General features: G+C 45.0%; 10 protein-coding genes and 2 long non-coding RNA genes across 30 annotated transcripts; 6 read left to right on the top strand and 6 right to left on the bottom strand.

The window, feature by feature from the left end:
- Positions 1-8,206: 8,206 nt before the first annotated feature.
- RHOF (ras homolog family member F, filopodia associated) lies at positions 8,207-17,880 on the top strand. The gene is made up of 5 exons (XM_033075874.1): positions 8,207-8,368; positions 8,508-8,595; positions 14,624-14,733; positions 15,408-15,542; positions 17,633-17,880. Exons 1-5 carry the CDS (start codon positions 8,207-8,209, stop codon positions 17,795-17,797), a joined length of 660 nt encoding a protein of 219 aa, XP_032931765.1. The 3' UTR covers positions 17,798-17,880.
- A 1,772-nt stretch (positions 17,881-19,652) lies between these two features.
- Positions 19,653-28,878, bottom strand: TMEM120B (transmembrane protein 120B). Of its 2 annotated transcripts, none has more exons than XM_033076177.1 (12): positions 28,778-28,878; positions 26,459-26,577; positions 25,462-25,578; positions 24,656-24,715; positions 24,005-24,100; positions 22,909-22,998; positions 22,548-22,613; positions 21,583-21,644; positions 21,259-21,351; positions 20,842-20,906; positions 20,627-20,695; positions 19,653-20,449 (listed from the first exon to the last, which is right to left on the bottom strand). In XM_033076177.1, exons 1-12 carry the CDS (start codon positions 28,844-28,846, stop codon positions 20,336-20,338), a joined length of 1,020 nt encoding a protein of 339 aa, XP_032932068.1. In that variant the 5' UTR covers positions 28,847-28,878; the 3' UTR covers positions 19,653-20,335. The 2 variants fall into 2 exon arrangements, with proteins under 2 accessions (XP_032932068.1, XP_042635782.1); XM_042779848.1 differs by having other exon boundaries at positions 20,373-20,449; positions 20,623-20,695; positions 28,778-28,876.
- A 1,820-nt stretch (positions 28,879-30,698) lies between these two features.
- On the top strand, positions 30,699-46,084 carry MORN3 (MORN repeat containing 3). Of its 5 annotated transcripts, XM_033076014.1 has the most exons (7): positions 35,574-35,720; positions 37,187-37,362; positions 38,144-38,299; positions 39,041-39,198; positions 40,532-40,691; positions 43,301-43,485; positions 45,065-46,084. In XM_033076014.1, exons 3-7 carry the CDS (start codon positions 38,155-38,157, stop codon positions 45,131-45,133), a joined length of 717 nt encoding a protein of 238 aa, XP_032931905.1. In that variant the 5' UTR covers positions 35,574-35,720; positions 37,187-37,362; positions 38,144-38,154; the 3' UTR covers positions 45,134-46,084. The 5 variants fall into 5 exon arrangements, with proteins under 5 accessions (XP_032931903.1, XP_032931904.1, XP_032931905.1 ...); XM_033076012.1 differs by lacking the exons at positions 35,574-35,720; positions 37,187-37,362 and adding an exon at positions 30,699-30,792; XM_033076013.1 differs by lacking the exons at positions 35,574-35,720; positions 37,187-37,362 and adding an exon at positions 35,405-35,485.
- A 2,225-nt stretch (positions 46,085-48,309) lies between these two features.
- ORAI1 (ORAI calcium release-activated calcium modulator 1) lies at positions 48,310-56,554 on the bottom strand. The gene is made up of 2 exons (XM_033076015.2): positions 56,287-56,554; positions 48,310-48,917 (listed from the first exon to the last, which is right to left on the bottom strand). Exons 1-2 carry the CDS (start codon positions 56,398-56,400, stop codon positions 48,351-48,353), a joined length of 681 nt encoding a protein of 226 aa, XP_032931906.1. The 5' UTR covers positions 56,401-56,554; the 3' UTR covers positions 48,310-48,350.
- A 644-nt stretch (positions 56,555-57,198) lies between these two features.
- LOC117004882 lies at positions 57,199-63,838 on the bottom strand. The gene is made up of 2 exons (XR_004419698.2): positions 63,481-63,838; positions 57,199-58,931 (listed from the first exon to the last, which is right to left on the bottom strand). It is a non-coding gene; the product is annotated as an uncharacterized LOC117004882 (long non-coding RNA).
- On the top strand, positions 62,976-168,686 carry KDM2B (lysine demethylase 2B). Of its 7 annotated transcripts, none has more exons than XM_033076000.2 (21): positions 62,976-63,137; positions 64,259-64,403; positions 67,521-67,599; positions 71,693-71,739; positions 87,268-87,446; positions 89,215-89,321; positions 97,915-98,008; positions 98,882-99,035; positions 109,113-109,228; positions 115,484-115,610; positions 123,051-123,505; positions 130,271-130,357; positions 152,153-152,377; positions 155,556-155,699; positions 160,240-160,326; positions 160,965-161,225; positions 163,456-164,132; positions 165,459-165,622; positions 166,091-166,252; positions 166,902-167,120; positions 167,428-168,686. In XM_033076000.2, exons 1-21 carry the CDS (start codon positions 63,087-63,089, stop codon positions 167,607-167,609), a joined length of 3,762 nt encoding a protein of 1,253 aa, XP_032931891.1. In that variant the 5' UTR covers positions 62,976-63,086; the 3' UTR covers positions 167,610-168,686. The 7 variants fall into 7 exon arrangements, with proteins under 7 accessions (XP_032931891.1, XP_032931890.1, XP_032931892.1 ...); XM_033075999.2 differs by having other exon boundaries at positions 160,956-161,225; XM_033076001.2 differs by lacking the exon at positions 62,976-63,137 and adding an exon at positions 63,993-64,093 and having other exon boundaries at positions 160,956-161,225.
- A 225-nt stretch (positions 168,687-168,911) lies between these two features.
- On the bottom strand, positions 168,912-182,078 carry RNF34 (ring finger protein 34). 3 transcript variants are annotated; one of them, XM_033076006.2, is made up of 7 exons: positions 181,870-182,078; positions 181,082-181,158; positions 174,287-174,505; positions 172,622-173,008; positions 172,246-172,299; positions 171,776-171,977; positions 168,912-170,691 (listed from the first exon to the last, which is right to left on the bottom strand). In XM_033076006.2, exons 2-7 carry the CDS (start codon positions 181,091-181,093, stop codon positions 170,504-170,506), a joined length of 1,062 nt encoding a protein of 353 aa, XP_032931897.1. In that variant the 5' UTR covers positions 181,094-181,158; positions 181,870-182,078; the 3' UTR covers positions 168,912-170,503. The 3 variants fall into 3 exon arrangements, with proteins under 3 accessions (XP_032931897.1, XP_032931898.1, XP_032931899.1); XM_033076007.2 differs by lacking the exons at positions 181,082-181,158; positions 181,870-182,078 and adding an exon at positions 177,378-177,412; XM_033076008.2 differs by lacking the exons at positions 181,082-181,158; positions 181,870-182,078 and adding an exon at positions 176,822-177,016.
- A 122-nt stretch (positions 182,079-182,200) lies between these two features.
- ANAPC5 (anaphase promoting complex subunit 5) lies at positions 182,201-194,929 on the top strand. Its single transcript, XM_033075945.1, has 17 exons — positions 182,201-182,449; positions 182,530-182,609; positions 183,237-183,346; positions 183,742-183,937; positions 184,901-184,967; positions 185,723-185,824; positions 186,878-187,068; positions 187,891-187,972; positions 188,615-188,704; positions 189,590-189,771; positions 190,260-190,395; positions 190,586-190,660; positions 191,463-191,584; positions 192,711-192,818; positions 193,337-193,484; positions 194,055-194,217; positions 194,569-194,929. The coding sequence occupies exons 1-17, from the start codon at positions 182,246-182,248 to the stop codon at positions 194,781-194,783; spliced, it is 2,271 nt and encodes a 756-aa protein (XP_032931836.1). The 5' UTR covers positions 182,201-182,245; the 3' UTR covers positions 194,784-194,929.
- Positions 193,476-221,695, bottom strand: P2RX4 (purinergic receptor P2X 4). Of its 5 annotated transcripts, XM_033075949.1 has the most exons (12): positions 221,545-221,695; positions 220,869-221,016; positions 219,387-219,458; positions 219,222-219,294; positions 218,657-218,753; positions 218,429-218,509; positions 218,201-218,342; positions 217,740-217,876; positions 216,336-216,429; positions 216,186-216,251; positions 216,004-216,099; positions 214,718-215,306 (listed from the first exon to the last, which is right to left on the bottom strand). In XM_033075949.1, exons 1-12 carry the CDS (start codon positions 221,673-221,675, stop codon positions 215,289-215,291), a joined length of 1,155 nt encoding a protein of 384 aa, XP_032931840.1. In that variant the 5' UTR covers positions 221,676-221,695; the 3' UTR covers positions 214,718-215,288. The 5 variants fall into 5 exon arrangements, 4 of the variants coding, with proteins under 4 accessions (XP_032931841.1, XP_032931842.1, XP_032931840.1 ...); XR_004419692.1 differs by lacking the exons at positions 214,718-215,306; positions 216,004-216,099; positions 216,186-216,251; positions 216,336-216,429 and adding exons at positions 193,476-193,557; positions 198,205-201,190; positions 202,577-202,664; XM_033075948.2 differs by lacking the exon at positions 214,718-215,306 and having other exon boundaries at positions 215,319-216,099.
- CAMKK2 (calcium/calmodulin dependent protein kinase kinase 2) lies at positions 197,181-213,808 on the top strand. Its single transcript, XM_033075947.2, has 18 exons — positions 197,181-197,301; positions 201,389-201,493; positions 201,853-202,321; positions 203,050-203,097; positions 203,500-203,553; positions 203,686-203,737; positions 203,828-203,961; positions 204,509-204,545; positions 205,314-205,335; positions 205,630-205,718; positions 205,856-206,055; positions 206,135-206,188; positions 206,645-206,718; positions 207,085-207,172; positions 207,419-207,514; positions 208,071-208,199; positions 210,061-210,161; positions 210,522-213,808. The coding sequence occupies exons 3-18, from the start codon at positions 202,025-202,027 to the stop codon at positions 210,592-210,594; spliced, it is 1,548 nt and encodes a 515-aa protein (XP_032931838.1). The 5' UTR covers positions 197,181-197,301; positions 201,389-201,493; positions 201,853-202,024; the 3' UTR covers positions 210,595-213,808.
- A 7,107-nt stretch (positions 221,696-228,802) lies between the features above and the next one.
- On the bottom strand, positions 228,803-235,013 carry LOC117004830. Of its 2 annotated transcripts, none has more exons than XR_004419694.1 (3): positions 234,830-235,013; positions 230,507-230,682; positions 228,803-228,936 (listed from the first exon to the last, which is right to left on the bottom strand). It is a non-coding gene; the product is annotated as an uncharacterized LOC117004830 (long non-coding RNA). The 2 variants fall into 2 exon arrangements; XR_004419693.1 differs by lacking the exon at positions 234,830-235,013 and adding an exon at positions 233,091-233,176.
- Positions 233,537-270,676, top strand: IFT81 (intraflagellar transport 81). Its single transcript, XM_033075946.2, has 18 exons — positions 233,537-233,784; positions 234,664-234,767; positions 236,157-236,337; positions 239,201-239,290; positions 240,338-240,403; positions 240,722-240,832; positions 242,022-242,106; positions 248,163-248,326; positions 250,528-250,623; positions 252,363-252,509; positions 259,918-260,067; positions 260,974-261,102; positions 262,202-262,291; positions 263,220-263,306; positions 264,632-264,703; positions 264,793-264,878; positions 268,321-268,366; positions 269,288-270,676. The coding sequence occupies exons 1-18, from the start codon at positions 233,641-233,643 to the stop codon at positions 269,468-269,470; spliced, it is 2,031 nt and encodes a 676-aa protein (XP_032931837.1). The 5' UTR covers positions 233,537-233,640; the 3' UTR covers positions 269,471-270,676.
- The last annotated feature ends 11,163 nt before the right edge of the window (positions 270,677-281,839 follow it).

Raw genomic sequence — 281,839 nt, 5'->3', positions numbered from 1 at the left:
TCATAAATCACATGCCCCTCATATAATAAGTGAAATAATTAACATCATTAAAAGAATCTAAAGTACTAGAAAATAAAAAAACACTACCACGGAAAAAAAAAACAAGACCAAAAAACAAACCAAAACCCTACTTTAAAAATCCACCCTATAAGTATCCATGTTCCCTAAAATAAAACTAATAAAAGACACCAAAACAGCCAATCAATCAATCAAACTACAAAAATAAAAATAGCACAAATAAACCTAACTTAACAACACAAAACTAAAATTACTCCTAACTCAATGAACTCGTTATGCCTCAAACCATCAAAACAAAAACGCCACTGATAAATAAACACAAAATCAAAAGATAAATTTAACCAATTTAAACATAAAGAGTATCTCCCAAATTATCCATAACTATAAAACATGTATTAGAATTAAACAAACCAAATAAATAAAACCCCTATGATATAATAATAACCAACATAAACATACAATAACACCCCATATATAATGTTCCAATTATAATTTTTACAAGCCTAATAAATTAGCTATGACATGACCTCAAACCCACCAAAACAACCGCTACATACTCACAATAATAAAAGCTGTCACAAAATAATTAAAAACCCATCCTCCGCCTTATGCTACAGCCCATAACACCATGGTAAACCTTAGAAACATATCCTTTAAAAACAACACCCCACCAAAAAAAACCCAACAGTAAAACACAATTCAAAGAAAACCTTATCAAATACCAAAACTAAGACCTTATCATACACAAGCATAAACAAAGCAAAACTATACATTATATTATGGAAAACCATCTTAAAAGCACTACATTAAAAAAAAACCTTTCAAATATTAAAAACTGCATCTAACAAAAGCCGTCTAATAAATTCACAGCCAAAACTCCACCAGCAGAGCCGGTCCTACCCAAAATCCCCATCACACATATCAAAAGTCTATTTTAAAAACCTACTTCAATTCATCCTACCTCAAATACAAAGCCATCCATAAATTGACCTTCATTCAAACCCAAAATTGCACACAGCCAATAACACCAAAAAATAAAACACCACACTATATACCACCAAAAAATAAAACACTGAATTAAAACCAAATATAAATACCACTATTTATTAAAGAGCACGGTCACCATCTATACTTCACTGGAACTAAAACTAAATGTATATATACAATTAAAATGCGTTACTCTCAGCATATACCTGATTATATAAAGTAATAAAGTGTACTAGAAGGATATTATAATATCCTCTAGTACCCTCCAATAAACTCTCTCTCAACTATATAGGCTAACACACACACACACAAAAAACATTAAAAAAAAAAAATCTAGTTGTTGCTTCTCATTAATTAGCTGTTATAGATAATAACCAAATGAAGCCGAATTAAATAAATTGCCTTTACTGCCCGCCCCTCCCGCTCTGGAAGTGGAGGACACAGGGGACCCGCAGCTGTCCCCCCGTCTTCTCCAAATCTCTATGCAATAATGGATTAATTTTTCTTTACTTATTTCTCTTATCGGGACTCCCCTCCACGTGTTCTATCATTTAACCCAGCGGGCTGTCCCGTGTTACTTCGGGCAACTTACCTTGTTTTAAAATCTTTTTTCGGTTTCTCCGGAGTTTTCCTGGGGTTTGTTCTTTTTCTGTCTTATTTCTTAAAAAAAAAAAAATCCCAAGCTACTGTTATAGATAATAACCTAATCAAGGCGAATTAAATAGTAAAACAGCAACCAAAAATACGGTCTTGGGAAGCCACAAACAGGACAGCACCGAGCGCGGAATCGGTGCCGGCACGCTGTGTTCACTCTGCCCTCCCGGGAAACCCATTTTTATACAGATTTTCCTGGCCTGAGGCGAGAATTCCCTTTGTTTCTGCTGAGGATTGTCATATTCAAATTAAACCTTTTCTTGGTGCTGCTCGTCGATGAGGGCTGCGTGTGCTCCCTGTTGATGTGTAATTCCTTGGGATTGCTGTTTTCTCACCTATGGGGACCGGTGATGGGCTCTGATATCGGTACTTGACAGCTCTTTATCGATGATCTTCCCCGTCTGGTTGTTCCAGGATCGTTGAGCCAGGTTTGTTGAGATGCTAATTAAGGCCTTTGTCCATGGCTTCGGGGTGGGTGGCAGTGGCTGAGAAGTTCTCTTACTTTATTTATTTTATACGACTTTCTTATATATTAACTATTACAATCCCTCCCCTTCTATATAACCAAATTAATTTGTATTCCCTTTTTAGTTTTCTTCAGATTTATCACTGCTATTCCATCCCTTCATTGGGATGGAACAAGTGGGGTTGTATTTGTCCATCTTCTATTTTTGGATGTCCCACTGGCATCCCATGGTCATAAGGCATCTCATATAACATTTCAAAAGGAGATAACCCTGTCTCAGAGTGAGGCATCGTCCTAATATTTGGTAATGCTAAGGGGAGGTATTTTGGCCAGGACATTTTTGTTTATATCATTAATTTTGATAGTTGAGCTTTTAAGGTCTGGTTCATTTTCTCAACTTGTCCAGAACTCTGGGGATGATTTCCTCCAGAAGGAATTTAGATACTGTCTGGGCTGTAGCCCTCGAGCTTGGCTAAGCTCCTACCCAATAAATTAGTTTGTCTACCAGTACCAGCAAGAATTTATACCTCCCAACCTTGGGTAATTCAGTGAAATCCACTTGGATTCTTTCAAATAGACGATAGGCTATAGGGCGACTACCCCAAATTACCTGTCGTGTCCTGGCTTTGTGAACCTTTTAGCATATCAGGCTCCCCTGCACTTCCTGTTTAGCTAATTCATAAATCCCCTTACACCCGAAGAATCTCAGAAATTGTTCTGCCAGAGCCTGTGATCCCCAATGTGTTTGCAAATGTAGTCTCTAGAATTTTTCTGGTATAATCCTTAGATATTAATTCCCTCTCATCTGGTAATTTCTACTTATCTTCTTCTAATATACCTCCTATCTTTTTTTTTTTTTTTTTCCCCTTCGATCTCTTTTTGGGAGAGACAAGGGGAATATCCCTGAGTCTCACCTTCTCCGAGTTCTGGGGTACTTACCGTTAGTAGTGCTGCATTTTTTGTTTCTTTATCTGCTAAATTGTTTCTTCTAATCCGAAATTGTATTCCTGTTTGATGTCTCTTCACATGCACGACCGAGATTGCTAAAGGTTCTGGGGGTCCTGAGGGGGTTCAGGGGGGGTCTGGGGGGTCCTGAGGGGGTTTCAGGGGGGCCCTGAGAGGGTCCTGGGGGGACTCTGACGGGGTTCAGGGGAGCTCTGGGGGGCTCCTGAGGGGGTTCAGAAGGATTTTGGGGGCCCTGAGGGGTCCTGAGGAGGTTCAGAGGGGTCTGGGTGGGGCCTCTCCTCATTTACACAAGTGAGGGTTTCTCTCTGGCTGAGCTCAATTTTGGCTCCAAGCATGGCATTTACACTGCTGGGAATAATATCCAAGAAGTCACAACTGACAGGGAACTTCTAATTGACTGTGATGTGATTCATTGGGAGGCTCACACTCTCCGAGTTAAAACAGCATTTAGTCAAAATGCTGCAGCTTATAATAGTGAAATTACTCTTCCTGATGGGATGTGTTCTCTGCTGCAGATCTGGATGCAAAGAGCATCTGATGGTGACTAATTTCATGCAGATCTGTAGCAGAGCCCTGATCTCTGTCAGCCACAAGAAAGGCTGTGCCTCACTCCTGAACCTGCTGCTTCTGCCTGTTCCCAGCTCCCAGGGCAAACACAACTGCAGATCTCACCTGAAACCAGCAGTTCTGAATGCCCCTCTCTCTGTGAAACCTCCAGATTGCCTTCCCAGCACAGGCAGGGGATGTGATCCAGCATTGCTGTGATAGCTCTGCCAGCCCGTGCTGACAAATTCCTGCCCATGGTTTGGGGAAACCATGCCAGCACATCTGGGAGACACATCTCCTGATCCATGGGGGCAGAGCTGTGGAGGTGTTGGCAGACACTCCCCTGTTCATTTCATGCTTTTCAGAGATCACTCATTGTGTTTGATGTTCCAGAAAGGCATAGGATGATCCTCTCCTTGTGTTACCCATTTTTCACAACAGAATTTGGCTTGAGAATTCATACTTTAGTGGTCAGCAGAAACTTGAAACTGCCTCTAAGCACCTACTGTGTCAGGATGAGATGTTAGCACATTGATTTACTTCAGGTTTGTAAAATGGAGTGGTTTTCCCCCATAACTGCAAAGCCAAGAATTCAGTTTCTAATGAAAGGTGAAATACAAAACACAGCATGTTGGCCATGTGTGCATCAGGTAGGCCATGCTGTGGCACCCCTGATTTAAAGAATATCAGAGAAAATAACCAAGAAACAGTTTGTGTTTCCTATAAATAGCTGCTCACCAGGTAGTCGTGAGTGTGTGGTTTATAAATAAAATTCATCCAAGCTACATCAGAGTGCCTGAATATTCTCTGCCTGATTTTGCTGAGTTGTGTGTCTTAATTTGTCTCACACCTCCCCTTGCAGACCCTTGTCCTGTTTTCTTTCCCAAGCCTCTGAACTCCCTGGTAGCATTTGAACAGATTTTACATAGAGTTTATCCAAAGATTTCTGCACTGATTTAGTGCAGGGCTGCTTGAGCCAAGTGAAACAGGAACTATTTCTAAGGCATGAAAAGGCAGAAAGGAAATTTTCTTATTGAAATATAATTTTTCCATATTACTTAATAGTCTAGAAAGTTAATGCCTTTCTGGCAGCACTTCCCACTGGGAAAAAATATGGCTCCTGCTCAGCCAAACAACAATGTAATAATGTTTTAGGTTGGGTTAAACGTCTCAGAGACTGGCAGGTGTCGCAGCCACCTTGCCTTCAGTGAAAAAGGCAATTGAGAGCCCTTATGGAACAAGGGATTTACATCAGTAGGAGCTGCTACACAAAAAAACAGGCACATGGCAAGGTTTGAATAGATGGTGAATCATGTGGCCCAAGGGATTTTTCAGGGTGGGGGCATGTGTGTAAAATATCAGGCCATGAGGACCAGATGGTTGAGCTCTGCATGTGTGAGAGGAGCAGCGAGAAACGCTGCAGAAATGGAGGCTGAGAAGCAGCTGAAAGTCAAGGACACTGGGGAGCTCTGATTTTGGATATTGTGTGGAGGGTTTAGTGAGGGTCAGAGCAGTGCTGGCACTGTGAGCAAAAGCACAAGTGAAAAACAATTTTGTTCATTTGTTCTGTAAACAGGAGGAATCACCTTGAGCAGTATGCACTTGCTTTGTCACAGGCTTCTCCTCTCACACTGATTCTGTCTCCAGAATTTCGTGCTGTGTGCAGGGACAGTTCAGCTCTCCCACATCATAATTCCCCCTTCCTCCTGTGCCCTGTCCATATTAAATTCTGTGGGGCAGAGACTCTCCCTCACTAAGAGTCTCATGAGAAGCAATTTTGTCCTTGTGCAACATCTGAAATTTATCAGAGATTCACTTGGCTTACTTGGTAAATCCCATTCCTTAGGGTCTGTCTTTCTTATCGTGAATTTTTCAAGGCATTGCTCTTGCTCAGTACATGCTGCAGTGAGAATTCATAGCTGAAAACACAAATAATTAATGCCACTGGTAATGTTGAAAAAAATAAATATTTAAGGCTCTTTCTTGTTATGCACTTTCTTAACTAAGTTTATTAATATTTCCTTGGACATAATGTTGAAGTCTTTGTAGACTGGGGTCTGTGTTATGAAGAAAAAAAATAAATGCATTTCAAAAATATAGTTCTGAAGACAACAAGGAAGAACAGGTCCTCATTCTTGTCCAGCCTGTGTTACCAAATAAACAATATGAGCATGCAGCAGATGGTGTGTGCAAACAATATTGAACCTAATCTGTGAATCTCTTTTTGGGTGTTTTCATAACTAATCTGAATTACCCATCAATACCATCCAGAGTGTTAAAGCACCTTTTAAAAGATCACAAACTCCCAGCAGTTTTCCTAAGCTGTGTGCTGTCTTTTCATTCCTTCCTAACTTTTTCCTTGGCGATCATGAAGCAACAAATTGGCACCAAGATTGGAGCACAGATATTTTCCATACCCCACCGAGGCCCTGGTTTTGTTGTGCTCACTGAGAATCTCCACACACACACTGACCCCTGAGCTGCAGATGTGCAAGCTTTAGATGAAAGAACTTGTGCCAAAATCAATACACAGGCCAAAACTGAACGAGAGAAGGACACTTGCAATTAGTAATGATTAGATTTGAATTTCACTAATAGAGGGTTGAATCTTCTTCCATTTAAATCAGTGGCACAATTCCATTTTAGATTTTGGTTTTTTTTTTTTGGAGTCAGCAAAATAAGCTCAGCTTTTCCCCAAACTCAAGTGATATGCCTGAATCACTGCATAGCTGTTAATTAAAATTAAGTACCTGAGACACTGAAATGTTGTATTTCATCCATACTAAGTTGACTCATTATAACATCCATCACTTAAAAACAGTCTTTGGAGTGTTTACAGCTATATTTGTAATCTGCTCATTTTATGTTGTTTCATCTCAAATCTAGAAGAGTACAAATCTAAAAGTTTCCTTAAGTATAAAATGTACAAGGAGATAAAGCTGTGGGAAATGTAAAGATTGTTTTGCAAGACTTGGAAAAAAAAACCCAGACAAAAAGAAAAAGCAAAACCCCACAAATTAATAATGAACCACAAAATACTTTTATCCCCCCCAAAAAAATCCCCTTTATGGCAATAATTGACTTGAAAAAACCCCAGAATTTTTTAGTGACAGGAAGGCTGTTAACTCTTCCTGTACCATACATAGTGTGATACTGGGTTTGAGCCAGGTCCAAATAAATCATTTCAGGATAAAACAAATTCTTTCCTGGCCCATCCATTCCTGTGCCATTGGAATGCTCTCAGCCTTTACAGTGGACAGGAGCTGATGTCTTTTCCTGTGTTCCAGATAAGATTTACATGACTGTGCCTCATAAAGCATTTTTTGGACAATTTCTACGTGCTTGCATCAACTTTTTCCTCAGTAAAATGGTGAATTTTAAATAGGCGTGAATTTGACCCCTTTTTTATTATTATAATTTGAGTTATATGACACTTTGTTCGGTATTAAAGGTCCTTCTTCTTATCTATTGCAGAAATACCCTTTTCTGGCTTTTTGTTTGCCCTGTGCACAAAGCAGGATCCTCCTTGCCCGAGTGCAGTGGTGTTTGCACTGGGTCTGGAAGGCCATCTAGTGACACAACTGCGCAGGGGAAAATGAAAAGCCCTACTGGAATAGTGGTTTGGGTTTTCTTCCTTAGATGAATTAAACAGCCTTGCTACACCGGAGTATGTCCTTAAGGGTTGTTGCTATTTCCACAAGTGGCATTAAAAAAAAAAAAAAAAAAAATTAAAGGAATTTTTTTTCTTAAAAACAAATGTACTTAAGATAGAGCACGCTGCTAATGCCTGCCATGAAAGAAATGTGCTTTTTTTGTGCTGAATGGTGGCAGATTTGCACATGAGCAGCTCTGTCCAAAACTCAGTGTCACTCCCCTGACCTGTGCACTGGAGCCAAAGTTAATCCAGCAGTTGTGATCCCTTCCAGAGCCAAACACATCCAGCTGTTGTGATCCCCTGCTTTCCACGGTACCAAAAAACTCCACGTGGAAACCTGAGGCCACCACATCTCTGCAATTAAAATGAGAAATTCCAGCTCTTTTCTTTGCAGCTCACTTTGGCTGGTGAGCAGATGACGAGCAGAGCTGTCGGATTTTACCCAAGCAATAAATCAGTGGGAAAGGAGCAGAGGGTCACTGCCAGTGCCGCCTTTCCGGGGGTGCCTTCGGGACTGCACACACGAAGGCGTTAAACGGGAGCGGTCCCTGAGGGAATAAACGGAACGGGAATAAATAAATAAACGGGCATGGGGTGTGCGGGTGGAAGGGCAAAGGGACGGGGCCCGGAGGATGGAGGCTCGAGGGCGGCCCGGCGGGACGGGCACGGAGCAGCGCGGGGGGCTCTGAGGGGACGCGGCCCTGAGGGGCCTTTCCCGCCGTGAGGCCCGGAGAGGCTCCCGCGGTGTCCCGGGGGGCCCGGGCGGGGCCCTGCGGCACCTGAGGCGGCGGAGGGCGCGGCTCGGCCAATCCCCGGCGGGGCGCGGGCGGCTCTGCCCGCCCCGGGCGCTGAGGGGAGCGGAGCCGCGTCCGGGCCGCGCTGCGCCCTCAGCGGGCCCGCTCCGCTCCCGCTCCATGGCAGCGGCCAACGGGGCCGTGCCCGAGGGCGCGGAGCAGCCCCGCGGCCCCGCGGCCGCCCCGTCGGGCAGGAAGGAGGTGAAGGTGGTGATCGTGGGCGATGGAGGCTGCGGGAAGACGTCGCTGCTGATGGTGTACGCCAAGGGCTCCTTCCCCGAGGTGAGGGGCTGCCACCCCGGGTGGGGGCCGCAGTCGGGCCCGGCCCCAGCGCTTGGGCCCCGCCGGCGCCGCTTCTCACAATCACAGAGCCCATTAAGGTTGGAAAAGGATCACGGAGATCGTTCTCCTCCCTTTGCAGCAATACGCGCCCTCTGTTTTTGAGAAGTACACGACGAGCGTGGCGGTGGGAAAGAAGGAGGTGACCCTGAACCTGTACGACACCGCAGGTAAGGGGTAAAGGCTGTGCTCTGCCAGTCCAGCCGGGCTGGCAGGGGCAGATCCCCTGCGGCCACGGCACCACCAGGGACACTGACCTGGGACCGAGCCCAAACCCGGCCCAGCCTTTCGTAACTGCGGGCAAATAAGCAGAAACTGTATGAAGGTAAAATGTTGCTCTGGTACAGACCCCATTTTTGTTCCAGCAGATTTTTCAGTGTCAGCTTAAACCAGACCAGTATCTGAAGGCTATAAAGGTGGTCAGATTTTCAAATTGCTTCTCTATCAGCATAGTTTAACCATAGCATTGCAGGTAGGACTGCTAAAATACAAACAAACCAACCACCATTACCTGTCGCATATCAATGTGCTTTCCAGAAAAAAAAGGATCAATTGTCTAATGACAGTTCTGGTCATCGACTCATTCATTATCTTAACAACCCAATTAATTCAGAAACATCAAATAGCAAACATATCTGGAAGTATTAAAACCCAATTCCCAGATGCAAAGCATAATACAATCAACCAGGAAAGCATTTTAATCTGCTACCATGTGTGATTGAATAAGGAAGGAGAAAAAAGCTGGTTTGTGCTCAAAACCAAAAGGCCGTGGCAGTAAAAGTTATTTGAAAATGCTGATAGTTGTTCAGGTTCATTTGAGGAACTTGTGAAATGGTTTGTGTGCAACTCCACTCAAAGTTCCCAGGCTCTGTTATCCAGCTGCATTCCTAAATGAACCCTAAAATTGACACGTGCTTGGTTTCAGCTCAGTGTAAATCATCTGTTTCAGTTCAAGCCTGTGGAGTTGTTCCAAATTTGCACCAAGACAAATAAGAACTGAATGCAGTCCAGTCATTTTTAACAGTAATAAAACACACTTACCTTCTTGTATACGGCACGTGATAGCTGAAAACATGATTTAAAAGGCTTTTCATCTAAAAGTGCATTTTGCTGCTAATTTTTACTACAGTGTAATAAGATCCTGAGCACCCAATTTGCAAATGTGCCTTCTTGTGTCAGTGTCACTGTTCTAAGTCCATTCAGTTGGGATAACATACCTTCTACTGAATGGCAAAGGGTTTGGGTGTAAGTCTTAGAGGAAAAGAGAAGGACTGGATCTGGTGTGAGCAACCAAAGGGGGATTTCCTTAATACAGGGTGTTGGCACCAGGAACCTGCCTCTGCACTCGTCATTTTTATGTTTGTTTGCTGTCAGTGTGGATTTTCTGCTGTCACATGGTTCTAGCTCTCATTTAAAATCCTGTGCCACACATTCCAGCATTTGCCTTTGGAGTCTCTTGCAGGCTGCAAGGAGCAGGGGCTGGATCTGGATGTGGCAGCAGGCTGGGCAGGTCCAGCATTGCAGCACTGAGCTCTCCCAGCCTGGCAGGGGTGCACAGCTCCTTGTGTCTCAGAGTTCAGCTCTGCACAAGACCTGCAGCCACCAGCAGCCCACGGACCTAGACTGAGCCTGGTGCTGGTGGCTTATCACAGAATCAGGACGGTTTGGGTGGGAAGGGAGCTTTAAAGGTCATCTAGTCCAGCCCCTGTGCAGTGAACAAGGACATCTTTAACTAGATCAGGTTGCTCAGGGCCCTGTCCAAGCTGACCTTGAATGTTTTCATGGATAGAGCAGCCACAGCTTCTCTGGGCAGCCTGTGCCTCATTGTGAAAAATTTCTCCTTTTTATCTGTTGCAAATCTGCCCTCTGATAGTTTAAAACCATTATCCCACGTCCTGGGATTTCCCTGTTCATGTATGTAACTAGCAGGCAGTTGTACCTTCCACACTGAGTTCACAGGTGTCAAAACTGATTTGGACTAAAGCAGTGCTCCACTGAAGAACAGGGGGTGCATTTTGTGTTTTGTGAGACCCTTTGGGAAGTGGAGCTGCCATTACTGCTGTGAAAGAGCAATTACTTTCCATCTCTCATTTGGAAACCTTGAAACCTGACATTTTTCACCTCCCAAAACAGCATCATGGCCGCAAGGCTGCAAGTTTCTTGAGGCTGTTGACACTTGTCTCCTCCCTTCCTGTTGAATTTCTTACACTTTCCGTAAGACACAGCAAGAAAGAAAGGGAGATTGTCACTTAGGTTAAAACATTTGATTGGGAGGGGGAAAAAACCTGAATTTTGGTTCTGTTTGAAAGCTGCTTACATAGTTTTATGTTGTATATCTATAAACTCTATCAAACTCTAATTCCAGCAGCTTTTCAGCCTCTTTCTGTAACTCTTTCTGAAGTTTTGCTAGAGGAAGGACTCACTTGAGCAGACATTTTAATCTCATCCTGTTTTTAATGGTACAAAACTGATGTTGAGTTCCTGAAGGGTTAGACTAGGACCAAGAGTTGTGTATTTTTAGGATCTTGCTTGGAGCAACACTAAATAGAGCTGGGTGTACTTCAGCATCATGGAAGGATGAAGAACAGGTTCAGCTCCAGGAGCTGGTTAAAGTTGGAAGGATTCTTTGTATTTTTGTATTGTCAAGCCCTGTGCAGCTCAAACCTTTGAGCTTGTCCTACTTACTGAGGAAGGAGGACACAAACAAAAAAACTTGAGAAACAAACGTTTCAAGATACAAAATGTATTCTTTTCTTGACAAGAATTTTGGTAACAAATTAATTTAATGGATTAGGCTAAAATGTATCAGAAGAAGAATTTTTGGTGAGAGTTTTGTACTATGCTACTGTGTCTTCCTCATCAAACTCTTCTTGCTGTTGCAGGAAGTTGGTGGTACACCTATGCAATGTGTAAAGGCTTTGTAATGTCACTTTTCTGGGCTGCAAACCTTTGCAGCTGCTTTTTCTATCAAAAGTTTCCATTTCCAGCTGTGCTTGACAGAGGCAAAGGCACTGAGAGGTAAATGAGCTCTGTAGTTTTCCCGTGCAAAGGGAGCAGTGTTGATGCTGTAGGTGCAGTTCAGACACAGGGCTCAATTCCTGGTGCAGGAGCTCCCCAGAGCAGAGAGCAGAGCCCTGTGGGCTGGGGAGGAAGTCCTGCCTCATCATTGTGGGCTCTTGCTCTGCCTGGCAGGAAGCACAGGCAAGGCCTCCAGTGAGGTTTTTCAGCTCTCTGATGACAGAAGCACAAGGTCTTCAGAGAAATTTTAAAAGCCAGTGAATGCAAGAATAATTTCTCATAACTCTGAGAGGGAAGTCATGCCTGGGTAAGAAAAAAACTCCAATTTTTAAATTGACATGTGCCCCTCCTACCCCAAGTGTCCTTTTCTTCCAGTTTTCTTCCTGCCAAGAATGTCTGTTTCCCAATTTGTTTTAAACTGAACAGGCAGGCAGCTCACAGGATGGCACTTTGGTGTTGAGTGGGCAAAAAGGTGAGGAAGAACAGAGGTGAACATGTCCATGAGACTGAGACCTGTGGTTTCACTTCTGTTCACCCTCAGGCATCACCAGAGCTCCCTCCCCACCACAGGGCCTGACTGCAGAGATGTGGTTACACAGCATCTCCCAGAGGCACACAGGACTGGGAGCTTGGCAGAGAATTAGCAAATTTTAGGTGAATTCTGTTGGGTGGAGTTTTTTCTTTAGAAAAACCCAAAATCTCTGATGGTACAATGAGTCAAGGAAGACAGAGGAGTGAGATCTGCTCACACGTGGGCAGATACTTAACCAAGTCCTCCACAGCATTTTTGTGTTAGCTGGGGATAGAAAACAGCTACCTGTGCTTGAGGAAGCACACCCAGGGCTTTGCACAGACATTCAGTCACTGCTGAGGTTCACCCCTGTTCCTCCTTTTAAAACTTTTAAAGTAAAAAGACCTAAATCTGTACCAAGTTAGGTCTGACCACAGACTAAGCAGCTTTACAGAGAAAAAAGAGTTTCCTAGGCTCTTTCTTGCATTTCAGCAGCAGCACTTCAGGACAGGGGGTGAAAGGGATTGTTTTCAGACAGGGGGGTGTCTATGTTTAGACACAGCTTGATCTGGGTCCCGTTACATCCTCAGCAGCTGAGAAGCTGCAGCTGAGCTCCTGAAGAGCAGCTTCCTTCCCACTCCCTGTGAGTGCTGCAACCACCAGACTGTAACACAGCTTAGGCAATGCCACCTCACCTTCCCCCTCTGCTGTCTGCACCCCACCCTGCTCTGCACTCTGTATCCAACACTCCAAATGCACATGGAATCATGTTTTATTTTCTCATGGATTTATTGTTTGCTCAAAAACCCATAACTGCAAAGCTGGATTTGAAGATGAAGGAGAGGTATATCTATAGGTTTTTACTTGCAGTAGAAGATATTGTGTCACATAATTAAAGACACTTTTTCTGTTATCTCATCCAGAAGAGTGTGAATTTAGAGGTTTGTTCTGATTCCAAGCAAACAAAATGTTTCTCCCAACAGGACAGCCCTGTCTGCCTCACAAATTACCAACAACAACTTGGAGAATCTTTTAATTTTACAAATTATGTTGTTAGAAACTCAGAGCCCTGAACTTCAACAAGGAGAACTTTACACAGCACTAAAGGAAGTTAGGAGGGGAAAAAAAAGTTTGGCACCTGATGTGTTTAATGCATTTAAGGGATTATCTCAACAACAAAATGGCAAATGGGTTGCAAACAAGTAGATGGATTGGGAGAATAAGAAGGGATAAGCAGTACAGTCTTTGCTCTGAATGTTTACACAACATGCATAATTTTGTCAATTGTGCATTATTTCTGGATTAAACCCTGAGAGATCAATCCCTCTTTGTTCTGCACCTCCCCACAGAGCACACACCTCTCGTGGAAGCTCAAATACGAAGTGGTCCAAATCCAAAATTCCCATTGTACAGACATCTCAGGCAAACTGAGTAATGGCTTATCCAGCAGGGATTGCCTTGGAATAAACTGTATCTCAACCAATCATTTAAATTAAGGAAGGGAGAAAAGTATTGTAGAACTACTGGCCTTCTGGTATCTGCAGTTCTTCAGATTGGAGACAAAAATGCCAAGTGATGAGTACGTGACTTTGTTCTGAGACAGGTGCCAGAGCAGGAATCATTGCTGTAAAGTTAGGGCACACTGAAATTTTCTGCATTCCTTCATTTGAAACATCAACACAAAGATTTGAGATGTGGAACTCTCCTGTAGGGCAGTTTCTGGGCTGTGTGTGGATAGTGGGAAAAACCAGCATTCCCAGTTCTCCTGTGGAAATTCAGGACGTCACAGACACATACCTGATTCCAGCATTCAGATGATAATACACCTTTACAGACTGCTTGAATCATGCTTTTTTCCTTATTAAATGAAAAAGATTGGGTTTTTTTCCCTGAGCTTCCAGCTGTATCTGGGAATTACTGCTGTCTTGAACTTAATCTCTCAGAGCAAGACACCTTCAGACCCTGGCACGGTGATTACTGGAAGGGGAAGAGCACAGGTCTGAGGCAAATCAGCTTCCTCTTGTCACATCACATGCTGGAATATCCCTAATCAGTAGTATGACAAATCCCCTGCTTTGCCAGAATTCAGCAGAATCCCCTCAGATCTGCTGGGGAGTCCTGCTTCAAAGGCCAGTTAAGCCTGGCTCATGCTGCAGCATGGCTTGTACAATCCTGTGTCTAATCACTGCTTCCTCTCAGCTCACCAGGCTGGGAAAAGCAAGTTTGCCACTAAGGTTTCTACATTTCTGTTTAGCAAATACAAATACAGTGTTTCTTCTCCTCACAGCATCACATGTGCAAATGATTTAGGGTAATGCAAACTGAAAATTATTAATAATAGTTGTCAGATTTCTCTTGATGACTTTATTTTTGAGCAGCAACTTGGCAGTCAGTGTTTAGAGCTGTTTTTCAGTTCTCAGCAAGTGAACAAAGCAGGCTTCTTATTAAAACCTGCCAAGGATGTGTTCTGTATTCTAAACCATCAGTTTTGTCAGTGAGGGGGAATCTCCTGTACTCAAGGGAAGGAATTTTACAAGTATGAAAAACTGGCAGTCTGTGCAATTACTGTACCATTGTTCTTGATCTCAAATATGTGTCTGTACATATCCCCATTGTTCTGCCTGCTCAGGACAGAGATTTCTTCATCCAAACCATCCTGTGTGTTTCAGGGCAGGAGGACTACGACAGGCTGCGGCCGCTTTCCTACCAGAACACCAACGTTGTGTTAATTTGTTACGATGTCATGAACCCCACTAGCTATGATAACGTGGCAGCCAAGGTAAGAGGCTTCTAAATGAATTACACATGCCTGATATATTACAAGATGTCAGGTAATAAATGCTGGTGCTTTTAGTGTGTGGATGCCCAGATCACTCATCATGTGTTGAGCTGCAGGTCCCAGACCTTAGACCTGAGGCTCACCTCTCTGTGGTTCCTAAGTGCTCAGAGCTGGGCTTGACTCTCACTAAAAAGATCAAATCCCAGCAATGAAGTCACTGTTTTATCTGCAGCAGTGTCGCACGACCAGCATTGTACATCTTAGAGTCAAGACTACTTCCATCATGTGTATTTAATTTCAGGGAAGAGGTGAGAGCAGCTACTTCTCCATGCTGGGGTTTCTGTAACACTCCAAAGCATTCTTGGACAAAGCACCAGGAAAACAAAGCAAGACTTAGTCCAAATTCTGTTTTTAAATGTGACTTTAGAGGAACTCCTCAGAATTTAAACAGATGGTAAATAAACATTTTGTCATAGAGACAGATACCACTGTGTTTTTATAAAGCAGCTGACTTTGGGTGGGACTTCTAAACATTTCTGGGATGTAAATAGTGTGTGTTGGACACCCCCAAATTGCAGCTTACATTAAATGCTACTTGCCTATACTGTTTTGATTTTAGGAAACAAACAATAAAATAAAAGCCAGATGTAAAAGTTTGGTTTTTCTGCCCCCAGTGGTATCCTGAAGTGAATCACTTCTGCCGGGGTGTGCCGCTGGTGCTGATCGGCTGCAAGACGGACCTGCGCAAGGACAAGGAGCAGCTGCGCAAGCTCAGGGCGGCCAGGCAGGAGCCCATCACCTACAGCCAGGTACACCCAGAGCTTCTGAAGTGCTGGCCTCTTGGCAGGACATAAAGCACATGATGGCATTGCTCCTCACAGGTGTGATCACAGACACTGCACAATGAGGTGATCCAGGTAAAGAGATGATTGACAGCACCAACAGAGGTTTCTGTAAGCTCCTTTTGGTTGTGGTCAAATCACCACCCAGTTTAGTGCCAAAGAGAAATGTGAGCAGTTTTAAAGGACACAACTATCTGCATTCTATGTTCATGAAATCTCATTCTTCTTTCACAGCTAGGTTATTACTGTTACAAGTTTGTGAGCCTTAACAAGTTTGCTGGACTTCCTTCATAATTGTTATTAGCCTACATTGCAGCCATCGTTGGTGCTTTGATCAATACTGTGATAAAGACTGAAGATGTTAGGAAACACATTCCAGTGTTAAATACACTGACCATTCTGAAATTAATGTGTTTTGCAAATCCTACTTAAAAATAAATCCTTTCAAGGCCAATAGCAAGAACATCTGCAAGGTTTCTCTGACATGAGGGACTGTTCTTTGAAGTCTGTAAAATAATCTTAAGAAAACTACATATTATCAGTATCTGTAAGTATGGTGAAACAGTGAGATTTATGAGTAGTGTTATGTCACTGGCATAGCTGTCCCAGGTACAGGAGAAACACTGATGGAACAGCTTGTTCCATGTCACACAAGAGCTTTCTGCTTGGTCCTCCAATTTTTCTTTTTCTTTTTTTCTAAACTACAAAGCTATCCTTCTCCTCTCACCTCAGAGCAAGAACAGCAGCTTTCAAGCTGAGACACACGTCCAGGGAACAGGGTCAAGTGCACTAAGACCTTGAGTGAATCACCACTTCTTCTAAACAGCAGGAAAATAAACTGCAACTGCATCACCACAAAACCATGCTGGGCCTTTTAGTTTGTCTCCCTTGCACACAAGATGAGGTCCCAGCCTGTCACTGTGAACAGTTGCAGATTGTCCCTTGTTTGCAAGAATAAATCCCTTTATTATCCTCACATGAGGGAAGTTCCAGGCAAGCAACAGAAACTTCTGGCCATCTGCTGAGGATTCATGCAGTTAAACTCAAGGAGCCACTTTACACAAACTTTGTCTCCTATGTGAGCCCTCCCATTTGGTTTTTGCTCCCTGAAATATGCTCTACCTCAGTTTTTTACAACTGATGGCATCTTGAGCCACATGACGTGATGCTTCCCATGCCAGGCACAGAGGCTCTGAACAGGATCTGCCACCACTGCAGCTTGCAAACTACTGGAAGGAGACAAACTGCTTACATAAGAAGAAACACCCCCTTCCCCCTAAAAAGCGACCCCACTCCCAGAGAATATAATGAATAAATGCAGAGTCTGTGAGCCATGGGTTGCAGATCTGGAATTCACAGTAAAAGGCTCACAAGCATTCAAAGATGGGGGCTGGCTCTGCAGGGACAATAAAAAAATCACAAGTAAGAAATCACTGTGCTTTGTCTGTAGTGACTTCACACAAGCAACATTGCATGGAAATGTTTCAGATTCAAGCCTGTTCCCATTGCATGGCTGAAAAATGCAGGCACTTGCTTGTTTTTATGAGGATTTTGGCTGAGCCCTTGTGATGCTTCAAAGCAGAAGTCAAGGTTCCTGCATGTGCACCAGCAGAACAAGGCAAGGCATCAATGCAGATTCTGTTCTTGCATGTGACATTCATTACTGAAGGTGACAGCACAGAATAGTTAAGGTCAGGCTTGAAAAACATACCACCATGTAGACATCTTATCCTCACTTAAGTACCTACCTCAGCATTCAGTTTAAAGAAATTCAATACTGAGAATATTTTTGTGCTATCAGGACTCTGCATCTCAAGAGTCTCTAATGCTCTCAACTCTTAGGCCAGGCTTTGGTTCAGCATAGTGGAAAAAACCCAAGTTTATTTACAGTGCTTCAGTTTATTACCAATGCCACTCACACTCTAGCACTGCACTCAGAAGCAGCTTCTTCCTTCATGATTGCAAAGATGCACAAATTAATTCCCTTTCTTCCCAAGTCACCTTCCTTCTCTCATCCACTGAACTCACATCTTTTCTTACCTTTTTATTCTTTCCAGGGTGAGGCAGCTTGCAAGGAGATTAATGCAGAAATTTACCTGGAATGCTCAGCAAAATGTCGTGAGAACATAGAAAATGTTTTTAAAGAAGCCACAACCATTGCACTGAGTGCCATGAAGAAAGCCAAGCGCCACAGGAAACGGAAAGTGTGCTCAGTGTTATGATCTGGACTGCACAAGAACCGAGTGATTCAGATTTTATAAACAGTTTAACTTTAAAAACCTTCTTTTTTTAAACATGTTTGTATTCCTAGGATAATTTTTATTTTTAAAATTTTAATTATTTTTAGTATTTTTGCACTTTTGTTACATTGTTCTCACAGAATTTTCAGAGCTGTTTATCACAGTTAACTCATGCTGGGTGCCCTCACCCATCTGGCTTTTTCTTCTAAGTGTGAACAACTCACTATTTAAACTGTAATGAACAACTGCTACTATCTAACTCAGTGCTGGAGTTTTTCTTCCTCTGCAAAATAATTGTGGCACATTAGAGTTCCAATTTACTGCCTTTTTCCAGTAGAAGACTCACACCTTGCAGAAGCAATGTTAAAGCAGTTCATCAGGCACCTTTGAAGAGATGAGAAGTTTGGTCTTAACATTTTCAAGTTAATTAACTTGGTGGCAATGGCATGAGTTGGCCTCAAGCTGCCTCCTGAGTGCAGATGGAACATCCACCACCCCCTGGACCAGCTCTGCAGATTTGAACCTCACAGTTCTCCAAGGCCTGCTGATGGAATGGAAAGTGGCATTTATCAATGGAAATACATCAGTTGCTCCAATTAAGTAGTGGAGTATCATGGGAAATAGTTAATTTACAGCACTCAGATTTAGAGTGCTCCAAGCAGCTACTACATGTAATGTTAAGTCAGTCTTATGATAAACATTTACAGCTTATTTAATACAAGACAGATGCAAATCATGGTGCACACTGGAGGAAAAATTCATTCTCTCGTGAAATCATCTCTACTGGTATAAATTAAAAGTGCAAAACTGTTCTGGAGCAAGCCATCATTATTGTTTTACATGCAGAGTTAACACATCTTGACCCTTGAAAAAGCTTTTTATTTTTCTTTTAGATTTTCCCCTAATTTGTTTTGATTTAATTAAGGTTTGTGAATACCTATAAGCCTAAAAGGGGAAATTAAATTAATTGGAAGTTTGTGCACATCCTTGACTATAGAAAAACCTTGAAGAATTGTGCAGCCTTTTCTCCACTTGTCAGTAAAGGAACCACTCCTCACCTCACCCAGTTCTGAAACACCAATGTTCAGACAGTGACATTCTCCACAGTGGAAATGGCTCTGGTTTTTTTAATCTGAATTTCTGAGAATCTCAGTTCGCAGAATTCACATTACTCACCCCTGCAGAACCAGGTTTTAGCATTGCTCCCAACAGAAAACAATTTACATCTCAAAAACTGAGAGTTTAAAAAAAAGGAGTAAAAAAAAACCTCACAGGATGTGCAAAAGAAAGCAAAATAGAGCCCAGCTGGTGTGAAAAGTGTTGGAAATATGCAAATTGCAGTTTATTGTTCATGCCCACAGGACAGCAACGTGGCAAAGGTAATTTTGCTAATTTGCAGCATCAGAACTGATGAATCCATCTCAAGGCTGTGGTGCATTATGTGTCCCTTGTGAGCACACTCTGGGGAGGAGGGCACTCTTCCACTCACACTGCAGAGGATGTGCCCACTTTGGGCTTTGTGCTGGCTCAAAGGGAAAAGACAGCCCAAGGCAGCTCATTGCTGCAGCTGCCTGAGGAGGTGCAGAAGTTACAGCATCCAAAAAGGGTGTTCCAATGAGTGGGTGTGAATTCAAGCAGCACAAGGACTTTAGCAGGGCAGCATTCAGTGTTTGTCCCCTTGACCCAGCCTTTCCATTCTCTTCACTATAGGTACAAGTGCAGCACCTGAACAAAGTATTTAATATTTAAGCTGAGCCTGTCCTCCCCTTTCCAGAGCCACATCTCAAAAACCATCCCAAGGGCCATGTGTTTGTTACTAAGAAGAGGCAGAGGCAGCTGCATATTGAATAGTTTATTTTAGGTCCTTTCAGGCCTGGACAAATGACCTGGTCTCCCTGGAAAAGGGCTAGCAGACTTCCCTGCCATTTAAAAACTGCTTTTGCTTGCATGATTTTGTTTTCAGAGGAGGATTTTCTCTTCTTTAAATAGCTTTTTAGGGGTGTATATAGCAGCAGTATGGTACAAAGATGAGCATTTTCTTTTCACAGTACACACAGGTTAGTATTGCCACTGAGAATATGCCTTAAACAAATGCCTTGAAAAACAGCATTCGAGTTACTGATCCACTCAGAGTGTTCATAAACCTCAATAAATGCAATACCCAGAATTAAAATAATAAAACTGGAAAGTGTCAGGTATCATTCCAGAATTGGAATTACAGTAGATCTCACATTTTCCCCAGTGCTGGCACTTGGCCAGGCAGGTGCATGCTGCTCTATATACAGAACAAAAATCCCAGAAGCAAACATGTTTTATATTAAATAGACATAAATAGCAGGAGTGTGACTGGAGAGCCATGCTTGCATTAATACTGAGTCTGTGCTGGCAGAGTCCTTCACCAAACACGGGGACAGGAGAGTCCTGAGCCCATCCATCACCCAGCTGGGGCTGAGCAGGATCTGTTCCAAACCCAGCCCTGCTGGGGGCAGAGGGATGGATACACACTGGGAACAGGGGGAGTCACAGCTTCTTCACCTTGTCTTTGTTCTTCTGCAGTTTAGTGTGCACCACTTTGAGAGTAGTGAGGAAGTTCCCGAGGAAGAGCAGCAGGAATGTGAAAGCCAACACAAAAACCTGAAAGAGAGGAAGTAGCACTTATCAGCTTGTAATATTACAGCATGGATTATATTCAGCTCTGTGCTGCATTATCCTGAGATATTTAAATGGAGTCAGATGCCCAAATATCTTTCAGGATGTGGTCAAGCACCCCCCCTGCCCTGCTCTGTGCTTTTGAGCAGAGCCAGCACACACCTGCCATTCTTTGCATTCCTTGTGCCTTGACAATCTGAAAAGCGTGATTGCATTGTATAGCTGCCAGAACTGTAAAGGGGAAAAGAAAAAGGCAATTTAATTACAAGCAAAAAGAATTAAACCTTGGAGTCATTTGTCATGGCTTCTTGTGATCCAAGGCACCTCTGTGTGGTGCAGCAGCAGACACTGAGCCAGAGGAGGGGACCCCAACTTACATGCCCGAAGAACAAGAAGGGAAGGAGAAACGTCAGCCCCCGCCACATCCAGGACTGAAATCCTTCTGGAAAAGGTGGGCAGAAGAGGCAGAGCATGAGCACAGAAGAGGGAGGACTGAGTGCAACTCCTCCCCACACAGACCACCCCATAAAGGCTATTCTTGTCAAGTAAAATGTTTTATTGAAATTGCTGTAGTTAGGGATGACCAAAACCTCCACCTGACAAAGATCAGATTCCTCTGCTCCTGACCCAGGACTCAAGGAGGAGGATAAAAGTCTCTCTGCCCTTCCTGCCTTGGGACACAGGCAGCCAGGCAGGGGGCAGATCTGCAATGGGGGGCACACAGCCCTCTCCCTCTCTATCACTGCACCCAAAACCTGTGCAAAAGTGCAAAGGAAGAGAGCAGGAAACCTCACCTACTGTAAGGTCCAAGTGGTTTCTCTCCCCCAAAGCCCGGAGCCTGTAGAGGCAGCCCCTTTGGTAATAATACTGTAAGAACTGAACACAGCCTGGAGGAGAGAGAAAACATCATTACATTGCTTATATAATGAAGTATGGTAAGTATCAAACTACTTTGATAATGTTAAATCCAAGAGCATTTAATTATGGTTTATATTACATATTTGTAGACTATCTTTATATTCCTACAGTTTAATAATCCAGTATCTAGCAAACTAAAGTGTTTTCTTCTAACACAAAATGACTTTATCCCCTGAATTAGCAAGGTAAGATATACTCACTCTGAAATATTGAAAATGCTAAAAATTGACTGCGAAACATCTGATACATGAGTCCATCCGGCCTGGAAGCAGAACACAGGGGAGGTCCATTAGTTTGCTAAAAGCATCCAATGCATCCAACCCTTCCCCTTCACCACCAGGCCTGATCCCATTAGCAAATGAACCAGCAGCTGGTGCCCAGCCCATTCCACCCACTGGGAGCCCAGAGAGGTGCTACAGCCACACAGGAAGTGCTCTCATTGATTAGGTTTCCCCTCTCTAACAAGGATAAATGCTGTCCCCTCTTATCCATGATGAGTTTTCTCCAGGCAGCAAAGCCATTCAGCATCATCTGCACGGAGAATCCGAGCCCTGGAACAGGGGGTGGTTGTGCAGTTTATCCCAAGGGCAGGTCAGGATAGATGGAGGCCAAGGGACCTTCTGCCCCAGCCACTGTCAGCCCCTTAGAGATTCAGGAGCTTCTGATGCTTTAAAACAATTTTTAATAATTAACTCCTCAGTTCATGCCCAAGATGAGACAGGTTGTATGTGGGGTGCACTGTGAGTTGTCTGACCACCACCACCCACTGCAAGGGGGTAACTGGCATTTTTGGCTTTAAACTCTGTAATCAAGGCTCAGTAAAGGCACCAAACATTCATTTTGTGGTGCCCTTCCTCTATTGCAAAGTGCTGCTTGTTTCTTTAATTACAGAGACAGAAACTTGCAGAAATTTTGCTATCACCAGCCCAACTACAGCCACAGGGTTTGCATTTCCTTTTTTTTTTTAACCAGCAACGTAAATACAAACTTGCAGTGCTCTATTTATCATTGAAAACATCTGTAACATCAAACAAATATTAAGGCTGACACTCTGCCATGTGTCCTGTGGCCACAGCTTCATGGTCACACTGGATTTAAATTCTCAGATGATATAAACACCATGAAACAGGCTTGAAGCACCTCGAGCAGGCAAGAGCAGACTCACCACGTTAACATCACTCCAGACAGGAACGTGGAAACGTAGTGATGAGACACCCACCAGCCTTTGATCCTGAGCAGAAAAACACAGGGCAGTTAGACAAGAAATATGGATTTCAGCATTGAAGTCCAGCCTTACAGGCAAAAAATGATCCAAAGAATGAGAACAAAGCAGATGTCCCAACTCAAGCACAGGGGATGCTGTGGCATTTCCAACCAAAGATGTGTGACCTCTAACACAAGGCAGCAGAGGCCAGCAGCATCTTGGATTTGCTGGGCTTTGGTTCCAAGCTCGATCCCTTTTTGTTGCCTGGTTTTCTTTTAAGGACATTTCATGCTTCCCATGGTTTTTGCAGGTGGCAGTGTACCTTGAGCCGTTGCTGATGAGAATGCTTTCCCGTATCGTCAGCGTGCAGTAATACCACACTAACAGAAAATTAAACACTTCATCTGTCACCCTGTTAAACAGAAAAAACACAGAGTAAAAAAAACCTGGTTAATTATAAAGACACATTTTTTAAATCCCTGTTTTTTCTTTCTCCCTCTGGGTAGACAAAAACCTGCCCAAGTGAGGCTATGGACACAAAGTCCCATCCTGAACATCTCTAACCCACACGTAGCACTGCAGGCTCCCTTTTCCCCCATGATCCAACACTGCAGATCCTGATCTGATAAGCAGGTATGCAGGGATGACATTAAGTGCTGCTCAAGGAGAGAAAGCACCACAGAAGCAGCAGATGATCCAATTTAGAGAGGCCTTTCCAGGCTAATTCAATGAGGAGATTCCATAAGATCTATATAAATCCAATCAACTAAAAGAATGGAAGAGCATTATGCTCTGGGGCAAAAAAACCCAAAACATCAAAATTTTACTTTGTCATTTGCAAACTCCTGAAGCCAAGGGGACTTGGGGCAGCCTCTGTACAGGGCAACATCATTCTTGGGATGATCCTGCACTCATCCAGACACAGAGTGGAAGTGTGTGGTTCCAACACCTCCCTGATTTTTAAGCAAAACTCAATAGTGAGAGCTTGCTGCTGCTCAGACACTTTATCACAATCTAATGTTTCAGGTCTGATTATTTCACACAAATTCTCTTTTGTTGTTTTTGCTACCCCAGAGCTGCAGCACAGTGTTGGTCCCTGCCTGGGACAACCCACAAGCACAACCAGCTGCTCATTCCCAAGGACAGCAAGATGCCAGAATAACAACATCAATTTTTAGCATCATCAGGAAACATGATGTTGGACTTTCTCAGTTAAAAAAGCTCTTTTAAAAAGGAAAAACAATTAGCTAAAATACAGCTCCTCACAGAGTTAAAGAAGTGCAGATGTCCTGCTGCCCAACTGCTCAAAGCCTGAACACCACTTAAGTTGTCTCACTGTCCTTAGCAGTACATAAGACAATTCAAACCCAGCACAATTTTATGCAAAATACTTGATAAGAAATAAAAATGCAGCTTACCTGTAGTGGAGAAAAAACCTGCAGGCAACAGCCCCAAGTAACAAGATTATTGTCAGATAAAGTTTGAACTTCTCATACTCATCCTTGTAGGCAAACCTGGAAGGAAATAGGTGCTGTTTATGGACACAAACAGATGGAATTCAGCTGGAATGTGGCTTCACCTTTTCCAAACCACACACAAAGCCAAATGCCAAGCCCAGAGACAGAGGTTTTGCTGAAACACTCAGAAAAGCAGCAGACAGTGGTGAAAGGCAGCGTTCTGCCTGCAGGGAGGGTCTGTCTCAGCTGCAACACAATGCCTTAAGTCCATCAGAGCTGATTTCTGGGTTGGCACAATAAGATTTAAAAAATACATCTCCACTTTCTGGAGCATTGTATGCCTAGAAGTCACAGCACCATTTTTCAGCACAAAAAAACTCCACTTTTACAATTAAAGCCACAGGCTGAGCTGAGCTTAAAAGCAAGTGGTGGATGGAATCAATTTGAGCTACATAAGATGTCAGCTTATCCCCATGTCATAGTCCAACCACCCACCCTCAACATTTCCCTTAGCAGGTCTAAGAGAAATGCATTCCCCTCTCTGGGCTTCAGTCCACACCCACAGCTGGCCCAGAGAAACCCAAATTCACACATGTGGGGAGGCTCACTCACTTGGCTTGGTTGCTCAGGAGAGTGACATTCACGTTTCCCAGCACCAGATTTAAGTACAAGCTGGAAGACAAAAGCAAAGAGCAGATCCAAGTAAGTTGTTTTATTTTAACACTACAGAACAATCTAGATTGAGGTGATAAGACTGACTCTGCCAAAGCCAGGTTTACTGGGGGTTTTTAATTAAGACAAACTGGATGGAAAGACCACAGAAGAGGCTTTACACGTGGAAATGTTGGTCAGCATTTCCAGGAAGTTACTTGAGAAGGTTTATTTTTATAGTCCCTTTTTTGCACTGCAGTCTAAGGGCAATAAATGTAGTATGCACTGTCCAAACCCAAACACAGGGAGGATTTGGAAGAAAAATTTCTGATAGAAACTTCTGAGGGGATGCAGCATGACACAGCCCTTGACAACTGACACAACTCTGTCCTAGCAACCCCACTTGAAGAAAGCGTTAAAAGTTGGTTAAAAATATTATTAAAAAAAAAAAAAGAGAAAAGTCTTGTGCTGATTCAGCCCTCAAAAAAATCAGCCCAGGAAAAATCAGTGTGGGACAGTGAACTGCAGAATCCCTTGCCAGTGCAGGTTATTGTAATTTTAACAGAAAACCAGCACTGCCCACACACATTTACATCCACTCACAGCTAATGAATTCTGTGTACAACTGACACAGCAGCTCAGCAAGAGATTTATGACTAATCCAATTTTACATGTCTTTTTTCAACCTTTTCCTTCAGGAACAAAGCACTGTGAACATTTGAAAATCCAAAATTCCTGGAGCGCGCAATCCCTGGCGGAGCACGCACCCGTTCCTCTTGGGTAGGTAGGCTTCCATGTCAAAGAAGGCATTCTGCCTCTCCTTGATCTGGCTGCTGATCTCCTGAATAAGAGCAAACTCCTCAGGACTTGCTCTGGGCTTGCACCTGCAAGAACACAGAAACAAGATATTCCTGTTCGTGTTTTCACCTCCTTTTTATTAGGACAATAATGTCATAAAATCCAGGCTGTTAACGAGCTGGCTCTGTGAGGTGATGCGCTTCGCTCCTGCATTTCTGCAGCACCATTTGTCTCATCATGACTTTATCTCACTGCCAGGTTTGTACTGCTGTAGGTTACTTCAACCAGTTGGTTTATAAATCTGCTTCTCTTGTCATCAGCTCAGTGACAGGATGGCGTGGGAATATTGTGCTCTTCTGAAGGAGCTCCCTCCACCCTGGGAACTTTGTGCGTGGTTTCAGGCACTGCCCTTGCAGAGGCTGCAGCTCTTCAGGTATGAAGTATTTCAGGATGTAACAGGACACAGAGCTGATGATTTACTGACAAATAGTTTTAGTAATTAATGTTAACCCGAGAGAAGTGAGCAGCACAGCCAGCAGCCTGTGGTGTCAGAGGTGCTGCACATAAGGAATTCAGCCCATGGCTCCTGGGATCAGCCAAGCAGCCAGAGACAGTTCCCTCCTGTAAATCCACCCAGGAGCAAGTTACACCTTCAGTGTTGTTGTTCTTCCAGTGCAGTTTAAAGAGCAAAGCATTGCTCACCTGGCACAGCCAAAAGCTGCACAGCCCTACAATGTACAGCATGCACTGCAAGGAAAACACCCACACCAGCACCCTTAAACTTCTTTATTTACAGAACTCCCTCTCTCATGCTGTAATCAACATTCTACTTGGCTGTAATATGGAACAACTTTAGCACTGCAACATAGATTGTCCACTAAAAGTACTAAAAAATCCAAGCATTCAGCCTTTGGGAAGGAGAACTATCCCATCCCTGCCTCCTCCACCCTCCAGGTCTCCAGTTACCGTTGCAGGCTGTGCTTCAGATCCCTCAGTGTCTTCTTCTGCCGGTGTATGGAGCTGCTGCAGGCTGTCTGCAAGCTGGTGACTTCTTCCAGTTTCTGCCTGTAAACTTTGTGTGTTTCCTGCAGGAAAAGAGATGGTTGGTAGGAAGAGCCCTTCTAGGTTATTCATGGCATTTGGTCCTCATCTCTAAGGGAAACAAGGAAAATCCTGGTTTTATGGAATACAACAGGCACCCCTTTAACAAGCAAGGAGGGGGAGATGCCAAACCAGTACAGCTACAAAAGGTCTTAACTGGACACTGATGAAATTCCTGCAAGAGGAAAAGCATCCTCTACACTCCTCTCATTTCCTCTTTAAAAAGCTTTCCTGCTCAGGAGCTCCTCACTCGCATCCCACCCTGCAATGAAGCCCCTAATCCTTGAATCCCCTAATCCTCCATTTGATCCTGATCCATTCCCATCAAATAGTGGCTAAATCAAAGGGCACTCCAATTTCACAGCCAGATTAAATCTTGGAGGAAAAAAATGAGGACTTAACAGAGTGGGAGGGGAGGAGGAGAAAGACACAACACCAGGCACAAATCCATGGCTGGGGATTTAGGCACCACCTGGCCACCACTGCCATCCCAACCCCATGGATATTCAAGCAACCTACTGCCCCATATTCTGGGTAAAGAGCTGAACTGATGTCCCTGCCTGTGGCCTCAGATGCTCCCTGGGAGGAACTGCTTTATCACAGCTCATTGGTCCCCTGAAGCCCCCAATTAGTGCTCAGCCATAACGAGGACACACTCACCAACCGCAAATTCATCCCATAAAGGGCGCCCCAAGCACCAAACAATGACCTCTGAGCCAATTTTAAGACTTACACTAAGTTGGAAAACAGATTTTGCAGGGATAGTGCCAAGAGAGATTGTGGGTTCCATGGCTGTTTCACCAACCAGAACACCAACGACCACAGGAAATTCCCACCGCTCTTCCCAGAGCATAAACATGGTGGTGAAACCACACAAACCAAATCCTTGCTCTCTTCCTTGCCAGGACCCACCTGGTAGCTGTTCTTTATTTTCAAGAACAATGTAAAACAAGCTCCAGTGTCTGATTTAAAGACCTTAATAACCAAACTAACCCCGTACAGGCACCGCAGCTCTCACCGTTCCAGGCTCACTTTGGTTTTGCTGAGCACACCTCGACAATGACACCTCGACCACCAGCAGCTGCCACCTCACTGAAAGTGTTTCTGCTTTCCTTTTACAGGTGGGGAAACTGAGGCAGGGACAAATCGCTGACATTTGCTGTGGTTTAGGTCAAACTCAGGCAGGGAACTTGGTTGAGAAGATGAACGCAGCAAACAAGTGACCAACAAACCCATCCCAGCTGGTCTCCCCAGCACCCAGCCCGTGTTTCTGCTAACAGGAATACAACCTGAACTGAGTTTTAATTAAGAAACAAACTAAATCTGGAAATCACACTTTATTTTTTTGCATGCACATTCTGTGGAACAGTCTAAAAGAGGCTGAAACAGTCTCTAGACTGAGAACAGTCGGCTGTACTTTAAAACTGGCTTTAAGGTTTAAAGCACGTGTACAGGTGCAGCACTGGTGACAAGCAGGGAAGGAAGGGAACGCTTCTGGAGATAAAAGCATCTCGTAGAACAGCTCTTGGCCCCCACTCCGAAACCTTTCTGTCCCTCAATGTACTTTTGCAAGACGGAAAATCAGCACTTGGACCCGTCGTATCCCACCACGGGAACTCAAACTCCGCCAGGAGATGCTGGCGGGACGGGCGCTGCCCGCATCGCTCTTTGCACCGCGCCGCGGGTGCACAAACACACCGCGCCCCCTTCTCTATCCTTGCTCCAGCTGCGGGAACCGCGGCACATCTCGGGATCTGAGGATCTCGGGATGCTCGGATGGACCCGGGGCACGGCCACGGCTCGGTCTGGGCTGTCCCAGGCGCTCGCAGCCCGGGCAGCGGGGCTCGGGCTGTTGGTGGGTGCGGTGCAGGGATGCTCATCCTCGCCCCGCTGCGCTCCGTGCGGGCATCCCGCGGCCGCAGCCAAGGCACCGAGCACGCCTGGCCGACCCGGGCGGGGCTGGGGGGAGCCCGCCCGCACCTCTGCTCCCGCCGAGCCGGCCCAGGGATGCGGCCGGCGATGGGGACCCCCGGTCCCGCTCCTGCCGGGGGTGGCGAGCCGGAGTCGGACCCGCATCACCATGAGAAGCGGAGCCGGCAAGGGCAGCGCGGGGCAGTGCGGGGGAAGCTGCATCCGCGCAGGAGGGGGAGGCACCGCGATGCCCCGCAGGGCCCCGCCGCTCACCTGGAGCTGCCGGAACTCCTCCTCCAGCTCCCGCCACTCGCCGAGGCACCGCTCCAGCTGGTCCCGCATGGCGCGGGGCCGCGCCAGCTCCGCGGGCCGCCCGCGCGCGCCCGCCGCCCGCACCCCCCGGGCCCGCGCGCCGCGTGCGCCGCTGACGTCATCGCGCGCGGTCATGGGCGCGGCCCCGCGGCGGCACGCGCCACCCGCAGCCCCGCCCCCCCCGCTCCCCCCCAACACCGCCCGCCTCAGGGGAGGGACCCGGCAGGTGAGGAGGTGAGGGAACGCTGCTGTCTGCGCTCCCCTTGGGCCGGAGATCCCCTCAGGTGCGGGGTCCCCTCAGGTGTGAGCTCCCCTGAGGCCCGGGATCCCCTCAGATGTGGGATCTCCTCAGGTGTGAGCTCCCCTGAGGCCCGAGATCCCCTCAGACCCGGGATCCCCACAGGCCTGTACTCTCCTCAGGCCAGTGCCCCTCAGTTGGGGGGTTCCCCTCAGGCCCGGGATCCCCTCAGGCGTGTGCTCTCCTCAGGCCAGTACCCCTCAGTTGGGGGGTTCCCCTCAGGTATGGGATCCCCTCAGGCCCGGGCTCCCCTCCCGTGTTGATCCCCCTCAGGCGCAGCCCCTGTCAGGCCTGTGCTCTCCTCAGGCCGGTGCCCCTCAGTTGGGGGGTTCCCCTCAGGTGTGGGATCCCCTCAGGTGTGGGCTCCCCTCATGTATGGGATCCCCTCAGGCCCGGGATCCCCTCAGATGTGAGCTCCCCTCAAGTGTGGGATCCCCTCATGTATGGGATCCCCTCAGGCCCGGGATCCCCTCAGGCCCGGCCTCCCCTCTGTGATGATCCCCCTCAGGCGCAGCCCCCGTCAGGCCCGTGCTCTCCTCAGGCCACTGCCCCTCAGATGGGGTTGTCCCCTCAGCTGCTGTCACTCGCCCTGCCCTGCTCACCTCCTGCAGGCCCTGCAGCCTCTCCTGAGCCCCCTGTGTTAAGGCAGTACCTGAAGTGCTCCGTGGTGTGACATGGAAGCATCTTCTGCCCTTCATCACACGAGGGGCTGAGAGTGGAGATCAAACCCTCCACTGCACAGGGCCAGCCCCCTCAGAGAAACCTGGTGGCTGAATCTGAGGGAGCTCAGCCCTGCAGCTGCCTGGACCTTGGCCACAGCTCCTTGATATCAGAGAAGATGACAAGAGATTTCCTGATGTCTTTACAATAGTTACCCCCTCAGCAGCTGGACTGGCCAGTTTTGAGCAGGGTCTGATGTTCTGGGGCAGGGTATGAGGAGCTGTAAATGTTGGCACCACATCCTGTGGTTTTCTTGTGAAAGGGAAGAAATGGGCAAAGAAGAAGAAAAAGGAAAGGGGAAGGAAGCAATTTTTAAAAAAAGGGATGAGGGTGAGGGGAGAAGTGAAGCCAAAGTAAAAACACAAATGCAATGCTGTTTTTTCATGGGAAGTGTATGTAGGATCCCTTTTCTCTGAATTTGACGCAAACAACCAAACACGTTGGGTGTAGCAACGCTCCTCAGTGTCCTTGTTGCCCCTGGTCCTTCTCTAGGTATATATTCACACTGTTTGCCTTTTTGCATGGTTTTTTCATACATTTGTGGGTGGACCCTTGAAATGCCGTTGATGACCTTCTGCATTCAGTTTCCAGAGAAACCCACTCAGAACTTGTGGTGTTTGGGATTTCTGGTTTAAGAACCACCAACCCCAGGGATGTTGCATTGTCCCTGCTGCTTCTCCAGTGAGGCCATGACTGTCCAGAGATCAAACACATGTGTTGTACCAGGTCTTGGTAATCCTGAAGTAGAGTAATATACAAATCAACGTAATAGAAATGTCACGGGATTTAGTTACATCTGTATTTAATTTTTCCTGGATTCTAGCTTTTGCCCACAATCCTATGTAACAGGACTTTGTGTTACAGGAGGCCTGGATTTTGGATTACAGACTTTGGAAGAGAAAGGATCAGAGTTAGTTCTGCGCTGGATACGTGCTGACATTTTCCAGTTTGCCAAAAGGTTGGAATACTGCCTGGCAGCAAAGTTATTTTTCCTTCCCACATGAAAACATTCCCTCCACCTTTGGAGTTCTCTGTCAGCTCAGTTTATCACAGAGACTCCCCTAAGATGTGGCTGCATCTTACCCCTTGCTGTTGAGGTTGGGGTGCTGACACCTCCTGCAGATCTGGGGGAATCCAGAAAGTAAAAACACTTCAACATTTGTAGGAGTGCTTGTGCCAGTCCTAACATTCAGGAAAAGGTGCTTCTAGAAGACATCATAAATTGTCAATAGCCCTTAAAAGTATTCCTTTCACTGCTGATCTATAAGCCTCAAAAGAGCAGAAGGAAACTCTGATTTATCAGACACAAACATTTGTCCTGAGCTGTGATTCTGCAGGCTGATGACATTTAGTTAGGGCTGTGGTTGGTGTTTCACACACAAAGGCAGGAAATGTTGTGCATTTCCCACTCAGAGCCGGCTGTGCCGGCCCCAGAGCTCTCCCAGAACACCAAGGGATCACCAGACATTTATCCCAAACTTTCCTGCCTCCCCCTACATCTCTTGACAAGGAACATTTCTTACACATGTTGTGGCTGTGCATAATGATTATCTCAAAACATTTCTTTCAACTTTTAAACTAAGTCGTGCTAATTAATATTCATTCAAGAGATCTGCATTTTCTTTCAAACATTTAGTTAAGCACAATGTGAGTGTAGCAGGCTGGCCTTACAGATGGTTCTGCATTATTTAACCTTGCACCTTTACAAAACACCTCAGAATTACCTGTAAGCTCTCTCCACCTCCTGGGAGGCTCTAGCTGTTTGTATAATCTCATTATTTCAATCACATCTTTGTGAATAAAACCAAAGCAAGCTGAGATAACAGTGATCCACTCAGCCCTGGATGGGGAGCAGGGCTCTGTCTTTCCCTTGTGACAACACTTGAGGAATGATGATTTTCCTCTGAATTTCAATATTTTATGATCATTTTCCAAGGTATCTTGCAAGTTTTAATGGCTGTTTTCTGCTGCCAGAGATCACCTAAGGCCATTGCGCAGCAAATCTGCAAATGTGAAATCTCTGGTTTGCCTTTACCTTAATTAATCCCCAACTCACCAACCTTTCACTGCCAGAAAACATATCTAAGAAATTGAGTTAATAAATCAAGTTAGGGATCACAGCAAAATCGTGACTGTTCTCTGGGTGTTAGATTTTGTTTGAGTACACACAGTTATATATATGTACAGTCACATGTGAGCTCCTTTCCTTCACCCTCCAGACTATTCCTGAATGCAAATTCCATTCATTCTTTCCTCTTAAGATAATTGAGGCTGTTTCCTTTGATGCTTTTCCCCTGTCCTAGAAATACAGATTCTTTCCAGCACAGCAAAATGAAAGGACAAAATATAAATGTAGATGAGTCCCTGTTCTAACATCAGGCGACAATAAGCCGTGATAAATAAAATACTTGGCACATTTTTCAGCAGGAGATTGATACTGCTGATTCATCTTGTACTCATCTGGATTTATCCCTCAATTAAGGAATAAATTAAGGACTTGAAGTGAAGCATTATCTCAAGTGTGGCCAAATTTATCTGCCTCCAATGATATTAAGAGTCTTGCAAAGCACTCCATGGTCAGGAAATAATTCTCAGCTTTGGGTGGCTTCGGGAATTAACATCGTAACTTTGCCTTTAAACCTCTACCTTGTTGCAGATAGTTAAGCAGAGACCATGAGCTGTAAATCTGCAGGAACTCATGGGGAGAGGGTATCTGGTGTCAGCTTCCAGGATTTAAACCTTTCAGTTTGCATGATTATCTAAGTGCCTGAACATTCCAGATAACCCAGGGGTTTAACTTTAGGCTGTTTTGATGTAAAACCAACATGGTTTTTATCTTGAGAGAACTGCTCCCAGCAAAAAGGGGGGAAGAATTTTAAGTGCTTTCCCACAAGGCTGCTTCTTAAGCCAGAGGCAACCAGGTGAAGTTTACACCTCAAAGCTTTCACTTCAATCCCTCCTAAATCCTGCTAATGACAATTCTTCAGAGCAGAGTGGTGGGGATGCTCCTTCAGCTCACCAACACAGCTTGGTCGGAGTCCAAGACCCTCCCACCTCTTCCCTGGCTTTTCTTTTGAGTATAGCACCAATAAAACACACATCTGAGCATCCCACTTCAACAGTATGTTGTTGTCACACTCTTCACCTTTAAAGAATTCCAACATATGTTTCCCTAAATGCTTTTTCTCTATTTATTCTACGAAGTTCCCAGAATAAATTTAATTTATTGGTTCTGACACTTTTCAGTTGGTTTGGACATCTCACTTGGGTGATTCCCCAAGCTTAGTGAAAGCAAGCTCAGCTTGAAGCAGCTGTCTCCTTTCAGTGCAAAAATGATTGGTTTCAGATGTAGAATACTGAGAGTCTTGGTCTATATTTAATTTTAAAAAACCCCAAAAAGCCTAAAAATTTTTAAAATCCTGCACTTAAAAGTGAAAAAATTGAAAGTGCATCATGTGTCACAGGACCTTGCTGCAGAAAGATGTTTCTGGGAGTGTTTCCTTGCACAAACTCCCAGTGCTTGGTTTGTCTTCAGTGTCCAGCCTGGAACTGGAGTTCATTGCAATGACCTCTGTTGGCAGAATAATGGGCTGAATTACAGCATAATTTACATGGACAATTTAAAAGCTTCCTTTCAGTCTTAATAAATGTAAAGTTTAATCAAGTGCCAGAAAACAAAACAGCAACAGCAGAAACAGTGGCAGAGCTGAAGCCCTGGCAGTGCCTGGTGAAGGTTTTGCTCTTGTTCCTTGGTGTCAGTGGGCAATGCCCGTCAGAGTGAAACAAGAACAAGAAACAAAACAGCCAGGAAGGGTATTTGGGGCCGAATTTTGGCTGGCAAGGGTTCAACAAGGGGAACTGTATCAAGGAAAACCCAAATTCTCCTCCTAGCACATTGAAACTTGAGGTTTTGACCCTGCTTTCCATATGTTCAGTGTTTTGCCTGGAAACAACTGCCCTTGGGAGAGGAAGAGTCTGATTAGGACATTCCTGGGTCAGTTTGAGTTTATATCTCACTTTTTGGCTGAGTTATATATGACACCCTTTAAAAAAATTATCCCTACTTCCTACTTACTATTGGAGTTCCTTCTCTCAAAATGGAATGACATTTCCTAAGTCAAATTTCATTTGAGTGAGTCAAAAGAAACTTTCTGATGAAACTTCAAATATCACCACCTTCTCCTCAAGCTGGTCTAATTTTGTCTTTTTTTGTAAGGAGAATGTGCTTACATTTTCCCACTCTGTAAGTTTTTATTGTTTTCAAATGTATATTAATGTTCAAATATGTAACTTCTGGTTAGCAGAAGCTGTGGTTAGGTGTGACATAGTTTGGACCTGCAGTTCAAAAACCTCATACAGCCCATACCCTTTAAAAATAAACAAGTAAAATGATCTGAATTAGCAAATTATTTTAATTGCCAGTCTCTCAGTTAAGTGCAGTGCAATATAGGGGCTGAAATAATAAAAATAGTTAATATTTTTCCAGAGAGGGCTATTTCTGGCTGTAATTTCAGGCTGCAGATTTTTGGGCTGCAATAAGCAATTTTTCTCCTCCCTCGTGGTTTTCTTTATTTCCTTCCCAAACCTCTGTCCTCACTCCAGCCCTTCAGCTGGCCATGGTGAAACACAGGAACGATTGTCTTCAGTAATTCTTAGGCTCTGCTCCAAGCCAGAACACATTAACATGAGTGACTGGGAATAAATTCTTACTGAATATCTTCATCTCATTTTTAATATCAGGAGACATTTTCTCAAGTATAAGTATTTCCTAACTTGGTGAGCTTCCATGGTTTTCTCTGATTTTTTTCCTGCTTTAAAGAAGTTTTTAAGTTCTGCATCTCCTGCATCCTTGGAAATGCTTGCTAGCAGCTGCATTCCCAGTTCATCTGATCTAACACAAGAAATTTCGTGTGTGTATTTTCCCTTGGTACAGATGCCCCTCTGTCATTTCCACACCAGCTCATGTCTGTGCAGCACCTCTTCCTTCCCTCCACTTCATTTTCCTGCACCTGATTTCCCAGGCAGTGGCATTGTCTCCCATGCCATGGGAAATGGAATATTTGCCTTTAGTCACACTGACACTTGGAATGAATCCATTCTCTGTCCTATCCGAGCATGGACACAACATTTAATCCTCGTTCAATGCCACAGATATTGAAGATGGCAAAGGACACCCACAGGGAAGGCTGAGCTGTATCTCACCTTCACAGAGGCAGCTGCTTTGTTTCATCACAAGATTTCCCACCTGCCTCAACATTTTTACCATACAGCCTGCAGAGCTGTGCACAAAAAAATGTGGTAAAAGGATGAGAATCAAATGCATTTGGCTCATGGGAGCCATACGAGAGCTTTGGTGTGATACCAGAAATGTACTCAGTCAATTACCCATTAGGGAAGATGATTACAGACACCCACAAGGCCAGAGTGGCAATCCCTGCTCACCATGGCTGTGGGAGAAATGTAATGGATGAGGGAATTAGTGTCAGGTTTATTCAGATTTCTCCTTTAAGACCGCTGATGTGCATTTTCAGGGGCTCTCTCATATTTCTCCTGACATTTGCAAGGCTGATTTATTTGTTACTCATCGGTGCTGTAATCAGTGCTTTCATTTCCAGCCTTCTGCTGCCGGGCGTATGAAAAACCAGCCAGAGGTGAAACACTCGTTGCTTTATTGCTTTATTAGCACTTTATATTCTGAACACCCCGAGCTCAGGGCACGCAGCTGCACAGCGCTGTGAGTCCGGGTGGCTCCGGCTGCATCCCCCGTGCTCGGGAGGGGAGCAGCGTGTGAAGCCCCATCCCTGCACATCCCTGCCCGCCCGGGGCGCTGCTTTCAGCGCTGAGTTTGGAAGTTGCTATGGCAGCACCCGGCCGCCACCAGCACAGGTCGGTGTGCGCGGTTCGGCCCTCGGCCTCGGGGGCGGCGGGAGAGCGGAGGGGAGAGCGGCGGCCACGCTCGGGGCTTTCCCGGCCAGCTCGCAGCGCTGCCCTCCCGCCCGGCTCCGCTGGGGAGGAGCAGCGACAGGCAGCGCTCTGGGGGCGGCAGGAGAGGGGGTGACTCCGCTCCGCCGGTGGGTGCTGGCAAAGGGACCCCGCTGCAGGGCAGTGCCGCGGTGCTGGCTCACGGCAAGGGCTGAGCTCAGCCGGGGCATCCTCGGGATCGGGGGAGAATCAGGCAGGGTGCGCGGTGCCAGGCAGGGTTCTGCCAAGGACAGTCAGCAGCCGCTTCTCTGCTGCTCTTCCCTCCTTGTTCTTCATTAAGTTAGGATGTGAGACGGGGAAAAGTAGCTACACCGCATTGCTCTGAAGTTCCGCAAAGAGCCAGGGGCAAAAAAAAAATGGGCTTCCTCTAGGGCCGTGGAGACTAAAGCTGCATTTTACCAGAGACCCGACAAAAGTCGCGGGGGTCTGTGCGAGCCTCATCCCCAGGCACCTCGGCAGAGCACGGCAGCAGCAGCGTCTCGCCCTGCACCCCGAGAGCTGCAGGCAGCACGGCTCCGCACCGCCTGCCGCTCGCTGCCAGCCTCCCGCGCCCTGCTAGTGGGCGGCTGAAACACATCCAGGGAGCCGAGTACCGGCTGCGTTATCACTTACGCAAACCTGGCATCGCTGACGTAAATTTCGAAGGGGATTCAGCAAATAAAGGCGGCTCCCGGCAGCCCGCATTACCTCGAGTACTCTGCGCGGGCTGTGCCTCGCAGGACAGGGCGAGCAGATGGGGCTGCCCCCGCAGCTGGGAATCCTCCCTGGGGTTTGGAAATCCTCAACTTTGAGCTAAAGAAGTGGTGGGATGTGGTGGTGAAAGCGATGCTCCCATCTGGCAGGGGTAGTGGAGAGACGTGTCACAGGCATGAGCTGCTCAGAGGTCATGGCCAGTGTCACAGCGGGTACAGGTTGCTGTAGCTCGGCTCTTCTGCTTCCCCAGCAAGGGCAGGACAGGCTCAAGCCAACAAAGTGTGGACAGTGTCCTGAAAAAACCCAGCCTTTGGCAAATATTGGCAAGATCCCCTTCTCCAGGAGCTGCAGCACCCAAAAGTGAGGGAGGAGCTCAGCAGTTGGAGTGTATCCTGTGCTTGCATTGCTGGGAAAACCTCCTCTGTGGATTGGGTGTGCTGTGACTCCATCAGGGACAGAGCCTGTCCTCCGTGTCCTCTAACCAAGACTCATTCTGGACACAGAAGTATTTTATTTAGCAATGCTGTCCTTCCAAAGAGCTGTTGAATAACCATTTCCCACAGCTGGAAAATGCAAAACCGGTGTTGAACTCCAACAGTATTTTCTTAGTTAGAATTTCTAGCTTTTATTTCCTAGCAAGGACCTAAAGCACTTTTCTTTTCCCCTCTCCTCCCAAGGTCCAGGTTTTCTCCCCTGCCGGGCTCTCCGGCATCCTGTCGAGAAGGGAAAGATGCAGCAAAATCATTCGAAATGGCTCAGTTCAGCTGATCAGGACAGAAGGGGGAGCCCAGGAGACAAAATCGGAGAGCATCCCACCCCGCCGGGCTCCAGCCGAGCTCTGGATGTTAACGTTGTTTGTAGAAACTTGCTTTTGTTTCTACAGCCACCTTTTGGCTTTTGTTTGTGCTTTATAGGAGACCACTCTCACCTCCGAGTCTGTGCCGAATTCCCACTGTGCTCAGCAGCAGTTCCATTGGCAGTGCTCAGAAATCACCACTGTGCTGCACTCCACCATTGTCCTCTGTATTTATAAGGCAAAACATCTTTTCCCTCCTCTTCCCCCACACTGACCCTCCAGGTCTCCAATGCCCACTGTTGTTCCTGCTTTAAACCCATGTCACCTGTGAAGTCACCTCAGGAATCACCTCCTCGGCAGCTTGGTGGGCTGCAAGCACTTGGCCTGCCCTGGGCAAGTCCACAGTTGTGTTTTTTTCCTTCTAACAAGGCAGCTGATATTTTTAGCAGCAAAGAGGCCTGAGCTGCATTACTGCTGGGGTGTGAAGTGTCCCAGCTCCAGGTGGGCCTCAGGGACACTGGACTGTCATAATGGGTCACAACTCCCTGACCCATTCCATCAGCTGTGTGGAGGAGATGCCTTTCCCTGCACTCCCCAAGATGTCTGGCAGTGCAGAGATCAATGCCCACCACAAACCCTGCTGAGATTTATTTAACATTTCCTAACAGGCTGGGCTCTGCTGTGAGCCCATTTTCACATAGTGCTGGTTTGTACTTCAGTCTCTTTAGTTGCCTCCCTTTTGTTGCATCTCTGTGCATGGCTCACAAATACTGTTCTGCCTGTACCTGCCTTAGTAATTTCTAATGTAGTGCTGATAATAATTTGTTTTATTCTCCAGATACCAACAATATGCCTGTTATAAAGTACCCCAGGATCAGAGACCCTCTCTTTTATGAATGGGACAGGAAAGCCCAGAAATGTGGATTAAGACACACAGTTTATGCTGTAAATGGGGATCAGTATACTGGAGAATGGCTGAACAACTTGAAACATGGTAAGATAGATAATTTTGAGAAAAAATAGCAACTTAGATGTCCTTACAAAGGTTCTTAGGGGCAGGAAGGGTCAATGGTTCCATGTGCTCTATATGCTCCTGTAAGAGCATTCATTCTTGTATGACTATATGTACACACACACATATATTTGATACATGTATTTGACACATATATTTGATTACACATATTTGATACATGTAATGCAAAAATGCAGAAACATTTCTAATAAGCAGCTTGAAGAGCTTTTGCATGCACTCAGGGGCAACTACCCAAAATATCTCTATTACAGATGTTTAAAAATCCTTTCCAAATACAGCAAACTGAAGTCAGCTCCAGGCACTGGGATGTGCCCTGGCTGCACAGTCCCCAGAGCTCTCTCAGCTCCTGACTTGGCTCCAGGAATCTTAATTTGTTCCCCAGATGTGGCAGGGGCTGCAGGGGACAGAGCAGGAGAAGGAGACCCTGTCCAAGCCAGGAGCAGCCAGAGCAGGACAGACTTGTTTACAAGCAGTAAACTGAGGTTTGGAAAGATTTCAGTGCATTCAGCACAGGCCACACAGGAAGCCCCTGATCAAGATTAACAAGGGTTCCAACTTGGGAAGCTAAACTGAATCCCAGACCTAAGGCTGACTTTGTGCAGGGAGTGCTGCCCTGCCTGGGATGGAGCAGGAAGGGCAGCACTGTGCACCCTTCTCCTAACCATGATGGTCTCCCTGTCATTCCTCTTGTTTGTTGGACAGGTAAAGGCACCCAGATTTGGAAAAGCACTGGAGCTATTTACAGTGGTGACTGGAAGTTTGGGAAGAGGGATGGTTATGGCTCATACAGCATCCTTGACCCAGTGACCAAGGAGTACAAGAAGGTGTACACAGGCTGGTGGGAGAACGACCGAAGAGGTGTAAGTGAGATTTTCTGCCAAAAACACGGGCAAGAGATGGGTGCATATGTGCAAAAAGATTGCCTAAAATACTAACTTTTGCAATACTGAGGCTGAATTGAGTGGTCAAGACTAAAAATCCAAGATTTTTGTGGGAGTGCCATCTCCTTCCCGGAGAGGGAATCATCCCTACGCATCTGCTGGTTACGAGGCTACAGAGCAGTGGTTACTGCTCAGACTCACCTGCAGCTCGGCCAAGCACAATGGGAAGTTTCACATCCTGTCTCTTAATCCTCCCCACCCATCCCTTTCATTCCTCTTGTCCTTGAACAAGTCAGAGGAACCTTTATTATAAGCACTGCTAGAAAATGCACCTTCTCCTAGGAGTTGTACAGCATAACAGGCAAATAACTTGAGTTGTTTTGGAAATTAAGCCTGTCACATAAATCACTGTTTTTCCTAAAAGGAACATAATGAGAAAGTCATCTGGTAGAAGTGACTGCAATGTAATGTGCAAAATCCTTGTAGGAACGTTTTTGGATCTGCCAATGGAAACCTTGTGTTTGTGTCTGCTCTTAAATTAAACTCATCTCCACCAATGCTTTTAATGGGTGTGTGGTTCCAGGGCTCCTGTGGGGAGCTTTCCTTCCTGTTCTTTAAGGTTAGATTTTCCAGAATTGAGCTTTGGTGAAAGATTTATAATGACATCCAAATATCACAGTTTTCTTCTAAAAAAGTTTCTTTCTTACATCCATACAGTTTAATAAAATTAATACTCAGAAAAATCAGTTGTTTCCAGAACTGGTTTTATTATTTGTTCAGAGAAAAAAAAGAACACTTTATTCCTATGGGAAAATGTGTTAGTGATATGGAAATATTTCTTATTGGTATCACTACCTGGCTTAGAGGGTACCTCTGGATTCTCTTAATGGCAAACATACATGTAGAACAAACAAGTGGAACTGCCCAGCCTGGGACACACTGAGCTGGAAATGTCTAGAGGGTTGAAAGACATGAAATCCCCATGTTGAGAGACACATCCTTTAATGCTGCCTATCCCCAGGCAGGTTTATGTACTTGTAAAACCTGCTTTTAGCTAAATATTAGCAGCAATCATGCCAATAATAACACATTGAGATATAAACCCAAGGTTTTGTCAGAGGAATAAAACTGTTTGTCAAAAAGAAAATCCCCTACTACCACTTCTCATTTCCTTCAGCATGAGAACAGCCACGGAGCTGGGCTGCCAGCAGCCACGTGTAAGAGTAATAAACTCAAAGTGATGTCCCAAAATGGAACACTGTCCCCTTTCAACAGAGCACTGCTAACCAGCCGTCTCTGTGCTGCTGTCCAGGGCCGGGGGCAGTTCTTTTACCCCAACGGGGAGCACTACGATGGCGAGTGGAGCAATGGTGTGCGGAGCGGCTGGGGAAAGATGCACTACAGGGACGGCTCCACCTACGAGGGACAGTGGCTCTCGGATCAGCCCAACGGGATGGGCGTGCTGCGGCTCCGTAAGTGCTGCCCACCCTCAGCCTGTCCCCTCCGAGCTGTTCGGTACTGCCCTCCAGCTGTCTCCGCCATCCCCATTTGAGGGTGCCACCCTGCAGCCTTGCAGCAGGACTGCCGCCTGTCCTCCTCCTCTCCTGGGCTGGAGAGGGAGGTGCACAGGCTGAGCAAGGGCCGGCCCTGCACAGCTCAAGCCCGTAAGGCCACACGCATGAAAGCTTACTTTTGCTGTGATTTACATTTAAATGACTGGGATGGTTCGGGTTAGAGATAATATACTGTTGGGTCAGAGAAGAGCAAATCTCTCTTTTCAAGCCAGGCACTTTGCCAGACAGGCTTTCTAGCTCTGCATACCAAAGAAGAGTTCAGTTTCCAGCACAGGAAAAAAAACCACAACAAGATAGTTTTCTTTTTGAGTTCACTCCATCCCCTCTGTCTACTTCCGACAGTGGCTCGTGTTGAGTGAACACAGAGGTTTCATTAGTACACAATCCCTTTCCATAAATAACACCAAGCACATCATGGATTGAGAATGTTAGGGCCAATCTCAGCATAAATACAGAAATTAAATTTTTTCCCCCTTATTTTCTTTGGAGTCTAACACATTTTCCCCCAAAGCCAAGAAATCCCAAGAATCTGCAATACCAGGCATGGCATTCCAAGAACATCTGAAAGAAATATTATCTCCATATTATTATTCATCTATTCTATCTTTTTTTCTTTCTGCTTGAAAGTGATCTCAAGGCTAATAATTAGCTAAGCAAAGCAGCTGGGAGGAATGAACATGACCTTTTCTGCACAGCACATGCATGACTGTGCTCTCTCTGCAGACTGTAAAGTCGCTTTGCACCGATGGCTCATCTGGATGAAATCAGCACCTCCTTCCAGGGGGAATCCTGCACTGATCTGCTGTGCTGCTGTCAAAGGCCCTGTTAGTTATAAACTAACAGCCCCTGCAGGCTGAGCCATGGCTGATGCACCATTTCAGAGCCCAGTTGCCTCCAGCCTAGCCTGCAACTGATTGTTAGCTGGATTCCTTTTGGTTAAAATTAGCCGGAGCAATTATTTCATACCCACAAGCTTAATGCATTCAGCTCAGCTGCTGGAAGTGCGCCCACGTGCCGGCAGCTTTGCCATGTGAAAGAAAAGGAGTTCTTCAGTGGAGGTCACGATGAGCTGCAGCTCAAGATTAAATTGCTTGTAGTGGCAGCGTGCCCGGTGAGGGTGAGCTTGGCTGAGAGCACCGCGCTGATCTGCCGCCTCTGCTACATCCACTCCCCAACAGCTTTGTACCAGAGCACTTCACATCCACGGGGATCGTGGCTGTGAGCAACACAGCCTCAGGTGCCCTGGGGGGAGAGCAGATGGGAGCAGCCAGGCACCACAGAGCAGTCAGGGTGTTCACTGCCCCCTCCTTGCAGCCAGGACTGTGATTTTGGTGGTTTCTCATTTGTTGGTGGCTGGAGTGTAGAAGCCAAGCTGCTCCTGTGGGCAGAACAGCTTGGTGTTTCAGATAAGCACAAAACCAGATCAAAGTTGCAGATAACCACCACCACGGCTCCAGCCTGTAAACCAGACCCTTCCTGAGCAGCCCAGCAGTCACATTCTCCAGAAGCATTTTTGGTTTTCCCCTCTCCCCTTACAGTATCCTGGCTGGCCCCAGCTATCTCTGCAGCACCGTGTGGGATGCCCTGGTATTTTAGTCACTTCTTGTGATGCACAATGGCAGAGTTCAGCTGAGACTCAAAGGAATTTCCACTAACATGGTCAGAAATCCCCACGAGTCTGGGCTTAGAGACACTGTGTATGGGGAAAAGGGTGAGCAGAGGACACTCCTAGTGACAGCAGGGTGGTCTGGATCTACCCCAGCCCCAGCATCACCATGGGTATCATGTCCTTTCTCAACCAGCATCCATGAATGAGGCTGTTCTCTTCCCCTTGCAGCTCTGCTTTCCCTGTTAGTGATGGATGGGTGGATTCCTGGAGAGCAGCAGAGAGCCCAAAAAAAGCCTCTCAACTTGCAGAAAAATGCCAAGAGAAGCAGTACAGCTGGAAAAACAGCCTGTAACTGACTGCCTGAACCCTTCAGACTCTTGCAGCAATTCTCACCCTGTAATTCATTGAGGAAAAACTTAACTAAAAGTATTCTTTGCAATCAAGATTATTTTGACTGGACAGCAATCAGTGCTCTGTTCCTTGCCCAGATAAGCAAACCTCTTTAAGCCAGAGATCCTCGTGATTTGTTGCAGTGACAAATCTGAAAGTTGTGTCTTGTAATTTTTCATGTTGTGAAGAGTGACCCAGGGACCAGTCCCTTACCCTGAGCACACTGGCTCCTTGTGTCAGCAAAAAATGAGTATCACTGTGAGAACAAAGCAGGTGAGCACAGTGAGCAGGTTCCAAGTGAGCAAGCGTGGGCTCCTTCTGCAGCATTTTCTCCCTCTGTGCTACAGCAAATGGAGCACTGCAAAATCAAAATGACACACAGTGCCACAGCCACCTTGAAATTACTAAGAGGAGACAAACACATAATTTGCTCTATTGACTGATTTCATTTGTAACCCCTTAACAAAATGGTGCAAATTTCAAGGTCTGTTCATGTATTTAATTGCAGCAAATGGAAATCGGTACGAAGGAGCTTGGAAAGATGGCAAGAAGCACGGCCCAGGGAAATACTTCTACCCAGGCAAGGGCCAGATGTTAGAAGGCATCTGGGTAGCAGATATAGCAAAGTGTGGAGTTCTGGTTGACTTTGGCAGAGACAACGCTCCAGCCTCTACTAAGTCTCCACTCCCAGAGGTAATTGCTTGGAAATTTTGGTGTTTGCATTCATCAGTGCTTGGGTCAGCTCTCCAGGTAGCATTTCACTCCTCAGGAGATTTCCCCCATGGGGTGTGTGCTCAGCCTTTTGGCCAGCAGCATCCTAAATGGCTCCATAGGGACTAACAGCTCATGCAGCCTCTGCTGGAGCCTCCCAATTGCCTACATCTGAAAAAATGCAGTTCTCATGCACCAGAACTGCTCAGAGACCTGATGCAGCACAAAGGAAATGGGGACAATAGAGGCAGAGACAATAGTGGGATTTGCGTCAAGACCAAATGATTTCACCAAGCCCAACTGCTGAGGCTGAGCAGATCCCTTTACACACACTGCAGAGGAAGAGCCAGGCTCTATCCCAATCCCAAAGATTTTGTGAGACACAAAGACACACTGGGCCACCACCCTGGCAGCCACTGGCTCCTTGCACATCACTTTGGTGCAGGACCTGGAGGACAGGAGAGCCTGTCCCCAGCTCCATGCCCTTGGAGGAAGAGGAAATGGGAATCAGCAGTGAACAGATGTGACTCCAAGTGGGAGCTGGCCCTAAGAGTCTCAGCTTGAATGCTCATGGTCTGCAAACCACAGATGTGAAACAAAAGGGTCAGTGCAGGATGGGCTGGGGAAGCTCCCCCTCGCTTAGAGCCAAGCAGAACCAGCCTGGATAACCACAGCTCACCACTCTGCTCCAGTCACACAGGGAATAGCACAGCCCCATGGCAGTAAAGCCACACCTTCCTCTGGCCCAGGGACAGGCCTGTTCAAAGTGACACCAGGCACATGCAGCCTTGCAAAGCTCACAGCTTTTACATCTTCACTGCCCCTGAATTTTCAAATCTGGTTTCTATAGCCAAAGGCCCTTTGAGCACAGTTGTGACCAGACAGTTAATCCTGTAAGTACCAGGCACACCCACAGCAGTGCAGAATAATAAACCCCAAATACCCACCAGAGAAAAACAATCTATTTTGCAAAAAGAGTGAAAAGAGCAGCACTTCTGTAGCTAAAAATATTTACTGTATGTGGTTTGTCAAAGGTCACTGAGAAGAGCCTCTACAATCCAACAGCCTGGGATGAACTGCTGGTACACTAAGGCAGGATGTGCAAGTCTGGCTGTTTATTTAACTCCCTGAAGACCAAGTGATGATCCAAATCACTTCTGCTCTATAAGCAAAAACAAAGCATCAGCTTTCACTGCTGTTATTGTGCTTTTAGTGGGTAGAGATCTGTTGATCTCAGAGTATGAATAGATAAAAGGAGAAAAATTGAACTCAGGTTTTCATAAACTTCTGTCACTACCACCCCTTTATTAAACTATAGGTGAGGCCCACCAGATTACAAATCAAAGCCACTGTTGCCCAAGAGTGTGTTTTGTTAAAGTCACTCACACTAATAAAATTAGGGGAGTGTAGTTGTTTCTAAAACAATAATTGAAAGGCTGCAATATGAGCTGAAGTCCTGATATGTGGGAGCCTCTCCAATAATGCTCAAGTAATCAAGATCTATAAAACCTTAAGCTTCTTCAATTACACTGCATAACTGATTTGTATTCTTTTTATTCAGATTGGACTTCATGACCCAGCTGGTGTTTTAGCAGAGGCCCAGGCAAGGTTTGATGACAGCCAGAATTAATAACCAGATGTTGAAGGGGAAAAAAAAAGTTTTAAGAACATGATCCTGGGTTATTTATTCCTTCGAGTCTCAAACCTACAGCATGGTTATCGTGTCGTGGTCTGCCTCACCCTTCCCTCAAGGCTGTTCAGGTAAAGTTCCTTCTGCAGGTAGCTTTGTTCAGTAGCCTCCCATTATTTTGGAAAAGAAAGGAAAAAAAATGATGGGAAAAAACCCAAAAGACAAACACCAAAACACTCAAAGACAAGCAGAGTGACTCTTTGCTCAGCTCCTCTTATTCCTCCTGCTAAGAAATCACACTCCTATTGGTTCAAAGCCTCCTTTAGAGAAGGAGGGTTTCTAGTATGTGTTTTAAAAGCATATAGAACAATACAATCAAGAAATTGTGTCCCCTACTCCCCCCAACATAACCCAATACATACCTGTGACCCAAAATGGCTTTTGAAGTTACAACAGAACATGCTTCAATTAAAGTATACTAAAGTATACTTTAGGCCTCTAGATAACAAATAATCCACAACAATTGAGTATATTTTATTTCATGAAAGTATTTTATACCCAAATAAGTGATACACAATAACCAATGTTTAAAATGATTGAGGTAAATGCCTAACACCGTTAGTATAAATAAGGGATAAAAAAATTTAAGTGCACTCAATGCTTAGATCCACGTGTTTGTGTCTGGTTACTGCCTGGGTACACAGTGACAAAGGTACCCAAGGTGTAACTTTCATTTCCATTTCCACAGGTGGAAAATGACAAAAACTTACTTGCTATCATGGCTTAAAGTGCAGAAAATAGTCAGAAAATTAGCTGTAATAACAGCGCCATTAGCTCAGAGCCTAAACTTGAGAAAACTAAAAATAACCATGTCCCACTAGCTTCTAATTCTGTGTCTTAAACAACAAGAAAACCCCACACTTCTCAGTCACTTTGTAAAAGATCCACAAATCAAAGAGAAATTCAGCTACTTATCCAGAACAGCAAGGAATTTTACAAAATAAACTTGGAAAACTGATTTTCTGGACTTCCATTCAGAACCATGAAATTTCTAAGTACAAAATTTACAGACAGTAAATTTTATAGACAGTAAATTTTTTACACCTGGCCACACCTTTCCAATCAGTTGCTCTAGTGTGAATACCATGTCAGGTTTTCTTCCTTTGGTGGGGGATTTTAGGGGCCTGTTTTCCTAAGACAGAAGTGGTAAAGTTTAGAGAAGAATAGGAAAATACATTTTGTGCTGACTACCAAGATTTTGTGATTTGGAATGCTGCTTCCTTATTGCCTTCACTAAAGCAATGTTTCCATGAACAAACACCTGTGAGTCTGTAGTTACAATCCTCACCCTCAGATTTACATCAGGAATAGAATATATTTGAATGTAATGGCAGAGCTGAGAAAATCCAGCTTGCCCTCTATGCCAGGACTTGTGAAAACACCAAGTGGAAAGCTGCTTGCTGCTTGTGAACCATGACTGCTGCTGAAAAAAACACACAGCCCAGCAGTTTGTTTTTTTATCTAGTTATGTTTTCAGAATACAAAGGCACCATGGGTGACCTTGTCAACACTCTGCACTGTGGTGCTGCTGACAGGAGAGATCAGTCCCCATCTGCTTCAGCAGCAACCACACTCTGCACCTGAACTCCACAGGCACTTGGTACAGGTTGTGAGGACATTGGGATAACCTGAGATGCAGGTGGGTGTGACAGAGCACGTTCAGCCCAGGCTGTCAGGCACAGCTCCACTGGACTGTCATGGTCCCTCCTGTCTCATGGCAGAATCCCAGGTTTCTATTCCACAGTGACAGCTAGGTTTTGTTCTTTGTTTCCCTTTGGCTTGAAACTTGTCTCAGTTTGTGTTTAAAAAACAGCTTTTACCCACTAAAGCCCAAACCACTCTATAGAAGAATTGTGTTCCAAAAAATTCAACTCCTGGACATAGCCAGAATTACTGAAGCAGCCCAAGACAACTTCTAGAATCTTTCTTGGGCAAACCTCTTATCTAGGAGACCAAATGGAAGTTTTTGCTTAGAGGAAATGAACAACACAGTAGCCTTCATGTCACAGAGGTGTCTGAAAGAAAGCAGCAATACTAATTACAAATAATGCACTTTCATAAATAAATACACATCAACAAAAGTTGTCTTCCAGATCCTTTGAAAGCAAAAAATGTATAATGAGTTATTAAATACAACACTTCAGCAAAGAGAACACTTTTCTAAACAAGGAAGACAAAGGCATAGCTAATTACTTGGGAATCCAACACAGAGAAAGCACCTTTTGCTGCTTGTTTCTGAGGATTTATTAAAAATATATTTTCAATATAAAAGTATAAAATAATTACTACTTTGGCTTGGAAAAAAAACAGCAGTGGTTCTGATTTTCAAGCAAAAAAGAATTATCCAGTGATAATTTCCATCTAGTTCCTTCTTTTTAAAAAAAGATTCTTAAATGAGAAACAGGCAAATCTATCTCTCCAGATAATATGTGCCAGCTCATGAGAACTTTAAAACAGTTATTGCTTTTATTTTCTTCCATGGAAGAGAAGAGTTGAGTCTCATTCCTACTCCTGTGGCCACACCACATCGCAGTAAGTCTAGTCCTGGGTGTTTAGCAAGTTACAAAATGTGTAAGTGCCACGGGAAAAAGGCACTGGAGAAATCAGCAAAGTAATAATTACTTGGCAGCAAAACATACTGGGGAAAGTGCTGGGAAAGCTTTCACTCCTACCATCTGTCAGGCTTTCCAGGGAGAGCAGCGCTAGCACCGAAACCGAGTGCTAATTGCTGCATGTCCCAAGTAATTTGTATCATGCCATGCAATATGGATAGGACAAGCAGTATCTTCTAGTAAATGCCAACATCAGATAAACAGAGAAAAAAAAAAAATCCACAACTTCTCTATCCATTCCTAACAAATACCCAAATGTACAATGTTATTTTCCATGTATTTATACAACCACCATTCAGCATTAACGAGAAAGATGCGAGACAGTGTTCACAGGAGGAGGGCTGCTCACACAGTGCAATCACACCCCACCATCCATTCCTTCAGACAGCAAAACTTGTATGAAAGGAACATTTTGTCCCCTCTCTAAAGGGTTAGAATATTTATAATTATTCTTTAAATGGTAATCAGCAGTTCGACCAGTTCATCCACAGGGAGTCACCGTAAGGCAGAAGCAGAACAGTGGGTTTGTTTTCTTAAGCACAGGTTTAAGCAAAATTGGTGACAGCTGAAGTGACAGCATCACCTCTGTGATCCAGCTGGTCCTGGAGCCGTGCAAATTCAGCAAGTTCATTGAGTTCCTGGAATTGCCTGTCTGTTTTGTGGCTCACCAGTGACCGGTAGAAGTGGACAGCAAACACAATGAAAATCAATCCAAAGGGCACCATAATGGACGTGGATGCAATGGCTGCTGCCTGTCCTGATGTGATGCTAGAACTGTTGCTCTGTGGGGTGTTGTCAGTTTGCTTCTTTAGAGGAAGGAACTTCACCCAGCACAGTAACACCACTTCTGCAAGAAAGAGCAAAGTCCCAATGACAGTGGAGAATGCCCAGGCGAGCTCAATGTGCCGGTGCATGCGCTCGTGAGGAGATTCCTTGACAGAGTTGAGGTTATGCACATTGCTAACAGCCTCTATGTTTGGAAGAATGCAGGTACTTATCATGAGTGCAAAAAGGTGAACTGCAACAAGCACAGTAGTGCAGGCACTGAAGGCTATCAAGAGCCCCTGAGGATAGTCGTGGTCTGCGTCAAGCTGAACTTCCACCATAGCCACCTGCAAAAGAAGGGGGAGAGAGATGCAGTTACCTACATCTTATATTGACTATAGGTTATTCAAAGTTTACACTGTTTCTAGATTATCTGATCCAAACAAAGTCAGTGTATTTACATTTCTCTTCATGTCAATCTGCACCCTCTTCATTTGGTCCAAATTTAGGTCTGAGCTATCAAGCAAAGGCCACTGTTTTCACATTTACTGTTCTGTTGTAGAGCAAACCCACAACCACCTTGCCACCTGCAGCTCATGCCAGCAAAACAGCTGACCCTTATGAACAGCATATTTGGACTCCTTAAGTGAAATACTTCTCCTTTTGTGTTACATTGAAGACACAGCTTTTGATCTTTCACTTATGAAGTCTTTTGAAGTATCTGTGAAAGGCTGTGAAGGCAGGGGACTGCCTGAAACAACCTCGGTGGTCCTTCCTCCTTGGATATTTGGGTTTAAGTTCTAAAGTACAGAAACCTTTTATAAGCAAGATCACCTTTCCATGGGGCTCTCAGCTATATTCCTCCACTCAAGTATTTAAGCATACTCTGGAACACAGATTCAAAATGTGAGTCTCTACATTGTCCATGGCAGCCAAACAAGCCTGTTAGAGGCTGAGAAAAGACAATGTCTCCAGAAAAGATAAGACAGTGCTCCCAGGCATCACTGCTTCCCCAAAAATGGGCTACTCATGAAGATGTTCCAGCTCTCCACTACCATATGCAGCCATGCCCTTCTGGTAACCTTAGATCTCCAAGCATGCCTGTGCCTAAGGAGTAAAAAATCAGCATTAAATAACAGCACTAGGAAACTCATAAAACCAGCTGGGATATTTCTGACAAATAAAATGAACTGGAATGCCTTTTAACTGGCCTTAAAACTGCCAGGTGGTTTTGTGCATATGTGCAATTGATGAGTGACATTAATCCCAACAGCTCTTCTGGAATGATCTTTGCTGATAAATTTGCCTTTCAGACAAAGCACAGTTCCAAAGAGGGAATAATGCACCAAGCTCTCTACGTTCAGTGCTCTTTCTCCAAGAAACTCATTAAGAGGAACTCAGACAAAATACAGGTAAAATGCAGAGGAAAAAAACTGACAGCAATCTGAAATGTAAGCACATCAAGCTGATAGGGAGAAAGATTCATGGGTAACATGGATGCAGGGAGGCATGGAAACCAGGGCTCAAGGACAGCTGCAAAAGCAGCAGGAACATTCAAACCTCACTGTTTTGCAAGAGCTGAGCCAAGCTAACCTAGTCTGGATCCATCTTACTCATGTTCCAGGACACCAGAACTCTTAATCACTAATGCACCCAACATATTAAGGCAACCCAGGGTTTTGCTCAGACATGTTTCAACAGGCATTCAAGGCCATTTGCCAATTTTTAAATTCCTTTATTGAAGGCTTTTATTGTTATAAGCCTAACCACCCAGCCAACTAGCAAGCAGTTTCCAAGTGTACAAGAAACTCAACAAGAAATTATATTAATGCATATACAGTCCTTGCTCGAGGATTTAAAAATACCATTTTTCAGCTGTGGGAAACTTCATGTTTGAAAGGATAAACATTTGCTTGTCAGGTCTCTCTTCTGCAGAATTGCTTGTTAAGTCATAATGTACTTGTGGGATGTTGGGCTTCCTGTTTTACACAGAACAATTGCAATCCTTCACCACTGAGGATTCATTTTCAGACTTGATTTTTCTTGTAAGTCTTCTGCTGTGCCTAGACTCAAAGCTATCCAGCATGGCAAGACACTTTAATCTTTTATCCTAGCTCTTAGTATGATAACAAACATGACACTAAAGAGCTTCATGAGATGAAGACTTTATTTTCTTTTAAGAACTGATGGTATTTAGCTTGCCAAACACTGAAGACATTTTATATTTCCATTTATCAATGCCTCCATACCAATGATATCAAGCATCTGATTTTGAATTCCTTGTGCTTATGTCTGGCAGAGTAACCCCAGTGTGACCCACAAGTGAAAACAGCTCATGTTTTCTGTCTCCTCACACTCTCAGCAAAGCTAATTTGGGAACTCTTTCAGTGTAAACTAGCAGAAAAACTGCCAACTCTTTTCAACTCAGAGTTTACTTCCTGGGCCAAGCTTGAGCCAGGCACCTAAACCAAAAAGCTTCATTTTTCACCATGAGGGCCTGTGCCTGTTTTCTAACAGCAATGAAAAGTGTCAGAAGTTCTTCTCTCCTTTGCTCATGCTGCAATTTCAAAAGAAACAGATCACAACTGCTCTTGTAAAGTAATACCTGCAAGAACAGGGCCCTGATGAGGTCATCTGACACGATCCAAATTCATATAAAGCCTGAACTCACAGGTTCATACATTCTAGGCAGGATATATTCCTGCTCTGCTTGTTCAGAAGAGCTGCTCAGGGCAGGAACTGTTGTCAATGGTTGCACACTTTCCTATACAACACTTTTACACCTTATCCTCCTGCACTTTGAAAGCTTCTCTGAACACTTGCTGTGTGATTTGACTGTGCAGCTGCCCTGCTGCAAGTGCCCTGCCTTGCTGGGTAATCACAGTGTAACATGGGCTGCAAGACACCTCAAGAGGTCATCTGGGCTAATCCCTGGTTCAAAGAAGAGCTAACTTTAACTTCAGATCATCCTACAGATATGACTGACAGATTTACTACGGCTCTTGACAAAGCTGTGCATCTGAAGTACAGCTTCTTGACAAAACTAAAGGACTCATGACATTAGGACACAAGACTGAAGTTCTCATAAGCCTAAAAATGGTGGCATTCAGATGTTTTTAGAAGATAACTGAATTCTGGCACATAACTGAGTTAGGCCTTCCTCAGTCCTGGATTTCAGACTCACAGCAGCCTGATTACTGTCATATTGCAGGAAATTTAACAACTTCCCCCTAGAAAAATCTGCACTTCAACTTCTTTTTGAGTTCAGTATACTGACCAAATTCATTTAATTTACTTGTTCATAAGGCTCCCATGTCTTATTAGACCTGAAGGACTTAAACAAAGCCCTGCTTTTAAATTAAATTCACAGGCTTACATCTTTTGCAGAATCAGTAAATAGCTGTATAGAAAAGGACATAAAATGCCTTATCTCAAGTAAATCTGTATTATCTATGAGCTTCTTATTATTTACTTCCTCTCTTCCCTTCCCCACAAAGATGCCTCTGAGCTCAGGTTGGTGGGACTATAACCCTGTACTGGGACTGCATTTTTACACAGTCTAGCACGTCAGGAATGGCTTAAAAGAAAGCTGTGTTGATCAAACACCACAACTGCATTTTTTAGGGCCCATCCATCATTGCTTGTCTACGGGTAGGACCACAGAGGAAACTCAATAATGAGCTGAGTGTCAGAGCATCACTGGGATTCAGCTTCTCTGGCTGGCTCCCTGCTTTCCTGACAGTACAATTCACTCCAGAGACAGAGGCACAGAGCCAGGCTCTCACAGACTGTCTGCACCATTCATAAAGAGTTATAAACAACTCATACAGAGGCTCTGTATGAGCCAGAATAACTCACCGGAAATTAAAAACAGATAAGTCAAAATAATGATCTTATTTACTGGTTTCATACAGAAGGGAAACTAAGCATCATTCATCCAGTAGTCCAGGATCTTGACTCTGCAGATTATTGTATGCTGCAGAATGACAAAACACATTAATATCTGCTGATGCTGACACTGGAGTACAATACAGGATCTCATTTTATTTTGCTAGCAAACATGAAAAGGCAATACCTGTGTGATTGGAGCAAATGCATCTTGAGGAGCTAATACCCCTCTACACAGTGTAACATACAGCAAATCTATTCAGTCAGTGCAAATTGAGATTATCCATAGGCTCCTTTACATCCTCCAAAGTACAGCAGCCACTCACAGCTGCTGTGACAGAACAGCAGGAGCCCCAAACACTCCACACTGCTCATCTGTCATGCTCATCTATAACCTCAAGACAGGGACGTTCAAAGGAGGCACAAAACTTTCCTTTTGTGACTGGAAAAGCAGAAACCTTTTGCACAGCTCTAACCTGTAAGTGCAGCAGTATTACAGAAGGCTAAGTGGAAGTAGAAGCCACAAAACTGGGCCTGTAACTCTTTCCTGCAGGTTACAAAGTGCCACTGTTTCATGCTATTCTACCAGCAACCCAGGTAAATACCACTTAAAAACTTCTAGAGACTGTTCTAGTATTTAGTCTAGTGACCTTTACTAGACAAGGACAATGCTGTCTTGAGCACCTGTACAGCTCTGACACCAGAAGCCCCAGGTCCTACTGAACCTTACCTCAGCACCAACTGCTATTACAGAAATCAGTTTAATAAATATTCATCACTGCAGTCAGGCTTGGGCAGAACATGACTGAAGCTGTCTTCAGGAGACCATACTGGCCATACTTCAAAGGCAAGAGTTGAGTTTTTTGATGATATTCAATATTTGAAACATATCTATCCCATCTACCATAGTGTATAATTCAGACTTGTAGTTCTGACTCAGTTATTTTAACAAAACTGTTAATTGGTGGCAGAAGATGTTGAGTCTTCTGGTTTTATGATTAGTGGCATTTAACAACTTCTGACTCCCATATTGTAACACTGTCATGCTACTGTGTTATGCATCCCTGGTGACAAAATGATGCCAACAAATCAGAATGATTGTTTAAATAAAAATAACCTGTCAGCAGCCTATTCACTGTGAAAAATAAAAACAGACAAAGCCAAGCATGAGAGGGAAGATCATGCAACAATATCTGGGCTATAACACAGAAGTGAGAAATACCTGATTGCCCCCACCAGTGTATGGAATGAATCCTCCATTCTTTAATGCACTACATATCCCCTCCAATCTACAATTTATTTATCTACCTCTAACAATTTGGGAAATTGATACTACTAGCTGGCTCAATAAATTGGAAAAGTGTACTAAATGAGGTTATAAAATTCACAGATTTTCCCTTAGACATATGGCACTGGATGATAGCATCCATGGAAACCTGAGTGAAGGAAATGTTCAGTTTTACTGGGGCAAGCTCAGCTCCACATCAGTGGCCACCACCAGCCCCTGCAACTGTTTCTCAAGTTCACACACAGTGGCAAATCCTGATGTGGAGCTCTAAAACAAAACTAACTGTAGAACAGGTTTTTAATCTTCTCTGAGGAAACACAACACTTCAGGCTTCGAATCCTGGCCGAGCGTTTCATTCTCTACCTCACTGCCCTGAGCAATGCCTTGCCTTTGGCGTGCCTCATTCCACCAGGGTATAATCACCAACCCTGAGGGAAAAAAACTCTGCAAAATGGCTGCAGTTAGACACAAAAATAGTCCAGAAAAATTGAACACTTCAACGGGGATAAACTTCGCTTCTCCTAGAGGACACTGCTCTTTATCAAAGAGCAAGGATCAATGGGGCTGGCATGGAAACCAGCAGCTCCACTCCTGACACTTCCCATCAATTCATTGGGTGGTCCTGGATGTGTCACTTAAGCTCTTTCTTCCTTGCCTGATAAGGAAAAGAGAGGAACAATGACCCTTCATTGCTGCTGGCAGCTTTGATCCAAGACTAGAATGTACTTTAGCAGCATTTTGTTCAAGTATCAGGTGCCAAAGAACTGCAGTCAGTAAACAACGCACAAGCAGAACAGCCCAGCTTTTTTCAAGGCAGAGGCACAACTCTAAAAGCTTTTAAAAGAAATCGAAAAATACTCGAAAGTTACCTCAGCTCTTCTGAAACAACATTAGGAAGTCTTAGTTAAAAGATTAGGACCAGTTCTGTCAGTGCACTTTGGAAAAACTGAAATATGAATGCTCACAAATAACATTCCTGGCAATTAGAGATTTTGTTAATTGGAACGAAGTGGCTTTTTCCTGAAATAACCTAAGCAACAAATTGAAAAGCAATAGTTTTCAACAGCAGGAAACTGAACCCCTAAAATTATAGAGAATTATGAAATAAGCACAAGCTTCACCTTCTGGAAGGTGGATTTTGAGAGCCAACACACCATATCTTTAGAGAAAAACCAAAGAATTCAAGACCTTAAGTATGACCTTAAAACAACAGCGTTTACATTGAGATGTAAACCTCAGAAAGAAAATTTATAAACACCAACAAACTCCATTTCTCCCCACGTTTCTCTCAAGTAAAAGACCCGACTCCAGCAGCCACACACCGCTGTGGGACGGCAGAAGGGGTGTCCAGCAAGGAGAACTCGAGCAGAAGCGGCGTGCAGCTCCCAGCCGGATGCGTTACCCAAGGAGAAGCGACTCAAACGAAGCACACAGCCCCTGTCACTCAAACGAGCAGCGCTCCACCACCTCCCAAGAGCTGTGCTCTGTTTTTAGCCATTGAAGGAGGACAGTGACATTTATTTGACCGTCAGGAGGCTGCTGTGTTTTCCAACAGCATCATTGGAACAATAGCTCTGGAAAGGAGCGCATTCAACGGGTGGAAATACTCAGTTTGTTAAAAGCAGGGGGAAAAAAATCAAAATAAAGGAAGTCAGAGGAGTGAAATTACGAATTTATAAACCGTGAAGCGTTTTTAACAGCTGCGTAAAGGGGCTCAGCTTTGCATGTCAGATGTCTGGGCAGATGAGGAACTCTGTGAGTTACTGTATTTCAAATTATATGGAACTTCCATACGAGATAATTCGGGCTACTAGACTGCGCTTCACATCAAACCCGAAAGAAAATACACACGAACAAAAAAACGTTTCTAAACCACGCACGGAACTCCAAACCAAGTAACATTCAAGTTTTCCTTAAACAAAACCAAGAAACTTCGCAATTGCAAAGGATTGATGATGGGTGAGACTGAGCTGCACAACCAACTTTAACCAGTTGTATTTCTTGGTTTATTTAAAAGCAGCTTCAGCGCAGCAGCTGCCCCTGCCCTCGCTGTGCAAAGCGTGCGGTGTGAGAGGAGCGGGATGAACCCGAACCCGGACCCGGGCAGCGCTGCGGGCTCCGTGCGCGGCCCCTCCGCTCCCGGAGCGCCCCACGGGGACCCCGCAGCCGCGGTTCTGCGCTCCCGAGCATCTTCCGCGGGGGAAACACGGAACGATCCAACAACTCTTGCATTATTTGGCGGAGACAGAAGTCGAGAGACAGCTCTGAACTCGTGCCACGAAGAGCTCCAAAACAAACGAGCTACCTAAGCGAGCTGCCGGGAGCGCTGTCCCCGCTGCCCGGGGCGGGCCGGGCGCTCCGCGGCGGCGGCAGCAGCGCCCGCTCGCTCCCCGCCGCCCCCGGTGCCGCACGCCGCGCCGGGAGCAGGGCCCGGCCCCCCCGTCCTGACCGCAGCGAGCTCCGGCGGGAGAAGCAGAAGCGGCGGCAGCGCTCCCGGCCCCGCGCCACCCCCCGCCCGCCGGGCCAGGCCGGGCGCTCACCATGGCGAAGCCGGAGAGCAGCGCGGAGGTGCGGCTGGAGGCTTTCAGCTTGGCTCGGCTCAGGTAGAGCTTCCGCCAGGACAGCGCCTGCATCGAGTGCTCGTTCAGGCTCATGGGCTCGGGGCGGAGGAGCGGAGCGGAGCGAGGCGGAGCGGGGCCGGCGGGCGGCGGCGGCTCTTTCCGGCACAGCGGGCCCGGCCGCGCTAACACCCCATGGCGGCAGCGCGGCTCTGCCGGCCCCGGGCCGCGCCCGCCGCGCGCCCCGCGAGCCTGCGCGCCCCGCCCCGGGCCCGCCCCGCCGCGCCCCATTGGCCCGCGCCGCCAGGCCCCGCCCCGCTCCCGGCCCCGCCCCGCCCCGCCCCGCGCGCCGCCGCTTCCCGGCAGCCTCGAGCCTCCCCGGGGGCACCGCCCGCCGCCAGGGGGCGCTGCGCCGGGAGAGCCGCGAGCCCTGAGGGCGCCCCGAGCGCTGAGCCCCGAGCCCCGAGCCCTGAGCCCCCGCCGCCTTCCCCCGGTGAGCAGCTCAGCTGGAGTGCAGCTGACGGGAATCGGTACTTTCCGGTGGGTTTATGCCCCTCAGCCCAAAACAGGAGCCCATGCGATCCCCAGGGCGCGCAGGATGCGGCATCCCCCTGCAACATCTCCCTCAGAACAAAACACAAAGCCGTGCTTCAACATCTTCCTTCTGTAGCCACCCGTTCTAAAATACTTAAATGTTTAACTTACACCTGTCCACGGGTCCAGACCGGCCAGAGCATCCACCCTCACTTCCAGTTAAAACTGCCCCACCTAACCCTTTGTCACGTAGTTCATGGTTTTCACAACATTTCGTAGGCCCGGAGCTCTTGATAAACCCGCCTTTATCAGCAAGCACTTGATAAGGTTGATTAAGCAGAACATTTCAACATCTACACATGCCAGTGTTGAAAGACTTTTTATTGCCAGGTTCACATAAACCCTTTAAACCATAACTCATTTTTTACTGTGTTTTACAGAGGGAAAAGTGAGGCGTAGAGCAGAACTCCCTAGTGATACTTGGAACAGCTGTGAAGGTGATTTCTGAAAAGGTGAGGCAATACACTGCTTGTGCCACATCAAATTTGTGCATCTGGAGACTTAAGGGATGTGTAAGAAACAAACCTGTTGCTATCAATTTGTAGTTAAGAAAAATAGGATTTTAACAACACAAATAATACTCCATAAGGATACTTTTACTATTAACAGGCACATGGATGGTCACCTAGGAGATGAATCCGTGCTAGTTCCATTAGCAATAAAAAGCATCTTAGTTTGTGTTGTTTTGACATTTTCCACTGTATTTACAAGTAGGAAAATCACAGCAGATTGTCTTTAACATTTTTGCTTTGTTCTTCACACCTTTCTGATTTGCAAGGTCCTTCACTTCCTTAAGCACAACAAAGGGAATGGCAATTGATACCAACAAAGTCATTTGATGCTTTTCATGTACAAGGCATTCTTTTAAAAAAGATGTAGTGAAAACATCCAAGAAAAGTAATCTTAAGGATTTGAAGTCTTCAGAGGCATTCCCTGTGCTATAGAGATCTGATCTCATTCCCTTCATGGGAAATAAACACAGTCCTCTAGTTATAAACAGCTTTGGGTGAGATTTTTATCTACAGGGGCATTAAAACACCTCAGTAGAAGAATGAGTTTGACTTAGCCTTTCCATAAAAGCCTTTGCTGTTCTATCACTGACTCCATGGAATTTTGGCCACCTTCCTTCTCTTTTTTGGGTGACAGTACTGCTGTGTAGGATCCATTTGAGTGGAAGTCCAGCATAAGTTAAAATTTAGAGGTGGATTTGGCACTGTTAGGTTTGTGGTTAGACTTGATGATTCTAAAGGTTTTTCACAACTTAAGTGAGTCTGTGATTATAAAACACCGTCCCTTTCTCTGGTGTGCTTTAATTATTAACCCCTGCCCCCCCAAAATACAGATCAGAAGACCACCCTAAAAATGAACATTCTCTGTCTCCCACTGCTGCCTGAGGCTAAGAATAAACCAATTGTGATTTATCACTTTTTCTTGGGAGATACAATAGCCATCAAAAACCAGTGTAACTAGAACTTCTGCATCTCAGACAAACATTTAAGTCTCTGTTCTGTGGAATTACATACTTAAAAATATTTTACAACATTGCTCATAAGCTATGACAAATGTTTATGTACATGTACATAACCAACGTGGATTGTTCATGATTTCTTCTTGTTCATGTGCAAAATTATGGTTGAACTGCAACATCATGAGGGAGTGCTACTGCACTAGGTCTTGACCTGTTCCCTAAAATCAGATTTCTCAAAAAAAACCCAATAGAAAACACTTACAAGAAACTTACATCTGACAAGGACTTCAAGTGTCTTTCTAATTAATTGTATTAAAATAGGCTCTTTGAACTCACTGTTCCTCTCTTCTCCTGTCCATCACTCTTACTCCTGTTTATTGGAAAGGGCTTTGAATTAAACACTGATGTACTGCTGAGTTTGTATTTCATTCAGAGAAACAATATGAAAAAGGAGCTGCAGAATCAGTAAAGGCATTTCATCTCATGTCCTTTTCCAAACCAGGCCCATATGTCATTTTGAAATTCCAAGCCCCAGTGTTGTAGCTTTGATATAAACATTCCTTTCCTGTAAGAAAGAAAAGAAAAATCGGTTTGTTAAACAGAAAAATGTACATTAAGGATCGACATGAGGAGCACAGCAGTGCCCCCTTTTCCCTTTCTATCCCATTTTACAGCTCTGAGGTACAAACTAAACAGGATAAATTATTTCCAACTCTATTACTCATTATGACACACCTCTACACTGCCACTCTGGAGTGAGCTGAAACTAAGAGAGTCAGCCATGCTTAATTAACTCTTAGAAATGCTTCAGGGAGTTCTTCTGAAGTCACGCTGGGGCTCAGAGCCCGGGTTTGCTGTCACCTGTGACCCGTGCAATTGCGGAAGGCCACCAAAAGGGTGTATCCTGCCCTCTGCCTTCATCTCAGCCCTCTCCAGCCTGTGCATCACACCGATCAAATGGCCACAGAGCTTCAGTGGATTGACCTCATGAAATAAATAGATTTTTTTTTCCTTAATGGCTGAGTTTTCTGCCGGATCAGGTCACTGAACTGACTGGCCCCGTGGCTGCACCCACACCAGACCTAATGCAGGAAAAGTGAGGGATGTACGTGCAAGAGAAGGGAACGGGCCCTTTCAGCAGCAGGCTGTTATTACCCCTAATTAGAGGTAATGTCAACCCGTTCTCTGGATCATTTATGCATGAACACAATCAGAGCAGGTGGCAGAAGTCCAAGTTTCTTTCCAGAAAGCCCCGAGAAATCTGTACACTGTCACAAGGATACTCACAGTTCTTTTTTTCTGCTAAAAATGTACTTCTGTATTTTCTGTAGGAGGCTGAATAGGTTCTCTGAGTACCCTGTGATTAATGTGATCCGGTGCTGAGCACACCGAGGTGCTGCCCTCGGCAGAGCAGCTTTGCTAAAACGGATCTCCAGCCTCACATGCAAATCAGCACTTCTATTTGTTCCTGTTACTGCACCCAACCCCAACCAAGCCACCACAAAGTGGAAGTCACGGGAGATCTGCGTTAAAAACAACACATCTGAACTTGCAAAAGGCAAACACAGGTTTGCCAGCAGTCCCAGGGAGGTTAAGGGAAACACCTTTGCAAATCTCATCTGAAGTAGAGCTTGACATTTAGTTGATGGAGTTTCTGCAGATGAAAGATTTTTGTCTGCCATGTCTAGAAAAATTGTATTACAGCTTCCTTCATGAAACAGTGAAATACTTAAATATCTCATCTTCCATCTTGACCCAAGAATTGTAGATCTTACAGGATAAACAATATTTTCAAAAATGTTTTAAGATTAGTCCAGTCCATTCTGTGCAATGGGAAGTAACTGTTTTAAAAGCTCAGTGGGGTGAAATGATCCCATGTCTTCACAGAGCCTTCCCCAGCAGAGCACTTCAGCTCTGGTTTCAGCATGAGCCCTGCAGTACAACATTAATTAAATGACAGCTCCCAGTTCCAAGCTAACGAGGTCAGGATCCAGCGCCTTGGCATGATTAGATCTTCAATAATTTAAGCTGCTTTAACATCTAGCCAAAAAAAAAAAGTTTTAGTGTTTTTTTTTCAAGGAGTTCAGCCCAGTCCCTTTCCCAATAACCACCACTCCCTTTCCACAGTCGGCACTGTGGTTTTAACACTGTATCACAGTGTCGATGTGTTTTTCCCATGTTTTTGAAGTGAGGAAGGCCAGCCTTGTGTCAGCCCTGGGCTGTCCCATCCAAGCCCTGCCTGATGGGGCTCAGCTCTGGGCACTGCTGGAAAACTCTGCCATGATCTGCTGAGAGGGGAAACCAGACCCAACCCTCATCAGCCAGCACTAAGTGTGGAATTTAATATTGCTTCTAAATGTTTTTATCCTGTCTAAAGCAGCTGTGGATATGGATATTCTCATCATCCACAACCTACATATTCCCCCTCCTCTTTTTTTCCCCCAGTTCTTTTAAGTTCAGGATAGGTTTTGTGTTATTGACACACAGATTATTTCCATGGTCTAATGAACTGTAGTTGAATAGGTATCATGTCTTAAAACAAGATCTAAAAAGTGTTTCCTATTTTTGGAGATCTATAGATAGAAACTGTGTTGTTTCTGAAACATTTACTTCCACACTTCCATAATGTGCTCTGGTGTTTCCAGGTGTATGTGATGGATGCAGTCCTTGGTGGGTTTGCTTGATACACCAAGACTCTCAGATTGTCCATGTCCAAAAAAAATATTTAGAAAAATGAGTTGATTTTCTTTTATGTCTCTGTTCTGTCTCTTTTGGTAGACTTTTGCAGCATGGATGGATGATGTGTTTTTTGTCTGATGATTCTCTAGTAACATCCATTTATCTTGTATTCTGACCTCAATCCTACAGATGTACACATGTATTTAATTTTAAAATTGAGTAATCTTGGCTGAAAGGTCGAGATATGTATATATCTCCTCAGGATTATAGATTAATAATGCACTTGCTCCAACAGACATCTGGAATCCACACTTCAATATATAGCCTATAAAACACTTCCATACCATAATAAAGTTCAATCATCTGCAAGTAGGGAGATGTTAGAGAAAGATTACATGATTTTTCAAGATTCTGCAAACAGTTCTTGGCAGAATCAGAAGGAGAAGCTCGCTGCCTTAAATCCTGTTAGAACTCTGTCCTTTCCTGCCTTTACCCACGTCATGGATCATTAAAACAGGGATCGTTCCAAAGGGATCAGCGGCAAGGCCTGCAGAGTTGAATTTGAATGTGTTTTACATTTTGCATTAACACTTAATATATTTCCTTTAATACCTAGGATGCTTAACTGATTGCAAAAAGCAAACCAGAGGAGCACTGCCAAAGCCATCAGCTCCGACCCTGGGTTTGGGTATCCTTTGATGTTCCCTTTCTTGGGGGTGTGTGGGGGAAGGAAAGGATGTCACTTCAGAGAGGAGCCACGCTGTGGAACCTGGGGGCTGTTCAAAACCTGCACTCTGACCCTGCTATTGCTATCAGATGGTCCCAGTACTTGCTCAGCATCAATTTAGAGTAGATGTTAGTGGGTGTTGTAGAAATGAGACCCGCCGATAGTTTTAGGAACTGCACGATCTCCATCCTGCAGATTTTTTGTATCAGCAGCTACTTTATAGCGTTTTAACCTACTTTTTCATGCAATTTCTAACTACCTGTTGTACATGCACATTGCGAACGCAGTTCTGGTTTATTTAACACCTGTTTAACACCATTTACAATACATTCTAGATTTTATGACCGGTTCTCACAAGACACGTGGGTGCAGTGCCGGGAGCGGTGCCGGCACCAGCCGGGGTGCGCGTTCCGCGCCGAGCTGCACCGCACGTGTGGCAGAGGCACGGAGCGAAGCCACCACCACAATTAACCCCAAGTCCGTATACTATAACATTATTTTCAAGTGTTTGCTACAATAATTCGCCGCACTCTACCCCGTCTTTACGCCGTTGGGGTCGGGCACACTCGCGGAGCTCAAATTCCCCCCGGTTAAGCAGAACGGCTCAACTCTTCGGGCACATCCCGGGGGCTGCGGTACCAACCCAGGGACCGTCCGCGCCTTTGTGGGGCCCCGTCCCCGTCCCCCCGCTGCCGCTCAGCGCCTGCGTGCCGCGCACTCGTGACCGAACACCGCACGGCGGGGCCGGCGGCCAGCACAGCGCCGGTACCGCCCCGGTACCCCGGCCAGCAGAGCGCCGGTACCGCTCCGGTATCCCACCCAGCCCCCCATCCCGGCCAGCCCTGCGCCGGTACCGCCCCGGTACCCCGGCGAACCCCCCCATCCCGACCAGCACAGCGCCGGTACCGCCCCGGTATCTCACCCAGCCCCCCATCCCGGCCAGCCCAGCGCCGGTCCTGTGCCGTACCACCGGACATCAACCCCGCCCGCCCCGGCCAGCCCAGCGCCGGTACCGCGCAGTGTCCCCGGTCCGCCCCCCCGCCACCCCCCCGGCCCCGCCGCTGTTTACGTTCCGGGCACTGCGACGCCTGCGCCCCGCTCCGCACGCAGCGCCTGAACATGGTTCCTTAGGACTTTGCAAAAGGCATCGCCGCCGCCCCCCTCCCCTTCCCTCCCCCTTTCTCCCCCCCCCCCCAAAAAAAAAAAAGTCCTGGTGCAAAATTGCAAAACTTTAGCGAGCCCTGGATGGCTTTTGTTTTGCCTCCTCCCCATTTGGGCCAAATATGCAGGACAAGAACTGTTGACAAATAAGTGATGAAACTCTCCAAAAAAATGGAGGCAAAGAAAGACTCTGGAAGAAGATTGGTGTGTAGCTGGCTTCGGTCTCTTTCCTATTCGTGCCTTTTAATTGATTTTGCTTAATTGTTTGCAAAGGGAGAAATGCATGTGGGACGTAGGCAGCCGAGCGACTTAGTTTGCAAGAGCGCGGCTGAGGCAGCGGGGAAGGGGCGGAATGGAGCGGAGGGACGGGCAGGGTGGGACGATCATGGATCATTATTTTTTCCGGTGCGTGCGGGATTGCGCTGATCCACCGCGCGTGTCCGCGGGGCTGCGGGGCGGGTTCGCAGGGCGAGAGCTGCCGGGAGAGGGGCAGAGCCGCCGGCGGCAACCGGTGCACCGGGCTCCCCCCGCTCCTCCGGGGACCTACCTTGTGCGCGGCCGGTCCCCGCCGCCTCCAGCCCCGTCTCTCCGCGCCCGCCGCAGCTTCCCCGGGGCAGCGGCACCGGCCTCCGCCGGGCCTACCCCACATCCCCCGGCATTGAACTCGTTGCTGCCCCTCGGCCGCGGACCCCCGCGCTTTCGGCGCTGTCGAGCGTGCGGGGCGGCGGGGGGAGCGCGCGGGGGCTGCGCATCCATCGCGGCGTTACATAAAGCGATCTGGTTTTTAAATCGCCGCTTCCGGTGTGACTATGGAAACACTCGGATTATGTAAATACCGAAACCTGGATGCTGGGCATCAGATGCGAAGATTCGCCCCCCTTCCCTTCCCCGGGGAATTAGCTCGTGTTCACGTACAAAAATAATAATAATTATAAGAATAATAATTTAAAAAATGATCCGGTCGTTAACGAGCGTTGACCGCTCACGGGTTTTTACGGGATTGCAAAACGCATCGGTGCTGTAGCTTGTGAATTGTCGGCGAGTTACGTGTCCCCCGCTCGCCTTCCAGCGCCAGCCCCTGCTCAGCAGCCCAAGTTTGAGTTTTCCTGAAGCCAAGCACCTGTTATTCCTGCCGAGTTCCGTGTCACGGGATGGAAAAGGTGCATGCAGCGGGGTTGGAGCTTGTTTGGGTTCAGGTTTTGTTCAGTTTGTGCCTTGCCATCTTAATTATTTCCCCCAGAATGTGTTTATCAAACCGTTGTGCTTTCCTCGATTTTTTCTTTTCCGGACAATGTGTTTTATTTTGGTTTTTGTGTCTTTTCTAGCGCTGCATCGGCCGAAGACGGTACGATGAGAACGAGGACCTCTCAGACGTGGAGGAAATTGTCAGCATCAGGAGTTTCAATTTGGAAGAGAAATTAAAGAGTAAAATGTACCACGGGGATTTCGTGCATGCCATGGACGGCAAAGGTAACCCTGCCGGCCCGGGGCTGTCCGGCCGCGCTCGCCGCCGCCTCCACGTGCGGCTCCGCTCCGGCTTCGGATTTCGCGCCCGCGCCCCTGCCCGGGATCCGGTGACGCCGCCGGCCCAGGGGAGCCGGGGGGCGGCTGCTGCTGGGGCCCTGCAGCCCGTCCCGCCCCGGGGGGTGCCCCTGCCCGTCCCCCCGCTCCCGGAGGGCGGCTTTTGCCCCGGCGCGGTGCTGGGATGAGCGCGGTGATCCATGGCAGCGCCCAGCGCTCCCCCCGCCGTGCCCCGCCACCGTGACCCCAGCGCAGCACCGGGCTGCTCAGGAATTAGGTCCTGGCACGGGAGAGGCCGAAACCCCAGCCCCCACTTAGCCAGAGGTGATTCCTGCTCCCCCTCCGCCCCCTCTTGAATCCAGGACCCCTTTTGCGAAAGGATGCGATTGATGAGCCAGGCTCGGAGACTTTAAAGTCAATAACTTCTTTGTGTGTCTATCATATATTAAATTACAGCGCTCCCCTCCGCAAAGCTACTTGCTTTGCTTAGGTGAATTCCGGAGCGGTAAGCAGAGCCAGACAGCCCAACTCTGCCGCACGCTGCTGGCAGGAAGGGAGATGGGAGAGGTTTGCCCGGAATGAAACGGGCCGGGGGGTTTGCAGGTCACCTTTATTTCCCGCTGTGCTGTTGACACGGATCCCTAATCCCAGATGGCTATCACCAAAACTCGGCCTCACTGGGGATGCCTGTTTAGGATGGCTTTCTCAAGAAAGAGAAGTTTTGGCTGTAATCCTCCTGAGATTGCTCTAACTGTGTGGAGCCACTAATCGAGTTTAGAAAATTTCCTTTTCTCCCCTAGGCTTAGTTTTGCATGAGCATTTTAAGATCCTTTAGAAAAGTTGATGTGTGGTGGAGAAATCAAATACCTATCTTGCTTAGGAAGGTGTTTGTTTAGGAGATAAGCTCAACCCTGACCCCTCTTCCTCCAAACAAAACACAAGCAACTATTTTTTAGCTGGAAAATGTTAATTAATTTTCCAGAAAAAGATTGCATTCTACCCTCAGCTTTCAAACACTCCAGTGGCTGCCACTGCTCCATGCTAAGGATAGTACAATCCACATCTTCCCTGGCTTGGCAGCTCCAAAATCTTTGGGCAGCTCCCTCCTTTCTAGGGAACTTGAAAATAAATGAGTGTCTTTTGTTATTTTGTTGTGGTCTGTGTGGGCTTTGTTCAACCCCACAAGGGATTTAAATGCTTTGTTGGGGCATTAGGAAGAAAGGATCTGCCTTGCTATTTGCTCTGGTTTTATTTTTACTATTGGTTTACTTTTTTTCTCTAAACCTAAGAGTTGAATTGAATCTGGGCAAAACAATGACAGTAGTGTAAGAATAAAATAATTTCTATGAACACATGGAATTAGTTGAGCAATATATTTTTTTTCTTTCCCATGTCCTTATTTTTATTTTTAATGATAACTCATCTTGCATTGGTGTGATTTTTGGTTTGAATGCAGTTTGTCATAGCTATTTGTTCTCTAGTTTGCAAGGCTCTGCTTCTTCCACCAGTATTATTCCTGATGTTTGTTGACTTTCTGGCTTGGATCAGTGTCTGTAAAAGTCTCTGTGGTTTATTTATTTGCTTACCAAAAGGCAATAGCTTTAATGGGGATGCCTATGGGGAAGGATGCCTTCTTTAGCACAGAAATATTTACTTGGTAACCTTAGTTAAGCGAAGTGTTCATTACACTTACTCTGAGACTAGTGGCAATAAAGTTTCTGTAGTTTTCCTGTCTCTGTAAATGGATAATTACAGCGCTCTGATTTGGTAACTCTTAAGTAGAAACATTATATCCCTACTTGTCATAATTACTAACTGAATGCAGCAAAGGAAAAGTTGTAAAAATAGAGGGCAGTACATGTGCAGGCATGAGATCTTGGCCTCTGGGTCCCCTCTTACTTCCAGTGTGGGTTTCAGAGCAGAGAAACATCAGGAGCAGAAGCCCAGGCTGAGGTGCTGTGCTGGCCTAGGCAGTGTGGAGAGCTGGATGAAGGCTGGAGTTAAACTGCTGCTGTGTACCTGAATAAACTGCGGGGAGTGAGCCCTGGGCTTGCCACTGCAGGGCATTCTGTAGTGCTGAACAGTCGAGCAATGCTTTCCATTTCAAGGCACTGTATGGACGCTTTATAAAAGTCATTTTTTCCTGAAAAAAGGGGGAATAGCAGAGCCATAGAAACAGTCCATGGCAGCTGCAGGAATTCCTCTGCTCTCTGTGGCAGAAGGCTCCAAACTGAGCCTGGGGTTTTGTAGCCATGGCTCACCCAAATTGCTGCCTTGTAACTTCCTCTCTAATCCCCAAATCACTGCTATTGTGTCAGACCTTGCATAGAGAGATCCCCAGGAAAGGCCAGTCCTGTGTAATCCTCAGAGAGGGGCAGCAAGGTAATGCTGGCCAGTGTTAACATAACAAATTTCTGTTTAATTTTCACTTTGATTGAGTATTATACTGTGACTCCTCACAATTCATTTTTCACAGCCAGATTTTCACTGTATAAAATCTATCAGCTCCTGGAGTTACATTGCTGATTAATTAAAAGAAAAGTTGCTGTGTTGAAACCAACGGTAACCCCCACATAAAAAGAATTATGTGTTCATAGAATCAGGGCTCTCTGCTAGAACCACAAAATACTCACAAGAAAGCATCTATTCATCTAAATAGAAAAGTGTAACTTAGGATATCTAAACTTACACATACATTTTAAACTACACATTTGCCCCAAAAATACCAGACTGATTTGCAGTATTTGGTCAGGATTATCTTTCAACTGTTAATTTAGTATTTCATTACAGCCTGGGTGTTTCAACACAGACCTTAATTGACAAACTGACTGGCTTCTATTTTATGTGCATCAGTGAACAGGAAAAATAGGGAGCAGCTGGGAGAGCATTGTCTGTCATTGGGTTTCCGGTTTGGATCTAAAATATGCATTCTCTTTCTACTTCTCTTTAGGTGATAGGGAGTTCTTTGGTGAGAAAAGGGAAATGGGGAGAGTCTGAGAAAATGTAACATGAGGTGCCAACACCATTGTAATTGCTTTTGGATGTTGTTCTTATTCATTTTCACAGATTTTACTTTTGAGTATGTGCAAAGAGAAGCTCTCAGAGTTCCCCTCATCTTCAGAAATAAGGATGGACTGGGAATTAAGTAAGTTACAACCAAATTTTGGTGATTAATAAATGCTTTTATAAAATAACCATTATGCTTTCTACTTGTATCTGATATTTCTTTTGATGATCTCAAAATGGATTGCAATTAGTAAGACTGTCAGCACCCTTGAGAGGAGGAATGATTATTTTCCGCTTATAAACAAGGAGATAATGAAGTCTATAAAAGTTAAGTGCATACAGCATGGTACTACACATTCAAAAATAAGTCAGCAGTGAAACTTAGGAATGAAATCCAAAGGTTTCTGCACCCAATCCACACTGTAATGATTGAACAAACTCTCTTCAATTTTTGCCTTCTCAATTCTTTCCTTCATTGCAGGTGGAATCCTAATGATGCCTGTCATTTTCCATTATAATTATGTCTCTTCAGAATGTTACAGCTTTGTAAATATTTAATAATGTCTAGTTAAATACGGGATTAGTGGAGCCTTTTTGAGGTTGCATTTTGTTAATATCCAGTATCAAGGAGTTGGTATTTTAATAAGAGAATCTTGTAACTTTGTGAAAGTGACATTGTCTAAAAGAGAAGTATTAAAAGCATTAACTTTGTCAGTATTTAATCCATAGTTTAGATGAATGTTCCTTGCCACTTTTGGAAATTAGAATAATGTAACTGACTATTGCTGAAAGAAAGAAAAATAATTTTTTGAAAGCATCATTACTTTGCTCAGCTTCGCCTCAGTTTCCAGCTGTGGAACACCTCCCAGTTTAGGGGACCAAGGAGTCCCAATTATTAATTAAAAGGAATCAAACCACTCCAGTGGCTTGTAATTTAAAGAGAGAAAGAGACAAAGCAGAGTTTGGGGTATTTGACAACCATGTGTCCTTTTACTATAGGAGCAAACAGGAGCTGCTGTGATGTTGTACAATAGTTTTACATGTTGAGCTCTGAACAAAAAGTGCTCAGCAGGCTCTCTCTGTACACGTTGGTTTTAAACTTCTGCTCCTAAGGGGCAAGTGGTAAAAACTTCAGGATTTCTTGCTGAAGAAGCCATGAGCTGTTCAGTGAGGCTGGGGAGTGTTTAAGAGACAGAGATACTGCAGCACCTTCCCAGCAGCCAGTTCCTCCTTCTGTGTTTGAGGAAATTCTCACAAAATTCCCCTCAGTTGAAGAAGAAAACTGGGAAGATGTTTCAGCTCCCACTGTCCCAATAGTACCATTTCAGCTCAGAGTGAAGAAGTGTGGAACTGAGAGCTCATCCTGCAGACACAAACATTCCTAGGCCTCAGATCTCAGGAGTCTGTGAACATCATCATGTGGTGGATTGGGTGATCCAGATATATGTAGGGTGACTTCTGAGATACAATGGTCTACAAAATACATGATATAAGATGGTTTTTCCACTTCTGATGTTTTGAGTATCTGCTGATATAAGCTTCCACTTCTGCTTGTGCTGAGCAGTCAGCCTGCATCTCTGTGCCTGGCAGATGTACAGAGCTGAACAGTTTGGTTACTGTGCTTGGAAGTACTCTGAAATGGCAAGGAATGAGAGGAATGATGAAAAATCCTTACAATGAAACTCTGAAAATTGCTTTCCTCTCTACTTCTGACCATCACGAGCTGCTACTTGTATGTCTGAAAGCTGCAAAGCTCTCCTGTGATCTCTTAACAGAGGAGAAGCTGTTTTTCTTGGAGGACTGTTTCCAGGATTGTAACTCAGGGAGAGAATGCTCTTTGGAGAGGTGTTATCTCTTATCTGAGCAGCAGTCATCTTGCATTGTTTCCTGGTAAATCACATACCTGTGCTGGCCAGAGCTCATCCTCATTAGGATTTGAATAGGTTCTCTAGCAAATCTTTAAACATTTGCTAAAACGCACACAGGGCAGGCTGAGGTGTTTGCATTTCTCTTCTGGCTGAGGAAACTAGCAACACAATTTGTTTATTACAGGCTGCTGGACATCTGAATGTAGTCAGTCACATTTTGGAATTAAGTCACCCTGCTGTACTATTCTTATATGATATTTGGAGCCTTCAGAAGCATTCTTGGTGGTTTTACACAAGACACATTTGTCTGAAAATTGCACAACATCAAGAGAAAAACATTTCTGTGCAGTTCTCACATTGCTGCTATTCTGGATTTATAAACAGAAAACTGAATAACTGGTGACATTCAAGAAAACAGTTGCTTTTGGGTTTTTTGCTATCATACTTTTGTAGCAAACCAGACTTAATTGTGTAAGAGGGAATGTGGCAGCAATGCTGGTGAGGCTGGAGCTGAAGAAGTACGGTCACCTGTGGCAGCAGAAAGGGTTGGAATCAAACCTGGACTTCCCAATACTACCCAACTACAAAATCAGTTCTTGAAACCTGCTGTTTTCAGGCCTGGTTTTTTTTTTCACTTAGTGTTCTCCTTTTTTTAAAATGTATCACACACACGTCCTTAGACTGCAGAGAAAAAAAAATCAAGAATCTGCCAGGTGTACTCTCCAAAGAGCTAAACATATTTACTTGTTTGAAAGGATTGCATTCTTCAAGTATCAGTAATGTTTATTTTTCACTGCTGCTGAAGCTCTCAGAAAGAATGGAATTGCTCAAATCCATCTGGGCTAAGGTTGTTCTTCATCTTTGTGCCTGATTTCTATTTTGATTTATATAAATATGGAAAAAGATTGCCTATCTAATTGTTGGACTTTTCTGACACCAAAGGCAAGCAAGCTGTGTCATTTGCAGACAAGCCTGGCATGTTCTTGTTGCCCACAAATGGTTCCTTTTTCCTCTACTTCTGACTTTCTAGTGCTTGGAAAGAAAAGATGAGCTCTGAATGAACCCTGAAGGTCAGTAGATTCAGGCTGTTTCATTCCGGAGAGGGAGTGAATTCCAAAGCTGTGAGGCCCTCACACCAAATGCAAAGATGTGAGAGTTGGCAGAGAACTAATAAAAGATACTGTCCAGCCTCTGCATCCCACCAGAGGAAGGTGATAAGGGTAAAAGAAAGTGGACAAGGAGAATTTGGCAAATAGTTCTCAAGATATGTGTATGCCAGTAAATGCAGTTTTTAACTTTACCTTTCAATGTTTTCCTAACAGTAAAAATTGTTGTTCTGTATGTTTGCCCATGGGCTGGACTGTTCTAATTTTCAACTAAATAATGTCGAAAGTCCAGAAGAAAATTGTTTGTCTTCAGTCTGGGGCAGTATAAGGGGGGCAGAGCACTGAGCTGGCAGGTCCCACTGGGCTGTTTTTCATTACAATTCCTTAGTCAGCTTTTGTGCAATGTGAAGTGTGAAATATTGTCAGTAAAATGAAATCAATCACCCTTAAAACCTCACTACTGTTTTTGTTTTCTTTTTCCATGCAGTTTCTGTGCTGCAGAGTTTTACTCTCTCCCTGACATGTAGAACTCACTTGCTGGACCAGGCTACTCTCTAATAATATTATGCCCTAAAACATTGCCTGTGTTAGAAGTGATCCTGTAAATGCAACAACATCCCTGAACCAATTATGCTACCATTTAATTTGTCTCTGAATTAGCCCAAATTGAATTGAACAATTTCCCAACCTACCAAATACAGCCAGGATGTCTTCTGCCAGATGAGAAGGTTTGGAACAGTCATTAAAGCAGAGGAGTTTTAATTATTATTATTATTATTTAATATATATTTTATTTCCAAGCCATGATTCCAGCCTGTTTTGCTGTTGTTTCACTGCTCTGTGCCTCAGTTTGGCTGAGTGATGAGTGATAATGCTCACCTTGGGGAACAGGCATGAGGCACCACGAGTTTCAAACCACCACCAGTTGCTTAACAGGCTATAAAGATTTAGGATTATATTGAAATTACTCCCAGCTCCTTCCCTTCTCTCCCACTCTGGTGCTGATAAAAAGTGCTCTAACAGACAACTCTTCTTTTTCCTTGTGAGCAGAGAAGCTGTTGTACACTTACCAATGCAGAGATGTCGTGTGTGTCATTAAAACTTGCACTGTCCACACTTCAGAGAGGCCTTGCTTGATTCCACCTCCTGCACTAGGGACAAAGAGCACTATACATTTATTTCTCCTTTATTATGGTAACAAGAGTGTACCCATACTTATCTTGACAGTATTTAACATTGCTTTCTTTGCTAATTACAGAATGCCTGACCCGGATTTCACCGTCAGAGATGTGAAGCTATTAGTGGGTGAGTTATTTTGAATGCACTGGATTAACTCTATACAGAACAGAATTGCTTTTAAATACTTGTCCAGTTGTGTTTGTAGACATTTGTGATAACTCTCAGAATCTGGGAGAAGGCATGGAGAAGCAATTTGTAAATTAAAAAGGCTGGGAGAACCCTAATTAGTAGTTGTGCTGACCAGACTCGGATCTCATGCTGGATAATTGGCATTTGGAGGGGAGGGAATGCTTTTGCTCTTAACAGGTGTCCTACAAACACTTTTGTGATCCTGGAAAGCAGCAGCTCTATTGATCGAGTTCCTATTTTTCTTATTTTTTTTAAATCTGTTGTAGAGCATCTATTTGTAAAAGGTGTGACTGGAGCTGTATCACCTTTTGCCTGTGCTCTCCCCCCAGTATTTATCAGTGTCAGGCCAGGTCGGTGCTTTGAGGGAAGGTTGTGAAAAGAGGCTGAGCACAAAGCCTTGCAAACTGCCTGGCTTTTGATGAGACACAAACCAGAGAAGTGGTGACTGTCATCAAATGTTTCCTAGCAATCTTTGCAAAATAAATGTGTTTTTTTAATTCTAAGAAAAGCTACATTTTGAGTAGGAGATGATACTGTGTGTTTCTTTGAAATCTGTTGTTACTTCAGATAGGTGTGTTACTTCTTGTTATCTGAAATTGTTACTCAGTAGTGATCCTGCACTCCATGAAGTCGTCGCTGTGGAGCAAGCTGGAGGTTGGATGTGTTGGCTGCAGTCCTTCCTGGAGATTTTTAACTGCATTCCTGCTAGTTACAATCTACTGGGTTTATTTACCTGTCTTGTGGCAGCAGTTAATCTTTAAAATTAGCTCAAATGCTGCATTCTGAAAGACCAGTTTTTTAAAAAATTACTCTTTAAGTTTTATAGTCAATAGGAATATCAAGTCTGGAAAAGATGTAACTAAGAAAAACAAAGGAGAGGAACTTGTGCCTCATTTCTGCTCACTTGGGGTTATCAGTGAGAGAGGGGTTATCTCTGATAACCTTTCTTCACAAACAACTCAGCAATGTTGCTTAATTTATGACCATTTATAAGCTCAGGAAAAAAAACCCAAATATCTGCAGAAAATGTTTGGGAAGTAGTGTGGGAAGTGCTATTCGGTGGTCAATCTGCATTAAATTAGAAAATGAACTCCTAAAATTTATGGATTTCCTAAATACCTGCATGCGCACATTTGCAGGTACAGAAAAAAACCCTTTTTGCTCTGGAGGAGCTTTGTGCATAAACCCTGTAATTTTCTGGACCCTGGTGCAGGTTTCTGTGAACTTGTTCCATGGCTGAGAAACTGCCATTTCTGCCTCTGAGGCTGCTGGAGCTGAGGGTCTGACGTTGAGATGTTTTGGAACAGTGTAGTGTTGCATAACAACAGTGCTTTTCCTGTATAACAGTCAAAGTGTGGGAGTTGCATTTCCTCAAGATTGATGTCCTTTGAAGTAGTAGGGGGTGGAGATTCCTGTGCACATGGGGGAGGATATTTATAAATAAAATTGCATTTATGAAACAATGGAGCAGAAATAACATTTGTAATTAACTTTGACATTAAGTTTAATGTAAGAGCCTGCCTGCTCACAGCTGGATCAGCCATCCCTGTACCTGCTCTTGGCCAGATACCACATCATGCATCCTTTTGTATCATGTTTGAGCAAACTCCCTTTAGAGTCATTGTTTGAGCCCAAAATGTGGTCCAGAGCATTGTCACCTGCCCTGTTTATAATACAGTTGATGACTTTTGGCATCACAGGTGGAAACTTTGATTCAAAAGAGCTAAAATATTTGGGAAAGGGACTGTAAGCTGCATCTGAAAAATCACAGTTCTTGTGGCAAATTGTTTTTCTTGCTGTGGTATTTGTGCTGGGTGGAACAGCCACATTGACCCTGAGAGCACATGGGGGAATTCCTGTCTCCATGCCAGATTTTAAAATTATCTACTCATTATTTCTGGCAAGCATCTTCCTATAGCATGTCATTGCTGATATTTTTTTCTAGTTGTAGGTTACATGTGCTACACTCACTATCTGATGTTCAAATAAAGGACATAAAAGTCTTGTTTTATTAACATCTCCTTTCACTGGAGGATAAAAACAAAAAAATCTGCATTTTTTAGCAGATCCCTCAGATCTTCCTGAACCTCCAGATTTGCATTTCCAACACGTGGTGTTTTCAAAACTTATTCAATCCCTTGCTGAACCTGGGGAGGGAAGGATGTTTGGTGAATGTGAAATGGAATGATCATAACTCTCTGCATCTGATTGTGTGTGGGAGTCAGCAGAGAGAGAACACAGTCTGAAAAATGTCGTGTTCTGTGTAAACTTGTTGGCTTTTTAAGTGTTCATCATCACAGTTTGCTGGTGCTTTTTAAACTTCTCATTTCTTTTCTTTTCTCCTTTAAATCAGGGGAAGCACATTTGTTACAGAACCCTTTAAGGACACAGTGCTGCCTTTTTCCAAAGCACATCAATTCCATGGGAACTTAATGAGCCTTTGGTCCCAAACTCTCTCTCTAAGAAATCTTACTTACTATTTCTAATGTGGCTCTTGTACCATCTTCACAGAGGAGAACCTAAAAGTTACAGGGAAATAACAACAAGCTTTTAAATCTCCCCTTGAAAACTCTGCTCTGTGGCAATAATAAGGAGAATAAAAAGAGGATGGGTTTTTTGATTGTTTTTGTTTACTTGAGCTTGGATATGTCTATTTTTCAGTCTTCTGTCAAACCTCCAAAGAAACATTGCCATTTCTTGATGCATTTTTCTGATTTCCTGGCTTAAAAAATGCAGCAACCAGCTGTAATTTAATTTGGTGATGTTCATGACCCCCTGTTTCTGACATGAGTGCCTGATTGTGCACCCTGTGTGCCTGAAACTCTCTGCCCTACAGCAGCTTTACCATCCCATGGCTACAACCAGACTCCCACCTCCATATGAACCATATCCTGGATGCTCTGTAAAACCTGAGCTGATGGATTAATTTCAGTAGCTGGAAATGTCTCATCTCTGAAATGGCTGTGAGCCAAGAATACAAATGAAGAAGTAGAAAGGAATTCCTGGCCTGCTCAGGAACTTGAGACAACTCTTGAAAGATGTAAAGCTCTGTGGTAATTTAATAACTCTTAAGCTTTGTAATTTCATTGCATAAGGTAGATTTGATTCTAATTCTGAAGGGCATAATGTCACTGTCATCTCTTCATAAGCTGATTTAAAATTTGATTGAGGGTCATTGACCCTCTTAGAGTGCTCTTAAACATCTGCACAAAAACTTTGGTGTTATTTCTGCAGGGGTGCCTGTCATAGATGGGCAGAAAAGCAAAAGTGTGTTTTCCCAGATTGTCAGCTCCACTCTGTGCACATAAGTACCTGTGAGAGTTTTATGCCAAATGCTCTGCAAAACAAGGGGAATCCCTTGCCTGGGCTGAGCAAGGAGGAATGTGACTGTGTTGCTCAGCAAGCTGCTGAAAGCCAGGGATTCCCTGGTTGCTGTGGACCCTCTCCAGCCACTCCTGGATTCAAGAACTGAATGCAGTAATTTGTTTTAGTCTTTGATGTCAGGAAACCAAAGCATTCCATTTTGTCATTTGTTTGAATTTTGTCTTTATATTGTCCTTCATGGACATCACACAGTCTGAAGCTGGCAGCCCTGAATACTTTTGGAGGCTGTGAACCATGGAAGGGGGAGAGAAAGAGGAAGTGCTCATGGATGTGTGCCTCAGACTCTGAGCTCCTTGCTCTTTCTCTGATTACTTCTTTTTATTGGGTTTTTTTAAGAGGTTTTCTTGGGTCACCACTGGTTGAATTTAGAGGAGTATCTGCTTTTCTGTGACTCTGCACTGCCTTTGTCTCCCTGGGTAGGTGTGCAGGCCCTGCACGAGCACAGTGTTTCTCTCTGAACAGTAGAGGCCAGTCTGGATGTATTTGCTTTTATTTCTAATTTTTAGCTGACCTATTTTCAGTTTGCTTGCCACAGGCCCACAACCTAAGACTATTGAATCTCAGCTTTTACACTTGCACCTAAATAAAGTAAATAAAAACCTAAATGAATGAAGGTGGTGCTGGGTCTGTGATGTGCATCAGCTCCTCCCTCTCTGGGCTGCTGCAGCTTTGTGTGCCAGGGTAGGTATTTGTTGTGCACCCCCAAAGCAGAGCTTGCAATCCCAGCAAGTGGCAAAAGGGGACATTTCAAACATGCTGAGGATTGTAGGAAAGAAAAGAGACTTTGGGTTATTGTGATCTCTGGGCTGAAGAGGTTAAAGTTGTGACCACAGCGGTCACTTCTGTAGGATCAGCAGCATTGTCCTGTGGAATTCACCGTGCCCAGCCAGGCATTGTATCAGTGGGAACAGTGCACGTACAGGACTTAGACTATTCATGGGGTGGTCTAACAACTGACATCAACTCACTGATTGATTTTATTTAACTAACTCACTATGGGTTTATTTATAGAATTTAAAGGAAAAAAAAGTGTAGGAGCAGCAGAGGATGTGTCATCAGTCATGCAATTTGCTGTTAAAATCTGATGCTGTAGACTGGGCCCTGATGCTCACAAGCATAGGAAATGTTTGGTTGCTGTGTTCACAAACTGCATTGAAAGGCTTTGGTGTTTTCATCTTGTATAAAGAATCCAAGAAAAGTTGAAAGCAGCAAAGCTTTTAATTGTGATACAATTTGTGCATTGAGGTATGGCAGTAAAGAGCAAATGTAAGCAAGCTCCAGTAACTGCTGTAAAGACCAATCTTCATCTGCCCACGGAGATGATGCACAAGATGGGACCTAATAGATCATTTCAATACTTGATTCCTGTGATTCTGTCAAATCCCCAAAGATCTGGCAGCAGGCTTTGATCTCAAGACAAAGGGTGAAAGGAAAACCAAGGCTCTACATATCCTGTTGCTTTCTTTGGTGGGAGTAGCTGAAGAAATACTTGATTATTGCTGGGATTTGCCTTCTCATTAGAAACACCAAAAGAATAGGAGCAGAGCCAAAAATTTCAGTTGCAAATTGACTGTTTAAAGAAATATGTGTGAAGGTCTGTGCCTCAACTATGAGTTTATAATCATGGTGTCAGTGGAGCAAGATAATAGAATAAATTACATCATTATATCCCTGATGTTTTCAAGGGAAAGTCCTATAAGTAGGGGGGGTTTGGCACTGCAAGTGCAGGTCAGCCTCCCCTCGTGCTGCTGACAAGTTCTGGAGGAGATGCTGTGTGCTGTTACACATCTGCTCATGCTTTATTCACTAAGTGCATCATAGTGCACTGAAGTGAGGATCTGAGCTTTCATTAACATCACTGGATGAAATCAGACCTGCCAAGGAGTATTTCCCTGGCTGTTTAATTTAATTTTTTTTTTCCCACAGGGGAAAGCCCTTAGCAAGGTTTGTGAAGTTTGGTGTTGCAGCATTTAGCTCATTCTAGGAGGAGCTACAATTCTGCAGCACAGTAGTACACAGTAAAACATGTGGCCTTGTTTTCCCAGGTGGGAACCAGGCTGATTTTAGCTGGAATGATCTGCTAAAGTCAGAATTTGGGGAGTCTCAGTTTCTAGTTTTCCTGTAAACTGTAAATGATGTAGTGAATGTAGCAAGACATGACCTCTTTGTGCAGGGACTGTGGTGGGGAGGAACAAATTCCCTGACTAGTTAATGTCAGCAGACTGATGTAAATAATTTAAATTCAGCTGGGACAGAAAGGATTACTGCCCATCAAATGTAGCTAACAGCCATAAGTTATGTGAGGCTCTGCATCTTTCATCCAGCCATTTTTGTTCTCTTAAATACACACACTGCTGTAGTCCCCAGGAATTCCAGCTAAAATGAGAATATACATGCCAGGAATTTCACAAAGAGACAAGAACCCCCTAATCCATGCTTCTGGAAGCAGGTGATACTGGAAAAGGAATAGAAAAAGATATAAACATTGTATATAATAATTATTCTGGCTTTATAAAATGTTTTATATATCTATTAAAAACTGTACACACGTTTATAGATGTCTATTATAGACATACATAAATATAAATTTCATTCAGTACTGAATCAAGAATCATAAGCTGTGTTTCCATGGAAGAGAAAATTGTGGTGCTGGTGGTGACTGCAGGTCAGGTGGGTAAAGGCAGGAGGGAGGGCAGGGACTGTGTAAAACTCCTTTTACATTAGCACACATTTCTTGTGGTGTCACAGCACAATGGTCCCCGAGCTGGCTGTGCAAATGTTCAACTTTTTGTTAGCAGCTACTCAAAAAAGCTGCAAGCAAATCAGAGAAGTGTCCCTGAGTAGCTGCTTCCTAGTGATTTTTTGGTTCATTCCTCCAGCGTGTTTGCTGCTCCTCTCAAATTGATCTGTTCTGAAAATTGTATCATGGTTGAATTCACATCCAACTACAAAGCAAGTCGAGAGGCTCGTAGTGTGGTCTGCAGGCAAGTAGGGGAAATTTTGTCTTAATCAATGTACAGTTCTCCATCCTGTGAAAGAAAATTAGCTGTGTAGATACAAAAGAAGGACAAAGCAGCCACACACTGCAGCTCAGAAAACTTTCCATCATTTCTGCTGAATAGGGACCCAGTGTTGCTTTTTCTATAGAGCAATGCTCCATTTGTTTCAAGGAAGTTGTGAAATTGGAGACTGAGAGGAGTTAGGAGGGAGGCTCATTAGAGAGGCTCTGTTGTAAGGAGCACTTCCCAAAATTAAACTGGCTGCTCAAAGGAAGTGCAAAAGTCTGCCCCCAGACTTGCATCTAAGTCTTGATTAAGATGTATGGTTCTCCCCTGGTGTGGGGATTTGTCCTGTGAATGAGAATGCCACTTTGGGAAGAGCAGAAGAGCTGAGTCAGGAGTCATTAACTGCTGTGCCTCCAGGAGTCTTGTGTGGAGGGACAAGGAGGAAGCAGTGAGGTCTGTGCTCTGCTCCTGGGACCCAAATAATGCATTTTTCAAAACACACTGGACCTGGCTCTTCTGGGGAGAGGAGTCATCACTGATCTCATGGGAGGGGAGGTACTTGGATGAAATATTTCCATCCATTGTAAGATTTCTCCTCATTTCTCACAGGGTTTTTGTGCCTCACTGTGTGATCTGTGCCCTGCTCTCTGGGTTCTGCTTTTTTTCTTTTCATCTAAGTGGGACTGTTGGGATATTAAGAAAACTGAGTTAATGAAACATCCATAGTTTGGAAGGCTAATGTCTGTGTAGTTTTATACCAACTTGTGAACGTGTTCCTCGGGCTGTAAGAATTCTGACTGAGGATACCTCAGCCTCTGGAGCCTGCAGGTCACACCCTGACTTCATCAAGGGACTCAGACCCACAGGAGCCCTGGAGCAGGGGATCCAAGAGCACCTTGAGGCAGGAGATAAGGATGGCTCCCTGCAGGAGGAGGCTGCACTTGGATGTTCCTCACAAGTGACTGTAAAATAATTACATGTCACTGCTATTCCCATTGATCTGAGGCTCCAAACCCCAAACCTGTGTTTTCAGGGAGCTGGGTTATGTACCTGCCTGCAAACTTTCCAAGGGAAAAATGGAGAATCAGAAAGCAGCTTTCATCAGGGCCCCACTGATTTGTCTCAGATGTTATTCACAAACATGTGTTTGAGATCCAGTCCATAAAAATAAATTGTTTCCTCTGTCATGTTGTTTTGTGACCAAAGCTTGTTTTAAAAAGGTGAAGTATTTAAAAAATGCTTTGTTTTTAAAGTCAAGTCCCAGATTGCTCATGGCCATGCTATTGGGCCTGTCAACATGTTTCATACTCTAAACTGGGAAATGTGCTAAGGCAGGCTTAAAATCAGCAAATAAATATTGCCAGTGAAAATGATAATTTCTCAGTGCCTGTAAGCTCAGATGGAGTCAAACCAATGGTCTGTCAACAAAGGGGTTTATAAGTAGTGTTGGTATGAGCTGGACAGAATCCTAGCTGCTGCATTTATTTTTAAATTTGAGTACTGCAAAGAGGAAACATCTGGCCAATAAAAGTAAAATAAAATAGAATATAATGTGCTATTTCATTGAAATGATTGATTCCAAGTCTGTTTAGCAGGTTTCTCTTTCCAAAGTACAGCACTGGAGGTTTACTGGCTCATCCTTTTGTCTTTATAATTTTTTCTTTCTTTTCCCTTGAGCGACCTCTCCTGTTTTCTCTGTATCCCTCTTTCCTTGGGGATGCTGCTGTACTGTACAGAACTTGTTTTACTCCCTAATTCCATAGAAGTTTGTGAGGAAGTACAGATAAATCCTTCCAGATAAAGCCTCAAGGAAGTGCTCTTAGGATACTGCTGCCAACCATGGACCTTTAGTGAGAGATCAACACACTTTGCTGTGAACTGGACCAGTAGGACTGGACAGGTGGGGTTTTTTATTTTCTATGGAATCTATCCCTTTTTTGTGGGACACCAGCAGTCCCATATGTCAATCAGACAGCCTAATGTGGTTTTTGACCTCCTCCATGTTAGCTCAGGGCTAGGAAGAATGACAAAATTGTGGAGCTGCACTGTGTTTTCTCCTGGGCAGAATTAAAATTAGTAACTAGACAGTGAAGTTTCTGAATGGATTTTTTTCAAGTGAAGGTTCCATTAGTGATTTTCCTGCAGTCTGAGGGCTCTAATTTGTTGAAAATTGAAGTGGTTTGTAGCAGCTCTGAAGGAACCCTTTGGGACTTAGGCATCCACCAGTGTTAAGGTGGAGAAGTGCATGAATAAAGTGGAAATCTCTGTCTATTAAAGTGTTGTATTGCAGACTTTCAGAGCATTTTTGCTTCATTTAACACTTACTGGTTTTGTGCCTCTTAACCAGTTTATTGTTTAAGAAGAAAAGCTGCAGTGTGTAATAGCAGGAGGGAGCTGGGGCTGTGGCTGGTGTCACTGTGGGATTTCCCACAGTGCCAGTGCTGCCTGCACATCCTGCCCTGATGTTTGTGGAACTGTGCTGGGAAGCAGGCAGGGAGCTGACCCCATTTAAAAAAAAATTATTTAAGCCTCATCAGTTCCTTGAGTATTGGTGAACAGTTTGTATCATGAAACCAGGACCTGGGGCAGATAGAGGTTAAAACTTCCCCAGTGTTCCTGATAGACTGGAAATAGAAACATCTCCTCTAGTACCAGCACCAGGCTCTGGTGCCAGACCATCCCTTTGTCACCTAAACTAGCCCCTGGTTTTGCTGCTGCTGCCTGTTATGGGGAAGTGTCTCTGTTCCTTGTGCTCCCTATTGCATCCAACAATTTGGTTTTTTTGCCATACCAATTAAGCAACTCTAAATTGGCATCCTGCTCATTCTCTTCCTTCTCTCCTCACTTCTGGCACTGCTCTCTCCTCCCCTCCTGTGTGCTGGCACAGGCTTTCCTCTTTCTTCTAGTGGGGTGCCTCAGGAAGTTGAACCAGCAAAAAACTCACACTGTCTTTCACCCTCACAGAAAGGTGGAGGAATATATATACATTTATTGTTTTTATCATTTTTGAGGCTTCTTTTGCTCTCAGCACTAACCAGTGCTGGGCTAAGCTGTGATGGATTTACCCTTCCACCTCTGACATAACTTTCCACTGGGACTCTGTGCATCAGAAGTGCCTGGTGAGTGAGCTTTGAGCCATGATTAGGGTTTCTGTGTAATAAAAGAAATAAAAAGAAGGCCTTTGATGCTCTCTCATTATGCCTTTTGTTTTTGTTTTTTTTCTCCTAGAAGTTAAAATGAAATATTATAACACTGACTTGCCTATGTTTAGCACGTCCGCTGACTTGCCATTTTGGAAGTAGAACCAGTTCTATTTTTAGAGCTGAACTTCCTGTTTGAGCTGTCTTTAAGTTTGTCCTTTGCCTAACACAGGCAAACTCTTAAAAAAAGATCCTAGTTAAACTGGGACAATTTTGCTTAAAACAGTCATGTTCATGTCCAGATATAAACAGCAATAAATCTGCTTTGGATGAACATTACAACAAAAATACAAGCTCTCAAGAGAATGTAGTTCCATGACATCAGGACATGGAAGTGAGATTGAAGTGATGTGTTGTTGTGGTCACAGGCATCTCAAAGCCTCTGTCTACAGGTGGATTTAAAGATGAATTGTCCATGTGGGAAAAGCAAGCAGAACAGCTGTTTTAGAAAAACTCCCCAGAGTCACACTGCAATAAGCATCCTCTGCTTTATCTCATCCAGACTAGAAATGAGCTGTTTATTTTGGAGTGACCCCACTCAAAATCCTAAATATTAAATGGTAGTTGTGGTGCTTTAGTGTCACAATATACCTTAGTTCAAAATACCTTCAAGTGTAGTGCCTTTACCTAAAAAAAATATATATTAATACCAGCGTGTTTTGTAGGTTTGATGTAATTATGTATTTCTTCAGATGTTCTCATAAGTGTGGGTACAAGATGTGTGGGGGTGTTGAACCCTTTGACACCTTCAAATACCCTTCCAGATAAAGGGGAGCTGCAGGATTGCTGGCATAGTGCACATGTTGATTGGTAATGTGAGTGCAGTTGAACATCTCCCATTTCCTAATTGCAAAGTATGAGGGAAATCAAGTTTTCCTCGTTATGGGTTGATGATGAGGTTTCAGAGGTGTTAGAAAGGTTATAATTTTTACAACATTTTTCTATGTTGTTACTGTTAGATATATTTTATGTTGAGACATTTTAGGAAATTATTAATGGTCTTAAAAATTTTTGATAGATAAATAAACCATAAGATTTTCCCCAAAGTTATATCCCATCACACTTTTCCTGGACCTTGTATTATTTTTTTTATGCAATTGTTATTTGTGGTTTTCAGCCACCTAGAGTATGCTTATGCTACAGGTTAATGCGTTGGGATGCTGTACAAAAATTAGACGTAAAATGCTTCTTTGTATAAGGAATTTTTTCTATGTGCTTTTCACTGACTGAAGCTTCTAAGAATCACTAGAAACCATGTTTTGGGTGGGTGTAAGGATACTGATTAATTCCATATAATGCCACTAAAACATGATTTGCCTGAGCCCTTTCCCCAGCCCGCTCCTGTGGCTGCAGAGGGTTCCTGTGGCTGCAGAGGGTTCCTGTGGCCGCAGAGGGTTCCTGTGGCCGTGCTCTGCACACCTTTTGCTGGGTGCAAACAGCTCCTCCCGCTGCTGATCGCACCTGGGCACTTTGATATCAAATGATAAAGCTGCAGAGGGGCCCAGGCTCGTGTCAGGCACAGTTCCACAGGGATGCTGTGACCCCGCTGGAGGGCTCGGCTGGCGCTGGGGACACGGAGCTGGCCGGGAGAGGAGGGACAGCAGCCCTGCCCAGGGGATGCCTTTGGGGTTCCGGGGCCCTGCGGGGCTGGGAGAGGAGGTGTCGCGGAGAGCTCCGTGCGAGGTCCCCGCTCCTTTCCCTTTGTTCTTCTGTGCCCTCTGGTGGCACCGGGAGCGATGGGATCCGGACGCGTCTCTTAATTTGTTCGTACCCTCGCTCTGAGATGCAGGGGATGTCGGGAACAGCTCCACTTGAGCAAGGACTTTCTGCTCGGATTCACATCCCTCCCAGTTAGCAGGGGATATCATAATAGTCTCCCGTGGGCATCAGAAGAATACGTGCTTCCAGCTCCGGGAGCTCCGGGGGGATTAACTGGGATGCAAGTCAAAGCCTCAGTCTTTAGGTACAATTAACCCGCTAGCGAGGCTGGCAGATTTCCTGAGGCTCTGCCAAAAATCCTGCTTTACAAACCGAGGATTTTTTTCCTCATAAGAAGCATAAAGATTAGGCGGGGGCAGTGGGCCGGTCCCTCGGCATTGGAGGTTGGTTTCTGGTTGTCAACACTATATTGTACCTTCAGCACAGATCTCAATTCAGCCACAGAGGGTTAAAATAATTCCCCAAGGTAGCTTTATCCTCTTAATGGACAGGCTTGATAATCATTCTTACAGAAAGGACATTTCCTCTTTCCTCTGCTGTGGGGGAGTTGCACCTTTTCCTGCTGGTGCTGTGCTGGAGAAGAGACCACAGCCTAGAAAACTCTGGTGTCATTTGCAGCTCTGATTCACACCTCCTGTGCATTTCTCATACTCTGCTGTGTGGTTTATGTTTGCCTTGCTTGCACTGCTCCAAATATCCATGCTAAATCCATGTCATGCAAAAGGATGGGCCATGCTGAAGGCTGGAGTCTGGCAGCTTGGATAACCTGAAGCTCAGGGCAGGGGAAGGCAGAGCTTCATTTGTTAGAAATAAAAAATGACAGCTGTTGGACAACAGAGGAGATGACCATAGTTTCAGCATTTTCCATTCTCTGTTCCCTCTCTGGAAAATTCTTACAATATTCTATACCTGGAGGGAAGTGTGGGTGCAAACTCTGCAGGGGAGATCAACAAGAGCGTTGCTGAATTACTCTGGGGCTGGAGCCCATCATTCCCAAAGGATCTGGGGTGGGCTTGGTGATTTGGGAAACCATTTGCTGGTGCAGGGAGGGTGCCTGTGTAGCCTGCATTCCTGAAGGGCAGTTCTCTCTCTGACAAGGGGACAAGGTTTGTTTCCCTGTTGCTCTTGTTTTACCAAGAAGCCCAGAACAGAAAGGACCAAGTCTGTACCAAGCCAACTTGTCCAGGGACCCCATACAAAGTAGTTTTTCCTCCAGATGTTCACTTCTATGTGGAAAAAAAAAATAAAAATTACATCTTATAGAAATGTTGTACAATTCAATCTATTAGACTCTCTACAGTGTCTTGGTCATTAGGCCTCTAAATAAAGGGAACTGATATTATATATGCTACTGTCCCCTTAATTTTAATGGAGATTTTACTAATACATGGGCTGGAGTAACTTTAAACATTTTTAAGGTTTTAAGTAAGGCATAGTTCTTCTGTAGCTCATCCTGATGGATTTTTTTTCCAACTTACATCCCTGCAATTGATTCTTCTGTCTCTTTCTTGCTGTTGTCTGTTCCCCTTGTCAGAGATGGCACTAGCTTGTTTCTTAGTTACTGTCTTTGTGATCCTTTGGGGATTCACCTGTGCTCCATGAGCAGGCAGCAGGAGAGGAAGATGTTTCTTTAGGCTGTAAAATCCCCCAGCACCAGCACTCCACCTCTGAGTCACATCTGCTGCCAGAGATGAAGCAGTGCCTCTTAATCCCACACTGCCCAGTGCAGAGCTCTGTTGGAAAAACACCCAGGGGAGTCAAAGGTGAAGTGGGGCACAGTGCACTGCAGCTTCCCCTGCAGTAAGAGACTTTGCCAGGGCTCCAGGTGTCTGTTCATCCATGTCCAGTGGGTGAAGAGCTGAAGTGAGGGACTGGTGGGAACGAGAGTGAGAGGCTGCCAGGATCACTGGGATCCTGCTGGGCTGCCCTAGGCTTGGTTGAGTGGGCTCCATTCTTTGAGAACATGGTAAGAGTGTGGTTAGGGGATGTCCAGGAATTGGTTAACAGAAATGGATCATGGTAAAATGTGTGTGGAGCTGCTCAGAAATCCAGCCTGACCTGAGATCTCACAGCCTGCCATCACTTTTGGAGCCTCTGTGTGCTTCTTTCCCTTGTTCTTTACTCTCCTAGATGATATTTTTTCACCTTGTACTAGGAACAGAAGATAGAAAAAAGAGCTGAATCTTTTCAGAACAGAAGAGATAAAGCTGGCAGTGAGCCAGAGCCACTGTGCAGTGGGCAGTGAACACCAGGATGTGAACCTGTAATTATACATCTCAGATTCTGTGAGCAGTACTCCAAGGATCATTATGTATGGGCTTGTTTGACAGTAGTGTGGCTTAAGAGAAAAACATCCCCTCAAATTACTCTTTAATTTGGAAGTCAAGAGATTATCAATTCAAATCTTAAGCTCTTCTGCCTGTAATTGATAATCGTGTTAATTTAACAAACCTGCTATTGAACTGCTCCTCATACTCTTAATTCATCAGGTAACTACTGAATTTTCTTTTGGAAAGGATAATTGAGAGGCTCTACAAGGTTGCTTCCAGCAAAGCTGAGATCAAATCTAGACTAAAATATGGCAGATCCCAGGTTCAGCCACACAGCCCTTCAAATACAATTTTGCAGTATCTGTTTCCTTAACCCTTCTGGGCTGTAGCCACTGCTTTGATCCAGGTTCTGGAAGCAGAGATCAGGATGGATTTCATTAGGGGCCTGTTTAACAGCACTCCACCCCAAGCTGCTAACCTGCGGAATTGAAAAAAGACCATTCACCCAGATAGTAAATCTTACAGTTAAAAAACCACAACAAAACCTCCAATCCATAACTAGGTTTTATGTATGTTGTTTCAAACATGCAGACACCAAATTCAAGGACTCTTGTGTTTTTCACACATAACTAAACTTTCCCCATCCTGCCTCAAGGTGGCAACACTCCAGACAGTCCCAAGCCCAGCCCAAGGATGGACTCCTGTTCCCTGGCCTTGGAATGAGGAGTTTGACTGACAGGCTGGTGGGACTATTCCAGAATTACACTATATAAATTTTTCTTTTTGATTTCAAGGCTTTATGGTCTTGAGTTCCTTTGCAGAATCATTATCACATCTGTCACTGTCATTGCTATCAGGGGCTAAGGATGTTGTAATGGAGAGCAGCAATCCAAGCTATCACTCTTGCTGAAATACTGCTCCCAAGCACATGATAGGCCAGGTGCTGTAATTATTAATAATTCCCTCTGATGGTGCATATCAGCCCAACATTTTGTATTAATGCAATTTATTTTGAGTTATTTCTTCATTGGTGAAAATTGTTTTGGAGAGATTTTCTGGAAGCGTTGGGAGTTTGTTTGCTGGAATCCTCTCCTGGAAATGAGGCATGTCTCTCATGGGCTCCTGTTCACTCACACACAAATGAACTGCTAATTAGGATGATGAAATTGCTGGGAGAGGTGAAACCTTCCAGTTGGCCGAAGAGAAGATTGTGGATTAATCTGTGTAAAGCTAAAGGCTCGACTAAAACTGCTGCTCAACATTCTGGTGCTAATGAGACTTGTATGTCTGCCACTGAGGAGCTGAAAGTATGGCCTGTAGTTTTTGTGGAGAGATCCAAAGTGGGAGCTCACTCCTCTATGGCATTTAGTGCTTTCATCCCCACTGCTGCTGGCTGGAATTGGGAATGTTCAGCAGTTTACAGTACCCAGTGATGCAAGGCAGTTTTTGCTCTTCGTGGATAGTTTTTGTACATGAGTAAAAGCATCTTGAGAGACATATGGATGTTTAGAAAATTGCAGTATGATTTGGAGAGCAATTTGTCTTGCCTGCCCCCTGCTACCATATTGTATCACTTCTTCATAGTTTTTAATGTACTCCTGCTCACATCAATTCACATAAAGGAGGAAACTGCTCTCTCCATCTCTGTGAAGCACCAGGTGACCTGTTCAGCAGCATATTGGGCAAAAAGCCCAGTTCCAAGTTAGTTCCTTACTCACTGTTTGAGTTTCTTAGGAGCCATGGAAGGCTGGTACTGCTCTCATCCTCTTTTCCTGCCGTTTCCCTGCAGTCACTGAGAACTGATATATGTATAAAATAACATACATATGTGTATATATACATAAATGAAGGCAAGGCAGATGTTTTGAGCTGCTGCTGTGTTTGCAGGAAGCCGCCGGATCGTGGATGTGATGGATGTGAACACCCAGAGAGGAGTTGAGATGAGCATGTCTCAGTTTGTCAGGTACTACGAGACCCCCGAGGCGCAGCGGGAGAAGCTCTACAACGTCATCAGCCTGGAGTTCAGTCACACCAAACTGGAGAACATTGTCAAGCGTCCCAACGTGGTAAGGGAGCCCGTGGGGATGGGCTTTGTTTCAGCTTCTTCCCAGAAATAAATCAGCGAGTTTCAACAAGGTAATGGGGAGTGCCCGGAACTCCTGCTCGTTTAGTGTCAGGATCTCATTTCCAGCCAAGTAGAAAGCTGGTCTCCTTGACAGTGGAACTTAATTTACAGGAATTAGGTACCTGATGAGCTGTTAATCATGCAATTTGCACTGATACACAGTTCCTCTCAAGGTATTTAGGGGAAACTTCATCCAAAATTAAATATCTATCTAGTATTTTTCCTCCTCTAAGGAACTTAAACAACCAGGATGCTTGGATCCATTATATATGAACACTCCTTTTACCTGAAAAAACCCAGGGGGCTCCAAAGCAAAAAAGTTGGAAACACAATTGTTAAATGTAGAAATATTTACATAATTAAATCAGCATAATCGCTGCTCTATCAGAATTGGCAGTGGTGGAAGGGGGTAGATTTGTACATACATTTTAAAGTTAGAAGGCTTTTGTGATTTTATTTCTGCTGGAGTCACTGGCATGAAACTGTGACCTTATTAGTAAAGATGATTTCATTTATCTCTGAAATGTAGCCATGTGTGCTGTGCTAGCATGTAGCTGGGTGTAAAACTACAGCTCTATGATGTTTTGTTTTCAGACACTTTTCACCTGACTTCTAAGTCGTTTCCTAGTTGCAGCAGCAGTTTTTTCTGCTGGGGACATCTCTTACCCAAGAAGACAATACAAACACCACACCCCTGCCTGAACAGGTCACAAATAGATGGCAGTTCTAATTGCTGATTTGTTGAAGGAATTCTTAACTAGACTCCTTTGTTCTTTTACACACAAATCGCAAATTGAATACTAAACACATATTTAGAAGTTCATTCAGATTTTTGCTGTCATTCAGACACTTAGCGGGCAATTTGAAGGTGCTCTGGGGAGTTTCTTGTGTTCAATTGATCCCGGTTTTTCCCAAACACATTGTGTTCAGCGAGCTTTTAAAACATCTGTGCAAATTTCCTGGGTGCTTAGAAATGAAACAGGCAGTTAGGTACCTGTTATCACGTGTAAATGGTTATTTCATAGCTGTTTAAAATGGCCTGAGTGCACAGTTGTTTGTAAAACCAGGAATATTCAGATCGCACTGAGAGATTTGCATTCCCTTGGGAGTAGAAGAGAGGGTGTTGTGCAAGTCCAGTAAAGTCAGCTCCCATATATTTGTGTAAGATGTTGCCTTGAATCCTGCAGAGTTTTGAGCCCGTGTGAGGCAGAAATCCCTGATTTAGGTTCCCTGCTGTGCAAACTCTGGGTTGCAACACCAGAATGTGGGAATTATTTCAGATCAGGGCAGTAAGCAAGTTTTGTTTTCACATACAGCTGTGATGTCGATGGAATCAGTCCTATTTCCTCCTTGAAATGGAAGATATTAGCATCGTATAATCCCTTTTATGTTTGCATTTTAATCTTCATAAATGCAATATCTGGGCTGTTGGCTACAAAAATGTCACAGACAGTACAAGAGAAGGTGGTCAAGGTGCAGAATTTGCACCCAGGTAAATTGAGTGTAAAACTCTCCTTCCCCTGTGTTTTAAGGGGCTGAGTTGTGGTGATGAAATGCTGCACCTTAACAAGTTGGGTGCACTGGACTTTTGCTGAACAGCGAGGTTCTCTCTGTGAGCATCTGCTGCTGTCACTGGAGGAGTTTTAGCCAACAAGAATATGTCCTACCATGTGTTCAGGAGCTAACAGTTCATTCTGGTGGCGTTTCAGGTGGACTTGGTCGACTGGGTGGATAATATGTGGCCACAGCACTTGAAGGAGAGACAGACGGATGCTACCAATGCTATTTCAGAGATGAAATACCCCAAAGTGAAAAAGTAAGTCTTTAAAAAGCTCTGCTCTTGATTGCCTTCAATAATTTTAACTTTGTTTGAATACAGTCTTTAATCAAGTCTTTTTGGAAAGTGCATTTTTATTTTTCAGTTTTGAGCAACTCTGTTTTGAAAGTGGCAGATTGACCTTAAGTAGTAAATTCTCTGAAAGTGCTGCCCAAAGAAATCACATCACACAGATACTTTACAGTATAGTCAGAGTCCTGCTTTAGGCTGGGCTCAGATCCTGCCCAGGTTCTAAACTGCTAATGACAGACGTTATTAGCTGAGAAATGTTTTGTGAAAAGAGCCATTTTTGATGGTGTGTGTGACTTAGTAGAAATTCTGCCACTGCCCTTCCTGCCAGTTTGCTTTTCTATTCACTTTTTCAAGAGCAAGGTCAAAGACTGGATTAAGTGTCCAGGCTCAGGACCCGCTCAGGGCAGGTTTGAGACTGATCACAAGAGTTTGTCCCTGGTTCTGCCTATCTCAGCTCTAGGTTTTGGGCAAGCATAGGCTCACCTTGCTTTTTCTTCTGCTTTAATGTCTTCCTTGAAATTTTTATGTGGTGATTGGAAAAAGGAACGATTTGGGGGCCTCAAAATGTGCACTGCAAGTTTCATGGGAATGAGTACAGCTGAGATAGGGGTTCCTTTAATGATGTAATGACCTGTATGGCTGATGAACACCAGGTAATCCTGGAAGCCCTTCACTGCTGTTTCTGTTTTATTGGCTAGACTGAGTGCTGGCAGCATCCCAGGCTCTGCTGTTGAACTGACCTCTGGTGTTCTGCAAATCACTCAGAACTCCTTCCAAACTGTAAAATAGATTGGTACTAACAGATACAAAGGAGTGTGCACTCAGGAAGTGATATGTAGCTTTTACTCTTGTTTTGTAAAAATAAACATTTTGAAAGGTAAAGGTCTCCATAAAAGAGGAGGCTCTGTGATAAACATTAGGGATTATGCTCAGCACCACTGATTTCAGTGGAAGTTAAAGATACTCCTACATTTTGAAAGGCTCAAACTGCTCATTAGTGTAACTGGATGTGGACTGGAGTGCCCCATGCATTTGGAAATGTCCTAAGTGACTTGCCTGAGGTCACACAATAAACCAGCAGCAAAGCAGCACTTGCTTCCCAAGTGGTTGGTAAGCTAAATAACATTATTTATAATTTGCCAGAGCTAAGAAATTGAATCATAATTCAGGGCCTAAGGATTCATGGATGGTACAAGGTGAGAAGTAAAGGAAACGATTCCTTTCTTAGAGCAGGCACACTCCAGATGCTGAAAAAGATGTAGCAAGTAAACACAGCAAGGCAGAGATGGTTTGAAGGATAAGGTAGCAACATGACTAACAGAATTTAACAGAAAAAGCAGAATATGGGCTTGCAGTTCATCATGAAATGCCAGATGGTAGGTTTCAAACGGATTTCAGAGAAATACCAATTCAACAGATTTTGACATGGAGTTTTTCCCATTTGTGGAGGGTGGCCTGGTAGAAAGGCAGGAGATGCCTGATGAAGAAGCAGACACAGAGCCGTGGAGGTTGCTGTCACTGGCAAAGGGAAGGTGGAGGTTGACAGCTTGATAAACTCGTAGATGTGATAGGTACAGGGAAGCTAAACACTGAAAGGCTGTGAACGCCTGAAATGTGACAATGGAGTTTGATGTTGGGAAAAGGAGTTACCAGGCGTGAGTGTTAAAGGCGAGGGTGATGCAGCTGGAGTGATGAGGATGTTGCTACTGAGTGTCATCTCACAGAAAGACTAGAGAAGGATGATTTACAGCACTGCTGGCACAAACCCCTCATCAGTCTGAAGAAGCCACAAAGATAAAACCAGTAACAAACAGTGACAGTCTGTGAGCACCAGAGAAGCTGTACCAGATCAGGATGAAGATCTTGTGGCTCTCAGTAACCTGTCTGCTATTGGGTGCTGGCATTGATGCCCTGGCAGGACTGTAACAATGGTATGAGTGTAAAATGATGCCACTCCTAAAAATTGTCTTCTGAACTTCGACTGTCTGCAGTCCAGGCAGGGGCTGTCTTGAGGCAGAAGTGGTTTCTGTGTGCTCAGTGACTCTCTTAAGAGATTGCTCTTCAATGAACTCGTCTGGTTTAAAGATGAACTCAAGAGATTGGCTTCCTCCATCTCTGGGAATTCAACTTGAGCCTTTCCTGTAGAGATACTGGTCCCAGCTATTGCTGTGAGTATCCTGAGGATTTGAGCCCTTATTAAGGAGATCATGTTAAGTTGTGGAGGCACTTGCTTCACACTGCCCATTTTTTAATGTGAATCATCCATATTCATATGCTTTATTAATGACTGTTGCTGCTCAGAAATGGGATCGATTCATTCCATTCCTGTTCTGAGCATTCCCATAATTCTGAGAGTTTGCAGTATGCCATCCCCACCATTAACGTGTTCCCTACAAACAAAAAGCACTCCAGCGAGAGCGCTGCAGTTTTGCAGACACAGATGGCATTACCAGACACAAATGTCTGTCTTGGCTCCTGCACGTCGAGTTCCGTGCTGGGAGTGAAGTTAGAGAACGCTCCATCTGCTGCTTCGGTTACCAGGAGCACCGCGCGCGCTGGAGACCACCCTGCCCGCTCTTGGACTTGCACCATTAACTTCTTCCAAAATTCTGGGGAATGAAGTTATTTTTCACTCTGTAGGTAAATGGCTGCTTACCTCACAGGAGCCTTAGAGGACTGAATTAAGTGAGGCAGTAGTTTATGCCCCTTTTTCACATCCCAGGGTGCAAGTTCCTGAAAAAAGCCTCACAGACATGGGATCCTGGATGAGAGTGGGAAGATGCTGTTTAAAAAAAGCAGTGCTGTTGTAACATCAGTTTTTAGGGGCAGAAGCTCGTTGCATCACCATAACCATTTTCAGGTAGCTCAAAACAAGCTCAGATTTTTTTTCTGTTTAAATTCACCCAGAACTGAAGCAATCTGGATACAGCTGACTCAACAACAAAAAAAAAAGTATGAATTTGATTTTTCATTTATCATAAGAGATAGCCCTGCTGAAATTATTATCCTCTTTATTAGGTTTTGCGTTTGTAGCCATGCAAGATTATTAGTAATACAGTGGCAGTAAATAACTACTGTAGCACATGAAACAGTAACAGGAATTTCTAAGAACTTGGTAATGTTTGTGCTGTGGAACAAATGAAAAGGAAGATTTTAGTCACTGCAACATCCTTCTTACCTTCAAAATTCTTCCTATTGTTTGAAATATCTAAGCACTGCTGTAATAGTCTCTGTAATGATGCTGGCCTTCACTTAAGGATGGGGTGTGTTGTGTGAAACATCTACCTGTTCACAAAAGAATACTGCTGTTAGCATGTCCTCAGCCCTATTCACCCTCTCCCAGGCTGTTGTTCAGCCATCCATTCCTTTCTATTCATTCCTTTACTAAGTAGGGATGGATTTAAACAGATGCTAAAATGCTCTGCTGAGCTGTGGTCTAATTAGAAGCTGAGGGTGCCTCTGGAGACAGGGAATCGAAGGAGCTGCGGGTCCCACAAGGCAACCTGGCACTGGTTTATGCATGTGAGAGACTTGTCTGCACTTTGTATGCCATTTGTGGATTGCTTTTGATACAAAACCTCTATAATACAATTCAGCAAAAAAATTACACCAATGAGTGTGTGCTCGTTAACACTTTCCAAGCTAGCAAAGTAAATAAAATGTGATGTCTTCAGATCAGTGCATGAGGCTCAAATCCTCCTTCAGGTAGATCTTGGAGGAGCAGCATGACACACGTAACTCAAATAACCATCAGTGTTTACAACAGTTTGTGGTGACCCTGGAGCTGAACAGCCTTGTCACAGGATGAAGAAACGAGTTGTGCTCTCACAGACACCAAACTGCTGTCCCAGGGGCAGACAGGTCTGGCTCGCAGTGAGCTGGCAGCTTGGGTGATGGGTATCTCTTCAGAAATTTAGGCTTCCAATCAAAAAAAGAAAAAAAAAAAGCCCAAAAAGAAAGAAATCAGGCCTCTTTATTCTTAAAGTTCAGAGGTTGCTGCGCTTGTGTGCTGTTGGGTGCCACAGCCTGGAATGTCAACCAGGGGTTGGTGTGTGTCCCCGCTCGGATGGGAGCGCACCCCGCGCATCCCTGCGCGACAAGGGAAGTGTTGTCGCTTGCTTTGGTGCCAGTGTGGTCTGACAGTGAGATTTGCAGGCACTTCACAAACTCTCCGGTGCAAGGCACAAAACTGGCTTCCCTTATCTCGGGTGTGTGTGACTGACTCGGACCGTAACCCCCTCGGGGCACAGCCGGGCCTTTCATGTGCGTTTGAAGCGCGCGGGGTGCGGTGAGCACGGTGTGGATGATTTGGTTTGTTCCCTGGGGCTGGGAGCGCTCGGTACCGCTCCCCACGAGGGGCTGGGGCGAAGGTTGGTCCCGGCTGGGCACGGGCACAGCGTCTGAGCGGCCTTGCACGGGTACAGCTGGTACTGGGGGCCTGGCGAGCGCGGGGAGCCGGGGCTCGTCATCCCTAACGGGGGAGCCAGGGCTCGTCATCCCCAACGGGGGAGCCGGGTTCATCCCCCCACCAGGAGCCAGGGCTCACCCCTAGGGAAGCCGGGGCCCTCCGTGAGGAGATGCTGAGGCTCATCCCCGCGGGGCAGCCGGTGCCGCCCGGTGAGGCGGGGGTGGGAGCGGCAGCCGGGCCGGTGCCTCCCGGGTGACAATGCTTTCTTTTGTCTTGCGGCGCAATTCCTGCCTTCCAGTTGCAGGGCCCCAGTGTGGGAGCGCTGTCGGTGCGGGCCGAGGCGCCCCGAGGTCGCCTTTGTTCGTGCAGCCCCTGCAGCCCCGCTCGAGGCCCGGCTGCCCGGCCCCCGCCGTGCCGGGATGCTGCCGGGGGCCGCTGTGCCCCGGGGGCCGCTGTGCCCCGCACCCGGAGCGCCCGGGGATGGGCAGCGAGGCCCGCGCCTTTCCCCGCGCCGGCACTTGCAGTTGGCTCATGGGTCTGTGGTATTCGGTTTCAGGCTCAGGGATTTCAACCAGCCGGCGCTGCTCCTGGGAGGAAGGAAGAGTGAGCTATACTTTTCTCATTGGCCCGAACAAAAAACAGAAGCCTCTGCTGGGGTTTGGGAGTGGTTTATGGGCTGAGCTCAGTGGCAGGGGAGCCCTCGCAATGCCAGAGGGAATAGAGCCGTATGGTGCGCGGTGCCTATTGCGGGAGAGAAGGAGCTGAGCTCAGGGTAATGCCGCTGCCGCTGCCTGTGCGTCCGCTCGCGTCTCCCGGCCCATGTGCATGAACGCTGCCTGCCCTGCCCTGCCCTGCCCTGCCCGCCGCTGCCTTCGCATCCCGGCGCGGCTCTCGCTGTCTTTGTTTCTGTGTTTGCTTGCGGGTTTGTAGCGATGCGTGGCGAGTGCATTGTGGGTTTGCCTGGGAGTGTGGGCTCCGCGCTGGGTTATGGAGCGGTGGCTGTGTTGTTCCTGTGTTCCCAGCTCGCTGTGTTTGCTTAGTGCTTTAGCTTCATTTGTATCATCTCCCTCTCTTTTTTTGGATCTCTGTGTTTGTTCTTCCTCGTGAGTTTGCAGGTTACTCCATATTTCTTCGCATCATTTCTCTAACAAATTTCCCCAGATGTTTGCGTGTTTGGTTTTTTTGTTTTGGGGTTTTTTGGGGGGGGTGGTGGGAGGGGGAAGTTCCCCTTTTCTCCACATCACAAATCCTTCCTCAAAAATAACAATACATTAACTGAACAAATTTCAGGCTTGTGGAGAACACAAACCAAACTCTTCAATCAGGAAGGGAAGCTCCCCCCCAACAGATTACAAGCAGCTACGTGTTTTAAAACCCTGACTGAGTCTGTGCAGGGAGATAAAGTGGAGTGTGCAGGGCTTGGATGTGGTAGCAGTTGTGAAAATATTCAACTTGGGGCATCTTTTGCGTCGCTTGTGTTTTCAGGGTGTAACTGTGGCCAGGTTGTCTCCCCATGGGATTGTGTTCCTGTGACCACCGTACCTGCCCTGGCCCAGAGCGCTGTGACCACAGCACACAGTGGGATGGAGTTCCTAGATTTCTTCCAACATGGATGCTGTGTTATGGCTTTTTTTTTTCTCTCTCTTTTCCTTTTTTTTTTTTTCCCCCACTGTTATTATGGAAAACCCTTAAAAGTTGAGCGGTTCCCCAAATTAGCAGCTGTTGGTGATGAGAAGCCGCTGGCTGAGCTGGAGCCGAGCTGTGAGATTAGCTGTGGCATGGAGTGTGCTGGGACCATGTGACTGCGGTGTACATTGGAAGAGGAAGCTGTAGAGGTCAATGCAAAGGCATTGTGCCAGACTCTGGCAACCAGGGAGAGAGCTGGATGGCGGAAGATCCTCCCGCAGGCTCCTGAGCCGCCCGGGAGCTCTTGGGCTTGGACAAAAGCAGGCCTGGGAGATTAACAGCATAAATTAAGGCATGGCTTGTTTGTGGATGGAAAGAAAAACAGTTTATTTTCCAAATGCTTTGCAGGTTTTTATTAATTGCCATATGTGACTCTTTCACTAAAAGCACCTCTATTGGAGTGGAAATTGTGTTTAGAGGAGTTTCAAGAAAACAGAGGGGAAAATGAGGAAAAGCAAGAAAAATCAAGAGTTGCATGTTCACAGTTATACCTGCTCTGATGTTTTCTCACAAAACTAAATTTTAAGTGGTTTGATTTGTCAGGATTCAATCCTGTTATTTCCTCTCTGAACATAAACAGTTTGAGTGCTTCAGGTTTAGATTATTGACTAGTGAGGAACAGCTAAAACCAGCTAATGCCCAGGCTGTGTTTGCTCTTCCAGAGTATCTTAATTCAGTGGGTGATTGTTGGTAGGTAGCACTGTCTAGAGAATTTTTGTTGTTAGTGTGATTTATTTTATATCTGACCTTTTGGAATCTGAAAATAATTGACTCCATAAGGATTTGAATTTTTTACTTTAAAACAACATGAACCTCTAAGTACTCAGCACTGCTTACAAGCTGAGAATTTCCATGCTGATTTTTTTTTTAATCCTAATGAGCAATAATTATTCAATCTGTGACTTTTTGCAGTTTGGCTGGAAGAAAGGCAACTTCCTTTCTGGGCTTCTTTTATTGTTTTTAAATTCTATCTGACTTGTAATCAACAACATCTTGGTAGAGAAAACATAAAAGGAGAAATTAAAAAAAAAAAGTGTTTGGGAGGGAAGGACTCATATTTTGAAATGGAGCATATTGAGAGTGTAGACAGCTTCTTGGCTAGCTGTGATTTTTGAAGCATCTGAAATACCCCAGGGGCAGCAAAAGCTTCTTCCTGCTTCTGAAGGATTAAAAAAAAAAATTAAAAAATTCCAGAGTGGGCAAGAGGAGAGACGTGTAATTGCACAAGGAGAGGTTTTAATTGTGAGATGAAGGCACAGGACCTTTTTTGAAGCCCACAAATTGACTGTCTTCATGACAGCATTGCGTATCATTCTGTCAACTCCGGCTCGGGATGTGGTTGCTAGGCAGCGGCTCTTATGGACCCAGAGTGGCTGTGATTTGCCAGCCTTCTGCAGACACATGGTAAGGTCCTTCCCAGCCTATCATCTACAGGGACTTCTGCACGCCGGCTGCATACTGCTGAGCTTCTCCTACCTGAATGTGAGCAGAAAAAGGCACACTTAAATCAAACCTTTTTTTTTATTATTTATTTTTTTCTTTCCCCCCTCCTTTCCTTTTTTTTTTTTTTTTTTTTTTTTTTTTTTTAAACAAATCCCCTTCCGGTAGTGTTTCCATAACTCCCCTTAAAAACCAAACCATTAAAAAAAAAAAAAAAAAAAAAAAAAAAGGGCATGAAACGGAGACCGGAACAAGGAAAAGAGGTTAGTGGGTTAAGTGGTGTGTGTTTCCTGCGTTTGCAAAGGTGCCTACAGTGAGGAGGGCGGCTGTGATTCGGCCATTAGTTACAGATGGTGGCTGCAGGCTGGAGATTCCTACAGCCAGACCACAGCTCTTGTGTCTTTTCCAGCAATGCAGACTTCAAACTGCTCAAATCCTGTATCAAGACGGCGTAAAAAAATAGTGGATTTGATCCTTAGAGTGGCTGCCAGCTGGGTCCTTTATGTATTTTGATGCAGAATGCCTAGAAATGTGAACAAAAAGGAGTTAGTTTGCCAAATGAGGTTTCTGTCCCCTAATCCTTGCAAAAATGGCATAAGTGGCAAGTAGGTAAAGAACATTCAGGAGGATTTATAAGCAAATTAGATTTTTCAAAACTTTGAAGTAATTTGTGTACAACTTTTGGTGAAGGTTGTGTCTCTGAAGTGATGAAGGAGAGCATTAAACAGATCACCCCAGGGACTGGCAGTGGCATAAGAAATATTTCTGAACAGCCTAACTTTTAATATTTTTCTATTCCCTAACTCTGAAAGCTTTAATTCCTCTTGTATGAACAGCAAACTCAGATATGGAGATACACATTTTTCAGCAGAAACCTCGTTACCTTCATGAGACAAATTCCTGTACTGTAAATGCAGAAACTTAATTGGTGGAAGCAGCATTGCACAGGCAGTTAACCTCTGCAAATTAAGATGTGAAAAATACTGTTTCAGACTGATTCATTTTTGTCCTTCACTCTGCTTGCAGGTACTGTTTGATGAGTGTGAAAGGATGCTTCACTGATTTTCATATTGATTTTGGTGGCACTTCAGTGTGGTATCACGTTTTCCGTGGGGGGAAGGTAGGTGAACCTTTTTTGATATTTGGTTTTATTTCTCTGTGCCTCTTGCAGAGGGGAGGGGTTGTTTTCTTTTTTTTTTTTTTCCCCTTTCTATCTCTTTTCCTTTGAGGAGCTCAGCCAGTGATCAGAGTGTTTCAGCAGCTTTGTTGATACACACAGAGTTTACTGAACTAGAAGGACAACACTCACCGTTATGAAACAAACAAGTGATGTATTTGAAATACCAAATGTGTTATTTGCTGGTGGTGGTGCTTTCAGGCTCGCTGTTGCTGTGTGGTCCAGAAGTGTGTTGCAGTGAGATGTGGCTGTGTGCACCCTTGTAGGGTCAGAGTGCCCTCACACGTCTCCTGTAGCTAAAGCTTCTGTTCCTTTTCGAGATTCCGTGTTCCTTTGGTGTGAACAGGCACAATAAGCCAGAACTGAAACATTAAAGGATACAGGAGCCTTAAAATGCACAGCATGTACAGCTATATTACCATCTTTCCTGGCTGAGGATGTTTTTCCCAGCTGTAGTGTGGACAGTGGGCACTGAAGTCAGTGGTACAGATCCTGTTCCTCTCTGTAGCTCAGCACAGCTCTGCTGTACCAATGCTGTTCTGACTGCAGGTAAAACACAGGCAGCTCTGAGTAAGATATTTCTGGAAGGGAGATGACAAGTGACAGTTACCCAGCCACTTCCAGCACGTGGGCTAATTGCTGCTGCTGTCTGTGTGTGTGTGCCTCGGTGTACAACACCTGGAAAACAAGTGTTCCATGCAGAAAGCAGCTCATTTCCCTAACACATGGTAGCCTGGAGTCTCTCAGCTGTTTTATTTTTTTTTTATTTTTTTTTGTTGACTGTTGGTAATAGTTAAATCTTTATTTTGTTTTTAGATCTTCTGGCTGATTCCACCTACTCTGCAGAATCTGGAACTTTATGAAGAATGGGTTCTCTCAGGAAAGCAAAGTGATATCTTTCTGGGAGACAGGGTGGAACGGTGCCAAAGAATTGAGCTGAAACAAGGCTACACGTTCTTCATTCCTTCAGGTATTCCTGTTGGCTAACCTGGAATGGCTGGGATTGTGTTTAGTAACAGCTCTCTGTAAAACAATTCTTCACACCTAAAGCCCAGACTGACCTGTTTATTTGCTGTGGCAGAAGAAGGGCCAGGGACTAAACATGCTTCGTTTTCCAGAAATTAGGACTGATGGAAAATGTGCTGTGAGTGTGTGCAGTGATCACGTGTGTGTGCTGGGAGAGAGAGGAGCTGGGCCTCTGGAGCTGTCAGTTCACCACTTCTCATCAGAGCTGTACTGACTGCTGCTGTTAGCTTTCTGGGAAAGACAGTTTTCTCTTTTTGTGATCTCTTCTGGCAGGTTTCACCTGCAGTTCAGTAACTTGTTTCTCTGCCTCTATCTGTAGCCAGGGGTGGGTTTTGATTCTGTGGTGGAACTTGAGAGATTCCAGTTCATGGGAGAGCAGGTGCTGTGCTCCCTTGGGTTCATTCTTGGGGAAACAGCTTCATTGTTATAGCTCCTCAGAATTTCTGCTGATGGAGATGGTGCTGAATGTGGGCATCTTCCAGCAGCCCAGCCACACTCAATTTTACACTGCCCACCTCAGCATCTGTGTTGCATGATCCAGGCTCATCTTGCAAAGCCACCAAATAGTTGTTGCTTTGAAGGCTGATGCTTCAGCCCTTTCTGCTCCTGCCTAAATTGGATTAAGGATGGTGGAATGTGTGACAGCCCTCATTTAAGATGATATCAGGCTTTGCTTTCTGTGACTATGATGGGACTGTAAGTTTGTTTATAATAATTTAACACATTGCCTCTGTCTATTGGATCTTACCAGGGAAATAAATAGGTAGACTTTCTACATGACAGAAAGGCAGGCTGGTAGTTTTTCAGCTCTGGAATTAATTACTCTGTGAAGATAGGAATTTTTTTTTAACCCTAGAGACAGAGAGAATGCAGGTCATGCAGAGACAGGGACAATGTTCTCATCTGGGAAGTGTTGTTAGGATCAGTTGAAGGCCACAAATGCACATTTGTAAGTATTTGGTAAGAATCAGCCTGGGAAATGACAGGCAAAATGACTTTGAAGGTGGAAGAGTTAATCTGTTAAAGGAATTAGATCTTGCCTTGAAGCAGGTCAGAATGGGCCGTTACTGTTTGAACTGGGTGTTTGAGTGTGGCTGTGCTGTTTGCTTAGATCCCATTACTGCATCTTCTATTTATCTCCATCCTCCTGTGAAAAGCCTCCTACAAGTAAGACTTTCTGTGTGTCAGTTTAGTCATGTTGAGCAGCTGGAACACTGCAGGTTGTGGGAGCTTGGACAGGACACAGCTGTAACATGGTGGCTGACACAAAGTGATTCCAAATGGGTTTTTGACTGTGGTTTCTGTTTTCTTAGGAAAGCTCCAAGTACAGAAATGCCAATACCTCAGACATTTTAGGCTTCCTGCCAGATTTGAAAGGCATTTATGAATAATTTCTCTGTAAGCACCTCATAGATTCAAGGGTTTTTGCTCTGCTGTATTTTGTTTGGAAAACTTATTTGCAAATCTCTTATTTGTGTGAAAGGGCATTATTTCTGCCTTTGTTTTAATAGTATGGAAATGCCTAATTAAAGGCTGTTCCAGGTCAGTGAATTGAGCACAGCTGTGTAAAACAGGTCAATTCCTGTGACCTCTTTGCTCTGGTTTGTGCACATATCATGTTAGTTAATGTTTGAAAGTGGTTTTTATGTGCTTTAGAAGTGTTCTTAGTGTTTAGATTCTGTTTATGGGTGTCTGTAAAACCAGCGTGTCCTGTATTTTCAATTGAGCCTGATAAACCCTTGACCAGCCTCAACTCATCCATGAGGAAATACCTTCTAATTACAGGTTTGGTCACAGAAAGTGTAGGGGAATTAGTGCTCAGCTGGGCTGTGAATGGGGAGCATTTCAGCAAGGGACCTTTCCCATAAAATATCCTGCTCTGCTCCTGCTTTCAAGTAATTTCTGGGAATAGTCCTAGAAGTGCTGTTATACCATAGCACTGTGAGGGTGAAGTAGGCAGAGAAGACTGTAAGGAGACAGGTGAGGGAGTGAAATCACAGACTGCTGGGAAATGGGAGGTTTGTCTGAGAATCTGGGATCAGCAGTAGATCCAGTAAATCCCCAGAAGTACAAACCACTTGGACAAGAATGGGGATCATTCTTAGGGAAGGCATAATTACAGTGCTCACCAGGGCCTCAGGGTGTTTTCCTCTCCATCACTGCCATCATCCTTTCAGGATTAAGTTTAAACCAGTGGATATCTACTGGTGTTTGTAACCCTGCAGAGCACTGAGAGCACGATCCCAGCTGTGGTATCAAGCAGGAATTGAGCCCAGTATTGTCAACACAGTGAGTTGTTATGGGCCAAGGTTCCTTTTTCAGCATTTCAGGAGTTCCTCCTAAACATGGGGAGGAGGAGAGTGAGCTGGGATTCCAGGGGATGCTCTTGTAGGAGCCCAGCTGTACCCTGGTGGCCCCACAGGGCTGCTCCACACGAGCCAAGCACCGTTACAAATTCTTATCTTCCACTTTACTGATTGCCACTGCTGAGTCAAGATAACTCTGGTAAAGTCTGTGGTAAAGTGATAAAATCAAGTAGGAACTTGGCCTTTTTCATTAATGAAACAAGTGTCAGTGTAACTGTTGATTGAGAAATACACACGTTGTGCCATTCTGAGGTTTATGGCCAGCTTAGATTCAAGATGTTTGACCAGCTGAAGGTTCAAGAGGGGAGGAGGCCAGAACTGCTACCAGTGTCAGGGAATGATTTTAAGATTTTTTTTTCTATAGAACTCAAACTGTTGATTTACCAGGATGGGAGCAAACTTTTCCTTACACAGGAAAAGTGCTGCAGCCCTAGGAGATTTACTCTGTGTGTGTTACCATGGGCAGAGTTTAATATGTAAAGTTTTCGTGTGGTAAACATTCGCACAGAAGAAACCTGGTCAAGGTAACACTGCTCACTCTGGGATAGTGGACAGGGGATGCTGCCTGTCTGTATCACATGCTGAATAAAAGAGAAATTCTTTATAAAGTGTGCTTCAGGTGGAAACTGTGATGATCCAGAAGAGAAAAAGCCCCATTTCAGTGCTCAGTTATTGTCTCAGCAGGGAAACAACACAATTTTATCAGTCACAGTCCATCTAGAGCTTGTCCAGCACTATTTTTGTTGTAGTTTTCTTCTGCATCATGTGATGACTTTTCAGGGGGGAAGTGTGAAGTGTTTGGAGTCTGTTGTGGTTATGGAGTAGTAATTAAGGTATCTCTCATCACTGGGACACCCAGAATCAGTGTTTGGGCAGCATCCCTCAGGTTTCTACAGCTCAGGATTTCTGTGGCCATGTGTTTTTGGCTGCTACAGGCCAATTGCTCTGTCACTGTGTGACTGTTCCTCCACAGCCTTTTTGAAATACTGCTCACTAAGTTAATGCCAGTTAACCAGGTTTTTTATTTTCAGTGTTTCTCCCTTTGTAAGTATTTTCTCCTTTTACATCACTGCATAACTTCACTGGAACCTTTCTTTCTCCTTCCCTTGCCCTTCACCCTCCACTCCAGTCTTAATTCTCTGTAAACTCTTCCACTTCTCTCCTTGCACTTGCTTTCTCAAGTGGTGCATTCATTGATTTCTCTCTCCTCTTGGTCTCTGGACACCACATTAGTTCCTCTCATGTCCTCCTAAACATCTCTGTTGTTAACTAAACCCAAGCTCAAAACTAAGCACACACAAAAATTAATCTTTTTTTCAATCCACTTACTCTTTTTAGTCTTGCTCAATATGTAATTTTGATTGTGAGTGATGGACCTCTGACATGAATATTGTCTTTCTCCTCCTGCTTTTTGTCCTTGACAAGCAAGATTTTTGCAATAATTTGAAACATGTTAAACTTTTTTGCTTTTCTCTCAGTTTCTTTCTTTCAAAAAATTGCCTTTTCTTTCCTGCATGTGTATATACCTTTGGTGCAGACACTTGTACCAGTTTTGCTGGCCTCTGAGCTAGTTGCCACACTTGCTGTGGATACAAAGTGATTCCAGGGTCTCAGAACATTTGCAAACATCCTGGGTTTGGTTCCTTTGGGAGGAGATGGCTGGTGCTGCCAAGGCTGCTCCATCATCCTCTCTTTCTTGCAGCTTTTTTCTGAGCCTCTCTCACTGGTCAGAGGCCATGGGCTCATGAGCAGCTGTGGGCTTGGGTTGATCTTCTGATCTTTCTGCAGGCTTTTCAGATCTGTGGCTTTAATGTGTGTCCATGGAAGAGGTGAGATGTTGGGCTGCCAGCAGATATTGCAGAATACTTCTGCAATCAACATTCCTTCAGTCAAAACCCAGACAGGGTAACCTGCTGTCAACTGAATGATGTTCCTTTCTGGTTCTTCTTCAAACTTCTCATGTTGCTGCATGCAATTTTATAACAGTTGTGTTTCACCTGGGAGCTGGCAGTGTTCCACTGAGGAGTAAGCTGTTTGTTTTACTTTATTTTTCTTATGTTCCCTGTACTGCACTTCAGGGCCTTTGGCATGGAAACATGCTGTTAGAGTCTCTCTTAATTATTGTGGTAACCTGAGAGTGCTCCAGAGTTCTTGTCTCCAGTCAAATGCAGAAATAATGACCTTTCTCAGATGAATGTTTTTGGGAAGGAGAGTGAACAGAAAGGGATGTTCTGTGTGGACTGCAGGCAGCTATTTGCAGGGATTCAGATGCTGTCTCAGTGGTTATCAGTGGGATTTTGCCTATTAGGAGTGTGTGGTCCTAGGTCACCTCTGCTGTGCCAGTGAGAGTTTGATGGATTATTGTGTGATGGGGCCAGAAGGTGGCACATAGCCCTTACAGCAGGGAGAATGACAGCCTATTAAAATCTGGCTGGTACATTTTTTGCAGGGTGTTGTGCTAGGGCTGCAGAGCTGCCTGGCTATTTTTGGTTGCTGTTTAGCTTTTCCTATTCTGTGAGCATCCACTGACATTAATGGAATCTCTGTACCTGGAACCTCAGGGACCACATGAAGAAGATTGGTGGAGAGGATCAGAGAGGCTTTTTGCCTTGAGTGTCTGCTTTCAGATGGAAGGTGACAGCATGATGTTGGATTTTTGGTTCTGTACCTAATGCTGAGCTCTGCCTCATTCTTAAAAACGTTTTAAGATTGAGAATTGCTGTATTACTTTTATTACTGGGGCAGAATTAGTAAATTTTTAACTTTAAAAATGTAAACATGATCTTTCCTTGATAGATTTGGTTGTAGGCACTGTTATGATGCAGTCATTTTTCTTTTGGGATTTCCTGGCAGTGCCCACTCTCAGGTTATCTCTGTAGTCACTTTTTGAGACATGTATTTCATCTTTTTCACCCCAAGTTGCTGTAGAATTGCAGGAAAATGTGTGGTGACTTCTGTATCACAAGGCAAAATATCAGTTCAGTTACTAATGGAAACAGATGCACCATGGTTTTGGCTTGGAGCTTGTAGGCTGTTTGCCCCATAGCTTTATAAGTTAATATTCTTTTTCATTATTCTCAGATGGATGATTGCATCCTTGAGTAGGAATTTGCAGCCCACTGAAATCTTCTAACAAGTTTGCAATGTTTAATAATACTTGTTTTATAAAATTCAAAAGATAATGAGATCATATCTTTCTTTTAACTGTTCAGAAAAAACGTTTGTTACTGTTAATTTTACCTTCTTGATTTACTAGAGATGATAACATCTAAATATTCAAGTGTATCTTAGGAGTGGTGAAATAATTCATAACTGTAAATCAGCTGAGAGCATTTCTGAGTCTCCTGAATAGAATTCCTGCTCAGTGTTGGCTTGGCTTCATACACTGGGATTGTTTTGGGAAGGAAAAAGCACTTATTGATCGCCAGGAGCTGAAATAAAAACCATCAACTTCAGAAAAACCCTAAGTGGAAGGTCTTCTTATTGAGGCTTGACATGAGGGCTGTGAGCAGTGACAGTGCAGTGTCTGTTCTCCCAAACCCATTTATCCCACGTGGCTGAGCCTGTCCTGGGCAGGACTGGGCAGTGCCTGAGGCTGGGCTGGTTCCATCCTCAGGGTGTCACCGCTGCTGGCAGTGACTGCTTGGGAAATGGTCACCCACAGGGAAGAATCTTCCTAATTCATGACTGCTCCCCAAAGCCACACAGTCCATGTCCTTCTCTCATCTGTTGGATTTAATTGTAGCTTTAGGTAGTATTTAGCAGGTGCTTTTGTCTGTTGCTTTCAGACAAAAATTAATGATTTCTTGTTCCACTGAGCTTTCACCTTTTCAGTCCTTATTCCAGTTGTTCTGATATTATTCCAGTGCTTTTTTAACATTAAGGATAAAATTAAATTGTTGGCATTTTTCTCTGTTTTGAGACAATTACCAAGAGGTGAGATGTTGTCTCCTGTCTCACACAAAGCCATGGAACATGAGGGTTGTGCAGCAGCAGCAGGGTTTGTGTGAACAGCACAAAACAGTCCCTGAGAACTGATGAACTCACTCCAGAGGTGTTGGTATGGGAGGCAGCGGGGCAAGTTTGTGCTGTGAGAGCTGGAAGTCAGACACACAGAACAGACATGACAGACATACAGAACAGGCTGTTCAGCATAGGTGACATGATCTGAAATGTCAACAGACCTTCAGTTCATCCTGCAAAACATAACAGCACAGGTGAAGGTGAGGCTGGGGTGTGGGGGATGACATGAAAGCAAATCCCTTGGCTGTCCTTTTGTCTCAACCATACGTGCAGCACCTCCTGTTCTGGAGCTTTGTCTTCCCCTTTAAAAAGGGTGGTAATTGGGGAGCTGACAAGATGGGTGTTTTTGTTTGCAAATGGTCACAATGAACATTCATCCTCCTCAGTTTATTTCTGAGTCGTGCTGTAGCTAAGCTGTGGGAATGGATTGAATGTGCCATCCAAGCTTCTCTTTTCTCAGAGCTCATTTCCACAATATATTACCCTGATGGAAACTGTTTCCTGTTTTCTGCTCATCTCTCTTTCCTGCTACTTCTACTTTTCTGCTACTTTTCTACTTTTCTCCATACACAGCCTGGTTAATATTAGAACAAGAGATTTTCACATTGGGTTTTATTCCCTCTGTAAAATCTGTGCCAATCTTGCTGGGATTTTGTACCTTGTCAGTTTTCCCATCTTTTTTGTCCAACCTTGCCCATTCTGTCCTGTGTCCCTGGAATCCACCTCTTGGTGCTGGTGTCTCTGCAGTTTCAATTATGCACAGACGTTCCTCAGGCAAGTGGAAGCTATTTTGGGATGCAGTGTGACTGAAATCCTGCACAGCTGAGTGGCCAAAATCTGTTTTATGTGCAGGTGACTCCTCTGACAGGGCTGTGTCCTGCAGAGGGGCTGAGCTGGATGCTGCCTGTGGGAGCACATGAACTGCAGGGAATCTGGGATTCCCCAGGACTGAGCTGTGTGCCCAGCTCAGCACTTGGGCAGTGAGGGGATGGCAGCCACAGGCACATCTGTGTTTGTCTCAGAGCTATGCCTGGAAATCATCCCTGCCTTGGCTGGGATAGGGATTTGACTTCCCAGGACTTTATAGTTGATGACTTTCTTGCTTGGTCTCTCATTTATTTTTTGTTTTCCCAATCCTGATGGATTTCAGTGCTGTGTTATTAAAGGGTTTTGCTACTGACAACTGTGTCATTAACAGCAATATTTTCAGTCTTGTTATTAGAAATACTTGCATCTTGAAGGACCTAGTGTTCAGTTAATTCAGCAGCTGGGAGCTGAAGGTACTAATTGCTTCTAAGATGTTTAGTTCTGGCTTATAAATGCAAGTAGAGAATTAAGAGACCTTCTCCACAGTACCAGAGGTTGTTTCAGATACTTCACAGAAGATTTTCAGTTTGCACTGTACCAGCTCTGCAAGCACAGATGTTTGAAACTATATTTGTATTCATTATTCTTTCTGTTGAGGGTTTGTCATGTCTGGAACACCATTTGTTGGAGCATTGGCTGAAGCCAGTGATGGATCCTTCCACATTTCTCCCAAAAATATCGGGACTACTACGAAGAAAGTCTAGCAGTTAATTAACACAAAAACCTTTGGCATCTGGTGAGGATAGAGTTGAGAAGTCAGGGAAGGTGTGATGAGAGACCCAAAGACCAGGAAACAATGGAACCAGCTGCACTCCAGTGTGAAATGTTCATTGAGGAAATCAGTTTGTAGGAAAAGGCTACTGTGTGGTTTCAGTGGAAGTACCCCCTCAAAGAACAACAACATTGATGGGATTTAATTTTATTGATTAATAAATGAAGAGATATCTCCCTTTAACCTTTCAAATAGGACAAGAATCAGCTCAGTTACTCCTTTTTAATTAAGTTGTAAATATTTGATAAATTGTATTCTGAATGATGTTGATGATTTTAGTAAAATGAAAGTAATGAAAGTAATTTCACTTTTTCAAGTTTCAATTTGTTCATCTCTAAACATGACAATTAAGGTACATTGTCACACAAACCAACCTGTGTTTCAGCACCCAGCCAGTAGATTGGCTTTGAGGACCCAGATTTGCCTCAGTGCATGGTTTCCATTCTTCCCCCAACCACAGAAATCTTTGTTTACCCAATGGAAGCAGTTGGCTTCAACTTCCTTGATTTTGGATCTGTTTTCCTTCCCAAAGACTAAGATGAGAATAATTTATTTTTCTATTAGTTTGCTCTTAGTACAGACTGATGTATTTCATCTGAGGTGCTGAACTACTTCAGCTGTGAAGTGTGTATAGTGTTGGTGTGTGTAGTCGCCACCCTACTCTTACATGAAAAAAATAAAAAATTCCTTTCCAGTTGATCTTGATTTGGAAGTAATAAACAGGCTGGATGACTGTAACTGAAATTATACTGCCCAGAGAATCATTCTGTGACTCTGAAATTCAGGAAAATGTATCTGAAGTGATAGGCTTGTGTTTCCAGGCAGAAAATTCTAGTGCTGATTTCTTTTCCTTCCTATCACTCTCCTACCAACATGCCCTTAAATGAAAGCCCCAGTCCTGCCATCTGCTGTGGCTCAAGGACTTCCCAGATAGAGCTTTGCAGGCCTTTATGGTTGAAAAATTGTTGTGGAGGAGCACTTTTGTGGCTGCTGGCTGGAAAACCCTCTGGGCTGAATGGCGTTTTCCTGCTCCCTCACTGATCTGGAAGTGAGGGAAAGCTGCCACAGCTTTAATGGAAAGTACTGCACAGTCAGGAGAAAATTGACTGCCCCCCATGTTGCTTTGCTGTCTGCTGGTTTATAAATTGTAATGCTTTTCATTAAAAAAGAAGAGGAAAAAAAGTGTCAGGTCTCTGTGGGTCCCAGATCATTAGCAGGATCAATTCCTTTTTCACTGCAGAGATCAGAGGCTACAGTCTTGCATAGCCAGAGCTTCAGCTCCTGACAGACCAAGCAAACAATGCAGAGGCAGAAGAGCTGGTGTGTGGCTGCCTGAATGTCTGTGCCTGGATTTTCATTGTGATAGAAGATTCTTTGGAGCCTGTGAAATGAATTCAGTCCCTTGCAGGATTGGGTCAGAACAGTCTCATCAGCTCCAGTACCAGAATGTTAAATCCCTTAACTTGAGGCTTGCAGTAAAAACCATTTCTGGGTTACTTCAGGAAGTTGATCATAGCTAATGAAACTTTCACCTCTGAAGGAGGGCTGGTAATAATTTGAAATCATTTACATCTGAAGGAGTGTTGGAAGCTCAGTGTGCCTCAGTCCAGTTCCACAGCCCTTGGCCCATGTCACTGCTGACATGGTTTGCAGCATGGTGCCAGTCTGAGAGCCAAGTGCATGGAACAGACTGAATTTACTTAGTCATGGACGTGGTTGAGTCATAAACTTGCGTGCGCTCAGTAAACACTGTAAGTGTTGGGTGAATAAATAAAGAACTGATTTACGAGGGCTGTAAGACTGCACGTCACAAGGTGCCCTTCTGCTGTGACTAGTCCTGAAGTGTGGCTGTGAGCATCCCATTTAACCTTTCACTGCTTTAACCTCATCCCCAGCACAGTGGGACTCGGGGGGTTGTTAAAATTTGATGATGAATTGCTCTGTAACGTTACATAGCACGAGGCATTCTCAGTTCTTTGCTTTCCCTCTCCAGGGTGGATACACGCGGTTTACACTCCGGTAGATTCTCTGGTGTTTGGTGGAAATATCCTGCATAGCTTTAATGTTCCCATGCAGCTTCGCATCTATGAAATTGAGGACAGAACAAGGGTAAGGATTCTTGATTCTCTTTTTAACTGAGCAGTTCTTTGTGACTATGATCTGTCATAGTCTCTCCCTCGTATTCCCTGCTGACAAACAACGACTGACGGGATCTCCGTGTCAGAGCCGTTGAAACAAGAGGTAAACATGAAGCAATGAGACTTTCAAATGTTGGTTATTTTTAGTGGGATTTACTCATGTGCTTCCCACAGATGTGTCCCTTCTGTGTCTTTTGTCTGCCTGTTAAACTTTCATAAAACACCTTGCCTTTTGCACAAAAACATATTGCACTTTACAGACATTTGTACCAGCATTTCTGGTAACCCTCTGCTTTATCACCTGTCTGTGCACACCTGGGGTGGATGCCTGATCCTGGAGAGCTGATGGCACTGGGCTGGGTCTGCTGCCCACAGCTGAATTGACAGAGCTGTGCAGAAGTTGTGTATGAAATGACATCTGTAATTGGCAGTCACTACAGTGACTCGATACCCTGCAAGAATTTCTGGGAATGGAGGATTTGGGGTGGGACATTGATCTGAACATTGTGATGTTCATATTGAACATTGTGATGTTCATCTGGCTGTAGGACCTACCTGAGGGAAAGGCTGGGGGAAGTTACTGTGCCACCTCTTTGTTGTTTTATCCTTGTTTAATAAACAGGGCACCTACTCATCATATCCTTTGAGTTTCAAAAAGTAGCAGGACCTGAAGGAGGTGACTCAGTTTAGTAAAACCTGAGCAAGGCTGTTGTGGCATTCTGGTATAAAAATGGACCAGAGGGATGTGCAATCCAGATGGGGACTATTTTAAAGGCCTCACTCTGAGACAGTGCTGACAAACCACTGACACAGGTGCCAGCTCTGGTGTTAATGGAGATTTGGGCTGGCAAAACGCCAGGAAGTTGCAATTCTTCTTCATTAAAAAGTCTTAAAATGGTGTGTTGTGGACATCAGTGCAGTTCACTGTTGTTCACCCCTACAAGAGGGCACAGATCTTGCTCCAAGTTGGCTTTTACCCCAAATTGCTTTCTTTGCAGTGAGAGTGCATAGGCCTGAAGCAAATACAAATGGTTTTGAAGTACATCTCTGACTCAGTGGAAGTGAGGTGTCCTCCCCCCAGCCTGCCTGGCTGCCCAGTGGGTACAAGGCCTGGTAATCTTCACATTGCCAAACAGTGGTGAGAGCAGTTGGTTTCCTGGAGTGACTTTAATGAAGAGAAGCAGCAAAATGAGTTCTTAGTGATGAGCACAAAAAGCTGAAATTTAGGGGGAATTAGAGCAGAGGAGTGTGACAGAGAGCAGAAGCAGAGGCAGAGACCAGAGTGGATTCAGCCTGGCTTTGAACAGGTGAGAGTGTCAAGTGTCTTGAGAAAGTGCAGAGGGACTTGGACAGCAAAATTACAGTGACAGGAGCAGGAAAGGGCTCCCCAGGGCCTGGCAGAGGTGCTGGGCACAGCAAGGTTTCCAGAGTGACGGTAAATAAGAACCAGCAGTGCATGCTGGAGTACACTGCAGGTGTGCAGTTGTTGTTGTGTGTTGTTGCTGGGGAGGATGTTTGCACAGGCAGCTCACATGGAGAACAGAGAAGGGGAGACTGGGAGGGAGGATCAATGCCAGAAATGAGTGATTTCCATTGAAGTCTTTGGGAAGATGGGCAAAAACACTCTTTGCTTCCTTAAGTTGTATAAAAACTGACATTTTGTTCACACAGAACTTGAGCTACCCAAGATCACAAACCTTGGTTGTAGCTGCTCAGTTGTGCTTCATGTCAGGCCTTTCTCCTTGGGAAGCTGGGTGCACCTTTGATTTTCTGAGCTTTTTATACCAGCAGGCAAAACTCCTTATAACAGTCAAATATTTGGTAACTTCTAGGAACTAACCAGCCAGTTACACTGAAATGCCTTTTAAAATTTACTGGCACCCTGATCCTGTGAGGACGTTCTGGGGTTTGGGTATCTGCATCTTGAAAAATGTCCTGTCACCATTAATTGGGAAAAAGATACCACAACATTCGGAAATCCCAAATCAGACCTTTGTTCTTGTCATTTTTGTTTAAATTTTCTTTGAAGTCTGTGAAGTTCTTTATCATTTTCCTTTACAAAAATGCTGGAGTGCTTTAAAAAAGACCAATGAAAACAAACAGCCCAGAATATCCAGGACTTCACAGAACAATTTCAGCATTGGATGTTGCTGTGTGCTGGCAGTGTGTTATGCACAGGCTGTACCTGTGCTCACAAACTTGTGCTCGTGGGCAGATGTATAACATCAGAACTGTGTGAACAGTTGAAGAATAGCAAGAATTTCTGGACAGAAACAAATTAGAAGCTGTGCAGCTAAGGCATACAGAAGTTTCATAAAAGGCAGGAAAATCAATACTGTGATTTAGAAATAATAACACTCCCCCCTTCCCCCAACTAAAAATATCATGCAGGAATCTTGAAGGGGAAATGGTCTCAAAACAGGATTCTGGTGTGTACTACATTATTTGCTTTGTCAATCAAATTTTGTCATTTCTTTGTTGAAATAATTCCATTCATGCACTGGCTGGTCTGGCAGATTCAGTACAGTGTATGTAGTTCACCCAAATTTGCCAGTGTGAGCATTCTGCAAATGAGTTTCTCATCAGTATTGATCTTTCCATTGTGTATGGCACAGAAGCAAATTACATGATGTGATTGACAAAGTAATTTACCACACTCAAATCAAAGTGTAATACAGGTGTGCTTCCCCTCTTCATTTTGCACAGAGCAATTTTATGGAGGTTTCACTGTGTTTAAACCTGCTGTGTAATGTTTAATCATCTTTGATTGCTGATATTCAAAGTCATTTTTATGCTAGGTGTAGTTGTTATTGTCTTAGCTCAGACAAGAATAAATACAGGGTTGAAATGGTAATGCTGATTTACAGCCTGATAAAATTGCCTAGTTTATATACTTGTCATGCTTATTCTGGCTTAATTCCTCATACCCCTGGGAGACTTTTTAAGAGGGTTGTAGCCATTTAAAAATAGTTTTAAGGAGTAATAAAAAACATGTCTATTGTTGGAAACAGCTCCTAATGTGCAATTGAGGTAAACAAATATTCTCCAGCCTTACAGTTTGTAGAGACTCTCATTTTGCAGCCTGGCTTTCCTGGAGGCCAATTAACAGCCAGTCAAACAGGCCAAGCTGTTTAGCTCTCTGCAAACCCAGCTTGAGGAACTGCAGAGCAGGATGCCATGCAGGGATTCATCATTTGGCATAGGGGTGATACAGCTCTCTAGTACTGAAGAGGAAGAAAGTGCCAAATTTACCCCCAATTAATCTAAATTTAATTGCTTTAAAATCTTGAACGTGGTGGGAACAAGGGCACTCTATATACGTAAGGTGGTCACTCACAGATGATGGTGTTTGCTATTCACTTGGTTTTCTGCAATGTAAGATAATGTATTAAGTGGCTAGATTATTTATTTTGTAAATAATCATAAATTGCTTTTCAATATTGTGATTAAATTGATTAAACACAAGTGCAGTTTGTAATGATTTTAATGGGCATTGTAGAAGTGATGATTACTTTTCTCAGGAAAACATGGGTCTTACTTGCTTAGGGTTTTTGTTTTGTTTCTGAAGGGGTATATAAATCTCTAAAATAATTTCACTTTGAACTGAAGAAATGGATCATATTCCAGAGAGGATTTTTTTCTTGCTGTACAGGAATAATTAATTTTTTTTTCCAGTGGATTGTAAATTATTAATCACAGAAGTTAGAGCTGGAAATGCCTATTAGATGATCCAGTGTATTTCCCTGCTGGTGGGGAATTTAGTCCTCTGGCAGTGTCTGTATCAGATATTACACTTACAACTCATCACATAAGATTTTTAATTTTTTTCCTTCTTTCTCTTATTCCTCTTCCCCTGTCCATAAGAGTTCATTTGCCTGTGAGTGTACAATGGAAAGAGTATGGATGTGCACATAATGCAGTTCACATCCATTATAATTAATAAATGTTCAGGGATATCATAAAGAGCACATCCCTCTATACTTTTCCATAAGGCAAACTCTAAAAGTTTTTAAAGCATTGTTTGAGTCTCTTTGCTGGCAGAAGGCCCTGTAGTTCTCTGCACAGTATCTCTGTCTACAGATGGTAGAGAGTGCTCTTCCTTCTGAAGGTTTGTAAAAGCAAAGCCTTCTTGGGCAAACAGTGGATTACAGAGGCATGGAGGGATTTGCTGTGGGTTGGAACATTGATAGCGAGGCAATTAGGAACTCAAATTGAATATTAAAGATTGATATACATAATGGGAGCACTGCATGCATTACTGCCTTGTCTTTCACATTGAATTAACATTGGTAACAACTAAATTTGGTGAAGCTCAGAATCTGTCAACAAATGTTGAGCAATGATGTCTTTAATATTCCCAGGCATGTGGCTGAAAACCTTTTGAAGGCTGAGGGGTGGAAGGCGGCTTCCTGTTTGTAAGTCAATTCTTTGCAAATTTTGTTTCCTGCAGTGCTCTCTTGGAAAAATTTGAGTTCCTTTATGAGCATATATTTTAGCATGGATAATTTCCCCTGTGTTCCCTAATAGTCATAAGTGACTTGATCTCTTCTCTATGACAAATAACTAAACTAAAGGAAAAATTTTCTTCAATGCAAAAAGGCCCTGGGGTTAAATGTTCTCACACTTAGGGGGTTGTTGTTTGGCTGGTTGTTTTTTTTATCCTTTTCATTTTTCCCTTCTTTTTTTGGTATGTGTGCTTTGTAACAAACCACACAGGGAAACATTTGGGAAGGTGCAGCAGTGCTGGATGCATGACCTGTAGCAACAAGCAGTTCAGATTTGCCAGCTGTATTTGTGTTGAATTTAAGGGATTTTAACTTCTGGGAATTGCCATGGAGTGTTTAATCCTACACAGTGATACATCTAGTGTGACAATCCAGTATATTTTCCCTTTGTTACATTTTGTTTTACTGCTGAGAGTGTTTGCATTTCCTGTGCCCTGGGAACAGAGGCAAGTTCTTTGGCTGTCCACCTTGGGGACAGTTTGGAAATCTGGGCATTCCAGTAAGTCACTGATCTGCTCAAGTGGATGCTTTGATCACTGTGCAGGTGTTTGGGCAGTGCCTGCTTTGCAGAGCTGAGTCTGAGTTTGCAGGTGCTGGGTTAGTGGTTCTGTTTAGACTTTGGGCTCTTGGCTGGTTTGTGGTGGGTGAGATAATTCTGAGGTAATGCTCCTTTCTGGTGCAGTCCAGCTTTTCAGTAGAGGTGGGTGCCCAGCTCTGGGCTTAGGGAGCAGTGAATATGAGAGTGTTTTAAAGCAGCTCCTGTAATCCCAGTGCAGTGCATGCATGTGAGCCTGCAAAATGCAGATTTCTGTGCCACCAGGAGAGAGAGGTGTGCAGTGTAAGTACAAGTGCATGCAAGATGCATGGCATCCATTTTTAACAAATCACAACAAATACACATCTCTTCCTGCATTTTAGGAGCTTCCCAGATCCTTCTGTGTTACAGTGACCTTCTGCAGATAGAAAACTATGTTGGAAAGGAAGGAAACCCTCTTTGTTTTCTTTTGTATCTGAAATACTGTCACAAATAACTAGTGTTGGAGAATTCAGCTTTTTGTGTGAGAACAACAGGTCTGAGATGTAAGAAAAAGTACACAGCTTGACAAGATCTTTTGTCAAAATCCTGCTCTTCTATTCTTACTCTGTTTGTGGCAAAAGCTGACTTGCTACCAAAAGGTAAAACCACATAAGGGATTTTTACTTTAATGAGTAGTTATCAAGAATTTGTGTGTTCATTTCTTTAATCAAATTGTTGAGACAACCACAAATGAAAAAGATGGATTTCCTGCTTGACTCATCTTAGGTAATGCTGCCATTTTGATAAAAATCCTGTGATAGTGTTTAGGAGATGAAAACTCACACCTTTATTTTAAGTTTTAGTGACTAACATCTGTATGTGACCACCCTATGTTTATACAGCAGGTAAATAATTCTGTAGGGGCCATCCATCAGTTTCATGATTTCACAAGAACACAAACCCTCTCCTCTCCCACCACCCCAAGAGGATACAAATTAGTGAACCAAGAAATGATGCTGTCGTGGCAGGCAGGCTGGCTCCTCATTCCGTATGCTGGAGGCATTCAGCTCCCTGCTCCCACCCTCTCCCCTCCCCCTCTCACACTGTTTGTGCTCTTGATAACACGATGGGAATGATGACTGGCCCTTGTGCTGCAAACTTCTCTCCCTTCCCCATGGACTGACAGCGTTGATCTTGCTTCCAGGTGCACGCCAAATTCCGGTATCCTTTCTACTATGAAATGTGCTGGTATGTTCTGGAGAGATACGTGTCCTGTGTGACCCAGCGCTGCCACCTCAGCAAAGAGTACCAGAAAGAATCAATGTTAATTGGTGAGTGAATCCTTTGAGTGCACATTCAGAACTGATGCTGGCACCTCAGGCTAGCTGCTGCTTTGGTTTCTGCAAAGCAGATTATAAATGGAATTGGAGAACTGGAGAAATTCTAATGAACTGGTTCTTGATTTTGGGGTGGGGAAGATTTTTGACTCTTAAGCGTTTCCATGAAACACCAACTGACTTTGAAGTATATTTATTGAACATTCCCTTAGCAAGTGGATCCCAGAAAAATAATTTTTGTGTTTGTTCCTTGGTTTCAGTAATGTTTGTGTTGGGATGATCTGCCAAACAGTAGAGGATTTACTGTCATGTTCAGCACAGTATCTCAGTAGGCAGAAATGTGTGTATTGCAGATGTGCTCTGGTGGGGAGGATGGTTTGTCCTTTTGTGGAGCAGCTCTGCTACAGAACACATTGTGGTCACTAAACCTTCCTTCTTTCTCTTCTCTTTTCCTTAAATTCTCCTGTAATTGTCTGGTGGCTGAGTTGTAGTTCTGCAGAAAAACAAACCTGAGAAAACATCTACACCAGTCTCCGTGATCTGTAACCCAGGTACAGGGAGGTCAAAGAAACTTTTACAAGAGCTGAAAATGGACCAGAGGAGAGACAGACAGATGTGCCTGGAGGCATTGCCTTGGCACTGGTGTGAGCTTTGTCACTGGTGTGACAATCCAGTTGTTATTGTGCTGGGCTGCCCTCTTTTTCGTCCTTTTGATGGAACACCATGGTGGGATATGTTCCTTCTGCTTTTAAATACAAAATAGCTGAAAATAGCACAAGCACCAGCTAAATCTTAACTGATACAGGGTAAGTGTGGAGGAGGATAAAGTATTTCTGTACCTCCTGCTCCCTGAGGTGCCACTTGGAGTGAACCTGGCATGGTTGGCACTGGCCCAGGCTCTGGACAGAGGAGGGAAATGTTCACCTACGAGCAAAATTCTTAGTAGAAGGGATTGAAGAAGTTGTCACTCTTCAGTGAGTTTTACTGACCAAGAATAATTTAAGGGAGCTAATAATCTGTGTAGATAGGCCAGGGGGAATTCCTGGGGTCACTGGGCATTTGGGTTCTTCACATTTCAGCTCTGACACCCTGGTCAGAAAGGTTAGTTAAGCAGAAATTCTGTGTCCAGAGAAATTTTTCTCATAAGATTATCCTAGAGGAGGAAAGGATGAATTAGCCCTTTGGATCAGCTCTTCAGAAAGCAATGACAAAACTGATAACTGCATTCTTTGGAAAAGAATGATAAGGAACAATCTCCTATTGTCTAAACCACTGGCATGGAAAGAGGCTGGTCCTGCAGGCAGGGCAGAGGTGCCAGACCAGTGATGTGTAATTTCAGAGCAAATTAAATGTGGAGAGTGGACAGTTCAGGATATTGAGGTGGGACCTTTCCCAGCTAAATCACCAGTGTGAATTCCAGCCCAGCTGTGTAATTACTGATAATGGTTTGGTGATCCCCACAAAATGTGCCTCAGTCCAGTTAGCTGGGAGATATTCCAGTCATAAAAGCTCTCTGGGAACTACAGATGTCCACTGTCTAGAGGGAACAGGATTGTTTTGCATGACCAAAGAGTGCCACTGCAAAGGCTTCAGGAAAAGGAACCTGGCTAGTTGGAAAAGGGTTTAGTAGTGACTTGGTCAGGGTCTTGTGACCCATGGTGGCTTCAGTTGGTGGCAGAGAGAGAGAGATGTATACTTTTGTTTTGTCAGAAACTTGGGGTTTTGTTTTATTTCTTGGCAGAAGCTAACCTTAAAATAATTATTTTAGTGGGGGTTATGGTTCAAAAGACCAGATCTGCCATACTGCTGGATCTTTCACTTTGACATTTGCCAAATTCAAAGTATAAAGGTACATTATTTATGTTTACAAAGCTGCATTGCTTTGTTCTGTGTCAGTAATACTGTTTCCAGTACTTACTTTGCTTTTCTTTTAACTGGTCTGTGTGCAGCCTCTTGACTTGAATCTCTGTGAACTGTAATATTTGAGTTAAACTGATTTGATCTGTGGAGTCTGGATCTTGATATCATTCACTTGCTGAGGGATGGGATATCCTGAAGACATCGGTGTTCCAAACCCTCCCTCTTCATTTTTAAGCTTTTCTTCAGAGCTGCAAAGGTCCTTAAATTTTCTCTTCCTTAGGGACTTCTCTATCTGCAAGCAATTTCTTGATTTCCCATGAGGGAGTATCCCTTGACAAAGAATTTCCCATTATTCTCCTTAAAGAGTAATGAAGCAAAGTACTTAACTTCTCCTCAGACCCCTCAGTAGATTTAATTGTCTTCTGTCCTTCTTGGTTTAAGAACTCTTTACATCCTTGTACTCATTTTCAGAAATTTCTTTTGAATAATCTAAATGCTTCCTCTACTTTAAAAAAATAATTTCCTTGACATAATTTGTTCTGAATTTCTACCTTTCCTTTTGGGTGCTAGAACTGTTTATTTTTCACCCTCCAGTTGTGCTGCTTTCTTTCGAGTGGTTGTAGTGGATCTCTGAAGTTACAAAGTGATTATCAGTAGAGGAGGCATCGACCAGAGAGAGTGCAGGACACTGCCCACAGTCTCTGGGATTCACAAGGGAGTTGTTTTCATAAAATTCATAGAGATTCTATTCTCCTGCATAAAGGAAAAAAAAACCTACTGTGTTGATAAAGAAGTTCAGTGGAGTACACAGAAAACTGAGTTCATCAGCAGTTGGATTTTAAGGATATCTTTAGACTTCTCATACTGTGTTTTTATAACATAGTATTTATTTGCTTTGATGTGAAGGTTGTTAAATTCAGAGTGACTTTCAAGACAGTGTCTGTTCATAAAGTGTATTTGTGTGATTGTGTTGTGATACCTCTATCCTGATACTTGTGTGCTGCTGCAGCAATTTATATTGTTCTTTGTATTTCTGTTTTCTAAATGTCTCCACTCACAAAACTTCAGACGGGAAAAAACCCCACCTCTGTGCAGGCATGGCTGAAACCTGGAGTCTTCCCCCTCCCTAAATAACGTGAGTGCAGCTCTAAATGAGGTGGAAGATGATGGCTGTGGCTTCCTCCCCCATTGCTCAGCCCCAGCATGAATTTGCAGGCCGTGTCCCCCAGGCAGTGTGTGAGGCTGTTCTTTCTCAGATCTCTCCCAGGAGGGCAAACACTCAGGGGAATGACGACATGACAGCAATCACAGGCTGCTGTAAAAGCACACAGTCTCTTTTTCTCTTTTCTTTTGCTTGTCTCTCTCAACTGGGACATTTGTCCTGCCAGCTGAAATCAGAAGGGAGCCTGTTTGGGTTTCCTGCTAGATTTGAGCGTGTGCTGTTTTTCAGGGTGGATATGTCTTCATTATTTTTACTCTTCTCATGAATGAGTCTGTACTGGATGTTTTCAACCACAGTTGACCTTCAGTGAGATATGGATGTTGAGAGTGAGCTGACAAAGAGTAATTGGGAGAAGATCCTGGGCTATCACAGATGTGCTTTCTCTGTAGCCTGCAGCTTTGAAGATTCCCATTGCTAAAATTTTAACAGGATGGCTCTAACTGTATGTTAAGCCTGATGGATATAGAAAATATGCCCTCTGGCACAGTGAAGGAGCCAAGTCTCTTTTTCCCCCCCTTCTTCTTCAGGGGATAGAACAGATTTGCTTATGATAGACAGGTACCTGAGTATATTGAGTGTTCCTGTGTGGGGTGCTCCATGCAGTGATACATTTCCAGCATGCTCAGGGTTTTTCTGCTAATGAAAATGTCATTGCTGTCTTAAACAGACTGATAGCAACTGCTGCTCCCAAGTCACAGTGGCAGGGTTTGGAGCTGGGAATGGCAAGGTAGACACTACACACTGGACTGCTGTAAAGAGTTCAGAAAGGTTTCATAATTATGCCTGACCCCCATCCCTTTCTTTTAAGTTCTGTAATACAGGAAGTTGCTTTTCAGCAAGGAAAGAAACAGTGTATAATTATTCTTGTACAAGTGGATAACTGTGAGGAAAGTTAAGTGGTCTGCCCAGAGCCACAGGGAAGTGAACTGCTATAGAAAATATAGAAATACAGATTTCTAATGTTCTGTCCTGTGCTGCTCCATGTCTTCACTGGGCTAGATCACAGACTGCTCTGTATGAGCTGGTTTTATTTGCTTTGAGATGAGGGGGGTGAAGGTCTTTTTGCACTAAGTTGTGTGGGAGCCCAGACTGGATAACCCCTCTGAAACTGGGGTTCAGACCTGGGTTCAGACCCAGGTGCATTGACTCAGAAGAAGAAGCAGTGGAGCTGAGCAGGTACTGTTTCCCACACAGAGACTTTATAAACCAGAAACCTCCAAGTCAGTGGAGCTCTGATAATACAGTGCTTAAAATGCACTTCTCAACAAAGTAAACACAGATTATGCTTATGTAGGGCCTCAGCTCACAGCACAGTAACTCTGTCAGACAGTGTTTTCATTGAAATGAATAAATAAAAATCATAGCATGTTGCATTACAACAAAACACTTGAAAACACAAAATTGAATCTCCCTCACCTTGACGTTATCCTTCCATTATTGATTCCCTCAGTGCTTTTTTTTTTAGATTAGCAGCAGTAGCAGATAGTTGTTGTGTTTTGAGAGCAGCCTGCTCTTAATCCTGTGGTGCAGCACGCCTGTAATCCCCTGGTGCTCCAGAATAGCCTGGTACACTCCAGCTTAGCAGCAAGCCCTGTGCCCATTGGGAAAGTGAGGCAAGGCATGAAGTGACAGGCAGGCATGCAGAGAACAGGGCAGTGCTTTGGTTTGTTTGGGTTAGATGTGAGCTGGTCCCTGCCATGGCCAGGTGTGGCTGGCACTGCAGGGCTGCCCGTGCCGCCAGCCGGTGGCAGGGACGCGGTGGCAGCTGGCAGAACGGAACTGCTGACCCCCCTCCTGGGCTGCCTTCTCCTGGGAACAGACCCCCACTATGCTCTGGTGCTCCACTCCTCTCCTGCCTTTTGTTTCCACAGATTAGAGCAAGACACAAAAAGTGGAGATCTCTCTTGGAAGCTTTTTCTGCTCGCACCAGAGCTTTACTTGGACTAAATAATTCACACCTGCAGAACGTGATCTCCCTCCTTTTCTTTAGGCCTTATTTACGCTTGTGCTTTGCCCCAGTTACAGCCATTAGTTCCTGTTCAGCAGAGCTACAGCACAGGAGGACAGAAACACGATTTTCTTTGTGCAGATTTATACCAGTTTCTGTTAATGACACCGTCCTGGAGCGTGGGGATGTGGATGTGCTTTCACCCTCTCCTGTGTGATGCCACAGCACCGGCATTTCCCGCCATCGAGGCTGGGCTTTGTGGCTGAGTCAGTTGTAAAACAGCTCACCGAGGCTGTGTGCCTCAGAGAAGGGGGCTCCAGCCCTGGATCCAAGAGCCTGGATTCTGATTCCTGGTTTTTCCCTAGATTTGATGTGTGACAATGAGCAAATCGTGCTTTCTCCCAAGCATCTGTTTCCTCAGTTGTAAAGTGGGAGAATGACATAAGCTGATTATGTAGCCTTTGAGGTGGGTACGTGTGCTTGCTACTGTGGACAAAGGAAAAAACAGTGTGAAATAAAAGTTGGATAACTGAGTGGGTTTTAAATGTTCTGGTTAAGATATTTTCTAATCCTGTTTATTTTTCTGAGAGAAGCATGGGGGTGTATTAGCACAGAGCAGCGAGGAGGAGCTGCTTTGGAGTGCTGATGCCACCACCTCAGCACACAAAATAATCAGTGAGGCTTTTTTGGAGGGCTGCAGGGAGGAAGTTACCCTGCCCTGGGGATGGAGCTGGATTTGGCTGCACCCTGCCTTGCTGATAGCTGATATTATCTGTGGCTACCATCTTTTCACAGGCATTTCAGCTTAAACTTGCCTTTCAGGAGTCATTTTATGGCCATTTTGGTTTTGAGGATAATGCAAGCCTTGTCTGAAGGAGCAGACTGGACAGAGTTGCTGGATTTTTGCAGACCCTATGGCAGCAGCACATTTGCCCTGAGAAGTATGAGGGGACCAACTTGAATCTCTGGGGCAGTAACACACAGAGCTGAGCTGGCCTTGCAGGGTTTTTATTGGGAACTGCAGAGCTGAGCAGCCAGGCAGGCTGAGCCAGCTGCCCTCAGACACTGCCACTGCCTGTGGCATCTCTGACCAGTGTGTTTGTGACAAGATGGCACAAACTGTGCACAGACAAGGAGTGTCTCTGTGATCAGGAGGAATCCTCCAGCTTGGAGCTGGGCTCCAGCATTTGTTTTGAGCCTCACTGTTAAACAGCCGGATGCAGAGCTTTCTCATTAATGTCCATTTAATCCTTCCTTAAGCATGGTTCACATTGTCCTAATCCAAAGCTACTGCACTGCAAAGCATGGAAGCTGTGAAAGGAACTTTTCATTAATTGTTCTCTCACTTTTTCTGTGTGACTTCTGTTTCCTTTGCAGTGTGTTTTTGTTTGCAGCTTGATCTCATACCCATTTCAGCCAGTAATAAAATTCACATTGACTTAACTGGGTGTTGCCAGTGTTAACTGTATTTTCCACAGAAATTCCTGCTGTTGCTAGCCTGCATTCAATGTTCACTTAGTAAGGGAAATTGTGTCTAATAAATAAGAAAAGATGTGTGCTTGAGGGAACCGTGGCCACTGGTTTCCTACATTGCTTTCACTGCTTGATTGCACAGAGTCAGGTAACAATTTGGGCTCTTAGGGGGAAATTAGGATTAATAGCTCTTTAGACTCAGACTTGCCTTTAAATTTTCCTGAGATGTACCTAAAATGCATCAGGAATGGCATTAAGAAAACCAGTAGCATGTAGCTGTGACAGTCCCTGTGTTTCTCAGTGTGTTTTGTCTTGTTGTCATAAAATAAGCACAGTTGAAATCCTCTGTCTCGGAAGAGCAATGAGTATTCATGCCCTAACAACTGGGGGCTCTTGTTTTATCAACAGTTAGTTGCTTGCAGAGAGGAAAAGTAGTGAGGAGTTGATTTTGTGCTGTGCAGGGTTCCTGGAAGAATGATGATGTACAGCATTTTAACGTGCTTTCTCCCATCATTTCCCCCTCCTCCTTCTGTGCTAACTCTCCTCTTAAAGCTGTAAAGCTGCCGAATCTGGTCTTTTTCGGATTTGTGGGAAAATTAATTGTGTGTGACTTAAGAGCTCTGCCTACTCCTAATTGAAGGCATAGAGGACTGAAGCTTTGAAGAAAGCATAATTTTTCCCTAAATGTTTCCCAGTCATTTGAACTGAGTAGATGTTAATGAAAACCAGCATTAAAACAGACAAACAAGCGCCCCCCTCAAAGAAAAAAAAATTTAAAATCAGCTGAATAAAGCCCATTCCTGTCACATACTCACTAAACCATTCTCCAGTGCCCTTTGAAATAGGCAGCACCTGGCCCCAGTGGTACAGGAGTGCTTCAGTTGTGGGGTTACAGTGGCTAAAAAATCAGCATTCTTTTTCTAACTTTCAGATGCAAAAAGAAAACGCAGCACAGACAGCTACTCCTCAGATTCGTGGTTAGACATGGATGAAGAATCTTGTGATGCCCATCTCCAGGAGGAGAAGGATGACAGCTTGGATAAGAACTCTAAATCCTTGGTGGATGGCTCCTCCTCACCCAACAGCACACACTCAGAAGGGAAGGAGGCTGCAGGGAGGAAACAAAAAGCCACAGTGATGAGGTACCTGAAAAGAACTTTGTCTAATGAGTCAGATGACAGCGTAAAATCAACGACCCCCACGGACTATCCCAAAACACCCACGGGGTCTCCAGCTACAGAAGTTTCAACCAAATGGACTCACCTCACAGAATTTGAACTGAAGGGTTTAAAAGCCCTGGTGGAAAAGCTTGAATCTCTCCCAGAGAACAAGAAGTGTGTTCCAGAAGGCATTGAAGACCCGCAGGCTCTCCTGGAGGACATGAAGGTGGGTGTGATAACTTGGTGATCCACACAAACTCTGCTCTGTGGGGACAGCAGGAGAGCAGAAGGCAAAGTTCTGCTGCTGAGGGGTGGCAGCTTGTATATGGTGACCAGCTCACGTCAGGCTGCTCTGCCTCAGACAGGGAAATGATTTCTTGAACCAAAGTTCTGGTTTGGCTCCGTCTCTGGCTCCTTTTTGCAGCCAGACTTAAGTGACACACTCCTTTCTGACTGTCACAGTAGTGGCCAAAAGTTTCTATCCTCTCATAATTCAGCACTTGTTATGTTCTACATGTAAATATTATACCTCAAAAAGTCTGTTTATATTTATAGTCTTAATGAGCCCTTTTTGGTCTCGTGTCTCCCTGGTGTACACCTCATTAGCTGACACATACAAAATGTAAATACTTGATTGCAGCTCAGAAGATAGATTGTCTAACACTTCCAGTTACTTTTTTTTCTTTCACCTTTTTCATTTTCCTTTCCTCCATTGCCCTCTATAGGTTGATAATTATTCTCCTCTGGTACAAATATGCACTGTAACTGGTACACTATATTGGTTTTGGAGCTGGTGTGAGGAGTGAGTGCTCACTAGTGACACAACTTCTCTGTACATTTTCAGTCTGTAAACAGTATGGGTCTTCAGTTACATATTTTCTATACACAAGAGCTCTGTAAAGCACAATCTGAGGAGAAAAATATGTGTTTGTGTGGTAAAAGGGGAGGGAGCCTGTACTTTTTTAGTGCAAGTGGTGTAACAGCTGCTTAGAAAGGCTTCAAAGCCAGATAGAGAAGGCTGAACATGTGCAGTGTGCAGTGGAACCATATTCCCTGATCTTGGAGCTGGAAGTGTGATACACTACTCTGGTTCTGGTAAACCACAAGAGCTCAGAAATTCTCTTCTTGCAAAATCAGCCACTTTGTACATGAAAAGTGGACACACCTGCTCCAAGTTGCAGATGTAGATTCATGAGCTTGTCTGGGATCAGTCATCTTTTAATCAGAAATCAAAATGAAGACCAGAAGTTGAATTTGTGGTGAAGCAGAAAGAATGGTCATGTTATTTCTCCAAACTTGATGCACAGAATAATTTTCACTTAAAAGCCCAGAAAGGGGTGCAACATGTAATGGCTGGTGCAGATGTTGCGAGTGGGATCCTGCTCCCTCTTTGGATGACAGACTCCAGAGTGCTGTGAGACATCTCCCTAGAACACAGCAAGGTGCCATATGTGAATCTGGCTTAAAGCTCTGTGTGGGAGTATCTGTTTTCCTACTCTCCCCAGAGCAGTGGATTCACTGACTACAGAGATGGAGAACTACAAATGGACATGTAAAAAAAAAAGCCAATATCACCTTTTTGGTGATACTGTGCTGTAACTGGTCTTAAGTGAGCACCTGCCAGTTTATTGTGTACAGCTTGCTGTTCCATCTCCTTTGATAACTGCCTGCTTCTAAACTTTCTGTCCTTGCCAGCACACACTGCAACCATCAGGATGTAGCCCAACATCTGGATACTGATGGTTCCCTGCTGGTTAAAGAGCCCATGACCACATCTAAACATCAGACATGCTGCAGGATTGTTTCCCCTGGAATCACCTCTGGGTGTTTGGCCAGTCTGTGACTGATTAGTCAGAGTGAGACTTTTTTAAAACCATGTTAACTCAAACATCTTCTTGAGAAGTGTCTAAAGAACTTTCTCACCCATCTTTTTTACAGTATTGACCACATATAAGCCAGCCCTCAGTTTTCAGAGATTGGGAGTCAGTCTGCCAGACTAAATTAATGAAAGCCTATACATTCAGCTTCCTCCAAAACTCCCTGTGGTTGCACAATCCACTTCCCAGGTGCTCTGAAGGAATGGGGGCACTTAGGGGCAGTTGAACACATTTCCTCCCAGCTCAGGAGGGGAGACCAGGATTCCCAGCACAGGCCTTCTCTTTGCTCATCAGCAAATTGTCACAGGCACTGACAAGGTGTGACCCATTCCCATCTACTTCTGGGACCCTGGATGCAGCAGCCCCTCACTCCTTTCTGCCCCTGTGCTCGTTGATGTGGTGGAGAGCAGTGCAGTGGAGCCAAAGCATCTGATCTCCTCAGAGCATGAGGTTTGTTTTATTCAGTTTATTCACTTCAAAAAAAGATAATCAAACCCAAGTGTGTGAGTGTGTTTAGAGCTTTTACCTTCAAAGGATGGAGCATGCTGAGGGGAGGAGTTGCCCAGTGACAGATTTGAGTCCTCTGAGCATGCATCCAGCAAAATGGTCCTTGAGGGATCCCTTGGTGTGAGGATGCAGCTGTTCCATCCTTGCTGTTCCATCCATCAGGTGCTGATGTTCAGCCCCTCAGCTGGACAGGGTGAGGGAATGTTGCCTTGGGCTTCCCAGGGATCCTCACCCTTGCCTCCACACATAATGGGTGAGCTGTTATCATAGGTGGCTGGGGTGCAAAGAGATGAAGATAAAAGTAATTTTGGATAGTGGCTTTATGTGCCACAAGACAGGTAGTGTATTTAACAATGATCTGTGCAAAAGATGATTTTAGCTATATTGAAACAGTAGTGGCTTAACATTTCTGCAGAGCAGGAGTTCTGATCTTTAGCTTCCAGATCCCAAGCCAGGTGTGAGGAAGAGCAGGAGCACAATTCATGACACCCTGTGGAAACTTGACTTAAAAGGTTTGCCCTGTACCACACAGAGATATAATGGCAAAGGAAGAAAAACAGTCAATTTTCCAGAATGGTATTTATCTCCTTGATCACTGAATCATGTTCTCTCTTACTTTGCTACTAATTTTCCAGCCTGTACAGAAAATAACGTGGGGGGTTTGCTGATAGCATCAGCAGTGGAGTGAGCAGAGGCCTGGCCCCTTTTCCTCACCCTGATGAATTCCCAGAGCAGCAGTCAGCTGTGTGACTGAATGGAGGCAGGAATCCTGCAGGAGCTGTGCAAATGACCCATGCTGTGACTGTATTTGGCTGTATTAACAAGGTTTATTTCATGGGCAACCCAACTTTCAGGCATGTGATGTATTAATAATGCTTCCTATTAGAAGGACCCTTTTAATGCACTCATTTGAGAGTTATTTTTAACAAATGCATAGCAAGAACATGCTCTGACAAAGTCTGAAAGCTCTTGCTCTGCTTGGAAAGTCTTAAACAAGTTTCTTCCTGAAGCAAATAAATCAGTGTTTATTGTAGCACTTTTATTTCTTAATGAAATATACTCGGGAACTTTTTTTGTATGACATTCAAGTCTGTCTTTGTGCTTCAGGAAGATAATTAATGTTTTCAGAAAACAGGATATGGATAGTTAAACTGGAGAAAGGAAACCATTTTATTCAGTGATGTGAAGTTTCACAGAACTAACCGGGGTAGCTCACAAAGAATCCTTGCTTTCCCAGCTGAGCAAGAGCACAGTAAAGGATGGGGGACTGGATTACTGCTCTTAGTAGTAAACACAACCACAGCTGTATACAGCTATTTAATGTCAAGTAGGTGAGACTTTCTGAAGTAAAGTAATTTATTTTCCTTATGAGAAGAGAGACTGAAAACTAAACTAAGCCTGTGTAAATTCCTTACACATCATCTGGGCTCCAAACTAAGTGTGCCTGTCTGGTGGGGACACAGCAATCCAGAAGTGCCAACTGCTGCCTCTGCAGATTGAGCACCCATTTATCACCATGATCGATGGAGTGCAGCAGCACAAGGGAGGCTTATTTGCAGTGTGGAACAGGCTTCACTTGGAGAGCAGGTCAGTTCTTCCCTCAGCCCAAAGAGGGAATTAAATCCCTGCTGGCTGCAGCAGTGCTGGGGTGGGCTAATGCATGAGGAAGAGGTCACCATCATACTCCTTGGTGTAGTTTGCACTCCAGGTCACAGGACAGGTAAAGCTGAGCAGACCTTTGATTGTGGCACACATTAAACCCACTGCCAGGGATACTCACCTGTGTGCAGCCTCTGATTTCTGCACATAACATTTCTGTGTGTTAGCAGCAGGATGGTGACTCCTCTGCTGCTGTTGGGGAACAGGATGGTGAGATCTGCCTCACTAATGCCACAGACCTTGCCCACTTCAAAATAAAAACTCTTCCCTTCTTCAGAGGGGCCTGTGGAAGTCCATTAGAGCAGAAGAAACTCAGTTTGAAGAACAGAGGTTGTCAAATATCTGCAACTCCTTGGCAGCAGGAGAAGATTCTTGTGCAAGACAGATGATATCTACTGAAATATGTTCTTACTTTTTCTTGCCAAGAAATCTTACCCCCTTCTCATTCTGATGACAGAAAAAAACCTCCCTCTACTGAATGCATTTCAGGGGAGTCGTTCCTTGCTGTGCTTTTGAAATTAATGGCTAAGCTGAATTCTTGCACAGTTAATCAGCATCTTCCCTTCATACCTGCTGTTGTCACCACAGCCCTTAAGTGTAATGAATCTGACCACCTTGTGCTGGAAGAGCATCACGTTGTTCCTCTAACTGGAGCCCCATGGCTTTTCTTTATCTCCTTTTTTGTTGTTTTTAAGCAGGTGAACAAAACCCTGCCTCCCCCAGCCTGTTGTGAGCTGACACTTGACGCTCCAGTCAGCGCAGCCGTGGCTGAGCTGTGGCTCTGAGTGCAGACAGCCGTTGTTTTCAGCTGCCTCAGATGATAAGCTGCCATAGTTTTACATTTCTCCTTGGATAATATTTTCACGTGATACATATGATAACAAGAAACCTTCATTACCTTGCCAAGTTCTTGGAATATACTGTGCTTTCCATTGAACTCCGAGTCTCTGACAGTCGTTAGTGGAAATGTTAAGGTTTTCTGTCTTACAGCCTTTCAAACCTAAGAGTAGCAAAGTAAAAAGGGATTAATTTGTCCTTTGTTTATGGCTCTCAAGCTGCCTCCTTGTTCTGGAGAATTTTGGCTTTGCAACGAGAATACAAAAGAGCTCTCAGTTTTAGGATTGAACTTTCAGAATGTGGTCACAGCTCAGTTAATGCAGTGATCTCTCTCCAAATAAAAGGGACATGAGAAAAGAGGTGCTCACTGCACCTCAGCTTGGCCAAGAGTTAATTCACCACTGATTGCTCCCTGTGTAAAAGTTGTTGTGTGTTGCACTGAAGAGCAGGTACAATACAGACTCTGCATCACAGCCAGGTTGGGGCAAGCTGGGTTTTACTCCTCACCTTTGCAGAGCCCTGAGTGCAGCCACAGGGCCGGGCTGATGAAACTGGGCTTGTACTGGTATCGCTTCTTTTGGTCACTGGCGCTGCTTTCAGCCCAACCAGTATCACCAGCAGCCGTGCTGGTGTCTGCAGGAGCAGGGCTGTGCTGGTGTCTGCAGGAGCAGGGCTGTGCTGGGGCTGTGCTCTCTGCTGGCAGCACAGCTCTCATTGAAGCACAGCCTGGGGAATTGGGCTGAGTGTGACAGGTTGTCTGAGCTCCAGGGAGAAAGTCAGCCCCAGGGACACTCATCCAAACTCAGGCTCCTGGGGACTGGAACATGGCATCACACTCTGGGCTTTAGTTGGATGATTACAGATGAATTCCAAGTGCACTCCCTATTAAAACAATTACTGTATTTTAAGCTCTTTTTGTATAGTGTGTGAAATTACTAATTACTAGAGTGCTGCACTGGGGACTGACAGAGCCTGCTGCCTGTTGTTGGCTAATTAAGCTTTTTTCATATACTTGGGAACAGCAGTGCTGAACTTCATTGTCTGGGGTCATCTCCTAAAAATTCTGTTGAGGTAATTTCCAACCTGCCATTCTCCTTTGTTCTATTGGAGCTTTTCTTTTTTGGTCTTTAACCTGTTAATGTTGATTTGGCCTTCAGTTTTCAGCAGCACGGCAGAATCCTCCTTCTGACTCCTTTTTTTGTTTTCATTTCTCCCTTTTCAGCCACCTGAACTCTAAAATGAAGAGCTTTGTAGCTAAATTAGTGAGCATGTAGGGAGTCATGGGAGGCGAGCGTGGACTGTTCCCAGCTGCACCACTGAGTGTTTTACCACCTCTGTGTTGAGTTACTGGTCATGGGAGTGATTCACAGTGGTGGAAGCTGTGTCAGCCTGTGCAACCCACTCACGAAATTTCTAGAACAGAGCATCAAAGAAAAGGGTTTGGTGGGGGTGGAAGGGAGGGGAGACCAATCTTTTTCCCTTAATGCTGTCCATAGTCAGATCCTTTCCTAGTAAACACTCAGGAACCTGAATGCCCCAGCTGGTCACATAAAGGAAACTGGATTCCAGCAGCTCTGTCCTGCCCATCATGGGGGCAGGAAGGGCAGGGGGAAGGATGGTGCTTTTGGACTGCCTTGTGCAAAAAAATGAAAGGTTCCAGAGTACATTTTTGTTCTTGGCTTACCTGAATGACCAGGAATCTGAGGATAGCTCCAGATACACACCTGTGATGGCTGAAATAACAGGGGCAGAGTCTCGCTGCTTGCAGCCTTGATTAGGAGAGAAGGGGTCAATTCTGGGGTCAGTTGGGATTTAATGACCTGGACTTTGAGGGGAGAGGTTATAGTGGTAAGACACTGGTCTTGGACACATCAATATTAAAGAATTCTGTAACACTTGAGGTGATTGAGGGCTGATTTTGCTGCCTGTTTTGAAAGGATTTTTACATCTTGGATGTTAATGACAAGTGTGAGAGTTTCAGTGGGAATTGGAAGTTTGGAAGCAAAAGTAACTTGCAGAGATTTTATCAATGTGCCTCTTCTGTAGGGCTCTGCACTCTTGAGTTGGAGAAATGTTTCTCTGGTTAATAAAGGCCTTTTCATTTGCTACAGAACATACTGAAGGAGCATGCTGATGATGACCAAAACCTTGCCATTTCGGGGGTCCCTGTGGTCAGCTGGCCCAAGAAGACCACAAAGGTAATGAGACACAATTACTTACCAATCATTGTTGTGCCTGGTCTGGTGTTTATTTATCTATAATCTGACAAAGTGCTGTGTATTATCTGTTGGCAGCTGCTAGCATTTTTAACACAAAATGTCACTTTTAATGGTTTTATGATTAAGACTTGAAAGTGCCTTAGCAGGGAGAAATCAGAGTTTCCATTTAAAAAGAATTTGTTTGGGCCTTACTTATCAGTATAAAACTTTGATATGTCTTGATCATTTATAATTATGGTTAATTCTAAAACTTTTGATGCATTTTGTGTAAAATTAAACGATGTGTAAATGCTACAAATCAATCACTTAGGGAGCATCTGGTCTGAACGAGAGGATGGTTTTTCTCTTACACTACGAGACTTCCTGAGTTCTCTGTACAATGTGCCTCTGTAACTTTGAAGCATTGTTTTCTGCCCTTACATCCTAATTTTTCCTCCAGTACATGGGAGTAATTCTTTTCACTTTGCAGGAGAACCACGAGGTTTGCATCGTTAAGGCTGATAAAAAATTTGAAATAATTAACGAAAGAACAATGTCAAAAGGCTGGTTGTTATTTATATCAGTGGTATGTTTACCACACTCCAGTTATTCAGCATGCTGCAAAAGCAGCTTTGCTTATTTAGAAGATGTCTCATCGCTTCTATTTTTACTTTCATTTTTCACTGAATTAGTTTTATAATCCATTATTTCTTCAGAAACGCTGAAGGGATCGGTCAGCTTACATCAGGCTTTGATCTGAAAATCTGTCCTTGTTATCATTGTAGATATCTTTAAAATAATTACCAGGGAAGATAATTCACTCAGTTCTCACTTTTTGTGCTGGGGAACTTGTTATGGCACGTGTAGCCAGGAGAATTTGCTGTTTGCAGGTGGGAAGCAGGAGACCATAAACATGGAACTGCCAGAGGAGAGTGGGGCAGGACGAGCACACCACGTTCCTTTTTGGTCTCTTTCTGGGTTTTAGCTCAGCACATTTCAGAGGAATTGTGTCCTGTTAAATATATATTCACCCTTTTAGCTTGTAATAAATCCATGAGAATGTGCTCTGTGTTTAAAACATTGGTTTAGAAACAACAGTGGAAAACCTTGAGAAATAGGTGTGGGATTCTCCACTCTGGTTTTATGGCTACTGCTCATTCCATGGTCAGGTGTATTTTAGGCATTGAATAAAGCAAAATCTCTGTGACCAGAGAAAAGGTGGTGTGGGAAACAGATAAAACTAAGGAACAACTGACTCCCTTTTGAGCTTGTGAGAGAAGGGAGGATCTGAGTGCTTTGAGGCTTTTATAAGCTTTGGCATTTGTTAATGTTCTTGTTCACTTTATTTTGGAACCTTGATAAATGCTTCATTTCTTCTATTTTATTTCTGTGTATTGGCAACATAACTGCAACTGTAAAGGATTTGTAATTTTTGTGACTCAAATCTTACCCTTTTTTGCAAAATCCATCTTGCTGGCTGCAAGGGGATTTTTTTCAGGTGTTTATTTTCCTTCTGCCTTACTGAAAGCAAAAATTTTTAGGAGGCATCATTCCCACTTGTATGACAATAGCAAACATACCAGTTAATAACAAATTCAAGGAAAAGTTTTACAGAAAGTCAGACTTTAGGTTGAAGTGTGGAAATAAACAAAAATTGACAGCAGGAAAAATCCTTTCACCATTCTCTTCATATTTGCTTTGTTTAATCTGTGATCAGTTTGTGTTATGTCTTCTGTTTTAGTTCAAAGGTACACATGCAGATAGGGCTGCACATTTCCCAAGAGAAATTTGTTGTTGTGCTTCTAATTGGCAAATGTCCTTGTCATCTTCCATGTTCCAGCTATTTCCCTTCCTGGGAACAGAGGCCAAGTGAACAGGCTGGGAAGAGACGTTTTAGAGCTGAGCCTTTGAGTCCCAAATTAAAATCTGTGGGAAAGACAATATAGGGGAGATTTGTCTAAAAGCAGTTTTAGTAGTTAAGCTTGGTTATTTCTCCTTTGTTCCCTGTAAGCCCTGATAATGAAATAGAAGATTTTGCAGAGAAGAAAAACCCTTAGGGAGGGGGAAACTCCCTTGGAAAATGGATTGTAGCTGGTGGAGCAAGTCTCCATGGCCAGAAGATCCCACAAATGTTGAGCACAAGGCAGGGTGGTAAAATCTACCAATAATTTTGCTTTCTGCAGTCTTGCTGCAGTAGTATTTCCAGGAGCAATGGCAGATATTTCCAGTGTCTTCCTGAGGTCCTTGTGTTCAGAGGGAGCAGGAGATGCAGTACAGCACAGCACCCACTACTGTGGGGCTGCAAGGACACATTTGAGTTGGTGTCAGCTTCCAGGGACAGGAGGATGGCTGATTCCAAGCCATGAAGGAAAAGAAGGGAACTGAAATCCAGAAAGATGAAGCAGTACATGGAGCTGAGTACATCTCTCTTGCTTTCTCTCAAGAGAAGGCTCCAGAAGAGATTTAGAAAGACAAGAGCAGCAGATGGAGAAGGAAGAATAAAGCCAGCATTAAATGCCAAAACATTTCAAAGAAGATGGAAATTACTGTAAAGAAAGGAGGGGAAGAGACTAGAAATGGCGAGAGAGCAGGATTAGAGAGAAGCAAGCACTGAAAAGGGATGGAGTGAGGAAAGCAGAGAGCAGAGGGAGAGAACCCTGACTGAAGTCAGAGATCCTGGAATAGGGCAGGGAGTGTCTGTGAAAGTAACCCAAGCTGGGGAAGGTCGAGATGGTTACACTGACTTGCTTTTGAAAGAATGTGCCCTTGATATAACCTGAATGATTTTCAAAGCAGCAAATAATATTTCCCTTTAAAACAGAGTCAGTTTTTTTCACGTGTTGTGAGTGTGACGTGAGCAGCGTGCACAGAGCTGCAGAGCAGCTGCTTGAAGCCTGTGACATGCTGGGGTTTAAGGAGGAAATATGTTCATTCACCTGAAATCTCACTTCAGAGAGGATGAGGTGTAGTGGGCAGGACATTTACCCAAGTACAGGGAAGACCCATCCTGTGTCATGGCCCTGCAGTGGTGCCTTGCTCTGTCCACCTTTTTCAAAGGCATTTGGGGCTGCCAGTCACACTGCAGCTCCCTGACAAAGAGAATGATTCTCTGGGAAAAGAAACAGAAGTAATAATCAGCAGTGGTTCAGTGAGGAGATGGAATAGCTGGGTGACATTTGATGATCTTGTGGTTAGTGCACAAAATGGGAGGCCGGGGTCTGCGCCTGTTCCCAGCTCTGCTGCAGCACCTTGTGTCGTGTGAGGTGAATGGCACATTCCTGCTCCCTGAGCAGGAGATGGAGAGGTGGAGATGGGGCTTCCCACCTGGGAGGCTGGGAGGTGAAATTAATGTTTGTAAAGATCTCTGGCATCTTCAGTGGAAAGTTCTGTAGTAAAATGTACGAACCATTATTATTTTGTGGTAATAAGAGAGATGGAGTGTGATTCATAGACACCTCTTCAGATTATATTTACTCATCTTTATGGAGCTATTTTGAGTTGCTTGTACTTCTTATAATTTATTGATATTATTTAGCACAATAATTACTCTCCTTTAGGCACTTTTTTTTTCACCTTTGGAAACTCTATTTCAGAAGAAGTAAGAATCTATCTTTTTCTTTTAGCTGTACAGTAGGAGAAAACAGTCCAGTGCCAGGGATCTCAGGATATGTACAACAATCCTAATTTAGGAATGTGGGACTGAGTGGATATTTGAAACCTGCTTGTCCTGGTGGCTGAGTGACAGTCCATGTACCTCCAGGCAGGACATTTCCCACTGGCTGCCGGCGCGGATGCAGCTGTGGATGTGCAACCCCATCCTGTTCCTGTGCTGGGGGCTGTGCAGCAGTGGGCTGTCCTCACTTGGTGCAGGGCTCAGTGTTATCTGGGGGGCTGCAATCATGGATTAAGTTTGTGGATCATCAAGTCCACCCTTTGACCAAATCCCGCTGTGTGATGTCCAAAGGGAAGAGCTCCATAAGCACGCTGCCTTCAAGTGCTGAGTTCTTCAGCAACTAAAGAGGAGCAAGAAGTCATCCCAGCTAACATCTGCCCCATCCCTGGGACATGAACTTCTGGTGTGAACAGAGCCTAAACCTGATTTTCCACTGTGGCTACTCACAGCTGGTCACTGGTGCAGAGCTGGTGACTGCCAAGCCCAGTCTCAAACCCATTCCCATGAGTTACTCAGCCCTACAGAACCAGAGCTCCCATTTATCTGCACAGGAATTAGGGATAGTATTTTATTTAAGGAACTCAGAATATGGTTCAAGCAGAAACCACGTTTTTCAAACCATTTCCTATTTCTGGAAGAAAACAGTCAACTCCAGCAGCATGTAATTACACTCTGTGGCAGTGCCTTCTGTTTTTATCATGATAAAGATCTTTAGTTGTCTATGAAGAGCAGCTATAAAGAACTAAAATATGTTTGGACTCTCCTGTTCTGTGAAGAATTAGAAATGCAGACTGGGAGCTGGATTTTCATCTCTCTTACCTGGCACAAAACTAAAGCCACTGCATTTGCAATGAGAGTGAGTGTCCAAATACATTTAGGTCTGGCTGTGAGCAGGAGATGGAGCTGTAATTTTCAGTAGCTGGTTAACAGTGCTGCAATATGTGGCTGTTTCTCTTTCTCCATGAAATTTTTACCTGTTGATTTTTAAAAAAAGATAGCTGAGAAGTATAATAAGGAAGTAGTAATATTCCTATTTAATGGAATACTATTAATTAGTAAAGGCCATAAACTGAAACTTTGATTGGATTATTGTTTTTTTAAACACCAGTTTTCCTATAATTGCCAATGCAAATAATGTTCACAGCTCTGTACCAGGGCATGAGAACCAGGAAGAAGAAGTGATCATTAAAAACAAAAAGGAAGGCATCCCTCAGGCTGGTTTTTTGGGTTGGGGTGGGTATGGGGCCTTCTGGGATGGCAACATCTGATTTCTGTCATTAGTGAGTTCTGTCCTACAGCACTTCAGTTTCTACCCCATTCTTTTCACTAGAAATCTTTTTTTGCAAAATTCTCCAGATACATCCATGGATCTGAAAAAGAAGGATTAACTCCTAGGAGCTAATCTGTGAGAGGCAGAGCAAAAGGCTGATTGCTGTGGCTGAGGAAAGCCATGTTCCAGCAGCCCACAGTCCTTGTAGCACTGTCCTGTTCTGGTGGTGCCATCACAGCTGGTAAAGGAGTTGTAGGAACAAAGCAGAAATCCAGAGATTCCCTCTGCTTATCTTCTCTGTTAAGATGGAAGATTATATCTTCATCTTTTCTGCTTAGTGTCCCCTGGTAGAATTTTTTTCTCTCAGTGAATTTACCTAATAATTTGTGGAACCTGTTGATCTTTTTGATCTCCTCAGCATCCTGTGCCAGTGTCCCCTGCGGTTTAATAAAGCTCTGTGTAGATAAGTACTTCCTTATGTTGTTTATGTCTTTAATATCATAAATACACTTCATGCCCTCTGTGCCATGCATTCTGAGAAATTTGAATGAGGTATCTGTTCATCTCTGTGCTGTCAAGGATTTTTTTATGTCCCCATCACTGTGTTTCAGTGTTTTTTCCCCTATTCCCAAGCTGAAAATCACAAATCAGTTCAGTCTTTTCTGGTACAAAAACCATACATTTGAGTTGGTTTTTTTTTTTTTTTCCCCACTCTATTCTGGTTCCATTGTAGGTAGTTTTGAGGTGAGGGTGAATGTGATGTGATGTTGGAGAGCAGGGACTGGCAGGACATGGCTGGTTCAGCACAGCCCAGCAGAGTTGAAGGGGAGATGATTGTTGTGTAAGTACTTTAGGGAGTGTAATCATCGGGGCAGGAAAAGAGTTATTGAAGCTAATGGACAATGTTGGCATGGGAAGAAGTGAATATAAACATCCCATAAATAGATTGAGGCTGGAAATAAGATTTCAGATCATTGTTCACAGTCTGAATCAAAGAGCACACAAGAAGAATAGTAGACAGCTGTGGTGAAAAGGGTTGTAGATTTTTAGAATGAACCTGTATCTTAAATAATAAAAGTCAGCAGAATTAGCCACCATCTCCAGACCTGGACCCCATAGATGTCCCCATTACTTTCATATGTCTGCTGCCATTTCCAGCAAGGAAACTTTTACTCTCTTTGGTGTTTCACCTTAAAAGTGCTGGGAAAGTTTTTAATAACAGAGCTCCTTTATTTATGGATTCAATTTTATGTGATATTATGCATTGGATCAAACCTAAGAAATTTGATTGCATGCAAAAATTAGGGGGTAAAGCATAAAATGGAGTGTTTTGATTAACTTGAAACCAATGTGATTTTTCAGAAACGTTGAGCATTGTTTAATATCAGGTTTTCTTTCAGTTCAGGGGGAGAGGTGTGAGGTGGACAAAGAACATTCCTGAAAACCTTTGAATAAGTGCTTCCAGTTTTTACTTGTTGCTTACTAAGAATTCCTACCATAGCTATCGCTGGGCCAGCTCCACCCAGAGAAGCAGGAGCAGTGAGGGACTCGTTACAGCAATTAGTGTTTTAACCAGAGTGGTGGCTGAAACAGATCTGAGCACGTAGAAATGGCACAACATCAAACCAGCATCAGCTTCAGGAGCCTGCCTGGGGCTACCACCAGGAAAGCAACATTCCATGGAGCAGCAGTGGGAAAACTCTGCCAGATTCCCTAAGACAGGCCAGCTCCTTGGAGATCTGCTCAGGGAACTTCCTGTGGGAATACAAATGTGCTAGAAAGCACATATTGACAATTAAAAACAAGCACTTAAGAATTAAAGTAAAAATTGAGTCAATCTGGTGTTAGAAAAAACTTGGAAAGGATAAAAAAGATAAAGGTAGATAAGACAGCAAAAGAATCCTGTGTGAATTGTTGTATGATGTATTTTCTGGTTGAGATTCTGGGTAAGTTGTTGTGTGGTGGATTTTTCTGCTTGAGATTCAAATAAGTTTTCCATCAGTCATTCCAAGTGGCGCAGGAGCAAAAAGGAGATTTAAACTGTCACATTTCATTCTTGCCAGGCACCAGCTTAAAGGTGTTTGAAGTGATCCCACACAGCAGAGCCTGAACTCTGTTTGGTGTCAACAACAATTTTAAATGCCAGTAGTCTGCAAGGAGATTTGCATATACAAATATGTGTGTATTGTGAATCCTTTTTGTTGATAAAAAGTCCTGATTATAAAGTTCATAATCTACTGCAAATCAGGCATTTCTTCATAGTTATCAGATGCTAATAATTACTTTTATTCCAGAAAATAACACAAGTATAAAAGAAAACGAGGATTTAAATCAATTGAAATTTGTTTTTCTCTTTACTGATTTAAATTGTGATTGGAATCAGTGATTTAAATAATTTTGAATAATTCGTGTTCTTTTACACTGTAGGATAGTTGATGCCATGTGGTAGGAGAGAGCTGAAAAGTATTCAAGAAAAATACCCCAGTTCTGGCTCCTAACAAATCTATCAAGACACAAAACCACATAATTGAGGTTGGGGGGATATTTTTTTTAGGGGACTTCCCACAGTAGCTGTACACACACAAAACTAAGGCCTTCCCCTGCTAAGTACACTTGGAGGCAGGAAAAAAACCTGATGCACCAGAGCCAAAGGTTTCTTGGGGTATGTGCAAAGGAGTGAAAGCTGCTGGAGCTACTGGGAGTTCCTGTCAAGCCTCTGCTTTCCCAGGAAGGCAGCTCCTTGCCTGACCTGTTTGTTTTTCTGAGCTGTTTCAGTCTCTTACACACATTAGTCCTCCAGACAAATTCATTTGTGCAGTAACTGGCTGCAGACCCGAGGAGTTGCAGGGTTTGGTGGATGTGCATCATCCATAACAAACCATGGGGGGCTGCAACAAGATGGGCTGGAAGGTCCCTTCCAACCCAGCCCACTGCATGATACAAAAGAGCTTCACTGCCTGTTGCCTCAGTATTTTTCTAAAACCTTTGCCTCATGACTTGACAGATTATTTCTCACCTCAAGAGGCTGTGCTTGAAATATTGTGTCCCTTCAGGGAGTAATTATAAATAGCAAGGACTTGAATGAGCACCTTCTTAATCTTCCATCTTTGACTTAATATTTTCACTTCTTATCAACTCTCAGCCACTTGCTTTGAAATCTGACCAATGCCTTTATGTGATTAATACATCAAACAGGTAAATTAGAGCCATTTTGACTCTGACTAGAAATCTAAATGGATTGGAAAAAAAATGAACAGACATCTCTGTTTTCCAACTGTTGTGCTCCAGGTATCACACAAGAAGATTTATGTGTTCCTCCAGACACGAATATTCAGCAATAGGAATTTTTCCCAACAACACCTTGACTACCATTTTTCAAGATAGAAGCTTTCTCTTTATTCCATGACAGCAAAAGTGCTGATGAAAACTACAGTAGTGTTAAGACCTTTTCCTTAGATAGTCTGATAGTGTGAAATGAGTTAACAGATCTCAGATTTTATCACAGGAGCCTGGCCTATGTTTATTGCTGAGCTGGCCAACAGAGGCTAAGGTTTGAACCTGGTTTAAGACTTCCAGCATCCTTTTGCTCTCCACCACCTTGACATCAAAACAATTCAGGCTTTGAGTTACATATCTGGAAGTTAATAGTTTTGTTTCTGGAATGAAGCACATTGGCAGAGCAGTGGGAAGGGCGTTTGTCATTCCACAGTACAGGCCGTGCAATTATGGACATTAATCCCACACTTTTCAGAGCAAAACTGAATTGTATGTTCTGTCCCCAAGAAGATGGCTTCCTCTTAGTTCCACAGCACATTGAAATTAAAGTCTGCTGAGAATATAAATGAGGACTTGCTTCAATTTCAGGACTTTCCTGCAGGCACCAGTGGACGAGATAGAAGAGGGACAGCAGTGCTCTCCTTTTTGAAAATAACAAATATAGCAAAATATATGGGTATATATGGGTAAATTCCAATAAAAGCAAGAAGCTGTGAGTCTTAGCCTAGAGTGGTTTAGTTGTTAGTCCTGGATTTTCTCCACAAATCCAAGTTTGTAGGTGACAACAATGAGCAATGAGCCCTCCTAGGCAAACGGCACTTGAGCTTTTCCTTTGCTTACCACGTGCTTGGTTTGGTCTCTGGATTTTCAGGCTGCTGCCCACACGTTGGACACAGCTGATGTCTCCCAGCATTCTGTGCTGTGTGTCAGAGCACACTGAGCCTCTTGCAGGAAAGCAGGTTTCCTATTCCGGTTAATCCACTCTTTCAGCCACATCTATTTGCATGTTCCTCCACAGCATGGCACTCACTGCTTATCTTCTTAGGAACCTCCTTCACTAGTTTTTGCATTTACTGCCAGAACATTGCTCTTGGAGACACAAACTGTGCTGTGGAAACACTTTGTGCCATAAGGCTCTGTGGAAGAAGGAAGCATGGCAGGATTTCCTTCATTTTCCAGTGGATAGTCCCAGTCCTGTCATGGCTCTTCCTGCAGAGAAGAGTCTGTCTTGTGTGATGGATGAAGTCCATGTTTCACCATTCTGCAGTCTTATTTATTGCTTTTTTAAGATGACAGGGTGTTGGGGTTTGGGGGGGTTGTTTGGGTTTTAAGGCTTATGAGTGAGTGAGTTCCTGTCTGCAGGTTCTGTCTGGGCTCCTGTTTGGAGCCCACAGCTGTGTCCTCCAGGAGGTTTTTGTACAGCCCTTGCTGCCTTTGGTTCTCCTGGGGCAGTGCTGGGCACTGGTTAGGGTAGTATGAGCAGTAGCACGGAGGGAGCAGTCAATATGATTTCATCTTGAGTTATTTTATTTGATCTAAGGTTGATCAATCTGACTTTATTGAAAAGATTGTGACAGATACTCAGTGCATCTGATGACAACTCTTATGTCATAGTTCAGATGAAGTAGATGGGAAGTAGGAAGATTGTGGATATTTAGGCTGTCAGACTGTCACTGCTATTGTTGAGAATACAACTGAAATATTGGTTAAAACTCTTGAGAAAAGTGTCATGAAATTTGCCCAGGCCCAACAGTTAAGATTGTATTTCATGTGAATGGACACTTACACCAAAACAATGAACCTAGAAAGCTACTAGGTAACTCTCTTATTCTGATACAGGTCAATAATTGTGATTCATAAACATCTCAATGGGTTTCCTTTTCAAAAACATTCGTGCTGGCCTACAGAAAGCAGCAGCAGCTCAAATCACAACATCTTTTTTCTAGGACTTGCATATCAACCAGCTTGAGGTCTAATTGTTTCTGTGTAAATATTTCTTTCTAATTCCAGCTAAATATAATACTCTGTAAAGGCACATAAAAAGTTTCAAGGGAAGGTTAAATCAAAAGTGTGTTTGTGCCACATAAAAAACTTTATTCCAGTTCATTATTGAGCATCATAAACTCTAGTGTGTAATAGGAAAACACAGATCCTGTTCAGAGCTGGCAGCAGCAGCTGCAATCTGTTGGTACAGGAGATGCTCAGGAGTGAGTACAACACAGGGGTTGTAGTCGTCCTCCCCCAGCTTGGTTTTACTACTTAAGGATATTTGCATGAGAATAAAATCTGGTTCTTTGGCACTCATCTGCTCCTGCTGTTTATTCTTCGCTTGAGGTTATTGTCTCAGTTTGTGACAACATAATTGGTTTCTGTGGAGAAGATTATGATATTGATGAGACTTATATATGACTTCAGGTGAGGTGCAATCAAAGCAACAGTTCAAAATAGAAGGTGCTGTCTGTTTTCATGCAGTTTTCACTATGGCTCATTCAGCAGTGTAATTAAGGATGTTATTTATTACTGAACTGTATCACACTAAGCTGAAGTATGGACACAGTTCTGCCACTGCAGGCAGGACTGGGGTCACTGCTGCTTATTTTGTGTTCTAAACTGTTGTAAACTCCACTCCAGGCTGGGCAACTAGATGCTGTTCACACAAGGGTTGCTCACTATTTGTTGTGATTTAGTGTTCTCTAGTGTAGACAAGCTGAAAGAATTGAGCTGAAAAATGCTCTCTTAATAGTTCCTTCTGTGTATTAAATATTCCTTTGAATGGTTAGCTGCTCTTGTACAGGATGAGGTTTTCTGAGAGCAATTATAATCAGAAAAAATTATTTTATTGTGTTGTTTCCCCCTTGCTGATTCCCAATTTGCTATTTTTTATCATACCCCTATCCTGTTATTTTAAACAGCATCTCAGCGAAGTTCACCTAGCGTTTGGAAATCATTCCAAGATCTTGGCATGTGTGAGCCTTCTGTCCCAACTCAGGCTCAGTAATTAGAGCTCACTTGTCACTTGTGGTGCTGTTGCAAGGGCAGCGTGGCCACGCTCTCGGTGGCAGGGCTGGCTGTGGGCTGAGGTGGTGTGGCTTTCGTTGGGAAGGAACCTGCTGCAGCCAATGCCAACATCAGGAGTGCTGGAATGCATTGCAGATTGAGAGGAGTAGGATGATCTCTGTCATGATTTAATTTGCTGCGAATGACATTGCGCCGTGGTGTGACTGGTGGATTGTCCTTGGGGGATGTCACAAGTTTTTTTTTTTTCTCCTGTCTGGATTATGGAGCCAAAAGGCCGGAGGGACAAAGTGTGAGCCAGGTTAAAGGGAGCCTTGCAGGGAACTGGGCTACTGGGGACTTGGTCTGCCCACAGGCAGGTGTGGGACCAGGCATTTTCCTTCCAAATGTCATCTGTCCTCCTGCTGCTGCAGGCCAGGTGTATTACGGCACCACAAACACGGCTGCAGCCACATCCTTGCTCTGGTTTAGAACATTGTAGGCCTGTCATGAGCTGCATCCCCCCTCCCCTTCCTCTCTCCTCCAGAAAACATTGGATTCTGATACTACCTTGTGATTCTGAAAGCCAAGGCCTTAGGCACATGCCTTTCGTGCCTCAGCTTTCGTCTGCTCCTGCTCCTGGTTGTGCAGGAACACAAAGGAGGAAGAGAGAAACCTGAGGAGACAGGCTGAACACATCCCATCGCCTTCTGGGAGCCCCACCATGCGCTGTGAGTAAAGGCTCTGCTCCCAGCATGGTGGATGAGCAGGATGGGGAGAGCACCATCACCACCCATCACTTGAGTTTGAGTTGCCAAGAGGACAGGAGAAAAACACACAGTGGATATTTAATGTACGGAAAATAAGGAAGGGGGATAATTACACAATTCACGTGGCTTTATCAGCAGTTGGCTGTAAATTTGTGTTTGAAGTTTGACTGTGTTTTGTTACTTAAACTTGAGGGTCCAGGCTCGGTCCCTGGTGGATCCTGGTGTCACAAGGGCTGTGTTGCTGCTTTCTCCCATGCCAGCTCTTGCCTGTTGCTGCTTCTTCTGAGCTACCCAAAGTGGTTGTGCCATGTGGTAATTCAGACAAGGGAACCGAGCTGAAACTAGTTTGGCAAAAATCCTGATGCAAGGACCATTAGATGTGCTTCTTTATGGCTTCTTGGTTGCTCAGCACATGCAAATATTTAATCTCATGTTTAATTCTGTGTTGTGGGCGTAGGAGCCGGAGGCAAAATCCTAACAACTTGAGTGGAATCGGGATTTCCCCTGAAAGCAGGCCCATAAATCCAATGGGAAATTTAAATCTCCGGCACTCAAATCCAGGCCGGTGACCCTCAGGTTCTGGAGGGCGAGGGCAGTGGCCATGTGGAGGTGCTGGCCCTGGACCCTTCGGATCCAGAACAGGTCCCCAACTGACCCATGTGTGACACCGAGGGAGGGTATTTCATTGTGAAACCCCAGCAGCGGGGCAGGATGATCAGAGCACGGCTAGAAATGGTTCCTTGGGAGCAAGTAACGAGGGGCTGCCTGCACAAGGAGCAGCGTGAGGCCAGATGCGAGCAGCTCCACCAGCCGGGTCCCCTCGTCTCATCCCAGCGCTGGTTCTGCCGCTTGCAATCTGGAAGTTTGCTCGGTGCCTTCCTCCCGCCGAGGGATGGAGGTTCCCCGGCGCCGGCCCGCGCCGCGCCGCGGGAGGGGAGCGGGCAGGTATCGGGTGTGTGAGTGTGAGTGTGTGTCTCTGTGTGTGTGTGTGTGTGTGTGTGTCTGTGCGCGTCTCCTTTGTCTGAGCAGCCCGAGCAGCGCCGAGCGCCCCGCGGGCGGCCGCGCATCCTCCCCGCCCAGCGCCGCTCGGCACACCCGAGCCTCGGCCCGCCCCCGCCGGCCCTCGGCACATCGCGGGGCTCGTTACCGGCGGGGGGCTAATCGCCGGCCGGGCGGCCGAGCCCCCGTCGCCGGCCGTGCAGTGTGCGGGGGGCGGCCGCGGTGCCCCGGCCGCGCGGTGCCCGCTGTCCCCGCAGGCCGGTGGTGTGGAAGCGGCCCGCGATTGGCCGTGCCGGCAGGGCCAGCCCCTTCCTGGCTGCCTGGCATGAATATGCACGGCCCCCCTTCCTCCTCCTCCTCCTCCTGCATGTGTGTGTGTGTGTGCGGGGAGCGGGGCTCCGCCAGCAGCGCCGCTCCAGCCATGTCAGCTCGGCTCCGCCTGGGCCCACCATGAGCCATGGCCATGTCTGCGAGCGCCGACGAGGAGGACTACGAGTCGGAGCCGGAGCCCGAGCCGGGGCCGGGGCCCGAGCTGGGGCCGGAGCAGGTCCGGGGCGGGCGGCGAAGTTTGCAGCGGGAAGGGAGGGGAGGAGGCCGGGCCGGGCAGCGCTGCGCCGGCCGCGGGGACGGGAACAATGTGGGGTCGGGAGCGGCCCCGGGGCAGCGCCGCCCGCCGAGGGGCCGCGCCGGGCGGGGCCGCGGAGCCTCCGCGGGGCCGGCCCGGGGCGCTCGGCCTCGCCCGCCGCGGGCGCCCCGGGCACCGCGAGTTCGGCACCTCCCAGGGCCCCGAACGCGCCGCCAGCGGGTGGTTGTTGCCTCTCGGGGGCTGCCCTGTCCGCGGCAGAATTGTTATTTTTTTTCCTATTAAGATTCCTCAAATAGCTGAGAGGGCTGCGGGACTTGGGGGAGAGTCTGATGCTGAGCCTGGCTACCTTGTCTTGGTTTGATTTATAGCCAAAGCCTCCTTTCCATTCCCAGGGACGAGGGATGTAGAAGAAAGAGAAGGATGTGTGCCGAATTGAAGAGAGAACTTTTATTAATACTTGCAGGGTTTATTCTCTGAAGGCTTTTTTTTTTTTTCCCTGTGGGGGAAGGAGAATAAACTTTTTGAATTTATGAAGTAATCTGTGAAAAATAATCCAGAACATATGTTCTAGATTGCGTATTTTACTCTCTAAGAACTGCCTAAGCAATTAAAAATGCACCAGGAATAGTATTAAACATGTGTATGTAATTTAAACGTAAACTTGATAGTTTTGTTCATAACTCGAGGTGTTGCGCTCTTTAAAATAGCCTAATATTTTGTTTTTAGAGACAAGTTTCTACTTAGCCCAGGTGTTGAGACTGTCTTCCAAAAGCCATCTTGTTTTGAACAACTTTACCTTGTTTTGGTTCAGAATTGTGCATAGAAAACAGGGCCAGAAAAGAGTTGGGGGTGGTGGTTGTGCCTGGGGTGAGAGATCTGCTGCAGGAACCTTGGGGGACACAATGAGCTCTGCTGACCTGCTGCACTGTCAGTCCAAGAACCTGAGCTGAGGTTTGGATCAGTAACTTTATTAAGCCTTTACCTAATTCTGAGGATTGTGAATGTGCAGGCCTGTGCTGCTTCTGAGTTCACTGCTGTGCTCCCAGACATAGTAGTTAAAATGTCCCAGTCCTCTTCTTTTCTTAAATTTTTTCTCATGCCAGGCCTTTTCCATTTGTGTCTGTGTCTTGGTGCAATCACTGCACACTTTTTAAAAAGAGCTAATGGTTGGGAGAGCAGATTGGTCTCAGCTGTATTGTACCAGCTGTGAAATTGCTACTGCTTGGAGGTACTGGTTCTTGCTGGATGAATCTGGAAAGTTGGTTATGTTCTGGGATTCTTCAACTCTTCTAAAACCTGGGGCTTTCATAGCATTTTTGTATCTTAGGCGTTTAAAACAAAAATTAATGCAAGACGGGAAGTCTTTATTTTTGAGTTTCTTAAGAGTCTTGGTGTGATCCTAAACTATAACGCAGTGACCTATGTACCAAAGACCTGTGGAATGTTTTCCTTTTTGTTCAGAACTGTTCCAGTGGTAAAACACCTCATGTAGCTCCAGCTGTATTTTCATACAGGCCTGCTTTAATGTCTGCTTACGCTGTTTTTCTACACTGGACATGTCAAATCAATATTACATTTCTTTTTCTACTGCGACAGCCCTTGTATGTAACAGGTGCTTCACCTCTAAAGGTGCAGTTGAGCAGCACAATTTCAATGCTGGGGTAGAAGCTGCAGGTTTTGTCCCTTTTCATTCTGACTTTGATTCCCCTGGTCTGTGTCTAAACTAAGAAGCAAAAGGACTCTGGGGTTTCATAGCACAGAGCACACGGGATTTGCTGCACTTGTAGTTGCCAGCAGCACTGGGGGCTTGGAATTGTGTGGGTGCTGGGGCTGTGTCCTGAGCAGCACCTGCCCCAGCCCACCAGGTTGTTGTGCTGCTCCTGGTGTGAAGAAATTCGATTTCTGACTGTGTGCAAACAGCAGTAGAAAAAACTGCATTGTGCCCCTGGTCTGTGGTGTCTTTGTTTTTAAAAGCTCCCACTTATCTCCCAAAGCATATTTTTGCCAATATATCTTATTCCACCCTCCAGGCCTAACTTCTGCCTCCTCACCACCAGAGGAAAACAAACAGGGGCACTGACCTTGGCACTGATGTGCCAGTTTATCACACCCTAAACAACATTGCTATGTTGGCAGAAAAGCTGCTGGGGTGTCATTAACACCCAGATGAACCTGCAAAGTATAAACTTTTAAATTGTCTTTCTATTTTCTTGTGGGAAATGAGTCTGATTCAGTAGCGGAGCTCTGTGTGGTCACCTGGAAAGGTCACTAGGAGCTACTTTGGTTGTGGTAGAAGAGGATTTTGTAGGTATGAACTGGAGGAGATGGTGGCAGTGAACATCTGGAGAGGATTAATGCTCATTTGGGATGGCTGGGATTGAAAAAGTTCCAGTGCCTTCCCTTTCCCTCTGATGCTGCTGTTTAATGAGGGACCTTGGATTTGCAGGACACCTCCACCTCCTTATTCTGAAGGAGGGTGATGTAACTGTAAACACTCACTGCCAGAGGAAAACAGCTCTCCTGGAGTTTGCATGTGCAGATTTTTGGGCAGATAGGCTTTAGTCAGAGGTGATCTGTGGCATTGGCATGTGCTCTTTGGTTAATACAACTTTTAAGGATGTTATTGGCATCAGTGGGATTTTTTGCCTTCTTACTGTAGCTTCTTCCTTGGCCCCACTGCATTCCTGCAGTTACATCATCCTGTCCTTCCTTCTTCCTCTGAGTTCTTCCTTTCAGAAGGGTTTCTGTTAATTGCTAAACAGACATAAGGGTTTAATACAGAAATGTTCACTTGGTTGTGATTATTCCCAGGCTCCTGGGGGAGTGGTGGAGTGATGGTCTGTGGAAGAGTTAAAAATACTTGGGGACATGGTTTAGTGGTGAACATGGCAGTGCTGTGTTTAATGGTTGGACCATCTTCGAGGTCTTTCCAACCTTAACAGTTTCTGTGGTTGTGTAGTGCCTGGCAGTGTGAGTGTGACAGGCTGACCCTGCCAGACAGCCAAGGCCAGTCCCTGTATTTTGGGTTAATGCAGAGCTACCTGGTCTGCACCACTGCTGGGAACTCTGTTTGGCTGGGTTGATGGCAGAAACACCAAAACTCTCTGAGGAGGGTGGGAGAGGGATGTGGTGCTGGAGCAGGAGGGGACAGTGCTGCTCACTGCTCTGGGCAGCATGCAGGAGTCTTGTCCTCCAGAACTTGCACCCTGTTTGGATGCAAAAATGCACCTCTGGTGCAGTGGGAAAGGACAAAGACATAACTGACCTGAAGCCTTTGCTGTGCCACTTGTGGGTGTCTCCAGTGCCCAGTGTTGGCCATGACCCAGCCCCTCTAGGGTGGTGTTTTGAATTGTGGGTTAATGCATGTGGCTTCTGTAAAAAATTATTTTCCCCTAGTGTTTATTTATCAGATAATCTAAAGAAACAAGTGGTATTTATCCACTATCCTAATTCTGTTAAAACAATTGCATTGGGATGCATTGCCACATAAAGCTCTAAGCTCAGGACTGGCACCTGGCCAAGTCCTGGATTCTCATCTTTGTGTGGATATGGTCAAACCTACAGTAAATGAGAATAATCAGAATTTGTCCATGTGTTACAGAGGGAAATCACTGCTGCCTTGCAAATGCAAGGGATAAATCTGTGTGGCACAGCACCTTGAAGCAGTGAGCACTGCACACATAAAGGATCTTGTCTAGGGGAGATGAACACAGTGGATGCTACATGAGCTGTTCAGATTGTACTTGGTTGAAGTGAAGTGCTTCAGGGTCTCTCTGACCCGCTCCCCTGAGAAGCCCTTCAGAACAGCCCCTCACGTATCTGGGTTTTTCTTGGAGATGTTGAGTCTGAAATAATGGTTTGGTGCTGCTGGCAGCAGTTTAAGCAGGTCACTGAAGCTGAGTGGTGCAATAAGAGCGTGCCCAGGTAAAACCACTTGTTTCTAGCTACAGACTTAGTCAGCCTTGCTTTGAGGACCAGGACCTCCCCTCTTCTGGACTTGGTCACAGGGCCAGCTGATCTTCCTCTCCAGGGTGGAGGAGTCTGTGTGTGAAGTGGCCTGGTGACATCTCCAGCAGATCCCGGTTGGTGTGGGGACAGCAGCTGGGGAACATCAGCACCTATTTAATGAAGCATTTAATGGCTGATGGCTCTTTGGGTGTTTTCTCCAAAGCTTGATGTTCATGGCATTTTTTGTTTGCCCGAGGTCTTTTCAGTTGTTCTTTGTAATTGTGAAGGTTAGCAATGTGCTGCTGTAAACATCAGGGTTATGTTTCTGTTGCAGTAAGGGTTGTGCTCAGGGCAGAGGCCCTTCTTTAGTGCCTCTGGTCCTCCTGACCCTGGTTGGTGGTTTTCTAGTGGCAGCTGAGCAGGGTTGGGACATGTGAAAGTGTGCTGAGGTGCCTGTAAGTAGGCAGTGGAAATGCCCAGCAGCCAAATGTTTGTCCATAACCAGGATAAACTCATGTTCTGAGCAGAGGCTTCCAGGTAGCTCATTTCCTAGGGCTGGTTTAGAACTGAGTGTTGTACCAGAGCTTATTCCCAGATCTGCACAGCCCTGTTGAGAGACTGTTAATTACTGGTGACCACCCCACCCAGTTCCTTAATTGCTGTCCAACAGCAGCATTTGAATTGGTGAGTTTGGTGGGGTCGGTAGGAGGCCAGCACTTCAGAAAATCACTGCAGTCTGGTTCCTTTTGGAGGAGTGAGCATGTTTAAGCACTGTGGAGTGGGAGGGTGAGCCCAACTTGATGACTTGTAAATGGTTTTGTAGTGCACAGGATAATACATGTGATGGCCCACGTTTACCCCCAGTGCTCAGGTGCTGTGTCTGCTTTGGGAACAGGAGCAAACAAGTTACCTTTGTGTGTCATAGCAGTAATATGGAGAGCACAAAAAAAATTTTTAAAAATCCCACAAAATCAAAAAAACAAACAAGCAGGGTGTTCTGTTCACATGTCTGGAAAGCAATGCAAGTCCACCAGCTTTCTAGGTTTCAGTGTAATAGAGATATGGATTTAAGATATTAATCCTAATACATTTCAGCAGCTGCCTGCTCTGCCTTTGTTGAGAGCTTGGCAGAGTGGCTGTCACCACTTCAGCATCCTCCTGCCTCTCTTTTGAAGACTTGCTGTGGCCATAGAAGTTGTGAGCACAGTTTTTGTGGAGATGCTGGAGAATGTAGTGGGTGGCTGGTGATGGTGTTCCAGGCAGGCTCTGTTTCAGGTCTGTTGAAAGGTTTAAGGGGGAGAAGAATCTTCAAGTTTGGTACAATCTTTGTTTCCTTGATGGTTCTCAGAGGTGGCTGTGGGGGGCTACAGAGTCACCAGGCCCAGGCTGTGCTTGAGGGCTGCATCTCCTTGGGAAAGGAGATGGTGGGGTCCCCTCCACAGGAGTGAGATTGTGTCAGCCTAGAACCTGGAGCAGGGCTTGGTGTGGCACCCAGTCCTGAGGCTCAGGCTGTGGAGCTGCTGTTTGCTGCCCCTGTGGTAAACCCAGGGTGAGGAGTGCTGCCATCCCCTACCATGTGCTCGGTATTTGCAAGACAAATCCATGGAGTTGTGCTGGGAGGGTCACAAGTGGCAGCACAGAGGTGGGGACAGGAGCTGTGAAGGAGATTTTACCCAGTCTGGTTACTAGGGCTGCTATGTTGTAAAACTGCAGTTTGAGCTGGAAATCCTGCAGCATCTCCTCACTAACATCGACCTGGAATTTATCTGGCTGTCTGCCATGTGCTAAATAAACCCCAAGCCATGTTGGAGGCTCCTTCTACCCCCTTGAATCCCAGCCCCTTTCTGGGAGGAACCCACAGGCCAGATTTTCTTCTGTGGAGGTTTTTAAGCGACCACTTTTGGAGCCCCTTGAAACTAGATACGAATGGGAATTCCTGCAAGGCCTCTTTAGCCTTGCTGGCTGCGACATCCTGGAGTGAAAACGTGGCTTGGATTGAGGATTGGTTGGTTGGTAAATTAGTACAAACCCAGCTAGTACAATTTGCTAACGAGCAGTGAAGAGGTTTGGGTAGGCAAGAAATGTTCCATACAGTGAGATGCAGGTCTGCACCTCTGCTGTGTTCTGGTAATGTCTGGAAGAAAATCTGAGTTGTGTGGTGTGGTCTGACTTCAGGCTTGTTCTTGTACTTTCACCTTCCTGCTTTTGTGGGTTTTTTAGGATTCTCAGATTCTGTGTTCAAGTGATGCCTTTTTATCACTTGGCGTCTTTGCAGTGTCCTGCACTTAAACTGTTGTCCTCAGAATTAGGACTTGGCTCGTATTGCTGTGGCAGAAGCGGGAGTTGTCTTTCAGCTGGAAAAGTACAGAGTTTGATTTTTCCTTGAAAGCATTTAAAAACAGCATTCTCACAGTGTCATAGCTGTTGTTTGCCTCAAATATAATCATGTTGTTTCCCAGTAGGAAGGAGTCAGGTGCTCACACAGAATCTTCCATGTGCTGTTGTCCAAGGGGAGCTGCCAAGGTTGTTGTGCATGTTTTGGTTTAACTTGTTCCCACTGATATCCAGCCTTTGGTTCGTGTCTCGCCTCCCTTCCTAGCTGAAGGAGACTCTAATAGAATGGAGGAGTGATTCATGCTGAGGAAGAAAATTATCTCTTATCTAGGTTGCTTCTAAGCCAGTCCTGCCAGAGCCGACTTTATCCTTGAGAGGCTGGAAAGTTGGTCTAGGAGGTAAATATTTATTCTTTAGAGTGTCTGACATTGATCTGAAATCCAGGCGGCTGCTGCGGTTGCCGATGGGAAGGAAGCTGAGCTCGTCCGTGTTCACACAGCACGGTGAGATTCAACCTGCACACGGAACAAAATCTGGTCTGGAGGAGTGGAATCGAAAACTTTGCAGAAATCTCTGCAGCATCATGGACTAAGTAGTGTTTTCTCCCACCTCAGTAAGGATAGTCTGTCTGTAGGAGAGAAAGCTTAAGGGGTCTAGCTCCTGACTTCTGTGCTGTCCCAGCACTGAGATTCCTGGGATGGAGGCTGGTAAAATATCAGCACTTCTCTGCAGCTTTAGAGAAAGTCACTGGGGCTTTGCTAAGTCAGCTGGGAGAAAGATAAATACACTGCAGTGTGGCTACTCCTCAGGGTTGTAGAGCAGGACACTTGGGGAAGCTTTTGTACAACCAAGTGCAGTATTTCCATATATTTTCTTTTAAAAACTGGTGGAATTTCTGCATGGCTCCTTATAGCCAAGCTGCCCCTGCTTTAGTGATTGCCCAGAATTCAACAGGAACAGAAAGTGAAACTGGGTGGTCTGTTGGTCATATGCTGAGATGTGCAGAAAATGGAAGAGTTGGAGAAATGCTAAACCAGATGAACTTTGCAGTCCTGTTATTATCATCTTTATGGAGGAAGCTGTCAGGGGTCAGTATGAGCCAATTCTTGCATAATTAGCCCTGTACAATTACATGGTATTTAGTGATGTTTGGCTTGAGCAGTAAGTTCTTGTGTGTAGTTTCTGATGAGAACACGAAATTTGGATGTCCAGAGTGGATGTGTTGCAGTTAACCTAATCATTTCAAATCTTTTCATGCTCCTTTAGTTTCTGTCTTAAAGGTCATTGAAATCTAGACCTGGGATGCCCTTTTTAGCCTTTGCACATCATCAGTTGGTGTTCTATTTTTGAGCACTTGCTAGTGTTGAATAGGAGGGGAGCTACCTTGGAAGGGTTTGGAAGCATTTTTGTTTTATTTCTTACTTTATTGCTTGGCAGTAGTTCATACTCTCCTGATTTTTTTAGGGATATAACTGGGGGCTTGAGTCATTGGCTGAGTGTTTCTCTGCTGTGCCTAACCACCAAATCACTTTTGCTGCTGCTTGGATTCAGCAGAGGAAGTCCTGGCTTAACCTGAGCACAAATCTAAGATATCTCTAGCCCAGAGCTCAGCACTGGCACAGATCATCTGTTATCCTAAGCCAAGCACCTCGTTTGGGACTTGATGTTGTGTTGAGCTGTACCTAAATGCCTTCTCCCTGCCCTCCTGTTGAAATGGGCTTGCTCTGGCTTTGGGATCTCTCATTTGTGTCCTGGCATCTGTGTCTTTTTACAGCACATCCTCCCTTGGGAAGGGATGGAGCTCCTCTATGTCTGAGAGTGATCACACATCTCCGCTGAGCGTTACCGTGTGTGCGCGATTCCGCTAACGCCGCTCAGCTCTCCCAGAGCTCAGCAGGGACCTGGGACATGCAGCTGACCCTGTGTGTGTGTGTGTCTCTTCCAGAACAGGGCAGTGGGGCGGCCCAAGGGGAAGCTGGGCCCTGCCTCTGCGGTGAAGCTCGCGGCCAACCGGAGCACGGCGGGAGCGCGGCGGCGGAGGACGCGATGCCGCAAGTGCGAGGCGTGTCTGCGGACAGAGTGCGGAGAGTGCCACTTCTGCAAGGACATGAAGAAGTTCGGGGGGCCTGGCAGGATGAAGCAGTCCTGCATCATGAGGCAGTGCATAGCTGTAAGTGTGCCTGGGCCTGCAACCCTGTCTCCTGGTGACCAGGTGTGGGACTGTGGGCTCTGCTTTGAGGAATCTCTAAAGTTCATCAGATAAAAATGTGTAATCCCTGCCCTCCCAGCTCAGATCCCTTCTTTCCCAGTGCTTCTAGTCCTCCCCATATCTTAAACCAGAATGCCATTAAAACTTAACAGGACAGCTTTCCTTTTAGCAGTATATAAGTGGAGAATGTCAGTACATGAAAAATCAGTGCTCAAATCACCCTCAGACTCTGGGATCTGGGGAAAAGGGGAAGAGTGGGAAGTTCTGATTCAAAGGGTGAAGAGTGTTTGGTTTGGATGTTGGAATTTCCTGAGAAAAGCTACCCTGCCATTGTCTTTGCCATGTTACCCACGTAAATTAGGATCTGAGAAATCCTTGACTGGCAGCCTCCAAGATCTTGGTGTTGATGACCCCAGCCCCAGGCTCCCCGAGATCTGAATTTCAATTTGTTTGCTGTTACTTAGGCATAGAGCAGAGGGTCTGGTCTGGATGAGGCAGTGAGCCATCAATCCAGGGTCTTGTCTTCCTCAGGGACTGGAAATGGCTGTCAGGGAAAGAGCATCAGAACAGGGTGAGCAGGAGTCGCTTTCCTGGGCTCCTGTGATACATTACTGAGGAGCTCCTTGAGTCACAAGCATTAGCTTTCTATTTAACAAATATTGACAGATTAATCTTCCATTAAGTTGTTCAAGCAGCTTTTGAATCTCCAGTTGCCATGCTGACTTGTGGAGCTTCTTCTCAGGTCTCATGTCTGCAGTGACTCTGTTCAAGGCTAAAAATCAGCTTTAGTTTTTATTTTAATTCTTTAGAAGGTCTTGTTTGTGCTGTTGTTATGGGTTTGGTTTTCTTTTGTTGTTGTTTTTTTAAGGAAAGGAATGCTGTTTATTCATAACTGAAATATCACCCTATCTATACTGATTTCTCTCATTGCAGTTCCCTTCACTTAATATTTGGGGGTTTTTCTTTTAGTTCTTAGGAGATGAACAAAGTGGAGGGATTAAATGATTTCACCTGACATTGATATAAAACTAATAAGCACTTAAGGTTTCCAGTAGTTGCTCCTGGTAGCTCACTCCATGTCCTGTACCAGGCTCTGCACTGTTCCTGACACTGAGGATTGGGTTCAGCACTGCTGGATCTTTCTGTAAAGTACGTGGAATATCCACCTTTCTGCAGAGTGCTTTTGCAGCTCAAGTGTCTTTTCTTTGAGCACTTGATTTCCTGGAGTGTGGCATGAATTGAACAGCATGGATGAAGAATTTATTATTCTCCAAGGGCAAGAAATAGTGAAATCATGCTGCCTTTTTAGTGGAAGGATTAAATTAGGGCTGCAGTGTGCCTTCTCATCCTCACTGATGAAGGAAACTTTCAGACTAAGCTGTTTCACTCTCAGTAACACAGGCTGAGCATTTTGGAGATGATCTGGGTTCTTTTCTAGCTGAGTGTAGTCATCCTCTTTCTTCCAATGGAGATTTATTTATCTTCTTGGTGCCTAGAGTTTTCATTTCAGTTAGGACAGAGGTACCAGGGGTCTCTGATTGCTTGTCCGACCCTCACACACACTGACAGTGACTTCCCTGCACTTTCTGGGTTGGTGCAAATTCTTAAAGTAGCAAAGGCCCAGAAAATTACAGCATTGAAGTGTTGTAACTTTCAAGATACTTTACATTTCTATAAGCAATCCTGTTGGCTCTGCCCTTGCTCTCTTAACAATTCAGCAGTAACATATTGTGTTACCTATCCAGCAGCTTCCAGCCAAAAAAAACCCTGCAAGATGCTGAAGCTGTGTGGAAGTAATGATCCCTACAGTTCTGGGATTGTGCTTGCCCTGGTTAATAACATTGACAATATTAACTAGACAGACTTTCATTAAGCTCAAAAGCCTTCAGAGGCTCTTGGTAGTGCTGTTCAGAGAGCAGGAACCTCCTCTGCATCACCAGTTCCATCAGGAAGACAAGCAGGAGTGCCTGGGACACTGCTGCATGGAATGGGTCTGAGGGGAGCTTGGGGCTGGGAGGACACCTTGTGACAGCACAGCTGCTGTCCCAGCCCATCGTGGGACAGAGCAGTGGTGGCACAGAGGAGATTGCCTTGCTCCCACCAAGAATTGTGCTGCCTTTGCAAAATGCTCTGTGCTCTAATGGCTCACTACAGCTGGGCTTCCCCCTGCCTGGAACTTGCTGCAGGGTGCACTGTTGATGCTGAAATTTGGGTTGGTGTGCAGGTATTCTCTTGGGGATTTATTCACTCCATCCACAAGAGATCCTTGCTGGGAAAAGCCCCATCTGTCTCTGGCTGTGTAATAGTTAAGGACTGGCAGCCTAATCGATTGCACTTCCCTTTGTGGGCAGCTTAGGATCTTCCTTTTCTTCTTTGTAATGAGGTTTATACCTTATTGCTGCAAACCAGAATTTTGTTAATCATTAGCAAAAAGGTGGCTTTTTAATTAGAGTGGCATTCAGTGCTTTGACATGGGTGACAGATGTGAGAGATGCTGCAGTTCCTTTTCTGCCTCGGTGAAAGAAAAAAATCTGTGTGATCTCACTTGTGACACTTGCAGGAGAGAATCCTCTAAGTGAGCAAAGCTTTTTGCAGTGCTCAGGTTGGGAGCAGGGCCCTGGATAATGGACTGGCAGTCAGGAAAAGGACTGTTCTTGGTTCTGTTGTGGGCTTGCTGTGAGACCTGGACCAGGTCCCATAACATCTGTCTGCCCTGCCTCTAAAATAGGGGAGCTGCCAAATTGCTACTTGGATTGTGAAGCCTAATGGATGTGAATTGTGATGTTCTAGGTTGCTTCTTTCCCCTCCCATTGTGCACTGGTGAAGTGACTTGCATGCCAATATCTGTGTCAGCTCACAGATTCAAGGAACCCACCAAAAATGCATTTTCATCCATCCCAGTAATGTTCCCTGAACCTGTATTGCTGCAGGGAGGGCCCTTTGGTGAAATGTATCCTGTGGAGCTTGGTCTGGTACCCAGCCCTAATTTGTTACTAGGTTTTTTTTTGCCTTCATGTCATTTTGCACAATTAATCCCTATTTATCTCCTCTTTGAAATGAGGATGCTGTGAATGCACATTGAGCTCATGTGTTTCCATGTCTGCCATGTCTTGATCAGTTCTTTCTGATACATAAACAGCCGGTGCTGCCTCATACTGCTGTGTGTCTGGTGTGTGGAGAAGCTGGGAAAGAGGACACTGTGGAAGAGGAGGAGAGCAAGTTTAATCTCATGCTAATGGAATGCTCCATTTGTAATGAAATCATACACCCAGGATGCCTTAAGGTGAGTACAAGGATGTGATACATGTTGGAAACAAAAGCTGAATTAGTTATCACCTTAATGTAAAAGTGGTGCACAGAAATTGGGAAGCTTTTAGGTTTTTATCTTTGGACAGATGAGTAAGTGAGCAGAGAGCTGGTGTGAGGAGCAGGGTGAGGTCTGTGGCACACACAGCCCTGAGCAGCAGGAGGGTCCTTGCTGTAACAGCATTCCCTGGGAGCAGGGACCTGGCTGTGGACATCCCCTGAGTGTGTGTGTGCATGGGAAGGTCTTGTGGGTTTGGTTCTTTCTTTTTGCCCCTTGTTTCAGGAGGTGAGGCGTTTCAGCTGGGATGGGGAAGGCAGAGCAAGCTGCCTGTGCTGCAGGGTGAGATTTTCCCAAGTCCATGTCTGTAGCTTCTTCCTGAGTCCCACAAAGTACAGAGCAATTACAGGCTGCTCACAGAGGTCCAGGCACAGATGTGCCTTAGGGTGGCAGCTGGCTTTAAAGATGTTAGGAGCAAATGTTGGAGCAGGAGTGCAGCTCTGGAGAGCAGCCTGAGCGAGTGTCAGGCTGCAGGAGTGCTCACCCTTGGCTGACTTGAGTCCTGTGAGCAGCTGTATTCTTTGCTGGTAACAAAAGTGTCATTTTGGGCATATCTTCCTGCATTAGCATTTAGAAGCTGCCTTTCTCCAGAGCTTGTTTCTTTCAGCTGATCAGCCATTTCCTGTTGCTGATTTGTTTATGGTTAAAGTGATTTGCCAAAGCAAATGTGTTCTTGCACACCGTGCCCCAGAAAGCAGCACTTGGCCCCTTCTGGGGTGTCTGGGAGGGGAGGTGTGTGTGTGTTCCTTATGCAGGCCTGGGGTGAAGCTCTCCTGGCTTCATTTCTCCTGAGCTGTGTGTGGTGCTGCACCAAGCTCTGTGCTGTCATTTATTAGAGCAGAACGTGGGGAGCTGGCAGACCAGAGCTGTGCCTTCTCCCTGATTCATGGAGCTGGTGCTCAGTTCCTGCCACAGATGGGCTCTGAAAAGGAGCTTTGCTTGTTTGGCTCTGCTTAAAACAAAACTTTGGGGGCTGATGAAGCAGAGGAAGGAGCTGCTCATTTTCAGAGGTACCTTAGTTTTGGCTGCTTTGCTGTTGCAGCCCTTGCTGTAGGTGCCCTGTGCACCCCATCTCTGCCTTTGCAGTGTCACTGGCACCTCAGGGCTGAGTTCAGAGGACAGTTGTTGTCTAGTGGCAGCTCAGGTATGATTTCCTCTCCCCATACTGCATCTGGGACTAGTACAGGATGTGGGTCAGATCTGTGAAGTCAGGCAAGTGCTGTTTGTTCTCTTACACGTGCCTGGTGTTCTGAGTGTTCTTTTGGTAACTAGGAGCAGCGTTGCTTTGGGTGTTCCTGACAATTAAGCACTGGGAGATTCACTGTGTGCCTTGTGTGTCTTGTATTTTGATTTCTCAGTGCTTCTGCTGAGCTGAAATGGTGAGTAACTGGTAACTGGTGCTGTTTATTTCCTGAGGCAAAAGAGCACTGGTAGAATTTCAGAATAATCTTGGAAAGTGAGATGAGACTGCTCAGTGGAACAGCAAAAGGAAAATGGAGCCTCTTGCTTGGATCCTTCCTTGCTTTTTATTCCTGGGTTCCACGATTTCCTGCAAGACAGAAATCTCTTGCCATGTTTACGTGTTGCTGGAGCCCTTGAGCCCTGAGCATGGAGCCCATAAATAGCCTTTGATGCAGCCCAGCCCCAGGGCAGCTGCTGCTGCTGCCCACGAGGGAAAGTCCCTTCCTGTCCCACCTGGGAAACAGCACATGTGAACTGCTGGTCATCTCCAGCTCAGTGTCTGGCAAATCACTGTTGGGGAGGCTGGAATAAACTGGATCAGTGAAGGGCAGATGTCCTTTTCTGGCTTATTCCCCTGTGGAGTGGATTCCCTCCAGGATGCATTTCCCAGAGCTTGTGGGGTAGTTTGGTGTGTGCAGGGGGTGATTTATTCTCCAGAGCAGGTTAACTGGTTTGAGGTCCTTTTCCAGCTCCCTGATTAGGTTTTACATATTCTGGGGGTTTTCTCCATGAAGCAGCAGTGCCAGAGGACCTCAGAGGATTGGATTGAGGATGGCTCAGGTGTATCTGTGCCCTGGCACACTGAGCCTTGAGGGGCTTCTGTGGGGGCCCTGGGCACCAGAGCACCTGCAGTGCTGCTGTTGGAGCTGTGCTGGGGACAGCCAGGATGTTCCCAGGGTGTTCCATGTGCTCAGAAGTGTCACAGGAGCTTCCTGACATCCTTCTTTCCTTGAAAATACCACACCAACACAAATGCTTGTTTTGCTGAACGGGTTTCTTATGAAAATGATCTTGGGGAGAGTTTCGCAAGCACAGCGCTGCTTCCAGAGGGAGCTGATGAGATTTTGGGATGAACACTGCCTTTCATTGTTACAGAGTTTGAGTTGAACCAAGAGTGGTGAATTTTTCTTGCTTCATCTCAAATTGCTGGTATTGCTGGCTAGCATGTGTGAGTGCAGCATCTGAGGCCTTTTGGTGAGGGAGAAGGGGTTCCTTTCTCCTCTAGGAGTTCTTCTCCATCTCAGCAGAATGTAGTGATAACAACTGAAGTGAATGTTTGGGTGCCTTGTCAGAGCAGCAGGGATGCAAAGGCCTTTTCCAGCACAGCTTCAGCCCAGGTGTGTCTCACTGCCTGTTTCAGTCTGGGCACTGCCACAATTTGTAGCTCTTCCCCAGGGCTGCCTGATCAGCATCCTGGGGTCTCCATATCCCTTCCAAGTGGAGTCCCCAGCACGAGGTCTGGTGTTCAGATCTGAATTGCTGACCTGGTGCTGCAGGGAGGTTTCTGTGACGCCCCACGCTGTGCCTCAGACACCCACCTGCTGTTTGCAGCAAACACTCAGAACTGGCTCCCACCCAGCCTGAAAGGCTTGGGACAGATTCAGTGGCAGGTTTGTGTGTGTCTAATTAGTTTGCTTACAGTTCCTCACATCTGTTCAGTTCCTTAAACTTCACAGAGGGGACAGAGCTGCAATGCTTTCCCTTCAGCAGCACTTGTTCTATATTCAGTGCGGGAAATAACTTGTTCCCAACTTGGGCTTGGGCCAGGAATTGTTCCCCTGAGGCAGAGATGTATACAACAACTCCTGAAGTATCTTACACCTACCATGGGAAAGAAGGTTCAAAGGCACACAGTTGTGATAAAACCAGTATTTAAATTCTGCCCACTTCATTTACTTATTTATTAACTCCAGGAGTCTTGCTGAGAGACTGACATGTCATCACTCTCACTGGATGGTGAAACTAGAATGGCTGCTGTCTGGCTCAGGGACTTGAGGAAGCAGTTCCTAAATCCAAGGGCTTGCTCCTGCACAGCCAGTGCCTTTTCCCTGTGCTGGGAGGAGAGGAGGAAATGTTTCAGAAACATGAAAAATCTGCAGATTCCTGCCTGTGCTTGTTTCTGTCTCCTGCAGCCACACTGCTGCTGCCAGTGCCCAGCTGTTAGTCTGGACAGCAGCATGGTTTTTGTTGTCTTCAGTAGTAATAAATCAATATTTTTCTTTTTTTTCCCCCAAGTTTTTTATTTCTGAATATATAATGAAACCTTTAAGTGGGAATGTGCCTTCAGTGAGTGTGTTTGTGTGGAGGGTGTATCTTAGCTCTGCTTTTCATTTACAGAAATGCCTTTTCTGAAATGACTGTTTCTGTTTAGAAAGCACTTCAGGCTCCTGTGTGAAAACCCAGAAATGAGGAGCATTCCAGCTGTGTAGGGCAGGATTGCGCTTTTGCTGGAGTGTAACAACACTAAGCATAAGTTTCTTTCAGAAAGCAGAATGTCAGTGTTGCAGATAGTGAAGTTGTCAGCCTTTCTGTCCCTTACACTGGCTGAGGATCTGGGGTGTGAGAAACCCTGGAAATGTCTCTGTGTGTGTCCAGTCCTGTGAGCAATTGTGTCTGTTCTGAGCTGCCTTGGCAGCACCATCCCCACTGGCACATGGGCTGGAGGGCTGCAGCCTGGGACTGCTGGTTCTGATCCTGAAAGAAAAGTATTTTAAGGAACACTTGATTACAGTGCAGGGTGCTGTGCTGCTAAAAATGCCCATGGGATGAATGTGTGTGAGCACAAGGATGGGAGAGCCCTGCCCTGCAGGGATCAGGCTCTGCCTCTCTGGGGGACACAGGACTGACTTTGCAAACCTGAGCTGTGGGGGGTGTTTGGGGATGGTGCAATCACAGCCCTGGGTTTGGGGGGTGCTTGGGCTCTTGGGGTGCTCTCTGTTGTTATTCTAAGAGCAGAGTGTGTGAATTGGGATTGTCACTGACCTTATGGAAACCCAGGGCTGAGCCCTTTGTCAGATGGGTTTGGCCAGTGTCCCTTCCTCCTGCATCATCCAGGGGTGGCTGTGCAGCACCCAGGGCCTGCCCAGCCCTGTCCCTCTGCTGCCCTGGGAGGGCTGCAGTCCATCCCAGCCAACAGGGAGCTGTGCAGTGTTCCTTGGGATGATCATCACCTTCCTGCGTGTGCAGCACAGGTGTCAATGGCTGTGTCTCCCCCCAGGTGAAGGAATCGGATGGTGTGGTTAACGATGAGCTGCCGAACTGCTGGGAGTGTCCAAAGTGCAACCACGCAGGGAAAACTGGAAAAGTGAGTTTAATGGGAATAAGTGGTGCTGGAATGAGATACAGAATCTTTACCATTCCCTCTGGCTTGTAGATAGACTTTAGCCCAATACCTTGGCTTTTGGTTTTGTACTTAATTTGGGTTTTGTTCCTTATTTGCCCATGGTGAGGGGTTGGAATGAGGTGATCTTCAGGGTCCCTACCAACCCCAGCCATTCCAGGGCTGTGTGGTTCAGTCCATGATGATTCTGTGAGTTGGAGACGAGCTCACAGCTTTGTGATCTTCAGTCATTTTTGTATACTTGTACCAACACTTCACCCAGCACCTGGGGAATATTTAGGTTAGTTCTGTGCACTGCTGCACGTTAATTTTGACAATGAAAATTCCTGAAATTAAAAATTCACAAGCAATTATGCAAAACGTGGAGTGTCTGTTGGAATTAGTGCAACATTATTTCTTTGCAGACCGAGACAGACACTTGCAAGTGTGTAGTTAGAAAAATAACCTCAGGAAAATTAAAACTTTTAACTCCTCACTAATCATTTTGTGAGTTAGAAAGTGACCAACCCACCAGCGTTGGGAGTGCTGGTGGCAACACGAAGAGCTGGGAGATGCAGGAGGTATAAAGTTGGTTTGTGTTTTGTGTCTCTCTGGCGTACAAGCAAAAGCGCGGACCAGGATTTAAATACGCGTCAAATCTCCCGGGCTCGCTGCTGAAGGAGCAGAAAATTAACAGAGACAACAAGGAAGTGCCAGATGCTGCCAAAAGGAAAGGGGACTGCGAGGAGACTCCCAGGAGGAAATCAGAGGAACATTCCAAAAAGGCTCCAGTTGACTCCATCCTGAGGAGAAAGTCTGACGAAGTGCATCTGTGGAGGAAACGGAAATTCGAGAAGTCCCAGGAACCCACGATGAGAAAACGGGTAAGGCACAAGCCCTGCTCATGGCTCTGGGCTGCCTGGGGCTGCTCACTCTGCTCTCCTGCCTTAGAGCTCATCCCCAAATCCCAGATTGTTCCCAAAGAAACTGCCATGTTTTACCCTGCTGGTAAAAGCTGCTGGTCTGACAGGACAGGGGCTTGAAGAGGGACACTCAGGGTGATGTTCAGAGGCCAAAACCACTGGGCTCTGGCTGTTGTTTTATTCAAGATACTGGAAAACTCACTTTAACTGAAAAGTCTTTACAGGGTGCTCAGAGTGGGAACAAGGTGGAAATCAATTTTTCATGGCAGCCTTCTCATGTCTCTCCACGTGGTGGCGCCTGGCCGCTGCTCTGGGGCTGGTTTGGGGCTGTGCCACCCTGGGAAGGCTCTGGAAGGACACCTTGGGGTGCCTGCAGAGAGCAGGAGCAGCTCCCAGCAGCTGTGGAGACAACTCAGCCCTGAACATGACATTCAGGACTCTCAGGCTGGGCAGGGACACTGAATTTTCATGCAGATTCTAAAGGGTGGCTGTAAAATCAGGATCAGTGGCTGGACTGGTGTTGCCTGTGGAGCTGCCAGGGGTGGGAGTCAGTCCTGCAAGGCTGGACAGGGGAGTGTTACAGGATGGCAAATGTAGGGATTTGGGCTGGTTTGGTGGAGAGAGCAGAATTCACAGCAGCAGTTCATGAATACCTGCTTGCTGGCCATGCTTTCCTTTTCCCATCCCTTTGGACTCCCCCCACTGAGGAAGGCACTGTGGATACCATGTTACAACAACAACAAATGTGTTTGGTTTTTTTTACTTTGTTTCAACAGCTAAAACATGGAGAAAGAAAACAAACTTTATCCCAATTACATCTTGAAATTACAGAATTTCTCTTTCCTGTAGAAACATTTAACTCCAGGGTAGTTCAGCTGCACTGTCTGGGTTTATATTTTCTCTTCTGGTGTCCTGTATTAAAATACAGCAGCCAGTTGTGTTTTGATGACCCAGGGAATAAAAATCTGTTCCTATACTGATGTTTGGCCCTCCCTGTGTGGTTGAACATTGCCCATGGCACACAGTCCCTCACGAGGCTGTGCCACAGCACATCCTGGAGTCCCTGCTCCCCCCAGGGATGTCCTGGCACACTGCTGCCCTCTCTCAGCCTGGCATGGTCACAGAATTCCAGTGCCTGTGAGCAGAGCACCCATCAGTGCCCTGTGTGAGGGGTGGGAGCTGCACTGGGCTGGTGTAGTAGTGTTTTTATTCTGTCATTAACTTCCTGTGACTTCTCCCTTTATATATAATATGTTAATTTAAAGGCAGGGTGATCTTTCTCCACCATGCAGTGCAGGCTGAAACTTGGGAATGCAGCCACTGCCTTGATCCAATTAGTTTATTGGGAAAGAGAAAAGCACGGGCCCTGTGACACAACAAGTGTGCTCACAGCACACGCTCCTTGCCAGTCCAGATCTCCTTATTAGAGCTGTTTCATTTTAACAGCTGGTGACTTCTTTCTTGCTTGTGGTGATCAGATTAGCTTGAAGCCTTCCTGGGCCTCAGTTTGCGTCTCACAGCCTGGTCAATCTGAGGGGCCTGGATGAGTGGGAGCAAGTGCAGAGCAGTTTATTGGGAGCTGGGACTGATGCAGGGGGAAGGTGCCCTGCGAGGGCTCAGCAGTCCTGGGGTGTCACATTCCCTGTTCTGCAGGCATGGGAGGGGATGGCCGGGGTTTGGTTGGGTGTAAAGGAGTGTCTAAAGGAGGCTGAGGGTGTCCAGCAGCTGTGACTCCAGAGGTTTTGGGAATGGCCCTTGTGGCCATGGGTGAGTGTTAATTGGGCTCCCAGCGGGTGTGGCCCAAGCCCGGGTTCTTGTGGCCTGCTGGGGACAAAGCTGTCCATGGTGTGCTGCTGATCTTGTGTGTAAATGATCCACTCGGAGATGGGCAAGGCCCTGGAATGTGCAGGACTCTGCAGGGTGAATCAGTCCATTTATCACTCCTGGAGTCCAGTGAGCCAATAGCTGGACTCCTCATCCCTGCTGCCTCTTGGACTCGATACCTTTGGCCGGTGGCTGCGCCCTGGTGCTGGGCTGGTGCTGGATGGTGCTGGATGGGTGGGGCCCGGCGCTGGCAGGGGGCCCAGCCCCGGGCAGGGCTCCTGTGCCGAGCATCGCATGGGAAGCGCTGCTGGAGCTGCCGAGCGCGGCCTGGCTCCCACAGTCAGCCCTGCCTTGTCTCCCCCTGCAGCGGCGATCGTGGAAGGCCCCGGATGACAGAACTGCCATGATCAAACCCCTGCGGCGCCTCAAGCAGGAGCCCGAGGATGAGCTGCCAGAAGCCCCCCCCAGGTCCAAGGATAGTGACCAGTCTCGGTCCAGCTCGCCCACAGCAGGGCCCAGCACGGAGGGCGCCGAGCCCAGGGACAAGAAGAAGTTCAAGATGAGGAGGAAAAGGCGGCTTCCCAATAAGGAACTGAGCAAGGAGCTCAGCAAAGAGCTTAACCAGGAGATCCAAAAAACCGAGAACAGCCTTGCCAATGAGAACCACCAACCCATCAAATCTGAACCGGAGAGCGAGAACGAGGAACCCAAGCGTGCGTTGAACAACAGCGAGAGACTCCATAGGTTCAGCAAAGGGTTGAACGGGACTCCCCGGGAGCTGAGGCACCACCAGCTCATGCCCAGCCTGCGCAGCACCCCCCGGGGAATTGCCCGGCCCCCGCCCTCGCTGTCGCCCCCCAAGTGCATCCAGATGGAGCGGCACGTCATCCGGCCTCCTCCCATCAGCCCCCCTCCGGACTCGCTGCCCCTGGATGACGGGGCAGCCCACGTGATGCAGAGGGAAGTCTGGATGGCTGTCTTTAGCTACCTCAGTCATAGAGACTTGTGCATCTGTATGAGAGTTTGCAAGACCTGGAACAGATGGTAAGGAGGGCGGGACATGAGGTGTGGTGGGATGGGCACGGAAGGGTGAGAGGGGTGTGGGCTGTCCCTGCAGCTCTGGGGAGCCCAGGCAGAAGGGGTGACCAGCACAAGTGGCAGGGCTCACAAACAGCAGTTCCCAGCATTTCTGATGGAGCTCTGTGTGTCAGGCTCAGCGTGCCAGCTCTGGAGCAGCCTGTGCTGGAGTCAGACACCGCGGTGTTCCTGCTGCTGGAACAGCCAGGCTGGCTCAGCTGTGGTGTCATTCTGCCCCAGGACTTCCTGACTGGCAGCATTTGTGCAGTTCAGCTATTAAACACCTCCTGAGATAGTGAGGATCCCACCGTGTGCTCCTCACAAGGGCTGTGCTGATTGTCTCCCTGTGGAGGGAACGTGGAGAGCCAGCCTGTTCCCTGCTCCCTGTGCCAGCAGAGCACGTTCTGCAGGAGTCCTTTGGTGATGTTTGCTCACAGCGTGTCCCTTGTGCTCGGGTGCTGCGTGGCCCTGACACAGCTGTGGCTGCACAGCAGCAGAACTTTAGTGCAGATTTACAGGTTCCAGTGACCCCTCAGTGAAGCCTTGTGGCTCTGGTGGCTCCTGTTCCTGGGTCCTGCTGTGCACAAGGACAGACAGACTGAACAGGCTCCTTCCCAGCTCAGCCTGCTAACAAAACATGCACAGAGTGGAGAGGCTGATAATTTAGTGAGGTGATGTGTGTGGAGTGTCTCTTGGTGTCACTGAAACCTGCTAAATGCATTTTCTACTTAAATACAGTATTTGCTAATTAAAAAAAAAAAAATCAGAATGCAGACTCCTGCACACTCATCAGGACTTGATGTTGTCCTTAGAGAACCATAAAGAGCAAAAATACACATAATCCACATGGATGGGGATAACACAAACACACAACAGGAGAGGGAGGATCTGTTTTCCCAAATCAATTGGTTTTAAGTAAGAAAAACAGAGGAAATGGGCATGTTATTTAAATCAGATTTCATGATCAAAATATAAGGAAGGAGTGGTGACTTGTCTTCAGGCTATAAAATGGATTTTAGTAAGTGCTGGGATGACTTAAAATGGGATCCAAAGATACTTGTAATTCTGTAGAAATAATTCCATGCTTTATTGCAGGATATATTTGATGGAGAAACTTGACTTATGTAACATTGTGTGGGGTTGTGTTTATCTTTGCAATACTTGGCCTTACTTTTGCAATTATCAGTTCAATGCTGTAGTTTTTCCTACTATTTAATGACACCTTTTAAAGCCTTACCAAAATCCAAACAAGTGCCAAATTAAGTGCTGTTGGCTTTTTTTCTTTTTGGGTAGGTGCTGTGACAAAAGATTATGGACCAAAATAGATTTAAACCATTGTAAATCCATCACTCCACTTATGCTTAGTGGCATTATTAGGAGACAGCCTGTAACCCTTGATCTTAGCTGGACAAATATATCTAAAAAGCAGCTGAGTTGGCTTATCAACAGACTGCCAGGTAAGTGATGTGTTTTCATCACCAAATCCCAAACCACTCTGTATCTAAACTGCAACCTCTGGGGAAAGGCTCCAGGGACTGGGGTGGCCTAGAAGAGGGGTAGACTCTACTAAGAAGGCTGGAGATGTGTGAACGTGAAGCTTCAGTGGGTTAAAACTTCTGGGTCAGTTTTGGGTCAGTAAAATAAACCAAAATTATTTTTTGTGACTACTCGACATGTTCAGGTAAAATAATTTGAGGTAAAATAAATAAATAATAAAATAAATAAATAATTTTGAGGTAAAATAAACTGAGGCCTTGCCCAGCAAGTGCTGAATGCTGCTGTGGAAAGGGCTGAGGGGACAGGGGAAGGAGTGAATGGAGAGCTGGGCAGGAGGGGCCGTGGTCAGAGCAGCCTGGGGGTGCCGTGGGGGTCACGGGGATGTGTCTGGGATGGTCACAGTGCTCCAACCTGTTCTGTACCCGCAGGTCTGCGGGACCTGCTGTTATCAGGGTGCTCATGGATAGCAGTGTCGGCACTTTGTAGCTCCAGTTGTCCCTTGCTGCGAACTCTGGACGTGCAGTGGGCAGAAGGACTGAAAGACGCACAAATGAGAGACCTCCTGTCCCCGCCCACGGACAACCGGCCAGGTAAGGGCGAGAGGAGCCGGGAGCCCCGTCCCACCCCGGGGCCTGTTCTGTGCTGAGTCCCCTTGGAGCAAACGCAGGGCTGGGGCAGTGCTGCCCTCGGGGAATTCGAGGAAGTGACTTGGAACACTCCTGGTTGGAGCCCTGGGGAGACAGGGATGTTCTCTGGCTGCTGAGCCATCATCTGAGCCACTGTGCTGGTTTTCTGTCTGACTTTCTTCTCTTCAGGCTGCAACGGGTGTACTTTAGAGAGTATGGAAACACTTTCTTCCAGTTCAGGGAAGGAGCAGTTCTGTGGGTCATGCCACATTCGCCCGGATTTCAGCTCAGGTGAAATTTTGAGCAAATCAGATCTGCTTTCTGGCATGCACTGCACAGCCTACTGCTTATTCCCGACTTGTAATTCCGCTGGGCCCCTGCAGTTACTTTCATCCCTTTTGTTTTGAAATCAGGAGGTGGCTTTGTCCACATGCCTGTTCCAAAAATAGACAAGTGTTCCTGCTGATATTCCCTCCAAAGCAGGTCAGGCAAAAGTGTCTGCAGTTGACCAGGGCAGCAGTGTTGTGTGTCACGGTGCGTTTCATGGAGGCTGCGGATGTTGGCAGCGTGGGCTGGGCTGTGGGAGTGACCTGGTGCTGCCTCTGCCTCGCAGGTCAGATCGACAACCGGAGCAAGCTACGGAACATCGTGGAGCTGCGCCTGGCCGGGCTGGACATCACGGACGCTTCGCTGCGCCTCATCATCAGGCACATGCCCCTGCTCTCCAAACTCAACCTCAGTTACTGTAACCACGTGACAGATCAGTCTATCAACCTGCTGACCGCCGTGGGCACCACCACGCGCGATTCGCTAACGGAAATTAATTTATCAGGTGAGGGCTGTGGGGAGCTGCCAGGGCAGCAGAGCTGTGGGGGGGGTTTGGTTTCTGCCCTGCCCTGCTCTAACTCCCGGGTGTGCTCTGGTGGAAATGACCTGCAGCTGTTGTATCCACACTCATCCTCCCGGGGGATTTTCCAGTGCTGCTGCTCTGCACATCTGGGCGGCCTGGCCTGATCCCATGGGTTACACAACAGCTGGGGATGGGGATGGGCACTGGGCAGGGATTCCTCTGCTGGGGAGGGGGATGGAGCTGTGGGGAAATAAACCAATGCTGATCTGCTCCCCTCTGCTCTCCCCAGACTGCAATAAGGTCACTGACCAGTGCCTGTCTTACTTCAAACGTTGTGGGAACATCTGCCAGATCGACCTGAGGTACTGCAAGCAAGTGACGAAGGAGGGCTGTGAGCAGTTCATAGCGGAGATGTCCGTAAGTGTCCAGTTCGGGCAGGTGGAAGAAAAACTTCTGCAAAAACTGAGTTAGTTAAAGGACTTGTGTAAATACTGGGGCGAGGGGGGGAAGGGACTAAGAACACGTAGGGATTTTATTTTCAATTGGGAACTTGGAATATCAGAAAATGCCACAATTGGATTTTACAACTCTTGTTGAGGAGAGAACAACGTGAAACTACCCATGTTAAGAATTTCAACTTGTGCCACTAATTCAGTCCACCTGGGATGTCCTGCACTGGCTCTTATGCAAATTCATAAGGCGACTGTTACCGATGATAATTGTTCACACCCTGGAAGAGGACTGAGCTCCAAGAAATACTGTTATTTAAAGTACCACAGCATGTGCTTGGTAGTGTAAATTTGATTTCTGCTTTTCATTTCTTAAAACAAGAAAAAAAAAAAGTTGGTGTCATTTAAGTGGACCACGCACTGCATTTCTGCCTTCTTAACACGTTTTGTTTTGTTACATCTTACATTATGCAGAACTATTTTTGTACAAAAATTGTTTAAAAATTATTTATGCAATGTTTGAATGCATTACCAGTGTTTCGGTTTTGATTGCCAATTTTTATCTTTACTTATGGTAGGCGAGAACTTAACCTATACTTCGTAGGCAGTATCTATCTACAAACGTGCCCAGGTCAGGAAAAGTAGGTTCATACTTTCAACTTAAAGCATGTTTTAATGGAAGTTTATATCCTGCTTTGTATACTTCAGAAGTGACATAAGCATGTTGTGGAAATAAGGTGTAAATTATAGTTGAAGTAAAACACTTTTATCTGTATAGAAATCACCTTTTTCTCAAAATTTTAAAAAAATTCCAATTTCAGCTTTTGCACATAGGAGGGTTTCACTCTGTAGCATGAGCTCTTGTACTCAATATAAAATTAATTTATACAGTGAGTCCAGCAGTAGAATAAATGGTCAAACGTAGTCTCTCTTTCTTTGAAGTGTGAGTTGAGTTCTCATTTAAGGTTTATAACATGGTTATTTCCTGATTGTAAAATTCTGCATTCATAAGTGCCATTGTTGTACGGTGTTGTTTTCGTAGACCTTCCTGATGCAGTTTTACCTTTGTTGAATTTGTATAAACAATTGTACAAAAACAGGCGCTGGCTCTGCACGTTTCTGTCGGGGCAGGGGGGGAGTGGCTGCAGGGAGCTCTGCCCAGGGCTCTGAGCATTTTCCAGGGCATTGTTACATCCACAGCTCCATTCCTCCAGCAGGGATCTGCCCAGGGCAGGCTCCAGGAGCCTGACAGCTTGAGAACATGAAAACTGGAGCTGAGCAACCCCCAGCACTGCCAGGGCTGGGTAAGAGAAGAGACAGAGGCTGAGAGAGCCCATCACCGATCTTTATTAAGCTCGAGTGGCTAATGAGCAGCATGGAAATAACACCGAGGGCACGTCTGTCTTCATTAGCCTCCCCTCTGGACAGACTCCAGGAATTAAGTACCATTAAAAAGTTACTTCTAAAAAATAAAGCCATTGAGAGGTTTGCTCCCTTCTGAAAAATACTCAGTAGAGCTTGGAGTTGTGTTTGGTGTGAGGAGGAGCTGCTTTCTCTTCCAACCCTTCATGAAGGTAAGAGCAGGTGCCAGTGCAGCACAGGTCTGGGTCTCAGGTGCTCCACCCTCAGCCAAGCAGAGCCTTGGCTCTGGAACTTTGCTGCCACAGGGGGAATCAAAGGAGACACTGCACCTTTAATCAACTCTGCTTAAAGAATAACTGGACACACATGGTCCTTCCTCACCTCTTTTTTACAGTGAACTTCAGCAGTCCCAGTCGTGGCTGTTCTTGGGCACAGGGCTCCTGTTCTCAGCCCCAGCCTGAGCTCCTCTTGCTGCTCCCTTCCTCAGGTCACTGCTCACAGACATCTCCAGGGCAGGACCTTACCCTTCCTGCTCTGAGAGGACCTGAACCCCAGCTCAGGGCACAGAACCTGCCCTTGGTCCAAGAGCTGGCAGCAATCCAGAGCCCTCAGCAGCCCCTGGGCAGCTGGTTTGGGTGACTTGTCTTTGGGTGACCAAAGTCTGTGAACAGGAGACTTTAAACAAAGCCTGTCCCTGCTCCTGCTTCCCCCTCCCCAGTTAAGGTTAGTAAATGCTGTACATTCCACCTTAGCAGCAAGGAGGTGGTGCCCCTGCTCAGGATTCACAGTAACATCAGGCTGTCGGCACATGGAGTACAATCAATCATCACAGATTAATAGTTACAACAGGCATGAGCAGATTAAGGTACCTACAGTACCCCTTCTTAAAAAAATAGTTTATTCCTAAACTAAATATCACTCAGTAACTGCTTTTGGAGCCCACCAGGCAGAGCCTGGTGTAGGCCCTGAGCCCTGCAAAGTGATGGAGTGTTTTGTACACTGACAGAGAACAGCCAAGACAGCACACGTGTCATGACAGACATTCAGAGGGAGCAATCAGCATAAAGCAAGACTGCTTAAGGGCTTCTGTGCAGGAACAGTTCATGGCAGTGCTTCCTAAACTGTGTCTGACACCAGCACCAGCCGGGCTGCTGGAACAGATACATTCTATCCATAGGGAAAAGCTGAATAATCGACTGATATATCCATTGCTTCTAATGCACTAGAGAACACCACAGGCTAACAGGCTCAAGCAGAGGTGTTTGCTGACCACTTGCCAAGTGCTGAATGCGCAAGGACAGGTGAGATTCTTCAGAAGAGAGCAAGAACTGCTGTAAACAGTTTGACTCCAACAATCTGTGGGGCTGTAAGGTCAGTGGGGCAGGGCCTGGGCCTGCCCAGCCCTGCAGGAACTGCTTGAAAAACCTTTCACCACCTTCTACATCTTGATGTTGAAAAGGCCGAGTGAGTTTAACCAACACACCAACGCTGCCGTGTGCCCCAGGGCGAGCTGTCCTGCCCACAGGAGTGCTGGGGCCAGGAATCCCCCCTGGGTTAGGATTTGAACACGTGCACAGCCCGTACCACGTACTGGCGGCAGATGGGGCACTCGCTCATCCTCTTGCCGCACTTGGTGCAGGTGACCATGTGGCCGCACTCCAGCAGCACGCAGTCGATCACGGCGTCCATGCAGATCCGGCACAGGCTGTCGTCGTCCTCGTTCAGCTGCATCCTCTCCCCCTCTGCAAACCAACAGAGAGGGAGGTCACGGCTCTGGGCCCTGCAGAGCCAAGGTAGCTCCAGCCTAGGCAGACTCCATTGCCTCACATGAACTTTTTTAACCCCCAGCTACAAATTTTTCCTCCAAAAAATAAGCAAAGAAACAAGAACTAGAGAGTCCCTTGAGTGAACATCCAATATTTGGCTTCATTCCTTAAACTCAAGAAACTATTTTCTATTCAGAATGTAATGACTGTGAAATAACATGCTGGATTAAAATTCAGAGCATGTTGGTTTTCCATCTCAGAGCTCAGTGTTTGGCAGAACACTTTCCTCAGAAGATTAAACACAATAATAATAAAGCAGACTAAGAAGGGGAAGCCTTAAGTAGGCCATAAAGGTGGCAGAAGTGAACAGAACCTGTCAAGTTTCCTTGCAAATACTCACCATCCTCATCAATAACTGAACATTCCATCAGATCATGGTGGAAAAAAATAAATCTTAAGTTTAAAGTTTTTTTCTCAAGTTTTGTGTGAGCAGGAATTGGTCTGAGAACAAATTACACAAGTGAAAGACTCCAACTGCTGTGTGGAGCAGAGGGTAGAACAGCAGCCACTGAGCTGCAGCTCCTGAACCACAAGATTTATCACAAAAATGTGAACTGAGACCAAAGCACTTGGACTGTTTTCACTGTAGATTTTAATTCTGCAGTAACAGAGCTGAAGTGCCCTGATCTGCATGGCTGCAGCACTGCTCTGGCTAATGCCCTGTGAAACCCAGCAAAGCACATGGAGGTGCCAAGTTTCACTTCTCTGAGGAACCAGTTCTCGGTTGTGCAATTTTACCTTCACCATGAAAGCTGAGCTCTCCAAGCTTTGGAAGAAAGTCTCAAAAAACCAGCACAGTCCTGGAAAACTTTGTTTCATCACCACAGCTACATTCAGCTACTCTAGAGGCACCCAGATTGTTAAAACACATTTTTCAGGTGCTCCAGCAGAGCACACCAAGTTCAGATACCAAGGTTCTTCCGCTGGCAGAACCAAACCAGAAACTGGAAATCAGAAACCTCAGTAGTCTTAAGAAAGCAGAAATAAAGAATAAACCTACGTGTCTTGTGGTTCTCCTCATTCTCTCTGTATAGTCTGCTCACTTTTTCCACAAGTTCCCATTTTTCACAGCATCCTGAGTAGTTGACAAAATTGCAGGCGAGGATTTCCTTCAGCTGCCGAACACTCAACCCTTCGATGTCTTCCAGGCTGGAGATATCGGACAGGGAGGCCCTGGCTCTCTTCCTGGTCAGTCCCGGTGTCTGAAACACAGCAGTGGTGTGGTTTTAACTGCTCTGGTTACTTCAGAGCCCCAGAGCTGGAGCCCATGAAGCTCAACTTGGCTAAAGTTTAATTCTTTTTGAAGGCAGTGTGTGCAGACATTCATTGCTAGACACAGCAAACTCTGGAAGAACCAGAGATCTAAAACACTTTATGGTGTCACACATGAGGCCAAATGTTGGCAGAGATCTAAAACACTTTATGGTGTCACATGCCAAAAATCTATTCTTTGGATAGTTCATATCTCACCTGCTCTTCTGCACTTTCTTCTTCTTCATTATTTATAGATGTTTCCGTTTGTCCCTGTGTACAAAATGAAACCCATCAGGATAAAAACCCATGTTACTCCCTTATAAAACATTTTCCTTCCTACCAAGGTGATCACAGGTGACAATGAAATGACATTTTGAAGTTCCAATTGCTACTAATCATTCCAGGTTTAAGTCACTTCTGACACAAATTAGCAATCTTTGTTAATTATCTCCAGCTTTCAGGTGCAGGGTACAAAAGGCATTCTTCCTGCCCCTCCAAACTGCATCACTTGGTGGTTTATTTTGATACATAACTATTAAAAATAAAATAAAATAAAGCAATGCCATTGCATGAAAGATGTTAATCACTGTACCCGTGAAGGTGTTCCACTCCCTGTGCTTCCCCTCCTGCTGCCAGGTTCTGGGTTTGGCACAGGCACAGACGTGGAGAAGGGATGGGTGAAAAAGCCCGAGCTCTGGGAGCGCGACGAGCGCAAGCTGCCAGCGTCCATGTCCTGCTCCGAGCCCAGGCCATGGTGGCACAGCACCAGGTCCACCAGGTCTTCCTTCTCCCTGCAGGTGTCCGTGGGGATGTTCCTGAGGATCAGGTACTGACGCAGATCCTTCACTTTCAATCTCATTAGCTGAGGGCGCTGGAAGGCCGTTTCTTGCAGCAAGTGACAGGTGGAACATCTTCGCAGGTTCTCTTGTAAGACGGAACAAACTGAGCAAAAATCCTTCTTGCAGTCACAGCACACGTGCTGAGGGGAAAGGAGGGAACCATTCAGCTCTGGGTCACAGGAAACAAATCCAGGCCCTGTTCCCTCCTTCTCCAGGCTGCAGAATTTACTATTGGCTCTTCCACAGCTCTGTCAGCTGTGACAGACATAATTTTTAAGATTTAAATACAGAAAACTGCCCTGTCAGTTATGCAAGTGTTCCAAGGGAGTCTCTCACCTTTTGGCACTACTGAAGCTGATCTGAGGTTTCAGTGAAAAATGTTATGAATCAAGTACTCAAGTTGTAGTTTAGACAACAAATGAAACTAAAACCAATGCTATGGTCTGTTAAAATACTTCTGAATATACTGTCACTGCTCCTTTCAAACTTTAGAGAACCTACTGCTTCCTCAACTGATTCCAAGAACTCAAAGTAAGCCTTGCATGTGATGAATCACATGGGAGGGAAATACTCCCAACAGCCCAGATGTCACTGCTCAAGAGAGCTTTGTTCAAAGGACTCAAAATACACAAAATCTGGAATAGACAAGACTGTCAGCATTCCAGCTGCTGTGAACAAACCCAAACTCAAGGTTTTCAGGATTAGAGGAAATTAGTATTGGCTTCAGACATGTCCCTACACAACACTTTATTCACCAAAGCCTTGCCATGTGAACAGGACACACGGGGGGAAAACAACACAAAAACTGAGGGAAGAGGTTTCATGATTATCTGAAAGAGCTGCAGAGGATTAGATCACTGAGGGACAAAATCCTGGACAGTTGTGGTATAGAGAAATAATAAACTAATATAAATATCAGCTTTATTTATCTGCATTTACCCACCAAGCTGCCTCCCAAAGAAGGAAGAGGTTGTTGGAGCCCAACAGCATTGAGCAGAACTAGAGTTGGTCAGCAAACAACCAGAACTGCATAAGAACTTCCAGAAAGAAGCTCTAATACCTAATGGTGAGTTTTTAACTCTTCCATCACCCAGTTTGTTCACTCCAGTACTCAGCCACTATTTGGTGCCATCTTCCAAACCAGATGTGCTTTACTGTTTAAGATTCTGAAGCTAACACATGCACCTTACAAATCAGAGTCCATTTTCAGGCCAGCCCAGATCCAACGTGTCACTGAGTAATGACCATCAGACTTAGTGACTTCTAATCCTGACAGTAATTTCCTGTGACCTCAGAAAGAGGCACTTCCTCCCTCCTTAGATCTGCCTCAGGTTTCTGAGAAATACACACTCATCTCCCCGTAAGCCCCAGATGAGTTCAGAGGGGTAAAAATGCAGCGCAATAGGAAATACACTCACTTTTTTCCTGAAAACTGAGAAGGAGAGTCCACAGGCTTTGCAGACGATGTTGGTGCTGGCTGCAGCAGGAGCTGGATATGCTGAGAATCCCGTGCTTGGTGTGAACCTGAAGGGACCAGCCCCTCCCCCAAAGGCAGCCTGCTGGCCACGCACTGCTCCCGTCCCCATGACTTCATTCAGCAACCCGCAGCAGGAAGCCCACATGGAAGTAGCTCCCGCCTGAAAACATCACAGAGCAAACAGAAATTCAGTCTCTGAAATCCCACATCAGATGTGACTTGTGCTGAGGAGCCCCTTCACTCCATCTGCCACCATCCCAGGAGGGTGGGGTGCCAGCTCCTGAGCTCCAGGATCCCAGCACGCTGTGACAGAGCAGCTCCACTCCCAGCTGAAATCCCCAGGGGGAGAGATTTCCCTCCAGGGAACCAAGGCAGGCACAGGGAGCTCACACTCACAACTCCTCATCTAGAGAATTCCCCACACAAAGAGTCAGGGATTTGAGTGATGCAAGAGCAGAGCAAGGAAGGAGAGACTGACAGCCCATTGTAGTGAGGGGCAAAGCCCAGAACGGTGACAGCAGAAACAGCAACTTCTGACTAATGCAGAACTGTCCCTGCAGAGCTGCTCCACAACTCATCCAGCTCTTGCATGAATCACAACAAAACTCTCTCTCAAATAACATTCCTGGTTTTCAAACTTGAAACCAACCTTTGTTAGAAGATAATTACAGTCTGGTTTCACTGAGAAAAAAACATTTTTCAAGATCTCCCTGAACCTCCTCGTTTTGTTGTCTTACAAAATGTCTAACAAAAGTCAAAATAAATCTAAATAAACTGATTTTCTATTGATTGTATCTCAGTTTTGAGTTGCACAATCTTAAAACACTGGAAATTCTGAACACATAAACAAAGTGCTACTTTTTATCCCTGGAAGCCTTTAGCACTGGATTCTTTATCAAAAGCTCATATTCTACTAAAAGGTGGAATTTGGACTCCACGTTGGGCAGGTCACAAGTTTAATCACTGTCAGGCGGCTCCCTGAGACCTGCCAGAAAAAACACAAGGGGCAAACAGATTCAGAAAGGAAGCAGAGGGGCACAACTTCCTTTAAACACAATTATTTTTTCATAATTTTTTTCTTTAACAGCCATTCTCTTTTTCATTCTAGGGCAGCATCTTTTCTTTTTTTTTTTCCCCAAAGCACCAAGACAGAAAGTAATTGCTTTTGAGACTTTTAATTCTTGCTGTAAAACCCCAACCAACCAGAACATGCACTTCAGCTCTGTAATGTGGTGCTTTAATTCCTGCAGTAACTACACTCATTTCTAGATGAAGCTGCACATCTGCCCTGAACTGAACACAATCCTCTCACATTTGTGGGAACTTTACGCCACAATGACAGAGGCTAGGCCAGAACGTCTCCTTTCAAACCACAGAGCACAAAGGTAAGAACAAGATCTTCAGTTACAACACCGAGTATACATTCTAATTAAATCCTCCCATCATTATGGGCATTTCAACAGCAGAATTCATGCTGGTGAAACAAGAACCCTCCGTGCCCTGGGGATGATTCCTCAGCTTCCTCCAGGGGGATGAACTCCAGCAGCCCTTCCCTGACCTCCAGGGAGCTCTCACAGCTCACTCCAGCCTCAAACTAAAGCTTGTTTTATACTTCTCCACTATAAGCACTGTGGAAATACATTAATATTAATTTTCCCTGGACAAAACATAATTATCCTGGTTTATTAGGCAAGAGGAATTAACTTGCCAGAAATACATCCTGAAAACCAATGGCAGTCCAGCAGAGCTCTGAGTTTTAAAACTTGGAACTTCTGAAAAATACCTCCTCTCTCATCTTCAGGGAAAGTTGTAACACAACCATTCCTCTCATTCATCACCTTCAAAACCGAGTATGTATCTAAAATATTTCAAAGCAGGCACATATAAATAACAGAAAAATAAAATAATGAACCAAAAAGATCTGTCAAAATTCAACTTCCTTTTTTCCACAACTACGGCCTGTCCAGCAGCAGCAGGACACACAATGACTAACAGGACACGAGACATTTGATAGCACAACCCTGGCCTGAGCGTGCAACACCTGCTTCTTAGACTTATTTTATTCCAGAGCCTGTAACAACTGTTCAGGCATCACTGTCAACACCAAACATATATTTTTAGGAACTTTTTGTTAGTCATTTCAGACGCACAGGAGAAAATCTCTTTATCTTGCGGCCAACCACTCACTTAAGGTGAAAGGTAGGGCCACAGGTACCCAGTTTCCCCTTCACCTACGTCACCTCTGGACTCCTTCTGTGCCCTCACGTCATTAATTGATAATTGAATTACAGTGTCTAGACTCTCCACATTGCTCTGTAAAAGAAATTGCTGAAAAGCACCAACACAACATATAAATTAGCTAAAACAAAATAAACCCTCCCTTGAGAATTAATCAAAACATTTCCAATTTCTGCACCAAAACCATCAATCTCCACTTCCATGGACAAGCTGCCATCGGTATCTTCCCTCTCCATACCTTACGTGCATCCTAGGAGCAAAACCCTGCGTTCCAACTCCTCCGCTGCTGTTTTTATCTCTAAGAGTGTTCAGTTACCCGACGAGGATTTCACCTGCTGCTCCTGACACACCTATGCAAGCTGGGTGTGCTCCCAAAGCCGCAGAACGATAGGACAGCGGCGGGAGGGATTTCTTTTCAATCACTTTAACAGAAACTTCCTCTTTACACCCAACCTCGGAGCACGCAGCGCTTTTCCGGGACGGCACAGCAGCCCCGGGCGCCTCAGGGGAGCGACCGCGGCTCGGCCCCCCGGAGCGCCCCTCACAGGCCCGGCGCTGACTCAGCGCGGGCCCCTCAGCGGCGCTGCCGGCCCCGGCGCCCTCAGAGCCGGGCGGGACGGCGGCCGCGGCCTGAGGCGAGCCGGGAGGGGCGGCCCGGCCCGGACATCCCGCCGGGCTCCCGGCCCCGTTACCCTCCAGGTTCGCTCCCTCCTCCTCCTCCCTTCCTTCCTCGGCGAGGGAGAAGCGTTTTCCCGGCTGGCTGAACCCCTCGCCTGCACGGTTTCCCCCCTCACCTTCATGGCCGCTCCCGCCGCTCCAGCGCCGCGTCGCCCCCGCCCCGCGCCGACCCCGCCGGGCCGCGGCTCGGAGGGCGGGCCCTGCCGCAGCGCCGCGCGCCATTGGCTGCCGGGACACCGCGCCGAGCTCCCATTGGCTGCTGAGTCCCGACGGCGAGAGGGAGCGACCAATGGGAGCAGAGGACACGGCGGGGCCGAGGGGGCGCGGAAATGCCCCGAGCGGGGTCGGGCACGCGGGGGACACCGAGGGTGGCACCGAGGGTGGCACCGGTGGGTGACCGATGGTGGCACCCATGCAGTCACTGACAGTGGCACCCATGCGGACACTGATAGCGGCACCGGTGCTGGCTCCGAGGCGATGCTGCCCCTCCCCTCAGCCCTGGCACATGGGGAGTGCTGTGTGCAGCCCCTCGGGACAGGAGGGAAGCAGCTCCTGCAGAGTCCAGCGGAAGGCACGGACACAGAGAAGGCTCTGGAGCATCTCTCTTACGAGGAGAGACTGTGGGAGCTGTCTGCAGAAGAGGAGGCTGAGAGGGGATCTCAGCAATCCATACAAAGATCTCCAAGGGATGCCAGGAGGTTGGTGCCAGAGTGTTTTTGGTGGTGCCCAGTGACAGGATGAAGAGGAATGGCCATAAACTAAAACACAAGAAGTTTCACCTCAACATGAGGAAGAGTCTCTTTCCATGGAGGGATTGGAACTGCCCGGGAGGTGATGGATTCTCCCTCTGTGGAGCCCATCCAGTGCCATCCCTGCCATGGCAGGGACACCTTCCACTGTCCCAGGTTGTTCCAAGTCCCAACCAGCCTGGCCTTGGGCACTTCCAGGGATCCAGGGGCAGCCACAGCTGCTCTGGGCACCCTGTGCAGGGACTCCTCACCTTCTGAGAAAGTATTTCCCCCTAACACCTAACCCAAATCCTCCCTCTTTCAGTTTTATTCTACCAAGCTCTTTGGTGAGAACCATTAAACTTGAGAAAATATTATTATTTAAAAATCCACTTCCAGCGAGCTCCTAGATGCCATTATTATTTTCTCTAGGCTGTGAGTGGGATATATACATAAAACAATAATTGTAGGTTGCAAGAACTGAAAGCTTTTAACCAGAAGATTACATTAAAGAAAGCCCAGCAGTACAAACCTGACCAAGGCTTCAGGAAAGCTTTATGTAAGAGCACACAGGGCCAAGAACCAGGAAGGCCTTTGCCAAAAAGAGGAACAGACAAAAGTGGCTGAAAATAAACATGGAGCACAAATCAAATTTACCCCTACAAAGGGTTGGCTGCAATCTAATAATTTCTGCAGGAAGGATCTATTTTTGAAGCAAATGAGGTACAAGAAGTGGGTAAAAAATAAAAATAAAATTGTGTGTAATTGCCACGTGAATGGCACAGTCCTGGCAGCTTCAGGAGTGAGAGCAGATACTGCACACAGCCCAACTTCTGGATTTGCATTGACACCATATTTTAACTCAAAATCAGGTCACCCTTCTTCAGAAATGCTTGTGCTCCTTGGCAAGCTTAAGATATGTTCTGAACTTGTACACGACAATAAAAAACGTCATTTTCCCCAATAATAGCTTGCCATTTTAGTCAAAGAGACAGAAAAAATAGAAAATCCTTGTGAATACAATTTTTGAGCTTGCAATGGCACATTCCTCACATTTCTCATGCAAGGGATTGCTTTAAGACACCTTAAAAATATCAGTACAGTTTGTTTTTTAAGAAGTTCTATGTCATCTAAACTCTGCCAATTCAGTCACCCTTGAAGTACCAAGTTACACACATTTTTTTAAATAATATTAAATTAAAAGATGAGAAGTCCCCAAAAAGCTGTCCCAAACCAAGCAAACCCCAACATTTTCCCTTTATCTCTGCTGAGGATTAGCTAACAAGAAATCCTCCCAAACACAGATGTTTTAGGGAGTAACGTGGGCCTGACAGAGCTGAGATCTGGTGACAGTGCTGGCAGCTGCACTTGCCACTCCTGCCTTAATTTGGGCAGATCTGGATGAATCATGTCCTTAACATGTGATTTGAGATGACTTTTACTGCATTAGTGTGCCCAGACTGTAACCACGCCGGGGGTTTTAAACGAGGAGCTTTAACTGTGCCAGCTACTCCGTGGGTGAAAAGGAGCATTTCAAGAGGTTCTATTAATAAAAGACTTGCCCTCACTGAGCCTCCTGGATTGTGCCAAAGCAGCATTAAAAGATTTAAATCTATTACTGTGAGATGTCCCATTTCCTTCTGCCACCAAATAACAAGTGACAACAAATCACTGCAGCTCTGTAATCCCCCAAGGTTTTGCACAGCACCAGAGACAGAGGTAGGGAAGTGATTCTTCCCAGGAATATTAATTTGGTTTTAATTTAACAATCTGCAAAATTTAATAGTGGAGTTTAAAAAGACAAATTTAATCACTGGGCTGTATCTGGGGATTTCAGGTTGGATATTAATGGCTGTGGGAAGAGTCAGGGAATCACAGAATCAGAATGGTTTGGTTTGGAAGGAATCCTAAAAATCATTTATTTCCAACCCTCTGCCATGGCAGGGACACCTTCCTCTATTCCAGATTATTCCAAGCCCCAATGTCCAACCTGGCCTTGGACAGTTCCAGGGATCCAGGAGCAGCCACAGTTTCTCTGTACCAGGGCCTCCCCACCTTCACAGGGAGGAATTTCTTCCCAAAATCCCATCTAACCCTCTGCCCTCTGCCAGTGGGAAGCCATTCCCTGTGTCCTGTCACTCCAGGCTCTTATAAACAGTCTCTCTCTTTCTTGTCAGCCCCTTCAAGGACTGGAAGGCCACAAATAGATCACCCCAAAATTTCTTTTTTCCAGGCTGAAGAACCCCAATTCTCTCAGCCTTTCCTCACAGAAGTGCTCCATCCCTCAGATCATCCTGGTGCCCGCTCTGGCCTCGCTGCTGGGCACAGCCTATTCTAGGTAAGATAAAAGATGACTTGTTCAACTGTGTTACCTAATCTTGGGTGTAATACAATCAAAGTCATCTCTCCCTGCTGGTTTTCAGGCGTGAGAGCTGATTTAAATATACTTTTAAAGTGTATTCTAAATGTTCTCTGTGCACCACGCACTGAAGGAATTTCAGCAGAGTTCACACTTTGGTTTCAGAGCGTTGCACAGAAACATCAGAAACAGATGTTTGTCATTTCCTTTTCCCTCCCAGTCCTTGCACAGGCCGGCTGCAGCCGGGCCTTTATCTCATCCCCCTCCCCTCCCTGCCCTGCCACGCCACCAGTTCCGTGTTTCCACCCAGGCCATCGGGCTTTATTTTCAGGAAATGTCAGCACATTGACCTTTATAACATAATAGCTGCTGTTACTTCCTGCGTTCTGTATTCAGACACAGCTCAATGAGTTCATTGAGGGCGAGGAAACGATCATTAATTACACCAGCAGCAGCAGCAAGCTACAATGTTAAGTTTCTTAAATGTAAATGTATCCTAGAAAATTACTCCCCGCTTGATTTGCCTCCTCCTCCTCCTCTCACCACCCCCAGGCATGAATCAGGAGCAGCGCAACGGAAATCCCCGGGGACATGCAGATGTATAATAACATTGAGTTTTGTTTTGCTCTCACTTACAAAAATTAGAACTATTATAATAATTGGAGTATTTTCTTTGGGAATATGATGCCTTAATGAAGTACTTTAACAAGTTATCGAGAAAATAAAAACTTACATATGGAAACATCTTTATGGCATCACAATTAACTCGCAGGAAATCCAGGGGGGAGTGAAATCACTCTGTGGTGTTCTCTGTAACACGGAAATGCTTGTGTCAGAACACAGAGAAAATGTATTAGATAGGTGAGTTCATCTAAATTTTACTGTATAAAAGATGTAACTTTTTACCCCTTGGGGTGTTTGACTAGCAGAAAACTCCACCTTGTAGCCTGTGCAGAATAAACATCTTTTTAAACCAGACTCTGTGTCTGTTTAGAGAGCTCCCAAAATAAATAACGTCACCAAGGTCACCTGCACCTCACCTGGTACAAACGTGGCCATCTCCATTAATCACAGGATCATTAAAGTTGGAAAAGACTTCCAAGACCAATTCCAACCTGTGATCAATCACCAAAGCCTATTCAAAGTGCCATGTCTACTTGATTTTTGGACACTTCCAGGCATGATGACTCCATCACCTCCCTGGTCAGCCCCTTCCAATGCTTTACCGCTCTTTCAGTGAAGAAATTTTACTTCATGTCCAGCCATGTCCTCCCCGGCCCAGCCTGAGGCCGCTCCCTCTCCTCCTGTCCCTGTTCCCTTTCCCAGAGCCCGAACCCCGCCTGTCCCCTCCTGTCAGGGAGCTGGGCAAAGCCAGAAAGGCCCTGAGCCTCCTTTTCTCCAGGCTGAGCCCCTTTCCCAGCTCCCTCAGGAATTCTCCAGGGCCTTCCCAGCTCCATTCCCGTCCCTGGACACGCTCCAGCCCCTCAAGGTCTTGCCTGACGTGAGGGGCCCAGAACTGACCCCAGAACTGCGGTACCTCAGCGGTGCCAGCACTGAGGGGAAATGTCTGTTCCTTTATCTAGCAGATAACTCCTCAGGGCTGCAGGGGCCCAATCGCAGCCCATCCCCTCGCTGTCCCCGGCCTGTCCATCGCTGTCCCCAGCCGCGGCCTGGCTGCGATGCGGGGCAGTTCGGGGGAGCAGCCCCTTCACGGGGGGACCCTTCTCTGCCCGGAACGTCTCTCTCGCGCCCGTCCCGTTCCGGCGGCCCCGCGGTGGCGCCGCACATCCCCTCCTCTGATTGGTCGCGGCGCGGTGCGCGCGCCGGCGGCGGGGGCGGTGATTGGCCGGCGGGGCGGCGCGCGCGGTTTCCCGGGTGACGGGAGGACGGCGCCGCCATGGCGAGCGTGCACGACAGCCTTTACTTCAACCCGATGCTCACGAACGGCGTCGTGCACGCGAACGTGTTCGGCGTCCGCGACTGGGTCACCCCGCACAAGATGGCCCTGCTGGTGCTGCTCAGCGAGCTGGGCCGCGCCGGCCCGCAGCTCGGCCTGCTGGAGCGGCGGCGGCTCAACCGGCTGCTGCTGCCGCTGCTGCAGGTCGGAGCCCGGCCTAGAGCGGGGGGAAGGGTGGCCCCGTTGTGTCGTGGCCTGTCGCGACATGTCGCTGTCCTCCGCAGGGTCCGGATATGGCGCTGTCGCGGCTGCGCAAGGCCATCGAGGAGTGCTGCCCGCAGCTGGCCGGCTCCGTCCACATCAGGTGCGGGGTCCGTGCGGGCGGGGCGGGGGAAGCGCCACCGAATCCTCTGCGCTGTTCGTGTCCGCTCTGAGCTCTGAAATGTGGAAATGTCAGGTTTTAAAAGCACACATTTGGGCCAAAGCTCTACTTCGGCAGATTTCGTGTCATAACTAAGTTTCTGAAAGGCACCGACATCGAAGTCATCAGATTTAAAGTTTCTGTGGGACAGAAAATCTGTTGTCATATCAGATAACTCACTAAACAGCAGCAGTTCCAAAAATGTAATCAGTCAAGAATTTTAAATTTAAAAAATAAAACCTAAAGAAATAGTTCTTAATTGTTTTAAGAATAACCATCTCATCTATCTAATTATTCTCTTTTAATAAAGACCTATTAAAGAAAAAAAAAAAAAAAGCCCAAACCAAATTATTATTTGGTTTACCAATATTTAATATGATCTTATTTATCTCAGCATCAAAACCTCCTGGGTCCAAGAAATTAGTTATCACTTGTTTGTGTTTGCTTATTTATGCAGGAAGCAGGGCAATATTTTATTTGATGTCTGTATTAATACCCTGAAAAATGTAAATTTCTCCCCCTGTTGTCTATATTAATACCCAAAAAATGTCATTTTCTTCCCCTGTTTAGGTTAAAGCTTATGGCAGAAGGAGAACTGAAAGACATGGAACAATTTTTTGATGACCTTTCAGATTCATTCTCAGGGACAGAGCCAGAAGTTCATAAAACAAGTGTAGTAGGTAAATAATTGTTACCCATGAGCTGTTTTTGATGTGATGTCTGTCACTGATGTGATTCCCTCAGACACAGCTCTGGTTTTCTGAGGAGGTGTAAAATTGCAGAATGTCATTTTCTCTTGCTGGGATGTTGTATATTGAGCAATAGTTTTGCATATTGTGAGGTTGTTAATGTTTTAAATAATTTATCACTTATCTTTAGTGAGATTTGCTGCTAAATTAAGACCAGATACACTCTACAACACTGAGTTGTATCATTGAGATGGGACTCACTAATTTCTATTCCGTTTCTCATTCATTTCTGTTTAATGAGGAATAAATGGTGTTGTTGAAGCTGCTGGCTGTGATTTCAGTGTCACCTGCCAGCCCCTGCTCACAGCAGGCCTTTCCCTCTCCAGGTCTGTTCCTGCGCCACATGATCCTGGCATACAACAAACTTTCCTTCAGCCAGGTCTATAAACTTTACACAGCACTCCAGCAGTACTTCCAAAAAGATGAGAAAAAAGATGGAGCCGACGAGAATGAGATGGAGCTGACAAATCCAGAGGAGCTGGATGGGAAAATGGAGAAAGAAGAACTTGATGGACCTTTAAGGTGATAAATTCGTGTTAAAGCCTTTCCTACCTTTTAAGAAAATTAATCTTTTTTTTTTTTTTTTTTTTTTTTTTTTTAAAGTGTCTTGCAGCCGGGCTGAGGTTTGTGGCCGCTCGTTTCCTTGGTGCCACCGTGTGGTAGCATTTGTCAGTGCCTGGGGAAGGTGGCACTGCCCCATCCTCACTTTGGCAAGCACAGCCCAAAGGCTGCTGCTGCCCACAATTTCCCACTGCTGAGTAACTCCCTGTGGTTGTCACATGCTAAAACTGTTGGGGAGGTCACTTCTGCTTCCAGCAAGGAAAGATTGCTCAATAAGGAGAAGTTGAACGGTTTTGTTTTGCTTTTCACCCCTCTCCATAAAAGAACTCGTGTCTATTTACCTCAAAAAGGAGAAGCAGATACTGAGAGTTTTCTCCATTGTAAGAATAATCCTGGAAGTATTTGATGTGTCCATATATTTAAAATGTGCTTTGCAGAGTGTATTTGTATAAACTTGTGCAGGAGTTGCTGCATCATGAGTCACACAGCAGTTTTTGGGGTCTGGCTGTGTGCTGGACTTGCTGGCTTTCCAGAGTGCATGTCTTGCAGAACAGCTGTTTCCAGCTGTGATGGATGTGGCCAGAGTACCAGTTCATCTCCTTGGGGCTGTCTTCAGAAGACAGAAAAAACAGAACAGAGCCATTTGAATATGTCAGCCCTAAATCTCCTCTCTGCTGTTTTCCTTTAGGTTTTTTGAGGGTGCATTTAGGGTAACGTTGCTCTCAACTACAGTTTCTGCAGCTTGAAGCCAAACTGTGGGAAATCATTTGGATTGCTGACTTTGATGGAGTAAATTTTCTTCTTTATTAAGTTTTCTCAGTGTTCCTTCATGCTTTGAGCTGTAATACCTCAGAGAACTTTATAAAGCAAAAGTGTGGGGTGTCTGATGAAATGTGTTCTCTTTCCTTGCCCGTTTCTTACCAGGGAAGAAGAGATAGCTTGCAGTGGGCCTCTTTCCCAGAAACAAGCAGAGTATTTTCTTTCTCAGCAGGTATGTTAATTCTCATTAAAGTGGAGGAAATGTTCCATAACATGAATTTCACCTTGAATTTTATCCACAGTGTCAGCTGTGATGTTTTCTCTGGTCTGGTATCTCACATGTTGTTGCTCAGTATGAGCACTTGGGGCTATGAGTGTTTTATCCAGACATGTCACCATATGCTGATACTTGGTTCTCAGAAGGTCCTTCTGCTCTGATTGCCTCACATTTCTGTGAAATGTGCAGTTTTGTTGGTTATTCCAGCTGGTAAATAAAAAAAGGGAACAGAAATACACATGGACACAAATGTCAGCAAGTCAATAGTCAGTAATGCTAATTTTAGTAACTACATTTTTGTAATTTTTTATTAATTGAACTGCTTGCCAAAGCAAGCTGTAGATTTGTCAATTTGTTTTCCTGAGGTTTTGTTGTTTTTTTTTTTTTTTGCATGAGAAGATACATGTAATTCCAGTGAGCAATGTGTGGCAATAGTTCTTCAGAGAGAAACTTTACCAGAATTCTTTAAGTGCCTTTAAAAGTCCTTTGAATAAGGTTTTATTTGACTTTGTCTTTCTGATCTCTGCAAAGTGAACACTATAATATAGTATAGAATCAAACTGCCACTGTCATAATAGAGCTGCTACAAAACCTTCTTTAATGTCCTTTCCAAGCAGATAACAACATGACAATCCTGTACCACAATATATTTTTATAACCCTCCTGATGGAGTTACATATCTTACTTGTACTGTTCAAATTTTATTCCAGGCTTCTTTACTAAAGAATGATGAGACAAAGGCTCTTGCTCCAGCATCTTTACAAAAGGAATTGAACAACTTGTTAAAATTTAATCCAGACTTTGCTGAAGCAGTAAGTATATTTTTCTTCATCCAGAATGGTTGTAAAAGGATTTCTTATCTCTAGGATAGGATTATTTGGGAGTAATTTATTCTCCATTGAAATATAAGTAGATGATAAAAGTGTGAGCAAGTTGCATGTAAACGTTTAGTAATTCAGACTAAAACTCCTGAAGCCACAGAAACCTTAATGAAGCAAAGTACTTCCCCTTTGTGCACACATATAAGCCTCCTAATTCTGGTGGGACTGAGTGCATTCTTGTTCAGCTAAATCTGAAACTTACTTCTTTTAGCCACATTTTCCTAAGGAATTTCAGGCCTCCTGCTCCTGTTGTTTAAAAATCATTAAGTGCAATATCTGTTAATTTTGCTGGTTGTTGTTCACTTTGCTTCTGATCCTTAAAAGCAATTTATACTGAAAGCCACAGACAACTCATGCTGAGGGGCATTTCCAGGCCTGTGGTTTGAACTTTTGCTTTGTCCCTCAACAGCTGCTTCCATAAGTTCAACTCTTTCCTGCCTTGCTTTCTGCCTCTTCCTCCCAGCAGCCCTGGGCTGAGCAGGCAGGATTTTCCTTGCTGCTGTTTGGAAGGGCATCCTTGAAGGGGCTGCCATAGTCCCTGGCTGGACTTCACAGCATAAAGGATTATCCTGCCCAGGTCTCAATGCCAAAATGAAAATACATAATTTTAGCATCTCCTTTTTATCTGCACAGCATTTGGAAGCAGTGCTGATGTTTCTTAGACAGACACTGTGGGAGTTGTGCCTCCATTCCCACTCTCACTTCACACATAAATACAGAGATTCCACCTCTGTAGAGATCTCAGACTCTCTGTGATCGTTCCTACAGCCAGATCTTGTCATCTTCACATTTGGCAGATCCTGTTAGGATAGACAGCCAATATTGTCCATGAAATTACCCAGTTTGATCCAGAAATTCTGCCCAGGTAGTGCCAGTATTGCAACTTCTGAAAAGTATTTCATAGTTACATGTTTTGGACAAAAATAAACAAAACCTCAGGTTTAGTATCTGTACAATTAAAGCTGATTTTGTTTCCATTTCCAGCATTATTTAAGCTACTTAAACAACCTCAGAGTTCAAGATGTCTTCAGTTCCACACACAGCCTCCTGCATTACTTCGACCGGCTGATCCTCACGGGGGCAGAGAGCAAAAGCAACGGGGACGAGGGCTACGGGCGGAGCCTGCGCTACGCCGCGCTCAACCTGGCGGCCCTGCACTGCCGCTTCGGCCACTAGTAAGGAATTCACCTGGGGCATCTCAGAGACCTCCCCTTCCTCCTTGAAATCCCTTCTGGGGCTTTCTCTCACTTGACAGCAGCTGCCGTTGGGTTGGGATCCTCTTGCGATCTTGATTTGTTTGGGTTCGTTTTTGTTTTGGTGTTTATTTGGTTTCCATAATAACTGAGCAATCTAGGAGTTGACATTTGTCTGTGTCCTGGTATTTTAAGTGTTCAATTGCATTTCCATGACCTCAGAAGGGTCAGTGGGCATGAATGCCTATTTTCATCCATATTTTCAACAAAGTGTGGTTGGTTTTCTGCAAGTCCACATAGAGCTGACGATCTGGCAAAAGAATAATTAAACATAAAAAGCCATCCAAGCTTTTAAAATTTAAAATGCCATATGAGTGGGATTTATTTTGTTGATAAAGCTGGCCTACCCATCTTCATTTATGGTTTGCATTTATTGATTGCTGCCTGAAGGCATGAAGGACTGGAGAGGGGAAGGACACTACAAAGTTGGGAGCAACAGTTTCTACACAAGCAGATTCTCAGTGTTGCCCCTGTTCAAACAGTAACTTGGCACCATGGCCTGTACAGGGTTTAAAAGCCCATGTAGGGGTTAGAGCTTTACAGCTGCATTTTGGTTTGCAGATGCTGTTAGACTTACTGTCCTGAAATCCAGAATGCACTGCTGAGTGCTGGGAGGAAAACACAGGCTGTTAAATCAGAGATCTGAGTGCACTATGCATAATTCAGATCAATATTCCTCTGGATCAGGATGCTGTATCTTAAGCCCTGTAGGAATACTGATTGTTCTCCCTCTGTCTCTGATAGCCAGCAGGCTGAACTGGCACTTCAGGAAGCCATCAGGATTGCCCAGGAGTCCAATGACCACGTCTGCCTGCAGCACTGCCTGGTAAGAGCTCTGTTCAGATGGGGCTCGAGTCCTTCTGCTCACTGAACTGTTGCTGAACTTCTCACAGCAGCATCTCCCCCAGGGAATTTGACTGCCCAGCAGTGGGGTGACATCTCTCCTGGCACACAGGGCCAGGATGTTTTGTTGCAGCTCAGGGTTAATTTCTTAAGCAGGAATTGTTATCCCAGAGATCTCAGTAGTAAGTAGAGTCTTAGATGTTGTAAAAAGAAGTATTTCAGAAGCTTCCTTCTTCCTGTGTGTTGAATTCTCAGAGTAACCAGCCACCTTTAGAGCAAGCAAAGTGGAAGAGAAGGACTTGGATTTCTGTTTTTTTCCCTGTAATTAACATTATAATGAATTGACATCAATGATGTCAAACTCCTGAGGTGCTGCATTCCACAGTTCACTATTTTTTGTGCATCACTGAACCTCCAACACTGGCTGGTGCCACACCAACATCCCAGCCTAGCTGTACTTCTGATATGTTTTGCTGTGCAGCATTTAGTAGAAGTTTCCTTGGAATCAATGCTCAAGTGTTTGTATTTCCAGTGAGTTTTTGTGCATTCTGTACCAGCAAGCCAAGTTAAAAGTGCTACAGCCACCAGTTATTTGCAATGAGATTTTGATCTTTTTCCTTGCTAGAGTTGGTTGTACATCCTGGAGCAGAAGATATTTGACAGCTGTGTTCTGCTGGAGCACTCTGTGAACAAATCCTTACATTTTGGATTGCCAGTGAGTCCATTTCATCAGTCCTTACCTTTATTCTGGGACAAACCCATGTGGTGATGGGCGTGTGTGTGATCAGAGTTTGGGGTTTTGCAGCTTGTCTGTTCAAAATATGTGACTGGATTTAAACAAACATGCTTTAACATCCAAAATCTAGCTGTTTCTGTGACTTTTATTCTTCATATTAACAAGCCAGAGTTAAGTTGCTTTAATGCTAGAGCATTATTGCAAGGCTTACTGGTTTTCCTTCTAACTTGTTTGATTTTCAGGCAGAAAATCTCTGTGGCTACTGGCCCAGGCACCATTTTGTTACAATCTGATGCTCAGGGGAGGTTCTTAGGCCTCCACCTTCCCTGAAGCTCAGTGCTGATGCCTCTGGTAGAGCTTTGAACACATGTTTACTTATACAGCTCTGTAAAATCTTGCAGGGCAGCCCTCCACTTTGGTGGTTCATGCCCTGGTAGATCTGTTGTCTGTTAATGTTTAGTTCTGTCTTCCCCAAATCTGTTATTCCTTTATTAAGAGACTAAACTGCTGCTGTTGGGAGATAGCAGCAGACATGGCCTCTTTGTGGGGAAGGGAAGAAAAGCAAAGGCTGTGTTTTCACAGCAGTTCTGGAGAAATCCAGGTACTGGTCCTGTCCTCCTCCATAAGATTTCTGTGTGGGGGAGTGGAAATTACCTTTCATATCCAACAAAATGACATTCACATATGTGTGGGTGTGCATAAGTGAGTATTTAAAGAAATGCCTGGAGCAGTGTTCCTTTGTATGTGCTGTCTTTTTGGGATTCTTTTTCAGTAGTTTAGAACTCTGCTGCAGTGTAATTTGCAAGCCTGGGGTACTCTGTTGTCTTCCAACACTGTAGCTATGTTTTTTTTCCTTCTTCCCAGTATCTTGCTTCTTTGGGAATACAGTCCTTGGTTCAGCAAAGAGCTTTTGCAGGAAAGGCTGCCAACAAACTAATGGATGCCTTAAAAGATTCTGATCTGTTGCATTGGAAGCACAGCCTGTCAGAGCTCATTGACATCAGCATAGCACAAAAAACAGCCATTTGGAGATTATACGGCCGCAGGTATTTGTTTGGTTTGGAACTCCTGGATTAGCTGCTGCACTTGTTAGAACATAATGCATTTATATAGGTGTAACAAGTGACTGTGTCTCTCCAGTGCACTAAAATAAAGCAATCAGACTGTGATTCAGTACAGGCTGAGTGCAATTATTCCATTCTCTTGTGTTCCTTTAGAACTCATACTGAAGAAGAGATAGAGTTTCCATTTAGTAGTGGCAAAAAGACCATAAATTGTTCCTGTGCCCCCACCTTCAGCATCTCTGTGCTTTGGCTGCATGCAGCTTTCAGTCTGTAGTACTTGCTGTGCCTGCACAGTCCAGAGGCCTTGGACAGCAGTTTAGTTTTTAGTTGTTCAGTTGTTACAAGTTTTCCTTCTCCCCAGGCCCTTGGCTTAACCAGACAATGTGGACTATTGTCACAACAAAACCATAGATTAAAAAGAGTTGTTGTTTGCTGCTTGAAAACTAAAAGTTATGTTTTTCTTGCATAAGCACCATGGCACTTCAACAAGCCCAGACCTTGCTGAGCATGAACAGTCTGGAGGCTGTGAACGTGGGCGTTCAGCAGAACAACACCGAGTCCTTCGCCGTGGTGCTGTGTCACCTGGCAGAGCTGCACGCCGAGCAGGTGAGCTTAGGGCTACTGCATAAAATTCCATTTGCTGAGAGGACTGTGGGTGTTACTGACAGAGGGTGCAAGACTTGACTTGTGGTTTTTTCTGCCTTTAAAGCTTGCTCTGGGGGCAGAGACTGTGCAGAGACAAAGGGAGGGGAGCAGGGCCTGTCCTGGAGCATTAATCAGTGTCCTTCTGTTCCAGGGGTACTTTGCAGCTGCTTCTGAAATACTGAAACACCTAAAGGAGAGATTCCCTCCCAACAGTCAGCATGCACAGGTGGAGTACTTAGCATTCAGCCTGTAAGTTATGTAACTGTTCTAGAGTAGGATCTGAATCCCACTGCTCCTGAATGTTCCTCTGGGTGCCTTGGGCTATACATTTTCTCAATTCCCTTGGCTCATCCTCATGGGAAGCTCTACAGCATCAACTTTCTTACAAAAGCATGGAAAAGCTGCCTGTGTTGTTTTCAGACTGGTGAGACATTTCCCTCATCACAGCCTCCTAAGATGAAGCTGTCCAAGTAGAAATTTCATTAACAGAGAAATATACATCTGCTTCACGGGCACATAGAGCAATTAAATGCTCTGTATTGATTTGAAGCTTCAAAGTTCTGTTTAATTAGTGCTGGTTATTTTGATATATTACAATCCAGAAATAACTGAGATAATAGGCTAATAGCCTGACTTTTGTGTGACTCTGGGAAACATTACTACAGGAGTCTATAAGACAGTATTTACATTGAAGTGTTTGAGATCCCACTAAATATAGTGGGAGCCTTCTTTTTTTCACTACAGAGTAAGTCTACTTGTCTACAAGTCTCAAATCATTAGTAATGATTTAAAAGAACCTTTTCACTTAAAATGCAGTCGAGTAGGTGAGCTTAGATATTGAAACATTAATCCAGACCTGAGCATTTCTGTTGAGGACAGTAATTCAGTAAATTCAATAACTGGAGAGTGGAGTTAGTGTGTCTAGACATAAATACCCCCAGGGGAAAATAAAAAGTAAATTCTAATTTGGGATTAGAAAATGAGCAGGCACAACTTCTAAAACTTAATTCTGGATGTTCTTTGTTTAGCTTTGGATGCTGTTTGATCAGAAAATACAGTTTGAGCGAGCCATGAACGATGGCAGATACCATGTAGCAGATTCTCTTGTAGCAGGAATTACAGCACTGAATAGCATTGAAGGGGTATACAGGTAAGAAATCGTGGCTCTTCATGCACTTGCAGGTGTGTTCCATGAAGATAATGAAAAATTTAGCAAAATGATCACTGGCAGTCACATGTGCTTGTTTATTTTTCCCTTTCCAGAACTAGTTAAGGTCATGTTGTCTGACCTATTGGGCTGCTGCCTTAGAGCATGTCCTGCAATAATAATTTGTAGTTTTTTCTCTGGACATTTTAAGAACTGGAACAGCTGAAGTTGATGTTATTCTAGAGCTGTGAATCTGTTGTGGTAACATCTTCAAAATCTGCAATACTCAAACCTGAGCACAAAGCAGATTTTTGTGTCAGATAGCTGAGGAGGGAGCTCAGGCCTTGAGCAAATTCCTCTGTGGCTTGGTTTCTACATCTCCAAAATGGAACAATGTGATTTTTTTTTCACTCACCTTAATGGGGTCTTGTTTCTAAATGAGAATGACATGTTAAAAATAGTTACAGTTAAAAGCTGGTGTTTGGTGAGTATGAAAAACAGTTAGTGTTCAAAGAATTTCTTGTTGATTTGCAATGAGGCAAAACACCTAAAAGCAGCCAGTGCCAGTCAGCTGGAAGAGCAGTGTTCAAGCTGTGGGACCTGATGCTTGTCCTTCTGGAATTGGACTGATCATGAATTCCCTGATCTTTAAATATTCTGCTCAGTGTCTGGTTCAGGGTGTTTTTACCCATCCCCTGCTGCTCTGCATTTGGTCCTGACTTCCCTGTTCTCCATTTTCTTGTTGCTCTGTATCCTTGTTAGCTCAGGCCAATTTTAGCTGCTTTACCTCATACCTGTTTTTCTCACAGATAATTACTTATGCTTTCTAGCTTGCATGTCCTCCCACTTCTGCTGCCTGTTTGGCCTTTGGTTTTGGCAATCCCTGGTTTCTATCTAAAGCTGTTTTATGAGTTTGATCCTTTCTGCCTGGGAGCTGTCCAGTTGGCACCAGGGAGATCTGTTTTTCCTCCTGCCTGTGTGTGCAGCATGTGTACACTTTGTCAGGGTGCCAGTCTGCAGTTACAAGAAACACAGGTCACACAAGAGAGACCTGTTTTGCTGTGTTCTGAAGAGCAGAATCCTGTACAAAATACAAAAATACAGTGATGTTTTCTTTCTACCACGACAGAAAAGCCATTGTACTGAAAGCTCAAAATCAAATGTCAGAGGCACACAAACTTCTGCAGAAATTGTTGATCCACTGCCAGAAAATCAAGAACACCGAGATGGTGATTAGGTAAGAATGTTTCATTTTCAGAGTATTAAAACCACTTTGCAGTGATTAGAATCAGCCATTTCAATTTGTCTGTGTTCAGACTTCACCAGTCTTCAGATTACCTGCTGTGATTCTGAGATTACAGTCATTTCAATTATTAATCACAGTATGGAGGAATCCTCAAAATATTGTGTCATTTAAACCTAGTTGTTTTTAATATGTAAACTAAAAGGTGGTAAACTTAAAGTTCCATGAAGGCTCATGGAAGAAGGAAAGACTGCATCTAAAACAAATAGAAAATGGAAATGTGTGTGTGTAGTTTTACCTTGGTGTAAATCTTGAGAGAGCTACAGTGTTGTTTAATCTTTTGTCTGTCTGTGGCATCTCCTCTTAAGGATGTAATTTCAATTTATTGTATATGCAGCAGCATAATCCGTAATAAAACCAATACCACTGTGGATGGAATAATTCCCTGGGAAACAAGTGGACATTTTTCATGCAGAGTAAAGGTTTGTAACTGCCTGGCCCTGTTTGCTCAGGGTGCTGCTGTCCATAGCAGAGCTGTACTGGAGATCCTCGTGCCACACCATCGCGCTGCCGGTGCTGCTCCAGGCCCTGGCTCTGGCTCGGGAATACAGCCTGCAGTACTTGGCTTCTGAAACTGTGCTGAACTTGGCTTTCTCCCAGGTAGGTCTGATTTGTGTTTTCACAGGGCTGCAGGGCAACGTTTATTCTGGGGATCTGGATGCTGTTTTTACTCCTGTGAGATTTAAGAATGCAACCTTGTTGGAATTCAATTATTGATTCTGAAGAAGCAAACTCTGCATGTAAAAGCTTTCGAGGAAGCTAATAAAACTTGTTTCATGTTTATCACTAACATGTGTAGTTATTGTATATAATTAAGCAGCATAAATTTCCCCTGTCTTAATGTCTTCAGTTATTTTTTATGCTGGTATTTTGGCTTTCTAGTAGCACAGGTTGGCTTGTATATTAAAAATAATGCTGGTAATGAGTTCAGTTCTATTGTTTATTCTGAGAGATGTGGCTGTAAGCACTGACTGAGTAGAGAAGCCTTTCCCAATCATTTCCACTCACAAGTTTTGATTTAAAAGAAGGTTGTGGGAAAAAAAGTTGAAAAAAAAAAGTGTGTGTTACATCATGTTATTTGAAACAGACATGGCTTGTGTTGGTGTTCCCTGAAGAAGCTGCTCATATCAGTGGATTCCAGTGTGAGACCAGCAATGACTTCTCTTTCAGCTGATCCTTGGCATTCCTGAACAAGCCCTGAATATCCTGCACATGGCAATAGAACCTGTCTTGGCCCACGGAGCTGTCCTGGACAAAGGCTGTGCCATGTTCTTGGTGGCCAAATGTCAGGTGGCTTCTGCAGCTTCCTACACTCCACAGAAGAAGATTGAAGGTAGTGTGAAGGGTAATTCTCTCTGAAACTGCTCAGAAGTGCAAATCATTGTCTGGAGTGGAGCCCTGCTACCCCAGAATATGTTACCTGGTTATTGGATACAAAATGAATGTGGAATTAGTTGTTCCACAGATGTTTATAATGGAAGATTGTTTATCTGAATACTTTCACACACATATTTTGCAGCAAAGGCTGAATAATAGAAACTAGCTGAGAGACTATGTTGCTAAGACACAAATGGTTTTGAAAAGCTGAGGAATTTATAATTGGCCTCCTTAGATCTGAGCTGCCTTGCTTGGAGTTGTTACTGTGATATTTTCTTAAATATGTCTGTCCCCCTTTTTCCCACAGCTTTGGAATCTGCTATCTTGAATCTAAATGAAGCCAAGACTTATTTTGCCAAAGTGGACTGCAAAGAGCAGCTCAGAGACGTTCTCTACTTCCAAGCCCGGCTGTTCCACACCCTCGGCAAGACCCAGGAAAGGAACAAATGTGCAATGTTGTTCCGTCAGCTGCACCAGGAGCTGCCAGCACACGGTGTGCCCTTAATCAACGCCTTCAAGTGAAGCATTTAAAGATGAGATTTGTTTGTTTTCCTGTTTTGGTTTTGTTTGTTGGTTTGTTTTTTTGTTTTTTTTACTAATATCTTTTTATTGTATTTAGTCATCCGTGTTTCAGAATAACTGCCAATAAATCATGGTCTGCTCTTGAACAAACTTTTGTGGTTTGTAATATAAACATCATTTTCCACTCATTTTGCTTTTAGTCTGTACTTGAAATTAAGAAATTAGTGGGGAAAAAAGAGAAAAGACCCTCTTGACTGTGCTATAAACATGCTGAGGGGAGTAGTGCAGTCACGAAAAAACAGTGTTCTGTTCTTTGTAGTGACATTTCCCGAATCAATGCAGGCTTTATGAACACAGGGGTACAAAAAATAGTGGAAAATGTAGGCAAGGCTCCTTTGTTCTCTTTGTAAGTGGTATGCAAGGGGGAGTCTCATTTAAAACATGTCCTTGCTTTTAACCTGTCTGCAGTTGCTGTTTACACTGCAGAAACAGATGGTGCTGGCAGAAGGGGAAAAGACAAGGTTCAGTCAGAGAGGTGTAACAGTGCAAAGTCCTGGCACTGTTGTTTCATGTGTCCTTGTGCAGAGGGGGGATGAGGAGAGGGAAGAGTGGGAAACAACAGCCCCAGCTCAGCTGAAATGGTTTTATTGTGTGTGCTCTCCCTCAGCACTGTGTGTCATTCACCTGCTCTGCTTTGATGGGTGAATAGATGGAGATCACAACTCCTGAAATAGCTGGAGGGGCCTCCAAAAAATCTGGAGAGGGACTTTGGACAAGGGCTGGAGTCACAGGACAAGGGGGAATGGCTTCCCACTGACAGAGGGCAGGGTTAGATGGGACACTGGGGAGAAATTCTTCCTGTGAGGATGGGAGGGAGGCCCTGGCACAGGGTACCCAGAGAAGCTGTGGCTGTCTCATCCCTGGAAGTGTCCAGGTTGGATGGGGCTTGGAGCAGCCTGGGATAGTGGAAGGTGTCCCTGCCCATGAGATGGTCCTTGAGGTCCCTTCTAACCCAAACCATTCTATAACTGAGTATGTGATGTGCTGGCATTGACTGCTAACAATGAGATTCTCATTATGTAAGAAAATATAATTTTGGCTGTAGTGTGGAATTTGAGGGCAGACAGGATTGCACTCCAGTGAGTGTAAACCTTTTGTGGGTGCCAGTCACCTGGTGAATATATAAAAGCTGAGCATCATTAAACCTCAGGAGATACCCTGCTTGAAGCAGTAGATTTAACCGTGGCATTGACAGGAACAACAAAGCAAGACCAGACATAAACCTGGTTCTGCTGGAGCCCAGCCAGGTAAGGAGGAAGAGAGAAGCACTAAGGTGTGGCTGAGACAAGGATAGTCCGGTGTTAGTTTACACATTCCATTAATTAGTGCTGCATCGGGGCTGCTGGAAGATCATCAGAGCCTTGATTTTAAAACGAGGTTTCCAACAGTAAAGGGGAACCCAGCTTTGTGGAACGCTGGTGATGGTTTATTCTGTCCCTGCTGTTTTAACCAACACGGAGCAGTTTAATCCTTAAAATGTTTGGAGCACCAACTGCATCACGGTAAGTGTATAAATCTGAATTTTAGAGTGGCTTCCAAGATTCTGGTCAGAAACACAGTGTTTATCGACAAAGCTGGCCTGGCTCTACTCTGGGGAGCTTGACAGTGTCAAAAGTGGTGCCCACAAAGGCGCCTTGAAGCAAAATGAGGAAGAGGGTTTGGCCAGCTGTGGCATTTGCATCTGCTCAAGGCTGAAGCTGTTGCTTCATGAAAAGAAAACCAGCGGTGAGCTTGGTGCAGAAATGGTGCTGGATGTGAATAAAAACAAACCCCAAATACTGGACAAAGCAAGGGCTGTGCTTGTCGGGGGTTAAAGGCCGTGCCCGTGAGCTCTGTCACAGCACTACAGAGCTGCAAGTTGTGTAAGAACTGTTTGGTGGTGGCCTCTGTGACATTTCCAAACAACTCTTTTCCAAACCGCCCCTTTAGGCGATGGTTTGGGCAGTCGCTCAGTGCGGGGGAACTGGCGCAGGTAACCCGGTTTGCCCCCAGCCGAGCCGAGGCTGGAATCGCGGTGTTTGCTCGGGGGCAGGGGCAGGAAGGGCGGCGGGGGACGCGGGGTTGGTGTCACTCCGAGCCCGCAGCGGGGTCAGCGACAGCGGGACCGGCCGGGGCTCCGCGCTGCATCCCGCGGGGCCCGGGGGGGAATTAAACACTGGGCAAAAAAAAAATTATAAATAAACAAAAGAACAAAACACACCCCAAGAGCGGCTTACAGGGGGCGGGCGGGCAGGATGCGGCTGCTCGGGGGGAAACCTGCCCTTCCCCGGGGCGGAGCGGGGCCTCCCTCTCTCTCCCTCCCTCCCTCCCTCCCTCCTTCCATCGCTCCCTCCCTCCTTCCCTCCCTCCTTCCCTCGCTGCCGCCGCCGGAGCGGAACCGAAAGCGAAGGCGGCGCCGGGCAGCCGCGCTCCGGCCCAGCTGCGGGGGCTGCGGGGTCCCGGGGTCGCTCCCGGCCAGGTCGGTGCTGCGGGAGCGGGCGGGGAGGCCGGGCGGGCCCGGGCGGGGGATGCGCCCGCGGTGGCGGAGACAAAGCCGCGCCCGGAGGGACCGGGCGGGCGGGGGCGGCCGAGCCGGGGATGGAGCGGGGATGGAGCGGGGATGGCGAGCGGCATCGCCTCCGGACGGGGCTCTGTAGCGGGCGGCCTGTGCGGACACCCCCGCGGTGCGGGCTCGCTGCTGTCATTTCCCCATCCCGGCCGGGCACCGCGCCGTGGCCGCCCGGGCCCCGCTGCCCGCCCCGCTGCCCGCACGTGCGGCGGGACCCGCGGGGACGGAGCGCTCTGGGACCGGGCGGCCACACCGCGGGTCCCACAGACCCCACGGAGATCCTGTCCGGGGGGTGAGGGCCGGGATCAGGGGTGCCATGGAAGGATAGGCCATGGGGTTGGGCAGAGGGCGGGTTTTAAGGTCAAGGGGTGAGCGAGAAGCGGGGATGGAGCTGGTGGAGAGACTGTGTACAGAGGACGGGTCTCGTTAGGAGCCACAGGTTGGGTTGCTGCGAGTGACACATGGTTAGGAGGTGGGATGCAGCCCTGCAGCCACGTGCACGGCACAGAGCATGATGGTGACAGTCAAGGCTAAGAGCAGAAGTGAGATGACCACGGGAAGCCGGTGTGATGGAGCTGCGGGCTGACTGCAATGCTGCAGGGGCAGAAACCACCCCTGGGCACAGGACCAGGTTGTCCTCAGGGCCAGGGGGACCCGGGGAGAGGATGTGTGCTGGTTGTGGGCACCAGAGCTGCCTTCATGACCAGCCACAGAAACAGCCTCTCTCCTGGGAGAAGTAGCCCCAACCTTCCCTTGGCTCTCCATGAGCACTTTCTCTTGGGAAAAGCAGCCAACAAACCCCAAAACCCATACCTGAGTGTGCTGTGAGAGATGTCTGATGGACCAGTGCTGTTCCAGGGAGGTAATTTGGAGGAGTCTTGGCTTTCAACTCTGCCCTAATGTCTTTTAAGTGGTGTTCACGAGCTGCTCTCATTTCCTCTCTTGTGGGCATCATGGGCTGGAACTGATGTTTCCAGGAAAGCTGGGAGCTGGCAGTGCTGGACAAGGTGATCTTATCTGTGCCCGTGCTCAACACCATCTTTGGAGCTCATGCCCTTCTGGGATAATTATTTACTGCTCCAGCAGTATTAGGCAAAATTATAAAAAAAATCTTGGTAAAGACGTTTTTGTGACTCCTATTGAAACCTGCTGCTGGATGTTGTGACACTACAGTGCTACCAGTCTGGCTTTGCATTTTTTTCCCAGTTCTTTCCACTCTGTGTTAGCTGGGCCAGGCAGTGCAGGAGGCTCTTCCATTCACCCTGGGGATGATGAAACATTTCGTTGCTGGGGCACAGGGACTCCAGAGGGGCACAGGCACCTGTTTGCAGTATCTCATAAATTTAGGTGTCCTCTAACTTCTAGAGAAGCTGCTGAGAGATTTTTTTTCCCATTAAAAGTCAGGTGGGGGATGCATATGGTCTTTGTATACTACAGTGACTAATATATTTCTGGCAAGGTCTGTGCTCACCCGTAGGAAGGGAAACTGTGATCGATGCCCCCGTTGCTGCAGATGACACCACTCTTGGCACGGGCACTTCCACCGCTGACCGTGACCGGGGAAAGCAAAATAGCCACTGGACTCTGCCCAGGGAGACCAATAACTGCCCCAGGCTGGCCCTGCCTGGCTTTTAACCAACCTTCAGCAGTAGCAAGGGAGGATCTCTACGATTCAGATCAGCCCTGGTTTTGGTGTTTTGAGTTCAGTTTTGTTATAAGCAGCTGAAGTTGCTCTTTGTGAACTGACCCCCGTGGAAGGATGGATGGAGGGGTCAAAGCTGAGCTGCCACCAAGTCTTACTTCCTTGGGAGGGTCTGACCCTGACACTGTGTCTGGCCTTGCCACAGTGACACAGCTGGGACGGCGAGGGTGCAGCCCCGGCATCTGGGCAGAGAAACAGCTCCGGGGAGGGAAGGGCAGGCAGATGCATCCCTATGCTCTGATTTAAATCCCTGCAGCCAGGGCTGGCTGCAAGGTGTCACCCTCTGCACTCACCAGAATCGGTCAGCATGTTCCCCTCCCAGCACATCCAGCAGGGCCCGGGCGGGGCCCAGGCGCTCTCAGCAGAGCTGGGGTGGCCCGAGGGGGGCTGTGAAAATCCCTCACCCTGGCAGGGGCTGATTTCACTCCCATTCGCTTCCGCTCAAGCCACGTGGATGCTGAGCGAGAGGGAGAGCTGCTGCCAGGGTTTCACAGACCTCTTTTCATTTTAATATCCCTCTCCTTGCTGAATTAGATGCGAGACTGATTGCTTCGATAATCCTGCTGCAGCCGCTATGGGTTATATATGGATTGCAGCCAAAAGCTGTGCCGATAAATCATTCCTATACACCAGGCTGTTATATTTCCTGAGGATTTTGTGGGCATGTGCTGCTCCCTTTTACATAAGGATCTGCTGGAGTTCATACCAGAATGTGCTGTTTTTCCCCAGGCAAGGGCCTGGATGGGTTGGCGAAGCCAAAGCCCCTAGACTGTATTTTCTCTCTTTGGGATTACTGCCCTCCTTTCAGCTACTTTACTTTTTTCTCTGGCTGGGAATTCAGCAGTTCTGCTCCTCCTCATAGGCTTATTACAGGTAACAGGGCTGTGTCCAACAGTGTGACCTCACTTTTGGGTGTCTCTCTGGGGAGGTGTAATCTCAGAGGGCAATTTCTTAAAACCCCCATCCTCTGACCCTTTGCACACATGCAGAGGGAAAACCTCTCTCGTTTCCCACTTCAGCCAATGTTACAATGGGGCTTGGACGAGTTTTAGTTTATAGAGCCTGGGGAAGCCTGCTTGAATTAATCAGACTTGATATGTTTATCCTGGTCAAGCCAATTAACTCCCGCCGGCCAGGACCCGCTCAGCTCTCAAGTGTGACTGAGACTTCATAACTCAGTTCTGCTCAAGCCTGGCAAAGTTTCTCAGGAACCCTTGGAAATCAGGATGCAGGTGATGCTGTGAGGGCAGGATGGGATGCCCAGCTGTGCTGTGGCACTGCTGGGGATGAGTGTTGCTACCAGCAATGTTCCTGGGGTGGTTTCATCCTGATGAGCTGCCTTTTTTGGTGTGGCTGCAGAGCACGGTGAGGGTAGAGGGCACAGCATTCTGGATCAGCTCCGGCTTCAGGGCAGCTATTTATATGTGCCCACTGGAGGGGTGCCCAAAGCAGGCCAGGCAAATGGCCTGGAGATGCATCCCTGTGAATTCAGGATGAATGGGGGGGCTGCCTGTTTGTTTTAATCCATTTGGGACTGCATTAAACCACGCTGCCGTGGGCTGCCAGCAGCACTGCGGGGGGAATTTGACTTGGCTGGTAGCTCCTGGCTCTCTCATCCAGCAAAGCCCCATCCAGGAGCGGATTCAGCCCCACGAAACTTGGCGTTTCTGGAATAGTTTGTCCTTGTTGCTGTTCATTGGCTTATTTATAGCCTCCCCATCCCTGTGCTTCTCCCTACCTCGGAGCAGCGAGCGGTGCCGCGTTGGCTTCAGCTCCAGGCCGATCCCACTTGGGCACAAAAGCTCTGGTTTATAGATCAGTGTTGAAAACAGCAATTAGGGCATTGTGAAGCCTCGAGGACGGGGGAGACAATTTGATTTCTGTACTTGACCCATAATTTCTGCTGGGCTGATTCAGAGTGGTTGTGCTGCGGGTGCAGCACGGAAACTTCAATGGAGATGAGTGGAGCTAATTTTAACTGGCCGCCTCGTCGAGGTGTGGGAACCAGGCAGAAAAACGCCTCAAACTCTGTTCCTGCTTCTGGGCTGGTTGTTTCAGGATATTTTTTTTCACTTCCTTCTGTGGCAACTTGTTAACCTAGAAATTAAAAACAGCACCAGTGTTGGGGCAGGGAAGAGCGATGGTTTACAGCCAACCAACCACTGAACAGCTTCAGGTGCTGTGGAGTGCCTGGGATGTGTGAATTAACATAATTTTCTCCTCTTTTTAAATTATCACTTAATTATTTGATTTTTTAAAAAATTTGTTGCTAACTGTTTTCTCATTTATCTCAAGGTGTGGGGACCTGAGTTTTGCACAGAAGGCCACAGGAATCAGTGGCAATGATGAGCTGTGGGAGAAAGCAGTGAGCCAGGGGGCTGGTCCTGCACCCCACACTTGGTAAGTGGGTCCCTGAGCTGCATTTTCTGAAGGGACTTGGCAGAGATGTGCCCACTTTGAGCAGTAAAGTGGGGAACAGAGTAGTATTTATGCTGGTATAATGCAATTCTTTATCCTGCCCCTTTAAAACAACCTCTTTGGAGTATTTCCATAGTGGTGAGGATGGAACCCTGGGGTTGAGGCTGGCTCTGGCCTGTGGTCTGTCCCATGGCAGGGAAATTGTGCATCCTGGTGCCATCCTGCACCGCTGCCCTTGGCTTCACCATTCCCTGTGCAATGAATAAATCAATCTGCAGCACAAGGACCAGCAGGAAATCCCGCTATCCAGAGAGCCTGGCTGACCCACCCTATGTTTGCAGGCACATCTCCCCAGCACAGCATGGCCAGGATGAGGCCATCAGTCCCTCCAGGCCGCCACGTGTCCCCAGCAGCTCGCCCGCCCCACAGCCCCTGTGCTGCGCCGGAGGCCGCGGCCGCCGAGCCCCCGCGGCGCTGCGGGACCCCCCGGCGCTGAGCCCCGGCCACGCCAGCATGGCCTCGCTCATCGTGGTGACCGAGCACGACGGCACGGGGAGCGCCAGCGAGGAGGAGATGGACGTGCCCGGCAGCGAGGCCTTCGGGGATGGCCGCAAGCTGCACCTCTCCGGCCGCAAGCTGTCCCTGCAGGAGCGGCCGCAGCCTGCCCGCTCGCCCGGCCACGGGGACACCAACCAGCGCTTCATCTACCCCTCCCTGCCCTACTCCCCGGTGACGTCCCCGCACTCCTCCCCACGGCTGCCGCGGCGGCCGACGGTGGAGTCCAACCGTGTGTCCATCACGGGATTGCAGGTGAGGGGGGTGAGTGTTACAGATGAGTGGGATGAACACTGTAGGTGAGTGGGATGAACACTGCAGGTGAGGGGGATGAACGCTGCTCCTGCGGTTCTCCTGCCCCTATCCGCCTGATTTTCCCACCATGGCATTTCTTCTCACTTGTTTTTTTTTGGATAAACCCCCATGGGATATCTGCAGATGTGTGGCAGGGGGCAGTGGGACATCCTGGGCCATGGGGACAGCTCTCAGGGAGGTGAGATCCCAACTCACCGGTTTTTGTGCCTTTTGCTGATGCCACCAGCTCTCACGGCTGTGTTTGATGGAAGCCAGGATGTAGCACAAATTTCTTTCTTCACCCCTTCAAAATAAAAAATCAGAGAAGTTCACTGAGATCTGAAGAGAAAACAGGCCTGCCTGCCCCCAGCCTGACAGAAAACAGGCAGCAAGTGGCTGCTTTGCCCAGAAGAAATAAAATTACTCGGCGCCAGGTCGCCAGCATTAAACCCCTCAGGGCTCTCGCAGTGGCTCTGGTTCCACATGAGTGGACAGGACAGGATTGCCTGCCCAGTTAATGTCTGCAATTAGCCATCTATAAACACACCAACGTGTGGCTTGGTGGGTGGCTTTGGTGGCAGGATGAGGTGTGAGTTTGCAGAGAGAGTTTTGCTAGGGATTTAAAAGGAGAAGAGCAAATGTGAGCAGTTTTGTGGCTCATGCCAAACTCCCCTGCTCTCTCCCTACAGGACTGTGTGCAGCTCAACCAGTACAAGCTGAAGGATGAGATTGGGAAGGTGAATATTGGGTTTGGAGTGGAATGGGGGGATTGGATGTGGGGCTTGCTTTCACTTTCCAGTCATGGGAATGCTCCAGAATGGGAGCAAGTCCAGCCACTCACCATGGCAGCTCTTTGTTGCTCGCTGTTCTGTTCTGAGTGGTGCCAATTGAATTACATATTTTTAAAATCATTACTAATTTTCCCTCTTCCCCCTCCCACCCACGCAATGGGGCATTTGAAGCTTTTCTTGGCTGTCAGTGTGATGTCAGACCGTACACCCCCCTGCTCGTCCCAGCATCGCCCACCAGCTCTGTGATCCCTGTGGGCTGGGTTTGTGGAGGAGCCCAGGGCTCTGTTTGGTGATGTGGGTTTTCTGGATTGTCCCTAACTTGTGCCCCATGGCTGTGCCCCTCTGCAGGGCTCCTATGGGGTTGTGAAGCTGGCCTACAACGAGGATGATAACACCTACTATGTGAGTAACACAGAATCCACAGCAGGGCAGGTGGGATGGGATGGATCCCCTCTGCTGACTCCCTGCCCCATCCCACCAGCCACATTTTACCCTTGACTCTCCCCAAATTCCACATTTGTTCCCTTCTTTCAGGCAATGAAGGTTCTCTCAAAAAAGAAGCTGATGAGACAGGCGGGCTTCCCCCGTAAGTGGCCTAGAGCCTTTTGGGGTGGGGGATATTTTGGGGATCCTGGGGGATTGTTCCCAGCTGGACACATCTCTGCCTTCCCCACAGGCCGCCCGCCGCCCCGCGGGGCCAAAGCTGCTTCCGAGGGCTGCGTGCAGCCCCGAGGGCCCATCGAACAGGTCTACCAGGAGATTGCTATCCTGAAGAAGCTGGATCATCCCAACGTGGTGAAGCTGGTGGAGGTAAGTGCTGATCTCTTCCCAAAACTCATCCTTGAGCGTGATGGAGTCTGAATGCTGCAGAGATGGGCTGGGTGAAGGGAATGACCCCAGAAGGGGGCAAGGGAAACTCCTGCCTTTGGGAGGATTGTATTTTCCTTGGTTTAGACGGTTTTTTATTCTTAATATTTCTTCTGTGGAGGAAACAAGTGCTGAGACAGGTTTTGGGGAGAACTGGTGTTTCTGTGAGTTCAACAGTGCAGCTGCCTTGCCCTCCACCCACTGCCTCTATGAAACAGTCCAAAAATCAAGAATTAAGGATGTGCAGGCTGGAGTTTATCTGGCTCGTGAGTCAGATGATGCTTCCTGTGTGTTTTAAATATTTGCTTCCTTGAAGTACAGCTACATCTCTGTCCTCTTTTTTTCTCTACTCTTGTGGGGAATGAGATGAGCAGACCATGCTGATGGTGCAGATGGTGCAGAACTGAGATGGCTGCTAAATAAAATATTATATGCTTAATTTGCAAAGTTTTCTTGGCATTTTTTAATTGCCTTTTGCTTCTTTTGGCAGGTCCTGGATGACCCCAGTGAGGATCACCTGTACATGGGTAACTGTCCACTGCCCTGGGGTATCAGAGGGATGGGGGAAAAGGTTCCCACTGTGTTTTGGAGCAGCTCTGTGTGCAGGGCTGGGTCTCTCCTTCACTGTGGGTATAGGCTGGATGTGCTGGAGGAGCAAATGAGATGCACTCTGGGTTGTGAACAGAGACAAGACTGCTTTATAGCACTTTATTTGCATTAATTTGACACCAGGGCGTGTGCCATGAGAGGCACCAGTGTTGAGGCTCTCAACTTTGAAGCTGGAATGATAGAAAGCAGTTTTATTTCTCTGGCTTTGGGAAAAAGGCAAGAGTTTTATCCAAGGTACAAATGAGCCACATCCCAACCTGCCTGGCAGACTGCAGTTGTTGATTCAGGTAATACACAACTTTTGAAGAAATAATTTGTTTTTCCATCAGTTGTGTTCAGCCTGTACTAGTGGAGGAGCATGTGATGCCTTCATGGCCAAGTGCTGAGGTTTGCTCAGGGTGTGGGCTCAGCCCTTGTCATGGCAAATTGAGTTTTTGTGTGCCATGGAGGGCACTTCATGATGCTGAAGCTGCAGCACTAAGAAGATAGTTGGCAGCATCCCCTTAACTGAAAACGGGAGCAACCCAAATGCCACGTGCCTTGCATGAGACAGCATCTCCTTTTTAAAAATAACATCGTATTTTTAGAATTTTTGTCATTAAAATAATTGCTTTTGTGCTGAGGCCGTGCTCACAGGAGCCATACGCTGTAAGTGATGTCTAATCACCTTTTCTTTTGTCTTGCAGTGTTTGAACTGGTGAAGCAGGGGTGAGTACTAAATTCCAGATTTAATCCTACTAAGACTTGAACATGAGATGGATTTGTGGGTGGCAGAGCTTGGCCACCCAAGGTGGGACCGGGGTGCAGAGGTGATGGGGAGGATCATGGTTGGGTTTGAGGTTTGAGTAACATTTCCCTGGCCTGGTTACAGCTGAGTATAGCCTGTGCACTGTGTGCCTGTGTTTGGGGTTGTGTGCTGTCACCAGGCAGTGACAAAGCCTTTGGGCCCTGTTTCACCACATCCAGGTGGGCAATGAACTCTGTTCTCTGTTGCCTTTGCAGTCCTGTGATGGAAATCCCAACCTTGAAACCTCTCAGTGAGGACCAGGCTCGGTTCTACTTCCAGGATCTGATCAAGGGCATTGAATACTGTAAGTGTCTCTGCAACAAGGTGGGACTTGGGGTTTTTTTTTCTGAACTCCTGGAGCTGCCTTTCTGCTGGTGAGCAGTGCTGTTTCTGGTGGCTCCTTTGCTGCTGCTGCAGCACTCATTGTTTCTCTGGCTGCAGTGCACTATCAGAAGATAATCCATCGGGATATCAAACCTTCCAACCTCCTGGTGGGGGAAGATGGGCACATCAAGATCGCCGACTTCGGAGTGAGCAACGAGTTCAAGGGAGCTGATGCCCTCTTAACCAACACAGTGGGCACTCCTGCCTTCATGGCCCCAGAGACCCTCTCAGAAACCAGGAAAATCTTCTCTGGAAAGGTATTTAATAGCAATTTGAAGGTTTCTGCACACACAGAAATCTTATTGTAAATGTAAATACGCTTTTTTCACTCTGCAGGCTTTGGATGTCTGGGCCATGGGGATCACACTGTACTGCTTCGTGTTTGGGCAGGTAAGGAGATGGATTTTTCAGTGCTGTTGATGTTTTGGGGGGTTGGTTTGTGCATCCCATTTTCCAGGTAATCAGTGGGACTGGCATCTTGTGTCCCTGTTTGAGCTGAGTGGAGATGAGGATGTGTGGATGGAAATGGGAAACCTTGCCTGTCCCTGGGATGGGTGCAGCCAAAAGGATTTGGTTTCTCTTCTTCCCCAGTGGAAAAAATTCTGTGCCTGGGCAGACTTTTTAGGAAAGTAGCTCTTACAGTAATTGGTAATTTTTGGTTAAATGTTTTTTTCATTGTGTTTAAAAGTAGACATTGCTATAATTGTAAATCTTCTGGAATTTCCCTGTAACTGGATCTTTGCTTTCCTTCAAACCCTGTGAGATCCTGATGCTCCTCTGGCTGCCTCACTTCTGCCCCTTAACAGAGGTCGTTGCTTTCCTCATTGCTCTTTTTCTTCATGGTAGTGCCCTTTTATGGATGAAAGGATCTTGAGTTTACACAATAAAATCAAGACCCAAACGTTGGAGTTCCCAGACCAGTAAGTACTCAAAAACAAAAACAACCCATCAACCCTTATTTTACAGCTCATTTAAGTTGATTCTCAAGCACTGCCTGGGTAGGGCTGGCACTGCTCTGCTGTGGTTTTGCAAAACTCAGGCTTTGAGTTGGCCTCTCCCTGCCCTGTACATGTGGGATCACACTTCACATTGCCTCAAAAGGGAATATTTTGCTTTTTCTGGGGGTTTGGAGAGAAGGGGTGTACAAAAACCCACAACTGCCTTGCTGTTGGGGCTGGAGTCCAGCCCCTCTGCCCAGAAGGTCCATAGCAGCTGGCACTGAGGTGAAGAACAGAGGCAGCACCCATCCCTTTCCCCATCTCATCTCTCCCTTCTTCCTTCCACAGGCCAGAGGTTACAGACTTCTTGAAGGATTTGATTACACGGATGCTGGATAAAAATCCTGAAACTAGGATTTCAGTCCCAGAAATCAAGGTACTGACCCAGCTTCCTGGTGCTGGCTGTGGCTTCACTTGTGTTGGGTTCTCCTTGCTCAGCTTTTTTTGGGAGTCAGTTTGATCATGCCAGGCTAGGTCCTCCCCCTGTGCCCAGGGCCCCTGGGCAGGTAAGTCCCAGCTCCTTCCCCTGCTCTGGGACCTGCTCAGCTTTGGGACCTTTGGTGCCTATAGAAGTTGCAGGCAAAAGGAAATCCCCTGAGTACAGTATTTCCTCTGCTACCAGGAAAGTACTGTGCAACAGCCTTTGGCAGGAGATTTCTGGTCCTTCGCCCCTGCGGGAGCCTGGAAGGGGCGAGAAGCTGAGAGAATGGAGACCAAGGTAGGGGGAAAGGATTGCGGGGGAATTGCGGAAGCATTTTGTGCTCCTGCAGCCGACCAAGTCACCAGGTGTGTGGGCAAGGAGAAACAGGGGTTCTGCCTTCAGCTGTGGATTAAAGCAGGTCCAGGACGAGGGCTCAGTGGGTGTCCCCATCACTGCTGCTCATATGTGTGGACTGGTGGACTGGAATAAATCTCTCCTGCCTCCTGGTGCTGTCTCAGCCCTAAGATGAGAGTGAAGACAGGTCTCCTTCCCTACAGCCCGGAGATGCCAGTGCTGCAGGTCTCCAAGGTTATGGCTTGGTTGTGTAGCTGGGGCCAGCGCTGGCTCTGGAGGATTCACACCACAGCATTTTCTGCTGTGGGCTGTGCAGCTCCTGGCAGTGCTGGGGTGAGCTGGGTCACCAGTGACATGGCACAGCCCTGCCCTGCTCCCTGGTGTTTCAGGAGCACGTAGGGGCCATAGCTTGGATTAGGAGATGCGTTTGCCAGGCTTGTGTTGTTTGAGTCATGAAAAAGAGGAAATCGTTCCTGACAGGCTGTGTTATTAATTGAAGTTGCACCCTTGGGTCACCAAGAATGGAGCGGAGCTGCTGCCCACGGAGGATGAGAACTGCACCCTCGTCGAGGTGACGGAGGAGGAAGTGGAGAATTCAGTCAAGCACATCCCCAGCCTGGCCACCGTGGTGAGTACAAAGGAGTTGATGTTCTATGGATGTACAGCAGGGTCCATGCTGCCTTCTGGGGTTCACTGCTGAAGGGCAAAAGCATTGGGCAGGATTAGAGCAAAGACCTTCTCTCTCTTGGAAACAAATCCTGCAAGACACTTGGGTGTCTCAGGGTCTCAGCAGCTCACTAGACGTGGCTGTACCCCACGGTGCAGAGGAATATTTTAGAGCCATTCCAAAGGTAGCTGGCAGTGGGTTGCTGGATTTCACACTTGAGCTGGCTGCCTAAATATCACTGTATTTGCTCAGGGCAAAAGAGCATCTGTTCCAGAACCTGCCTGTGGCCAGGAACAGGTGTTCTGGCCGGGCACAAGGAGCTCCTGCCCTGTTCTGCTTGTCCAGCTATGGGGGCTGTGGAGCTTCCCAGGATGGAGATTTTATCTGGGCCACGACGTGCATCAGCCCCCGCCTGGAGCTATTCTTGGTGACTTCATCTCATCTCTTTTCAAGCTCAATTTTTATTCTCTGCAACCCACTGTGGTGGTGAGAACCACATTGTAACCCTGTGTGGAAAATGAAATCCTTTCTGGTTTCGAACCTAATGATTTCTTTGGGTGCCACCAGCCCTTCTGTTAGGAGAAACAGCAAGTGACCATTCACAGTTCCTGGCATGGTGTTATCTGCCTGTAGGCACCCAGACTGTGATTTTTTTTGAAGAACAGGTTTCCCTTTGAAGCCCCTTTTCCATCTCATAGCTGTGCCCACATCTGGCCTCATTTCTGGAGCTCTTTCCCTTCTGAGTACCCTACAGAGACCTCACTGACTGCAGACATGTGAATACTCAAACTCTTGCTGTGCCTTGTGCTGCCCAGGCAGAAAAAGCAGATGTTGCTCTAAAAAGATCACCACTGATGAGGGGTTTGCCCCCTTTTTCCTGTTCAGAGGGGACTTGATCAGTAGGCTCAGTCTTCTCAGCCTCATTGAAAGCCAGGTGTGTTCAGCACAACTCAAGGCAAATCAGATTTTACTGCACCTCTTTGACTCCTGAATAACACACTGCCTCCAGGCAGATGTGGTATTTCCACATTTGCATTTGATCTTCAGAATTACCCTCTGGTGCCTGATCTTTGTGCAGCCAAGTGCAGGCGTTGACGCTCCAGTACGAGATCCACTCACGTGGCTTTGACCCTAAAAACACCCTCAGACACAGAACAGCTCTCTGTGCCCTGCTGAGCAGAGAAACGAGGCACAGAGCGATGAGAAGCAACATCAGATGAAGCCAGGGGCTCTCAGGGATGCCTCTGCTCAGGCAGAGTCCAGTGCTGCTGACCTTGTTGTCTGCTCCCACCAGCAAAGCAAGCTGGGGTATGCCAGGGAAGAATCCTGACACATCTCTGTTCCCACCAGTCTCTGATTGGTAACTTTGTATTTTGCAGCCAAAACTGAACAAATGGCCAACTTTTCAGTTTGGTTTCAGATGAACATTCAGGTACAATTGCGCCAGTTCCTTCCCCTCTCCCTTTCCAGTGGATTATTTTGCCAGGTGATCATGGAGGACTTGGAATTTGCAGGTACTGGATGCAGTAATCAGTAAAATGTACTTCTGGGGAGGAAAAAAACCTCCTAGACTTGGCTTTGCTCTCCTTTCCAGCCTCTTACACCTAGTGTGGCTCTCACCTGCAAGGGTTTCAGATGAGGATACAGCCCTTGCATTAAGCAGCTGGACACTTGCAAAGATGCTTCCTTCTGATTTTTATTAATAAAGAACTTTGACTTGTTTTCACTAGTTTTTTTAATTACTTGGGCATGTGAGTTGGATGTTCCTGTTTCTCTTGAGTGAAGGAAATGCCCCCCTGATGAACTGCATTCTGTTTTGCAGATCTTGGTTAAAACGATGATCCGGAAGCGATCCTTTGGGAACCCGTTTGAGGGGAGCAAGAGGGAGGAGCGGTCACTGTCTTCGTCTGGGAACCTGCTGCCGTAAGTGTCATCTCCTCACCTTGGCCCAAGAGACATTTGCAGCTTCTTCTGATGCTCTGGAGGAGAAATTAAATAGTTGGGCTTTGAAACTTTCATGGGGGCCATGACTGCGACATTCACACCCCATCTGCCTGAGCTATAACTGCTTTTTGGGATTTTTGTGACATGGAATATCCTGCTGTTCTGATGGGATGAAAAACATCTTTTTATGGCACTTCCAGCCTGTTACCTGGGGAGAGATGACACATGCTCAGCTTCCCAAAGATCCCATGGCAGGGAAGGGGCAGAAACTCGTGTCTCATGGCCTGCTTTGCCTTTTTCTGAGTCGCTCAGCAGCTGTTCTGTTCCCTTTGAAAACAGGAAACAAGGCAGTGAAGATAACCTGAAATGCAACGACTTGCCCAACGTGGGAGAGGAGGAACTTCTTTCTTGAACATGGACTTTACGGTTCTGTGGAGCAGCTCAACCCAGGGCACGTCACCGAGCGTGCACTGGGGACGAGGTGACCAGAGCCCAGAGCAAACACAGCATGACATGGCGCTATCTCAGTACAATGCTGGATGTAGAGCTCACATAGCAGCATGTTATCACACCTTATCAGATCCCATTATTTGCCATAAACACGGAACATCTCCCATCCCTTGGACTGCTGACTTCTGGTGGGAGAGGCGCTGGCGGACAGTGGAGAGGTGAGCGGTGGTGGTGAGCAGCAACGGGGCTTTGCAAAACAAAACCCACAGCAGCCAAAGGAAAATGGGTTTGGAACTGCTTTTAGCTGGTTTTAATGCCAAATAATTTGCAGGGACCGATGCCAGCGTCCCAGGGGCACGACGCCCATCGCGTGGCCGTGGGCACGTGCAGAAGGGTGAAGCTTTTGCCAAGTGGGATACACAGCAGTAAAACCAACCACACGTGTGCACTTTGAGAGTTCACGACCTACCAGGAATGTTGTTGCATCTATTTCTTGTCGTTCTGGTTTGTTTTTAATTGACACCTTTTTAACTGCATGGGAACAAAGCAAAAACCCACCTTTTCAGCTTTTTAAAGAATGCCTACCTTTGTGAGCCAAGTTGTATGAAACAGCATTTTCAGGACGTTCAGAAAGTGAAGTTAATTACCCCCTCAGGTAATTAACACCTTTCCAGAGGCCTTGGTGTGACCTGGACTTGGTAAGTTAGGTATTCAGTGTATGAAAGGAAAAGGTATTTAAGGGCTTAAGTTCAGTTTGAACTATTTTTGCTGCAGACATATGAGTGAAAGGTGGTGTTTAGAATGTTTTAAACAACAGAAGAAGCACTAACAGTATGTTTCTAAATCTTTTACTTGATCTAGGTAGATATACTATAAAATATAAAATTCAGGGTAAAATCCTTCACTTCCATGTACATTACATGGTTTACTACAATTTAAAATAATACAACTTATGCTGTTTTTAAAGTATAGACTTAGGGCTTGCTTAGAATTTAAGATCTTAATGATTAGCTAGTAATTTTCAAAGAAACGTTTGTTTTCCAAACTCTTAATCTGGATTCTGGGGCCAATGCTATGTATTTTTTGCAAGTTTGTTACCAGTAATTCGTGAATGCCTGTGGATCAGAGGCTTGTTAGTAAATTAAGTGTATATCTAGTTCATGGATTGTTTCTTACGAAGAGCTCTTTCACCTTCAGTCAGATTACTCTGATTATTTGTGGTGCTTGTACAAAATAACAATCTGTCATGTGGTGGGAGAGACTCTGGTGTCCAGACTCACTTTCCCAAGTTCTCTGTGCTCGGACAAAGCTGGAGAATGAGGAGCCAGGGTTTGCCTGAGGAAAGGGGTCACGGTAAGTACAGCTGTTCTGTGGGTGGAGTGTGGGACTAGGGGGAAAAAGTCTGATTTTTTTCCTGTCTCAGTCTGATGTGTTTGTGTGACCTTGAACGAGGCATTTGATGTACCTGACAGAGAAGGAGGATTTGAGTCTCCCAAGATTGTGAGGGACTGATAAGGTGTAATTCTTTGGCCTCAGGAAGAAGACACTAGGAGACTGCCAAGTGTCTTGATTAATTGTATGATCTCTGCCTGTTAACCTGGCCATGGATGCCCTGCCTTTAGAAAGTGACCATTCCCTTGTCTTCCTTTATTTTATCCTGAACAGCACAAGCAGCAGTGTGCCAAGGTCCTTGGCCCTGCTGCAGTCAGACCTGGCCTGGTAATTCTAGGTTAAGACTGGTTCTTGTTAAGGCCAGGACAGCATTAGCAAGGGTGCAGATGCCTACCCCAACTGTCCCATACACCTTTTGATAACCTGAAGTGATGTTCCCCTTAAATTGCAATTTATTATGGAAGTATTGTGCTGCTGGCCTCTCTCCAAAGCCAGTGAGGACAGCTGGTGGTTTAGGAGCAATACTATGGAGTTTGGAGCCATAAGACATGCACTGTTTTCCTCCCATTTTAGTCCGAGGCTATGCCAAAGCCCTGCAGCTTCAGCTATGGGAAAACCAAACAGGTAACCTGGGGGCCAGCACTACTACAGCTGCCTGCTCCCCTTTTCCTACACAGGACTTTTCATTGTGGAAATGTGTGTGAGTGGGCAGCCTGGTTCTCTAACCCTGCAAATGGACTTGATCTGCCAAAAAAAAAAAAAAAAAAAAAAGGTAAAAAGCTCGGGGATCCGATTCTTTGTAGGTAGTGCATAGTAATGTGTGTGGTGTGTTTGCTAGAGGTGCGTTGTAGAGATCTCTGTGCTGCCCATCCCTGGTTGTGATTTGTCAGGTGAGACAGTTTACATTTACCAAACAGGTCTGCCAGGTGTAACGCAGCTTCTCAACAGCTGTACCATCTCCCTGATGCCCAGCCAGTCCCTGGGCCTCAGATACTCCCACTGATCAGTGTCTGACTGCCTGCATGGGCTTGGTTCTAAAGGATGCTAAACTCAGCACTTCCCCAAGGTGCTCTCCAAACCAAGTGTTCCCTCGGTGCAGGCTCTGGTGGGGCTGCAGCCAAATGCACATTTCGGAAAGAAACGCAATGTGGATTTTTCTGGTTGGTCAGCTCTGTTGAAAGCATGAAGCGTGGCCGTGTGAGAGAGATCTCTCTAAATGCATGACCTGTTAGAGAAGCTGTACTGTGTATATAAACCTGCTCAGTTCCCCAGCTGCTGTTTCTTAGTAGTAATGCTGGCTTTCTCCTTATAGTGAAGTGAACATTTTGCTTGTGCCTTGGAACTGGGCGATAGCTTGATTTCCCCACTCCCTTCCTTCCAAGCAAGCCCGGTGCTGATTGTGGGCTTATTGCTGGGTACTAAGCCTTTTTGGCTCTGAAAGCACACAGGAAAGTGCTAAGGGGAAACCAGGCCTCTTATCTGAGTAGTTTTCCATGGTGGTCCCCTCTTACCTATCAGGCAATCGATCTGTTTCTTTTCTAAGGTCCTGAACTATTCCTGATTTTTATACTGTTTGTTTAATGACCAAGGCTTGTGTTTAACTCCCACCCCTTTATTATGCATTTAACTTTATCAGGTGTATCAAGTTTAAATACTGTGTATTTACCACTTTTAAATTATATTATCTAAGAAGAAAGAATAAACCAACAACTAAGTGTTTTCCACACAGGTGTTCAAGCTTCACTGTACAAGTTGAAATAAATGACATGCAACCAAACTCAGAATTAGTTGATCAAGTGGAGCCATTATTTTGTTTGAGTGGTGTTCATCAAGCTGTGAGAGTTTGGTTGTTGAAAGAGGAATATGAAAGCATTCTCCTGTGTTAGTGAAGTTTGGTGCTTTACCTTTACTGGGGTCTTGGACTAGGATGAGATCACAGCAATTGGAGCCACTGTATAATCCAAGCTGAGCATTCACATGCACAAGACTGAGTGCTGACTCTTGGAAGGGCACTCTTGGAGCTGGGACACAACTTAGTGCTCAACAGCAGCAGGCACATAAAGAATAAAACAAAATGATAAACTGTGGTTTACCCACTGTGCTGCTGGAGAAAGGCAGCCAGGATGCTGGAGGTATGGAACAGATCTCAGGGCTCTGGAACACCAGGAAAGGTTCAGAGAAAGGGAAGACCTGGACTTTGTGGGTTAATGGGATCACTGGAGGTGCTCAAGGCCATGTGAATGTAAAAGCCAGCAAATCCACTTCAGTCAAATTGTGTAAACTCATTAAATAGAGCAGCAGACACAGGGTTGGTAAACAGCATGGGAGGTGTGCCAGGGTCTGTTCTTCCAAGCAGTTCAGACCAGCACTCAGATAAAGAACCCAAGATCTTGGCCTCTGACTTACAAGTCTTTTCCCTTGGAGAGGGTTTAAAGCAACAGACATGGACAAGGTGTCAGGAGAACCAAGGCAGAGCAGCTGTAGTTGCAGCAGCACTTCTGCTGAGAGAATCAAGAGGCAAAGGCCACAGAGCCCCGGCTCTGATAGCCCCCCACTAACAGCTGGTATGTGGGGAGAAATGAACAATCAAAATCCAGCTTGCAGAACTTCAAGAGAGCTGAGGGAAGGTGGTATTTTATTAAAGTAAATTTTAAAGTAATAGCATAAAAATTAAGACAAAACAGAAACAAAAGTTCTGTAACCAGTAAGCCATTTATCACAGCACAATGGAACAAGAGTGCTTTATTTTGGTCTGTGGCCCCTGGAGCTTGGAGACCCAATTAAACAGTAGGTACAGGCTCAGCTAATCTTCACAATCCTTCAGGGAAAGAAAAATGACAACAGCAAGGAGCTGCTGTCCCAAAGTTAGGGACCTCCTGGCAGTGGCCATGTTCACTTTAAGGAAGAATCTGTGCCTATTGTCCTGTGCCCTCTGCTGTCAGTGAGCTCAGGGACAGGAGGACTGGCAAAATGATGATGCCAGAGCTGTCCCAGGCTCAGCCACTGCAGAGGTCTGACATAAAGCACAATTTTCCCTCTGTGCTTAGTGCAAATAACCTGGAAAGACAGCAGAAAAGGAGCAGACCCAGTTCTCCCTGGGACTGGCTCCCAAGTAGTAAAGAGTAGTGAAGATGGTCCCTTTCTCAGTTAGTCTCCCACTTTCTTCCAGCAAATAGGGGGTGGTCTCATGGCAGGGTCAAGAAATGTTTCCAGCAGCAGTTCAGAGCAGCAGTTGGTCCTGCAGCACCAGGAGTTCAGTTTGTTTCATGTCTCACCAGCTCCCTGCAAGGATCAGAGATTACAGTTCTCTGCCAGAAACTCTTCTTTCTCCTGCTTTCAATTACATAAAATCCTTTGCACAGGCAAGCTACTTTACTTTTGCAGTGGCACAAGGTGTTTTGATTGAGAAATCTGCCCTCTGCAGCCACACTTTGCACCAAGAACAGGGCTGTAGGGCTGAGCTCAGTCCTCAGCACCAGTCAAGCAACCAACGAAATCCTACTGACCAAACAGACCATTTGGACCCTGAAGGGAGCTGTAACCAGCTGTCAGCACACTGGTCTCAGAAAATACCAACCCACTGAATGGGTTTGTTCAACTGCAGGAACCCCAAAAGCCAAGAAGGAAGGATTTAATGGGAACAGGGCTGTTCCCTACAGCTCTCAGAAGGCAAATGCAACCCAAACCCAACTGGGTTGCAACTGCAATCCAAAAAGGAGGTGCAGTAGGAGCATGACAAGTTCTTGAACATATATTTTCCTCTCCAAGACTGGTTGCCCAGGAAACATGACAATATTGGTTTCTAGTGCTCTTCCCTGCAACAGCTTTGAGGTAAAAATTAGCTTCTCTGACAAAGTTTCCTTAGAACTGTGGTTCAAAATCCCCACTTGATGTGGATTTTCTACATCCTGTTTCAGAATCTCTGCAGACTCAGAGGAGGAAGCAAGTTTGCCTTTACCCTGCCTTTGTTGATGCTTACCAGTTCATAATCCTCCACATACTTGTATTTCTTCTCACGATAGTAGTATCTTTTCTTCATGCAATACAGAACAAAAACGTCACACAGCACTGTTGCCTAGCGGAGATTGAAAGAGTTTAAGGCAGTGACCCTCAGAACTGAGGCACTAATCCAGAATCGAGTCCAAGTGCAGTGTCACTTACCACACCGAACAGCGCCAAGCCAGAGCCGATGTTAATCATGGTAGGAATTACATCGAATTTTCCTGCCTAGAAGACAGTCACAAGCCTGAGCATGCTTTTCAGCATCTCTGAAAGCCCTTGCTACAAGACCTCCAGGAACTGTCACCCTACCTTTCCAAACACTATGATATCAAAGCGGATGCCATAAGCTTTGACAAGCGTCCGTGAATCAGTGCCATCGCTATTCTTGTAGTATTTTGCAAACCTGCAGAAAAGATAGGTCAGAGCTTAGCTGGAAATTTTGAGGTTTATGTGATCGTGCAACATCCAGGTGTGTTCCCCATCCCAAGAGGATGGGATGAACATTGGTACTTCCAGCCACAAGCCCCGAGTGATGGATATTTCATGCTGGCAAGCTCATATAGGAGAAGAGCCCAAAGCAGGTGAATTCAAGACAACAGTGAGCACCAAAAAATGAGGAAACTTGCAAGGCACAGGAAGGTGAGAAAGCAGCTTTAGCAGGGGAGCAGAAGGACCAACAGGAAGGATTTCGGCTACACGAGAGAGGCAGGGAGGCGGCTGCAGGGGACCAGGCAGCCACGAGAGGGCAGGGCCGGGAGCACCCGCGCGGCTCGGCCCGGCACACAAAGGCTGCTCCGTGTCCCGCAATGGTGACAGCAGGCAGACGACAGGGAAAAGGGATGAGAACAAATAAGTGAGATCAGACTTACTCCGCCACGTGGTTGACTAAGCCAGGAGGAAGCAGAGGAGAGGGTGGAAGAGAAGAGGAAGGATTGGTAAGGGGCTGTACCAGACTCTGAAGTTAGCAAGAACATTTCAGATCCAGCTGTGATATCTTCCAGATGGTCCTGACACCCCAATACGTGGCACCTCCCAAACACATATTTGTGCTCTGCACAGCTCCTCAGCAAATTCATCCAAGTTCCACCCAAAGATCCTCTGTGCTAAGTGAGATTTTGTGATTATAAAATAACAGCCCTGAGCCATGTTTCCTCCCAAGCAGGAATCCTGCAAGGACCTTGGCAAGGGGGTCAATCCATACTGTTACAGTCTGAGCCTGGATGCAATCAGCTGCCAGCTCTGGGCTGGTGTTTTACTGGAAGTGCTGGCCAGAACTGGTGGTGGTGTATGCCAGGATACTCCTGGTGCAGATACTGACAAAGCCACTTTTACAGGTTACTTTTTCCCCCAAGCAGTGTGAAGGACATGCTTCAGTCTCCCAGCCCCACCTGAGTCCCCTCAAATTCTGCCCTATCAGCACACTCTGAGACAGTCAGTTGTTCCACTGCCACCCCATTGATCAAACAGCCACCAGAAAGCTGATGGAAACATGAGTAAGGCCCTCTGATGCAATCAGTGGAGCTTCACTGACCTGCCCCCTCTGCTGTGGTTGGCACACAATGAGGATCCCACCTGCTCTGTCTTACAGCACTGAAAAAGCTCTCCAGGTTTTCTCCTGTTGCTTTCCAAGCACCATTGAAAGCCCCAGACTACCACAACTGCCAGTGGCAGATGGAGTTGCAGGGACACCAGGTGCCCTCCACACCACATTACCTGAAGTTGTAGCCAGGTGAGACAGTGTGGGCAGAGTCCTTGTTGTCGAGGCGCCGGAAGGAATATTTTGGCACACAGTGGGAGGCGGCTCTGTCCAGGTTGCAGTCCCAGTTGATCTGCACTGCCATGACTCCACCCTGGCAAGTGGAGGAGAGGAGGTGATGGGCAGCCCAAGTGCACAGCCAGCCCAGCACTAGGCTCTCTGCTGACCAGGACCTGATTTACTGGCTCTAATCCCAGGCTCAGTCCAACACTCCTTTCTGTTGCTACAGAATCTTGCACATAACCCCACCCAAACAAAGCAAGGACAATTATTTGTTAAGTAGAATTGACTCCAGTCCCTCTGGCCATCCTGCAGCTGATCTGTGTTCTGTGGCTTATGCCACAAGACAGAGGAGACAAACCCCTACCATTCCTCTTCTAAAAACATCTAAAGCCCAAGAAAAGGGTCTGCCAAATACCTCCACAGCCATTTCCTGGAAGTCCTGCCCTGCAGCTTCAACTATTTTTCCTAAACGGAAAATAGGGCAGAAAGGATCTGTCTGGGCATCGTAGATGCAGTTCTTGAGGTAGGTGGAGTTGATAGTGGGGAGGATGTTTCGCCTGCAGGAGAACAGAAAGAGGAGAGTTGTTGCATCCTCTTTACTGTCCATGAAACCAGACAGTGTGATCACTCTCTCACTATTTACTTGCTGAAGTTGAACTTGCGGTACCAGATGTTGTTCTTCACCAGAAGGGTGAAGTTCTCAGCTTCCCGCAGGAACGCTGGCCTGCAAAACAACAGGGAAACACAAACAGCTCTGCAGTGTCCTTGGTGTTCATCTCTCCCAACAGCATCTCAGTGGGAGAAGCATCAGCTGTGCCCCTTGAGCCTGCTCTCAGGAGGGCACTGGGGAGTAGGAAGACAGAGCACTCACCTGGGTATGTGATAGTCATCCTCCACGGGGCACCACGCAAAGACTTCACAGGTCTTAAAGCTGCTGTTGTACTGAACACACTCCCCAGTCTGGATGCCTGGAAAGACATGCGCTGCTGAGGTACTGCTGAGTGTTTGACCTGTGACATCCCCTCACTCCATACGGTGAAAGCAATTTTCCCAGAGGTGAAGTGCCACTACCAAAACCCACATTATCTTCCATTGCAAGCGTAATTTCAGAGAAAGAAGCATCAGGTGCTTTTCCCAAGTCAAATCCTCATCCATGCGAAATACTGCTTCAGGGACTGAAGGCCATGAAAAAGCTTCACACTGTTTGCTAACTCACCAAAGCCCCCATCTACCCATAATCCACCCAACACAGTCTAAATTAATCTGGTCTAAATCCACCAGAACAAAAATCTGAGCTTCTACTTCAGTTCTATCACATGTGAGAGAAAGAGAACAAGGAGACTGAAGTGAAATGCTGCTTCCTTCACAGCAGGGAAGGCACAGCACAGGGGCACCACAACCCAGACTGAAAGGAGCCTTTGCAGCAGGTTTCTTACCGCTGCTGTGGGTGCTGACATATCCTGGCACACAGTTGTTATTCACCTCGCACTTTGTTTGATCATCTGGGAGCTGGAGAGGAACAATAGTTACATAAAACCCTGAGAACCCTCTCCCCCACACTCCCACACACAAGGCAGGATTAAAGCAGATTCTGCACCTACCTCCGGGCAGCGGCCTTGGCTCTGGTTCAGTGTGAGTATCGCGTTGGTCATGACAAACACGGTGTTCTCACCCTGAGCATGCAAAACAAGCAGGAAACTTGTGAGTCTGCAAAGAACATCCAAGGCACTGCACCAAACATCTCTGTGTGACAGAGCACAGGTGGCTCAGCAGAGGGGACTTGCTCTGGACACTGCTGTGCAGTGCTGAAGGAGCAGATTCCTACGTGCATTGTTCTGTTTGGCCAGAGGAAGGACTGTGGGACTGGCAACTCTCTCTGTCCTCCCACTCGGCCCAAAGTTCCTCATTCACATTATGAAAACAGAGCTCACACAGCTCCTCTGGGGAGTTGTAAGGGAGGCGCAGAAACAGAGCTCCAGCTGCAAGCCAGAGCACAACTCCCACAGTTTCTTTTTGCAATACATCAGTTAGGAGTTTGCCCAGTCCCATTTCTTCAGGGAGCACTATTTTGATTACTTTACTTTCACTACTTTCAGATCTGTACAACTCCAGATCTGTCATCTCCTTCCGCTCCACTGATACGCAAATATGACCACTCAGCTGAAATCTGGCTGATTTTTTTTCTGCACCACATGTCATGCAGACAGAGGGACCCACAACCAGCAGCCTGGCTGTGCCTGCCCAGCCCAAAGGCCATCACATATGGCCCACAGAGCACAGACTCCCACAGACAGAGTCAATCAGTAACAACAGCAATGCTTCCTGTTCAATTCCACATCAGGTGACTTGCAGGCTGTTCCTGTGGCTTCTGCCAACTTAACTTGGGGTTGTTTGCTTTAGAAAGCAGTAAGAAAGATGACACGTGGTTATTGATGCAGCTTCTTCCTGACACTTGCAAAGTTCTTTCTCCTCTGCCAGGTGCTGTTGCAAGTCTTTGTGGGCACCATGGACAGTGGGATCAGTGCACCCCCAGAGAAGGAAAAGCTCCAAGGGGAACTTAGAGCTCATTTGAGTACCCAAAGGGGGTTTATAAAAAGGAGGAAGGGGGACTTTTTACACAGGCAGATAGTGATAGGGTAAGGGGGAACAGTTTTAAACTAAAAGAGGAGAGATTTAGATTAGATATTAGGAATTCTTCACTCGGAGGGTGGAGAGGCCCTGGCACAGGTCGCCCAGAGAAGCTGTGGATGCCCCATTCCTGCAAGTGTTCAGTGGGCAGGGCTTGGAGTAACCTGGAACAGTAGCCCTGCCCACAGCAGAGGGGTGAAATGAGATTATCTTGGTTGCTTCCAAACCCAAACCATTCTACGATTCTACACAAGCACACACACTCACAAACACACTCACACACTTTTCTTCCCCAGGGCAGATGCTCAGCACAATCTGCAATAAAGCAAAGCTGCTTCATTCTCTCGTATCATAGCCAGGCTGGAGCCAAAGCTGCTCCAGCTCTCAGTGGACCTTAGCAAAGCAGCAGCTGTTTGTTAGAAAACCTTCTCTCTGCATGTAGAAGTGATTGATACCTGAGGAGGGATGACATAGTCAGCTACATCCCAGATCCTGGCTCCCAAGAGGGATGTGTTGGTCAGTGCCACTCCCTTCACCTTCGTGGTTACAGAGCTGACCACAGCATCAGTTTCCTGGTAGCCTTTTTCCCACACAAAAACCCACCTGAAAGAGAAGGATTGCAAGAAACAATAAATAAACACCACAAACAAGTTCAGGCTGGAATTTCTCCTTTTTCCATGTCACTTGAAAGGGCCATTCCAGACAGTTTCACAGCGTTTCCTTAGAAAAGCGTCATCGGATTGGCACTCTCCTGTCTGATTGTTGGGGTGATATTTTTAATTTTTTAATTTTCAGACTGGTTTGCAGGGTATAATTTGCTTTTATGCCCAGCTGGAGGAACGCCAATCACCTCCTGAGACAGTCCCACGCCGGAGGGGCCCTTGGGCTATTCGCTTAAAAGTTGGACCTGATCCTTGCGGGATTCTTTGCAGCTCAGAATATTCTACGATTCTGTCCACAATCCCAGCTAAGGCTGCCCAGTTAAGCAGCGTCGGGGAGCTCCGGGCTCCCTTCAGCCCGCGCCGCCCTCACGGATTCGGTCCCGCGGGCCCTGAGGGAGGGGGCGGCTCCCGCCCTCAGCCCCGCGGGCTCCGTCCGTGCCCGGCTCCCCTCAGGGACAGCCCCGCTCACCCGATCACATAGGCGAGGATGCCGAGCTGCACGGCGCGGTTGATGAGCCCCACTTTGCGGCTCCGGATCAGCACGATTCGCGGGGTGTCGTACTCGAAGAGAAAGCTGTGGAGAGCCCCGCAGAGCGCCATGGCGGCGGCCCGGAGGGAGGGAGGGAGGGAGGGAGGGCGGCCGGCACGGAGCCGTCCCGGGCCGGGCCGCGGCTGCCGCAGCCCCACAGCGCCCCGAGCCGCCCGCCGAGCGCTCCCGCAGCCCCGGGGCTCCCAGCAAATTGCCCGGGGCCAGCGGAGGCTGAGGCACCGTCAGCCGTGGCTTTTCCACGTCTGTTTTCACAGAATCACAGAACCCATCAGGTTGGAAGACACCTCTGCAATCATAGAGCCAAGCTGTCACCGAACACAACGTTGTCAAATGGAGCAGAGCACCGAGTGCCACGCCAGTCTTTATTTAAACACTTCCAGGCTCGGTGTCTCCACCTCCCTGGGTACCCTTTCCGGGAAGAAATTCTTCCTAATTCTTCCTAGTGTCCAACCTAAACCCACCCTGGCATAGTTTAAGTTAGTGCGAGGACCAAGCCACTGCCTGCAAAAGAGAGCAGAGCATATTGAAGACTGTCACCTTCCCATCCACAATGACCAAATTCTTTATTTATCCTCTTGCAGAATTAATCTTTGCTATAAAAGCAGGGATCTACCACCCAGTTCATGTATCTCCACCTCATCCTGAGATATCCAACACGGTCCTTATTGTAGAAACATCACTATAAGCCTCATTAGAGCAGGTAAATCATCAGGACGAGATGAAGTGAACTGACAGAGTGGCACTGAGAATTTCAGGCAGTACAAAACTATTAAGGCCCTTTTGTTCAGGTTTTTATTAGTAAAATGCTTAATTTTTTTACAAAACCAGACAAAACAGAAAGGACCAAGAGAAGTGGGGAAAGGATAGGAATTTGAGTGAATATTCAGTGTAACTTATAAAAGGAGAATTGTTTCATATGCTAGAAGAGAAATGCATAAATGCCTACAGTAGCATTTTCCCACTCTAGATATATAAGATGCTGTAATATGAATATTAACACAATTAATGCATTTTCCAATTGAAGATATAAATACAAGTGGCATAATCTGCCAGCAATATATCTTAAAATATATGTGGAAAATGGAAATGGCAAACTGCTGGGTTAGCTCAGAAAGAACAAAGCTCTGTTGAAAGGAGTGCAGAACACACCTGTTACAATCCTTCTCACCTTGTTTCTACAAAAATAGAAGATGTCTAAATAGAACAAAAATAGAGAACAGAAAAGGTGTTGGAGCACAGATTAATTTACCCTGAATTTGATGTTCCTTAGATGTACTCTGGCCTTACACATCACAGCACAAAGCTACTCACACAATTTCAGGGGAGGATGAGGAGGAGGCAAGGCCTGCTTGAAGCTAAGAGCAAACAGGAGGCCAAAGTCCCACATTACAATTCTGATGAGTATGAATGAAATGCCAAAATATATTACACAAAAATGGTAAAAGTACTTTTCATTGTAACTCCTTGGTTCAAGCTAAAAAGGACAATACAAAGAGAACCCATGGGGCCTTTCAGAAAATGCTTTGTGTCACTGGAATTGTCTAAAATGAGCATGTTTGATCTGGTCAGACCATGAAGCCTTCAATGGTGAGTTATGAAACTCATTCAGTGCCCTCTTTTGAGAGCCTCACAATGCAGGGCTGCAGAAAAGGGACAAGGCTGGGGCAGAAAAATGCTCAGCACCACATTTTTTAGGTGATACATCTTTTGGGCTTCCTTCCTTCAGGGTCATGCTTTGAGGTGACTTCTGGCTTTCTTCAGGGTGCAATCAGACAGCACCAGCTGCTGAAACCAGTTCAGGTTGTGATGAATTTTTCCTTCAGCAAGAGCTGCTCATGTTGCTTCCGAGTTGGTTGGCATTTGCCACAGCAGCACCACTTTTGGCAGTCTGGGGAAGAGGCTCTTTGTCTAAGGGTTAGCCCCAGCTTCTATTCTTCATTATGATGGTTCTCATGGGACTCACCAGTGCACATGGGCTCAGATTCTTCATTTTCATGGTTCTCATTGGACTGGCTGGTGCTGCAGCTTGCCAGCAGCACAAAATTTCACAGGGTGGCTCTGCAACAATTCCCAACATAAATTAAAGGAAAGCAGCATCTGCTGCTTCATCCAACCACAGAGAGAATTTTCAGCAGGGATCCTCACCATTGGGTTCTGCACTTGACACAGCACAATAGGGATAATGATGATGGATCAGCAGATCTGGAGGAGGATTGTTTTTCTGTGTTGCCATCTCCCACCCCAGCGAAACCGAATCGACACCTCACGAGTTGTTTCACCACCGACGCACTCCCGCGGGCACGCACCCACCACAGGAAAGCAGCAATTTTTAGTTGACTCAAGAAAATACATCCTCTGGTCACAGAATGCCCATGCTCTGACAGCTTTAAAATCATGTCATTCTAGACCAGCTCTGAACTCCTGAGCACACTTCAGCATTCTGGACATCAGCATTTTCCATTCTGTGATCAGTAGAGTGTGGCAAGAATCATGGGAGCTTTAACCAACTTCCAGTTTCTTATTCTACCAAAACTTTCCTGGTGCACAGCTCACATCAGCTAATGGATCAATAAGCAGTCACAGAGCATGGAACAAAGACATCCTTTAAATGTGACAATGAAAAGCTGACAGTGCACACAAAAATCATTATATTAAACTGAAATACCTACTACACCACTCAATGACACTAATATCCAAACTCTGATGACAACACCCATTTTCCTTCTGTCTCAGGACTCAAAGTGCTGCATTGTTCTTGACTGGTTTGCTTGACTGACCTCTAAGCCCTGTTTGCCTTCATTTAAATAAATAATTTGAATAGGAATTTGCTTAGCTGAAGGGTCACTTGCAGGAGTGGCAGATACTCACAGATCCCTCTGTCATTGCTATTCAAAATTTGTTCTACAGTTGGTTGCCTGTTCAAGTACCAAAAGAGGAAACTGTTTAAGAGGATATGTCTGGTGTAAAAGCCAGCAACTCAACCTCCTGCTTGCTACCATCTCCAGGTATTCTGAAGACAGAGACATCTAAAGAAAAATTCATTTTCCCCCTTTCTGTTTGAGTTCAGTCCCTGTTGCTCTGTTTTGCCATCTTGATGCCAACAAACCAGTGCAGAGCAAGCTTTTAATCGATTCCACTCTCTGCTGCACATCCTACTGCAAGCTAAGTTTGGGAGACTCTGAGTGGTTTAATCAGAGTTCCTGAGATCTTGCTTCCCATTCACCAATACGATTTGTATTCTCTGAAGGCAGTGAGTCACTCCATGCACCATATTGTGGTATGTTCTTCTATCTTCTTGCTTGCACACACATGCAATGCCCTTTTTTCTGTGTTGAAAGGTCTTAGAGATAAGTTTTATGGGCCAGTTTTTAGTCTGCAGGTCAGTCAGGTTTTATTTGAGAGTTTTCCTAACTCTTTCTAGGATCAATTTTTTTCTAGTCCTCAGGATAGAGGTTATTTCACACCTGCTCTTGATGGTAAGAAAGAAGCTTCTCTGTGGCAGCTTTGTGCTCAGAGCTGATCTGTTCAGAGCTGTCTTATCTCTGTCTAGAACCTGTTTTACATCTGCTCAGTTTGTAAAAATATTCATTTTCTTGTTTGTAGCTTCCAGATATATGTGCCCCTAACTGTGATATGGGAATTAAGGTGAATTCTTTACTCTTTGGATAAAACCACCAGCAAAATTTCATTTGTGTAAACTAAACACTTTCACCTTCTTGAATCACACATCTCTTGAGCTATAGTGGCTTTACCCTAATATAAACCAGGATAGCTGAGTAAGCAATTCTATTGAATGGGATGAAATTGTTATGCTGAGAGGCTGTGTTCCCAAGCTTTCCTAATTTCCCTCGGTTCCTGGAGGACTAATAGGACTAAAAAATTATAGACACTTTCTATTTGTCACTCAGGCAGGTACAGTCCTGAATGCACAGCTTTTCTGAGCAACAAATGCCAGTTTACACAATTTTTTCAGAACACTTACTCTTCAGAAAGCACTGAGGAATGTTTGCACTTACATGGTGTAATTAAATTTTGGGAAATGAATGTTGAAATGTTCAGAGCTCCTCAGAACCGCAGGCCAAAAAAGAAACATCAAATGAACCAACTTCTTTTACTTAAATACATCAGTTCATGTTATGCCACTGTGCCATCACCTGGGAAGCTGTCAGTGGGAGGAATATGTTGCTAAGAATAACAGGAGTTAGGTGGCTCAGGAGAGCAGGAAAGATATGGGTGGTTTTCTTAGTTTTGGGTATCAGTTGTTCTCTCTTTATTGCACTTGTTTGTGTGGGCCAAACCTAACTCTAATTACAGCTGAAATATGAACTCAGGAGGCTTCTGATGTAAATCTTGCTGTAGAATACCAGTGAGACTTTGTACCATTTGACAGCTGCTGATTTCTGCCCCATGAATTGGCAGTTTCACTGCTGGTCCCCACACACATGTGGTCATTTACACCAGAGCTGCACAGCTCCTAAAAGGGTAAGGATCAGGAGTATTTGAATTTCCATCAAGAGAGCCATTCCAAGGGGGAGACCCAATCTTCCAGTCAGTCATCCTTGTAAAGGACAGTGCTCCTAAGCAGGAAATATTTTTTTTTCCCTATCATTGTATTTTGAGCAATGCCTCTGCACCAGAGATCTGTGATGACAAGCAGCACATCAGCTGGATGATGTGCAGCTTCCATGAGAGACTTACCATGTTTTCTGAACCCAGTTAATGAATGAGACTTAATTGTAAACCAAATCAACATTTGTGGATGCTACCTGGGCAGGAAAGTCACTGATTAATTTCACTGTGTAACACTAAAGATATTAATTATGTGTGTTAATTTTTAAAAAGGTAAAAATTAATGAACCTATAATGGGAAACTGTTGATCATCATTCACTGGGGAGCATCTGGAAGCTGATCCAAAGACCTTCTGAAAAAGGTGTTACAAACACAACAGCAGTGCCCTGCCTCAGGCAGAAATGAACAATCCAAAAGAAAAGAACCTTCTTGCCAACATGCAATTGTTCAGCTCCTGCCATAGCTAACAGGAAGGAAAAGGAGGTCTCCTGTGTAGCCCATGAGATTTACCTTTCAAAGGAATTTGGTCAATGAAGACAATCATGGGTGTAACCATAGCCCCACATTGTTACCTCAGTATCTCAACCACATGGCAGAGCTTCCTGGGCTCTGACCTTGGTATTGTTCTGGTAGAAAATAAACATCCAGCTTTGCTTTTTAGTGAATCCTCCATTTTTGCTTCTTGCCAATGGAACTTGTGAAGGAACTTTATACATCAGAGGCTTGGACCAAACCTCTCATCCATTATTTTGGTGCCTGTAGTGACCCACTCCTGGCATGTTAGAGGAGGGTTAGGGAACAAGGCAGAATGTGTCAGCTGTGCAATGTAATTGAAAGCAAAATTCCCTCTGTAACATCCCAGCAGGAGCCTAGACAGGGTGACATTTCAAAATGACTGGCAGTGGCTGAAATTTTATAACAAACCCTTTAGGATTTCATTAACTCAGGAAGCTCATGCATATCTTTCCCGGATACTGTAGGAACAATTACAGCCTTCCTGTTGTTGGACAAAGCCTTTCTCAGATCATAACTCTGTCCACATGAGAAAGGAATGGAATTTGCTCCCAAGTGCTGAAAAACCTCAGCAGAAGGAGCTGTAGGAGGCATTGTGGGCACGGGAGGGGACCTGGCAGTGGAAGAACTGCTCTGTTTCTGCAGAAAACCCCAAATTAGGGAGAAGATGAGATATAAATGTAGAAACTTATATGTATCTTATATTTTATACATATGGGCTTGTAAATGAGCTAATGAAAGTGCTAATTGACCTAGTTTCTTATGTATATATTTCAAAGCTGGCTGAGAGGAACCAAAATTCATTATAATTTATTTTCTTAGAGTATCAGTTCCATAATTTCAGTTGAAATATATATATATTTTTTATTCTTTGGCTGAAATAGAACATTTTTAGCTTAGATATTGTACAGTCATGGGGTTACAACAAAAGATGGCTATGAGGCCCTTCCATGCTACTCTAGGTCACAGCAGCATTTTCTGTGGAATCTTTCTCCCAGAGTTTTATCATCTCTTGTTTGAGATTGCCAGCATTGAGGTTTTCATGATCTATGTAGGGAGGATGAAAAGTTTGTTCTTTGGTCTGAGGAGGATCCCCAAACACCAGCCTGCAGCACAAAGCACAGACAACCAATCTACTCCATGGGGAAGCTGAAGGAACCTCAATGTGATAAATGAACCCACAGAGAACTTTCACATCTTCTTTCTTTGCAGAAGAAAACCCCACATTAGGATACTTTTTAAACATTTCAGTCCCTGTTTAAAGCTCTCTTACGTTGATGCATTTTCCTTGACATTTGAATTAATGAGCCAAATGTCTCCAGTGAATTCAAGATGAGCCTGCAACACCTAAAACTGTTTCTATGGCAGCTGCATGATGGTACCAACTGGAGGCTATGACTTCACCACAGGATCATACAGCAGGGCAGCTTGGTAGAAGTCAGTGATTTGGGTATTTTAATGAGTGTTAACAGCATGGCTGTGAAGGAAAGAGCTGCTTTACATACCTGAGATCTGTAAGTGTCTAGGCAGAGGGAGTACCTTAAAGTTTCATGATGTTGTCAGTGTATCTTTCCTTCAACACCAAAAAAATGTAGAAATGTCTTTCACTTACTTAGGGAGGTTCTCCATGGATTCCACAGTTTTTAACAGTTGCATTATAATTCACACATGGTTCTGTTTGAATTCTTGTAAAGAAATAAGCTCTTACTCAAGGGGTTTTTACCACTTAGAGACAACTTCAACCTGTCCTCCTCAAATGTAAGATAGGGAACTTGACATTTCAGATTGTTGCAGCTTTCTATAGGAGGAAGCTGCAGAAGGAACTACCCAAAGCATGGTACTGCCACACCTCATCAATCCTTATTTAGCACTTTGCTTGGGTCAACAGGGCTTGTCATTGTTTGGGCTGAGGGTGAAGTAATTTCCTTCAAAATTTTATATAAAGTTTCATATCTGGGTCTGGTGATAGATTGAGAAATTAAGTGTTTCAGCTAGAAGTTTAATTCAACAGCATGAGCAAATTAAAGGAGGATGTAAAAGTAGGCAGAAAAGCTGAATTCTGAATATTGAACTGACAGTAACTGAAGACTTGCCTGCACTGGTACAGTGTTTTCTGCTGGATCCCAGATCCTGCTGCTTTTGTGAGCCACTTTCTTCACACTGGTACTTCTGAGCTGTTAACATCATCCTCTCCTGTCAGAGTCTGTGAGAAGTGGCTAGACAACTGTCTGGACAAAACAGAAAATACAAATAAGCCCATAAGAATAAAACATGTCAGCTTCTTTGTATCATTCTTGAACAAAATGCATTCCAAGATAAAAGTGAGATGGACGTTTTCAAGTAGGTGAGAGAATTTTTGAGTGAGACACATCAGCTGGATCAAACTCTGCCTTGGTTTCACCTTCACAACTTTTGGCTTTGAATTGATGTATACAAGAAAAGAATTTCTATTTTCCAATCCTAAATGACACAGAAAATGTGAGGTGACGTCCTGACCCTTCAGGTGCCATTTTGGAAACAGTAATTATCTGCAAGAAGCCTTGATGTCATCCAAAAACTTTCCTCCATGCTGTGTTGCTGTGGACCTAGACTCTGGTTTTTTCTGTCACAAATGGTAGTGTCCTGTCCATGTTGTTTTTCTTTAAAAGAGCTTAAAAATATAGGCTTTAATTTTTCAGAGTGATTATTTTTCTGCCTCATGCTGTTTGCTTCAAAAACCTTGGCCTAACATTTTTACTTTCTCATTAATTGAATGTGTTAAGGAGGAAGGACACCTCTGTTCTAAAGCTGACAGGAATGTCACCCAGCTCATCTAACTCATAAAAGCCCTGTCAAGTTTGAAAAACTATTGTATGTTCAGAAGATACTTTCTACATTACATAAAAGTGATATAAAAGGCTTGCTTTGAAAAACAAGCCACAAGCACTCGCACCAATTCAGGTTAACAACAGACTTTTCTGGATGGAGATAAAATAGAATCTGAGGAGCAGAAATACAAAGCAACTGATCAATGTTCCTTTATTTATATCCTCTATTTTGACAGCACTTCAGCCTTTTCCTCCTGGGGAACAGTGCTTTGGAATTGTGTTGTTGGAAAGTGGCAGTGGGAACCCAGCTCTGATAGCAGAAGGTGGGCACAGAACCTCAGCAAGGCCACTTGGATTTCCTGCAGCCCTGATCCTTGGTGTGATTGGGATCAGTGTGCGCAATGTCCTGGCCTGCTGCCCTCCCAGGAGAGTGAAACCAACTCCACGAACGTGGGCAGACTTTGTTCAGCAAACTTATCACTGAGAACAGCCCTTGCTTGGCAGCACAGAGCAAAATTTGCCCTTTAGAGGCAATCAATTATGGCATATTCCTAAAACATCTTATTGTTCTTGGAATCTGCTGCAAGGGGTGACTCGCCATCTCATCTGGCCTTGAGCAGGAGGCTCGACAGAGCAGCTCTAATCTCAGAAACACTGGTGTAAACCTGAGACTAATCAGTGGAGTTATTTTGGATTTTTCAGACAAGAAACAAAACCAAACAGGACATCAAGAAACAAAACTGTGAGTGTTTTCTAGAGGAAGCTGAGTTAACTCTGCCCAACCAACCCTCCTTGTTAAATAACATCCTATGCCACACTCACACCTCTGAGGATCCACAGCGACATCCAAGGTGGTCAAACAGAATATTTATAATAGCAAAAACAAACAAACAGGAGGGGTCAGAATGCTTGAGCAAAGCAGAAGTATTGTCTCCTCTTCCAAAACGCTCTTGTTTTCACACTAACATCTTCCATCTGTTTGGGATCTGACCTCAGCAGCCCGGCTGGGCGTTCATCCCCTTGTCCGTGATGTTCCCATATAAGGTGATCTCTGTTCCCCCGGGGAGCAGGATTCTCGTTTGCTCAGGTTTCATCCCACTCGGATTTGCTGCTCTCTGTGGTCGAGCTCTGTCACAACTTTGCTGGGCAGCATCTGCACAGCAGTGCCTGTAAAGGGAGGAGAAAGTCAGGAGGGAGCAGCAAAGCTGTGCCTGCAGACCCAGAGAGCTCTGGGTTCTTTATTTCTGTTCTCTTTCCTTCACAAGTTACCTCTGCAGGATGTCTTTGCAATAAGCAGCTTCCACAAGCAAATAAAAGACAAATTCTATCCAGAGAACTGGATGGAACTGTAGGGTTGAACTCTTATAACAAGTCTTACGTCAAACTTTCCTTCAAAATCTGTATCACTCTCCCCACAAAGTAATTTGGGACTGTGGAAAATGCCCCAGAATTATACAACAAATGCACTGGAACACTGGCCCTCGAGTCTGTAAGACTTGACTCAGCACAGCACCCAAACTAAGATAACTTAAGGCAAGTTAAGCATAAACAAATTTCAGCTGCTTCCTGTAATATTTACCCAAGGCTGCACTGAGAGTTTATAATCTCTTTCATGTCTGTGAAGATTCTCTTGTGATAAAGAGGTCAAGGCACTGAGCTAAGCCTGGATTTTTTTCTTTTAGGCAGTAATTTTGAATATACAGACACCACTACAGACCATAAACATCAAGCAGCAGGGGGGCAGTCAGGAGGTTGCACAAAACTGGTGGAAGAAAGGATCATGATAACATAAAATTTTAGGGATGCCATGGGATCTCTCTCACTTTCCCCAGGCTGGGAAGTCCCACAAAACTGGGCTCCAATCACTTGAGCTTTCAAACACATCAACAAGTTCAGCAGTCCAGTTCTAACAATTTGTGGCCATGGAGGTCTCCTTTCCCAGAGTCAGAATAATCAGGTTTCACAGGTTTCCATCTCATCATCTTTTTCTTATCTTGGCATTATCTAAAGTTTTCATCCTTCCTCTTCTTTAACGTTACAGAGACATGAGAAGAGGGGAATGCTCCTTTCCTTCTGGGAAGGTGTGAGGATTGGAATAGTCTCAATATAAAGCAAAATCTCAGAGTAGCAGCCTCCCAGTGCACCCAGACCAGATCCCTCTCCACCCTCACCACCACTGCCTTCCCCTCAGCATGAGGAACAAAGGATGTGTCTCAGTGTTTACAGAAAGTTTCTCCAGGATTAAGAGATGGGGAACTCACAGGCACCTCCATCAGAAATGTCATTCTCATCTGCTCCCTCTGTGTTCTATGTGCTCAAAATACTCATCAGAGAAAACAGTAACTGATACCAGGAAAGCATGACAAGGGAAAGCAGATCTCTTCTGGGAACTTGTAGGTAAATACGATTCCTAAAGGTCAGTATATGGACTGAAAGCACAAAGGAAACATGATCTGGTTTTAAAGTTCAAATCCAGGAGTCAGGAGACTTGGATTATGTTCCTGGCTCTACCACAGCTCTCATACCCAACCCCAAGGCACCCGTCCATCCCTTTTGTCACTTCATTTAACCAGTTAAGAGCTCAGACACCAATCAGTGCCACTTCTCAGCCTTCCTGTAAAGACCAACACATTTCATGGAATTATTGTATGAAGCGTTTTCTGTTTCTCAGAAGGAAAAGAGGAGCTAATCTAAGATAGTCGCAGTGCTTAGAATTGCAAAGTATTGCATTTATGCTTGCTACTTACTGAGTCAAATTCTGCAGTGATTTACAACCTGTGCATTTCAATTGGCACCAATTTAACATGACTCACTGCATATTTTAATCCATCATCTGGGGACTCACATGGGATTCTAAGACTATCCAAGAACCTAATTGAAATAGCACAGAGGCTCCGAAATCCAACTATTTCAGGCCTGAGCATGGCTTTTGAAGGATCTGCGAGAACAAACTTGCAGACTGAGAGATCCCATGAGCAAATCTGACTTTAATTTATAGCCTGGTTCGGATTGTTTGGTGGTTTTGAAGCTGCTGTCCTTATTTCAGATTTATGCACTACGTATTTATTGCTACTTTGAGGCACGCTAACAACTGATGTTCAGCTTTCAGAACATAAATTTGCCATTTGCCCCTGACCAAGCCTGGGCCCAGGACTGGCTGTTCCTGTTCCACACGGATCCTCCGTGCACCTTTCCATTTCAAAGCAATGAAGTAACCATTCACCTGACACGTACATCAGCCACACTTGACATCCCTTTGTGCTGTCAAAGGCTGCCAGAAATCTTAATTGGGTAACTGCAGCAATCTGTTTGTACATCTCCTACACATGCGACAACAACCTCCCTCAGAAGGAGCCGCAGAGCCAAGTTTATCCTCCAGAGGCTGAATCTCGGACCTATTTCTGCCACTTGTTCTGTGAAGGAGCCTCACGAGGGACTTGGCCTGTGCCGTGTCCGCCCCAGCGCCCCGTGAGGGGCCCCAGCGCCCCGTGAGGGGCCCCAGCGCCCCGTGAGGGGCCTCAGCCGCAATTCGCGGCGGGAACGGGACGGGACGGGGCGCAGCGGGAAGGACTGACCGGGGCATGTGTAGGGACACCGGGAGGGCTCCCAGTGCGGCGGGCTCTGCCGCAGCTGGCTGTGAGGGCAGCGATCCACGGGCCGGTCGCGGTCGCGGTCCCGGTCCCCTTACATCTCGGCCGCGTCCCCTCACGGCCAGGCCACGCCCCCTCACGGTTAGACCCCGCCCCGCCATACGCGGCCACGCCCCCTCAATCACAGACCACGCCCCCTCGGTGCCCGGCCCCGGCCCGGTTCGGCAACGCCGGAAGTGACGCCACGCCCGTGTCCTGGCAACCGTCCCCGCGGTAACGGCGCGCGCGAGGCTCCGCTCGAGGCCTCCCCGCCGGCCCGGCCCGGCCCGGCCCGGGTCCGATCCCGCAGCCCCGCCCGGCCCCGATTCCGCAGCCCCGCCCGGTCCCGATCCCGCAGCCCCCGCCAGGGCCCGGCCCCGATCCCGCAGCCCCGCCAGGGCCCGGCCCCGATCCCGCTGCCCCGATCCCGGCGCTGGTCATCGCCCCCCCAGCATCTGCTGTGTCTTCTCTGCAGAGGTTTTCCCGGGACACAGTTATGGGTGACCAAATCCAGTTCATTGTTGAGAAGCTCAATCAGGAGCCCTTCAGGAAGAACTACAATCTGATCTCGTTTGACTCCCTGCAGCCGCTGCAGCTGCTGCAGCTGCTCAGTGATGTTCTGGGGGAGATTGACCCGAAGGTAAGGAGGGCACTCAGAGGTGCTCACATCTGAGGTGGCTTCACACTAGAATTTGCTTTTGTTTAAGTCTGGCTCAGTATAATCCTGCAGCGCGTTTGTTTCACCAAAACATCTTACATGAATCTTCCAGGAAATAAACGTGCCTGGCAAGAATCCTTCCTACCTGTACGTCTGAGAGCTCTTGGCAAACCAGCAAATGTTTCTTGGGGCAGGGCGGCAGCATCCCTGTCCCACAGAGACTGATGACAATGTTTTTCCTGTGAAATTAAGGTTCAGATCATGGTTCATACTGACAGTCATGTTTAGTCAGTCAGGCTGTGTCTTGCACACACCCAGGGCAGAACTGATCAAGAACTGAACCTCTGTGCTGTTGCAATGGAAATTATATCCCATTCCTTGGAGGCTGCCCAAAGTGTGTGTGAGATGAGAAGGGACCATTCACACACCTGGGCTGTGGATACCTGTGCCTGGGAGTGCCAGGACTGCCCGGGTGCTGTGGTCAGTGTGACTGCACAGATGAGATCCCACAAGCAGGGAAGGTGTTCCTGCAGCAAACTGACCTGAATACTCATGTTGCAGGAAAATCCATTAGAAGAGAATTGAAGTTTGGTGATTTAAGGGATGTTATGTACGGAGCATCTCACTATCATCTGGTAAATTAATAAAGTCAGTTCTTTCAGTGTTGCCAGATAGTTGACATGACTTGGACAAACAAGTTTATAAAAGAAAAAATATAACTGGATATAGTAAATAATATAGTGTTGTCCTAATAACTAGTAATTAATTATTAAATTGATTGTTTTATAACAGTTACAATGATTCTTAGTATATGAATGGTAATAAAGAATAATTACTTATTTAATTTTACAACCCATTTAGCATGTTGTCGACATTAGAGAGGAGCTGCCGGAACAAACAGCTAAAAGAATGCTGAATCTGCTTGGAATCCTCAAATACAAACCCCCAGGGACTGTGTCAGACCTGTGAGTTCCTTTTTGCCTACGAATCACATTAAAATATCTTTTTTAGATTGTATGGTACCAACCTTTAGTTCAGGTGAGCACTTGTCCAATGTCCCCATGGATGTTGGGATGGAATCCCTGGTGAGACTCGAGGTTGGCGCTGTTCTCGTGTCCCCGTGGATGTTTTGGGGTCCCAGATGTGGTGCTGTTCCCATGTCCCTGTGGATGTTTTGGGGTTCCAGGTGGGCGCTGTTCCCGTGTCCCCGTGGATGTTTTGGGGTTCCAGGCGGGCGCTGTTCCCGTGTCCCTGTGGATGTTTTGGGATCCCTGGTATGATTCCAGGTGTGGCACTGTTCCCGTGTCCCTGTGGATGTTTTGGGGTTCCAGGTGTGGTGCTGTTCCCGTGTCCCTGTGGATGTTTTGGGGTTCCAGGTGTGGCACTGTTCCCGTGTCCCTGTGGATGTTTTGGGGTTCCAGATGTGGTGCTGTTCCCGTGTCCCTGTGGATGTTTTGGGGTTCCAGGTGTGGCACTGTTCCCGTGTCCCCGTGGATGTTTTGGGGTCCCGGGTGGGCACTCTTCCCGTGTCCCCGTGGATGTTTTGGGGTTCCAGCTGGGCGCTGTTCCCGTGTCCCCGTGGATGTTTTGGGGTTCCAGGTGAGGCTCCAGGTGGGCGCTGCCCTCTCCTGTGCAGGTGCAGTGGCTGCTCCGGCCGGCAGAGGGCGCCGCCCGGCCCTGCCCGGCCCTGCCCTGGTCCCGGTCCCGGTTCTGTCTCACCTGTGCCAGGTGATCCCAGATCCCAAATCCCGCGCTCCCACCGCTCTGCTGTCACAGGGAACGAGGAGTTGTCACTGCTGGCTTCATCCTTTGAGTGTGTTACAGGGTTTTTATCGGGTAGAACAACTGGGAGCCTAAACTGCAGACTTCCAGCTCACAATGGGTTGGGTTGAAAGGGACCTTAAAGATCACCTGTTCCAACCCCCTGCTATGTGCAGGGACACCTTCCACTGTCCCATGTTGCTCAGAGCTCCATCCAACCTGCCCTTGGACACTTCCAAGGAAGTCACAGCTTCTCTGGGCACCCTGTGCCCACCCTCACAGGGAAGAATTGCTTCCCAATATCTAATCCAGCCCTGCCCCCATTGTCCTGGCACTCAAAGCCTTGGTAAAAAGTTCATCTCATCTCTATTTTGTGCTCCCTTCAGGTTCTGGAATGTGCAAATCCCTCAGCCTTCTCTTTTCCAGGCTAATCAAATCCAAGCCTCATTGTGAGCGTTTTCTCTTCTAACAGCATTACAAAAATCATTAGGCAAGTGGAGAAGGAATGTCAAAACATTGCAGGATTTTTGTTCCAAGCCAGCATTCTTTTGTTTGGGATTTATTGGCATTTTCTCCTGGTTGGTTCCGTACAGGAGTGCATTTCGCCAAGGGCTGGTTACTGGAAGCAAAACTGTGATTCATCCTGTCTTACATTGGCTTCTGCAGAGGACCAGTGAACTCAGGACAAGAGCTTACCTGGCACGTTTCTTAGTGAAGCTGGAAGTGCCAGCAGAGTTCCTGCAGGATGATACTGTGGCTGACTTCAACAAACAGGTACCACTTCTCATGAATGCCAACATTTTACATTAATTAAAGTGCTAGTGGAGGGAGGGATAAATGAATCAGGGAGGTAATGCTGGAATACATGTTCAAGTGAGTTATGTTAAAAGCTTGTTGGAATCAAGGACAAGCAAAGATTCATAATGTCTTGACCACTTTTCCTCCAATAACCCTGAAATTATCTATTAATAAGTAGCATTGAATTAAAAGGCCTTAAGCCCATTAAGCACTGGGTGCCAAATAATGTTCAGAGCCATGTTGGCTTAGACAGACTTTTAGTTCTTAATTTTTGAACAGGTTTGGGAGTTTTTTTCTATGAAATATGACCTGGATATTTTTAACTTTATAAAATTACCACTTCAAACAAGTCCAGAAAATGTTATGACCAAAAGTCGATATCTCCTAATTGTCCATTAATTCTATTTTTAGTCATGATAGTCCTTTGATAGTATTTGATGCCTAATATTTGTATGAGCCTTACTCCACTTTTGCTTTAGCCATTTATTATTTTGTGAATAAAGAAAAGATTTCTTTTTCTCTGTGCTGACATTCCTACTTATTATGTTCCCACTTCTTTTGTGAGCCTTAAATGTTGATTTTAGATAGTCAGACTGGGTGGGTTTGAAATGTAAAACTTGAAGTGAGCCAAAGTTTTGGGTTTATTATCTGAGGTACATATTTACTTAATATTTTTCCAGTTTTCTGTGCCTTTTCTTCTGTAAAACCACAGTGGGTTTGAGTGTTTGTAAGAGGTAACTTGATCTATTAACTCAGCATCAGCAAAGCTGAGCAGTCTGACTGAGGCTTGACTAAGCCTTTTATTTTTTTGTTACCTCTAACAATATTGGATTTATACCTTGAAATAACTCAGCAGAAGTAGCAGAGAGAGAAGGGAATGCAGATTGTATGTTTTGTTCTGTATGTCACAGTCTTCATGTGTATAAATATCCACCTCCATAATTTCCATGACGTAAGATGTGTTCCTTTTTGGGATTACAGTAATAGAACCATCTTACCAAACTAATACCCTGCTGATTAATTCAAAACAGGAGCTGGGGTAATAGAATGCCTTACTGCAATATAACATGACAGTGCAAATATTTAGATAGTAATGAATTAAACAATTAGCCTGAATTATTTAGATACAGTCTTGCAATGGTGTCTTTTAAGGGAAATTTCAAAAATGAGAGTTTGGGCACCTTACAACACAGACAAGTTTTATGGGTGTGTAGAGTCAAGCAAAAATGAACTTCTGGAAATTACTTCTAGAAGATACTCAGCAAACCTGCCACCTTCAAGCTGTGTTGTGATTCACACATGCATTGCCTGCAGTACACAATTTAAGAAATAACCAACTTCAGGCATTAATCTCAGTTCAGGCTCAGTGATTTGCTCCCAGGTGCCAGAGATCTCTCTTGCCCTATAGGAACCTGGGTGTTTTTTTGGGTGTGCCCTTATTTCAGGTGCATGTGGGGCACCCAAAGGGAAAAGTGAGAACCCCTTTTTGTTATGATCCATCAAACTCTGCTCTGCCTTGTTTGAATCCTGCCACTGACCTTGAAATTTCATGTTCCAAGGGGGAAAAGTCTTATGGAACTCCTCTTCTGACAGAGGTAGAGACACAGAAAGGAAAACTCTTGGACACCAGCAGGGGAATGCAGTTGCTCAGAGAGCACCTGCTCATCTTCATTTTTGTTAAAGGACTTCCAGAGTGCAGCAGGGGTATCATGGAAGCCAGCTGGGTTTTACTCCTGCATTTGTAACTTGTTCCTCCTTGTCCAGCCCGTGCTTTCCTCATCACACCTTTATTTGCCACTTAATCCAGCTCTTTATGATTTTACCTTCTTCTCCTTAGCCATTTCATTGCTATTTTTTTGAATTCCTTCCAGCTTGTCAGTGTGTGCTTGTTACTGAACCAACTAGAACTGGGCAGAGCGCTCTGGATGCTGCTTCCTCAGGGTTTTATAGAATTGGAGTTGCTGCTTCACTGCTCAGGGCTCTGATGCCTTTGTTTGAACTGGCCTTTGCTGTTCCCATTTGGTATTCACCTTTCATATCACCTGCTCTTTCCAGGAAGTAAAAAAATGACTTGGTACTCTCCTTTTAGATTTTTCCATCTCACTGAAGGGCTGTTTCTGTGGAGATTATCTTTCCTTATACCTCAGCTCGCGTTTCTCCCAGTTGAATCTAAATTTGTTTCCTCTCCATATTTCTAAACTCTTGCTGTCCCCTGTTATTTCTCTACCCACACAGACTTTCACACTGCCTCTCAGTTTAAGATTCCTGGTGGGCAAAGTACTGGTGTGGAAGTAGCACACTGTCTCCTTGTCTGTGAGTGCTGAGCTGCATCTATCAATCTCTGGGACGTTCTGAGGGTTATGCAATGTGGCACAGGCATTTCTCACGTGTGCACACAGCCCTGCTCTTGGGCCACTCTGGAAACTCAAACCCCATTGCTTCCATCAAAAGTGTTGTTAGAGCAAACTCTTCCTTTTGGGGCTGATACATTTATATATGTGTTGTACACAAATGTATAGTAAGAGAGAGTCATTTATTAATTTGTCCCTCTCGGGTGATAGCTCATCTTCCTGTTTTGCAAAGACAGTCTGTGTTACAAAAGGTGAAAATACTGAGGAAACTCTGAAGTTCTGATTGTCTCTTCAAATGGAAGATAATGCACTGTGATTTTTTTATTTCTGCTTTATAAGTTCACAAGCTTTTGCAATGGGAAATGCCTTTTTATCTTGTTCTCACCATATTTCTATGTCTACATTTACTGTCTTAGTAGTAAAACTGTGTTGATCTGAAATCCTTGGACACAGAGCTCATTCTGCACAATTTCCATTTCATTTCACAGTATGAAGAACTCATGGAAGCATTTAAAAACCTACATAAGGAGCACGAGCAGCTCAAAATATCTGGTTTATCAACTGCAGAAATCAGAAGGGTAAACAAACTCCACAATTTTTAATTGAGCTGGTTTTTTGTGTGTCAGTTCCATGTCGGTTGGCTTTGTGGACATGTGAAAGTGTAGAGGCCAGAGCTGGTGGGCACTGCAGCTGCCTCTTGACACTTCTCTCTGTTGGCAAACACAAAGTCCTCACTGGTGTTTAGAGCTGAGCTTTCTGGAGCAGATTGGGGAATGAGGCTGCCAAGACTCTGTGCAGCATGATTTCCAAATATTAGAGCTCCATTTCCTCTGAATGCAGACTGATACAAAGCCTTTTGCTTTCCTGATAGTGGCTAATAATTCCAGAGGGTGTTGAATGAATTAAGAGCTTAAGTCAACAGAAATGATGAACCCACGTGGCTCAAGTGTTAAGCAGAGATATTTGCTCTGTTTCAGCAAAATAATTCAGCTTGTGTACAGCTTTCCAGTGAACACACAGACAAGCCAAGCAAATGTTGAGATAAGGTCTACATCTGGAGAATTCATTTTCCTTTCTCTCATAACTATCAATCTGTGGAACCCTGCTGTTGTAAAGTAGAACTAAAGGAGAATAATAATCAGATACATCTTTCAGTACTAGAAAATTTTTCTTTTAAGACAGTCTTAATACAAAAAGTGGCAGCAGACATGGCTCATAAGCAGCTTCATGCAAATTGGTCTGCCAGGAAGTGGGTAATGCTGGTGACATTAAGAACATATGTCAGACTGCATCAGATGTTGAATTCATGCTGATTCCTTCCTTGCTGGTTTCTGTTTGTTTGTTTTTATTTTAGACAAATCCACCTGTTTTTATTTGAAATGTTCACATTAATACTCAAGGATGCAGATGAAGTATGTTAGCATAAAGAGAGTGGGAACTGTGGGGGAAGTAGGAGAGGAGAGAGATTGGAATCCTGGATGTTTGATCATAGATCAATAAAATTATAACCGCCTCCATGTATTCAGGGAAGAATTCTGATTTTCATATTAATTTGAAGAGAGTTTAGTCCAATCCAATATACATGGGAAATTAACATTTCTTTATCTGTTTTTCCTGCTTTTTAGGACATTGGTGCCATGGAAGAGGAGAAAGGTCAACTGACCAAAAGAGTAGAGCGTCTTAAGAAGAGGGTAATAAGAGAAGTAACACTCCTCCATTTCAGTGTCATAATCCTTGGCCTGCAACTCTGATTTTGGAATGCAAACAAGGATTAAGATAAACACACTGTATGTCTAGGAAGGAATCAAGTAACTAATTGACCTACAGGGAATCTCCCCAGGCGTTGATCCAGAGCTTTTAAGAATCTCGAGTCCAGTTCTTTGCTGTCATTTCTGAGTAGTAACGTGTATGGAAGGGAAGTGCTAAGTGGGCTTGTGAGACATATGATCTCTTGAATGTATTTCTCAGCTCTCTGACAGCAACATGCACTATTTATCCACTTGCTGTAGGTGGAGACAGTACAAAATCATCAACGGATGCTTGAAATAGCAAGACAGCTTCGCATAGAGAAAGAGAGACAAGAATCTCTGGCTCAACAGAAACAAGAACAAAAAAGTCAGGTACTGGCATAACAACATACCTGTTAAAATAAAGAGTTGTTGTTGTTTGTTTGGGAATTGTGCATTTTAAAAATACATCAGGAACAACAGTAGCTGGGAGAGTTTTCTCCCAGCCCCAGAAAATTAAATCCCATTTAAAAGATCTATGTACATTTTAAGGGAAGAGGCTTGACCCTGCAAGTTTTGAACACCACAGTGAAGGTTCTTGGCTGCCTCAGCTCCCACTGACATCATCTTTAGCATTCCCAGGAAATGTTCCATGACTTACTGCTGGAGCACCTAAAGGGAATGCTTCATATTTATGGTAGTGAGCAAATGTTTCCTTGGTCTGATTTCTATCTCTGTGATCTGCACCAAGATTTCAGGGGTTGAGCAACACAGCAAGTAGCTCATCCTATTCCTGGGTGGGGGCAATATGTATTCAGGGATTTAGGCCCCTGAATTTGGGAAAAATGATGTCCTTAGAAGCCGTGGGAGCAGATGACATACAAGTGTAAGGGTGCCAAAACAAGATAGTTCTAGAATCCAGTGCCATTTTGTTACACTGCCTCACCAAATTCTGTAGCCTGAATTTCAACACTACTGAAATGGGAAAAGCCCTCAGATTTCTTATACTGCAGCCTTTGTCTGGATTTGGATCAGTGGGAATCAGTGCCTCTCAAGCTGTTGGGTCTTTGCTTGAGCCTGAGTAAGATCATGACTAAAATGAATGTGATGTCCAGTTCTTACTACACATCTCTCTAAAGCACAGAAGTGCAAATCAGCTTGGGCTTGTTTGGCAGGAAGCTTTCCAGGCTGCTCTTGGGATGGACACTGGATTGCTGTGACAACTCAGCTGCATTGCAGGATAAGGAGAGTTGTCTGCAATCCTGATTCCTGCTGCCTTCTGTTGTTGTTATACTCAAGCCACTTGCATTTTTGGTTGAAAACTGTTGGATGAATTTCTCCCATCAGACAAAATATCACTTGGGAGAACAAGAACACCCTTCTCAATTAACAGGAGGGAATATCAAGTAAACCCAGGCCAAGTGTTGAAAATTTGGTCTGGCAGATTCCCTTGTGAAAGAAAACCAGCAGACGTTAGAGCTGCCATGTTTTGTGTTTGGGTTCTTTGGGCTCTGCTGGGTTAGTTGTTTGCACATGGATTTCCAAGGAATGACCCTGTGTGTGTCCAATTGTCTCTCCAAAGTTGTTCCACGCAGAGCAGAAGCTGCAGAGAGCCCAGGTGCAGCTGAAGGAGATGCGGCAGATGGTGGCAGATTCCAAACCAGACAGTGAGTAGAGCTTTTCCTGCTGCATCCTAGGTCAGTGTGGTGCAAAACATGCCATAGAATGGTGCATAAATTACTTCCAAAATGATGGAATCTGACTATTTCTCAATTTAAATTTAGTAAAACAAGTCACTGTCCTACTCTTTCAGAACATTCACTATTTCAGTTGCATCACACAACTGCTTTGGCTGCTCTTCTGAGTTAAAGGACTTTTCTCAGTCACCACCTTGTGGCATTGTTATTACTTTATAATTTTACTTGGATTTTTTAATGATTCTCATCTGCCTCTGAACCACAAGTGGAACTAAAGGAGTATCTGAACCATCTCACAGGGATTTTATAACTGTTCCTTTTTTGCAGTAGCTATCAGAGAGTTTATACAGCAAAGCTGTGTCAACAATTCTATTTCAGTTCCTGGGTTTTTTTAAGGCCAATGGAAACTCGATGGGTTCAGTTCACAGAAGCAAAGGTAACATAATAAAATGCCAGTAAATATGTCATTTAATCATTGAAATGAAAATAAAGTTAACATATTTAATTTCCTTATCTCGAGTCCTGCTTGCAGGGGGAAAAACAAAAAGTATTTAGATGTTCCCAATCAAAGCTTGGAGTCATTACTTAAGAAAACTTGTGTTGAAATGTTGCCCAAACAAAGACCTCAGGACTCAGCTTTGTAATTGCTTTCCCCAGTTACAAAGGCACTGCCTGTAGCAGCAATTACAGAATGCCAACTGTGGGTTTTTTTAATAATTGAAATTAGGTGACCACAGTGCACTGAGTAGGTTCCATTTATTTTAAAAGCTTTGTTGGTCTACAAGGTAGCACAATTTATTTCATTCTGAAGGTTCCCTTTGGCTGGTACCTTGAGTTTGGTGCCTCAGCTGCCTCCTGGTATCACTGCAGCCTTGTCTGCTGACAGTGCAACAGCTGGATTTTCACTGCAAGTCAGATCCTTCTCTTTAAAGGAAATTTCTTGCATTTTTAATACTTCAGGTGTTTTTACTTCCTAAACAAGATAAAATGTTCAGAGTTGTTGCTAATGAGCAGAAGCTTTGTTGTTTGTCTTATGGATTTGATTACTTCATTTTATAATTAATTTTATATTTAAAGAAATGTAAAGGAACTCTGTAAGGAATGCAGCTAGCACATATTCATGAGTATCATTAGCATGCAATTAGCATCAGCCTGCTTGAGCTGTGCCAGGAGAATCTGCCTTGGGCTTGGTAGGATTTTAACTCTTACAGACATCATATTTAGAAGATTTTGTGTTGTATCATTAATTGTTATGAGCTGCTACAAAACAGCTGGAAGTGATGCTGGTTCACAGAACTCTCCTTCCCTGTTTATTGACTTCAGTCCTTCCCTGTTTATCAGCTTCAATCTTTCCCTGTTTAATAACTCCAGTTCTACTCAGGATATTGTTTAACTAGAGAGGGATTTGCTGCTGCCAGCACTGAGGAACATGAATTTTCATATTCTGGAGGGGTTTTGTGGTGTTTGTTGTATTAAATATGAACAGTATTTTTATTAACAGTGGCCTCTGATCTAAATAACCACAACCCAGCTCACACTTACTCTGCAAAATTGACATCATTTTACTTTGAGTGTCTCTGCTGCACGAACAGAAATTGATAAGATGAAGAAACAAAACAAATCACTGAGTTCTTGGTCTCTGTCCATTTTACAGGAAATTACTGGTTACTTTATTGGCAGAAATATGAAGAAGTGAATGAGTAGCTTGAAAATATTGATTTAAAAAAGTGTTAAAACGATTTGTTGATGAAGAGTAAAATGTGTAATTTATAAACTTCATTAAGTTAATATTAGAAATAGATTTAGAACACTGAGAACTTCAAAGACATTTGTCATTGAAGCAGTGCTTTGTACAGATGCCTGTTTTATTTCATTCTTGATAAAAAACAGAAATTTAGGAACCTATTACTTAAATATTCAATTTGGTATAAAAAATAATATTTTTCTCTTCCACACAATAATCTTTACCTAAAATTCCAAGTTTAAATTATTTCATCCAACACTGCAGACCACATTACAATTAAAGTCATAGAAGTATTTGGTAAAGGAGACTAGCTTAGGTGGAACTTTATTTCATCTTCAAATGATTTTATTTATTATAAAGTCACTGTCAATCGATGCAAGGTTGTGATAAAGCACTTTTAAGATAATTTGATATCTGTGATGAAAATACAAGTCTGGTTGGTGAGATTGATGGTGTTGTAGTTGATTTTTTTAAGGTCATTAACTCTTCTACCCCATTTTGAACAAACAAGGCAGCAAAAATTCAATGTGGTCTCTGTTAAAAGGATTAAAAGGAGTTTAGTGGGAGGTTTAGAGAAATGGAAGGGGTGTTTGGCTTGTTTTTGTTTACACCAGATTCCTGAAAGAAAACAGCAAGTTCTCACTGATGAAATAAAAATAAGGAAATGGCTGAATAATGAGGAGACTGATGATTCCAAGTGACCGTAACCACTTGGGAAGCCAAGCTGGTGCCAGCAGTATTTATTTTAAGGCATAGCCAAATTCCAGGGTATTCCTCCAGGAATAATGTATGTGCAATGTATTTATGGCATGTGGGGCTTTCCCTAAGAAGTGCCTGAGAAGAATTTGTGGCTCAGATGTGGGAAGGGGAGAGCTGGAGCTCCCAGTGCCATAGATGAGGTGCCTTCCCTGCTTTTATTTCTGGGAGAAAATGCCAGAGCAGAGTTTCTTTGCCTTTGGTTTTGGCTCTGGCACTTCCAGCCCTGCACCTCCAGGCCAATTCAACATTCAAGAAGAGCCCTGAAAGATCAGAGAGATTTCAAAGAACTGTAATAATAATGATAAACATGGAAAGCAGAACTCAGCATCACAAATTCAGGAAGCTTTTTGGTTTTTCAAGGATATGTGGAAGGGATGATTGATCTGCCAATGTTTGCCTGTCCCAGGCCTCTGTTTAAGAGAGGGAAAGTGGAAGTGATGTTCTTGGAAACTGTGAGGAAATCATTTCAGCCCTGTCTTTGTGGCTGCAGAAAGAGAAGGGAAGGATTTGATGCTGGAAGTTTGTTCTAGACTTGGTCATGGCCTTCCCATGTGATATTAAAAAATTGTTGTCAGAGAGTCTATGAAATGAGTGTCCCTCTCTTTCCCCCTTTTTTAAAAACTGAATTCCTGTTGCAAATGGTTGTGGTCCAGGATGCCCAGCTGGCAGCCTGCAGAGGGAAAAGCAGTGGGATTCTGAGCACAAGATTAATCAAGTTTTAGCACCATTAACAGAATTACACAGAGAAAATTGCCTCTCTTCTACATGACTGAGCAAGCACGAATAAACTCTTTCTCCCATCTCTCTCTTTATAATAATAATAAAAAAAATGTGAATGGAAAACATGAGGAGTTGCTCTGAATAGCTCTCCACATGTAAATACGTGGTTGGCAGAAGCTTGCTAAAATAACCTGAGGGCACAGAGCCAGATTTCTGTGCTGCTTACGTGTGGAGATTTTGTAACCATAAGTCAATGTTGAAACATTAAAAACAGAATTTATATGTGTAATGGAAAGATCTGAAGTATGCTGGCCTTTTTTCCTCTTTAGCCTGGGAATTTGCAAAAGAATGTTTTTCACTTATAAAAAAAAACCCAAATCAGGAGCTGTCCTGTGTTTTGGTTTTTAAGGTTCTGGTAAGGAGCAAAAGTAGCTCTTGGGTAGTTACTTATCCTTGTGTTGAGTTGTATAGGAGGGAAAATATATCCAGTGCATTCAGGAAAGAAATGATATTACTCATGAGGGATGTTGACATCATGTCTTTCCCCATCAAGAAATCAAGTTTTAACTCGTTTTGTTGCTCCATTAGGACTCAGCACAACACAGAACCAGGGAGGGACAGGACTTGGTAGCAGCTCTGAGGTTATTTGAGAATAAATCAGATTGTCATCAAGGTTATATCCCATGAAGTCAAAAGGTCTCTGTTCTCATCATGTGGTTCTTTGCTAAGTTTCTTGTCATATCAACAACAAATCATTTAAGCATGTACCTTTTTATCAGAAAACTGGAGTGGCACAAAAATGAAGCATAGGTTATAGATGCAGGTTTCTTTGTTGCTAAAAACCTCAAGAAATTGATTTAATTAAAATATTAATATTTCATATCAGAATACTGTAATTGATATCACATTGATTTTCACACCAAAGATCTTGGTTATAAATACCAGGTTGGCAGTGCTGTTGCAGTCAGTTCTGAGGTGATCATTCAGCTCACAGGCTACGTGGGAAGCAGCTTTGCTGCATTTGCAGAGGTGGGAGATTTCTAGTGAGACATTAAAATGTGGTCTCTGCTGCCCAGCTCTGTTGTGGGCTGAGGAAGATTGGAGTTGAGTTCTTGTGGAGGAAAGAAGAGGGAAATCTCTCCCAGTGAGTCCCAGTGTGTTTCCCAGGGTGCAGCTGCAGTGCCAAGTGTACAGTGGCTGTTCCACAGGCAGGGTAACTCCACTCCCCCATTCCAAAACTGTCTGGGGGCTGCTTGTTTTCATAAATGACCCCTCCACAAAGGGGAGAAGGGCCTGTGGCAGTGCTGCTGTCCACAAACACAGAAATCAGCAAAGTGGGAAAGAGGAATTCCCACTCATTTTTAGTTTGTGTTGATTTGTTGGCAGGGATGCTTTCCCCAGGGCCTGTTTTTTCTCCCAGTTCTTGAGGTTTTCTCAAGAGCTGATGGCTTATTTCCCTTCTGGCAGCTTTCCTGTCAGAGTGGGCTGGGAGCAGGGCTCAGGGGGATCTCTCAGGACACTGATTTAGAGGTAAATAGCAGCAGAAAAAACGGGGCCCCCTTTTCCTGGGCTCTTTCACTTTGTTCTGACCTTTCCCTTTGGCATTCAGGCTTCTTAGCCTGAGAACCAAAAGTTGTTTTCATCTACATCCTTTCCCATCTCTGTTTCAGCAGCATCAGCTGCACTTTTGTATCTCTGCTCAACTTCTCTCTGCTTGTGCAGTAAATGGAAGAGATGGAGATTGTGAACTTCTTGTTTTCCTTGGCATTTCATCACAATTCCATCTTCTCCCTAATATGGAGAAAACCAAAATCCCAACCCTAGCAAGTTGTTTAAAAATGAAAAAGAGCCCTGGATCACCTAGATAATGAAAAATACCCTGAAATACCCATTGCCACTCTCATCTGCAGCTTCCAAATCTTGGCACAGTTGTGTCAGGAATTACTGCCCTGAAGTTGCTGTTGTCAGTGGAGACTGTGCAGTGTCATTTAAATTGATGTTTCCTTTTATTCTGTTGCATTTTTCTATCTGTGAATTGTTCTTATCTGCACCTACTTGGGTTTATTTATAAATGATCTGTTAAGGAACCTGAATGACTCTGCCTAGAAAGAGCCAAGTCCTCCTAAGCCTGGTAAGGTGTGGGTGCATCAGGCTGGTGTCCAGCAAAGTTTATAAATTGCTTTTTTCTATTGGATTGTTACTTTCTGCATTCTCAGTCTATAAATTGTCCTGAGATTAAATATTTGTTCTTTCAAGAAATCTTTAAAGGGAGGCAGTCTGTGTTCCAGCAATGCAAAGGACCCTTACAGGAGGCACACATGAAACCTTGCCCATTTTAAGGCCTTTTTAAATGCCAGACAGAAAAAAAAAGTTTTATTTTAGGCATGAATCTCCAAGGATATAATAAATCTATCACCAAGCTAGGCCAAATTAAGATTTTTCTACAGATAAAGGTTCAATGGCTGTTTATATCAGTGGTGTGTGTTGAATTCTGTATCTGATTCAGCTGGAATTTCACATGAGATGGGATTTACTTGTTATTAATGAGAAGAATCTCTCAAGGAGCTGATAGTTACATGTTAGAGATACAAGTGCATAATAAATCCTCTTATATTGTTTAAGATCCAGATTAAAAATTTAAATCAAGTAACTCCCCTTTCTCTGAGCACTGAAAAGAAGACTCAAATGTTATGCTGTTGTTATTGTAATCAGCTGCTAAATACTTTAATGTGTTGGGGAAATCAAACTTAATTATCTGCTACATTGCTTTTATAGACACTCACTGATTTAATTTGTTTTTAAGGTTTAATGAAGAAACTAGAAGAGGAGATGAATTTCAATTCCTACCTGTTAACTGAAAAAACACCCAGAGAGATGGAAAGTAAAAAGACTTCAGTGTATTTCTTACAAAAGGTGGTTGCAGAGCCAGCCATGACTCAAGCTGATCTCACTGCCCTGGAAAGTGAGGTGAGGGACCAAGGTCACCCTTCATTTGTGTTCTGCAGCATGGTCTGAGCTTCCTGCACTCTGCAATGTTCTTATCCCTGCTTCATATCCTGGAGAAAATGTTTCATTCCCAAAGCAACATCCCTTCTTTGTAAAACCAAAGCTGTCTCAAGCACTAAGTGCAAACTCTCTGATAAGGTTTTTTTAATTACCCACAAAAGAGACACAAACAAACCAACTCCAAGCCAAACCCCAAACCCAAACATATCCTTAGGTGCTATTGAGGAAATTGTGTTAATTCAGCACTTAAGGGCTGATTTTCCTTCTCTTCAGATTTCACTGTTTGAAACTCTCCCTGCCATCCAGACACATCCAGAGCTTATGGAGGGAACATTCTCTGAGGGATTTATCCTCACAAGATGATGCCTTAATCCATGTGCAATGGCTCAGAATTCAGTGTTTGGAAGAACCCTGCATTGCTTGGTTTAGTTTTTAAGACCAATGAAAATTTGGGCATGAAATACTTGATTCACCTTGCCAGGCTTTTTCATAAGTTAAAAGCAAATGGTCTTAAAAAAAACCTTTTTTTGTCAGATATATCCAGAACCTGCAGAGAGATTTGTTGCCACAGAAGTACATTTATATATTAACTGAATGAAGTTTGCATAATCCTAAATAACAGATTAAATAGGAAATATTATGTCCTGGAAGAATTTGAAGAATGCTAATTATTATTATTTCTATTAGATAATGACGGAGATTTGCACCAATGATAGAGGAAAGGAGATCCTACATCCTAAATGTCTTCTCTTACAGCTGTGTTAACACCCCTGGGATCCCAACTCAGGCTTTGCCATGAAAAAAAGATAATGAGGAAACAGAGAATCCATCTTAAGGGATGACAGCATTAATAAATGGCAGATTAGGGCTGAAATAATAAACCAGCTCTGTGATTCAGCCTCTGCTTTCCTAGATTAGTTCCTCTAATCAAAACAATATTTGTGGCTGCAGTTGTCTTTCAGACTTGCTTGAATCCCTGTTTTGCACATTTCTTTTCCAAGAGTGTTGGGTTTATCACAGTATTTTTAAAAGCTTTCAGTTTTACCCTCTTTCTCCATGATGTAACCTTTGATTTGTTATATTTTGGAAGTATCTTCTTCTTGAAAGATAATAAAAACATGTCATACACTTGGCTGTTATCACAGCATGGCCTTAGGCAGCTTTTTTTTTTTTTTTTTTAAGTCAGCTTTTTATTATGTCAGTGCCTTAAAAAGGAGCTAAACTGCACCAAGAATGTTTCCACCATGCATTTTATAATATAAAACCCAGGAATTTATTCACAGAAGGGAATTCTTATGCCATTTTCAAATTCAAGCCTGATCTACCACTAATAGAATAGAATTCACAGGAGAGTTGGGTGTTTTCCCCAGGTGCTGCAGTATTTTCAGTCCTATTGAGTAATTTATTTAAGATTCTCATTTTTCCAAGCACATGGATGTTGCTCCCAGGACTGTCCCTGTGTTCTGGTCTGACTCCCTGGCATTGCAGCACGTTTGCACTGCTCCCTTAGCAGCAGCAGAGGATTCAAGGAACATTGCTGTGGCTGTGTTTTCCATGGCTGGGGGGAGTCCCAGTGCATGGGAAAGCTGGAATCTGCACTCTGGTGTGGCTGAGAGCTCCAGAAACTTCATCTGGAATGAAGCTCAGCAGCTTGGGACTAAGGACAGCCAAGTGCAGGTTGTGGCAGGAGGAGAAGGCACCACAGGCCTGGAATACAGAGTAGAATATAGAGTCTGTGACTCTACAAAGTGTTGATGAAATCTTTATCACTTCATTTTTATTTGCTTCCCTTTGAACTTCTATTAAATAGTTGAATGAAAGGGAATTTTAGTCCATGTCAATAAAATTACATTTTTCACTCTGCATGTGGCAATTTGTTTTTTCTGTAGCAACTCTCTGCATTTTCTCTCCTCATGCAGCAGTTTACTTCATTTTCAGGGCCAACGTCATGGTTGTGCCTTATCATAAAGGCACAGAACTGGAAATGCAAAACCAGCCTTTCCTGGCCAGTACTTAATGACTCACTGAGCTTTTTGGGTCTGTTTCTCTGTTTTAAAAAAAGGAACTGGCTGGATTGTAAATCTGGGTTGCAAAGCATTTAATTCTTGGACAAGACAAAGACACCAAGCTCTGTTTCCTTAGTTTTCCACTCTGTCTTGCAGAGAGATGAAGTCAATGCAGAAATTAATCAGCTTATTGAGAAAAGGATGATCAAGTATGAGCCAACTGATAGTAAATTCTCCATGTATCGCCAGCAGGTAAGAGGGAACAAAATGTGTTTTAAGCAGGAGGAAAAAATCAGTCACTGACTGATTTACCTGCTGATGTTTTCTGTCATCATCAGTAGAAATATATAATAATAATAATGGAGGTCAGAAGGAAAATAAAGAGTTGAACATATGTAGGTTTAGGGCTGAGTCAGACATGTCAGTGAATGTTCTGATGCTGTCCTTGTCTCACAGCAGTTCTGGAAGGGGCATTTTGCAGCAGCTCTTCTGCTGAAGTCCCAGCTGTGGATGGATTCAGGGAGGCAGCATGAGGGCTGCCTGCTGCAGCTCTGTCCCTTCCTTGTGTCTCACCAAATGCCATTCTTCTCCTTTGCATCTCTTAAGAAGGAATTATTTTGATTTCTCATCCTGAGGCTGTAAAATAATCTTGGTATGAAACAAGCTTAGGAAATTCCCAAGTTCTAAAAAGGATTTATGAACTTGGGAGATTTTCAGAGCTTAGGCAGGAACCTGAGTGATTCCTTTTCCAGGCAACCTGCACCACTGCTGATTTTATGGATGATCTTCAGCGTGATGCTTATGGTGATGGCTTGAAAAATAAAAAGGCTTAAGTAAAATTTGTCAGTGGGAGGGAAAAAATGGGGATAAGATCCATACTGCAGTTCAGGAGCACCATTTTATTTTGGAAGGGATGCTCTTCCTGAGAGAAAATGCTGCTCTGGAATGTGCTGGGAGCAAGGAGGGAGCTCCTGGTCAAGCAGAGCTGAGGTTGCTGCTGGGAGCTCAGAGCCTTTGGAGCTCTTTGCTTTCTTCTGCCAGGCCTGGGTTCTATTTCACAAAATCATCAGCTCTGTTGTTCCCTGGTTTGTCACCACAGACACCTCGTGCAGCAAAGAGCTGAGCTCCCACCCCAGCACAATTCTGTTGGAGATTTATTTAGGGAGAAAGCTGGTCCTCTCAGCTGAGAGTGAGAAAGCTGCTGTGTTTTGGCTTCATTTTGTTGTAAGTTTTCCCTTTCACTTGAAGAAAGCAGTCATGCCTCAAATTCCTGCACCTGCATCTAAATGAATGTGTTGTGTTATTTTAGAGTATTTTTCAACAGGATACTTTGGCAAGAGAAATATGCTTTTTTTTTTTAAATCCTTGAACTAATGTATACTTATGTTACCAAATCTGTTCTGGTCAAAACTCAGGTACTATTAAATATTCAGTGTTGCATAAAATATTATTTTTTAAGTGCTTTATCTTCTAGACTAAGAAAAAAGAAAAATAATCTGTAATCTACACTATTTCTGTGCTTTATTGCTTTATTCATCATCTTCTAGCTATTTGCCAAGATTTAGTGGCTCGGTTCTGCTTTAGTGTAACATATTTCTGTAGGTTGGAGTAGGTTGGAGTTATAAAAATCTGTATTATGACATTTGTGAAATCTTGGATAACTTTCCAGTTAAGCCATGTTGGTCTATCTTACATATGCACCAAGAGGAACTAAAGCAGAAGAAATGGAGCAGCTAAAATGCCTGCCTTATTCCTCAATGAAAATGAAAAATGAGGTGAAGAAATGTAAATCTAAAATGTAAAATATATCAGCTTGAATCTGGGCAAAAAGGCTGTGCTGGAAACCTCATCCATACTGGAGAAAGTTAGGATGCTGCAGCCAACTTCAGTGAGACTGTGGTTTAACCTGCTGTATATAATTGATACTTTTGATCTAAAAATCATTTTTCTCCTGATTAAACAAGGCAATTTTTGCGTTAATGATCTTGCAGGCTTCTATAATTTCCCGGAAAAAAGAAGCCAAGGCAGAAGAGCTCCAGGCTGCCAAGGAAGAGATGTCCAGCCTGGAGAGGCAGATGGAGCAGAAGAGCAGTCAGGCCCACGAGCTGGAAGGCTCTGAAGTCCTCACTGAGGATGAGGTAGGGATTTGCAGCTATTTTCAAATTAGGAATTTCTTTTATTCACACTGTGTTGGGCTGTATTAATATTCCAACCAAAATAATGGCACTGCCATCACAGAGGTTTGATGGTGAATAACTAACCATAAAGGTCAGGATGATGGTGAATAATATAAAAAGTCTGTATGATTATAAAGCATAATACCAGTGATTATCAGAGATGCAATTAATCCTGTGGTGCTTATTCCCCACAAAGGTTTTTACTTAAAACCCAAATTTCTCAGAGCTTCCTGAAGTTCAGCTGTGACTTTGACTGGCACAGACAGTGTGGCCCAGGCACCCTGGGATTTCAGCTGTACTTCTCAAAGCAGCTTTTTCTGCTTCAGAAGTTTGCAAAGAATAAGGGAGCTGCAGTTTGGTACTGGTTTGTCAGCAAAATAAATTGACTTTTCTTCAGCCAGTAATTTTTCCCAGATGGGAAGAATCCTGCTAAGGGAATTTACAGGCAGAGTCACTAAACTAAAGAGAATTTTATCTGCATCATTCTCTGACTTAAATATCATTCTCTCATGTACTGTCTTTGCACTGCCATCATTCAGCCAGAGGCACACACTCCTTGCTTGCTTGTTCTTTGTTTTTGTGCTTTTTTCACTTACTACTAAATACAGGGAACGCCCTTTTCAGAAGGAACTCCCTTCCTAATCCCATAGGACATGGCTGCTCCATAAATTCAGTTACTTTTAAAGGGGTTTGAAAGTGTGGATGCAGAGTTCAGGTGGGAGCAATGGCACAGAGATGTGGAAAATGAAGATGTTGGTTTCTCCTCCCATCACACACTGAACCCTTTCCCTTGGTAGCAATAATGAGGAACCCACTGCATTGGATTTCTCTCCACTCCAAGGTTTTCAGCTCCAGTGGGCACATTGCTGGAGACTTTGACAAGTTTTTAAGCAAAAAATTAAAGCAGAAAGCTGACAATTTGTGTTTTGTGACATGTGATGGAAAGAAGTGTTTAATTAATCAACAAGAATGTATTACCAAGACAGCAGCATATGTTTTACATTATCTGCACAGGCACTGTAAGGTAAGAAATAATTGTGCCTGTTCTGCAGGAGACAAGAAACTGATCCATAGAAATTTGAGAACTGGGTAGGAAGGAAACCTCATAACCTTGTGAAAGGCTTAGTAAGGAAAAAGTCAAGTTAATTGTCTGACACAAGGAAGTTGCTCAAGACAGAAAAAGGACAAGATCTGTTCTGGACATGAGCTGCATTCCTTTTGTTCAAATATGTTCTGCTTTTGATTTTTAAAATATTTTCAAGTCTTCATTTTCCAGAGTGAAAGATAAATGGCCAAGCAATTTGGAAAAAAAAACTAATGGCTTAAAATCAGAAATGTTTGTCTTTTCATAAGAAGCATTTCCTGGTTTGTAAAATACTTTCAGCAAGGAAATCTGTATTGGCAAGGAAGCCAATCTATAAATCCATGTCCTGTTTGTGTTTATTACTTCCTTAGGTGAAATGCAGTGGTACTCACAGGCACCAGTGCACAGCAGTAAAAAGGGTGTTTCCTGTGCCTGAAGACTAGGAAAGGATTTGAATTCTTGATGGTTTTTGATCACTTCTGTTTCAAAGGTCATGGTTTCCTCATCTGGAAGGTGGAGACTGTGCTATTTAATTCTATCTAAATATCTGCTGCCAAAATTGCTGCACAGGGCCTTGGTGGTGGAGATTCTGCATCTCCTCCAAGTCCAAGGCAAATGCACAGAGCCAGTCCTGCCTCAGAGTGGGGTGTGACAGCCAGGGCTGAGATGGGACAGGGCTGAGATGGGACAGGGCTGAGATGGGACAGGGCTGAGATGGGACAGGGCTGAGATAGACAGGGCTGAGATGGGACAGGGCTGAGATAGACAGGGCTGAGATGGGACAGGGCTGAGATGGGACAGGGCTGAGATAGACAGGGCTGAGATGGGACAGGGCTGTCTGGGAAGAGGTGATGAAGCAAAAGTGGCATGAGCAGGTTTTCCCTCCCCACTGAAAGTCTGGGTTCCTCACTCCCAGCCAACCTCCTGCTGCAGGTTTTGTTTCTGGTGTGTTCTGCTTCAGGATTTGTGTTTTCTGGTTCAGTGCTCTGCTGCTCCAGCTTTAAAGCAATAGCAAAAGAAATGTTGATTAATGTGCTGGTGAGTCAGTGCTGCAGTTCATGGGACAGAGGAGTTTGTCCATTCACCCTTCACTTGACACTCTGACAGCAGAGCTTCCTTACACTTTCCTCTTCCACTGACATTTAGTTCCTCCATTTTTAAGAAGGCAGAAAGAAGGAGTTTCAACAAATAGCTTTGCTGTCTTAAATTTAAATGGATTTTTTAATCCTATCAAAGTGCTACAGTTTTTCTCCTATACCCAGTATTTCTAATCTTTGCTTTGTCTCACTTTGCTCTGTCCTACCACATCCCATGGCACTCCCAAGACTTGGCAATGGAAGAATCAGCACCTTCCTGATCCAGTATTTGGATCTCCAGTTGAGGTGGTTTTAGCCCTTCATTCACCAAAAGGTCAGGCCTGGTTTAGGTTTTTAGGTGCTGGTGTTTTGCTTTCTTCCATAGCCATGAAAAACTGGGTTTGAGAGGTTCTACACCTGGATAGAAGTCAGGAGAAACAGCAGGGAATAACCAATTCATTTACATCAAACACAAAAAAAGCAGGAATAAATTGTCTGCTTCAGGGATTATGAAGTCTTTTTAAGCACTTCAATCAAAGTGCAGTGAGCAGGGGGCACAGTTGGCAGCTCCTCACTGCAGCTGTCAGATCCTGAAAATTAGGGAATCACATGTTGACACTTGGAATGCTGGATGGTTCAATTACAAGTGATCCTAGGTAAAGCTGGGATATTTTTAGCCCTTTACACAGCCCATTGTACTTTCCAGAGTTCAGCACAGGGCCCCAAGAATCCTGAATTTCCCAACGATTTGGAGTCATCTCAGAGCTGTGCTGAGCTGCAGGAGTGGGAATTAGTCTGGTTTTGAGAACAGGGCATGGGAATTCCTCCCAGGTTTTGTCTCTGGTTTTGCTCACAGGTGTGTGAGGTTTGCACAGGCATTTCTTTAAGGAGTTTCATCTTTTTTCCATACAAATGCTCATCCATGCCTACCTGCCCCTGGGGAAAAAGGACAAATGTTTCCATTTGCAAACAGAGAAAGCAGCCTCAGATCAAAAATCTTCCCACTGTTCCTCAAAAACTTTAATCCACCTGAATCTGCCAGATATTTGCTGTGGGAAGTTCCCTGTCACCTGAACCCAACATATGCAGAGACTCAGGGACATCTCCCAGAGCTGAGCACTCCCTCAGCTCACTCTGCCATGGATAAATCCTGGATCTCATTGATCTGTGCATCCTCCCTGGGCATGGAAAATGGATTTTCTTTATAAATATTTGGATTGATTTGAAGTATTAGTAATGGCTGCTTTAATACTTCTTGCCTGACCAGAAGCAAGCACTCCTGGAAAATGCTCAGGAAGAGCTTTCCTGGCTGAGCTGTGCCATGAGCACAGTAGGATACTTTCATTTTATTATCTATTAGAGGTTCATCCTTCTGTGTCTGAGTTATTAACTCTGTCCAACACTGGCTGTACTAGCTTAAATTTAGAGCCTCTTAGAAAAAAAAATACAGAAAACCTGTCATGTTCAGGAACTTTTCCTTACTGAATTTTAATACTTTGGACAGTCTGTATGCCATTAATTAGTCTAGTTAGAAATTAAAACATCTGTTCCTTAGTTCTTAATGAAAATAGTTATAGTCAGCTAAGACGTTCTGCAATTATTTTGCTTATGCAAATAATTTTCTTAACTAATTTTTTTTATTTGGAATCTTGTTTAGTTATGTGGTTTTTCACAATTAATACTTTATTTTCTGTGGTACTTTCATATGAAGAATATTTTGATTACAATAATCAAATTGCTGCATTAATCCAGAAATTATTATTTAAAAAGATTTGACTCCAAAGTGAGCGATTTATCTGGGCCTTGTTCTTTGGAGAAAACAAGCTTTATCCATTTTCTCCTTTAATGATAATCTTGCAATAAGAACCTTGTGAAAACTTCTCCTGGGGCAAATGTGAGATTAAAGGAGATGAGGTGAGAAGCTTGTAGTGAAAAGCCAGGGCTGCACAGAGGAGCTGGGCTCTGCTCCCAGTTCTGACCACACAGGGCACGGGGTCACCAGGCTGATGTCCTTTCCTGGAGGGAACCTGCCAGGCTCTGGGTGCCCCTGCAGAAGCCATTTCACAACTGGATTTTTATTTAGAACTGTTATAGGAATTCCTTCACCAGGAGGGACTGAATCTGGTGATACCAACCTCTTCCAGATTCTAATAAATGGAGAAGCATAAAGTAAGTGCATTGCTGGATTCTTCCAATAAAAATGGAGCAGAATCCAGGAAATCTGCCCAGAGATGGTGCATACCTGTGTTACATGAGAAATCAAAGTCCTGTTTTCATTCACTGTGTTCCATAATCTGCTTGTTATGTTACAGTCACCATAAAAATAGCCAAATGAAAAGGCAGAATCTTTGCTTGCTTTCCCTTGGATGGTTTTTGTGTCTCCAGGGGCTCTGACACAGGCTCCAGGCTGGTTTGCTTCCCCTGCTCCCTTAGTGCCAGCACTTGGTTCTTGTCCAGTCATTTAATCTTTGAAGCTGAAATAACTGCTTGTGTTAAATTGCTTGAGAAAGAAAAGCTACTGGTGGACATGGCCTTGACTGGAAGATCCCTGCACAGGCAGATCCATGGGAATTCCCCAGGATCAGCCTGCTGGGTTTGGACACAGGGAGGAGCTGCCTTGGTCTGTGGGAAAATGCTGCTGCTCAGAAGTGGATTCCTTTGGTTACTTCACTTGAAAGTGATGTGGCCAAACAATGTTATTTCTCTGTGAACTATTCAAATTATTGGGAAGACCTTTCACCACAGTAAAATGCAGTGTTTTGTGGCATTGATTTCTCATGTACACATGAGGTGTATAAAGCCTCAGAAGCAATGCTCACACAGATGAAAACATTGCTATTTTATATTTTCTTTTAATTTTTGGAAAGCTATGGAATGCCTCTCAACTTTTAGGCTGAAGAAGCCTTATTTTGCTGTAAGATCCCTTTGAGCTGCTGATATAAATAGGATCAAATCTAAGAGCTCCAGCTCAGACCTTGGCCCTGGATCTAAAGGAGCCTTCAGTCAGTGAGATTTTGAGGGGCTAATCTGTGCTGCCCTTGGAGTAAATCAGATCTTTTGAACATTCTGCCAAATTATTGATTGATTTTACTACACAGATTATCACTTTCTTACTGTTGTTTATATTTTGTTTTTTGTTTTACTTTGCTTGCTGCAATAAAAACTGTCAAAGATTAAGTTTGCTTTAAAAAACCAGAGGTTGTGCTGACATCCACCTCCTAAAAGGAACAGATTTCAGTTGTCACTGTGAGCAACTTGTAGTTCATTTGGGATGAAATTTGTATTATACAGTCCTAAGTTAATCAACTAATAATAGAACAGTGGTGGAATTGATTCATTAATCAACAAGATCCTTTGACTTCCATTGTAAAATACATTATGCTTTGAATATTGAATATGCAAATACCCTACCTCCCACTCAAGCTATTTTCAAGACTTTAAAAGTGAAGAGAATTCTAGTTTGCTTTTCATCCTGGGATACACTGACAGAAGATCGTTCAGATTTGATAACTCTGTGTGGTCACATGTTAAATTTAATCCTTTATCTTGTTCTTTATTATATTCCACTGGTCAAATGAAATATTCCAAGGATCAAGAGAGAGGACTGTGCTCCCCTTAGATTTTGCTCAGTTGGTTGGAGAGATTGCATTGATACTTTTGTAATCATTGGAAATCACAGAAAGCTTGGTATTGTCTAAGCAATTAAAGAAAAAAAGAAGTCTTTTATATTAATGAGGAGGATGTGATTGATTTTGCTGTGAAAAGGAATGAGTTTGGTGCTGCTGTATTAAATGTGCCAGTAATGTAGCAGAGTGTGGCAGGGGCTCAGGTGACCTTGTGTATCCTTGTCCAGGGTAGTAGCAGGATGTAGGATGTTATCCCAAAGCCTCACAGAGGCCAATCTGCATAGAGCACATTGAGTAATTTGTGGGTTTGTTCTTTCACCAAAAACGTTTATAGCTTTTGGCTTTAAAAATAGTTCTGGAGCGTAGCAAGAGAGAGGCAGCTTTGGCCTAGATATTGCACAGGATGGCAGATGAGCAGGGTTGATTTCACTGTGGGCACTGTGCCCAGGACACTTTTTATAGAACATACAGTTACTCTGGGGGTTCTTAGCCTGTGGTCACATTGGGGGTTTGGGTTTATTCTGTAGAAGGGAGAGGGATAATTAATGTAAATTTTGAAATTTAAGTTATTTTGTGTTTGAATTTTAAACATGTATCAGTGGGAGTGGGATTAATTTTCTTCCTGGGGCTGCCTGGTCTGTGCTCCCTGCACACACTGAACGCCTCCTCATCCAGGAGCATTCTGAAGCCTGTTCTTACATCATTTACTCTCATAAATTTTATTTGCTTTCCATCTCGGGATCTGGATGCATTTTTTGAGCTGTGACTGGCATTTACCTCGTAGCTCTCATGTAAAATCCAAGAATAAGAGCTGAGACTGCACAACAGATGGAAAATGTTAAAGCACAGAAAAATCTTACCTGTTTGTTTCAAACCCTGGTGCTTGTGTTACAAATTGAACACACACAGGCCCAGGTGTAAATTAACTAAGGCTGTTGGACTGAAAAAATACAAAAATATTTAAAAATATAAATTCTCCATTGCCTTAGATTTTGAATCAAATAATACTGCATTTCTCTGTTTCTATGCAAGGGCTCTGCTTTTATTTTCTTGGGTTTGAAAACTTAGCCAGAGATATCATCTAGGTCTGCAGGAGTCAAGGAAAGAGAACAACAAGTTTTAACTACTGAGAATATTAAAAAAAAAAAAAAAAATCTTTCCCATGTCCTCTTCCCTTACAGTTTTGCTGCTGTCTGTGACCATGTTTTCCTCTGCAGGGCTGGGGCTGTGTTACAAGTGCAAATTACTGTTGCATTAAGTTTTTATTATCCATGACTCCCATAACGTTTTGCAAGGAGTATTTACTCTCCCAGCTGTCAAATGGTGGCAAACAGAAGGGAGTGATCTCAGGCCTGCAAATGAGTGAGCTGGGACAGAAAGTGGAGCTGCTTCCCTTGAACAAATTCAGTGAACAAAGGCAGAGCTGAAAATAAATAGAGCCTGGGAATCCTGAATTCCAGCCTCTGTTCTCAACACTGCATTTTCTGCTGCAGGACAAAGAGGACATAAACACATCCCATTTTATGCTGTGGTAAAGCCCTGCTTTGCTGTAAGTGAAGTGAGTTCTGCTCTCTCCCCCCCAGTACAAGCAGTACGTGAGCAAGCTGCGGAGCAAGAACACGCTTTACAAAAAGAAGCGGCTGGAAATCGCAGAGATCACGGCGGAGTACGGGATCCTGCAGAGGACTGAGGAGCTCCTGAGGCAGCGCCACGAGGCCATCCAGCAGCAGTTGGTAACCAGAGCTGTGCTGCTCCCCAGCCCTCCCTGCCCAGGAACAGCCCTGGCTCACAGGGATGCTGCTGGGCTTGTTCACTGGGTACCACCCTCAGCTCCTCTGCTCGAGGAGCCTTTGGGTACCAAAGGTGTTTGTGTCTGCCCCCTCTGGGCTGCTGCACTTGGTGTCCATCAGGACTCATCTGCAGCTTCTTTTTAGACTGAGGGGCCTGACCCTGCTTTTTAAAGTCGGTGGTAAATCTGTACAAATGCTGCTTGGGGCAAGGCTGGATGCTTAAATTACTTTGTGAGGGCTTAGAGAGTGACCAACAGCAAATAGGATCCGAGCTACTGCTGTAAAATCTATAGGAATAGTATTTAAAGAAAGAGTAGGCAAGAAGGAAACATTCTAACCCCAGAATATTTAGAAGAAAATGGGTTTAAATTTAAAACTGGATGAATCTTCCCTAAGCCAGAATAGCAGCAGAAGGATTTCTGCTCTGGGTAACTGTAAGCATCCCAAATGCAGGAACACTCTGAGGTATTTTCTTTTAGTCCCTGTATTCTTGTTACCAAAATACTTTACAAAATAATTAACTGCATCTTCTGATCAAGCAGACAGATTTTACACATGGACCTTCCTCAGAGCCTGACCTCCAGCCCACTTTGCTTTGTGGAAACTCTCTGTTCAGTTCTCTGAGTATTGGATGACCAAATATTGTATTTACAGCAGGTTTTTATTGTCCTGCTGTTCAGACACAAGATAAGATCCACTTTTCTGGAAGCTAGATTAATTACAATAAATTGATGAATACAATAAATGAATTACAGTACTTACCCTTTTCACAATATTTGGCTCCAAGAAGGAATTTGCTGTTTCTTGGTTAGTGGACTCACATCCAGCATTTATTGTTTGTGTCTGCAGCAAGCAACTGAGGAGAAGAAAGGAATCTCTGGATACAGCTACACCCAGGAGGAGCTGGAAAGAGTCTCTGCAGTGAAGAGTGAAATGGATGAAGTGAAAGGCCAGACATTAGATAATATGTCTGAAATGGTGATTTTAGTCTTAAACTATTGCATTTGCTCAGTTTGAGTATCTGGTTCCTCAGCATATAAAACCCAGTTTAATGTTTTTGTTTGGTTTCTAATGTTCCTTTAATCTGTGTTTATACATGCATATATAAATATTTCTAACAAACACATCTGCAAAGATAATCTTGAGAAAGTTCACTAATATATTCACTATATATTCAAAATCCTACAAATAAATCCTTCTTTTGTCCCCTTCAGAAACTTCAGGGATATCAAATCTTGTCTTTGATTCTTTACTTTTTTTGTGATTTCAGAAGTGGTTTCATATTTGTTCTTATTTGACACATTATTTGAGGGAGATGAATGGTTTGAATCTGTAATGGAGGCTTTTTCTAAAATGTTTGTAAATCACTGGAGTTCAGCATTTGTTGAAAAGATACTTAATATGCTTAAAGAGCTAAATAGCTTGTCTTTTTCTTTATAGCCTGATTTTCCATTGCCCTTAGAACTGTCATGCTTTAATTTACCTGCCCACATAGCCATGGAAGCAAGAAAGAACTTGAATTCCTAATTTAAAAATATTATAAGAGAGCAAAAAGCAAAATAGCATCTTTTTAACTCCTTAGAGCACTTTTAAAATAAAATGGTGTAACTAAATTAGAATTACTCTCAAACAGAAAGGTGGATGCAATTTGAATTTTCAGTCCAAATATATCAAAGTGACTCAATTTTAGCATTTTCAAGCTTTATTTAACCTATGCAAGTGTATTTGTTTTCTTAAGGATTTTTTCTTTCTCTGAGCCCTCTCTGTGCATCCCCTTCATCTCCCCTGCTCCTTCTGCTCTTTGGTGTCTGGCAATGGGCAGTGCCCTGGACTTCTTTGGGATGTTCTCAGTTGGAACAATGGGACAGAATTTGCCTCATTTGTGGGAATGATCCACTGCCAAATGGGCTTTTTCCCTTTCTTAATTAGTCCTGAACTTCAGTTGGATAATTAAGGTTTCATCACATTTTTTCTCTCTGTATTTTGGTTTGCTTCCCTTTTTTTTTCACATGCCTAATGACATAAATGTACAATTAGGGTCACAGAGTTAATGAATATTATTTTGTCCCTTTCTCAGGTGAAGAAACTGAATGCCATGGTGGCAGAGAAGAAGGCAAGCCTTGCTCCTGTCATCAAAGAGCTGAGGCAGCTGCGTCAGAACTGCCAGGTTTGTAGAAACACTCCTCTCTTTCTGTGGAAATCGAGTCAAACCCACAAATAAATCCAATTTACAGATCTCTGACATGATCAGCTCTGAGGGAAAGCTGGAAATAGCAGAATGTGTCAACAGTGTTTGCAGCAGGCAGCGTGCTAAAGGTTGGGATTTGTAAAAGCTGACAGTGCAGGCACAAAATTCAGTCCTTTATAGCAATTTTAAAAATTACTACATCAGGGGAAAATGTGAAAAGTCATAGTTCAACCCCAAAGCAAAGTTAGCTTCGGATTAGTTGCAAAGCTATTTCTATATTTCAGCACTGGTGATCCCAATCAATGCTGTCCTTTCTGAGTGGATTGCAGATAACTTCTCATCCAAATGTTGGCTACATTGATCTAATTCCTGCATTGGTCTGTGGCACTGACAAATTTGTCCACTTGTTCTCAAAATTTTATAGAGAGCTGGGGAAAAAAAATCTTTTGGGTCTACAGCTGCCATAAGTTGGCTCATTACCATGGAATCAAATAAACTGATGCATTTATCTATCAATGAATTTTCCAGAAAAACCTACTTTTAATGCTTCCATTCAAAGTGTCAGCAGATGAAATCCAGCAAAGCTTTGATTGTGCACAACTGGAAATTGGCTTTTCATAGGGAGCACTTATACTGATCCTTTCTTAATGTCTATTTTTATAATTATTTGTTCTTTCTTCTTGCAAACACAGCCTTGTTACCCTGGCAGGGTGCAGAAGGAATTTCCTTCTCTCTGATCCCCAGAATGTGAGGGGGTTGGTGCCTTCCCTGTGTAACCACAGCCATGTGCCAGCCAGGGTCACACTCCTGAGCCTGCCAGGAGCTGGGGCTGCTGTGTGAGGGGCTGAGTGTCACATGCCAGTCACAGGAAGATGTCATTGATGTGCCTTTTGCCCTTTTCACCAAGGAGTTAACTCAAGAATGTGATGAGAAGAAAATCCAGTATGACAGCTGCGCCGCCGGCCTGGAGACCAATCGCTCGGCGCTGGAGCAGGTGAGGTGGGGCTGGCTCTGTGGGGAAATGCTGTGGGACATTGTGTCTGTGAGAATATACACCTAGGCTGTGCTACAGAGCTCCCCTGCCCTCCCTCAGCACGTGGAAAGTACAAATCCAGTCAGTGAGTGTGAGCCACAGGTGGTGCCTGAAGCTGGTCTGGGGTGGCTGCAGTCACACAGGTCCTGAACAGCAGCACAGGGACTCAGGGTGCTTCATCCAGCTCTGATTGAAATCCTGCTGCCCTGGACACTGTCTGCTAGGGATGGATTTGACCATCAAATAAAGATTAATTGATCAAGACAAATCTTTATATGCAGTTAGCAGTTTCATTGCATTAGCAACAAATTCAGTGGATAATTAATGACTGAAACTGGTGGTGAGGAGACTTCATTGAATGGGATGTCTTGTACTCCTGCTTTGTCTCACTCCATCACTCCTGGGAATTCTGACTGGGCTTGGTTTCTCAAGGCCTTGCCCTCAGAAGAATATACTGCAAGGTAAGCAGGGAGTACCTGTTAAGTGAGGGTGAATATACAGACAGTCACTTTCCTGCTCTAAAAGTTCCTTTGTAGGACCTGGTATGAAATGGTCCTTCCAAAGGAATTATTTTACAACAACAACCAAAGCTTTTCTTCTTAGCAGACAACTCTTATTCATTTTCTACCATGTGGTGACAATCACATCCACTGACTGAGCTGGACATGAGTTAAACTGCAGAATTCAGTTTTCCAGCTGATGGTCTGAAAATCCCACAGTGACAGAGCTCTGAAATTGCAAATGCTGTGCAGCCTGGAATGTGTACAGGAATTCCATTGGGATCATGAGGTTTTTTGGGAATAGACCAAAAGATGGGAGCAACCCACTATCTCCAGACTTCACATAATTATTGATTGGTGATTAACATACTGTTGGCATGTCTGTAGCTTCCAACATGCACTTTGCAGATGTGTTCCAGGAAATGCTTGTTCACAGCTGTGCCTGGCACTTCAGATGTGCTGAGGAACAGGAGTCTTGGCAGCACTGCTGAAGTGTCTGTTAGAAGTCAGGCATTAATAAAAACCTGTTAACAGCCATTTTGCATCTCTGACTGTGACTGAAACAGCAAATCTAAAACCACTCAGTTGCCTTTCACTCTAAAAGAGGTTTGTGAGAAGCCCAGATGACATAAACATTTGAGAAATAATCAATTCAGGAGGAGGAGGAGGAGGAGGATGATGATGGTGATGATGATGATGATTTCTCATGGTTTATATGGCAACACAGGGCATCTCCTGGGAACTTGCAGTCACCATGTCCTTTGGAATCTTACTGTTTTCCCACAGGAGGTGAAAGGGCTTCTCGAGGAGTGTGCCCAGGAAGAGAGCAACTACCGTTACATTAACTGCATGAAAATGGTGAGAGCACACACTGTGCCCTGTGAGATGAAATGGCAATTATCATACACACACACATGTATCAGTTGAAATGATCCTTGTCTCTGCAGAGCCTGGAGGTGCAGCTGCAGCGTGCCAGGGAGGAAATGAAGGCCTACATGTCCCCAGACCCGCAGGAGCGGCGCAGGGCGGTGCGGTGAGCGGGGCAGGGCGCTCCCCTCGGGAGGATCCTCTCCCCTTGGAGGGGCTTGAAGGAGATTCACAAACTCAGGCTGAAGTCAGGAATTTTCTCATTGGCATTTGGGCTGGAGGAGTTCACCTGATAAATTTAGAAATGCTATAATAATCTAAAAATAAGCAGCTCGGATTCCAGCCTATAGTGCTGGAAATGTTTGAGTTCTCTCAGACACAGACACAGATTTGCCCTCCCCACTGTGGGGTCTCAGCCCAGGAGAGGCTTCAATGGCAGCCCCACAGCCTGAGGATGGTTCTGCACCATCCCATGAACCTCCATCCTTACCCCAGCTTCACTGACTCCAGTAAAAAGCCACTTCCTTCATCCCATGGCTCTTTTCAGGACCCCTTGCCTTTGACTGGCAGGGAGAGAAACAGGAAATACTATAAATTGAGCAGCTGATTATTTTTGGTGTCGTTTTCTGTTTTAAATAGAAATTTTTCCTGCCCAAGATGGAGATGTTTTCTGAGAATGAGATATTTCAGATTCATTATCTGAGCTAAGAAGTCTAAATGTTTCCATGTCACAGAGATTTTTTACACTTCACTAAGTGTAACTAAACTAAATATTTTTGTAAAAATATCCTGTTGAAAATTTTGTGTATGTTCAATCTTCTAATACAACGCAAAAGCTGAAACAAAATTCAGGCAGCAGTCAACAAACTGTTTCAAAATTAAGCATCAGGAAAATCCAAAACATTTATAATTTCCAGTTGATAAAAGTGTCAAAATACCTGGGGCTTATTCTTCATAATTAGTTTTTCAAAGTTTCAGAATATTGCATGAAATAGAAATTCTGTTTTCCAGAGAAGTAAATCTTAGATCCTTGTTGTCAACAAAATAATCCAGTTGGTGTCAGTAGTTTTACAAGGTGGTCTTTGCTTTCCCACCACAGTATTTCCCAGTCACGAAAACATTTATCAAAACAGTTTTAAAATTCATGTTGGCTCAGTTTTATGGCCATTGATGGTGAAATGTGTCAAACTGTGAGAAAACTGCAGGGATTCTCTCAGGACAATCCATCAGACCCCTCTGAAGCCCCTTGCCCTGCCTCTCCATGTTCCAGGGCAGGAGGCAGAGATCACCAGGAAGGGAAGGACCAGAGTAAGATCCATCACAGAGACCTTCTGCAGGGATGTGAGGCATGGGAGTGTTCAAACACTGTGTAGGAGAGAGTGTAGGAAAGTCAGAGTAAGCAAAGAAATAAATGGACATTGAGGAGGGAGAAGAGAAGGATGAGGAGAGAGAAGGTGATGGAGGCTGAGAGGGCTCTTGCTCCATCTCACAAAATAATGAAAGTCTGTAGGAAATAAACATTTATCTAATGAAGGGAAGATGAAACAGCACAAGGCTGTTTAAGCTGAAGGCTGAACAGATCAAACCTCAGAGAGGATGTGAATATTCATGAAGATGAGCAGCTGAGGCAGCAGGGTCAGACACTGGGGTGTGGGAGCTCAGGTTGCTTCACTCCAACTCAAACACTTGGGAATGAACATGCAGGATGTGGGGATTCACCCAGAGCAGCCATCAGAGCCCAGTGCTGGAATGGAGCAGGAGCCCAGCTCTGCAATCCCAGGTATGGTGAGGAAATGTGAACAGAGGCAATGTTACCCCTCTGTGCTGTCCCCGCTTCACTCCCGGCTGGAAATTCTCCTCCCACAGGGAGCAGCCACAGTCCTGACCTTTCTGGGAGGTCACAGAGCTGTCTCATTTCAGTGAGTTACTGCAAAGTTCAATAGAGACATCTCAGCAAAATAGAAAATGAGACGATTACATTGTTCTCTAGACATCCCTTCAGAACCTGAATGTATTTTTCAGCAGTGCTGGAATGTAAACGGAGTAAAAATGAACCATAAATAGAATTGCACTTTCCTAACAACGTATTGAACAAAAAATGTCTTAATTCAGACCCTCTTTATTGAATATAAACTCTCTGTTCCGTGGAGTCACTTGTTAGGAATGTGAAAAGTTAATTTTCTTTTCTAAAAATAGAAAGTTGTGGGGTTTTAACAAAGTTATTAAGTTACATTCTTTCCAGTCATCATTATAAATAGTAAAGAAAAACTTACTAGGAAAGACATAAAATCTTCTGATGATTACTTTGAAAACTTTACTTTTAAAAAAAAGGGAGGGTGTTCTAGAGACCAAATGTGTGAGAACACGTGCTGTGGGCCAGGGCAAAGCAGCAGCTCCAGCCTCACCTCCAGCTGGGTGAGGATTGCTGGGGTCAGTGGGACAGCACAGCACCTGGAGCAGCCTCAGCACAGCTCTGATCTGTCCTGGCTGGAATTGTCCAAGAGCAAGAGATCCTAAAGTGATCCAGCTCTGTTCCTGTGGAGGCAGGACCAGCTGGCCCCAGGCCCAAGTGCTCCAGTCAGAGTCCTGGAGTAGTTGGGAGAAAGGGAAGGAATAAGGGAACACAGGGCTTTGGGTCCACACAGCTGCTCTCACACTCCAGGAAACCTCCAGGCTCTGGCATTGTGAAGGCTGACATTTCTGTCTGGAAATTGGGATTTCTCTACTTGGAGGTCGTCTACCCTGAGCACTTTGGAAAGTTCTTTAAATGAGCTGGGTTATTTTGAATTCCACTAGCTGACTCTCACACCAGAAAAACGTAATAATTACACACAAAATAGAATTGATTTTTTTTCCCAAGTGGTTCAGTGCACAGGTTTTTTTTTCTACTGTCACATTTCAGAAAAGCTGAAGATAAGTCAGTCCCTGTGCTGTGTGTGGACAGTGCTGTTGTGGTTTGCATGTTTTACTGTCAGGGGCTGTGTGTCAGCTTTGGGTGTGGCAGTGATGTGGCCACTGGGTACAGAGAGGTGGCCAGCCAGGGCTTTCCATGCTGAGTGGCAGCATTAACACTTCCCAGCCAAAAGTGAGAGAGGAAGGGAGAGTGAGGTGCTGCATTGCCACTGCACTCACTGCACTTGTCAGGCTGGGCTGAAATGCCATTCCCCCTCATTCCTGGACTTTCCCACTCATTCCAGTGCTGCATTCACAGCAATTAAGGGCTGTGGGTCTGTAAATTCTGACACTTGTACACGTGAGGCTCCCCTTGGGATGTCACCAGGATAAATTAATTACAAAAACGATCAGGATCTTATCTGCATGGTCTCGCTGTTCCCTCAAGCTGGAAGGAGCAGTGACCTTGCCTGCTTCAAAAATGCAAGAGACCTCAGCCAGTATCACTTTTCCCAGCTGCACAGCTGAGACAAGGAGATCTGATCCTTCATACCAAGGGATGTGATGTCCAATGAGAAAAAAGGTTTTTTTTGTGTTTCCTCTTCTATCACATTTATGAACCTCCCAATACTTCCATCATTTTCCATGTTTGCATCATTATTCTGTCCTGTTCCATAGAACCAAATCATGATAAAATCATTTTATGTTTCCTTCAGAGAGCAGTACACACGAATAATCCTTGAACAAGAAAACCTTGGCAAGGTAAGAAGGAGGCTTTTACCTTGTTCACCCATTGTACAGTTTGTATTTTTGTGGGGTTTATTCCCAAAAGCTGTGGTCAGTATTTTATAAAAAGCATTGTGCAGCCTACAAAGAAAATTCCATCACTGCTGGCATTGGTAATTAATACCCTGGAAAAGGATCCTGCTCCCTCCTCAGGCTGCATTTCCTGCAGGGAATAGCATGAGCTGCTGTAAGGGATAGGCAGACAGCTCAATGTGACAGCACATTCCCTGAAAACCATTTGGATAAGACCCTGAAACAGGGGCATAATGAACTGTGCCAGCTCAGATTTTCTGCTGTATATAAAGCAACCTGTTGAAGACAATAAATTCTGAGCCTGTCACCCTTATCACTGTGCTAAAGGCCAGGGGATCAGCGGCGTCAGACAAAGCAGTTGTCCAGTTTTAATCTTGTCTGAAGCTCAGATCAGCAGGGACAAGGCTGGGCTTAGCAAGTCCCACCAAACAGCTTTTATTAATTTCATTTTCTTAGTCAGTCTGAGTGATTTTTACAGGTCTGGGTTGCCTCTGTGAATAATCATGGGGTTTAATTGTAAAACATTGATTTCATGTTAGAGTATCATGATATGAGTCCATTGTGGGTTGCACCTTGGTCCTGCCAAGAGCTCTGCATGGAAATGATGTCAGATTTTTAGCATAAGTCCTCAAATAGATAAGACTAATATTTAGGCAGTTAAAAACCATGGAAATAGTTGTCAATCCGTACAAAGATCTAAGTCCCAGGTGTTAATGCCTTTAGCACTTGCAGGGAGTGTTATCAAAGTGAACAAAGCAATTATTTCCATAGCATATAAAAATCTGTCATTCCGGGCAGCTTATGTGAGCAACTTTTGTGATATAGAGCTGTTGCAGAAATCTGATATTTTTGTATTTTTAACAGAAACTACGAGAGAAACAGAAAGTTGTACGGGAAAGTCACGGGCCGAATATGAAGCAAATGAAAATGTGGCAGGACTTCCAGCAATTAATGGAATGTAAGAGAGAATGTTTTCTGAAACAACAAAATCAAGCAGCCATTGGTCAGATCATTCAGGAAGGAGGTAAAGATAGGCTTGTGTTATGAATTCTTCCTCCTGATACCCACATGAAGTAGGAAGACTCTTGTTAAATACTGTTGCTTTCATCAGTTTTACAATATTTGTACACGGTTTGGTTTTGGTGCATGAACAGAGAGAGCAAAGAGCCTCTGTGGAAGCTTTTGCTCTCCACTGTCTCAGTGACAATGTGCCATGCTTGGAAGCTGTTGGGAGGGCTGCACTGGGGTGAACCTGCCTATAAATCCGTGTTTTATGAGGCCAGGAATGGCACCCATCTGTTGGGAGATCAAAGGGAAACAAATCCTCCTGCAGGGTCACAGAAAACTCGTGTAATTGCTCAGCCTCTCATTCTCTATCGATAAGGTTACATTTTTGCCAGGCCTGCGACTTGATATTGTATAATTGTGGCCCTCGTGGCTTGGCCCGGCTGTCCCCATTGTCCTTAGGCAGGCAGTGTGGCAGCAGGAGCAGGGCTGCTGTCAGCCTGGCCCCAGCACTCCTGCTCATTCTTTCCTTGCACGGCTGAGCTCAGCTGATTGCCTGCAGAACAATCACTTGCATTCTGAGCTTTTTCCATTATCTTTTGCTGTTGTTGTTTTTAACAGAAGTTTTTTTTTTCTTGCACATTTACCTCCTTGATATTTTCTGAGTTGCTGGTGTGAAAATGCAAAAGGAGCTGAAGCTTTCCCCGGGGAGGAGTTTTGAGCTGTTTTGTCTGCAATTCCAAGGGGATTACACACACAAAGAGGGTCATCCCAGGGCTGGAGGTTATCCCTGGGTGTAGATATGGCCCAGGGGTTCTTGCATCTGGCCTGGAGTGAAGCTCTGAGCTGGGAGCAGCTGTCCCTGCCCCCAGAGTGCCCCAGGGACACAGGGATGGAGGTGAGGATTCAGTGTCCCTCACACGTCACCATTTCGGATGAGCAGCTCCTGGCCCCTGTCACACATCAGCAGCACAGAGATAATTCTGTGGGACCAGAACTCCTGCTCTTCTCCTTTGGCCTACTGGATTCCTAGATAGGTTGGTGGGGTTTTTTATAGTTTTTCCTGCCTGAAGTAGAATGTCTTTTTTCAGGATATAAAAAAAGTTATTTTGCTTTCTTTGATACCTAACTATGAGATGTTCTGCTGGTTTCTATATCCAGAGAGTATGGTAATTATAGAGTTCCTGGTTTGCCTTTGCATTAAATATATTTGTTAACAGGACTAAAATAAAAGCTGGCAAAACTTCATTTTGACTGTATGGTATTCTTCTTTTGTACATTTTCTAGGTGAAAGAATGAAATTGTTGGTGGCTGGGCCACCGGAAAAACGGGTTAATTAATGACATTTATTTGAGAAGCTTCACAGTGTGAGGAGTGGGTCTGAGATCCACAGATCCCAGGACATCCTCATGCCAGCCCTCCCACACTGCCAAATAGCTGGAGATAGTTTTTCCCAACAGCTGCACACTGACCCTTCCCAGGCAGGGAGAAGAGCAGGGTGCCCCTGGCACAGGGGGGAAGGAACTCACAGGTAGAGCTGTGCCACCACCCCCTGCCTCCAGGACTGATTGCTGCAGGATTTAGTGAGGCAGGGAAGGAATCTCAGGCAGGGAGAAGAGCAGGGTGCCCCTGGCCCAGGGTGGAAGGAAGGCACAGGCACAGGTAGAGCTGTGCCACCACCCCCTGCCTCCAGGGCTGATTGCTGCAGGATTTAGTGAGGCAGGGAAGGAATCTCTGGCAGGGAGAAGCTCAGGAAAGGCCAGGCTGTGTGGGGTGGGCACAGCCATCTCCAGAGACACCTGAGTGCTCTGTGCCTCCTGCCCTGTGCCATCATTCCCAGCCAGAACCTGCCCAGGGCTGCAGAGCTGGAAAAGCCACAGTCCCAGTCCTGGACTTCAACGGAGGCGTTTGCTGAAGGCTTGACAGCAATAGTAAAATAACACAGACAAGGAGATATGAGACATGCTGAAAACGTGGGATAATCACCAAAAATGGACATTTAGGTTACTTAGGAATCAGCCTGTGGCTCAGAGTCACTAGACAGGGCAGGGAGAAAGGGGATTTTGTAGACTTGAAGTCAAAACTTTCAACGAAACCTTGGAAATCCTATTTGACTGGACCATTTACACAAAGATGTATGACAGGGATTAGCCTGCTGCCCAGGATAAAGCAATGCCTTGGAAATTCACAGCAAAGATGAGGACTAAGACTGAGTACAATCATTTTCTGGTTTTCTGTTCAGTTACCCTAAAAATAGTTCATCTTTCTTCCTTATAAAAACAGTTTATTGCTAGTTACTCAAAGATGACGTGATTGTTGTTGTGATCTGATTAGTGCTCTGTCATTTGTGCTGCACCAAGAAAGGGCACACAGATTATACACTGCAGCAGCAGCAGCAAAATGACTTTCTGAGATGAAGCAGAAAATCATAATAACTGTTATCAAAGGAAAATTGGAAAAACTCAAACACTATTTTTAGCTTTTTATACAAGTGGACATTTAATAAATGCAGCTTTAATGGATTCTGTTCACTGGCTTTTCCACCTAGTTCAGGATTTGATGGGAGCATTCAAAAATCTTGGAATTTCAGAGTTTTAGCTCCCTAACTTGCAACAAAAAGCTAACTTCTCGGTTTTTTACTTTGTTATTACTAATAGCCTGGCTGGTTAATAAGACTAAACATTCCATATGGCAAAATACTTGCATTTCTCTTGGGAAGATCCAAATAAATAAAAAATTTAGGCAAATTTGGGGCAGCAGCACTTACCAATTTGTCCCAGCTGGAATCTGAGCAGTCCCATGAGCAGCAGCTCACTTTGTTTCCAAAGGCTTCTCCTTATCCCTATCCAGAATTGGATGAGGAGGCATCCCAGCTATAAAACTACTGTAATATTCTGCAGCTTTTCTGGATTTAGTGATGTTGGTTTCAGCTGTCTTTGGAGCTACAGCAAGATCCACATGGACCTGAGAGATGAAATAGTTCCAGGCATCAGAAACAGGCATGAGAAAGCAGCACATCCAGTTTTACAGAAGCAACCATTTACCAACTGAGTATCAGATAATTTGGTTTATATTAGAGCTCCTATCTTACTTCCATTTGAACTGTAATAACTAAAATGGATGTTATAACTTCCTTCACTACCCAAATCTAGGATTGCTTATTTTCATCTCTTTACTCTCATGGAGATTACTCCTGAGGATGTCACATAGGTGCCCACAGTCATAAAGTCAGCCCTGCAATTGTGTTAAATATCCCAATTTCCAGAGCTTTCTTGACAAGGCTTCCCTGCAGTGTGCTGCTGCTCTCAGTTACAGAACACTCTGCAAGGTGTTCAGCAGTGCCTGGAGGTGTCCATGGAGAATGTGCAGCCTGTGGAATCAATGTGGGATCTGCTCTGCAGTGCCTGGAGGTGTCCATGGAGAATGTACAACCTATGGAATCAATATGGGATCTGTTCTGCAGTGCCTTGCTGCTTCAGGAGTTCAGTGTTTTGTGTGTGGCCCAGGGGCAGCTCGGTGCTCACTCCCTGGGGACTGTCCCCAGAGAGCCATCGATGGCAGAGCCCTCTGGCTGAATTCAGTGCCTGAATCCCTGCCCTGGCAGTGCTTGGCCAGCCTGGAGCCAGCTCCCACATGAAGGCAGCTGGTGACTGACTGAAGGCACAGGGACTGGAGCAGTCACCTGGAAATGTCCCCCTGGGAGAAAGGCTGTGAGACACTTGTCGATCACCCTGTGTGGGACAATGTCACCTGGAAATGTCCCACTGGGAGAAAGGCTGTGGGACACTTGTCCATCACCCTGTATGGGACAGTGTCACCTGGAAATGTCCCCCTAGGAGAAAGGCTGTGGGACACTTGTCCATCACTCTGTATGGGACAATGTCACCTGGAAATGTCCCCTTGGGAGAAAGGCTGTGACACTGCAGGGCGTGGGACACTTGTCTATCACCCTGTGTGGAACAAGGGCAGCTCTGGGCTCTCTCTGCTCTGTGTTTGCTCAGAGCTCCTGTAAAAAGCAAATCCCGTGTCCGAGGTTATCACTCCCGGCAGGAGGTTCCTGCCGAGGGAACGCTGTTAACCCTTCAGTGCCTGGCTGCACTCAGTGTAACAGGACTGACATTCTCATGGCCGTGCCAGAGCTCCAGTAAGGAAGTATTACACGAATCAACAACTTTATCACAAGGTCCCACCTGTCTGGCAACACCCACGTTGGAGCTGTTTTCTAACAATCAGAATCTGACCTGTTTCCAGCTCGTTTAAAGAGTTCTTTAAATTCTCAGTGTGGATTGAAAGTGGGCTCTCCAAACTCTCAGTGCCTGTCCCTGCAGCAGCAGTTTCTCAGTTTGGCAGACTCCAAACTCCCGAGGCAATCCATGTTATTGCAAGGGCACTGGGTGAAAAGGGCATTTTTCACACTTGCCTGGCACTGATTTCCCTGATTCCAGTGCTGGTGTCACCCTGGGTGAGCAGCTCTGGGGGCTTGGACAGGGAGCAAACATGTCCCAAATAATCAGCAGGAACTGGGAGACAAACCCTACTTTCCCAAAACCCTCCCTGACTCCAGTGGGAGTTTTGCCAAAACAAGGTCTGCTGGATTTAGCTCCGTTCTTCATCCTGACAGAACAAGCAGGAATTAAAGGGCCCATCATCAGATTTATAGCACACTGAAAATAAAAACAACAGTAATTATCTAAAATAACGACTCTCAGCCAACACAAATCAATGTTCCATTGGACATGTTCTAATTTATAACAAAAATTAAATGTTTGTGGGAAGATTTTCTCAGCACAAACAATCGAACTAACAAGTCTTGAGCAAAGTGGTTTGATTTTTAGTAGACATTTATGAGAGGCTGTTGCACAAATCCAGTGCTGAATATTTAGAGTGTTTATCTTTTGATTAAAACTGTATTCTTTACCTTGTATTTAAAGGCATTATTTCTATTTATTATTAAAAAGTGTATTTTTGCCTTTTTTTTTTCTTCCTTTCCACATAGTAACAAAAAACTTTATTTTTGCTAATTAGGACACACACATCCAAGCATTTGTTGAAAGCCAGGAGCTGGAGTCATTTTCCTGCAAATGGATCAACTCAAGCCAATGTCTATTTTCCTGCTTCCCTTCAGTCTCTTCATACACAATTAGATGTCATTTTTAAGCTTCTAAATTTTATTGCAACTGCTCAAGTTCTAAAGCCACTCATTTATACAATAAGCACTTAATTAAGTCTACTCTTGAAATAGGATAAATCCTGCAGTTTTTGCTAATACCAGGAAAAATGCAGCTGAGACAGGAATAAGGGATCTTACCAGCTGTCAAAGATAAATTCCTTTCTCTCTCCCTACTTATTTTTCCTGGAATGGAATAGGAAATATGCTTTGCTCTTTGGGAGCAACAACAACAAAACCATAAAGATTTACATCACATACAAATAATGACCAAGTAAGGGAAATAATGAAGGAACCAATCTCCCAATTTCTTTATACATTTTACAACTGGTTCATACTGGAAAAAAATGAAAAGCCATTAAGATTCTCTGCAATTAAAATGTGTGTGGGGTGGTTAATGTTTGGTTTTTTGAAACTGGATTACTCTTTTTTAAACAGCAGTTGAAACTCTAAGGTTATAAAGAATGAATAATTCAGCAGTTTACTTGGTTTACACTACCACAGCATTTTCTGGTGAGTAAACTGGGGTTGAGGCATTTCTTTGCAGTTATCAGAGAAATTTTGAGCCATTAGTGAAGAATTACCAAGAGCAAAAAGGGATGATTAATTAATTTGAGATTCTAAAAATGGAAACATTTAAAAGTAAAATCATATTAAAATTGTACATCTTGCTTACCCACTGCTATTTAAATGATGCAGTGCTCTAAAGCAGCTTTCTGTGGACTGCAGCTTTTAAACCTTGGAGGTTTTATCAAGTATTTATAAAACACTGTCCCCATCTCCCTCGTTCTGTGCTTGGAGCCTGCTGTGTTTTTATAGCATGTTAAAAAGCAAACAGGACTATCAGAACACTGAAAGTCACCCACAGACAACCTGTTACACCAATATTTCACATCCATGTTGCATCTCCTGGCCCTGAGGGTTCTCTCCTTGGGTTCCCTTCACACGGGCTCAGGGAGCAGCGAGGGAGCCAGTTCATGTTCCTGGGAATTGAAATTGGGCAGTGGCAGCAGAATCCTGACTGAAATCTCCTTCAGGAAACTTCTCCCACTGCTCCTAACCAGGCTCTAGCAGGCTCTTGCTGTTGTGTTGCTGCTTCTTTTGAGGTTTTTATTTACTGCACTGCACTTCCATTTTTCTATGGGAAATGCACCACTGTAAAATCTCACACCATGAAGGTTTTTTTCTGCTTCTTGGTTTAATTGAAGGTTGATCATAAAACACAAAGAGAGGGAAAGAGGAAACTCATACACTGGAAAAAGCACTATAAATATTTTCCTGGGGTCATGAACACAACCTTGTATCACTTCACCCAGTGTTGTGGAAAGAATTAGACAAGCCTTTCATGAAATGTCTAAAAGGTGTTTACAGCTCAATCCCAAATTAACGTGCCTTTTTCTTTAAAGAAAACACCCCATCATTCTTAATTCTGTTATCAAATTCATTTTCAACCTTTGAGGGGATTCACTTGCCAGTGACTTGGCAGTGTCAGACAAATGTTTGACTTTTATTCTGACACTTGTTGAAGAATTTGATTGAAACTATATATGTCTAGATAACACCCAACAAAGTGCCCCTCTTGCGTTTGTTTCGAGATATTTTTGGAAACAACAGAGGCGACCTTGGACAGAGCTGCTTTTCCAATTTAGGAATTCATTTGGTCTAAGAGAGTAAAATTATACTCTTTAATCCTTTTGTGTACCCACAAACAAGACAGTTTAATTTCATGCTACTGCAGAATTGTTTTTCTGTACCTTCTTGGCGGTGTTGATCTGTTTAGGATAAGAATTAGTTTGGGTAATCAACAGTTACTTTCAAATGTACATATAAATAGTCCCTGATGTATCACATGCCCCTTAAAAATATTGTGTAATCCAGAATCTCAGCAGCCCTTTATGTAACACCTTTGCTCCTCTAGAACCAGTGCCAACAAAAGGCGTTTGCCTTTGTCTTCGCTTAGAAAAACGGGATTTCAAGGCAGAGCTCACAGAATTGATGTAAAATCTAAATGGGGAGTGGGAAGGGGCTGGGATGGGGCTGACACCTGTCCCCTCAGCACAAAGGGTGCTTGTCAGGCTCCCAGTGCAAAAACCAAGCTCTGGAGCCAGGTCCTTTCTTCCCCAATTGTTCTCTCCCGACTTGGGTTTGCCAGCTGTGCAATCGTCTCTGCAAGGTTTTATTGCATCTAATCACTTAGGATGTGTTAAATAGTTTGCACTTAATTTTCTATACAATCAATATATTTTAATTCATTTGTATCACTCTGCTACAGACCTCCTGCACTCAGGGACAAAATGGGATTAGTTTGTGGCGATGATAATGCAGTTTCACTGCTGGAAATAAAAGGAGAACTGACAGAGTAAATGTTCTTGTCATTTATCCTCTACAAGATTTGCTCCCTTCAATATAAATGTTGTCCAGTGTTACCTAATGATCAAATCCAAGGAATAACATGGAAAGTAAATCTAGACCTGCCAGTGGGATCTATCTGGGATAAGTGGCACATGCTTGGGAGTATATTGTTTATATTAATTTGATCACAGTCCATGTCAATGCTCACTTTTATAGCTCTGTTACACTCTGTGTGTGATGTGACTGATGGCTCCAGTTCTAGCTCCAGAATATCCAGTTCCCTGATTTTATGGCATTGTCATGTAAAGTATTTGTGGACAGCTTAATAGTACAGACTCTGATCCTGTGAATCCGTGTGACTACATTGGCACAATCAGGTTAACATGAACTGTTTGGTGCAGCAACTCCCATCATGGAATCTCAAAATAATTGACAAAAAACTCCTAGTAAATTCTGTTGGCCATGTAGCCACATCAACAAGTTGCTGCATTAATGTTATTTTCTGGATGAACAAACCCCACTCTGGAATGGAACAGAAGCAAAAGCAGGAATCCAGTCCCTGTCTCTGGACTGTGGTCTCAGGGCATGCCCAGGATTCCCAACCTGATGTCCCTGTGAAACCTCCTGAGTCTGATCCTGACTATTGTTGTTGAGGCCCCCAAGCCCCCATCCCAGCCCGAGGTTTGGATGGTTGGAACACAAAGGAATGACATCTCCAACGTCACCGAATTTCCCAGCGCACGAGTCAGTGTCCTCACTTAGAGTATCCTCAGCTGACCCTGGCACTGCCTGAAAAGCAGCTCAGGAGTGAAATCTCTGAACATTTGAGATGTGAGAATTCACTGAAAAGTGTAATGGAAAGGTCAGAACAGATACAAATAAACAAACATGATACAGACAGAGATAAAGCCAATTCCTGAAGGAACTTTTAAATATATTGCAACGAGGAATTTCAAACATAAAAAGCATCACAACTCCTTCATGGAGCTAATAGAGTCAACAAAATGAAAGGTGAGATTTTTCTCCTACCCTGAGATTTTTTGGTAATGCCAGAGAGATAAGATCAGGAGAAGCCCTGTGTACATGTGTGCACACTCCAAGGTTGAGTCTCACTTAGAAACCAGAATAGAACCTGGAATTTGTGGGCTTGTTCTTTGCACATTTCAGTTTTTACCAAGTGTCTACTTTGTCCTGTAGCTGAAAAGTTAATTATATAACCTGGCACTGAGATAACTGGGAATTCTATTTTTTCTTAGAGGAAATTAGAGGAAATGAAGCTATTTTTAATATTGTATTATATTATTTGAATATTGTTCAATGTTGTCTTCAAAAATTGTAGGGATGCATGAATGTGAAAGAGCTGCCAGAGAAAAACTGCCTGGCTTGGAGCATGGTAAGGGATGGGAGAGTTTGGGTTTCAGGTTTATTGCCCCAGGCAGCTCTGGACAAAGCTGCTGCTTCTGCTTGTTTGTCTCCTGGAATTGGCTGGATTAGCCCTCAAACAGAAGAGCAGCAGATTTATCACTGAGCCCCAAATCTTGCTTTCACATTTGAGAACAACTCTAGTTAATGAATAACCCAGTCAATGGTGAAAGCTCCTATTTAGTCTGATAAATTTGGCCTCAAGCAAAAACTTTTGTTGATACAAGCATATACCACAGGGGAATAAAAACAAATTCATGTCAAGAGAAAAAAGGTAATTAAATATTCATATCATTCCATTAAAAAATGAAAAGTCATGTTTAAAATCTTTATCATGCACAACATTATAATACAAAGTCAAAATTTTCAAGAGAAGATTCAGACTTTTGGGGGAAAAAAAATACCAAACCCAGGTTCTTTAGTCAATACCAAAAATTCAAACCAATTCAAAATGTTTTGATGGAGATGTTCTCCTTACAAGATGTACAGCCTGTTACTGAGCAGTTCATTTAGAATCAGATGAATTCCTCATCACAGGCTCAGCAATGTTTCCACATTATATCCCACAAGGAGAGACATGAATACTGGAGTTTCATAATAAAGGAAATGTTTTGATCCAGCAGCTGCATCAGAGCCAATTTCACCTGCAAACACCCAGTGCTAATGCAATTTATCTTTGTTTGAAACAATCCATATGGGTACATCCAGTTTTTATAAAAGGGCATTCAACAAACAGAGAGGTTTGCAATGTTGTGGCTTCCCTGGTGCATAAATATTGAATCCCCAAACACAACATTAGCTAATTAAGTTGGGGGTGATTATTGGCTGGAGGAAAAGAACACATTAAGTGATCATGGGTTAAGCCTGCCCTCTTACTGCACACTGTGGTTGCTCCCTGAATGCAAGGAGGATGTGGGTTTCCAGGAGATTAAACCCAGCAATAATTCGCACCTGGAATCTAAAAGGAAGCCAAAATAAACTTGGATGGAGCTTCTTAAATTGCAGGGTGCTGCATAGGGTGTGGAACTTCAGCCAAAGCTTCTTCAAAACAAGAATCCCTCCAGTGGAATGGTTGTGAGAACTCTGCTTTCAGCTGAGGTTGTTCCTTGGCACATTCCCACACATTCCATGGAACAGTCAGGAAAACCCAAGAGAAGACCTGGGAGTGCCCAGATCTGTGGCACCTCAGTCTAAACCAGCCTGGAATTTGGTGACAATGTTTATTTCAGTGGTGCTGGCACAACTCTGTGGGACTGACTGCATGGTCAGGCTTATCACAATCTCTCGGTGAAAGATGATTATTAACTCAGTTGTTCAGTTTATGGCCACAAAACAACTGTGAGAGCACAACTGAAGGGGTGGAGAGCTGCAGGTGAGGAGCTGGGAGCAAGGGACACAGAGAACAAGGGGCTGGAGCTTCTTCAACTACCCAAAGAAAACAACTTCTGCAGAGCTGCACCTCTGTCTGCAGTCCCCGTTGTCCTGGATGTGCTTCAGGGACAGTATGAAGACAAATTAGAAAAATAACAACTGTTTTATTAAAAAGCTCCCAAGCCAAGGTGAAATCTTCCTTTCATCAAAACCTGCTCCCCTAATGGATGTTGAGTGATCACAAAGTTAAGCAGCAGAAAACAAGACAGAATTTTATCACTTAAGAAATGCCTAGCAGGCAATCAGTGCTGGGAGGCAGGAAATTAATACTCATAACTTCTGGTTACTCTGGCAGCAGGGTCGTGCTCCCCTCCTTCGTGAGAGTCTCAGAAAATGAAATACTGAGATACAGAATGATCACCTGGGCTTTTGATTTTCCAAGGAATGCTTTCCCCTGCATCAACTCATTGTCCTCCCCTCAGAGAACGTATGCATCTGTTAAAGTGGAACATATAGTTCTGGAAATGTGTCGCCTACACGATGGGATAAATCAGCCTGAGCCTCTTTCCTGATGTAATGTCTTGGACAGATCCCTCCTGAGTTCCTCCACAGGATTTTGGAACAAACAAAGGGAAATCAGACTGCCCTAATTAGTGCCCATCATTTACACTGACTTCATGACTTTTATTTAATGCCACAATGACTCCCAGACACAAGGTACATGTTTTGTGTATTGATAGGTAATATGAGGTAAAACACAAGAATGGGGAGATTTTTAAAATGTTTATGCAAGAAACGGTGGAAAACACCAAAACACTGCAATCCAGTTGTGGGTTATTATGTAATTCAAGTAGACAATATTTTTCAATCTCTTAAGCAACAAAAATTTAAAATATGTAATAAGCCTACATTTCAATGTGTCTCATTTATGGTCAGTTTAAGGATTGCACACTGTGCCAGTCTGGTTTGGGCTCTGCCTTTGCAAAATTAAGAGAGAGAAGTTGTAAAGGAAATATTCCTACCAGTATTTTCCTGAGTAAATGCTATCACCCTGAGCTTTGTTAAAACCACACATAACTAATGCAAATGTAATAATAACAAACCTGACTGCCAGCAGTTTGTGCAGTATCACTAAGATATGCATTAAAATGCCATATAAAATCTGTCTGCTTACAGGAATTGTTAGACTCTCCTTAAGATTAATAGGATGACAATTTCTAGGGGAATAATTCACTCCTGCTCTAAGTATAACCCCTGTGCTCTGAATGAACTAACCTCTTTTGAGTCAATCAAGTCACACCTACCTGGGACAAAAGAGTCCGACCCAAATAATCCATAATTAGATCCTGAGCTGCCAACACTATCAATCTCCTGAGGTCTGGGGTGGCCTGAGCTGCCCTCATTCTCCAGCTGCATTTCAGGGAACAGGATTCATTCTTGAAAGAAAAGACATTTTTCAAGCATGTGGAATACTAAAATAATGTTGTTGGACACTCGTTGTCTTGAAGTAACTTAAATTGTTGCCATTAACATATAATCAGGAAGCAGATGATGACCTTGCCAAGCAGAACAGCAATTATGTTACTGCTTATGCAACTGGGGGCTGCTTGCTGCCTTTTATTACACCTTGAAGGGAAATTCAGATGCTGTTCAAACACGCTGAAGTTCTTAGTATCAGGTTCAATCTGTCAAAATCACTACCTAAAAGTTCAGCTGCACACACCCTGTACACAAATTAATTTTTAGAAAGCCCAAAAACTGGATCAATACTGAAGTTATAAAATAATTGATTTCCTCATTATTCTCATGTATTGGCTGTTTAATATCTGTTACCTTTCAAGACCATGATATTCTTGGGATAATTCAAATTGATACTCTCTGTTTCTAGCACTGTTCTTTCAATGGTCATTACACAAATGTAGTGGTTACGTGTGGCCTTGAAATTTCACAATGACATCATTTAAAAAAGAAATAAATATTTCAGTTTTGGCAGCTTATGATGTAATTAAATGAAAAAATGTTGGATGCAAAGATTTTAATTTTATATAGCACAGCACAGCTCTTATGACTCTGAAATCTGTTTGAAAATCTTACTGGTA

Source organism: Catharus ustulatus, chromosome 18, assembly GCF_009819885.2.
Source record: "Catharus ustulatus isolate bCatUst1 chromosome 18, bCatUst1.pri.v2, whole genome shotgun sequence".
In the NCBI taxonomy this organism is placed as follows: Eukaryota; Metazoa; Chordata; class Aves; order Passeriformes; family Turdidae; genus Catharus; species Catharus ustulatus.
This window is presented reverse-complemented; position numbering and strand designations above follow the sequence as displayed.

Excerpts from the sequence above, each read along its gene's own strand:
- CAMKK2 (XM_033075947.2), top strand. The coding sequence starts at position 202,025 with ATGGCCTCGCTCATCGTGGTGACCGAGCACGACGGCACGGGGAGCGCC. Across the intron at positions 205,719-205,855 it reads GATCAAGGGCATTGAATACT|TGCACTATCAGAAGATAATC; the intron begins GTAAGTGTCTCT and ends CTCTGGCTGCAG. Across the intron at positions 206,056-206,134 it reads GGAAAATCTTCTCTGGAAAG|GCTTTGGATGTCTGGGCCAT; the intron begins GTATTTAATAGC and ends TTCACTCTGCAG.
- ANAPC5 (XM_033075945.1), top strand. The coding sequence starts at position 182,246 with ATGGCGAGCGTGCACGACAGCCTTTACTTCAACCCGATGCTCACGAAC. Across the intron at positions 182,610-183,236 it reads GCCGGCTCCGTCCACATCAG|GTTAAAGCTTATGGCAGAAG; the intron begins GTGCGGGGTCCG and ends TCCCCTGTTTAG. Across the intron at positions 193,485-194,054 it reads TGAACTTGGCTTTCTCCCAG|CTGATCCTTGGCATTCCTGA; the intron begins GTAGGTCTGATT and ends CTTCTCTTTCAG.
- TMEM120B (XM_033076177.1), bottom strand. The coding sequence starts at position 28,846 with ATGCGGGACCAGCTGGAGCGGTGCCTCGGCGAGTGGCGGGAGCTGGAG. Across the intron at positions 26,578-28,777 it reads AGGAGTTCCGGCAGCTCCAG|GAAACACACAAAGTTTACAG; the intron begins GTGAGCGGCGGG and ends CTTTTCCTGCAG. Across the intron at positions 24,716-25,461 it reads TACCTACCCAAGAGGAACGG|CTTGTACTTAAATCTGGTGC; the intron begins GTGCGTGCTCCG and ends TTTGTCTTCCAG.
- RNF34 (XM_033076006.2), bottom strand. Across the intron at positions 173,009-174,286 it reads TCTCAGTTTTCAGGAAAAAA|CACGTGTGCTGTGACTGCAA; the intron begins GTGAGTGTATTT and ends CTTTCCCCTCAG. Across the intron at positions 170,692-171,775 it reads TGAGGAGAACCACAAGACAC|AGGGGGAGAGGATGCAGCTG; the intron begins GTAGGTTTATTC and ends GTTGGTTTGCAG.
- ORAI1 (XM_033076015.2), bottom strand. The coding sequence starts at position 56,400 with ATGAGCCTGAACGAGCACTCGATGCAGGCGCTGTCCTGGCGGAAGCTC. Across the intron at positions 48,918-56,286 it reads TGCTCTCCGGCTTCGCCATG|GTGGCTATGGTGGAAGTTCA; the intron begins GTGAGCGCCCGG and ends CTTCTTTTGCAG.
- IFT81 (XM_033075946.2), top strand. The coding sequence starts at position 233,641 with ATGGGTGACCAAATCCAGTTCATTGTTGAGAAGCTCAATCAGGAGCCC. Across the intron at positions 236,338-239,200 it reads TGGCTGACTTCAACAAACAG|TATGAAGAACTCATGGAAGC; the intron begins GTACCACTTCTC and ends TTCATTTCACAG. Across the intron at positions 248,327-250,527 it reads TCACTGCCCTGGAAAGTGAG|AGAGATGAAGTCAATGCAGA; the intron begins GTGAGGGACCAA and ends TCTGTCTTGCAG.
- MORN3 (XM_033076012.1), top strand. The coding sequence starts at position 38,155 with ATGCCTGTTATAAAGTACCCCAGGATCAGAGACCCTCTCTTTTATGAA. Across the intron at positions 38,300-39,040 it reads GCTGAACAACTTGAAACATG|GTAAAGGCACCCAGATTTGG; the intron begins GTAAGATAGATA and ends TTTGTTGGACAG. Across the intron at positions 39,199-40,531 it reads GGGAGAACGACCGAAGAGGT|GGCCGGGGGCAGTTCTTTTA; the intron begins GTAAGTGAGATT and ends GCTGCTGTCCAG.
- RHOF (XM_033075874.1), top strand. The coding sequence starts at position 8,207 with ATGGCAGCGGCCAACGGGGCCGTGCCCGAGGGCGCGGAGCAGCCCCGC. Across the intron at positions 8,596-14,623 it reads GAACCTGTACGACACCGCAG|GGCAGGAGGACTACGACAGG; the intron begins GTAAGGGGTAAA and ends TGTGTGTTTCAG. Across the intron at positions 15,543-17,632 it reads AGCCCATCACCTACAGCCAG|GGTGAGGCAGCTTGCAAGGA; the intron begins GTACACCCAGAG and ends TATTCTTTCCAG.
- KDM2B (XM_033075999.2), top strand. The coding sequence starts at position 63,087 with ATGAAACTCTCCAAAAAAATGGAGGCAAAGAAAGACTCTGGAAGAAGA. Across the intron at positions 98,009-98,881 it reads ACGTTTTCCGTGGGGGGAAG|ATCTTCTGGCTGATTCCACC; the intron begins GTAGGTGAACCT and ends TTTTGTTTTTAG. Across the intron at positions 130,358-152,152 it reads GGCCCAAGAAGACCACAAAG|AACAGGGCAGTGGGGCGGCC; the intron begins GTAATGAGACAC and ends TGTCTCTTCCAG.
- P2RX4 (XM_033075948.2), bottom strand. The coding sequence starts at position 221,675 with ATGGCGCTCTGCGGGGCTCTCCACAGCTTTCTCTTCGAGTACGACACC. Across the intron at positions 218,754-219,221 it reads TGTCAGCACCCACAGCAGCG|GCATCCAGACTGGGGAGTGT; the intron begins GTAAGAAACCTG and ends ATGTCTTTCCAG. Across the intron at positions 216,252-216,335 it reads ATATCATAGTGTTTGGAAAG|GCAGGAAAATTCGATGTAAT; the intron begins GTAGGGTGACAG and ends ACTGTCTTCTAG.